Source organism: Neodiprion virginianus, chromosome 2 (assembly GCF_021901495.1).
Source record: "Neodiprion virginianus isolate iyNeoVirg1 chromosome 2, iyNeoVirg1.1, whole genome shotgun sequence".
Classification (NCBI taxonomy): domain Eukaryota; kingdom Metazoa; phylum Arthropoda; class Insecta; order Hymenoptera; family Diprionidae; genus Neodiprion; species Neodiprion virginianus.
This window is the reverse complement of record NC_060878.1, coordinates 26,095,848-26,384,205: the sequence shown is the minus strand read 5'-3', so window position 1 is coordinate 26,384,205 and position 288,358 is coordinate 26,095,848. Positions and strand designations below refer to the sequence as shown.

The following is a 288,358-nucleotide window of genomic DNA, read 5'->3' as shown; positions in this document are numbered from 1 at the left end:
TTGATTCTAATTCTACTATTGTAATTTTGAAATTGATTCTAATTTTGATTCAATTATATCAAACAAACTTCGCAATAAAAAGTGACGATTTTTTGAGTTTTTGGCCACCTTTGCGTTTAAAATTTAAGATATGCGTGAAAAAACACAATTTCGTTGTATTTTTCAAACAATGTTTTCGAAATTTCGTAATTTACTCTGAAAAATCTCGATATCAAAATTCTTGAAGGAGTTTTTCAATTATGTGCCATTCGAAAATAAACATAGCAAATACAAGAACTTGAAACGATCCGAACTTTTTAGAAGATTCTCATTCATTTCCAAATTACAAATCTTTTCCCATCCCTTCTGAACAATTCCAGAAACATATGACTTCATTTCATCAAATGGTCTGTCACATTTTTCGAAAAATTATTGAGAAAGCTGAGTGCAAATAAGTAAATGGTAAGATATTCAACGGGAAAGTAACGCAAACCGCCAGGCAGGATCAGGTGTCGAGTGATCGAATCAGCTCGAAGAGCGTCGTAATTCGCGATGGTGAAAATGGTACCAGCCAACGGTCGACGAGAATTCGTCGATGGCGTGGCGATAATTCGCGTCGACGAGCTGGAAGCTGCAGAGGAGAACCAGGGCGCGCAGTCGTCGACGAGCCACATCTGCTACGTGCTAATGAATCCGTTTTACCCGTCCGGTATCAAACGGCAACCCTCCGCCCTCCACCCCCGCCTCTCTCACTCTCTCTCTCTCTCGGTCTCGGTCTCTCTCTCGCTCTTTCGCCCTTCGCCGCGCACCTCGCGTCTCTTTTGAAACCAGTTCGGTAATGAATCCTGTTTGTCCCCGTTCCACCGAGCCGCGAGCCCAAACCACTGTGCTTTTTGGCGCTACCCCCGAAACCGTCGTCGTCACGAAAAACGGAGGGGGTCGGTAGGGGTTGTAATTAATCAGCTAGTCGCGGTGCGAATCGTCTCCATCATCGAAGTCCCTTGCTCGCCTGCCTCGGATTTCCGGAAGCATTCACGCGTGTATTTGTTCACGGGATCAAGTAAATCATCCGATTACCGGCTGGTTAACCAAAGTATTTTATTAACAGGTGAATGAACGTCGGTTGATCTGATCAACTATTTGCCTGTTTCAAACAACATTCCATCGCACGAATTGGAAATTGGTTTTTACGGTTGGGCGGTAGATAATATTCGATCGCCAGCCCATTCAGACTGCAAGAAGTATTTCGGGGTGAACTTTTACAGACTGTAATGAATTTATTGATTCACGAAAGAATGGTGAATAAATCGTAAAGCATAATTCATCTACTCTTCAGATCATTGTTTATTCATTTCACATCAACGTTATTCGTGATGGTTCAGGTCAAATCCTACGTTTCTTCAGCATTTCGATAATTCATTCACTCCCATTCACACGATACATACATCAAAAAATATTTGTAAACTACAGTGAATCTTCCTAAATTTTAAACATGCCTCAATACATAGAGACGAATTCTTTTTACTTCGACAGGAGTACAATTTAATCGAAAACTTATCTTTTCGCGAAAAGCGTTGTTGGTGAGTCGGTCACGTTCACTTTATAATCAAAATTTTCGACAGGTTTTATCGACGTGATAATTAAATAGGAAAGGATAATCAAGACAATAACAATAATACAATAAAACTTTTACATATTGATTGACCAAGCGTTATAGATACTAATCCTTACGTGTGAACGTTTGATGACCGACTGACTGCCAGACTGCCGTAATCCTCACCTAAGTCTCACCTACTCGCTCTCTATATGTGTTTACCATTCGTATTTACCCTTACAAAACTGTGATTTGGTATAAGTTCAACACGATCAATCTAATTCGACGTGATGCTAAATTTTCGAATCAATTGGTGAAATTGTCTGTTGTAGTTCAGGCTGACCAATTTGAGCACCACATTTTTCACATTGAACACTGGATTAAATTACTCAATTAGATTAAGGCTGACTGTCTGCGATGTATGAATAACATTATTGATACTACTTTTTTTTTACTTACCTAATGGGAATACATGGTCGCGAATTGACTTGCTTGGATTAATATTTTATTACGTTGAGCTGTGGGATTACATTCTATTTGGAATAAGAACAGTACATGGGAACAAACGAAGTTTATGGTGGGTTTGCAATGAAACAAATGTATATCTTTTTTTGAATAACATTTTTGTAACTAACCGTCATTTTATCGTAACTGTCATCATAACTCGGATTTTTTAAAATTCATTACCATCAAGTTACTGTTTAAGTTGAATAATTGATTGAATTGACTCAAGTTTGACCAATTTTGAGAACAGATATTACTAATGTGAACGATAAACGTTAATGATCTTCGTCGATGACGTTAGCACTGTTATTGTCATAAGCTTCGGTGCCTCAATATGTTCAATTCTAACATAGTTTTTGCTGTCCCTTGATTTGAACCGCGTCTGTGTCAATTATAACAGGCTTGGTGTTAATTGTATCACTGAAGAATTCATGGGAGAACCATTGCAACAATATTTTTTTTCATTTCAACAAACGTTTTTTGACATTACACTAACGGCAGTAAGATACTCTTTTATCAGTGAAATTTTGGAACAAGTTTTTCTTCTAAAATTTATGGTATGCAGAGACTGGCTGTTTGCTTGAAGCAAAGCGCAACGAGAGTCGTGATTTACGCCTAAACTGCCGCCAGTCAACCTTTACTATAAGCTTTACTAGTCTTAGCAGAAAAATGTAGAGCTGATTATACAGTATTCATGTATGAAAATACCTGAATTATGTAAGCAGATGTGTATAGGACTAATTATTTTTTTAGGAATAGTGTTATAATTGATAACCGTATGAAAGTACCATACAAAAATTAACATATAAACTCTGCATTCAGACTTGCATCTGAGAATATTTGCTTTGGGCGGCTAAAAACACATAGTTGGATGCCACGCAAAAACGATTTGCACAAATTTCTCAATTCGTCGGTCGATATTAGCCGGGAAGATGACTGTGAAGAGAGTGTAATGAGTCTTGACATTACCCAAAAAATAGCGGGCCAATCGTCTCTCTTACGATAGCCATTAGCTAAAATTGGCACCGGTCTCCCCTACAGGTGCTCAAGTCCAATATCACGATACTTTATTGTGCACTAGTACGTACGGTGAAAATAGGAGGATAGTACTATGATAAACTACATTCAGAAACTGGTTCGTTTGTGCGTAAAATCTTCCTGACTCTTCTCCTCCCTCAATATTCTCGAGGTAATCGGTGCCTGTGCAATTTAGTGAGTAACGTCTAAATGAGCGCCCAACTACAATGCGAATGGGTATTAATAGGTCGAGCCTCCGCCACGTACGGTCACGTGCCGCAATGAACAGGATCAGGGTTTGCCGTAGGAAGAAATCGTTCCAGTAATTCTCTGCGGGTGAACACACCACTGGACGCCGTAGCAAGCATCCCCTTCACAATATCCCGTCATACCCATTACGGAGTTAATAAATAGTTTCTGATCGTTGACGGACTCGCGTTGAAGCATATGGATGCACCATGGGCATAGCGAAAGATTAGTTTTCATCGAGTTTGATGTTGTAGTTGATTCAGTTTACGCTTAAGGGTGAGCTGCCAGTTGATGGGGAGTATGAAATCGGCCCGAAAGGGGCACCCGGAGTATTGTGCCTAGTGGACAAGTTAGGGGTACTTCAGAGGGGCTTATCCGGTGTTTAAGAGCCCCTGCCGAAACTTGAATACACCGAAGAGACATTGATGTGACTACTTCTGGAATGATGATGAGATCATTGGGCGATAAAATTTCAAGTACCGAATCTAATCCCGTATGCACTAGACGTTGAAAACTTATACTAAAAGCTACAACTGTCGCTCCATATCTCGCAATTACTTTAAAAAAGTGGACGAAGGGCCAGCAGGTACACGCATGTGTGCAGTGTATTCTATTCGTCGATGTACGAATGGTGGTTGGGATGACAAGAAAGAGACGTTCTGCATCTTGCAACAACCATGGAAAAGGATGCACAAGTATGAGGATACTTTTCGTCACTTTGTTAAGGAGCTGTTCTTCCACCTCTAGGACCTAGCTTATGATTGGCCCACCGGACGAGGGCGCGGTTGGGAGAGATATCCGTTTGGCTGGGGTAATCAGCAAAGAGATTTCATGATTCTCGTAATTCGGCCCGTGTTCAAAACCGCCACAATGGACTTGAAAGGTATTGAAAGGTCGTCGTTACGTCATCCGAAGTCGCAGGATGGTACAGGGCAATAGGTTGAATTCATCGGCGTGCATCGAATCATTATTTCCATCTCAATTAATATTTTAATCAAGCCTCTATGCCGCGTTGTTCCATTTACCAACCGGGCTCCTCCCTCCTGCCACCCACCACCCCACACCCTCCTACTCGCCGACGCCGACGCCGCCGCCAATTCCTCACTCCAAATCATCCCCTGGCCCCACGCTGCACCTTTACTCCAGCAAATCCACGGAGAAACGCGCAAGTTACGCAACGGCACATACTGGTATTTCGATGAAATATCTACGTATGTTTATACGGAGTGATGTGTGTTACTTTGTTATTTTTGGTTCAACCTTTGTAGAGAAAAATTCGGCTCTATAGCGTTACGACTACGAAAGTACTTGATCGGAGATTCTTTTCCGTCGACGTCAATGTTATTCGAGAATATCAGAATGTCATAATCGATCTGCCCAATCGTAAAAAGCGAAGTCAGCACCTCACACACATATGTTCGTTTGTCATGATTGATCGGCGTGAAAAGTTTCTCAGGAAGATGTGCAGAGTATAAGTCAGTCTGACTCGAAAGTCGAATGATTGGCTTCTAATTCCAGTTTCCAACCTCAGATTCATCAATCCCAATGAGATATGTAACGGGTTCGTTGTTTCAAATGAGGGTGGAGAAACAAGGCGCGGTCTGCAACCGTAATCATCCCTATTACTTCGGTAACGTGGGTTTGGCGAAGGTAGGGTAATCTCGGAAACTCGCGACTCTGCAACTCGCTCAGCTTGGATTAGCTTATTATTCTCTCCTTTTGTCGGCAGTTGTGGGAAACTTCAAAGTTCGTTCCGCCTGCTCGGAGTGAGTGCGGAAGGGAGGAGTGAGCAGAGACGTTCAAGTCGATCCCTATTCTCGGCTGCTATCTGTATTCCAGTTTATCCTTCCAACCACGATTTCAAATATTTCACATTCTTGTCGTATCGCACATCTCAGCGCTTAGTGCTCACTGCTATTTGATTATCTGCGGTAACTCAAAATCGCGTATAACAAGATTATTATAATTTGCCAGCTTCACATGACTATGGCACCTGTTGCATTTCTTTAATTAGGACGCTTCTCTCTCAACTTCATTACATGGCAATTAGTTCCAACGATGATAACAGGTAAGCCTAGAGGTACTAAATTCCCATGTTCAGTCCTACCCATTGAACGTCCATGTCTTTACTCAAACCCCGATCAAGGCGTCCCAGCTGTTCACCAAAGTAATTAATTATGCTAACCCAATAGTTCCTTGATCATCACACAATTTCGTCTCATTGAACCGTAATTGTTGGGAGCTTGTTCAAAAGATAATTTTGGATGGTGGATACAACGTTTTCCACAATCGACCATTCCAACGAAACACCGTATTTTGCGTTATAGTGATTTTTTTTGCGACAAATTGAATGACAACAAAGGCCTTGGATGCCAACGGAGATGCAGTTTGACACTCGTTCAATCCCTTGACTAATACTGTGACGAAGATTGATTAACCTGGCCTAGCATTTGATTCATTCATAACCATACATAGCCCTGGAAGAAGAAGTAGAGCTATGCGCCAGCATACGCGAACATGCAGGCAATCACAGTCTGGAACACACATATTTTACAAAAATAAAGGCCCAAGCGAAGTCGACCATTGGATCGAGGTACACGGTGGGGGTATAGATGTCAGGGGAAACGAGGGAATGGGAAAGGAACAACAGAGTATATTATACAATGCTATCCAGCGTCCACAATCGCATATACAGCTCACAGTTCATTGTTTCTCAGTACCTACAGATGTGCGCCGCCCGCCATTGTCAAGCTATTGTGGGGGCGGGGTAGAGGAGAAAACGGAAGGAGGGGGTGCCTCGAAAAGGAACATATCAATTCATTGTCATATCAGCACGCTACCGTTTCTGCCTGTCTCTTACCCTACTGGGTGGCCCGTATGTGGTAATATACGCAACAAACTCCATGACTCCAAGGAGCAGCACTGCGCTCCTTCATTGTCATTGTTCTTGTGTCACGGCATCGGGGGCGTGGACCTTGCAACTTTTCGTAAACGACATCGGGACCGTAATCCGATCAGCAGGTTGCATGGATCCGATCACAGACCGTCGTCACCAATGATTGACGGATGGTTGGTAACGTCTAATCGGATGATCGTATGACCACTGCAGGTGTGCCAAGTGACAGATAACGAACTAAGGAACACCCAGTATGCATTTTGCGAAGGCGGAGCGATACAGTGCATGGTATAAACTACAACCGAAAGATATAGGTAGGCAATACAGGGGCTGGTTTGATGCCAATGGTTGGTGCGGGCTGGTAATTGTAGGTGGGTTCCTGAGCGAACTACTATAACTCGCGGGGGATGTGTGCTGCTCTGGAGGTATACGTACGTATCGGGACAAGGGTGCATCGGGAAGGGGGTAGCGAGCTATTGCCGGGAAGCTATGTCGTTTGTATAATATGGCCACTCACTCGTGTATATCGCTGTATCGTGCCTACCTACGTATCGGGCCGCGTTGCGCCCCAACGTTAGGTTGGTACATGACTATGTCGCCGCGTTTATGTCTCTGTACCGTAACGCGACGCAGCCTCGGGCTTATTATATGTAGATATGTATCTGCGAATATCTCCTCGTACGTCAAAGTTATTATTATTACTCTACGGATCCTCTCCCGCTGTCGGGGGCTTCTATGTGAAACAGGAATAACATATGACTATACTTAGACGTGTCTCCGCACGGGGTACCTATCCTCGGGCAAACCGACGATGTGACGTGAAACTCTCCTTTGACGTTGTCAATTTTCATTATTGTACTAGTTTCACCCGATCTCAGCCTTTTCTTTGCCTTCCCATCTCATTCCAATCCTGCTTATATTCCATCGAACTGTGACCGCATGCTTCGGAAAAGCAACAAGAGGTTGTAAGGTAGAAGACGCGTCATTACCGCGAGAAGTTCGTCGGGTATTGAAGAAATGAGTTGTCCAGTCGTACGTTTTTTAAACCATTATAGTTTCTTGTTGGGAAGTAACTGGTATCATTTCAATCTGACCACGCCAGAAGACTTGCGAATGGTATTACCATTTTTCAACGGACGAATGTAATGAATTGGTAATCGATAATGAAGGTCTCTAAAAATCAGATCGATGCGTATTGTACAAATTCTAGACGAATTCGAGACGCTTCGTCTAACGTGAACGAACTCTTAGAACATACCATGGCGGCTATGTCTTATCTCACAGAGAATGAAATTCTTCGATTCCATTTCCAACTTTATTTATTAAAAGAGATTGCCAAACTTCGTATGACCTTAACAGAAATTGGTTTCCTAACTTCTGGCATCGCTTCCATAAGACTACACTTTGTTGGTACCTTGTTTGGTTCTGAGTTATTGCATAAAAAATTTCTTGAAAACATCCATACCGAGGATTGAGATCACAGTTCAGCGAGAAAGGGATATCGAACTGGAGAAATCGTACTTGGCTGCCGTCGTACAACGGTTGTATTGTCCGGCGTATAATTTCGAGGGTATCCACTCATCCGGTATTTTCTCGACGTGAAGAGTGGAGTCCAACAAACAACTGTTTGGGCGCCGCGTCTGCTGGAGGCGAGGCTAGAGCGCGAATTGCGAATGAATGCTGTTCCGTGTTCCCTGTTCTCTGTTACACCGAGTTTCGGCCTTTCAGGGTCTCAGTTTTCCAGTTTTTTCAGTTTTCCAGCTGGTTGGCGTATTGGAATATTCGGCCGGACAGCGTGCTAAACAATGGCCCATTGTTTCTGCAGTTATATGTGTCTGTTTCTGCTGTACAACATCGAGCCTCGTTATGCGGCCCGCGCCAACGGTATAAAATATCATAAACCACGATCATCAGCGTTCTTCTACCATTTCTGTAGTACGAAACGTACCTCATTTTCAAATTACTTTCTCACTTTTCCCATCATTCAAAGATTCAAAGGACCTGATTTTTGTTAATCCATTAAACCTGAAACGGTGAAAAAATTCCATAGCGAAAGAAAGGAATAAAGTTAAAAAATAGCCGGTGCGAAGCCGTTCGGTTCGTCCGAATTCGTCCAGAATCGCGATCGTTGCAGCGCGAAGATGGGCCGAGTCGATTAGAAGGAGAGAAATGAAAGAAGAATTCAAATAAAAATAATGGAGCAATCTATTAAGTGATCCGACGAGGACGCCGGTTCTCGTTTGCTTCGTAAAAATCAAGAAATACTCCCTGCAATAATAAAATGGAATACCGGAATACGCGTCTCCTCTCCATCGCTTTCCAACAGAATGAGAAGAGAAAAGAGAGAGAGAGAGAGAGAGAAAAAAAAACACGAGAGAGAAAAACGAAAGCAACTTCGTGCTTCCCTATTGGCTTCAAGATTCTCGCAGGCGTGAAATTCGATTACTCGTTTCATTATTGCAATACGGTGCAACAGTTTAATCAATTTGTGCTATTGTGGTTCTTGAAAATTTCCCTACAATTCTGTATAACTGACTTCAGGATGGATAGAAATCATTTCCATTTACATTTCTTATAGGCCTTTACGTATTTACTGTACAAAAATGAGCGAGTCAATGTGATTCACGATTTAATTGAAACCTCGTTCAAATTAAATGACCCAAGTGTTTCACATAGTTCAACAAATAGCGATCAACTCGATTCAAACTCAAGAGTTTGGATAAAATTGGCATCACTTATCAATCGGCTCGCTGGATTGAAATTCTACCGTTGAGACAGAGTGGCAGAACAATTTCTCTCAACAACATAATGCAATGCCATTTGAATATATAAATTCTTGTACATACTCCCGCTTGTACCGTGAATATCTCGCGGAGTCTTTTGAATCTTTTCGCGGGTCAGGTGGGTCGGCGAACCCTGCAGCAGTATATTACGTAGCATACAATTCGTGTGCTTCGTAAAGATATTTCATTTGGTAATGCCTGTATATACACCGACACGCTACTACGCCCACCCACGCACTCATTCGCCGAGTGTGTATAATGCATATTATAGAGAAGAGAGCCGGAGTCGGCCTCTCGGAGAGTGTACCATGTAATCATATGATGACCGTGTTTGTATGCCGCTCTGCAGCGAGCGGGGGTGGGCGACTTTTTGTATAAAAACATATTTATCTGCATGTATGAATCCCTCTTTCGCGTACAATGGGTAGCGACGGGGATGAGGGTACGTACAGTTAACTCTGCGCGCTTCTATACCTAGCCGAACGGGGAGTGAGCCTCGTACATATGTACGTAACGTCCGCATGTACTTACAATACATACGTATATGTACAGCGTAAAGTCATAATGTAATCTCTTAATGGGGGCACCAGCCACGCGCCGCCCGGTCCGCGAGATGAGGGGGCTACGCGCTTCGGCCCTGGCGATATGCCTTTCTTCAAAACGTCGGATTTATACTCGGCAGTCGATCTCGAGTATCACGGGATTACTGATTCTTTACCGTCGATAACTCATTACGATTTTTGGGGAGTTTATTCAAATTTATCGCTTCAACTCGACTAATGTCCATGTTCGAAGACGTTGAATATTTTGCAAATGCAAGTCGTTGTCATTTTTCTTTTTCTTTTTTTTTAAAGTTCCGAGCATATCGATTTTTCTGTCGACGTTTAATATTCAACCTATTCGTAATTCTGATTCATTTTGTTTGTTACTCATTCATGACTGTTTTTTTTAATCGCGAAACAAAAATTTTTTGGCGTTGTGAAAAAATTTGTGGAAAATATTGTACTAAATAGACGATATTCACTATTTGAATTTTGATCGCCTGTGGTAATATAAAAAATGTATTGGTTTCGATCGGAAATCACTTTTTTTCAATACCTGCTGGGAGAGTTCGATTTTCGAAGCCTGCGTAACTATTTTCGAAGAATGTTTAAAATGACGTTGGCGCATGCGGATAATTAAAATGTTATGTTTTACACGGTAGGAATTTTTTTAACGCACGCGCACTCGCTAATAGCTCAATTTTACACACGTTATCATTAAGTGTACATTACTTATCCGCAATTTTACGCGGTGTTAGGGACAGCTTTGTTTTTAAAATCAAACTTTCCTGTACAAGTGTTGGCATCAAATTATAACGATGAGCATGAAAAATTGAATTACTTTGTTTAAATGATAAAAAGAACCGCTAAAAATAGACTGTTTAGTCGGCTTGTTTCTATCGATTTACTGCACTGTTTAAAAATTTCTGTATGGAACTTCTTTAACTGTATTAGAAGTTTTATTCGGATACAGAACAATGAATTCACCATACATTTACTGTGTATTCAATTTATGAACCCAATAAATTTACTACAAAATTTAGTGAAATCAAATTACTTTTTTGTGCTTTTTCTATGAATTTTAGTAAAATCAAAAATTTTCATTTTAAATTTCAAACAAATGCATAGTGACTTACGTTGCTGCACTGAATTTGTAAATTTACACCTTTTTTGTACAGTAAATTTCTAGTAAATTCATAATCATTTTTAACAGTGTGTGTATGGGACATTCCACGTCAAATCGAACGGTCGGTTTCCCTGACCCATTTCAATCTGACTGCCTTTATACACAATCAAAGGACACATTGAAAGGATAAATTTTGAATTTTTTCAGATTTTTTCGACAGACGATTTCTTCACGACAACTCATCCAATATATTGATTTTAACAGTGTTCTGATTTTTCGCGTCTACGTAGCTTAAAACCTAGACGATACATGAAAAAAGTTCGTTGACAAAAATTTTAGGTTCCCTTGTGAATTTCTCGAGAGTATTTTTTCGGATTTTTGATACCCCGTTTCAGTGTAGTTTTGATGCAAAATGCGCGCAAATTATTCGTAAGTGAAAAGTGCCCTAATCGTATCGGTTACAATTTATACACAGCGTGCCTTCTTCAATGCGAAAAGTTGTCTGAAAACTTCATACTGGGCGGTGCAGTGGTTCGGAAGATATATCGACAAATATTCACACAGTGGCAGGAATTCGGTTCAAACTTCGCGGCGCGGCAAGTTATTTTCTTACCCTGCGCGTGGCGCTGCTGCGCACTGGAGGGCGATCTTCAATTGTTACGCGTTTTGTTTACAACCTCAGTCGACGACTTTTTCTGGAGAAGTATACTTTATTTATCATTTATCGCGATCCCTGACATGATATGTGAGTTCCGTACTGCCGGACAACACTTTTGAAGCATATTCGTCCAAGGTAAGAATTCAACTATGTGTCGCGTATCGTAATACCGATTGTATAACTTTCACCATTCGTACCGCCACATTATCGTACGTATGGATGAGAGATTTCACAGTTCCACGTAAACTATTACTCGTAACTTTTGTTACTTGTAGACAATCTTTGGTATTGAAAAAGACGTGCTGTGTAAAACTTTCAGCCAATTTGATTAGGGCACTAGTTTCTTACAGAAGATTTTCGAAGATTTTTTATCAAAATTACACTTTAACGGGGCACAAAAATCGCAAACTATTATTTTTAGAAATTTCATACAAAGATGCGAAACTTTTGTATGGAAACATTTTCCATATATCATCTGAGTTTCAAAGCTATGTTAACTTGTAACTAATTATCACCTTTTTTGAAATTTCGCGATTTGATCAAGCGTACTTTACGTCGTGAATGCCACACTTGAAAATACTCCCAAAGTTCTTTTAATAAATCATTGAAGACATGAAGATATTCTGTGATCAGATGATGGAAACCGGTTCGGAATCATGACAAAATTGAAATAGTTTGTTTTGCTCGCGGGTAAAAAAGAGAAAACTCGTAAGAGCTGATCCGTCTGTTGTATATTTGAACACTTCAGGTTTGATCCAGGTAGAATTAAAATTGCAGACATAATTCGAATTAGTTATCAAATTTCTCTCAGGAGTTCTAATTAACTTCTTTTCTTAAACACATGGCGGCATTTTATTGGACTCGAAGATACTTTAGCGAGTGCTAAAATACACTGATAATCGAACAATTTATCGTGATTTGAATTGAATGCGTGATAAAAGGATGTCGATAACTTGATCATTTCGGAGTTCAGTGACTCTATACAAGCTTCTCTCCCTCTCTCTCTAGTCGTTGAAAGCTTCGATGTCTTTTTGTAATGAATCGAAGCCTGGCTTGAGCATCTTTTCGCGAATGCACTTTTTGCCCTAAAAAAAAAAAAAAAAGTAAAATAAAATAAATAAATAAATAAAGCGACGGCTAAATTTTCCTTGTCTCAAATTTGTAACTCGTACGACGTAATGGCAATGAATAGGAAAAGCTTTATGCGTTTGGCCATAAAACCTGTAATGTAACGCTGAACTGTAACGGCAATGGTGAAACAGAACCTGTAGAAAGTATTTCCGTGAATAGTTGGCCGCAGGCTCTTTGCCTAAGTGTCATTAACAAAAAATCGTCATACCTCAATGTCGTCTACTACTGGAACATACGCAATCTAAGCAGATAAATTGGATAATCCTTATTTAGCCTGCGAGCGAGATTCCAAACGTGTCTGCAATGAATTCAGAAGCCATTCAATTTTATTGGCAGCCCGCAGCCGCTGGCACGAAACTTTTTGTAAGTCAGCCAGCTGAAATCTTTAAGAATCAAGAATTTTACTATTTCTACCACCGCGAATCAAGTGATATATATTTTGTATAAAAACGTAATGACAAGGAAAAATATTGTTGAAAAAATTGATATTCTTTGTCTCTCAAATTACTATATTAGGCACACTTTATCACCCTTTCAAGCTTGGTACGCTTATTCATCAACACCCTGTACACTGAACAATGATGATATTATCTTGTGTAATGCTATAATTCCATTTGACGAGAAATATTATTCAAGTAATTGAAAAATTAATTACTGACTATGTTGCCGACTTTCATTTCTTACGACGAATCCTGTACATGTACTTTGTAGCTTGAGTGGAAAGAGTCAGAATATTAAATTATCATAGCGTTAATATAACAGTTCATTGGTGAAAATATTTACTTGTAACCACGTGTCGAAGCTTAATTCCGCGATCAATGTAGGGTTGAACCGTGATATAAGCGGCTGGATATTTATGTGTATACATCATTAGTTTTCTGCTGATAATAATTATTTAAACACTTTGATGATTATAATATTTGGACCGCAGATATTTAGATTTATAGATAACATTTACACGTGAACTCATTTCTTTTGTGTATGTTTACTTTATTGTGTACATTACTTTACGAGTATGTTTATTTTGTTCGATAAGGTATATTAAGATCTTCACAAGTTATTTCTATTTATAGTCGTATTACAATCAAGAGTTTCATCTTATTTTTGGTATAAAATTATTTTATAAAAACATATATCAATCCGTTCACATAGCCGTGTGAGTAGAGAACAGATTTAATTAAAATTCGAAAGAATTCCCGGACAAATATTTATTTATTATATTCTCGATAAACCAAACATCCGTGAATTGAAGATGATCCACTGCAATGGACAAAAAATCAATCTTCCCGGCTTTGTCCATGGCACGTAGACCGAGACGATCCTGTCGGTGAATAAAAGATGGTTGAAATAATGCGGAGAATGGAAAAATTTGATGCACGTTATAAAAATAGGTATATACCTCTGTGTAGATGGCAGACTCTTGAAGAGTTTCAAGTTGCACGGATTGGCCAGGCTTGTAGAATCCAAACCATTCTGATTGCCGTGGTTGAACCATTGTGTCGTTCTCAAACATTACCAGCACCAGCTTCTTGAGTTTTTGAAGGTTCTGTTTGTAGTCCTGAATTCAGAAGTAAACAAACCCGTTTCAGCCAACAGGCTCACCGCTTTTGTGCATCAAGCATGATCGCCTACTGCTGGTTTGCCTGATATTTGAACATCACTCGGTAGGACACTAGAATTATTGGACACGAGATTACTTGGTCACAGACAGATTGGACACAGAGATTTATCGGACATAGGGTTTTTTTTCCACTGCAGCATTAGTAACCACCCTATGTCATGAACTGGAAGAACTGTACAGTGTTGTTAACTGGATACACTGAATGAAAATCGAATACGAAGTTTTGGGCTACTTTTCCATATCTTAACAATTTTGGTTTCAATCCAGTGTTTGAAGATTCATTCAATTTCTTGGTCTGTCGAAGTTTCTTCAATGTGCAGTGTCTTATCGTGCTGTGTCCGAAATCGCTGGTGTCCAATCGGAGTTTTTGAAATCGTTTCAATTCTCGGTATCGAATCGGACTGTGTTGAATAAATCTTGTTGTCCAATCGGAGTGTGCCCGATTAATTTTGTTACCAATACAGCTTTCGGTTATTTTTTGTGTCCAATAACACTGGTGTCCTATCTGGGCTGTCCAAACGGGGTTTACTCGAAATAATCTGACTGAATTAGCATTTGTTTGAATATCGTGAAGAATGACGGAGTTAGCGATATCTGTTTCGAAACCGGCAGTGTAATTGGGCTCTAAACTTTATTGGCCTATCTTCGCCATATGAACAGTGTCCCGTGCAAATATCATCCAAATCCGTTCCACGGTTCGACTGGCCGAGTCCTGCTCACGAGAAATCTTAGCTCACATACATCCACTCCTGAAAATACTTGCCAACAATTTTTTCGGGCTTCAAGCTACGCTTCTCAACTAATTTTAGGATTCCTTATCAATCCAACGCTTCTGCGATGGCAAATGTATAGCGTGCTCTGTTTACTAACGATCGCTACATCCGCAGCTTACCGAAATTCTTACCTCATTCAAAGTCAGCTCGTTGTTGATGTCGGCGAGGAAGATACTGTTCTTTTTGTACTCATCTTCCTTCAGCGGGTCGTGCCAGTATTGGGCCTGAACCAGCTTGCGTTGCACCTCCCTTGAATTCAAATTACGCTGTTAAGAAACCATCGTACCTTTTTGACTTCGACAACACGTTACCCTAAGTCGTTTCAATTAGAACATTACTTAAGATAGGCTGCATAGTTGAGCATCCGTCGCAAGTAGTCGCAGAGGCGGTGCTCTAAGGACGCGCAATGTGGAAGGCCGTAGACTCCTTGGTGTTGACCCCCAAGAGAGATGAGGTTCAGCATTGGCGGGTTGGGACACCTCTGGGCGACCGCTCGTCTGGTTCAAATGAGTAACCAATATTAAGATACGGATTAGATATTGGAGCCTTTGAAAATTTTGTTGTCATATTTTTAGATATAGTATTTTTCATCGTTATTATCTTGTTACAGAAACTGTCCTCCTTGTGAAAATCCTATGGCGTTGTAGCCGCGTTGAAGACGGGTGTCCTGCGCCAACTGATTACAAGCTTCGGCAACTTGGTCGTTTACATTTTTGAAGAAGCTGTTTTCAACATCCTACAAAGAGTGACTAAAGGTAGTAAAATTATAAAACAAGTACTGTAATGAGCGTGATGAAAGGTTACAATCGTGTTTGGTGAATTATTGGGTGTACCTCGATTTCGGAACCCCCGATACGAATGGATTTAACGTATACACCAGTTAAATGGACTTCGAGTATCTTCTTTATCTGCCCAAGACTGAAAGAAAAGCAGCAGCTATCACCTGCAATAATTATTTACGTAACTATTCGTTGGTTCTAATGAACTTGACGAACAAAACAATTCGTCAAATTTATCAAACAGCGAAGCCATGCGATCATTTTGTATGTTTAGACTGTTTGGACACTTTTCTAATTATGGCTGGAAAAAGATCACTTATCTGATCTGATCAGTAATCGGAGTTTCTCAATTATACAGAACGAGACAGTATTCTCGAAACTTTTTGAAATTGCAAATGGAATATAAATATTGCATCGGTACATGAGTCTGCAAAATGATTTTTATGATGTTTATGTGAACATGACTATACTAATAAATATAATACACAGAAACGTGACAGAATACTTTAAAGTGAACAGTTCATGTTGCATCTCTGTTTGGCCAAAGGATTCGAATAATTTAAAAAGCTCATAATTCAAAATTAGTTGAACATCTTATGTCCGATGAATTTTATCTTATGAATCCATCCGCATTTCAGTAATTATCAAAACACCGATAAATTGTTGGAGTTGGGTAAATTTTCCCCGGTTTGAAACGTCGTTGGATACAGTTACCCCTTTGTTGTTGATCTCACGGCAATCCGACTTACAAGAACACCACGGAACCCGCTTTACCGATTGTAACATTGTCTGCATTACCGACTGACAAAAACGACGAAGTCATGAAGTGAAAGCCATACTAAAGCGCACAACCACGGTTGATAAAGAGTTCGAAAAGCAAGCTCGCAAAAGCTCATCGTTAGTCTGATTCGTTCAAAGTAAACAGAGTAAAACTTCACACTGGTTGTGAAGGCAGAGCTAAGGACATGTAGATTAGTCGCAATATGAACCATTAGGGATATATTTAATAGATTGACAGAATCTGAATCGCATATGCGAATAAGAAAACTGTGCTGGCATCTTACGGGCAAATTGCAAAGCTCGATGAATTAAAATTGTATACGACACGGGTGCCGGTTGCTTGTCACTTGTTTCGACTTGTTTGCGAGATTAGAGATAAATGTTACTTCAAGAACATATTTTCTTTCTCATGTTTAGCGTTAATTCGACTCACCCATTCCGTGCCAAAGAACAACTGGAATCTGAGGCTCAGGGCCGCCGTGATTCTGGTTCTCAGCCAGTGAGTATTCACAACCGAATGTAAACACCGATAGAAATATTACTATTTTATATCCCGCGAACATTTTAACGTTTGACTTCTACCGGTGACAAATGAACAATCCACCACGTGTAAATAAGGTTTACACCCCTTTTCAAATTGTTATATGCAGTTCACAAATATGCAATGTCAGCCTGATAAACAAGTCTGTGTGTACTAATGTTCGCCTATTTTTTTCATCGCGCAGAGCCTCTTGCGGGAATTATAGGAACTCGTTGAAACACACACGTATTGCGCGTTATAGGTATTTATCTTCGGACGATGCTCAGGATTTCAAACTTGACTAAATCCCTTGTCATTATTTTCAATTAGTATCTGGAAAATCCAGATTTACTTCAATAAAAAAAAAGTAATGACCCGGTTCCGATGGGATACCGCATTTTGCTTAACGTTATTTCGTAGTTTCGTTATCATCGTTAAGTTATACATTTTTGACAATTTCATTCGTCACGATTAAATTACGGACATTTTCAAATTCCGAATCAACCGGTATTAATCTGATGTATTAAATTTCACCCCAATGTGCACTTTACGAGGTTCTAAACAGATTTGCACCCTACAAAAATATTTGATTTTGTCTTATAATTATTGAATATTACGTACTTCTCGGGTACTTTTCGACTTCAATAGCGTAATATAATTTAAACTTTGCATAAAAATTGACCCAGTAGCCATATTACGGTAAAAAGCCAATTATCAACTACATTATTCAGTAATAGAACCTGCAATTGTAACGTCTACTATGTTTAATTTGCCAGCGTAAATCATACTTTGCATCGTAATTACATGTATATTGTACACGTAAACATACGGCACGATGTTTCTATTGCTTTATTACCTAAATGTTTTTTTACTCTCTTTGTAAACTGCTGATGTTTTCACGAGAAAGAAAAAGTCAGAGGTTAGGTTGCGCGGTAATTGCAGGGCCACGGCGTATAACTTGAGCTGCCAAAGAATGGGCGATAAATTTAGTAACGTAGGGTCTTTTCGCAGGTCTCAGGGCCGAAAAACACTTCCGGGTGAAGAGTAAGCAATGTGGGTCGCAAGGCTACATCTGAATAGTGTTACTACGAACCGACGTTTGGTGTGAATATATTTTTGTAAACGCGTGTACACCACTCGAAACGAAGCTCATGTGTCCAAATTGCGACGCAAATTTTTTACTCACATAAAAACGTGAAATTTTGTGAAATATCCACGGGAATTGTGCGTGTGAAAATGAGTCGCGTGTTATGTTTTATTTTACAATTAACCAAATTAGGTATTTCCCTTATCCGTATAAGCTCGAGAACTTTCGATAATCCACATTTTGCGATAACATAAGGGTAAAATGTCACAATATTATCTTCGTAGTTTCCTTGGTGGTCCTAAAGAATCCGTCAAGTGTGCGAGCAGTTTTTACCCCCTTTGCCTTCATCTTCGAATAAGTGATTCGTCATTGCGTTCACTTTACTTTGCGCTGATAAGAATCTTGGGAGTTAAACGTCTATTTGTTATGTTTTATGCAAATCAGCAATCGTCAACGATTCAACTTTCGTGTATATTTTGGTTTGATGAATTAGAAAAAAAAAAAATCATGACAGGTAAGAAATAATTCTAACCAGTGTAAATGCATCACAGAGTTATTATTTTTCACACACATTTATTATCAAATATAGAAACAGATTCATTTCGCAAGAAAATAAAAAAAAAAAAAAATATATAAATCATGAAAGTAATAATCATTCTTTCGAATTCAGTTCGTAACACGGGGTGTATAATGATATATGGGATTGATTACATAGAATATATTGAAACATGTAAATCTTTTGCGAGGATAATAATAGTTAAAATTATTATAAAATTTCCATTGTACATATGTACAACGCGCTGCAGTAATTCGGTATACCTATAATACATATTTGAAGAATTAGGAATAACATAATCTATATAATATTAGACTATTTTCAATTATTCAAGCAGTCTTTTTTGTGTCGATATCGCGACACTATTTACATGATATACTACACGTAAACATTTCTTTTTTATCATCAAGGGATTATGCCAATAAATGAACATGTCGTCTAGCGTATGAAATATTTGATACAATTTATACATGGTAAGTTCTATTCATTCAATGGGGTTTTTCATTTCATTATACATTCTTGTATTGGCTCAATCACCCTTCTACAACTGTACGAGTACTTTCGTACCTTAAATTCGATTCGATTATAAATTTTCAATTACCGTAGCATATAAGTATACCTAGACTACTGTGTCTATGATTTTTAAGACAATGCAATTATATAAGGTTTTAATTTTTTGCACTCGTCGTATCCTACCGTATTATGTGAATTTACGTGGTTGCTAGTCGTGCGGAATTGACCCACAATTTAGCCAAGCATGTGTTTATTCGCGTGTTCGAAGAAAATTACAATTTAAACAGAGACAGAAGAGAGAAAAAAAAAAAAAAGAAATAAAGGAAAAGTTCGAAGTAGATAACGTTCGTTTTATAATAGTTTTTATCGAACACGCGGCATTCTGACTCAACTAACCGGATATAAATATATTAAATAACGAATCGTAATACCAGTTATAACGTATATGTAAATAAAATATGAAATGACCGAAGAATCATTTGCTCAAACATCAGACACACGGTTTCGTTTACTCATCATATAAAAGCGGCTTTTTGCTGCCATATCTAAAGACTTGAAACAAAGATAACTGTGAGAAACAGGATGAGATAAAAAAAAAGAATAAAAAAAAAAAAAAAACGACTCAAGGTTACCGGTTGAAAGCAATCGTGTGTAAACCTTGGCTGAAGGCCCTAAAAGTACCAGTTTACAATGACACGTATATACTACGTATGAGATTCGATAAATTAAAAATCCGCCTGCACTAAAACGACTTTGATATCCTAAAGAAGGTATCCAGCTATGTATAGCGAGCATTCGCGATGATGCAGAACGATTGTAAATGGTCTCAAGTTCGCATAGCTCGCAACCACGTTCGTCGAGTAGGTATCGCGCGCGTCACGTTTCAGGACCAAGGGGCAAAACAATCGTGTTAAATATCAGATCACTTTGAAGAACCAAATAGACAGAGAATTGGCTTTGCGCTGATTGACTGTATGTACTGTACAGAAGTGACGACTGGTCGTAAATTTCATTGAATGACGCGAATTTGTCCATGCAGTTGTCATCGCTATTGCGAAGCCGTTACCATTCTAGGATCGAGAAATTAACATGACAAAATTTCGAATGTGGAACAAAGTTTCCCAAGAATCGTTTGCACCCACAAAGTCGTATATGTGGTTCGAGTATCGCTTTATCGCAGGCTTCGTTCTTGGCCTCGTTAGGGCTTTTACTACTGACCCGTACTCGCCTTGTAAATCAAACCCCGCGTAACGCATCAGAGATGAACACTTATCTGCACAAGTCTCGGCTGCTCAATGAACACTGTACAATTTGCACAAGTATGTGAAGATGTTGGATTGGAACTTGTATCACACTCAAGTTCCTCCATCCTCACATTCGTCACGTGATCCTTGAGTGCCGAAACAGCTATCGTTCCATCCAAATAACTGTGAAAGTGCTCACCTCCGGTATCACAACCGTTTTGGATTACTCGATTAATTTCCATAGGGCATATTCCGTGGTAAAATTCTGAATCTAGACTAGTACAAGACCCTGTACAGATCCCCAGAGTAACGTCTGCCTGTTATACCACCACGGCCACGGTGATTTGCTCCACAGAAGTTATCGCTCAGACCGTTGAGCCGTTTTTCCAACCTCAAATGATTGAGGAATCTGTCTTTTTTTGACCTGCTGAAGTGACCTCGACCCACTGTCATCCTCAAGGCCGCCTCTTCTTCTGCCGACATCGAAAAAGTTTTCTCATCCTCAGTTTCTTCGTGTTTCTTTACCGCGAATGATCCGCTCAGACGATCTTCCACGTCCGAATCCGAATCTGTAACGAACAAAGATGTCTCATTGATTGGCAATGCGCATATTCATAACAATTTTGCCAAATCAAGAAGTCCTGTAATTGGCTATTCTCTGATTTTTGAAAATGCTTCACGAAATTTGTCAATTCTACGGAATCCGATGCTATTCATGGAAATTCATTTCGGTAAACTCAGATTGAAACTTTAGCTGGATTACAACCGTCGAAGGTCTGAAAAATTCTGCGTGGTCAAAAATTATACAAGGTCATTTGGGATTGCGGATTTTTAAACTCACCCAAATACGATCCGGAATCTGAAGAGCAGCCCGAGGAAGAAGTGACGTCCCAGAACTGGGGCTGAGGGTTGCGTTTCAAGCTCGGGGTTGAAGTAACGACGCGGGTGACACGAACGGCCGACGGATTGTCGCACCGATTCGCAATCATCGCAGTGTCGAAGCTGGCAGGTCTCTTCCTGTATCGTTGACGGTTAATCACACGTGTCCTCTGATTCAGGTGGGTTACTGGACTTCGTTTGTCGACGACTGTGGTTGGCCGCTGCGATTCATGATCAACCGTATGACCCAGCTTCTGGTTGTCCGGTGACGGCGATTCTGTAGCTCGTTTCAACTCTACGCATCTGTAAATCCGAACAACACATCTCGTTATGGTCTTTTAGAGAATGAACGAGACGATGATAACTTTTCTGCGAATGTTACAAGATTGTAAAGTGCATAAATGTGGCTTGTGATTCGTGAATCTTGCATGATCAGCTAACGCGGAAGGATCTCGAGAAGTCGCTAGCTCCCAAGTAGCCCTACCAATATTTCAATCTCGTCTTAGGTCCAGGGTCAAAGGCTCCGACGGATGACGAGTTTGGGTATGAGTTAGGAAATGTCGCTATCAGCCACATGCTTTTAGTGCAGGCTGTTCGTCTGGTGTACCGTGCGAGTTATTGTGCTCGTGGAACCGGCGCCGCATTGTCCTTTTAACCTCTTGGCTCTTGGCCCTTGCCTTACTGTGTCTGGTTAGGCATGAAAAGAGATCTTTCTTCAGCTCTGATAAGAATGAAAAGCTTACGGGGATTGATTCATTCACGTGATTGTGACAACTCGGCCTCGTACGAATGCTTTGTGCGAACTGTTATGGACACACTATACACTCAATAATATCTGTCTGGCTTTTTTTCGTTCGTGACGCGGTTTCTATTTCGGTATCCAATCACGGCTGCACGCTTGCTCTTTGAATATCGACATGATGTAATTCCGGGTATTATAAATTATGCACCGTAACATTCGTTCGGTAGATTGAATGTAATTTAGTTCTTCGTTTCGTCGCTGGAATTTTTTCCACTCGTATTATATGGACCCGACAAAAAGAGCTGACAAATGGTTAAGTGAGAAGCAGCCGCTGCGTCTTGCGAGTTAAGGGCAGTTTGATGAACCCTGACCGAGAATGGGTTAAATTGACATGGACCGAACCCGAAATAGAAGTCCGCAGCAATTCTTGCGGAGATTAAACGAACAGCTCTTCATCGAGATCTGATTTACTTTTTCTCTGTATTCGAACTTCGCTTATCATCTTTTTGCAAACAGTTATTAAACCTCAGTTTTACGAGATAGTGACTGCGTGGTTATCTATCTGTGCGTTTGCTGCTTGCTTATGAATCGGCAAAACGTCCAAGTACAATCCGGTGCGCTCGCACTCGTCGTGAGTAGAGCTGAATGCTCGTGTTGAAGTTGACTGAGATTGGTTGAACCGAGTTGGACCACACAATCGTGCCTTGCTCACGTATGTTCCGGGTACAAGAATGACGTGTATACCAGCGACATGGGTCTTTGCCCCGAGTTACAAGTCGTCACTTCTTGCTCCTGAACAGAGAAATTAGCGAGGGCCCTTTTTTGGCGATACGTTTCTCAATATCGTCCTGTTACGTAAGGTAGATTATCGCTGGCCTTTAACGCAGGTGTCAATCGGATTCCATCGACTAATTATGGAATACTCCATCTACCACTTAAGTATTCGATTTACGTCGCACGGTGATTCACGGATACTTGTTATGCATGTGCACTCGAGCAAGGCCATCACACACGACTTTGATTGGCATATCACTTTAAACACTAGAACTTAAATTTATTGGAAAGTAAGGCGTTGACCTTTAAATTGGAGTGTCAGTACAGTGCGACTTTCGTGTTGTGCATTTTTACAAGAGGCACCTTTACCCAAAAATGAATGTCAATTGGATTCCGCATTCCACGTGAAAAAAAGCTGAGTATCAATTCCCGGAATTCATGTATCAGGTGACACACAACGTGGAATTCAGCGAAACAAGAAAACATTCGAAGCCTTCATTAACACAATTCATATACAAGTTCAATAATTAACGTTTCCAATACCCTTGCTGTACAATTAGGACCTTTACCCACGGATCCAACACGCTTACGAAACATCCAGACATTGTCTTCTTCGCAGGTTCATGTCCAATGTTCTCTTTTTCTACTTTGTTCCCGATCTCACATTTATTTCCGATCGTGCGCGAATCGATTCGCAACGCATGAAGCTGGTGTGGTTCTGAAATACCTCCCATTCATTTACTGGTCTAGTACGACTTGTTTGGCAGTAAACAAGAATTACCATATTAAGTAAAAACACGTCGATAATATGTGATTCGAATATTCGTTATTGCTCTGTATGTTTACAGTGTTTCCAAAAACTCTGAATTCCCTTTGAAATAGTTCGGTTTCTTAACCGGTCATTAAAATCAGAAGATAAATTATTTCATTATCTCAATTTTCGAGATCAGCTTATATTCCTTCGACTTAACGTACACCTCTTTTACAGATCAAAAGGTTTGAAAGAATTTTATTGTCTGAACGAATCCAAATTGCTCTATATAACTTCACCTGATTTTATAATAGCATGACTTGGAACAGCTTCGCGTGACTTCAGCTGGCCTTTCATGATCATGTGACTTCATCTAACATCCAACAGCTTGGAACCATTTTGCCTAATCTCACGTGCCTTCTTACGCGTAACTCGGAATCTTTTTGAGAAGCGATCAAGTGTGTATTATTGCTAACTTATTCGAGTCGAACGACAATCAACTTGTCAGAATTACAGTACGGTTTCAATTAGGTCTTTTATAGGTAGCTCACTTCGAATAGCGTTAAATTTGTCCATACGATTCAGATGATTTCTTATCGACAGTATATAAACCTGATTCTACGAGCGGTTGACCTCGGAAGTCGCCACTGAATCGCTACTGCACCCAGGACTACTTCTGGTTTCCATAAAAGGACACGAGACAGCGTTTGATAATTAGGAACATCGTTGCATAATCCGTGTTTAAAATCTTTCTCAAGTTTCCAAGACTTTTATTAGCAGTGAACCTTGAACAAGACGCCGCTGTTCTATTGTTGTATAAATTCTCTGGACTCGTTTCACGGCGCGAAAACATCGTTGTAACTGTCGTCCTGTCTGTCTGTGCATCTATCAATCTAGATTTATAAAAGTTCTTCTCAAGTGTTGATCACCGTTGCCGTTTACTATACAGCCGGTACAACATCGGAGACATGTTTATACGAGACGCCGTGTGCAGTGGGCGTAACTTGCTGGATCCGCAAACTCACAATCAGTCCCAAGACGCGCCAACTAGACGAGAGACCAGCCGGGTGCACGAGCACCGAACACGATCAACACACACCAACAACAACCGTCTACGAGTATAGATATTACGTTATGCTCAAGTGGACAAACTCCCTACACGCGTCCAGTCATCTAACCATATCATGATCGGTCTGTACGCTGTCCGCGGACATTCTTGACCGCCTCGGACTTCACGACATCTCGATTCGGTCACATCGACACGTCAAGGTCTCAAGTTCTCGAACTTCCAAGGTCCCAGCTCTTTTTCCATCTTTTATCTCGTTCACTCGACCATTCGTATTCTTTACATCGATGAATCCCCGTTCACCATCATCGATCTCCTTCAATTGGTACAAGATTACGTTCCAATCGGTGACTTAATACTTATATACCGTCGATTACGTCGAGATGGAATCCTCGGGGTATAACATTCAGACTATAAGTTACCGATCAAACTTGGCGAAAACAAATCGAACGATGTGCGACGTCTCATTTAATTGAAAATTAGAAAACTCGGTGAGGCGTGTTAATTATCGGGTTGACGAGGATTGTCGTGGAGAACGTACAAGTCACGATGACTACGTTCAATTTTCATTTTAAGAATACGAATCGTCACATGTGTTATACAGTGTCGTACGACTTATCAGGAGAGAATCTGCTCTGTCGTCATCTCTAGACTATATCGCTGCCGTTTTGTACCTACCACTACCATGTACAATATCGTACGCAAGTAGGTACGTGCACCGAATTACTTTGTGTTTAAGAACACCTCGTGTGCTCTGAGTAGCGTGGCATTGCAGGCTGCAGGGACACTTTTGCCGCTGCTTGGCCACTTTAATTGAGTTTAATTGATGTTAAGAATAGACGCACTTATACCTACGCGTGTTTCCTCGTAGACTTCACTCGCATGAAACGTTGCTCGCTAGCTCACGTGTTATGTTGTACGGACTCACGGTTTGAATCGAATTAGGAGGCGTGGAACGCACCGGTTCGGTGCACAAAGCGCACAAGAAGTGGGTGTGAGCGATGTTTCTTCGTCATCAAACATCCGCGTGGCAGGAGCAGAAGTGTAACAAACCAAGAAAATGAATAATGATGTGTCTGGAATGCAGACTCAGCAAAAAAGCATCCAAAAGAGCAAACGACGAGGCAAACTTCGATCAAATTCAACACGATTAAATCAATATTTTTGCGACAGGAAAAAAATTTCATGTACACGGTATTTAACTCGAGGAACTCCATTCTCGATTATTTCAGAAAAGTTTCCTAATTATTTCATGATTTTTGTAATTCAAACAAACACTTATCTCAGTCCGTCTCTGAATAGATTCCAGCTCATTTCAGACGTAAAATAAAAATCTCCTCCAAATCGCTCGACATAAATTACTTCCTCAGAAGCTATTGTTGGCACGACTTAAGTGATGTTTTATTGGACGCCGTATTGAGGTAATCAAAGATTCATATTAGGTGATTTGTACAGAATTCATTGACAAAAAGAGACGAGGCCTGATTTATCGACACTGAGAAAAGGTGAAACAATGTACAAGCTTTCTAAACCTGTCGAAATTGAATTTTTTATTCGCGAAGGAGAGAGTCTTGAGATCGAGATTCAATTCAATCAAGATTAATTTCTCCACTTGAACCTTCATTTCATAATTTTTTTTTTCGTTGGCTTTCATCGTTTTTTCTTTTACTGGACTGGTATATCGTCAAGCCACGACATAAAATCTTTGCAATTTCCATTCCAGGCTCATTTTTGGAACACGTTTTTTCAAAACGATTTACCCCGATAGATTTCCTCGAGTTTTTGAAGCATTGATTCAAAAATTCAGTACAATATCTAAGAAAAATTCGTTTATTCATGTTCAAATGAAAATTAACCATGCACAGAAATCTTATAATACGAGACTTTTGTTCGGATACGCTTTTCAAATATACAATCGTTTCTTCGAAACACTTGTCTACGATTATTTCCATGACAATTATGACTTTCCATGAAATTGGCGGTTAATTAACGGGCATTAAAATGATTCCTGGTTAATTTTTAACAATTATGTAGAACATCGAATTTCTTTTAACAAATAAAATTATTGATTTTTGTAGTTTATACTTGCATGTAATTAACTCAATTACTATCTTTGTCAAAATACTTTTCAGCGCTATTGTAATTCTATTTTTTCTCTTCTAGTTCTGTTTTTCTACGCTCTTGTTTCATTGTAAATATAGACACGCACGAGTATCACCTGTTGTGTACGCGGCTTCACGTCGACATTCCTCGGTCATCTTCAACACAGCGAAACGCGTTATTTATTTTTACATTCAATATAAAACAAAAATTCTTCGATGTTTAGCCCTTCTTTTTTACCGCCTTAATTTCACCTGCTTCCTGACTCAAGCAGTGAAACAATTCGATGCTAACGTCACTGCCATGACGTTGAATTCGGACATCCAGAGAATGATAAACGAAGATAGAAGATCGCGACTTTGAGTTTCGGTTGAAAAATTTTGCCTGGGTTTGCTCCGCGTTGGCGTCTATAATTCCCATTTCTCTTTTCTCATTCCAGTATCAGCGTTTACCTCTGCAATATAATTACAGTTTATTGTCACACGCTAAGCACACACGCACGCGCAGGGCTTATTCAACTGCGGAATGAGTGTTCGAAATATGTTTACAATGCAGGGTACATCGGGTGTCAGTCGGAGTGCGTTTGCACACGTGAAATAAGTCGGGTTCTGATCCAAATACGTGACACGGTATAAAAAAAACACACCCAGCTTTGCGAGCAATCAAGCATATCGAGCTGTTCAATAAAACCAATGAATTGCTAATAGCCCCAACAAAGCGATATCACGCCGCCTGGCCTTCGTCTTATGCGCACACTTGTACTCAAGCGTGTGTACGACATTACTTGTACGATATCCATCAATTGATTTCCGTGCTCATACCGACCAATAAGGCTTTCTCCTCGAACCTGGCAGAGCCCGTAAAAGTGTGCTTGTATGGATTAATAAGGTTCCACAGTACCCGGGGTTTGAAAGAAAATTTCAACTTGTTCACACCAGAAGACGTCTCTACCGTTTCTTATCCGTGAAAATGAATTCAACCCTGTGAAAAAATGATTTATCAATAAATTATTGTCGCTGGTGCGCTCAAAAAACGATGTTACGTTATCGAGTTACCGTTAAAACTTGAGGTTAAACATTTTGTTCTTCGCTTCAAATACACTCACGCATGGTAGTTTAGACAGGACGAGGAACGAGTTTCGAGCTAGTTTTGCTCACGGAAAAAAGAATCCTAAAATTCTATCAACAAATTGACCTTGTACAAATCGATCAAGAGCAATTCTGTGCGAATTTTGGCATTATCAAAATCAAAGTAGAAGACGAATAACTGAGAACGCACACAAATTTCCTGGATTAAAAAATGCGCGCATAAATAAGCCATCTGTTTACTCGCACCGAGTGCGGACGCACTGGAACGGACTGAAATTAGAGAGGCTGATCTCCTACCGAGACGTGGTGTAGGCGTAGGCCACGTCCACCACCAACACAAACGCTCTTGTGTAACGATCTGTACCTACTCGAGTAGCAGCAGCAGCTTGTATAAAGTTGGTTGGTATATTTTTAGTTACTTTTAAATTTGTCGCCAGCTAACGCGGATTTCGAATCCCCTGGAGCTCTCAAGTTCACAACCAACCGCAAGGTATTCCGATAACTATACCCTCGCAATAAAGCGTGGATCCACGCGATCGTTACGATCGATACTCGATCGCGTTATCACGCCGGTTTGCGTTACTTCGGTAACGCGGGTCTATTTACTCGTAAGAAATTATCTAAGAAAACCTTAGGGGAAATGATAATCTCATTGCCGGCGAGCTTGCGTTGTCGCGCCATTTTTATTTTATCGCAAAACCAATTATAGAAACTTTTTATTGTAAATAAATGACCTTATAGCGTAGGTTTCTCTTTCAGCTTCTCGTTTGATACGAAATAGAAAGAACGGGTCTAATGAAAAAAAAATAAATAAATAAGTTATAAAAAGAAGAAAGAAAAAACTCTAGGGATATGTGCGTGCGAAATCTACGCACGGTTCGTAAGTAACGAATTTATGATTTATCGAAGAATACAGGAATGTGAGGAGAAAATCAATCTCGACTGAAATTGGATAATTCATTCGCCTTTGTTAGAAAATGAAACTTCATTCGTCAAAATTCGAGAAATAACGAGATATTTCGTACCAAATGTTGCATAACTTACTTGACATTTTTGTTTCAAGTTCAGGGTTCGTTTTCCATTTTTTTATTTTTTTTTTTTTGTGCGAGCTCCGGATCTGGCTCCAACTAAAATTAATTTAGCTCCAGTAGCACCTTCGGGTTTGGAAGCCGGCGCTTCATGGTTCGTTGGTTCTATTTCAAACAAGTGGAAAATGAGAATACTAGTTGGATCGAACAATTTGCTGATTTGTAGAGAAAAGTTTGATTTGATAATTATAGAAACGTTAATTCAAGTCGCCGAGAATACTTATTATTTCGAAACAATTAAATTACGTGCTTTTCAAACAACATATTTATTTAATAGTGATAATTGAAGTAAAGACGTGTATGTATAAAGATTCTTCTCTCTGCCTAGAAGTTAATTTTCAAATTATATGCGTACAGTACAGAACGATTAAAAAATAAAGTTTTCTTTGAATCTAACGTTCAGCTATTAGTAAAAAATTATACTAGACAAATTACAACCTTGATTTCGATATTTGTGAAGAAGTATCCGCATAGATTTTACCGAGCATGAAAAAGTTCAGCTATCGCTTTGAAAATTGTCAGATAGCATTCAGTGAGCCCTAACGGCCTTCCGGGGAATTGTTACTAATACGTCTAGGTGAAGGATGAAACAGTTTACGAAAAATTGTCGGTCATTATACCCATCACGATTGACCTCAGGAACTATCGGCCTAGTCTACATCCAACAATTGTAGTGGCGCTGAAAACTAAATCCAATGTTTTTCTATACGCCGATGACGTACACTTTAATTATAATATTACCGTTCATTAAGAACGTCAGATAGTAAATACACTGTATAACATATCCATTCTAGGGTAACGATAATAATAACGTATATTTAATGGTGAGAAATTGTGGCTCGCTGTGGAAATTCAATGTCGTAGGAATTTTTTTTGCACTGGTAAACTGAAATATTTTTGAGATTGTGATTTCCGAAACGCCAAAGCGTGCCTGATCGAACTTCTATATCGGACGTTCAGTCGCCACGAGTTTCTGTGCCAGAATTATTAAAACTATTTACTGGCGAACTGTTCGTACAAGCTTTCGTGTGGACGAAATTTATGCTTTGAGTTAGCGTTTTTGGTCTATCGCCAGAAACAGATCTGTAGCGAAAATCGCGAGTAATCCTGGTTAGAAATTGAAAAATTCATACATCAGGCAAAATTTCACAACGTGGAAAAAAATTTATGGCTTTGAACAGAAAATCCTGGCTGGAAATAACGTGGTTATATGCTCACTTGCGATAACTTTACAAAAGCGATGAAGTCTGTGATGGAAGGATGAAAAAATGATGGCTTTAAATTGTACCTATCAAACCTATCACCGAAATGAAACTTGGTGGTTACCAATCGCTGCAAAGAATATTTCATCACTTATGTTTTCTACCCACTTATGCTCAAGATGATGTTATTGGAACTTGGTAACTTTGATCAAGGTCACGGATAACTGAACCAACGTTCCGGCAAACTATTTTTTACTTGGTAAGCATACGTAGAAGTCACTTCAATCGCTAGATACGCGAGCAGCCACTTTTATTGGAAATGAAATTTTCCTTCGGTTAAAAGTGAAGGTGAACTGGGTTTGCACCTTGAGTTTCAAAGTCTTTCATTGAGTGTAGAAACGATTATCAACCCATATGGAATCGAGCGAATACCGCTGTACAGTTGGAAAAAATATGTAAGGTTTATAAAAGTTTCCACACATCGTCGAAGGTCCGTTAAAAATTGTACGATAATTAAGCGAAGTTGTTGAGATGAGAAAATTTTAAACCGTGAGATTTTATTATTGAAATGTCAATATTATTTGCGAGTTGTTTTGATGTTCCGATCCCGTATTATTGAAAACAACGAGTTAGCGATTAAGAGCGTAGACCTAATTATAATGTTTCCAATTAGTTTTCAGCATATTTTCAACCGAAACCAACACGAATGTTTTCATCGTTTAAATAAAATGCACGCCGTCCTCATCTGGCACTAACAATAAGAATCAATGCTTAACAGGTACTGAAAAAACTTGGTTTGTTTGGGCTTGAGGAATTCACCTCATTTCACAATTTCTTTCGTCAAGCTTCACTCCAAAGCTCGAATTGTATGAATGGAATAACAGAAGCTTGCGAAAAGTCTGTCAACACATCAAGCAGTCTCGAAATTTTCGATTATCGTTCGTAATCTCACGAAAACTAACTTTGACAGTAATTCAATGACTCTAACGGAACTGCGGGATCTTCCTGGAACTTTTCCTTTCCAACTTTCGACCAGGTCGGAATACGTGCAACCATTAGGCTTATCTCAGTGTCGTGGTGGAATCAGTCATGGAATGTGGTAAATAAAGAAGAAACTTGGTAACGGGTCATCGAATTGAACTGTTTGTTCAATTCTTATAATATCCCAGACGGTGTAAACACGGACGAAGATACGCAGAGACATTAAATACGTTATACGAGGCGATATATCTAACGGTTATTAGCCGAATGAGATAAGTTCAACCGGTGGTTTCGCCTGCAGAGAAAGTGACCATGCGGGCTGACACGAAGACGTGGTCTTCGACTATCACTCGAGGGTCCCTTTCCCTACCGCAAATACGAGCATGAAATTAGTGACGTCACTGTAACGATAAATCTTCAGGATAAATCGTTACTTTACGACTTCGGGAGCTCTGACATTTTGTTAAGCACGATAAACAAAACGAACTCTTGCACTGATTGTGCAAAAACTATCATCTCATCATCACGATGCTTTGCTTTTCGTTCGACGATTGTCGGCCGATCTTACGTCTTAAATTGTTCACCACTACATTTTCAGATGACCATGAGCACGGCTTGTTTTATCGCTGCTCATATTTTTGTTGTTCCCGTTTCAATTTATCATTTATCACGTTGTGCATAGTCAAGAAGAGATATCGGGCCTCGTGCTTCGGATTAACGTTTTCAAGATCTTGGGTTTTTATTATTTATTCATTTTTTATTTTGTTTTTTTTTCTATTCTTTTACACTCGCAACAAAATTAATCCGCGTGAATTCTCTGCTTGGTTTTGGTATCAACCGAGTTGTAATTCCGGAAAATTGATTACGAGATATCGTTGTCGGCACGTCCGCAGGGTTTAAACTCGTTAAATCCCAAAGTTTCCACTAACCTGTACTGAGGGTCGAGAAGCCTCTGACAATTCCAGGCCAATTGAATGGCCAAGGAGGCGAAAGTGGACGAAACGAGGCCCATGGCCGATTCCACCGGGACGGATTCCACTTTTGCCTGAATTTTGGCAAGCACTGTTCACTTGGACGATAATTTCTCTGTTAAAGAAATCCTCGACTGGCACAATATTTCACGTTTTCGCTCTGCAGTATTTCGATACTCTTGGAAGATTATCGTCAACTTCAATGTCGGAAAAATTCTTTTCGTTAACACACATTCGCAGGTATGGAACACGCGATTCTCGTCGACGTAGGTACCGCAAGCTCCGTGTCTTGGGTCACACTGTGAGTTACCGTCCCTTTTACCAAGCGGCTTACGCACGCTAGCGCTCCGAGTCAGGAGGTGAGTGCCGTTTTCAATGCGTCAACTCGTATTTATGCTATATTCGTTGGTAGTCGCCACCAGACCCCCACCACGATCCTGCTAGGCACGTGCTCGCGTTTCCCGCGAGTCCGTGGTTTGAGAAAAAAAAATAAACAAGGATAGAAGCTCGTATGTTTGGCGGATAAGCCCTTTCGGCATAATGAGAGAAATTTTTAGTTCCTCAACTATTTTCATTTTTCACCACATTCGAAAAAAAACATTCCAGCTACAGTATGAAAATTAGTTTTTTAGCCGTTACCGGAAAGTCTAGTATCCGTTACTATGCTTTCTCATTTCGATCACTGTTATACTATATTTACTCGTAACTGTTGCGAAAATTTAATGCTCGTGCAAAAATAAATCGACGTTAAAACCTTATTTAACTAAAAAAGTAGATTAAACCTCACAAACTGACTTTGCGTTGCAATAACCAAAAAAGGATCGACGATAGCCCAAAATGGTCAGGCGTCCTCGTTTTTCCTAATTCCAACAATATTCAAACAGTTTTTTTTTAACGATACCTGTTTTACCGAATTCCTCCAGTTACTGTAATAAATGAAATTTTTCTCAGTGCACTAAAATATGTTTTTATTCGTCACATCTATAAATGGTTTGGGATCGCATTCGCCGTTTTTGTGTTGTTTTTTCGTCAACGACGCAAAAACCTTATCGCGACGTTAGGTTTGTCGATTTCGGGTAGAATTTTAAAAATTTTATATGTTCTCAAAGAATAATATCGGCCGTAACGATATAAGGTCGTATGTGCACTGAGAGGAGAAAGTTGTCGAATCGAAAAGAAAAAAAAAAAAAAAAATGCTACGATCAACTAAGTACAGCGTACACGGGCGGTGAAACGATTACTTGGTTATTACAATAATTTACAAGTTGCACCAACTAAATGAACGATACTTTTTACTAATTAAATTATTGTTTAATACGAGCACGAGCACGTGAAGACAAAGAAAGATTAAGTTGAACGACCTGTATCATTCAGTTAACGTGAAAATAATTTTGTTAATCTGAATATCATACTTTTTGATCCAACAAATGTTTGATTAATGCAAGCTTATATTCTTTTGGTTCAAAATAATCTCAGTTATAACGGAACTGAATATTGAGTTGGAAAAATCGCAGCTAGGTACAAGCAACTGAATATTCAGTTCAGTGTAGTGTTTCAATCATTAATTGCAACAACTCATCTGCTGACCGTAGCTCATGTCATAAGGTGATGTTGTATTAAAATTACTATGAATTTCGATTGATGCGAGGGAACCATGGAATGGTTCCGATAAAAAGTAAAATTGATATTTTCAGCCTAATTACGCCAGTTTGTAGATTTTTCAGTAACGCAAATAACTTGTGATTGTTAGTAAGTCGGATTAAACGCATTTTCGTATAGTTTCCGATTAAACGCCTATTACCTATACGCCTATAGAAACTATTTTTCTATTTTTGAAATACAAAAAGTGCCTCCTGGGTAATTTTAGGGTTTTTTTTCAATCCAAGGTTCTTTGCGATAGCAAATTTATGAGGCACTTCTGTTATTGAAAATGGTGCCTAGAAACTAATAGATAACATTTTTCAATGAAATCGATATGATTTAAAGTCTATGAAAATTTGAAGTTAAATTCAACAGTATGAAAAAATAAGTCTATATAAAATAAGCTTATTACAAAAATGAGATTAATATTACGTACACGGATAAAATGAGGCGAGTTTTAAATCCTCCTCTCTTTGAGAATGAACCGTAGTGCGGATTCGTATTGTTTTTTTTTTTTTTTCTACGAGGGTGGTAAAAAAAAAAAAGAAGTTTTTTCTACCACTTACCCCCTCAAATGTTAGTGTTTTATAAAAAAATTATGAGCTTTTTAGCTCTAGTTTAACCGATAGTGTTCCAATGATAATAACCATGCTTTTCTTTTGTAGAGGTTTGGAAATCTTGAAAATTCAGCTTCATGTATCAATGCATGGATTTAAAAAAATGTCGAATAGCTTACGAGTATTTCGACTTCCAACGAAAGTGAAAGTTTCCCATGTTAAACGAATGGAGAATAAAAATTTTAAGCGCGACCTGCTAAACTAGAGCTTAATAGCTCATCTTTAGGAAGGATCTTTTTTTCTATCGAACGCTAACATTTGAGGGAATAAGATCTAAAAAGAACTTTTCTTGAAATGTAGTTCGTCGTGAACAAAACCAATTTTTAAACAATTTTTTAATTGTTAGGATTCAGTCGTTTGCAAAGAAACATTCAAATAACTTTTGACATCACTTCGTGTCGTACCTACTAAAAGGTTCGAAAATGATCGTTTAGCCAAAATGAAATTGCAATTGACTCAAAAGCAGCCTTGTTCATTTTGCACCAGCCTTTGAATTTGTTTGACAAAAATATCTCTTAAAAAAAAAAAATATACACACATTTCCCGCGGTTCTACCGAATATGCAATTCTCCAGCGTTATTTCATGCAAAATATTCTTATCGCAGAGTATATTTTTCAACTAACAACGGTTCGACAATTATCTGCATTATCGTTTGCGAGAATTGACGTTCCAAAAGTTCACTTTGATATCTGTACATGTGTACAAAATATTTATACTTCATACATTCCTACGTTTCACTCTTTTAACAAACGACGAGATTATTTACCCGTAGCTTAACAGTTTATTATGTATCCTCTGTATCTTCCATAAGTTCAAAAGTAGCCAACTAATGTGATCACACGTAACAACGTGCTGATAAGTTTTCTCAAATCGAGTAAGATTTACGTAAGTATTATTTTTCGTTTTTTCGTTCATCCGGCAAGCCACTCGTCGTCCGAGTTTCGTTTGCTCCGTTTCATCGAGATTTCCCTGCATCTTTGTTTTTAGCTTTCCAAAGTAAACTGACGTTCCTTCCGTGTATTCTTCACTTGTTTTTCTTAACACGTATTTCGCACTAGTCTTTTACTCTCAGCACACGTACGATCTAAATATACAAATTGTATATTTATCCCTCTGCTAACTATATTTATGTATTGCGTATGTAATGTAATCAATATTCATAGTACACCACTCATCTCTTCGCTACTCATCGTCAATTGTTTGCAATTATATAAAATATATATATATATATATATTGCGCTTTGTGTTTTTCAAGTATATTCTTCTTCTTTTCATTATTCTCACGTTTACCTCATTATCTCATTAAGACCTCATTTGCCCAAGTGATTTTACTTTTGCGATACGCCTCACATGTATATATATATATATATATATATATTTTCCTCTTCGGTGACAAGAGGATCATCAAAGAAACAAATCCATCCCATAAATATATCTCTTTATGTGAAGATGAAACTATAATTGATTTAATTCTCAAATTCACGCTGCCGACGTTGAAACGTTAAACACAATTAATTGTTGTACGGTTTTTTTTTCCGAGATTTAATTACGTGACCTTGTAGCTATTTATATCGTTTGTTAGATTAATTATCGATGCAATGACACATGTCACACTCATCACAGATAATAACTGTATGTCCATGAGATTTGTAAAAATTTTCGATGGTTAATTACAGACAGATGTTACGGATGACGATAACGATCTCAGATCAACAAGTTGGCTTTGTCATTTATCCATTAACGTATGATTTTTGCTAAAAGTTAATCTACATCTCATTGACAATGCGGCGCTGTTCCGCTTATCTTCGAACAGAGAAACCGATTCTTACACGATCGATGCGTAATATTACGATTGCGAGCAACTAGTCACTCAGAGGAATTTATTGCGGCACAGTGAAGAATTCGAGAAACAATTTTTATAAATAAATAAAATTTTCCACCGTTTACAGTTTTAGTCCTATAAAAATTTAAATTGCCGCAATTAATCGTTTCTCCATATTCTTAAGCCAAGCAATTTCGAACCTCCGTTTTTCAAAGGGTTTGATTGGTAATTGTGAAAAAAGTTTGGCCGAAAAAGCGTTCTAGTTTCTTTGTTTTTAACATCAACAAAATTTCAACCGCAACTTTATTTGCAACATAACAACCTTCTTCAGTCAAAGGTGCTCAGATAAGTTTTTATCCTAATTCATTCCGCAAACTATTCGATTATCAGTTCCTCGTAAGGAATGTCACGATGAGTGCAGGCGTCAGTCTCTTATCGTCTTCTTATCATAACCGTGGCTCGTTTTATAGCCCGCATAAAGAGCGAATAAACAAGTTTTAAATATCGCTCAAGACGAAGTTCCGCGACAAATTACATCCACTGTACACGGTGATAAATTCGCAAAGCGTGGCTAAGATTCGGAGCTACTCTTGTCCTCGTTTCAACAGGCGACACATGTTGCAAGTTGGTGCAATCGAAGATCGAAAATGAAACAAAGGGAGTGTCGCAACGTGTACAAATCTATGCTAACGTGACGTGTCGCGAATACGCGTATCCCGATCGTCACGTATGAGAATTCATTCGCACTCGCGTTAATCGGCACGATTCTCAGGCATGCAAAATACGCATGAGAAACGTAGCTTTGAAAGTGAGTGGTAAAGGGTGTCTTACCAAGTCCGTATGAGAATTGATTAGTGCTCGCGTACCGAGGCACGGTCATCGTGTGACCACGACCATGAAAATGCGTGACTTTATGAGTCATTGGCAAAGAATATCTACACACACTCCGGTGCAAAGATGATCTTAGCGAGGAGGCTTGATAAGATCGATTATCGTTAATAGGCTATTTATCTGTTATTGAATCTTGGTGATCGGTCAATTATGTAAACGTATTTTTAGTTGACGTTTCGGTCCGGATATGGGCCCTCCTCAGAAAGATTTATTTATTAAACTGTCAAGAACAGCAAACATTTTTTATAATAGAAGTACAATCAGACATTAAATCATTAAATGTTGTAGATGTAATACTCTTAGGGCTATTATATATTATTGGTTAGTGAGTACATTTTGATTAATTGAAAAAAGATAGGCTTAAGAGTGTTATTTACCTTTTTTTTAAATATAGTAAGCGGACTAAGATGCAGTCGAATTCATAATTTACAATTTGTGGAGACAATGTTCTTTGAGTAACGGTAGTCATTGTCACTCTTCTGGTTGTTTTACATGTAGGAGTTACGAGTTGGAAGTCATTGATTAAAAAGATTAAAAAACTATGTTTCTTCACAGTCTATATGTCATTGTATTAAAAGGTTTTGAAGAAGGTCTTTTTAGCAGTAAAATTGGTTTGCACAATGTCCAAGAAGTGGAGCTGGGATCTTTATGACTATGTTCTCCATGTCTAACAAAAATTATTTTTGGTTGAACCGATTGGGTCAACTAGTGAATAGCGACTGATGGGAGAAACAAATATGATCCAGAGTGAAGGTGAAACTAATATAAACAATTATACAGAATAACAGAAAAGTATTATGTGAAAAAATTATGTAGAAAAACTGTGCTATGGGGACAATAATTTTATGTGTCTAGTTAAGGTTAAACAATATGTGTCGTGTGGGCGGAGATTAGCGGTTTGTAAATATTACTTAAATGTTCAACATCTTGTCTAATGTTAATAGGCTATTTATGTACACCGAGAGAAATTTTTTAGTTCCAGTTACCGGTCAGTCCTTAACTATTTTCATTTTTTACCACAATCGAAAAATATAGTTCTAAGTAGAAAATGAAAATTAGTCTGGTATCCGTTACTATTCTTTTTCATTACGATCACTGTTGCTATATTTTCTCGTAACTGTTGTGAAAATTTATTACTCATGCAACAATAAATTGACGTTAAAGCCTTGTTTAACTTAAAAAGTAGAGTAAACCTCACAAACTGATTTTGCGTCGCAATTACGAAAAAAGGATCGGCGATAGCGCAAAATCGTTAAGCGTACCTCGTTTTTCGTAATTCCAACAATATTCAAACAGTTTTTTTAACGATACCTGTTTTGCTCAATTTTCCTAGTTACTGTAACAATTGAAATTTTTCTCAGTGTACGAGGAAAATCTACGAAGAATTCCAATCTATAAATACGACTATGTTTCTAGTTTATTTACTCGTAAAGGAGCCCGCGGTATAAAGAAACTCCGACTGTTTGGGAATTTACGTGATTCAATATCACTTTGCGATTACATTTTTCGAGTAAACTTATTTTCAAGACGAGTCTCGACGCTTCTGTATAATCGTTTTAGGTCAACGTTCATAAGCTGCTGATGATACTCGTGTAAAAATGAGTAAACGATTATTGTATGCAAAAAATAACTGAATGATTGCGATCCGAAGTATCGGAAGACGCCTTCTATCGATCTTTACTCCACTCCGTAGCTTTTAGAATCAAAGTCTGTGTCAGATTGCGCCAAGACTTCCGCGGCATACGTACAATTTAATTGTTACCGAAGAATAAAACAAAAATCTGACAGTTCGAATCGAACCAACGATTACCTCGTAATATTTTGGAAGCCGAGTAGTTCTGTAGAAAAATGACGAATCGTCTTTTCCGCGTGGCCATTATCGGTTGCTGATAACCAATAAACTCGAAGCGAGTTTCGGCAGACCGGAAGATTCATTTGTTACTTTTACTGTTGTACCCGAAATAATTACGTTCCTTAGAATCTACAGCGATGTGAAATGGCCTGGATTTTCCTTCTGTGCATAGGTATAGCTTTGCGGAATATCTGAGAATAAGTATTGAAAACAAGCTAATGCGTGTCATAAAACAAATTCGAAAGAAACGATTAGCTTAAGTATTAATTTGTGATAAGTATACGTGCGCAGGGGTGTTTGTTCGATGATTAATTCTCATCTACCATGGATTAATTTCCTTCTTCTTGTTTCAGGACGTGTTGAATTCGTCCAAGTCAATGACCTATTTCTAAATTACAAAGTATCACTTTCTCATTTTCGTAATATGTAGGATTAGAAATTTTTTCCGGAAGAGAATGTGTATAAAATAATTACGTGTTAATGTATTTGACTTTGAGTGTGCTCAAGCGTTTAAGGGGGTATTCTAGTGTAGAGGCATGAATTTGAGGTGTTTTTTGAAGTGCTATAAACAAAAAACAAAAAATATTTTTACCATCCATTTTTTTATCAGGCGTTTATTATTATTTCACGATTACAAAAAAAAAAAAAAAACAAGTCAAAAAATACAAAATTGAAAGTGCTATGAGTTGTTGAAGTGGGGGGTACAAAAAAAATGGCGCGCCAATGTTGTCACGATTGCAAGCATTTTCAAAATCAGAAAAAAAAAAAAAAAGATTATTAATCTACATAAATGCAGCTATCGTACTAACTAAAAAAAAGTCGAAAAAAATTTTTTTTTTGCCAAATTACGGCTGTCCGAAAAAATAATACGTTTTTTTTGACTTTTTTGGACGTTTCTGAATTTTTTAAAAATAGTAAAAATTATTATTTCGTTATAATAATAGTTCGTGCGATAGAGACATGTATTGAGAAGATTCTCACCAAATTTCAAGTAAATCGGTTCAATAGAACTTGAGAAATCATGTCAACCGTTTTGAAAAATGTAGTTTTGAGAAAAACGCGTTTAAAGTTTCGAGTAAAATTCGTTCCAGCCGAGCCAGTATTGAAGACGTGTCACTAAAATAGCTATATCTCTGAAAATAATTGAAATTTTGACTTGTCCTTTTAAGGACACATTCTTGAAAGGTTAAGCTTTGAAAATATAAAAAAAAAAAAATCGATTTTTTCAAATTTCTACACTAGAATACCCCCTTAAGTGCCATAGATCATTTACTCGTCGTCAGTTTACGCACATTCGTAATTCGAATTATCTGTAGAATTAGGATAAACAGATCGTTCGTTTGAGGCTATTAAATACTCGTGTTAAACGTTCGTTTTCTCTGAGTAAATATTTCTTCTTCTCAAACAAACGATTATTGGCTTACCTTTTACATATTCAACCAACTCACCCGAAGCGACGTTATTCGTGCCTAATGTGTCATTCGTGTAAGAAGGGACTGTTTTTTTTTTTAATTTATTTACAGTCTTAGTGAGAAAATTGGGTCGATTAATTTCATAGCTAATATGTATTCATATCGGATTTACTTGCAGTTACGCTTTGCTTGTTGCACCAGTTGTTTGTTTTTTTTTCTTCTTACTTTTAAGCATCAATATAACCAGGTTAATAATTAAACCAAATATAAGCATATCAGAAAGTTTCTTTTATTCGAATAATACAATTTTCTTTTCGACAAATAAGAAGCACTTCTTCGAAATAATGGAATATCCATAGTTTGGGAAATAAAATTAAAAAAAAAATCATTCGTTTGATTGAAGATTCATTTTCTTTAGCGTGAACTATTTTATCTTAATATAAGCGATGACGCTGTAATTTCGATCAGAGTTAAGTTAGTCACAGGGCAAATACATTCGAGCGTCTTGTTGATAAGAACTGTGAAATAAGTCGCTGTGGTGACGTTTAAAATTTTTCTTTGGTCAGGGATTAGTTTCAATGACGAAAATTACGAGCGTACGGATTTTATTCAGCGCGACAAACTGAGGAAGAAAAACTTTTATCTACCGTTTTTATACCCTCATAATTCTGACCGAACTTCCAAGTTTTGGTTAAGATTTTTTTTTTCAACGATTCCGTTTCAGTAACAACTTGAATTTCATTTCAATCGAAGTAATTTTAATCGTTATATCGAAATTGTTTATCACGTCTATCAAGTAACAAATGCGTTCTGCAAACGAAAGAAACAAGTTACGTTGCTTGCTTGACGTGATATCGTTGAATGGTTCTTAGGAAACCACTTATCAGCGGCATTGAGTGATTTCATAAGACTAATCAGGCTTTGATGAATTTGTGCGATCAATTTTACGATCGGCGATTCTTTAATTTATTTCTGTTTTCGATCCACAGCTCGAAGTTTCTTTTACGCGGTGTAAGTTTCCCGCTACTACAAGCTTTTCGTAGTGCTGTGTTATTGTCATCCTTTCTTGTGTTCAACAGAAATAATATCTCCTTGTTCAACGTGTGAAATAAGTCTTGTATTCCACTTTTCGGATAGCAGAAAAATGTTTGAAGAAATAAAAAAGCGCCTTGAATTCACGGCTATAATGTTTATGCGACAGATTCGAAAATTATACGATACGATTCACACGAATTTAACGAGACTCAAGTTTGTTGTTCTGCAATTAAACCGTAAAATTATCGCTGGATTTCCTTCATCGCACTTCACTGCCAGTGGCTCGTGACGAGAGCATCGAAAGAATCTTTTCGACTTGTCTCGGCTAGAATTGTTCTCACCAACCTGATTCCGAATACTCATTGGATCGTTTATTTTTGTCCATCGCGTTGCTCTTCGTTCTTCGTGGCCAAAAGCCAACGCCAGTTGAATTTGCAACACGCCAATGCACCTCGAATAATTTTACACCTCCTTGTAAAATTATACAACAATTCATAATTCATTCACAGTGATAGAGAGAAGTTTTTTTCTTGCCCTTGTCAAGCTCGTCTAATGTATGTAACGAAATATCACAGTGAAAACCTCTCGTGAAAAATTTTAAACGTAGATTATACGATGGTTTAAAAATATCCAATTCGCTGTACATCAACTCTGTTCACATGATGTAATTTCTTCCCTTGCCGAATACGCTCGGGATGTATAGAATTGAGCAGAAATTTAGGTCAAGTTTGCATCACGTGAATATATAAAATTAACAAGGGCATAATTTATGGCACCTTGTGGGGATAACAGACGTAAAACAGTATGCACGGTTAATTGCGAGTAGAGAAGAAACGAAATAAAATTTTATAATTTTAAAATAATTTGACCGAAAGAGTAAGAGGAACGATGAAAAAAATCGACAATTTTGAACGAAAAAAGTATAAGTAACACACGCGTTTACTTGATGTACAATTTTTTCTTTTTTTTATTTCGCTTGTTTTTGTGAAACTGGGCTGTCAAAGGAAGAATTTACTTACGAAGGAAATCACAACGATGATTTAGCGAAATCGGAATGTTGATGCGTTTTTCGCGATAAGAGAATGGCGCAATGATACGATCTCCCACAGATTGTTGCTCAAGTTCAAGATCAGTTTGACTTGGTAATATCCGTGTAAAGTTTCTTGAAAAAGTCGGAACATTTTTTACCGTGGTAGTAAACAGCTATGATTGTTTATATTTGTGAATTGTTTTTTGCAATACCTGTGATACTGATTATTATTGTTGATAAATCTTGACGTTAGATGATATATTGTAATTTTTCATCCGTAAACCGTAGATCTGATTATGTCTCTCGTGAAAACACATCTTATCTGATACCAAAAAACAATCATTTTGCAATGGCGTCGAATGTATTTTATTCCAACATTACCTCTCGATCAGTTTTGTCAAAAATATTTCTTATGCTTCTAAAATTTGATATATTATTGCCAATTCTCAATTTTCTGATTCGAGTACCTTGGATTTTTTTATCGAGTCGAATTTGGGATTAAGCGTAGCCCGCAATTAATCAGATAGGATTATGCGAAATAGAAACATGAAGTATTCGGACGAAAAAGATGATCCTCTGTTGTAACTTGAAAAATTGAATGTCTATATTTTTAATAATTCAGTTTCGTTTTATTTTTTGTTCAATACGAAACTAATATCATGATTTGAAACTCCCGGGTTAACGGACAAATTAATAACCGTGGCAGATCGCCTAACGCTATGCAATCTGTGTACCATACGTGTCGTTGAAAGTATCGCATCAATTTTACAACAGAGGCGCCAGCATGTTACCCGTTTTCCGAAATGCTAAAAAAAAAACTGCTAGAATTGAATTTCACTTCTGAATTTATTGAAGACAGATGAATGACGAGTTGATATCACCAGAAGATTTTTTTGTAAAATCGAAATTTCCCGTAAATATACACTGATAAAAATTTCATTTGTTACAGTAACTAGAAAAATTCAGTAAAACAGGTATCGTTAAAAAAACTGTTTTAATATTATTGGAATTACGAAAAACGAGGTACGCGTAACCATTTTGCGCTGTTGTCGGTTCACTCTACTTTTTTAGTTAAACAAGGTTTTAGCGTCAATTTATTGTTGCACAAGCATTAAATTTTCGGAACAGTTGCAAGAAAATATAGCAACAGTGATCGTAATGAGAAAGAATAGTAACGGATAATAGACTGTCTGGTAAAAAACTAATTTACATTTTGTACCTGGAACAACATTTTTCGATTTTGGTAAAAAACGAAAATAGTTAAGAACTACCAGATCAATCGGCTCTTACATCAGAACTATGTAAACTATAATACAATCAGACACCTGTATGAAAAGATATTAAGATCTCTGACATAAAAAATTGATTGCAAAATATTCTTCGCGAAAGAAGAAATCACTCGTGGAATCAGAATTTCTTTTACCTACGTTAGGTATAAACCAACCGAATCGTACAGTCGCCTTTGGCCTGGTTTGGATGTTCACGGCCATTGGTAGTACAGAATACCTGCGGACGTCAAAATCGATGATGGTCATTTAAAAAAATGGTTCGCTTGACTTGAAATGCTACATCGGTAAATTCCGATTTCTTATTTGTTTATGTCGTTATTACTCTTGTAAAGTTTTTCAAGATTTCTGCATTATCACCTCAATCCATCGACACAGCAAAAATTTTCATCAACCGAAACGCGTCTAATATACACTAAATATATATATATATAGATATATATATATATATATATATAAATAAATTATATGAATAAATTCCGACCATCTATCACGATAATTCACAAATTCTCTGCACGATGTTACTACGAGTGAGCTAAAGCGCGTAAGCTTTTGTATTTCTCCGTTTGTATACTCGCTTCGAGTTGCTTCAGTTTACTATCTTGGGCTCTAGAATCTTCGTTTTGCATGATTGTAAAACCGCTCGGAAGTCTGTGAGAAGTTTTATTACGTTCAGAATTAACAGCTCTGTTAAATCGGCATATTAAGTATGTGAATATAAGAGAACATTGGTTGAAACTTCAGAAGTTTCTTCACCAAGTACAGAGAAACTTGAAGCGATCTATTGCATAGCTTTTTTCAGTACCTTAGAAATACAAGATGGCTGTTGAAAAAAGAAGAAGGAATTCTCACAGAAACAACAAACTCGATGAGGACCAGTTCATTCTCAGCATATTAATGATAGAAGCAGTCCGTGATGAATAAATTCTGAAAACATAAAATTCGATAGTATTTCAATATATCTAATCTAAATTGATATGCGATATGGGTTGTTATCAATATCCATATCTATACATGTATTAAAATACAGTATGGTAAAAATAATGAATTAATCACTAATTCTCGAAGATTTTCGATGCGCCTTACCATATGCAGCCTGTGGTACACGAACGACACTCTGCAATATTTGAGTTTGAACAATTCCCTTAGAAAGTGGCGCCATCAGTGGCATTTTCAGGAAATGCATCCGACGAATTGATTTTTTGAATAATTTATATCGCAACTTTTACAATTTCAAAATACGAAAATTTTGAAACTGTCGTTAATTGTACGACTGAAAATTTTCTGAAATATTATCTGATCTATTTAGAATCGGTATAATTTCGATGACGTTTGGAAAAACTTTGAAACTCAGAAAAGTGATTGAGAAATGCAAATGAAGAAAGGTATTCTTACTGCATAAACGTGGGTTGGGTTTTTCAATCTTATTTTCTTCCGATATACTTGTAGGAAAAAAATGAACGATTCATTTGAAGGTTGTAACTTTGTTTGAAAATGTAGTCGAATTCTGATGAATACGAAACATGGATCAAAACAATGAATCGAAAAATAAGAAAATGGCTGGCGTATCTATATTTGAATGTAATATATCTACATTTGTGAGCAATATTTGTCGTATCGGAATCATCGCCTATTCTCAATGAAATCACAAATGTACCATCGTAAATATGGAAAGAAAAATCTCAGCGAAGGTCGCATAAAGCTTGATAACTTTGATTTGAAAAACGCGAACTAAAGTTGTTTCATGATTTTTTGCCGTTCCTTTCAGCTTCATACTGTAGCTAAAAATTGGATAACTAAAGTAGCACTTCGATCATAATTCAAATACTGAAAGTTATAGTAGTAGATTTTTGGTACGAGTAGTACGATAGAAATATCACGACAGTACTAATAATGAGTATGCTGAAAAAAATTTCATTTCTCACAGTAACTAGAAGAATTCAGTAAAACAGGTATAGTTAAATAAAACTGTTTGAATATTGTTGGAATTACGAAAAACGACTTACGCCTAACCATTTTGCGCTATCGTCGATCCTTTTTTGGTAATTGCAACGCAAAATCAGTTTCTTCGGTTTACTATACTTTTTTAGTTGAACAAGGCTTTAACGTCAATTTATTGTTGCACAAGCAACAGTAGCAAGAAAATATAGCAACAGTGATCGTGATGAGAAAGAATAGTAACGGATACTAGACTTTCCGGTAACAGCTAGAAAACTAATTTTATTTTGAATCTAGAATTATATTTTTCGATTTTGGTAAAAAATGAAAATAGTTAAGGACTGAGCGGTAAACGGAACTAAAAATTTCTCCCAATGTAAAGAAATTTGAATAATTTCAACTTCAGTATTCCACGAAAATTTGATAACCGTAACAATTATCGATAAATTTTGAAAACATCTTAAGCTGTATGAAATTTCATTCGTCTATCAATGATACACGCAGGTTACTCAATTTGGTCTAAAAATTGAATATCGCAGGTGTTAAACCTTAAACTTGACTTATCCGTCGTCAATTAAGTTTCATTCCACAAATTGTATTATCTTTTTTCGATGACAGCTGACAATGAGACACGTGACTTTGAACATCCGTAATCATTTGTAAATCAGCAGAGTATACGAACATCTAATCACTCTAAAGAAAAACACTCTCGAGTACGAAGAAAAATACGCAAGTAAAAAAAAAAAAAAAAACGACTGTCGATCTATGCCAGGATTACAAAATTGAGAGTCCGAAGTATGATTAAAATATTAACGATCGAAAATTCACAAAAAAGCCGAGCTCTTTTCGAAATGTACTTGAAATTTATTCAGGGAAGTGAATAAATATTGAAAATCACGTATATCAAGTAATTCCAAAACACCAAATCGTGCATGAAGCGTAGAAAGCTTAATTTGCCACATTACGACCCAATTTATTTCGAAACAATAATTTTTTGTGAAAATTCAATTGCAAATACACGATTCGACCGTTCTCTGATATCGAAAACACTTTGCGCGACGCGTAAAAGAAGGTAAAAAAAAAAAGAAAAAGAAAAGAAAACATGGGATAAAAAGGGTGAAGAATCGTACGAAGACGTGGAAAAATATAGACGAAGCAATGCCTATAAAAACTTGAAACTTTCCTGACAAATCGTAATAATAAATCACGGAACGACACGAAACACGGATCGGGCAGTTGTATCTCGTGTATTTCGAAAGTCAGGTTGACGGAACGGCCGCAGGATGGAGACGGTAGTCTAGACGGGTCACCGTCAGAGGTACAACGGCCAGTCGCAAGCCCGACGCTGTGCCCGCCACGTGCGTGGAAAATTTAAATCGTCGAGAAGCGGCGACAGCTGCCGAGGACCTAGTAAAAATCGAGGTATTTTATAAAAGTTTTAGAAAGGAGGAAAGAAAGAAATTTCCAACAATCGGCAAAAATAATCACGTCCCGGTAAACGTAGGTACACGTATGCTTTCGCGTATAGGTATATATATGTATATATATATGTGTGTGTGTGTGTGTGTGTATAATATATAATATATATACATACGGCGTTATCACACACGTGCAGTTGTGATTTTATGAATAATTTATATCTACTGGAAAAATGAGCGGTGGAATATAAAACGGATAAGGAGGACATTCGGGAAGAATAAAGCCGGCGGAAGCTTGTCGAGGATCGCGGAAGCTCAGGGCGTTCATTCGTGCGTTGGAGCTTTCAGTTCTTGGTGAACGGTGTTTAGGAGAAGATTGATGCGACGAGTGTTTGCGAACGGTGAAATCGCGAGCGGAAGTTTAGTGAATCTGCGACGAAGGAACGACAATTGTTATTCGAGGAGTGTTGCTAATAATTTGTGTTGTAAATTGCGCGGACGAAGGGAAGAGAGAAGAAGAATTGTGAATTGATTTTGACTGCTGGAACGACGATTCGAGGCGCCGAGTCGTCGCTTTAGTGCGTAAACGTGCTCGAAGTACGCGAGGCATAAATTAGAAACGCTGAAATAGAAGGGACCGCAATTACGGAGCGTCGTGGAATTTTGCGGAGCTTTTATGATCGGCTCGTACTGGCTGGTGGGATCTTCTCGTTTTCGAATCGCGCTAAAGAAGTCGTAGAGCGACTGCCGGAAGTTTATAATAATGTGAATGCGATCGTTGTACCTGCGTGAAACTGGCAAAACAACCGTCGATTTATACAGAGTTCATTAAAAGTTCGTTGATTAACTTTTCCCGACGATTCGAGCTGCCTTCGCTCTGATCTTCCGGGTGTGTTAATTAAGAAACAGACAGTTTTGACACCCGCGCTACGCGCTACCAAAGACCTGCTTCTGACAGCCGGGTGAACTGCTTTGATAACAAAATTCAATTCCTCAGTCAACGTCGCAGGTGAATGATTTAAAATGTGGCCCAGGTAAGGAGCATCTATTAATTTACATCATCAAACTCTGTCTTCAATCCTTTAAATTAGCTGAGAAAAATTTAGTTTTTTTACAGTAACTGGAAGAATTCAGTAAAATTGTCGATCCTTTTTTGGTTATTGCAACGCAAAGTCAGTTTGTTCGGTTCACTATACTTTTTTAGTTGAACAAGGCTTTAACGTCAATTTATTGTTGCACAAGCAACAGTTACAAGAAAATATAGCAACAGTGATCGTAATAAGAAAGAATAGTAACGGATACAAGAGTTTCCGGTAACAGCTAGAAAACTAATTTTCATTTTGTACCTAGAACTGTATTTTTCGATTGTGGTAAAAAATGAAAATAGTTAAGGACTGAGCGGTAACCGGAACTAAAAATTTCTCTCAGTGTATACCCGAAATATGGAATCCCGTACACGGGGTGAATGAAAGAGCAGATTTTACTTAAAACTGTAAGAAAAGACAGACACGTCAGATTTTTTTCTTAAAATATACTTCGTCAAATGCAGAATTTACTCTAGAAACGGTGAAAACTATTGTGTACAGAGTAAAATCCGTTACATTTGTAGTAAAACATATGGTTTACATAAGCATTTTTTACCGAAAACCTTGATACGTCCCTCTTTTCATGCAGTTTGAGTAACGTTTGCTCTATTTTTTCTCTCTTACAATGGCCCATCCCATCTCGCGTTAAATTCAACGGTCTACAGTCGCAATTATTCTGGCCAATTTCATGGATAATAGAAAAAAACTGTATAAGCAAGGTTTAATCAACACCGAAAGATGTTGGATTTAACACCAAAGAAAGTAGGCTATCATAGATTGCCAGAAATATCGACCCTCTTTGGTCCGAACACCTTTTTATGGGTAGGAAATATCGTTGTTAAGATATTAAAATGAAAAAAGGTCTTTTTCAAGACGCTCAGTCTTTGAATGCTTCCTCGCTTCGTCGTTAAAAAATCACGATAGTGTAAAAAAATTTTTGTCCACTTTGCTTTGAAGATTGTTTAGCACAATACGCAAATATCAACGAGAAACGTCAGACGTAAAGAAGTTTAATTTAAAAGTGAATTTTCCTCAGTAACGAGCATGAATATTCTCATCGTTGGATTCGAAAATATGATGCTCGAGAAGAGATTTTTCCATTTCAAAATTGACGTGAAAAATTGCGTATACATTAAGTAAATTACGTAGAGTCGACTTCGGAACGAGAAGAATGATCCTCGATTGATAGTTGGAAAAAAAATTGATACGAATTAATATTACATGAATCTAAATTTACAAAAATTGAAACGTGAGATTTTAAACCGTCGTTCGGATTGAAAACAAAAACGAGACTAAGGAACGAAAAGATATAAAAAAAACTTTTGTGATATGCCGTAAGGTCGACGCACTACACATTGCACGCACGAATGTAGTGAATAATGATAATAGTCATCCCGATATTACATTGCTTACTATCATAATATTTTCATGCGCTTTCTTCATCTCGTTCTTCAAACTAAGACTTTCTTTCAGCTGCCAGGCACATTTCACGCTGGGTTGAGCGTGAAATTTATTAATTCAGTGGTAATTTGTGTTTCAATATTAAACTACTCAACATGTGTTGTAACGGACAATTTTACTCTTATACTCACCGGTAATGCTCCATTCGTAATTTCTTCTTCTCGGAATATCGATAGAATTCGTACTAATTCTTATTGTGTAACACTTTACAATCAAACCCACGGAATCGGTGGCGATGAATTTGGTGAAGCAGAAGTTAAGAAAGTTCTTTCCGAGCAGACGGTTGGAGCATGATTCATCGTCAAAGTCATGTCAATTTTGAGAGTTTCATCAGCAGGTATTTTTTTCACCCTATACGGATTTATACCATTTTTTTTCTAGTATTTTAGAATGTTTTTCCATGACTCTGAATTATTTTCTTTTCTTTCTCGAGCGAGTGCGTTAAGTACAATTTTTTATTTAAAAACACCGTAATTTTACTAATACGATTTCTTTCGAAAAATATTAACTTCATTCTATGTTCCTTGATCATAATTGAGCAGAAAATCATGAATTTCCGATTCCGTTTGTTCAACCGTTAATTCTCGTCAGGATCAAATAGTTGCATTGATTTGCGAATCGCTCAACTTTTATATTAAATTGAAATTCGAAAACAAAAATGTCATTCAACTGGTCCTACGACCGGAACTAAATGTCGCTCAAAATTTCTTCAAACTACACAAAAATCCAATCGATCAGATTTTCAAACAACATTTCTTATCGCTTCAATTTTAAAGAATAAACACGAATTGAGTGTAATAAACTTTTCAACGTTGAATGAAACATTGTGACGGATATTGCGAATGGTGAGTGTGATTTTCTTTCGCGTAGTTCATTCATCTGAGCTGAACGCATAAAAATTTACACGCACGAGCACAATAGATTGCGCACAAAGTATTTCAACGACAATCTCAATTGCATTGATCCATATTTACTTATCGCAGCCGCAGGACGTATATATGTTATCTATTTGTCGGACGAAAACTGGTTTCGTGTAGGCGGACAGCTCGATATAATTCATATGCAATACATTATATAATGTATAATGCATTCGTTCTTCAAAGATTTAATTTTATTACGAAGACATTTCAGGTTTGGTTAAATAATGGCTTATAATTTTCCCTGTTTTCCACTTCATAGAAATAGATCGATGATCGAATTGAAGAAAAAAAAAGTCCAAACTGACGATTATATTAATAAACATAAAAATAAGCTCAATAAACTAAGATTTTCTGAAAATAGTTTTCCGCTCAATATCACACGACTTTTCAATTACCCCGTAAGTTGCAATAATCTAGTTTTGTTTCTTTTTCGACTAGAATAAAGAATTCGAAGATGTAAGTTTATAACATGAATTTAGATATTTCCTCAGATCACAACTTATTTAATTATTTATTCACGAACAGTAATAAATAAATGTTATTTCAATCAAGTATTGTTTCGCAAAAAATAAATCCGGCCTCAGCGCATCTAACGGTTTATGTTGTTGTTGCTAGGTTTTAGTTAAATTCTATGCTACATTAAAACTACACGTCAGAATACGTTTTTTTTATAATTTTCGTGTAATCTACAAAAATAGATTAATATAAATAACAGTTTTTTTTTTTGTATTATTATCTGTATAAGTCGTGGTTAAATTGTATCAAAAATGGATATAAGTCAATTTTTAATAATTAATTTAAAACATTCAGCTTTTCATCTTTACTTTTCTCTAATGTTCGAACAACCTTAAGGCGTGTATTTTTTACTGTCCGAAGATGGAAAAAATGGATCATAATTTCCACGGAATCACGTGCTTGCAAGGCTCGATCCCCACCGCGTGCAGTCTTATACGTTGATCTCGGGTTATCGAACGGGACTCATTCTCTCTCTCTCTCTCTCTCTCTTTCTCTCTCTCCTTCTCTCCTTCTCTCCTTCTCTCGCTGTTCACCCGTCAACCAACTTTCCGGTTTCAAGTATTTCGTAACAAGATTTTAGGGAATTCCATTCACATCATCCTCGACCCTGCATCACCTACGCGTGATACATGCATAGATGTAAACGAACGATTGAACTGTTAATTTACTCGGTAAACACTGGTTTCGGGTACGGACAGGTGGAACGTACAAATTACGCTTCACCGTTGTTACTTCAGGCCCTGCGTGGCCTAGAAATACATGTAAAATATTATATAATTTTTATCGCTCACACCTTTAACGACGGGAAATAAATTTAATCTCAAAGTTTGTAGAATTGAAAAATATTTATCAAATATAAGACAGTTTTTGGTTTAACCCCAAGAGCTCGAGGGAACTCTTATCTTTTTCTATTCATCTCTTACCTTATATCGAAAACTGAACAAAAACTATATCGCAAAAAAGAAAGTTCGTTGTTGAAGTTTAAGGAATTAATAGTCTAAAGTTCAGCGATCAGACAGAGGTCAAGAAATTTTGCATAAAAACAGATCGTTCGCTGGCTATCGAGTTGAGAGTTTATGCAAAATATATTTGACTCTGAGTCAAAAATCTAAGATCAACTAATAATAGCGGGTAAAAGGAAAGGAGAAATGTTGAGGTTGCAATTTGTTGCTTTTCACATTCACCGTCACTAATGCAGACAGCGAAAGAGCTGAGAATCCATATTTTTGACGAGGCAAAGAAAGTTTTATATTCAAAGAAGGTTGATAAATTTATATCAAAATACTGCGAGTGAGCGGAAATAAAAATTCCATGACAAACGGTCTCTGTTTTCAGAAAATTGATTCGTGGAGGTACAAGAATTACACGAAGAGTGAGGTTAAGAGAATGTGAAATATGGTTCATAATATTGCAATATTCAGATTCCAGTGTTTGCACGCGTCTCAATTTTCCGGATGCTTGTTCTTTTGCGTCATTTTCATTACCACAGTGTTCAATTATGTTAACCGCACTTGCTGGACTGAATAAAATTGACTGAACGACGAAGAACGTGAAAATTTAAGCAGCCTCAAATAATCAATAGGTCAAAATCGAGCTTGCATCCTCATTGCACCGAGAGAAATTTATATAGTTGTAAATAGTACACGGTATTTAATTGTTTACACATTTTTTACCATAATCCAAAAATATAGTTCTGAGTAGAATGAAATGAAAATGGGTTTCACGTGGCTTCTTTATATAGAGCTGCGTAACCAGAAAATTTTGCAATAAAAATACTTGTAACACTCGGAGAAATTTTTGGTTCCGGTTACAGCTCAGTCCTTGACTATTTTCATTTTTTACCACAATCGAAAAATACAATTCTAGGTAGAAAATGAAAATTAGTTTTCTAGCTGTTACCGGAAAGTCTAGCATGATTACGATCACTGTTGTTATATTTTCTTGTAACTGTTGCGAAAATTTAATGCTTGTGCAACAATAAATTGACGTTACAGCCTTATTTAACTAAAAAAGTAGAGTAAACCGACAATATCGTAAAATGGTTACACGTACCTCGTTTTTCGTAATTCCAACAACGTTCAAACAGTTTTTTTAACGATACCTGTTTTACTGAATTCTTCTAGTTACCGTAACAAATGAAATTTTTCTCAGTGAAGACATTTTCTTGTAACTCCGAAAGTATTTTACTAGAAAATTCTCAAGTAACTGTAAAAAATGAAATTTTTCTTAGTGTCGCTGTATAAAGAAGCTGAAGAATAAATATGCCTTCGTTTCATTTATGAGATTGTGAATACATGGTCTTAGGAAAAACAGAGAACAGTTTTGTGAATGCTAGGCGTGCTGGTCGAGCGACGTTGCGGTCCGCGTTACTATCACGTCTTATCGTTAATTGTGTAACATTGTACTGATACTTGACACGTGCCTGTATGATGTCTATTCGGCGTTTCAATCAACGGGTTCTCACTGTTTGCTTTTCATCGAGTAGCCAATTTCCAACAGATATAGTTAAGAAATGTGTAAAACAAATTGTTCTCTGTCTTATGATTTTTATACTCGTATAAATTTACCACCGACGAGTTGTCGCAAAACAGAGTTTATGTCCGACGGAAAATGTCAGCCAAGGTAGTTGTGCAAGGAAATTTGAATTTCTGATCTTCAAGAATCCGGCACGCAGGCCGTGACATGAAAAAATACCCGTTTCCTGAACTATTGCTTGTATAAGCTGGTTTAGTCCGGAACGTACGTACAACTTAATGAAATGTGTGTTTTTGTTGGATGCCCGATATCTTACAATTAGGATCAGAAACAGTAGCGCTCGAAAGTATTTTGACAAAGATAGTAATTCAGTTAATTACGTGCGAGTATAAACTACAAAAATCAATAATATTATTTGTTGAATGAAATTCGATGTTCTACATAATTGTTAAAAATTAAGTATCGGTTGCTCGAAAATAAGGTGAAAATAAAGAAAAGTAAGAAAAACGATTGATCAAAGTAATTACGAATTTCATGTTATCAAAGTACTTTTGAGCGATTCTGTATGTAATTCTATCTCAAGTTAGCAAACATCCGAAGTATGCGTTTTGTAATAGACATTCTCGATTCGGACAATTTACATATCTTTCATGCGGAAACCCTTTTTCAAGATAGATCCAGAATTAACAAGTTTTGTTGAAGTTTCGTAACGACAATTTCCAACCATTTACGACACTGCTTGCGAAAATTGATTGCGTAGACGCAGCAGTGAGTTAGATTAAGGCAATGTTTTTTTTTTCTGCTGGAACAAGAGCTAAATCTCAGTTCGTACCGGACTAAAAATCCTCCTAAGGTGTAAAATTTTGGGTACATAAATCATTTGGCATGAAATTTAACACTTTTGAGGCAAAATGAGCATAGATATTTCTAAATTTTACAAAAGTTTTGTGAAAATTTTGTCTTTCGTTCAAGAAAATTCTTCGCATTTTCTGCAAATTACAGTGACAGTATTGTAATCGAATTTCTGAATTCTTTTCTGAGCGAACGTCTTTTTCATTATTACAAATACTCAAATAGATTTTACACCATGATCTTCACGTCCTAAAAATTTGAGGAAAAAACTAGCGTTTTCATCATTCAATTTCCAATCGAACGTCAAATTTTGATGACTGAGATATAATACGGAGTGTTGAAAAAGTAAAGAAATTTCATCCACTTTGTACAGTTCAACGCATATACGAGAAGGCTTGGTGTAAACAAAGTATTTAAAAAAATTTGATGTCGATAAATTCAGCAATCATTAATCACTTATCGTACTGAAACGAGTATATTCTTCCGAAGAAAAAAGCTTGGCAGTTATGTTTTTTGATTTTGACAGACCAACTTCGATTTTACTCCTGATCGATTCACAAAAAAAGAAAAAAAAAATGTTGCGCACAATTTCCCTTTTAGTTTCAGTAAACCAACTTAACCAAACCAGTGCTGATAAGGAATTATACTCTTATCAATACAATAACACTATCAAATTACCCATAAATTTTGATGAATTGCGTACAAACGCATTCACAGATCGACTTCGATGGAAAAAAAATCCTGAAACAACTACAGTTCTTGCATTAAGTTTTAGCGAAACACAATTTCTAGAACTGATATTCACACCTTCTTGTAACTGAAAACAAAGATTTCCTTACTCGAAACTGACGTTTAGCACGTTACATTGACTTGTTCTCCAGCTTTGTACGCTGTTAAAAAATGATTGTGCGTTAATTTTTCAAAAACGCCAGTATCTCGGCCTCGTTTTTCAAGCTTTGCACACACACGTCGTCGGTTGAAAATTTATGGACACAGATACAGGCCCATGGAGACGATCTGCGCCAATGTCGTAATCCGAGATCACGTCGTTGATGAAAAATTCACAAAGCACGCGAGGAAACGGCTCCTTTTTTTTCGCCCGTCTCTCTGTCTCTCTCTATTCTCTCTCGTAGTAAACAAAAGCTTACTCTCAACACACCGACGCCCGCAACTCCAGCTTATCGCGGTCGTTTTACCGATATCGATGGTTCAACAAGTTCATCAAATTATGCACTAAATCTTAACGGACCCGTGACATAATCCCACGCTTTGTATCGCTCAGCGAAACAGGTTATCAATTCGCTCGATAAGCTTCCGGGGAATTATCGTTATTCTTTATTAGTCCAGGGAGAATAAGTCTTGATTGGAAATATTCTTGACATGGCTGAATTTTCTGCAGAAAACAGAAAAGTTTGACGTTTTTTTACATTTTCATCGAAAACTGCATTCGGTAAATGAAAAACAACTTGGCTGACTTGTTGGGCGGAAAATTCTACATCGAATTATGTCCTCGTACGTATGTAGGAAACGGAGTCGGATTAACAAATTAAGAAATGAGAAACTATTTCAGCAACATTATCCTGATGCCGTCGATAAGTAGAATTTTTATGCGAGTTTACACTAAATTTACCAACAACGTTCACTTTCGAATTTCAAATCAAAAGCCGTTTCGTAAGATTTTGTTAAGGGTTCAACATTTTGAGTTCCAAATTTAATCCATCATTTTGAATTCTTTTTCCAGTATGCGAATAAATTTCACGCAACTGTTACAATCATTTTTTTTTCTTCTTCACTCCAATACTAAACAATACTAGCCATTCGTATTGGTCTTGATCCTATCGAAATATAACCTCAAAATTTGTGATATCGAGTTGGGTATTTTTCACGATACGGTAAAAAAAAACACTGATCTTGTACTTAGAAATAAAGTATAATCGTATTTAGTGAAAGGTGAATGAGATTAGAGAATAAAATAATCGGGTAGGAAAAACTGGACGACAGAAAGTTTTCTAACAATAATATCGAAAGTGGGATTATTTTTTGATCACTTATTTATCTTCTCGTATCACGTTGGTTTCAAATTTCGACTGTCTCAAAAATTGTGTTTCATGTACTTCTTTACACGTTACAAGACTGAAATTCAAAATTGAAACGCCTGCAACTTGAAAATATTTTACCGTTGGTTAAAACAAGATCGAAAAATCTTTCCATCATGAAAACGATAAAAGCCTGTTCCCGAACAATTACCCCGTAAATGAAATAAATTTATAATGATGTGGATACAGAATTGGAGTAAGTTGTGAGTACGTGATACAAACAAGCTTGAACAGTCTGGATACAAATTGCGTAAAGAACTTTATCTTGATGGTATGAAAACTATTCTTGTTTCAGCTCGTTTCAAGTAGGTTCCGTAATTACTGGAAGAAAAGAGTTCGTTCCGAGTTTCGTTCACTCCTGATCGCTAAAGTACACAAGTTATACGCTATATATATATATGTATCTAGACACGTACGTTCCTTAATTAAAGTGTCGCAGCTGTACATGTAACGGTCTAATTTCAACGGGTCTGAAAGAAGATCCGTAATGCATGTGCTTTTTCTTCGAAAACACCGAGGATGTTTATTTAAAAAACTTAGAACTTATCGGACTTTTGGAATCATCAAAGTAGGATGCAGGATAAATCGGCGAATCATTTAAAATAAATTGCCTTACGATTTAGCAATGTGACTGTCACGCTGATTTAATTTTCACATAGTGTCTGTGAAATATTTTTCATAACAATATTGATTCCAAGTTTTCAGCCGATCACATTTGCCACGCATGTACTAAATAAGCAATAAAAACAAATGGTAAATGTATTTTTTCTGATTCTTTATAACTTAATCAAATATTTAAGGATAAATCGGCTGGGCCGTCGGAATCAAAAGTTGGGGAAATGAAAACGACCGATGAAAAAATCTCTAACAATATTATTCGTCACCGATGATAGTGAACACGAATGAAAAAACTAGCCTATCATGCGATAGAAACGATTCAGATTAAATTCGACGGAGACAAGCTAATGCATCACAGATTTGTGAAACGAACATATAGAATGATTAAACTTTTGTGTATTTTTTTAACGTTCAATTACAACGTTTTTCAGCTTATTTCGTTCATCGCAAAGATTCCCAAAAATCTCATCAATTCTTTTTTCACGTACACTCATTTCCAAAGTGGATAATATTAGATTTGTGTGGTTACGTTAAACCAAACGTTCGTCAATAATTATATCAGCGCACTGTAACTTTACTGGGATCTAAAATCACTCAAATGTTTTTGAGGCAATTTTTGGTGATCTGGTCAGCGATTAAAATGACTCCACGAATACTCTGATTAAGAAGAATCTGATTAAATATACCGGAATTGATTAATTTCGAACCATACAATTATAAAAAGATTTTTTAAATTGTCAATTCCTCAGCTTGTGTTATTCGAATCCCCTCAGATTCATTTCCATCACATAGCCGGGATATTGTTTCATTGATATTCAACAATATCATTGGCGCGAATAAAATCTCGTGGAAGATTTTTAAACGGTATTTTTTTTTTTTTTTTTCTTTCCAATTTTCGATTATTCAATTCAATTTTCGACATACTTTTAAACCCGTCATCCGGACAAGCCTTTTCTCCGCAATCTAAGAGGTCATTTCTTCCGCGAAAGTTGATCAAATATTCTCGGAAAACAACAATTTGTTATAATTTTACTAGTATGTAATTTCGCTTTTGGTCTAGACTGGTTTCAAAATTACAATAATCAAATATGCGATATTTACTCTTACACCTGCACGTATGACGTCCTGTTTTTTCGGTAATGTTTCAAACAAGTAACACTGAGAGAAATTTTTGGTTCCGGTTACCGCTCAGTCCTTAAAAATATTACCGTACTTTCCAATAAACATGATGAGAACTGCCATCATCACGTACGAAAACACAAATTTTTTCAAATTTTTCTTCTGTCCAGCTATCGAGTAATTAAGCATTAAAGCAGAATTCTTATGCCCGGAATATATACTTACATACATATGAAAACGCTATGCTTATACACGTGAACTTCAATGTTCAATTACTCGAGAACTGGTTAGAAGAAAAATCTGAAAAAATTGTATTGTCACATATAATACTAAAGAATGTATTCACTAAATTTTATGAAATTCTCTAAATTTTGACATTTTTTATGTTTTTAACGTGGCTTAGCATGGCAACACTGTATCGACGCTCACCACCCTCCTCAAAGCATTTTCTAAGAGAGCACGGTAAAATTTCTCCGCTGTCTTCAATTTATTTCCGATGAGACCATAAATTTTTCCGCGGTCGCAAATGCAAAAATTTGAAAGCCCGAATTTTTAACGTGCTGCATTTGAAAAATTCGCCATTGCATTTTAAATTCAATGATTCTGAGAGATATTTTTTTTTTTTTCTTTCAAATGCGTATTATATTTTTTGTGAGAGCAGATGAAAAATTACAAGGTTCACATTTTTACGGTGCTGGATCAGAAAAATGCGTCGTCACATTTCAAATTTTGTGCTGCCGAAATGCTTAGTTTCCAAGCAATTAAGATAGTAATTTTTTTCACCAAAACCCGTAATTTTTGCAACACGCATCAATAAAAACTGCATTAGGTGTCTTTTACATCACGATTATAGTAACAGCAGGGTAATTTTTCTCAGATGTTTCTCTCCGTGTATCTCGACTGATAAAAATTACCAAGTTATCACGAAGCGCGCATCGTTTACACGCAATGTATGCATTGAAGTTTTTCTTTCTCCTTGTGGATTTGTTTATTTTACTTTTTCGATCTTCTTTTCCCTTCCTTCTCTGCACACGTATAACGTGCAAGAAAACCGAGAGGTAGCTGGTTCCTACAGCCATTGGAGTCTCTATCGTGATACCCGTCGTATCTGGTCTCTGTCGAAACTGGCGAACCGTGAAATAATTTCGATACTTTGCTTTGAAGCATCGCTCACACTTCTTAGAGTTACTTCTTTTTTCTTTTCTTCTAACAGATCGGTACTCGCGTTTTTTTTTGTCAATCGAAACTGGGCTCGGCGTTTCACACTCACTTGCACACACGCATCGATCGTTTCAACTCTGTGCGATGCATCTCTATGAGTAAATTCTATGAGACACAGAATTCAGGCTTGATGCGAGTCTGATGATTTCAGGCCGAAAAAATCTCTTCACTAAGAAAGAAGGAACGAAACGGTCCGACTAGATATTATACAATTTTTATTTTGGCGTATGTTATCACACATCGATTCGGGTAAATTCTGTCCAAAATGTTCACGAACACAATTATTAAGGACTTATATACTCTGTTTAACTATAAATGAAAAATTGTTAAATAGTTAAATTTCAAATAAAGTTTATGATTTTCGGTGCACAAAATGGTAAGCGTGAAAGTAAATAAATAAAGAATCGATAGATCCACGTCAACTGAAATATTACCGATCGTCTACTGCCAAACAAATTATAATTAGCTCAGTAATAAAATTTTCAGATTTTTTTCAGCGATGTCTGGTCGAGTGTGTCCAGAAATGCGCGACTTGTTTCTGAAGTCTCGAAGTAATTACGTAGCGGAATCTTAAGCGGAGTAATAGAATCTTACGGATTGGTATAGCGCTAAGTGCGTAGGAAAACGAAAAGAGAGAAACAAGGAAGGGAAGAAGAAACTCGGAAACCGGAAACCGGTTTGGTGCACGAGAAGACAGTTGATAGTAACGAGTTGCTGTTAGTTGACCATCATTATTTTAGGATATCAGGCTAATCACCTGAGTCAAAATTTAACGCCTACATTTCACGTTAACCAAAGTTCACATGAACCTACTTTGAAGGACACTGAACCTCGAAATTCTACATTGAGCCTTTAGCTCTTGAAAATTTGTAAATAAACCTTAAATTGAACCTCCAACTCCTAAAAATCAAAGCACCAAAACCTAATTTTACGCTCTTAGTTGAAGGTTAAACTTATTTCAACGTTATTTTATTCGACTTTCTTGCGAATATAAAAACACTTCTAGTTAATATAAATACAGATTCCACAATTTATTCATATATTAAACATTGAACTTTACCTGTGGAAGGTTGAAGGGGCTCTTAAACAAAGCCTACTTTGAGTCTACACTGAGAAAAATTTCATTTGTTGTAGTAACTAGAAGAATTCAGTGAAACAGGTATCGGTGAAAAAACTGTTTGAATGTTGTTGGAATTACGAAAAACGAGGTACGCGTAAACATTTTGCTCTGTTGTCGATCCTTTTTTGGTTATTGCAACGCAAAATCAGTTTCTGAGGTTTACTCCGCTTTTTTAGTTAAACAAGGCTTTAACGTCAATTTGTTGTTCCACAAGCATTAAATTTTCGCAACAGTTACAAGAAAATATAGTAACAGTGATCGTAGTGAGAAAGAATAGTAACGGATACTAGACTTTTCGGTGACAGCTACAAAACTGATTTTCATTTTGTACCTAGAACTATATTTTTCGATTTTGGTAAAAAATGAAAACAGTTAAGGACTGAGCGGTAACCGGAACTAAAAATTTCTCTCACTCTACAAATATCAAACCAATTCAAAATGACCACTCAAAGATCTTACAGCCGATTTTACTGTCAAATATCTTACTTCCCGCAATGCTTTTTATTATATTTCTTCTCGTCACTAAATAGAGAAACTCTGAATTCGATTTTTTCCTGTACAATTTGATTGATCTTTTGGCTTTTTGTGCCGAGATGTATTCTTTGCACAGTGAATCTGAAAATAAAAACAATAGCATTAATCAGATACCGTGATAAAAGCGCAGTTCGAGAAGCAGTTTGAAATTCTCGAGTCGATCAAGAAAAATTGTGCCAGACGCAATTTTTGGGTTCTAATGGCTAGTGGAATGAATCATCTTTCGATCGTACACGAATCCTTCTACACAGCACATAAATCGCACCGAATAAGAGAATGAACCCGAATGATCACGATGCACGACCTGAGCCTTCAATAAAACTCGACTGATTACGCACGTAACCATCATTGAATAAATAATAAGCTAACGTCAATTACATCAATGTTTAAAATCAGTTCGCTCGACGAACTTATATCTTTTCTAACGGTTGAAGAGACGTGTCATTTGATTAGATCAGTCCTTGTGCCGACTTCACGTTTACGCAGACGATTTTTCGCCATCGTCAATGTTTGTAAACCACGCCGGCCGAGACTGAGCGTAAACGTTATCAAACTTATAGTCTAGTCGATAAGCTCAAAATGGTCTAAAATAAAGATACATAAATTAATTGAAAAATAACATTATTTATAAATAAACAACTGCAACGTTAATATATTTTATTACTTATCAGAATTACCTTGAAGGTCTAATAACCGTATCTGCATTATTTTAAAAGTTCGAAGTCATAAAAGTTCCAAAAACATCGAAAAAAACATCAGTTTTTATAAACAAATGCGCATAACAACAGATTGACAACAAATACAAATTTTTTTTATAACTCATTTAAAAGATCGTTTAATTCTTTATAAAATCGACTGGAATGTTCATTTTCGTATCTGTAATAGTTTAAAAGTTATATTAGTTTCTCAGTAGACAAATGAAGCAGCCTCTGCAACTTTTGTGGCGCGTGTTTTTTAAAATAACAATAAAAAATTGAAAAAAAATTTTTTTTTTTGTTACTTCACAGAGGACTTTCAATTATGATTTTTAAATAAAAAATAATTTCTTAACTAATTATTTAAACGATAGAAATATAAAAAAACGATTATAAACAAGTAAAAATTGTTGTTAAGAAGAAAAAAATTTTTTTTTTTAAATCATAACATTTTTAATATAATAAAGTTGTGAAAAAAAATTTTGAAAAAATATTCAAATAATCAATTTGTTTGTAAAAAATTTATGAACAAATGGCGGAAAAAATTTTTTTTGCAAGTCAATTGATATTTTGTATTGATAAAAAAAACGATAATATCATGATTAAGAAAAAAAAATTTTTTTTCAACAGTATTACTTGGATTTTTCATTTTTTGTTCGAGAACAAAAATTATTATAAACAAAGTATGAATATTTCTTTAACTTTATGGCGTGATATTGTTTAGTATGTATATAAGAAAGGCTCCACGAAGCGAAATATTTTTGCGACAATTATTTAAACATTTTTTTTCATTTACAACGAAGACGGAAGTTGGAGAAAATTTCGTTACTTAACAATCGTTTCACTTGTTGAAAAATTAACTTTAAGTAAAATTTCCAACGCGGATAAATTTTTTGAAGTGTTCAAAATACGCCATAATTTTTTCAAATTTTTAAAAAATATTCAATACCTTAAAACAATTAATCAACGTGTCGTACTCGCTTTTGACGCCGCGCACGCGACCTAAAAACGGAGCTTGGAGACCCATTTTCAGGGTTAAATTAAAATTATAAACAATGGAGATAGAGTTCCAGAAGCCAGGAGTTTTTTATTGGAAATTTCTTCCTCTTTAAGAATCTTTTTTTAAAATTTCAGAAATATGAACAGTCTATTAGATATTGGCGAAAAACGAAATGCCTTTTTTTTCATCGTTAATTGCTTATAACTTTTGCAATTTTTTATGTGCTGATAAAATTTTTTAGTACATTTGTCCAGGCGTCATTCCGAATCCACTGAGCTATCGCACGTAATTTTAAGAGCAGTATCTCTATTTCAGACCATTTTGAGCTTATCGACTAGACTATTATGCGTGCATTCGAAGCCAAAGCAAGCCTCGTTCAGTTAATAGCAACGACGCCGGTTATTTTCGGCACTGACGAATTCTTGCCTCGTAAGGGCAGCCTCACTTGGGACGAAGAAGAGAAGCACGAATCTTTTCTTAGCCGGGCGCCGGTTCGGTGATTTCAATCTTCCTATGTGTTTATACGTACGAGTCACATTTTGTCTTCATTCAATCTGGCCCCAGGCGTTCATCCTCAAAGTCTTTTGATGCCTCGTGTTAGGTAAAAAGAGTTCAGATTCGTTCGATTTTTCTGAAACGTTGATCGTTTCAAATTTTGACAAATTAATAAACTGTCGGAAAGAAATGGAAATTATCAAATGAATTTATTTGTTGAACGAAAGAATCTTTCTTTTACGCAGCTCTCCTGGTCGTTAGAAAATCGAAAGTCATGCTGTGTATAATTATACACTGAGAAAAGAGTGTTGTTATAATGAATAAATGTATTTCGTTGATTATTTTAAGGAGCCATTTTTTAACTGTTAACAAAAATTATTAACGTGTAATAAGTATGGGTGCTGTTTCAACTGCGATCGAAATTTTGTAGTATTTGCAGCAAATAGAATATTAACTTCTCATTCTAAAATTGTGGCAGATAAAGCGAGAATTGATTAAAATTTTGTTTTTCTCTTGCTAAAAAAATTAGCACTAGTTGTAAGAAATTTCACACCGTGTTATCCCACATGACAAGTTATAACAGTTAAAAAATCTTGTTTGAGGATTCGAAGCTCGTAAGCTCACCAATCGCACGTTCCAAGCACGTTCTTTACATTTTGCACGCAATTCGCAGGCCGAGCGGTTGATATATAATAAAAGCCAGTCCGACAGTGCGACAATAACGTTACGGAACTGATATAACAATCTTCGGACTTATCCGAGCTTCTTCCAGCGTTTAAATGTCAGTGCGGTGTGTTTTTGTTCATAAATTCCTGATCTGGATACGCGAAGTTACGTCTGAAGTTGGGTGCGTGCGATGTAAGATTTATTTCCTACTCGCACGGGGAAATTCGGACGTTCGTATCACCGATTCCATTCAAACGCACGCTACGTGATCTTCGTGCCCCAAGAACGACGTGAGCTTTTCGACCGTTCCAGAGTGACTCGGTTTGGAAAAAGTGACAGCGGCTTCATCCGTAGTACGGTAACGAGGCAACGAGTATGTACTTTGACGTCACTAAATACGACTTTCAATAAAGTGGACGATTGATTAACTGTTAACAAATCTTCATTCGTTACCAATATTTAAGTAGTTGAACATTGTGTTCGATTATTTTATACAACAGGATACTGTTTCTAAAGAAACAGTTGACTTATTAACTATTAACTAATCTTCATTTCACACAAAGAAGTATATAATACAAATCCCCGATTTCGTACCTATAGCAAAATACCTATTTCACCACATTAAAATATACGATTTGTTAACAGTAAATAAATCCTGTTCACTATAAACAAGACTCTTTTCTCAGTGTACATGTAACGAATGGTCTTTGAGTGTTCGACGGTTATTACGATTCATTGATTACAGTTAGCTTTAGGAAATATTGAATGCTGGAAAAACAATTTTGCTACTCAGCTTTGCGCGACCAATCAAGCTTTTCAATCTATGAAAATATCGTTTTTCCATGCGATCAAAATTCGTCAACGTAAATATTCGTTCATCAAAATATCGGCGGTAGGAGACGAGCTGAGATAAAATGCGGCCTGTCGTTCGTTCGCTTTAGTCAAGACGTGCGGACGCGTCCATAATTCCGTAATTGAGTACATAAACTGAAACAGACGAGAAGCGTTAACCGTCTAATGGTAAAGAGCTCGAGAAGATTGTCGACGCGTGTCACGGTTATAATGTATGCGACAACAAGCGTTGAAATTTCAATTAAGAAGCGGCTTTAGACTGGCCATTAGCCCGTTATCACACTGCAAGCTTTAATTTCATAGAGAAAAAAAAGAATAATATCCAGTTTGAATTTCGAACAAAAATTCAGATTCGTGATTAACGATTTTAAATCTCTCGGATACCATATTACGTCAAAATATGTGTGAGGATTTTTTGTATTTTGAACCACTGTAACGGATCCACCATTACAAATTTCGCAAATCTGACCTCAGATTCGTGATAAGCAACCTCAAATTCTAACGGTACCAATTTTCATTCGAATCCGTTTATCGATTCTCAAGATATCATCATGTTCATTTAATTTTTTTTTTTAATTTGTTTTTAAATGGCTGAAAAAGTACAGAACCGATCAAAACCAAAATCTAGTCAGTTCTATGTTTGAAAATTCCGCGTCAATTGAGACCAAAATCATTGAAATCCGGTGATTTGTTCTCGAGATATCGTCGGACAAAACAAATTATCACATACACTGAGAAAAATTTCATTTGTTACAGTAACTAGCAAAATTCAGTAAAACAGGAATCGTTAAAAAAAATGGTTTGAATATTGTTGGAATTGCGATAAACGAGATACGCGTAACCATTTTGCGTAATCATTTTCGGGGTAATTACAATAACTTCCGTTTTTCTTTCCAAACAGAGAAACGGGAAGTTAAAAATAATCACCATAAGCGTGGCGTTCGCAAAATCTCACTTCCCATGCAACTCAAGTGCGTTAAATGTCAACGTGACTGGTAAGGAGTCGTATTTTTCAAATTGAAAAACACACGCAGAGGCGTGAGATGTCCGTAGTTTTTTTATCCGGGGAATAAATCAGTGCCTCAAAGAAAAAAGACATTCCCGAGTGCAATTCGATCAGACAAATATCGCCCATACTTGAGGACAAATCACTCTGACGAAAGTGAGATGAAATCCGTTCGTCACTTGCTATCGCGATCCTGAACGAAACCCTCGAAAGAAATCGTCGAGGATTTTAAAACCTCACCTTCAACGCTTCTTTGAGAATGATCGAAACCTTCGCTCGGGAAAACGAAACGAATTTTTCCAACAGTTAGAAAGTTAACAGACATTACATTTGAGGATGTACGGAACGTACAGTTCGATCAAAAGTTTATCGAATTAAAAATATGACACCTCAAAGTTTCAAAAAATAAAACTGATGCCGATCAAGTTGAATAGAATGTAAAAAATTTGAAATACCTAATTTCAAGTGTAAAAATCCTGTCATTATCAACGTCAGAGAAATCATATCATATCGTTACTTTCCTTTTTCTGTTGAAATCTTCTTTTTGTTCGTCCAATTTTGGTAAAAATTCCCTCAGACAGTTTCTTTCTTAAACTCGTCGAGTGGAGATAAAAATTTGATACGCAGAATCTTTATAATTTACATTCTAGTTATTTAAAATTAAACTTAGATTATCTATGGGGAATTAATTTACGAAGAAAATGATCTATTGTTAATCAGAATCGTATAATCAATACCGATTATTTCTTTGAAGGAGTTAACGTAACGAAGTATTTACATTTAAAAATTAGCGTTTCCAAAATTTTTTACGTATACGTAACTAGACGATCAACTCAAGAGGGAGACTTTCCGAGCCTTTTGTGTTGTCAAGTGTTTTTTTTGACTTGACAGCGCGTCTCAGAAAATCTGAACAAGCATGCCCAAGTCTGTGTGCTATCAAAAATGTGAAATCTCACTTGTTCTAATCCTCGAAAAGAAGAAAATCTGCGTATATAATCTAATAACGGCGGTAAGGTTCAATATATTCCCGGTTAAAATTGTTTCCTTTTTCGAGCTGATCGAGATAGCGAATAACGGGCCCGAAGAAAGGGGAAATATACGTTCGTCTGAGAATTACGGTCCATTTTAAAGGGTTGCAAGAGGTCCGTCGATATATATCGAGGAGGGTCGAGGCCTCCGGAATACCGTCCCCTCCATCGTACGGCTGATATCACGTGTGAATTCCACCCCGTGACAGTATTCTTTATCGTTGTATGACCATAAATCGCATTTGTACGCCATAAGTTTTCCCGAGGCTTGTTTTATATTCAGCGGTTAAGCAGCTCTCCCGGCTCGGTTCGTTCGCCTTGTATTACGTCATAAATTACATCCTGAGCTTTCACACACGTGTATAACCACGCGCCGCGCTTTACGCGGTTATCAAATATCTCAAATACGGTATATATACCCGCGTTATATCCTCTGACTTATGCCTGCGGGATTCTATCGCCCTGAACTCGAAGACTCTTCGCCACCCCGTGCCAGAAAGGTCACGGGTCATAGTTGATGGAGAGTTCGAGATGAAATTGCCCGCGTTTGTTTGTACGAGGTTCGAAAATATCGGACGGCTGTTGTTCATTCGCCGATGAGAAAGCCTGATGTTACAAATCAGAATCAACCCTGTTTAATCTGCCAAACGAATTTTCCATGGATTTTACTTTAAAGGGTCTCGGGAATGCTTAGACTATCCGTTCGGAAATATTTCTTGGGTCATAAAACATGTGCCCGGCGGTTCGTGACTCAATTATTTCCTCCATCCTCGACGGGAGTACAAAAATTGACATTTTATGCAATCGATTTTTGGTCTCAAGATTCGATTCACGGATCCTTATGAAGAAAACGATGGGTATGCATTAGCAAAAGAGCTTTTATGCAAATTGGTTTAGGCGCAAGCGGCCATTCCCAAGGTTTCGAAAAAAATTCGTAAAACTTAAAAATCGTTTTATTTCGAAAGCTAATCGATGCAACGAAAACTATTTTTTTGTCGTTTCATTGCTTTACTTGTATGTTAACTTCCACGAATTATTACAGATTTTTCTGAATGGCGCGTGTCTTTTTATAGTTATTTTACTATTTTCAACCATGTGTCGAGAAAAAGTTGTCTGAATAGCCATCGAATATCGAGATTTGCCTTCCAAATATTATTATGCATAACATTCAGCCTCACCACCCTGTATATGTATAAGAGCTTTGAGTCGTAACAATTTTTTTACGTTCATTTTTTTAGTTCATTAACAAGTCAAAGTCAGATTTTCTGAATAAAATATAACACTGGTGATAATTGTGATTAAACAATGTATGGAATTCAAAGAAGGGTTTATTCTCAATTTAAATAAAAATCCATACAGACAAAATTACTTTCAACGACAGTTCCAATAAATCGTCTTTAAGCAATGTCACGTTCACTTCGATGACTTCCAATAATATTCACGAGAAATCTGAAAATTCATACGATTTAAAAAAATTGCATCATACTTATTATTTTCGTCGGATTTAGTTTATTTCATCTCAATAACTTTATCATGATAATTATCATAGAATTTTTCTGTGACCATTTTTCTTTTAATTTCCCAAAATTAAATAATAATATAATACACCGGTGATAATTATGATTGAACAATTAATGTATGGAATTCAAAGAAGGGTTTATCCTCAATTTAAATATAAACCCGTACAAATAAAATTACTTCCAACAACAGTTCGAATAAATCGCCTTCAAGCAGTCACATTCACTTCGATGACTTCCAATAATATTCACAATAAATCTGAAATTTCATACGATTTGAAAAATTGCTTCCTACGAATTATTTTCACCGTCTTTATCCTCGACCGATTAAACTGCGGCATAAAACGTGAGTGGGTACATTTACCTCCTCGAGTAAACGTCATCGCCTCAGTTTCGTAGCCCCGTGCGAAATTCCGAAAAATTTGTTTGTCTTTGGAAATCCGATCTTCTCTTGCGCCATACGAGTCCGAGATTCTAATATCAGATTCCCGGGCGTAATGCCAGGGATGTTAGATTAGTCGACACTGTATCTCTCCGGGGATTCACACACACAAATCCATGCACGCACAGTGTGTACACGTTAACGGCGTGTTCCCTGCCTGGCGCAATAAGCGTAACACGGGATAAGTTTCAGGTGAAGCGTCACGTTCCTGGCGAACGGTCGCGTTAGGAGGGATCGTTTACGACTCGGTTTCCTCGTTTTAATTGCTCGCATATTAAATTGGCCCGTCCATGCATGGATACGTGTCTGAGTTTACAAGTTGCATCCGTAACCGAATCTGAAAGCGATTATTTTTCTCAGTTTCAGCACTTTGGTCATCTTATCGGCCGTTTTCATCACCGTGCGAAATCAGGCGTTCGATCCATTCAACGAAAAAAATGGTGAGTAGACAAAAAGACAAACAAAGCAGACGAATTATTCCGCTTCTTTGCAGACATTGATTTTCAGATTTTTGTTCATTTTGCGTCCCATCAATTATTCATCTTCAATGTTACCTCTGGTTTCCAAGCGTTCTGGATATTTTCAGTGATTTTAAGATCGAATTGGCTTACAGAAAACTACAACAAATCACTCGATGTTAATGAAAATTGCTTGGTAATTTGACAATATGCGAAAGCACAGGATCGGGCGAAAGTTCGTAGAATGAAAACGAATGAACGTTCACCATAAAATTCACGACGATTATCATGATTTCTGTAACTTTCCAAGTGATTTTCGATCGTTCCAGTTCTCTTTCTTGACTCGTTATCATTTCACAGAATATTACATTCATCCAATATAATCTGATTGATAATTTGATAACCGATCAAGTTGACTTTCCTTAAGTGAAACGTGCAGTGACGCGTACGTTCAGACTGCGCTTTCAACAGACATTCGATCACGCTTCAGGAATGTTCTTCGTCATATTTCGTTGACGCTATTTAACTCTGCTCGCTGCAGCTGCGAACACGGCTGAGGAATAATACGCAGAAGAGACGGGACAGAGAAGAAAATAAAGGGAAAAAGATAGGGACGAATGACTGATCGGACACGCCTATCTTAACGTTGGCCTTCGTCTATGGAACTATCGCTCGCAATAGTCGCTTAAGATCGTAATACCGATTTCGTCAGCTCCTCCGCAGTCACACATATAAATAGTCGTAATTTTCAGACTGACTGACAGTGTACCAACTGTACACCGTTCAGATATAGAACGACTGGAAACGAATGCCGGTATGCGAAGTAACTCTTGCGCCGAACGTTCATGGACTATTCTTTGTCGGACGGTGAACGCATCAGAATCGCGGTAGAATTTTTCAAAAAGCCAGTTTAATTTAAGCACTCTGAGAGAAATTTTAACTATTTTCATTTTTCACCACAATCGAAAAATATAGTTCTAGGTACAAAATGCGGTCAATGATCTCACCTGCGTGAGAAACACTCGTTACATCAATTTTTCTTTCGTCAGATCGTTCGGAAAGCTTGCCCATTTTCACATTATTTACGGGATTGAACGATTGTCGAGAAACGAACTTTCAGATGCTGGGAGATTTAAACACCATGGAAAGAAAATCGTGAAACGAGAACCGAGTCGCACTGCAAATGCACATCTGGACGCGGTGTCTAGAATTCAAAGCCTCTCAGGAAGCGGAGTGATTTATGCAGTTTACGTTTAGATTTTTATTTTAGGCTTCTTATAAACTCCCCCCCCCCCCCCCTCTGTCAAACCAGTTCAGGAATTATGTCTACAGGGAAGCAGATTGTGAATACGTACAAGTTTGTTTTCGGATAACGTCATGTTTGTTTAATAGGTGCAGTCACCCTGACGGCTTACGTGCATTCGTCATAGTCCAGTAAAAATAGGCCTGAATTAAAAGTTTTCGGGATACGGCTGCATTTTTGTGTATGGAAATTCTCGACCCTCGCCAACTGAAATCTAAAGTCATTTTTGAACGCATAGACGGCGTTTTTGGGGAGCAGCAAAATTTTACGTTTCTTGCGTTTTTCTCAAAAACTGCTGTCGACGGATGAAAAATTACTTGACCATTGTGTAGAGCGGAAAATTCTGCATCGAATCATTTCCTCGTATGTCGGAAACGGAATCGGATTAACAAATTACGGATTTAGAAGAAAGAGGTAGAAGATATATGGGATATTCCATTCCAAATCACCGAGCTTGGAATCGCTTACTATTTTTTTTTTTTTTTTAACTTTCGTATGATATATAGTTGCCACTTTTGTTAGTATATGACTATACGTATAAGAAAAATATCTTTCGAACTATATTAATTCTTTTGTGTATTACTCAAGCTTTCTCAAAACCGACGTCGACTTAATGATTGGAAAAGTTCACAAAGGTTATACAATTTAGAATGATAATTTTAATACCGAAATAAGAAGGAAATTTCGGTTTTTAAAATTTTTATAAGCCGATTTAAATATTTCGTATCAATAATAACGTCTTAACTGGTCACGTTTTCGTTTTTGTGGCATATTATTACTATTTAATTTTAACAAATCTGATGAACAATAGTCACAATAAAATTCCATGATTCATTATGTCGAAATTCTTTAGATGAAATATTCAAATCCCGCCGTACAAATATGAAAAAATGAAATCTCACGGAATGCCGCATACTTATATTTCTTGACGCAACGTCTCAGTGACAGCCAAATATGGTTGTCTAATGAAACAAATGACCCTATTTGACAAGAAGAAATGGAAACTGCGAAGACTTGGGATTAATCATATACCATATCCGTGCTTTCGTCAGCCTTTGGTTTCCATATCTCTCGTCGGAAACGGTGACCTTTGATATAATTGCGGTTGATCTTAATTATCCTGCAGCTAGTCGCGGCGGTAACATAAAATTAAATGTAGAAGAGTTAAAAGATTGCTCGTAGTTTTATTGTATCGTCAGTCACTGGTAAAAAGTATTATTCGTTCGATCAAAATAAGGAGCTATCACAGCGATATGTTACAATTTTCTTCCATTTTACTGTCAGAGCTGTCTAATCACTTTCTTACATTAAAACTGCAGAGCTATCTGATAAATTGCTGTCATTGTAGAAGCAGCATCGGCTCTCTTCGTACACAGTCGATCCAAAAACTTTGTCAAGAAATTTGTTTCAAAAAATTTGTCTAAATTGTCACGATATTTAACAAAATCCCACGCAACTCGTACAAACAGAATCAAAATTCATTGTTATAATAGTGTCACTTTATTTTATCCTCTTGGATCTGTTCCACAATGAGAGGAATTTTTAGTTCCGGTTACCGCTCAGTCCTTAACTATTTTCATTTTTTACCACAATCGAAAAATATAGTTCTAGGTACAAAATGAAAATTAGTTTTCTAGCTGTTACCAGAAAGTCTAGCAAAATTTAATGCTTGTGGAACAACAAATTGACGTTAAAGCCTTGTTTAACTAAAAAAGTAGAGTAAACCTCATAAACTGATTTTGCGTTGCAATAACCAAAAAAGGATCGACAATAGCGCAAAATATTTACGCGTACCTCGATTTTCTTAATTCCAACAATATTCAAACATTTTTTTTTAACGATATTTGTTTTACTGAATTTTTCTAGTTACTGTAACAAACGAAATTTTTGTCAATGCATAATTGTTTATATAGTAGTACTACTTAAGGGTACTCTCTGTGAATTTTTTTCAGATTTTTTTAATTTCCTCGTATCGGAAATGGTTTTTTTTTAAACCCGTATATAACGGAACATTAAAGTCGGGTAAAAAAAATATACATAATATTGCATGAATTTGATTAAGTATGTAAAAAAATTGTGCTCTTCAAATTTCGAATAACTACTTTCAGCTTTCAGTCGGTTGGCTTACTTTGTACTCACTCATTTCGACTCACGTTAAATTTAATTTCAATTTAAATCACAGAACATCTTTTCTTTACGACATTATTTTAATCCCTAGTTTTCGTTCAGCGACCTCAACATTGCATAAAAAAGTCCCGCGATGGCTCATTTTATTCCCCATTCTTTTCGGAATCGCTCAAAGTATCTCAACTATGCACTTTTTGGTCCCTGAAATGCGGGAAAAAAAAACCACACATTTTTTTGACGATTTTTGGGATACGAGTAACTTTCCTGAATTCCGTTGCAAAATCGCCGTGCGTCGTCAAAATTTGTGCCCCTTCGGTTCCTTTATTTAATATAGGAAGAAAAAGGGTGAGCTTGCTCGGTCGGTAAAGGTAGAACTACAGCATGATCTCCTTAGATAGACATCCTCGGGCCGCGAACCTCGTATCGGTCAGTTGTTCGCCCCGAAACTATTTGGAAAATTCTCATTCCGCAATTACAGGTCAAGTGGGGCTTAAGAGATTCTCCGACAGGGATTCTCAATCAACGGCCATGCCTCGTTGTCCTAATGCCAGAGGCGATTTGAGGGCGTTGTCCTCGAGGTTCCATTCCGCTGCCATTGCTGCAGGCTCGAGTTTGGCGAAGCGAGGCGAGGTGAGCAGTGTGTTCTCTTATCAGAGAGGCTGGGACGAATAGCTCCCGCAGGATAAGCGATAACGTTCATCCTCATTTCTGCCCTCATTTGTATCCGCCCTTCCCGCGTCGCGTTTGCAACGTAAAAACAAATAAGCTAAAAGTAGAACCGAATCTTCCAAATCTCCCGATATTTAATACTCATTGAAACCACACTGAGGAAAATTGAGTAAAACAGGTGTCGTTAAAAGAACTGTTTGAATATTGTTGGAATTACGAAAAACGAGGTACGCGTAAACATTTTGCGCTATCGTCGATCCGTTTTTGGTAATTGCAACGCAAAATCAGCTTCTGAGCTTTACTCTACTTTTTTAGTCAAATAAGGCTTCAACGTCAATTTATTGTTGCACAAGCAACAGTTACAAGAAAATATAGCAACAGTGATCTTAATGAGAAAGAATAGTGACGGATGCTAGACTTTCCGGTAACAGATTGTGGTAAAAAATGAAAATAGTTAAGGACTGAGCGGTAGCCTGAAATAAAAATTTCTCTCAGTGCATTCCGTGAAACGTTTATCCTCACTGCAAAATCAGTCGCCGGAAGTTTCTGTTTTGATATATTATTTTTCGAGATATTTCAAACAATTTTCTTTCTCGACTTGTGGCCGTATTTTTCTTATGAAGACGTTGCTGGCTGGATTCAGCCGACAGTTTAAGTCTTCACAATCACCGCTTCAAGACTGTGTAATATTTCACACGCGTGTATCTCGCGTGTGTAGAATATACGCGAGCACGGAACACGGGCCACTCGAAACGACGATGAAATTTCGTTGCCACCTTCGTCTGGGCCGCCGGAATGCGTGGAAACGGCCGAGTCATTCGGCTGATCCTCGACCGAGTCTAATCACTGAATTCTAGGGCCAGGGGCCCTCATCATTTCTTGCGTTTCACCTTCGTTATCTTCTTTTTCAACTTCTCGATTCGACGAACTCGTTCAGACTTGCAGTAAAGATTGTCGCGATAGCTGATTGCGGATCAGGGGAAGAAAGGAAGAAATTAAACCAACAGGACGGGTCATGCGGAACCGCTAAAGTTTTTTACTGCCTTGGGCATCGTCGCGTTAAGGAAATTCTTGCGTTATTTAATGGGTTTGAAAGATAACTGTAATCTTATCACGTCGAAAAAATTATAGGTCTAGTCAATGAGCGAATATTGAAAAGTTGGCAAACTATTCCGGCGAATGCAGTTGAAAATCATAAAAAGTTACCATACAAAAATGCATCCCATGTACGTGATTAGAATAAGAAGACTGAACCAGGAATTTATGACAATTCGTGTACCTGAAAAATTTTGATCGATCGATAAATAATACACGAGTAAATCAATGTAACATTCAGACACGATTTCACTAGTTTCTATACTCAACTGAGTACTCAAGTGGTCATTACTTCTGAGAAATCTATTATCGGGTAACAGAATTAGCTACAACTCGAGGTTTTGATGAATTTTGATTGATTCCTACGACAGGTGAATGACCATTCCCACCGAGAAAATTGAGTTTGAGTGATTCATGATCTAAACATTGGCTCTAGTTATTTATTTTATCAACATTTTCACATATGACTCAAAAAAGCAATATTTAGATAGAAAATTCGATTTTTTTTTTTTTAATATCCAAGTGCTATCAATGGATTTAATTGAACCTAATCTGTTCGGACGAAAGGAGCAAAAAAAAAAATAAAAATAAAAAACATGATACTTTGTTGTTCCCGCCGTAAGAGTGTTCCAAAGAAAAAGAAATTTATTTTCTTTCAAACGCGCGTCAAAATTTCGGTAGAGCATCTCAAATAGAATATCTCAGGCAAATATGAGCTCTTAATATTGATATTTAGATGTGCCTACTTAATTTTTTCCATCTTCCATTTAAATAAGACCCAAATAAAATTCGACAATTTTTGAATTATTTTTCTCGTAAACGGCTTGACTTATAAACTATCTAAATACAGATTATTATAGAAAATTTCACGCTTTATAAAAAAGTATTGAGATAGAATTTTTCTAACTCTAACCGATTAAGAGATATTTGCCTATAAACATTGAGTCGTCTCAAATACAATACAACAATAACATAAAAACTAAAGCCAATATAACATAATCATGATTTAACCTGTAAGTTCTACGTTCTCAAATACCGAGGGTGACGGAAAAAATCGGGGTAAAAAAAAAAATTGTTACTCAATGATTCGATCACAGCTTATGCAATATAATTTGAAAACGCGACAAAGATCATCGCGGAAAGAAAACCTGCGTAAACATTTTTGTATTTAATTTACTTAATTAAACACAAGATTGGAAGTTTGAATAATGATTTTTTCACATTAAGACTAATCTGAAGAATTTTTCACTATCCTTTTTACGTCCTTTAATCGATGTCATCTTCATCGAAGAAGCTCAATACATTTTTAGAAATCGTTCAAAAATCGAGCATTTCGCTGTTATTTTAAACATCGAAAAATTAACTTTTCATAGAAGATAAAAGAAAAAAAAAACAAGGAAACAAATTAAAAAACTCAGATCGCTCGGGCACGGTGAAGAAACCAGGCAAAGGAATATCTGAATTAGATTAGTTTAGTCGTCTGCCTGCGGCCGTCAGTCGTCAGTCAGTCTCAACGAGGCGTTTTTGCGTTGGAAACAGCCGTCGAACGTAGCCTCCGTTCATCATTTTGTTGCCGAGAAAAAATCTTGTCAGTAGCTGTCAGCGAAGGATGCTGCCTTACAAGTGTGTTACACAATTTGCAGGCTAGCGTTGATGAACGAGTTGGAACTTCCAAATTCACGCGTATACTCCCGAGGCTCAAGAATTCGGTGGAAGTCGCTTAAACGATTTGAAAAGAGTAATTTCGTCCCTAAATAAAACTGGTAGAAGTTTAAACATAAACTTCCCTCGTATTGTTCAAGTACAATTTATAATTCAAGCAATCTCCAGAAAATTCATCTTCGTACACTTACAAAATCAGTGGAAGTGTTTAAAGATCGGCAAAATTTTAGATTTATTCGATGGACAAAATGATGAAAAAACTATCGATATCCATCACGATTCTCGAGATTCTTTTTTCATTCAAAAAAATTTCTTGTTTTCACGAACTATGTTCGGTTTATCTAAATCTCAGGAGCGTGTATTGCCTAAATTGATAGAATGCTTGAATGATTGGAAGAGTGGTGATTGTGGCCCGAGTAGTGTGTCAGATGTCGAAAACCGTATTTACGTATGGAAAGAATATTTACATGCGTTACTTTATAGTTTTTCAATAACAACAGCATCTGATCGATTCGAATTTTCACGCTAATCACCGAAAATCAATCCAACTCTTTGAGCAAATTGATAAATCTGTTTAAAATATGAAGACTTGCATTTCTAAAGTCTAAAAATTTCCGCGAGGTCTTCCGATATTGTGTGGACCTACGAATTCGTTTAACAAATTTCTCTAAAGCCTGGAATTTCTCCTTTTTGCGAAGGAGAATTTTTTCACGCAACAACCAACCATCGAAGAATCTCGACCGTTATCACGCGGAAAAAATCTGCAATGACCGTAATAATTATTCGACCAGATATTACCCGAGTAACGAAACGTATTTCGGAGGGTAAATACGACGCAAAAAATAATGGAGCTGTAGACTGTATCGCTCATTGTCAGATCGGTGGATTACATTTTTTCGATCAATGTATAACGTACGCGATACGTTGTTGTAGCCATGTGTTATAAAACATCGACAGAGATCACCGAGGGTCGGATAAATAAAGGAGATAAAATGAAGTAAAAGAACAAAAACGAATGCAATAAAAAATAAATAAATAAAAAAAAAAAAAACGGAAATGGAAGCGAATGTTATCGCGATTCCAATGACTCGGCTGATTATTGCCAGATTCAAGCTTTGAACAAGCTCCGGTGACCGGTTTCGATTTGAGAAGCGTCAACTTCGACCAATCCACCGTAACGAACTGTATTACCTACGCAATTCAGCATGAATGAACCCGGCCACAGGCGCTAAACTAATTTCAGGGTGTGCCATTGCGGACGCTAGACTGTGAATCCGGTTCCACCTCGGCGTCAAATAACAACTTGAACTTTAACAAATTTAATGCTTGTGATTCTCCTGAAATTTCAACTACAGCAAAATGAAGAGTCGCGCGGCAGAGCCGAAGACTTGAAAATCGCTGATGAGATACAACTTTTATCGATGTTTTACGCGTTCGGTTTCGAAGTATGGATATTCAAATTATCGCAAAGCTCGAACGGTGCTGTTTTAGCCGTATTTGCTTAGCCTTGAATAATGAAACGAGTTTTGGAAGGATGTTGGAAACAAGCCGGCGAACAGGTAGCGGAGATGATAATTAATTAGACTCCGACAGAGATACAGCTTTGAAAGTCTGCCTGAATTAATACAGGGGTTCTAGTTCTGGTCTGAAGTCGGCTGAATCGCTCGAAAATGTATTCATGCCCGGTTTGCGTGTTTTCAAAAGCTTCGAGTCGACGTGTCACAATAGATGTACACACTGTGTACAGTTAGTAGAAAAGCAAACATTGTTGTTTGTTCCCAGTCAATTTGTGTGTTTTTTTTTTTTTTTTTTTTTTTTTATAACAGATATGCGAATGGTGAAAATTGGAAATTGTGAAAAACGTCACTTTCGATAACGGAGATTTATTTTCAAGGTATTCAGATTGTTCTACTGTAAAATGCACGGTTTTTGAGAAATCAGATTCATTACGGAGAAAAATACCCAGCGAAACATTTTAGTAAAATTTACAAGTTCAATTTTTCATTGAGTTCTATCTTCGAAAAAAACTTTTGTTTGTCGTAGGTAGAATTTTTTTTCCTCCGTAATAAAGAAACCGACGAAAGTGTAATAAAACTCGTGATTCTCTTTACGGGGAAGAAACCTTTTACATGTGCCTGTAAAGAAATTTTCTACAAAATTCGAATCTTCAATTTCACTTGAATTCTGTGTTTGACACAACATTCGTTTCTCTCATAAATATTTCAAAATTTTATAACTAAAAAGAAACCCACTTCCAAGTTCAATTTTTTACTTCAAACACGAGTCTTGACGCGAACATCGATCAAAGTATGAATTTGGGTAATTTTTTTTTCTCGCGCGCGTTCCGCGGCCTGGAATAAAACCGAAACCCGTATAAATAAGAGCAAGAAAAAAACGTCTGCATGCAAATCTCGGTATCTGTATAATACGTCTCGTAAAATCGTTCGGTGGTTGGCGGTGGGGGGAGTGAAACTCCGTGAAAAAGAGAGACGTACGAGTGTAGAAACCAGCCGCAGACCGCCATGACTCCTTTACGAATAAAAGGTTTTATCTACAGCCGAGACTTATGGAGACAATCACGACTTTACGCGCACCCTGAATTTTAAGCAGCCCTCTCGCGTGTCATATTCGCGTAAGTGCGAGGCTGGTCTCTTCGGGGTCTCTTCGGAGAACGATGGAGGGGGTGGTCCGGGGCCACCACCCTGTAATGGCGCGATACCCACCCTCGTCCCATATCTTTCCCATGGGAATCGGCGCTTTTCGCAATCATCGGATTGTCTGTCTGTCTGTTCCTCTCCTCCTCCCCCACCTTCACCATCTTCCTACTATTTTCCTCCCACCCAAGGTTCTTCTACCAATTTTTCGTCTGTTCGATCCAACTCGCGTCATCGAGTCATCTTTCAAGCCTCAAGGTAAAGTCTCTGAGAAACTCCGGGACGCTGATGGGTCTGAATTGAACATCCAGAGAGAGGCCAATTTTCGTTCCATCAGGGGAGAGGTTGATGGATTTATCTGTAATGTCTGTGCTACAGCGGAAATAAGATATTCCACTCTGCTCAGGGAATGGATGTGTAATATGTGTATGTAATATTGTGATGAGAATTAGTACAAATGATCTTTCATAAATAGACAGAAATGAAACTAATTAGTCATCACGAAGGAAATTTTTCAATTGTATTTTAGGTTCCGCCTTGGAAAAGCAATATCTTAGGTATGTGAAAAATGCATATTTTGTTTAATCGTTCACTTTTTTTTAATGAAATTTTAATTAAACCCTATCACGTATTTTGTATGAGGGGGCAATTTCAATTGGTATCAATCAAGATAGGAAATCGAAATTTTGTATTCGATCCACAATTTTGAATATTCCAGTCCTAGTAAAAAATATAGCCTTATTCCCTTTGAGATTTTTTTTTTTTAACAACCCTTGCACGTGAAATATGAGTTGATTTCTCGGTTAATTTGCGATTTCAGAAGCGTCCGTTTTTTTAAATTCGTACATGTCAGAACAATCTTGTGAATTGTAACAAAACTTTTCAGCTGCTGGTAAAAATGGAGTTTTATTTATACCACAAGATAAGTAATTTCGAATAATAATTACAAATATTTCCAAGTGGTAAATATTTGATGTCTCAATATATTCATTACTTCGTAGTTTCCAAAATTTTGCTCAGATCTGAGAAACCGCGTGCCTCGGAAATACGAAATTGAATTGCATCTCAGGTGGGGGTAAGAAACAAGAAAAGAAAAATCTAATACCAAATGTAACAATCCAATGCACAGATATAAATTCGCCGTATCCCACACGGTCAGCTTTCGCAAGTTTTATTGGCTAGTTTCCAAAGGGAGTGTCAAGCAGCCTGGTAATTGTTGGGGAACTAAGCTCCGACCTAAACATGTAATTAGGCTTTGATTATGCCGTCAAGCTCGGACCGGCGGCCTGCCAGGCCCGATTTAATTAAAACTCGGATTCGTACGCAGGCGTTCGTCCCTCTCTCTGGTGGATCTTCGCATGCATGAGACTAACGTCGGGATCACCGGGCTGTTACTTAATTGTTCGTGGCAGACCCTGTAGCGTCGACTCTGCAACCCTCGAGGGATCTGATTTCTGGCGCTCTCGGTAACGAGGAGGCATCAAGTAGGCACCAGAAGCATCCCAGAGGGACAAACGGGCGTGTAAACGGTCCCGCGGGACACACCCTCTTGTTTTTTAACCCGTGAAAAATATTTCGCCTGTGTGTATAGTATGGTCTGAAAACTTTTTTGTTTTTTTCTTTTTTATATCCTTTGTTTCTCCTTTTACGGGAGGCGATATAGCCCGGGCAAAATTAGTTGCGTAAGAAATTGAAAAAGAAAGAGAAACTTGTCCGAGAACGAAACTTTTCAACCCTGAACCCCTGGATTTGCACGAAAGTTTATCCTTTATAATACAACTAAACCAATTTCATTCAAGGATAATTTATCACGACTTAAACTACTTTGATGAAATTTCGTGCTGAGAGTTTGGGGAAAAAATTTCAAATCCGTTAGATAACTGATGCTCACAGTTTTGATTCTTCCGTTGGTTATTTACGTTTGTATGATTTACTGATCGCATGAAATTCAAGAGTGCGGTGAAAAAATGTCCAAGTGAGTGAAAATATGTCCGAGTGAGTGGAAGAAATTCAATCCAAATGATTACTACTCAAAACAATTTGCAATTTTGTATTGAGAATAGAAATATAAAACCTAGTGCGTTACAGAGTGCAAGGAAAACCGATATGCATTTGGTATTAACACCTTCTTTTTCCTATCATTACTCAATGCAAGTTATATGGATTACAAAGAAAAAAAAAATAAATATATTCATCTCCGAATGGGATTGATTTAAAATTCCAAAAAATCTACAGAGATTATTTCAAGTACCGCTAACTATAAAATGTGGAAATAAACGTCTAAGCTAACTGAGAAAGTCTGGTGAATACTTCTTCAATTTTTAGATTCGAATATTTTCTGAAGACTTCCTTCATTAAAAGACTACAATAGAAGTCATAGAATGTTATTTTTAAAGAACTAATCGTCGCCATAACCACGAGTATTTACAAAAGAGCTGCCTCATGTGAAGATCAAAATTAACGACCATGCAAGAATCAGTTCTTCATGCACCTTGAGTCTATTTGAAACAAATATTTTCGAGTTTTCCATCAGATTGGTGTTCGAATGAACGTTCTTCTCGGATTGGTTTCACTTTTGCAATGTTCAGAAAACAATCATTACACTTATAATTGTTTCCAAGTACCACAAGTGGAGGTAGCCAACAGGAAGAAAAAGACAAGAAGTAGTTTGATAAAGCTCTGGAAGCTGCATTATTCCTGTTCCAAGCATCGGATGTTGAAACTCTGGATGGAAAAGTAACTTTATGTAGTCAACCGGAAATGCGCTCCAGTTGCAGAATCGCGACACTTTTTCCTCGTTATAAACGTGATGGATTTCGCAGAAACATGTAAGCAACAACTCGAATGACTTCAGAACTGTTGGGTCTGCACATGTCTTGGTTCTTCTCATTTCTGATGACCCTCGATCCATCTTCCGCCCTCTTGAATACAAGATTATCAGGTTGAATGATAGCTGGTCTGTTACATTTGTGGACTTGGACTACAGGGGATCAAAGATATAGTCCAAGAATTAATTACGCAGCTCCAGGCGATGCCTGACAGGTATAATATTAGCCAATTCAAACTGGTAATTCGATCCCAAGATCTGTTTACACCAAACACTTCTCTGCGTTGATGCAAAAAACAAAATTTATCAAAAATATTTAGAACAATTCTGCATCGTCGTTGTTAGCGATTTGCTAAAGTATTAGAAGAACGAAGAGTGAAGTTCTCATGTTTTTTAATACGTAAAAAATTTCTACACCGTGTTGAAAAAAACTTTTGAAAGACACGGTAATGATTATATAATATTATTCTATACCTTTGCGTATAGTACAAGGTAGTCGAGAAAAAAAATTTAATCAGCTCCAGGGTCAAGATTCTTTTGGATCCAGTGCCAGAATAAAACGCGTGAACCCTTCGCGTAGTGAAAAAACCAATTGGACTGCGAATAATAACCCACAAAAAAAAAGTCATAAAGTTTTAATAAAGTTGTAGATAATCAGAAATATATAGAAAAAAGTATGTAGAAGTGAAATATTGCTATTTTTCTAGAATCACGTCACCGAATCAAAAATGTCTTACTCAAAATTGAATTTCTCAAGGCTTTCTTCATCGATATGTGTTGCATAATATCTTTATTGTTAGCCTTTGGATTGAAAATGAAATTATACAAGGCAAATTGTTGAGGAGGTTGGTGAAACAAAATCAATACTTTTACGCTCACTTCATTACGAAATAGTCGGACATTGAGGATTTATCAAATTCATACATCCGGAAGTTACGGAGATTATCTTAAAAATTGAAGAAGAAAATCAAAATCATAAACCAGAGCTTGGATATCTTCTTTCCATTTTAAATCACTTCAAAAACAGTAAAAAACTTAATATGTATATTCCTTTGACTTCGTACGGTGATGGCTTATTTTGTTCAGAAGATTATTTTCTACAGTCCCACTAATTGTATTACACTCTCTTTCTTCTTCCTTTTCTCATGAAATCTTTTCATCATGATGCTTTCAAAAAAAGTTCAATTTTTCAAAGCTGTACTGACAACGACTTCGATTTAAAAAATAGCAATATCTCAACCATCGTCGAGTAAAAGGAACAAATCTACTAGACTTATAACTATGAGCTTAAATTGATTTGAAACGAAAAGTTCCCGTCCAAGCTTTTATTTGCAATTTCACTACGTTTTTTTTTTTTGAATAAATTTTCTCCAAGCTTGTTAAGAACTAGTATTTTTTCAGAAAAAGGAGGGAAGGCTCTTCGTTTTTACGTAAATCGACTCACTCAGCCAACCGCGGCTCTTGGAATATGTAGCACCGTAAATAAACAGATGAGCATGAAATGGTCCACAAAATCGTAGGGGAATGATGATGGCACGAGATTGTTGTTACTGCGGTGTGGTCGCAGTCAAGCCAAGTAATGAGCGTGACCGTCTAATTGTAGGTGTGCTACGGGTTGGACTAAGTTTCCAGGCTCTCGTTAAAAGAAGTCACTAACCTTTCTGTAGCCTTCTCACCTTTCGTGTCGTTCCGGCTTTTGCCTCATGCCCTAATTTTCGGTCAAAGTCTCCGGAGATACAAGTACGTGCAGATTCGCCTTGTTTCTTTAACGAACTTTAAGGCGGCTGAGCACCTTCAAGTTTGACTCATGCCTGGAGCTTTTCATGATTTGTTACTAGTCTGAATGGCTATTGCACAGATTAAAAGCGCGTGGATATTCCGCGGGGTGGAAAGATTTTAGTATGAACGATATTCAAATATCCCAAAAAAAGGAAACTTTTTAAGCACAACGTTAAGTAAAAACTCGTTCACATCAATTTTTATAGTATTATTACAAAAAGTGAGTATTTGTTTGTGTTTTGTTTGTTTTCCATGATTTCAAACCAATTTGCTCGACCAATTTCCGTAATTCCTTTACCATCGGAAAGTACATTTCCTCCAGAGAAATACAGGCTCTATTTTATTTCACTCACTTCTCAGTAATCGCACGGAAAAACTAATATACTTTTTATACGTTGACGCTTCGCTCGAGCTATAAAGAATATTTTGATGCCCTGTTGAAATCGCAATTACCATTGATAAGGGTTTTTCAAGAAAACTTCTTATTACTTTGAATTATTAAAAAAATCAAAGATTTTCGACGCTTTTTGGATGATACCGCAAGATTTAAGAACAGTTTCAAAAAAGGCAAGAAGATTGGTAAATTATCTCGGTGTGGCAGAATTCACCCCTAACCTTACCAGCAAACATCACGCTCTCAAAATCTTTGTAGACTTTTTTTTCAAAATGTGTAACAGTTGGAATTATTGCAAAATTTAATTGCATTCAAAGAGAATCGCCCATATATTTCAAGTATATGTTTCACTATTGGGTTTCGTAATTCAGTTGAAAATTTTATGCTGTGTTTTCCGTACTAAATACCATCAACGAAACAATTCTTTTTCCGCTACTTTCGAAAGTGGGAATTTCGAAATCTGTGAAGCGTGCATAAAATGCCCCATTTCCAAACTGTGCGGTAAAACAGCGATGGCGCATGCGCCCTATTGAAGTGCTCGATCTTACACAGACGAGATTTATTTGGCGCAAGCGCAGTTCCACGTAACTCAATTTTACGCACTGTGTCATTGAGCGTAAGTTACATCACCGATGCTTCTCAAATCAATCTTTTCTTCATAGATGTTGCAAAAACAGCGTGTGTTTAACGTGCCGATGGAGGCCTTTTCGTCTAACGTTGCAAATTTCACACTCATCGAAAACCACCTACTTTCCACACTTGTAACACAATATACCATTATTTTTGTAGTTCGAGTTCAAATTCATTACGAAATTTGGGATTAGTATTTAGATTTGTATATTATGTGTCATATCCGTAAACTGAATGTTAAAAAACAAAAAAAAAAAAAAAACAGATTACGGGCGAGCCGCATATTATATTTTTTCCGGCAAAAGATTAAAAGTCATTTTGACACCAGTTGAGATCCGAGCGTTGGCCCACGCAACAGCAGTCAGAACTGCCGTATAAAGACTTTATCAGTTCCGAAGTTGGCCATATAAAGTGACACCTTACGGATCGAAAACATGCATCGAAAAGTGTCTTTTTCATGCCTGTACCGGAAAAAAAGCATTTTATGTCGCATTATACTCAGCGGTGCTCAGACAACTATTTTGAACTTTCATATTAGTCGGAGTCACGTTTCAACAAACCTACAACCCGTGCGATCTAAAACGAACTGCAGTGATTACGTTTCACGACACTTTTGCAGAATAAGAATTTCAGTGGAAAAATCAGGCATAAAAATATTGCAATTGCATAAAAAAAAGAATCGTCAATTCCTACACGGAATATCGACGGAAGTGAAAATCCTGCATTTTCCACAAACAATATCCAACATTGACGGAATGGGAGGGGGGGGGGGGGGCACATGCGATGAGCGAGGAGAATGATCGCCGGTGATATTTGGTCAAGATGGATCGTAATATATCCATAGATATAAGTCTGAAACATAGCGGGAACAAGCATCACAGCGGCAAACCCTGGGGTCCGATATGACATCTGCGTCTGCTCTAATAAAACCTCGGATCGAATAAAAACGGGATGGCGTTACCCACGGGATTCCCCCGGGCTGCACCCCGGAGGCACAGCATCCGCAAGCTCTCAGGCAGTCCGAAGAAGATAACCTCTCCAAGCTCAAGTTTATGATGCTGAGCGTGCAGATATGTCCCGCGACATACGTGTAACTTCCCTAAAACCAGAAATATCCTCCACTTGTAATTCTCCGTACAAGGATCATCTTATGCCCGATTAAACGTTTTTGCTATAAAAAAATATTGGCTGGAGACAAATGAAGGTATTTATTCGTCTGGAGGTAAATCAAAAAGAGTATTGCTCGCACGGTAATTCACATTAGGATTCAAATATTTAAACGGGGAATTTTCATCGGGTTTTCAGAATCCTTTTGCTCGAATTGAGGCTTTTGATGGAAAGACACAGAATTCTAGATCGAAACTTTGATGCATTTCATGTGATCTTATTTTGCTGGGGACTTTAGAAGGCTTTAGTAAACTTCGTGGGATTGTTACGATCTTACAAATCATATAAATAGACTTCAGGTGTTCACAGAGTTTGATAGAATTCATGAATTTTCTGAACTCTTAAAGATTTTGTAAAATTTTCAACTGTATAAGATTTTAAGTGGTTCTTTACAGTTTTTCACATTCCAAGAACTTGAATGAGGTTTGTTGCATCCTAACTCTCACGGATCTTGGAAAATTCTTTAACATTTCGAAAATTCCATTCCGTGAGTTGTCAATATATTTTATATCAAGTACAAGATTTCTTGAGGAAACCGAAAGATTTTATCGGATTTAATAGATTCCATTTACGAACTTACTGAAGTTTCCATTCGTTTGGTGAAAAAAAACCTACATTTCATTGCTACAATTATTTTATTTTATTAATCTTTCCGATTCTGCAAAATGAAACATTCGTATTCACACTTTTCGTTGCGTTGTAATGTAAATACGACTGCCAAACGAAATTAATTAAGACAATCGATATTGCCGTTCGTACCGTATCATATAGTGTGTATTTTCCACGAAAACAAACGAAATGTTCAGAAAAATCAAAAGAGGCCTTTTTCAGAAAAACGATTCTTTGTTTTTGTTTGTCTCTAGATTTCTCGCAATTTTGCAAAATTTTTGGACTTTGATATCTGATTCGAGGGACGGTGAGATTCTACGTATTCCAAAACAAAAATGTTTGGTAAAGCTCGAAAATTGCAAAATTGGTGGTTACTTTCAGAAATTCTACGTTAAACACAGAAAAAAACTATACTTGACTCGTAATTTTTAAAAATCGTTATCGTGTGTGATAAATTTATTTGGCTAATAAAAAAATACACGTGTCTACATATTTTGGCTCAGGAAGAATATACTTCAATTACGAGCAATTATGGAATATGATCTCCACTGGCCTGCATGATTCGAGATAGATTGAGCCTAGATCTATTTGCGTCACTTTCTTGCAAAGACAGTATATCTTACATTGTAATACTTAGAATAACTATAGTGTGAACTACGTGACATAAAATCCGCCATTGATCATACATAGTATTAAAGTTCGAAACCAATGTTTGGATGTTCGGCTGTTCGGATGTTCAGAAAGTGACGTCACCCAAAATTTTTTTTCTCGTGACGTCATCGATCTATAGTAATCGTCGGCGACGAAAATCAGCTAGCCAAATTCCTCAGTCTGGAAACAACCGCGCAGTAGGGAGGACGTATGAGAATCGCGCTCCGCAAATTGCGAGTACCGGGTTCTATACCTCCTGGATCCTGAGTTCTGAGTCCGCTTCCTGGTGCAACTTGACTTCCAAGACAGCTCCAGAGTTCGGATGGTACATCTTACTAATGTTCACGGTTGGGAAAATATTTTCAACGATGACTAAAACTGTTTAAGCGGCTGGTTCGGTATTTTGAACTCCTCCCTGTATCTTTCGGTAACACATTTAGTAGTGCCCGCGATATTTCAAAAACGGCTTAACTTCAAATTTGAAACTGTTCTTGAACAATTTACTTTTTGCCACGGTCGGTTTTTTCGTTTTCAGCAAAATAGCAAAGACCCGAAGTTGGAATTCGATTTATCGCATAAAAAAATACGGCTATTTCATCCAGTCCACGAATAAAATATGACGAATGAACAGAAATAAGATTGCCGCAAAAAAGACAAGCAATCCAACAATTTTCATTCAAAATTGTAACTCAATCAGTTCAGCCGTTATTGAGATATCCTGGGCACTGCGAAGGATGTCACCGAGAGCAATCGCTGACGATATTATCGATAACAATACTTTCTATAAATTAATTCAACTGTAAAACAAAAAAACAAATTTTTGAATCCACCCAATCCACATGCCTTTACGTAAAGAGAAACCTGATCGAATTCAATAATCCTTCGTCGAGACATGAATTTTAAAAATTGAAGCCAATTTTTAAACCCGTAGGTACACTTTTCGAGGTGCAGAGAAAATTTTTACCGATCATTCCCATTGATATCACGAGATCGAGAACTTCCGGTATCATCTCCCTATCACGGGATAAGCCCGTTGCTCAGTCAAGACGCTGAGAATTCTTTGTACCTCAAGTTTGCTTGTAGTTTCTTACAAACATGGAAGAATGTAGAACAGAAGCGCAACTCGGAAGGGTAAGACCAGTAAGAGGAAGTTACCGCTTAGGCGGATGTTTGCCCGAGAAGTCATGCCGAAGGTAGTACGCCTCGGGGAGTTCTTCCCCTTCCTCCTCCTCTTCTATCTTTTTCTCCACCCCCACCCCCTAGCCCCTCAACTATGCCGCGATTTCTGTCGTTCTTCGAAGCTTTCTTCCTCGTTTTCCCCACAGCCCTTATTCCTCTCCCCTCTTTCTTCCGTGCCTACTCTTTTATTTCATTCTCATACCCCCCGGTAGCTGGCTGGCTTTCATCCGTGTCAGGAAATCCTCAGGGATCATCGCTTGGCCTCGCGCTCTCTCGCAAGCTTCCAGGAGTCACAGCCAGTCAGACTCAACCGTAACTTTGTCCCCGCGATTCTCTCCACCTACACGCCACATATATTCACCTGCATATTACCCACGGCTCTCTATACCTTCTTCGGCAGCCTCTGTTCAAGACCCTGTTTGACGACGCGGAAAAATACCTCAGCCAACTTCACCCGCCGATCCAAGAGCTCATTCACATTCTCCACATTTTAGACATCTCACCTTCGGCTTCCAGCTGTCGTTCGAAAACTCTGAATACTCCATAAGGCGCAGAGACGGCGGTTAAAGTTCTTGCGAATAATTTCTTCTCGCAATTTTCATTGACGTTCGTTTCATTCTTCGGAGAAATGAATTATACTCTCAGAAATGTTTATCGAAATGTATGTGTGAATAAAGGAGGGGGAAATAACGAATTGATACTTGTTGGAAGTTTTACGAGCATTGAGTCAATAATTCTGTGCATTCAACGAGATATAATATCCGTGTTTCGCATTGTGTCAAGCATCCGCTTCTTCTGCATGCAAATCAAACCGTCGAACCGGAGGTAAATTTCACGCGTGAGAAAGTGATCAAATTACATATCTCGTTAGAAGTTTTCGTTGAGCGAAAAGTTTTCCGAGCGTGTGCGACGCAGTGACTAGAAAACCGTCGTTCGTTGCATTCTTGGTGTATACGGATTAACAGCAGCTTGCAGAAACGCACGAATTTCATGTTCGGAGAATTATTGTTACCATATTTTCAACTGGCGAGTTCATTGAGCGATAACATCCCCGTACTTAGTTTTGCACCCTTTTCACAGTTCGTGATTCTAATTGCTTGTACGAACAGAAACGAGCAGACGATGTTATTGTGAATTTTAAACTGAGATATATCGCCAATTCTACGCTACCCAGAATTTAGCCGGAAAATTGGAGAGTCTGGTGCTAAAGTATTCAATTAATTAAGTGGACTGGTGATGGTATTGATTGTAAATATAAAAAATTCATATTTCGAATGATGCTTCAAAATTTGACGAAGGTTAAAAACAGATTGCAAATTATTACATGTTGATGCGTCTGGCGATGATTTTTTATCATAAAAGTTGTTTCAAAATACTTCGAAATTCTAATGAGATTTCTTCGAACTTCCATAAAAAAAAAAAAAATAATCGTCATCTGCAAAGGATGCAGGGACAAACTTTCGATTTTTCTATAAATTTGACGTTATGTAGTCTGTACTGGTGTGTAAAAATTCTGTAAATTTAAGACATCTAGCTCCTTCATGTTGGGATACGTTATCACGTTAATCGATTTGTCAACTTTGAATCGATCCGATTTCAAATTCGAATTTTTATCGAATCTTAAACACAGAAAAACAACTATTTTGAATTAAATCTACGATATTTCAGAAATAAGTGTCAAATTTGAAATAAAAATTTGCGAATGTTGAAAAAGACAGTTTTTGTGAGAAAAAACGACATCTTCACATTTCTTGAGAATCTAGAACCAAACGAATATCATAATCGAATAGACGAATCTTTTCTACTTCAAAAAGATTTTAGAAAATACTTTTTTCGCGCGGTAAGGCTACGCAAGAAATTCTAACGCGTAAATCAATCTGTTCAAAGTTAAAAAATTGATCAACGATTCATTACGCTAAACCGTAGGAGCCAGATGTTTAAAAAGTGCAGAATTTTACCATCTCAATACGTACTAGAAGATGTCAAAATTGCAGACGAATATGTAGATTTCGGTTCCGAATCGTTCGTCGATATATAATCGGTGTAACCTCGCTTCACTTCTAGAATTCCGTTCCTTTCGTTCTGGTCGATGAAAAAAATGAACAACGTCGTAGAAAAATCAGAAAAAGCCGTAAAAATGGGATTTCGAAACGATGTAATAATTTCTGTCAGTTTTCTGATAAAATCGGTTCTTTGGCAGCCTTTTACAGTTTTACATGCCTATAACGCGGGCGTATGACTGCGTGAAGTTGAACGGATGTCGGGGGTGGGAGTTGGACGCGATACATCAAACGAATTGGCTATCTTACGCGGTGCACATGTGTGTACGTTACGGTGAAGGCAGCCAGGTCCCGACTTCCCTAGATGACGGATCCGCCTTATCGGCAGACATTTGTTCCGTTCCTACAGGCTTTTCCCCGCAAGCGATTCCCGGGAAGCCGTTAGGGTAAAAAATATCACCCCCGCTTTCTGTCTCAAAGATAATCGCGAACTTTGAATATATAAAGAATTTTACCCGGTACTATGTCGCAAAATGGGAGACTGTAATTTTCACTGAAAATATTGCACCCGCGTCTTTCCGAATTTCACAAGAAATTCTCTATTTCCACATAGATATGATAGTTGGTATAAAACGGAAGTAGCTCAGGAGTATTCAAGGCATTAAATAAATGGGTACGGAGTTCATTTAATGTACTACTAAGTTCCCGTCCCCACTGAGAAAAATTTCATTTGTTACAGTAACTAGAAAAATTGAGTAAAACAGGTATCGTTAAAAAAAACTGTTTGAATATTGTTGGAATTAGGAAAAACGAGGCACGCCTAACCATTTTGCGCTATCGTCGATCCTTTTTTGGTTATTGCAACGCAGAATCGGCTTGTTCGGTTTACTCTACTTTTTTCAGTTAAATAAGGCCTTAACGTCAATTTATTGTTGCATAAACATTAAATTTTCGCAACAGTTGCAAGAAAATATAGTAACAGTGATCGTAATTAGAAAGAATAGTAACGGATACTATCCTTTCTGGTAACAGCTACAAAACTAATTTTCATATTGTACCTGGAACTATATTTTTCGAATGTAGTGAAAAATGAAAATAGTTGAGGACTGAGCGGTAACCGGAACTAAAAATTTCTCTCAGCGCCTAAATATAACAGTGATGAAATGCCGAGACTGGGATCGATCTCGACATTATTTTAGAAACGGAGCTTTCCAGTCGCTACATTTGTCCAATTTTAGTTCACGACGTATCATAATGTAATAATATGTGAACAGATGTTTGATCGAAACGTTACTACAGCATAGGTGTCACAAAAAACAGCGTTCACCAGACGTACCGATGGGGTCTTTTTTTCTCATGCCGCAAATTTCACACTCATCGGAAACCCCTTACTTTCCACACTTGTAAAACATTTTACCTTCTTACCATTGCAAATCACATCAGCAAGTTTTCAAAATAGTCACAGTAACTTCAATTGAATATCACGTGCTCGAAAATAAACACAGAATTTCGAGAACCGTAAATATCGCAAAGGACATAAATTTGAGCGTGAGATTTGAATCTGAATTTGAATTTGAATTCGCAAATGGCGTGCATGAGTATTAGCCAACTAATTATGAATAATTCGAAGCAAGTAGAGCGCGGCTCTGGGAGAAGGTGCTACGTATCAGCGTGCATAGATACATACACGTATCATGTACATACCTACCTACCCATAATGTACAGGAAGGATCCATCGTAAATTATTTATTCCTCTGAATTATGCAGCTGGAAGAACACCAAACTTGTCCTCTCCTTGAGTCCCGAATCCTGCTCTTTGCCATCCCGGAAAATCATCGCATATATATATATATATATATATATGTATATATATACATACTGGGTGATCCAATAAAAGGGATCAAGACGATCGTCTCAAGAATTCATGACCCTATGTTCATGTTTCAGCAGCTATGCCTTGTTACCGAGGAAATCCGGGAAACCGGAATGTATCAGGTTGCGAGAAGCAGACATCTTTTCGTGAATTGCCAAAATAAAAAAAAAACACTTTACCCAGTTTCTACGTAAGTCTTTTAACCCTTTCAGTCATAGTGGGACCGGTACGGTCCCACCTTTTAAAAAATCACCTCAGAGCTCTAGTATTGAACCAAGGCCTCTGAAAATACGTATCTAGGGGTTTTTTGAGTCGTTGATCACGAATATGAGGTCAGATTTTGAAAATTCGAAATGGTGGATCCGCTAAAGTCGATCCAATTGGGAATGTGACAGTAAAAATTTCAATCACGTAAAATCTTACTTTATCAGGAATATTCCTTCAAATATGCATTACAAATAAATATTTCAGTTAATTTGAGATGGAATTTGAGATAATTAAAATCCGTGGTTTCTCATCATTAGCATTGATGCGCGTGCGTGCGTCATAATAGGGATATTGAAAAAAAAAACAAGTAGAAGATAAAAACAGTAAATAAACAGGAAAAAGCAACAAAAAACACAAAAAAAACAGGAAAAAAACCAAAAAACAGAAAAAAAACAAACAAAAAAGTGGAACTAGATGCTCTCCACGTCCTCGTCGTTAGTTCCGGGTAGGGCTAAGAGAGAGAGAGACGAATATAGACAAAGAAAGATAAGATAGCATTTGCCATATTGGGTTTAGAAATTCCGAAGTTATGATTTCAGATTCGTGATCAGCCATTCCAAAATCCCCCAAACGACTAAATTCAGGCCAAAATATTGAGCAGAAAAATATAAGTTATAAAACTTGATATCCACCATATCGGATCCGCCATTTTGAATTTTGAAAATCTAATGCCGGATTCGTAATCAGCGACCCCGAAAATCCCCGAGTACTAATTTTCATCGAAATCGGTGCAGATGAAAAATGCATGACCGGAAGGATTAATACATGGTGAAAGAGAGCCGATGCAAAGCTGTGATTAGCTAGGTAGATTTCGCTGGTAGGACACAAAGAATACACAGAACTCTAGAGATCACCTCACGAGACTTCGTCAGATTTCAGTAGATTATATGAGACTTCGAAACAAATTTCAAAAGACTACACAAGCCTTTGATAATTCTATGGGACGTACTAAAATATCCGTTCAGAACAGAACTTCAAGATAGATCAGCCTCAAGAATTCAAAGACTTGTTACTTATACCTATATGAATATCTAACCGATCTTTGAATTCGCAAGCTTTTTACTCGCAGTCAATTTTTCTCGACGTAAAAGAAACTCGATAAGACGGATGACTCGTCTAATTTTTTTTTTTTTCACATTTTTTCTAATTTCGTAATTCATTCTGACCGGTGAGTCAAGAGTTATCGGATAATGGAATTTTACTTGGCGAAAATATCGCGGTGTATGTTTTCTTGTTATTTGTACGTTTTATGTACAACCCGTAGTCTTGTTTCTCGTCTTTTATTGTAATGGAATACAAGGAACTCAGTAACACTAAATGAAAGAATAACACGGACAAAAACAAACAAGAACTTACCCACAGTAAGCATTTCAACTTGAGCGAATTCGAATACGTTTCAGCAGCACCCTTAACGATAACCGGTGTTCGAGTTTGGAATAAATTATGCGAAGGCGTGATGCGAAATTAATGCTTATACCCGTGGGCCGCATGCGTTTACAGTTGTTTACTCGGAAGTATTGGGAAACTTTTCAACCGTGGAGGGTTAACTATAAATTTGTTGAAAAATTCAATACCTCCACCGAGGCTCCGCTTCCTCGACAAATAAAACCCGCACGCCCGTAAAGTGTTCTCCGTTTTCCGAACCGAATGGGTTTCGAATTCCACTGGAGATTGTAGTATACGTCACAAAACGTTGCAATAAATTTATTCAATAAATGGACGCTGTACTCGTGCGAGTTTCACCCCAGTGGAATCAAAATATTTTGCGTCGATTTCGATCGGTCATGTGTGATAATTTCCTCGGTCCCGTTTTCATTCCGTGCAATCCTTGCAGCCCCTTTTACGTATTCCAGGAGTCCTAAGCCAGCAGCGGCTCGAGCTTGGAATCCCTGAACGCTTTTCATCGGGGACCTTTTGTACCACAGTGGCATCTAACAAGTCGGATAGACTAGCCCGCATTTGCCACGCCGCCACAACTCCACCAGAACGTATAATGCAAATATCCGCTCTCGGATCTTCCGAGGAGTTATATTTTATTTGCTTGTAGTGCGCGCGGCTTTTGCAAACAACCTTCGACCCTCGGGCACATTTCACATCGCAGTAATACTAACACGGAATTCTGGGTGAAACAATCGTTCAGAAATATTTCATACAAATTTTATCCTAACTTAAAAGAGGATTGGGACGAAATCTGTGAAAAACGGTACTTCGTTCTTCTATAAATAATACCAGAGTGTGATAAGATACTGATAGTCTATGAAGCGAAATCGACCTGAATCTTACTTCTTATGAGTCCTGACTATTTCGGTTGCCTGAGAATCCGTTCTTTTGAGAAATGATAACGATTCAAATATCGATCAATTACTCTTCATTCTTTAATATTTCCTTGAATTGGAAATCTTTCACTTGAACTTTCACAAAACGAATGTAACAAGGTACGTATCATTTCGCGTAAACGGGTGTTAGGCATTGACGCGAGGAATTCCTACATTGTAGAATTAACGTTGTCCATCTACCCGTTGGGTTCCATCTCTCTTTCTCTCTCCTCTCCCTCTCTCCCTCTGGCTCGCTTCCTGATTCGAAGTTGTTGCTGACTGCGTAGTCTAGCGTAAATTCATCATGCGTATAATGATATGAAAACCGAGGGCAGACCCTGGAGATTCGCAGATGAGTATATCCACATACTCAAGAAGTTCTCGGGGTCAGTTACAGCGCGTATTGTACCGTCGCACTGACCAAATATGCCGAAACTCATCACCGGGAAAGCGTTGTGTTACGTTGAACATTTTTAGTTTTCAACAAATAATTGTCAGACGAAAAAGAGAATGGATTCGGTTCATATAGTCATAATTTGGACCTCCAACAAACTCGAGAATCCCCGGTGACAAGACCTCCTCATATATCTGTGGTGTCTTCGTTCACTGAGATGCGCTTCCGGCCATACAAGCTTCCAGTATTCCGTTGGTGGGTTCTTTAACTTGGCGAACAGTTCACGATCCGTCGAGGGAACCAGGGTGCCCATATTTGCTCAATTATTATCTCCACTCTCCGAATTCTGTCTAGGGGAACAAGAAAAACATACCGTCCTTCAAAGTTCCGTATAGCTGGTGGCTGTGCAACTGGAACGGACGATACATCGACTAACGCATTTATTTCCGCTATTATACGATTGTGAAAATGAAATCGGGGACAGATATTGACGATTCGGTAAATTTAGGAGTCCTTGGCATGAAAGTAATAACACAGTTTCACGTAGTGACCATTTAAGTTTTACTGTTTTGTAATCCACTTCTAAATAGCTTATCACGTTTTCATTTCGACCATTGCACAATTTTTACGGCAGGCTTGGTATTTGTAGAAACAAAAACACACAGCTTCCTCATTTAATTCCATTTGTAATATTGCAATTCGACATTTCTGAATGCTCGAAGAAAGTTTGGAATAAAATTCAATAGAACCTCTTTGTATTGTGAATACAGGCCTTCCGAACTTTTGAAATTGAAACACGTAAGGTATTTCTAACAAAGCTGTGACTTCAAAGCTAAAGCTTGACCAACAATAAATTCCCCAATGTGCTCGTTAATACTTAAGTGTTCTCGACTCACGTGTATAAAGATCTAGCTCGCGGATCTTGGTGTGTTAAGTACGGACTATCGTGAGTCTGGCAATGCATTCATCAGGGTGTCTTAACTACGAGCAAAATCCATGCGGGTAATAACAGAATCTGTCTTAATTGGTAAGTCAGGAACTCTGTCCTCGGTTTCACAGTAGCTGCCTTTGGAATGTCTCCAAATATCACAGAGCCGAACTGCTCAGCAAATTAGTCTGAAGATTAATTATAAATGGGATTCGATTCGGGACTTGAAGACTTCGTCGAACTGAATTCAAATTCTGAAATCTAACCTGGTTGTGGTTCTAAAATGGCATTCATTGGTCACATTCTCTGTCAAATTTCGCTAAGGTGACGTAAAAAAAAATTTCAGCATCCCACCGCTGTCACCAGTTTAAATTTAAATCGACATAGACACGAGACTCGATTCGGTTACAAATTGCAAATATTTTTAGATGACGGTAAGCCAGTGCCAATAAATTATTGAAAGTTAAATGATTGGAAAGTAGACGTCTTATTGTAGGAAAAAAGTTTACTAACTCAGTGAACTTCTTCAATCCCACACCGGGGAATCGAGTCTCGTGAATCACATCAAATAACGTTCAGCGCATGTGGATATGAACAAGGTAATTTGATCGTATTGCGTATCGCGTATCCTACACTTGACTGAAGAGGAATCTAATATGAGATCAGATATTGAGAGGGCATTTCAAACTTTAAAAACGGGCCCGGCGGTTGTCATGGGAAACTTGATTATCTCACTCTCATCCTCCCTCCTTCTTCCTACATCCCTCTCCATCCACTTTTCCTTAGGCATTGGGTTTCTGTATACCGACTGCTGTTTAAAAATAAATATACCGCTTTCGTTCTACCCGGCGCAGGAATCGGAATAGCAATAAAAGTATATTCGACGGGGGAACATTTGTCCCTGCAGGTTCTTTCGCAGAGGGGTTCAATACATGCAGATAGCAGGTTATATGCAGACAACGTCGAAGGCTGCCTGTGATTTCCTCGTATTAGCACCAATTTTATTCCCCTACACCCTCCGCAGACCAAGCGTAACAAAGTGGTGAACGAGGCGACGGTTATTTCGAAATTATTCACATCGGAGGTTTAACTTTGGTTTACAAATTGCAAATAAATTAGGAAAACGTTCCTGTTTTGATCTTGAAACCTGATTTGGCTCCATCCCTACTCGGCAGTATTTTTTTTTTTTTTTATTTTATAACAAGAGCCACGTTTAGTTTTCACGTTTTAACTCCAGGTACAAAAATCCTACGTCTAACTACTGTCGCCTCGGTAAAATGAATTGAACGTTAATGGACGCTGGTGGGACTTGGCTGGCAGTGACGGGGGGCAGTAAAACTTTCCTGAGATTAAAATAGTTCTTCGGATGGATCGGCCGGGGGGCGGTAGTTGAAACGATTTTCAATAATGGACCTTCAAAGTATAATTTGCACTCGTTTTACGGTACAATTCCAACGGCCGCGTTATTCCCGCTACTAACCGCTAAAGTTTAAGATACATACTCGAATAAAAGTGGCAGGTGAAATAAATGGGAGGATACGCCGCAGCGTTCGGAGCCGTCGATAAACGACGGAGCGACTTCGCAACATCGATTTGCCGGTAAGGTTCGGTGATCACATCCCTCCGTGAGAGAATTAAGGGTGATAGAATCCGTAGAATTCCACCTCGTTCGTCTCGACTTATCCTTGTTTTACCTACATATGTAAACACCTCGCCCCTTCTTCTTCGTCTCAGAATCGTCTGTAAGGCAAAGTCGATGAAAGAATCGACCGATTCTTCACTCTCTCACATTGCTTTCTACAGTTGGATAGAAGTTGGTCTCACCGGGACTAAGAGATAAAGATAGTTGAAGGAACGAGGGTGTATAAAATAAGAAACAGTAAGTTGAGCATGTCAACGATAATCTCGTATCAAGCAATCGCAGTAATTCTGAAGAGTCTCTTGACTGCGTTGCGAAGCCAAGAGTGGCGGGAAAGTTTGCACACATGTCGCATGACTTTGACTATCCGTGGGAATTTCTTGGCGTTACTTGTACGAAATGAAGATAATTCACCATACTTTTTCTGGAAAAACATCCGACCGGAGTTGAAATGTATCTCGAAACAATTCAATGGGGGTGAAACGTAATTGGAAGAGATCATTTTCTTGGCGTTCCTCACGGTTTTTGACGGTCAAAACATTGCTCATGCAGTTGAATTCCCAGAAATTTCCATCGAAGAATCCTTGGAATTTTATAACTGCCAATAAGAGGTTGTAAAAATGTCTTGATACCCATCTAAAGATGCCTCTTCTTCTGAACTTTTTCATTTTCCAAAATTGAAAGAGATACAGGAATTTCTGTTCAGTGGTTCGATCAGCGCCAGGTGTATCAGGTAGTATATGATGCGTGATGTATGAGCGTGATTTGTGCCTGAGGGTGAGGGTTCCGTTCCCCCTGTGATCGCTCACTCGTCAAACAGAAGTTGAATCGAGAGGAGGGTGCCAGGTGAAATTGAATATCCATGGTTACAAATTAACCTCGGTAACGGGAGCCTCGAAAGAGAGACTGTACGGGTGTATGCGTGACGGTGAAGACGACGAGAGAATATGTCGAGACTCCACTCAGACCAGCCTGCAGGCTTGGCGTAATAAACAATATAACACTCACCCGGCTTTTGTTCATCTCGGAGCAGAGGTGTGGGTTCCTATTTTCTTTTCCTTCTCATTTTATTCTCCTTCTTCTTTTTCTCCCGTTTCATATCATTTCTCACATTCTACGACAGAGTAGCTGGTTGCCCGTAGGGGGAACAAAAACCGGCTAGACGCAGCTTCTTCCAGACGACGAAGGTTCTTCCGGTGTGAATAGAACCAAGCTAGACGCTGGGCGAAGCTAATTCGTGTCACTTCGACTCTCTTTATCGTGCAATTCATTAGCCTGCTACCATGGACAACGTGATTCTCCATGCATAAAGAATCCTTTTCTTCTAGCTCACGCCGAGCCGCAGCTGTTCATGTTATTCACACTTGCGCATCCTGCACCCTGCACCTGATGTGGATATTGCTACGCTCAACGCAGCTACAAGCCATGTTCAACAAGTTTTGCGCCCAATATCTAGCTGCGTTCACCATTGGCACAGGTGCGCCTGTAAAATGTTTAGCAATTCACCGCAGCCTGTCACTCTGTAGGTGTAACGTCAAATGAACCGTACAATCGTTTTGTCATTTGACCTCTGTCGTCTCTTCCTTTTCCTCCTCTCTGCCCCTCAGCTTGGCATCCGGAATAGAAATATCGACTTCTGTTGTACACGTTGACACTTCACTTCCGTTATGGGACAATAAAAGCCATGGTCTTCAATTTTTTCGACTCACAGTTACGGTCAAAGTTATGGTCGTATGGATTTAGCGAACACATTTGTAAATTCACTTGGAGTCAGGAGCGTGTTCCATAATTTTAGCTGATCAAATTATCAATCTCTCCGTAATTCATGTGTATTCCAAGGAACATGTGCATAAAAATCCTGGAAAAATCGACAACGATGTTGTTAAAAATGGTCGATTGAGACTCAGCTTAAAGTTTCGGTGGATGGAGACATTGCGGGAAAAGGTTTACGACGAACAAAACGGCAATGGCGTCGGTGTTCGCATAATGAGTCGAAAGACAATTTTTTCTCCCTTGTGTTCATGGCTCGTTGACGTGAAAAAATTCACACCCCAGAACCCAGCCACACTCCGTGTCACCCCGGTACAGTGCGTGCGGAGCTATGTTTGCTTAGAAGAAACATTTGCCAGTTTCTGATTGGCTATTTTCCCCGGAGTCATGGGATGTACCGTGAAATGATGTAGGTATTACAAACGATGCGAAGTTCTTTCTCACTGGCAAACACCAAATCAAAAAGTAAGAGTCTCCATCTCTCATTCCGTAATATCCCGACGATGATCTTCCGAGACGTAGCCGAGAGGTGAGAGGGAGAAACTTGTCTGCGGAGAAGAAAACCATATTATTATCATAGATCCGAGGATCTGTACGTTTCTATTCAAGTATTCTCCTCCCGCGTTCCTCTATCCTGCAGCGACTACTTGAACCGAGAGAATTTTCACCCTCTCTCACCTCTCTCCTCGTCTTCAGATGCGGTCGATTGGTTCTACAGCAAAGAGCCACTTTGTTACCTGTAATAACAAACGAAATTTTACAATAACATCTTCGCTATTTCGCTGGGTACTGCTTATTGCAGTCGATTTCGATCACACTCTCTCTCTCTCCCTCTCTCTCTCCTTTATCTTCCAGTTGACTTTTTTTTACAAGTCATTAAGCCACGTGCCGATGGGCGAAGTAATAAACGTGAAAAGAATAACAACGTGCCGCACTCCGGTTAATTCATCCGCTAAATAACGGACGCAAGTGGTAACTAAAATTGGATGGGTTGAGCTTCAGCCTCCGTTTTAGGTCCTCCCTCCGTTGTTGGGTAGGTGAAGCCCGACGCTTCGACGTTCACGGACGTCTTTTGTTTAGGTTTTTCGTTATTATTTGTCGACGTGACGTTGGAGGAAATCCGAGCGATTTTTCATTGGTGAATTGATGACATGATATTGGGGGTAAATCTTGGTAATTATTCTCCTTTTCTTGGCCCACTTTCTCTTTTGTGGCAGTTCCTCATCCCTCTAGCTTCTCTTTCTCCTCAGCCTTAGGCAATGTGGACCGACTGATATAAAAGAGCAGCTGCAGGCTGCTATAAGACGATAAATAACGTCGTGCCAAAGGCTTCAAAATGAATTAGTCTAAAAACAGACTTCCTCGCCTTGAAAGGACCAGTTCTATATCCTCTTGCTCATCGAAGCCAATATCCCCGAAGAACAATACAAAAGCGATTCTTAACTCGAGGTATGAAATCAGAAAGTACCGACGTTCAAAGAACGGAAATTTCTGAGAAATGAATTTCTCTAATATAACAGGTGAAATTCTCATCTTACACGCGGCTCCGTACGTGCTCAAAGAGCACGTCGGGTACTTTTCAGAAAGTCAAACAACAAAGCCAACATTTACCACAGACGACCACCTTCCTTTCCAGCTTCCGAAGTTTTCTGATTAAATCTCACTGAGAGGCGGGCGGAGGAAGTTCAGACCTTACATCTGACCAAAGACATCCAATCCGCGATCTTGATTTATTACCGTGCCCTGCGGGGGTCGTTGGCTTAATCTGCACAATTTATTCTCCACGTTTAACACGAGGCAATGATTTTATCAGCATTTACATATCCGACGCGTGTGTCCTGTTCGTTTCAATTACAGCCATGTACTATTATCGATCACATCTACAAAATGGACCCAAGGATACCGCAATCAATAACCTCGGAAATTTCTTGATATCCTGTACAAAGATACTTCGGATCTTCCTAACTTTCCGAATCATTGGGGATACTTAAAATCACGTCGAATCTTTGCTATCCTGTAATATATAAGCGAAGATCTACATTGACTGACGATTGTTGATCGATCAGTCATACGGTGATTATCAATTCCGATGAAAACAATGCATGTATGAACAATCGGATCTCAATTTGCCGAATGGACCTCACCGTGCCCAATGAAACGGAAAAAAATATCCGCCAAATCGCGGGCGCTGAATCAGTTGAAAAATTGATGTCAACTTGACGATCAGGACTAACTGAGACATCATAATTCATTGGGCAATCTGTCATAAAGTGACGGTGTTTTACATCGCGTACACACCTCCGACGGCCAACGAGAAGGTTGGATGAAATTGGGAAGTTTATGCAACGCGTACCCGCGAAGCTTCAATGTTCCAGAGTGTAAAGTTGACGGCGGAGTGAAAGAGAGAGAGAGAGAGTTAGAGGAAGGGTGAGAAGAGGGACGGGGTGCCAGAACGGATGGATTATATTGATGAACGCAAGGCTCTCGTATTTCGGAATGAAACTGAGCCCTCACAGCAGGACCACCTCACGGTCTGGACAAAGCCGAAGCTGAGGGAGTAGAATGATTATTATAAAAGCTGCAGTCATATGCGTCGGTAAATGTGACAGCGTCAATGCGCAATTGAAGATGTAGATTGCAGATCTCGCGGTGGTTGAAAACAAGCTTACAAAAGCTCAGCAAGCGATCATGCACAGTCATCGTCATCGTCATCACCGCGCGTTCTCTTCGCACGTGACGAAATCCGCACGCCAACGACCCCACCACTCCAATTACACATACAGTTTCAATTAAGATTTCACACCCTCTGTTCGCCTAAGGCCAAGGGAGGAGGGGGGAGGATCCACAGCTGGATTATGCGCGTCCTCTTTCAATGCTCAAGATATTAAAAAGTCAGCCTAAATCAACACCGTCCTTCTCCCTCGAAATCTAACCCTCTCGCACCACCGCAAAACGCCAAGGGCTACCCGCCACACACCCTTGTATGTCTTTGGTCGCGACCCTCGCTCCTACGTCAAGGACGAGGTTCGCGATCTTCGGCTGGGTGACGTAGGAACCGATATTTTTCGACATGATCGAATATTCAGTCGCGCACTGCGGTGTTTTTTCATTACCTTGTCGTTTCGACGTCGGATGTTTTTATTTTTATTCACTTTTGTGGTTTTTGTCAAAATGTTTGTTCTTGCACGTTTGAAACGATTGGATGAATCTCTGTAATTAGGTTGGAAATATTGTCTCGGATTTGATAATTTTGTGTGAGCTACGGTGTTTCGGAATAAAAAAAAATTTTCGATTTCGGACGGACAAGCTTCTCAGGGTGCAAGGACTAGCGAAATCAAAGCTGTTGTATTCTGAAACACTCTATTGTACACTAGAAATAAATTAAGGTCGGTGTTTTGACTTGAAAAACAAATTCGAGATATTTTCTACTGGCACACTGTTTTCATGAAAATTAGATTCCGGTGAACACAATCATTCTAACTCGCGTGAAAAAAGTTTTCAGTTTCATTAGATTATTTATTTATTTTATGATAACACTCGCATATTTTTTCCTTTCAATAGATATTTTTCATCATCGAACATTGTTAACTTTATTACATATAGTACTCATTGATTCGAATTACTGATTAATGACCAGAATCACCAATTAATTAATATTTCGATTCACAGATAAATCGATCAATTGAAAAGACAAGCAATCAAAGTCTGCGATTAATCAATTATTCGCACGGACCTAAATCAAACCGAAAGTTCGTAGATCCAACGAATTTATCGGGTCAAACTTAATCCGATTTGAATCAACCGAAGCGTGACATAATTGAATGGATTAAATAATGAGTGGAAGTTGAAGCAATATACTTTTTACGAAAGAAAAATTAAAGAGATGTCTACAAATCACTTCTCAAGCTGCTAAGGGGTTAAAATGCGTTAGTCTTCTGCCTTTCTGTTTACAGTGTATAAAAATCTGAAAACCAGAAGGAATGATAAACATTCGGTCTTTTGCCCGCAACCCGCAGGCTGCAATGAGCGCTTCGGTGCTGCTTTCCGCCTCTTCCTCCTCCTCCCCCTCCTCCTCCTCCTCCTCCTCCTCCTCCTCCTCCTCCTCTGGAGAGAGATATTAAACTTTGAACCGGAACAACATCTCGAGGGGATTTAACAGCCCTGAGTTAATCAACAGTAAACCCCTGACTCGTACGCGTTCTGCGAAAACTGACTACACGTGACCCGGCAAACGACCGAAAGTTTTTCTTATCGGCGTCAAGAGCTTTTGCGTACTTGTACAACACCCTTAAATACACGTACGTTGTACAATATTTCACCCGCTTTTACTTACAATCGATGCTATATATGAAAAAAGTATCAGATTTTAATTTTCAATGTCTTATTATTTAATACAATAATTTCATTGAGATACAAGTTTTATCGGTACTCAGGTTCATCAATTTCGTAAAGCGTGGACAAAAGCCACGAAATAATTCATTTTTCTCTTTGATTATAAATTTTTGTAGAATTCAACCACTAATTGCATGATTTTTGGTCGATTGTTAATCAATTTTCCTCCACGCAATGATTATTTTTGTACCGACAAATATTCAAATAGAATTTTGTTAGACAAGGAAAGAGTAAATTTATTCAGACGTTTATACGGTAATATATATAATATCTAATCAAATTAATTTAATTATACATCGGCAATATAACAGGTCACTTGTTTTTGTATCAATAACTTACGAGTTTTATTACCGATATTTTTTATTAACACTCTGGTACATTGAACTGATAGTTTTTTCGTAGTAGAATAAAGAAGTAATTTTTCGACAAAAGAAAGGTTCAACAATAATTATATTCATTAAGTTTATCGATAATTACAACAACAATTTACAAATCATACCTAATCTTTACTTTATAAGTTGCTAATTTTTAACTGCTTGACAATAAGTCACAATCATCGATTACTTTATTATTCAATTACCATCATTAATTAACAAATTAAATTTCACTCGACTATTTATGACTTTTAGACACTTTGTCGAAGCCTGATCAAACTCACCCTAATCACAGATGATTTATGAGACGAGTGATTGAACTTGACTCGATTACTGCGTTACTTGTGTGCTATCTAATTAAACTTAACCTGATTAGTCGCGTTACTTATTTTTCTTAAATATCGCATGGTACTGGGTTCGATTAAAAAAAAAAAAACAAAAATAGGGATAGTATTGAGAAATGCAATTTCAATTCAACGTGCGGTTCAGCAACTAATGTTAGATGCAATCAGGTAAATAAACGCTTCGCGTTATTGATCGAAAAAAATTCAAACCTCGGTAAAACAATTTTTTACAACAATTTCAGTTCCGACTTGTACTGTTATTATTTAATTACAATGATGACTTCATCGTTCCGGTTAAAGAAACCTAATTTTCCGAGTTGAAAAGAAGCCTGGTGCTTGTTCTGGCGCGGATTTCCTTAATTAACAAAACGGGCGTAAAAGTGGCATCAAAGTTAAGAAGTTAGGCGTGAACCTAACCCAGAGGAATAGGGCGAGCAGCACGTGTAGAGAGGTGTATAAACCCGTTGGCCAAACAGAATGAAAGAAAGTAAACGAACTCAAACCCTGCCGTGAACATTTCAAATGTACTCGAACACGTTTACCCCATTTCGGAATTTGTGTACTCGAGTATCCCGCCCGGCCTGTACTAATAACCCAACTTTCACAGTTATGATTCACATCAAACAGCATTGATTGATTATCGTTTACCTAAATGGAATCATCGTGTTATTCGAACCCACGCGGAACGGCGTTTCGGAAAATGATGGAATAGACTTTCGGATAAAAATTTCTGCAAGAAGAGTTTTTAATTTTACAATTACGATGAGAAATAAGGTACGGCAAATTTATCGAAATGTCCATAACCAGGTTGAAATATTAACTTGACTCTATGGTGGCTTGAAATGAATTTAATACTATCGTACATTTGGTAGGATAAATTGAATTTTACTACGTCAGATGAATAAACTAATCAGAAAAAAAAAAAAACTACGAGCTGTTGGAAAATATTCGTCTCGGTTGTACGAATGATGTAAAATGAACTGTGTAGCCAGCCTCTGAAACGTGTGCAAACTGTTTTAGACACTTGAATCGTAAAACGCGTTGAGTAACAAAAATCAATTCATTTACATCGCGATTGCCTGAAATTTGTTTCTACACTGATACCAAAGTGATGACATTTAATGTGCGCTGTGTGCTGGGCTACGAATCAAACATCCAAGTGAGAAAAATTAGACTGTACTGTTTTTTTAACCTAGTTAATTATGTTTTCATATTTTTTCCCGAGTCCTAAAATCAACAATTTTTCAGGATTCAACCTTCCGTGTAGTTCGAATTCGCTGCCCCTTGGGTTCCAGTTTAACGTCACTAGCTGCCATCTGCGTTGCGAACCTGGAACTTGTTGCATTTCCGACTATATCGTCCGCGGAAAGAAATCCGCACTGCTTTTTTCGCTCGTTCATAGTCAAAGTCAGCATTATTAACTCGAATTTTTTTACATCAAAGGACCATAGACAGATCATTGAGTCAAGTTTTGTTTCTAAAGAATACATAATTCTTCTTTGGCCACGGATCGACAAAAATGTTTTGTTTGTTTTTTTTTTTTCATTTCAAATCTTTCAACAATCATATATCACAGCTATTGATTCTCTGAACTGAAATGTTAGATCGAACAACATTAATAGAATTGACAATTATTAATTGATAAAGTGGTTTGCATAGTAGAAAAAACAATTATGTAGCATTTTAATTGGGCCTGCTAGCGACGTGATTAACAGTTTTTTTAATTTTTATTAATAGCTGAGTAATTGAGAGAGTCGTCTCGGCTTACAAGCGTGACTCCGTTACTGTAGAATCAAACATCAGGGTCACATTTTCAAAGTCCTCCCGTTCGTAATTGAATCACTTTGTTTGATATTTACTGAAAACTTGACACTGATTCTCTCTCGAGATTCTTGTAAGCGATAATATTTATTTCCAGTATTTCGACAAGGAATTAGCCCGACGAATTTGGTAAATGAACTTTGTTGAAATTTTCAATTTACAGAGTTCAATTCTGGGTATTACGTTACTGTCGGAGCTATTGAAAAATCACCATGCGACGTAGTAAAAGCATAGGAGCGTGTCTCGAGGACGTAAGGGATGTACAGTCAGTTGAAAAACGCGTAAAACAGCATGACTAATTGTAAAAAAAGTTGTGACACACGAGTTGATTAAATTAAGGATAAGGAAAAAAATTTCGGAAAGTGAATTTTAACAGTAAAAGTCCCGTAATCAACAACGTCAAAGAAATTGCTCTATTGTAATTTTTTCCAAATAATTCACACTGTACGTTTGAATAATTCCCTTAATTTATTTTGACTTCCTTTCACTTTGACTAGGTTTGAGTCAGCAAAATTCTCACATTACTCGTCAACGTGAGAATAAAGAGAAAAAATTCGAAGGCTTATATCCGACACATTATCGGCACTGTACCGATAAATTGTACGATAGTTCTAACAATCGTTTTACCGATTCATGTTGCAGCGATGTCATGGGAATTGTTGCGGTCAGTGATGAAAGCGTTCCCAGAAGGAAAATTCATACAATTTACTTCCGGGTTGGACAAGCTTCTGGCCTACAAACTTTTACCCGGATCGGACATCAAGAGACCCCACAGACTTCATTTGCCGGACAAATTACCCAAGGAATTTACGCTCGTCGCCTCTTTCAAAACCCTCCAGCGTAGTGGACCCAGTTATCTCTTCGCCGTACTTAATCCTTTAGACACCGTCATCCAGCTGGGTATCAAAATTTCGGTAAGTACCCTCAGTATTATCAAATTATCATTAGCGGTGAATTCATCGCTTGCCACACCATTGGTATTGTAATTTTTTCTCAGAAACAATGATGTTGCAGTCAATTTTGTCCGAACATTAACGAACACTGAGAGACATTTTTAGTCCCGGTTACCGCTCAGTCCTTAAATATTTTCATTTTTTTTACCACAATCGAAAAATGTTGTTCTAGGTAAGAAATGAAATTTATCTCGCTGAAGTATAAGTGAGTAAATTTTTTAACTGAGAATGGCAAAATGTTCGTTAAGGTAGAAGCTAATCTTCCGTCGTTAAATAATGTGAAACGACAAACAATCCGCTGCATCGCTATATTTCAAATTTTATTCAAATTGGTTCGTGCCATAATCAAACAACGTTAATTGGTTGGGTTAACGGAGTACGAAATTTTGGGAAATTAATCGATGATACGTAGATATTCAATTACTCCTGGTGTAGACTCAGGTAATTATTTACAAACAGACGTAGACATTTCGGGTCCAAGATATTTACGGGCTTCCATTTCGTTGCTCATATATGTTTATTTTAAGTGGGTCTAAGACGAGGTCGAGATGCTTTCCTGAGGGTACAATGGGGCGAAGTAAGAAAATTAATGAAATTCAAAACTATTACTTCAGAGCTCCCGGGATTCGGTTTCCATTTATTTAATTGCATGTATGCTTAATAGCTCAAATTCTGGGTCTAGAAATGTTTCTGAATAATCCAGAACAGAAAATTTTGTAAACTTTGAAGCAAGAAGCAAATCGTATGCAGGTTTCGTCACGTGAACATGATTTTCTAAATTACTCAACTTTTCCGGAACGATAAAGACATCGACGATACGATGCACCGCTTCCTGAGATATTGATGCGAACAACGTTCAAAATTATTGTCATTCTTACAATTTTTCTTATCAAAATTCGAGATAATTCCATCCTTGTTAAACAAAGAATAGGAATCCTTATTTACGGATAGGTGCAAATCGCAATCCGCTATTTCATTATTAACTATAAAATTGTGTTACTTATTTGCTGAAGAAAGTTGGAATAAAAAAAAAAAAAAACAATACAAATATCAGAATTTGATATGGAAATCGTTTTCAAAATTCAATCTTTCTGAATTGACTGAAAATATATCTGAATATTGATAGTTTCAAACGAGTAGCAGAAATTCTTATTTTGTCATCAGATTGAAAATTGAATGCCAACTTTTGTTGTCCAAGACGGTGAGATATCGGTGAAATAATTACAAATCCCTAGGAGCAAAAATAAGACGAGAGCTTTTTAAAAATCATGAATTTCCGACTTTGTGTAAACCAATATACAAGAACTTGGAGAATAGGATCAATCCAAACAAACAGGAAAATACTTGTTTCGTGAAACTTTACCGATGGCTTGAATTCAATTTTCAAAAAAAAAACAGTTCAGAGTTTCACCGACGTGTTCTCTTCGATTAGGATACAGAGCTGTTTTAAACAAGGGAAAAATTCTGACCGCAGGAAAAAAAGGTGACAACCGTGCGAAACTTAATCACCGTTAAATAGAAGATCATATTTTTGAATAGTGCAAAAATCTGTGATTGAATCAGTTATTAAATCTGTAAATGCTCTGAGAAAATTTTTTAGTACCGGTTACCGCTCAGACATGAACTGTTTTTATTTTTTACCACAATCGAAAAATGTAGTTCCAGGTACAAAATGAAAATTAGTTTTCTAGCTGTTACCAGAAAGTCTAGCATCCGTTACTATTCTTTCTCATTACGATGACTGTTAATATATTTTCTTGTAACTGTTGCGAAAATTTAATGCTTGTGCAAGAATAAATTGACGTTAAAGCCTTATTTAACTAAAAAAGTAGAGTAAACCTCAGAAACTGATTTTGCGTTGCAATTACCAAAAACGGATCGACGACAGCGCAAAATAGTTACGCGTACCTCGTTTTTCGTAATTCCAACAATATTCAAACAATTTTTTAACGATACCTGTTTTACTGAATTTTTCCATTTACCGTAACAAACGACAATTTTCTCAGAGTTGAAGGTATAAATTATATAATATATACCTTCAACAATAAATTTTCTCGTAATTAATGATAATGCATATCCGCATTTCAATTATTAGACGGTCTTTGACTGTCTTACGGGCTTCCCATCAGAAGCGTAAGATTCCAAATTGTAAACATTCCTTACATACATTCATACATATGTTGCCTAAGAGGAAGAACACTTTCTATTGATATTTTCTCAGAGTGATGAGTAAGACGCGAAATGTCGGATGTATTTATTTACTTGTGTACTTAAATATCGGGCAGGCTTACAGACGTAGACGTGGGTTCACCGAGCCGAGATATGCGCGGTTAGTGACACTTGATCAAGTATGTAGGAAGCGCACACAATACGGGTATCTAATTTCGCACACAGATCTACGAGCCAACGGAATGCTAATTTGTAATTAAATTTAGCGCTCCAACGAGTTTCCGTCTACGTAATTGTTATAATGCAGACGTAATATACTACAAAATTAGTTAAACTGGATGAACTTTACGCCGTACATAATTATCATCGTGCTTTGTTGTAATTAATTACGAGCATATTGCCCTTCGCTGAGTATTTCGAAACGGATTATTCCCTTAAGCTACTTCATTTCCATGACTATAATACGCATACTTGGACTAAATTCTATTCCAACTCCAAATTCGAATGTAAAGAGTTTAGTTGATTCTTTTTACAGATTTACCGTGCAACAAAAAGTCACATACTTCGAATCGATAGCCACTAAATATGTCGCGTAAGCTTCTGATTGAAAATGACGAAATTGATTCAAGATTCTCAGAACGTGACGAACTGCCCCTATTCGAAAATCAAATCGAAACCGAAACTGCCGAGCTACGTTTTGTGTATTAAAACTGGGAATGACTGAAAGCTGAATTGATTTTCATTTTCATTTCTCTCTTTTTCCAGGACGGCCCCGGAACCAATCAGAACGTAACGCTCCTCTACACTAACTCAGACCAGCATTCTCTGTCCGACGAGATAGCGACCTTCACGGTTCAACGTCTGGTCAATAAATGGACTGAAATTGTCTTCAGAGTCACGACCACCGACGTCACACTCTATGTAAATTGTCACGAATTCGGGAAGCAGAAGGTAACCAGAATTCCGTCGGAGCTCATCTTCGACACCGCTAGTAAACTGTACATAGCACAGGCTGGTCCCAACATTAAAGGAAACTTTTACGTGAGTATCAACTGGCTTTTTATCCATCGAAAACTATCATTAATCAAAGAAGGAAATCAGTTCTTTATTCCGCACGTGTGACTCAAAGACTGACTTTCTTCTTTTGGTTTAAATCTAGCACCTAACGATAACATTTCGCCAATTCGTTAATTTAGTCAAGTATTATCACCATTCGACGAGTCTCGCTGATAACATATTGAATAAAGTTTAAATTTTAACACGCGAGCCAGTCATTTGATACAGAGTGCAGGTATGCTAGAATACAGTAATGAAATAAACAGTTAACTTACGTTTCAATATCGTCTCAAACTTTGATAGAGGCAGGTGAAAAAGCGAAGAATTGCCTGCAGGAATGAGAATGAAACGCCTTAGGGGGAAAAACGCGTGTGTTGTGTAAAAAAGTGCAAGGCTCGGTGTACTTGAAACTAGCAAGGAAGATGGCGGGTCTTAAAATATTCGATGAAATTGAAACTACGGCGATAAGCCGTCGCTTGAAAGAATGCGTTACATAAAAGTTAACGCTTGTCAGTAACAAATATGCCATGGGTTTTAATAAAACAGGCCCTTTGCCCCGGCATCTTATAAATCATACGTACAGCGTTCCGTCGGGTCAGAGACGGTTTGACCGTTTATTGACGATTGAGGAGACTTTCGGCTAACAACCGGAAGTTAATTTGAAGTTCGAGAAAGGGGATGGAGGATGTGGAACAACGAGCCGCGATTTTATTCCAAGTTTATAAAAGGCTTCGGATGGGCGGAAATATACGCGTTTGTGTGTACGCGGATTCCGCGGAGAAGTGGAACAAGTGGAACTGTGGGAAAGGCGAGAAACAAATTGCAAAAATAAGGGAAACAAACGGGAAGACAGTTTGTAAATTTATTCCTAATCGATAATCAATTTGCCTTCGAAATTGCGAGACCCAAACGGAAACCGTATTGCACAAAAAGGTAGTCGCGTTATGGCGATACGATGATCCGACCTATCAGCATTTAAATTTGTTTGTCACGGGAGGAAAAAAACTGACGAATAAAGAGAAAAAAATATATTTAATTATACTGCAGATTTTCGTACGATATCCGTGTGTCGGGTTGTTTTTTACGCTGGAAGATGATACGCAATTTTATAACGCGTTACACGTTGAGATGCTCAAAGAATGGACGGTTTATTAATTATTCGTAATTTTCTCCTTCTTTACGTTATATTTATTAGGCAATTTCACCGGAAGATCGATTTATTAATGAGAAATAGAGGGCTCAAAGTAACATCGTATTTTTCTACGATATTTTATTCCACGTTTTGCACGTTACATTTTTCCAGTCAATTTGCTTTGCCTCTTCTTTTGTAGATTTATTTATAAAAATGAGTCAAGAAATAATGCCAAGAGCCAGTTTGTATGAATTTTTCTCCTTCTTCCTGGACTGCACCGAGAGAAATTTTTAGTTCCGGTTACCGCTCTGTTCTTAACTATTTTCATTTTTTAGCGCAATCGAAAAATACAGTTCCAATTATGTAATTACAATTATGTAATTCTTTACTTTCAGAGAGATATTCTAGACGTACGTCTACCTCGTAAAAGAATTCCCTAAAAAACCGATTCCTTGCGAAACAACTTGTTCAACCTGCGTTTGTTGTCCAGGTACATTAGAGTCAAAGTGATTACCGTAACGAATAAAGTCGCGGTCTGCCCAATGCAATCAGGTGAAATTTGATACGGCGTAGCAGCGCCATCGCATCGCCCCAAAGCAGATTACTTCGTTGCATAAAATTAGTGTTTTTTTCACCGGAGGTCCGCGATTGCCGCTGGAATTCTTAGATATTGTAATTTTCTTTGGAATGGAATTTTTTCCACCTACTTTTCTAGCAGCGTAATCTAGCCAGTGGTCGTCAACTTTACCTTCTTCTCTTCGAGCACTCGCACGCGTCCTTCGGACTTCTCGGTTTCCTAGTTTGCAACTTTCACGTGAGCATTCAATCGGCTCTCTCGATTTCCGCCGTTCTTAATTTAGGAAACTTCCTCCGGCGTGGGAATATTTTCACTTTCATCCAGCCTAATCCAATAACAATCGCTTCACCGGGGACTTCTTTCGCAATCAGTTCAATTCCAGTAAACTAACAAATCACCAATTCACTTCGTTATCGTTCTCGGTTACTTGTTGATTTGAAATATGTCAACGAAAGATCGGGGAGCCGGTCAAAACGAAGAAAATCCCATCGTCTGGTTCTAATTTTAGTAATTTCACCCTCAGGCTGAAGCTTCGTAGTTGAGAATCGACAGTGACACTGCACCGTCAAACCTGCTCATATTACCCTGAATTCTCGAGGAAAGTTCCTTCTCTCGTTAAATTCTCATCATGTCCCGTAGGTATAATAAGAACAGGCTGTTAAGTGTTCGGCCGGCTTTCCTCCCTCGAATGCATATGCATTTTATCACCGGAGAACCTTTCCAATTATCGGGTTAATTCTCTTTTAAATTGATTCATTATTTCTCCTCTCTTTCTCACTCTCTCTCTCTCTCTCTCTCTCTCTCTCTCTCTCTCTCTCTCTCTATCTCTCTTTATATTCGAAAAGAAACGATGACTCTACATCTCTCAGAATTCGATCTCTCGAAACCCGCACTTTTGACCTCGTCTTTCAATGCCGGTAATTTTTTCACCGACTTCACCTGTAAGGGAATTATATAGTGTTTTTACACCAAGTGAAGGTGCGACAGATAATTATACTTCGAATTTGTATCTGTTATTTGCCCGCTCTTTTTTTTTTTAACTCCCAGTGACGTGGATCGTAATCTTTACTACTATTATTAAATTAGATTTATGCGTATAGATGTACGCATTCACTGGAATATTTACTAGGATACAGAATTTACTCTTGTACTTTCCGGTTTTGGAAAAGTTTGGCCGGAAAGTTGCGTTACAAAATGTTTACGACATGATATGACATGTGCTGAAATTTGGAAATGAGGCTTAAAGAATCGCACATGATTTTTAGAAGATTTGAGAATCGTTTTTGCTATTGCAAATGTCTATTTATGGACAATGATTCGAAAGATACGTAATTTTGTAATAAATAATAATTGAAGATTCAAATAATTCTCACCACGAATCAAAAAGATTTTTGCATTATATATCATGACCGAAATCGAAACCGTATTTGTCTGGACCGACAGAATCCTAATTCGTTACAGAATTTCATATATTTTTTCCATCGATTTCTGCGGCATAGAATTATTCTAACAACCATTGAAATCATTTTTGGCTGTTTAGATAGTTGTGAATAAAAACTGAGACATTAAAGGACATGAAAAATTGAAGACAGATCATTTCGTTCTGAGGTGAGAAATAACGAACTGTCATATCAAACTACCGAATACAAACGCCTGATATGTAACTGAAATTATTTTTGCTTGGGATGCGTGAAAGAAAAGTAATTGGTCATGTTTTGATACATGGATATATTAATTAATAATCATGATTGGATAGTCAGAAAGTAATGATTGTTTTTGGGAATCATGTGGAACCGCCAGGCAGTGCGGAATTTGAGATGATAAATTGACCGTTAAGTCTGCTCAGGGAAATGTATAAAGTTCGAATAATAGTACAACATGGATGTACAGAAACCCTCGAGGACGAAACGGGACGCTGCATTTCCCCAGGCAATAGAGATCGGGGAGCGGATAGCGAAGGAATACAGGATACAGGAGTGCAAAAGAAGGATTAAATAGCAGAAAATGATTTACTGTTACTAAACCGACCCGCTCTCCACAAAACTTTTTATCATTTTTTTTTTTCTTTACGAGATAGTCAAACATTCAATATTATTAAATTATTACATTGTTATAGCTGCCAAGAATTCTTTGAAAGTGCAAAAATACAAAGTACTATAGGTATGAAGAAAAGCTTGCAATTAGATTTCTACGCTTTATTTCAAATCGCTATAAAATAGTTATGAATCTAGTCAATTTGTTTCTTGTATCTTTTTCGGAAGATTTTTTTCAAAAAATTTAGTGAAACATATTTTAGTTTTCTCCAGTAGTCAGTTCAATTGTCATTTCTTGGTTACAATCAATATCGGTACAATGTTGTAAAGTTTATTACTTAATGAAAATGAGCAATCCTAGAATAAAATTTAACGGAATTAATAAAAGTATCTGTATTAGACTTGGCCAAAAAAAACGAAGAATTTTTTTTTAATGGTACCGTAAAAACATTGTTCACGACGGCGGATAAAAATTATCCTGAAAGTTTGAGCCCTTAATATTAATATTAAGGGGTGTACCGTTACAGCTATTGATTTTTTAAGCCAAAATCCGTCAATTATCAATCTGAAAAAATTTATCAATCCATATTTTAGAAGGAAATTAAATTTCCTACAAAAAAGCTCTCTTACTAAATTGACGTAGATCGAGCCGTTTCCTTGTAACCGTGCCTTAAACATTGATTTGTTTTTTCAAATTTTTGTTTGAATTCTTGATTTTTGTAATTACCAGAAAAATCAATATTTTCATAGATTAAACCATTATTTTTGTGGGAAATTTGATGCTCTACAAAAAAGGTCTCTTAACATTTTTCATGAAATTCACTCCTTTAAAAGTTATTCGACAGTGAAATTGTGTTCAAAAGTAATTTCAATAAGGGCTCAAACTTTCAGGATAATTTTTATCTGTCGTCATGAACAATGTTTTTACAGTACCATTAAAAAAAAAAATTCTTCGTTTTTTTTGGCCCAGTCTAATCTATATACTGAGCTTTTGTTTATAATTGTAGTATTCTTTACTCTTGTAATTTTTATATTATATTCTTTGTTCCTTGCAAATATAATAATTCGATAAATATTTCACGTTCCACCATTTCGATATGAAATCGATACAATCGAATATCGACTTTCGGCCAAGCAGCTACCTTAAAAATAATCAGCAGCTGGGAATCGTAGTCAAGGGGAAAAAAGTTTCGTGTCCCTCTGTCACGGAGAAGAATTGTTTAGACAAAAGATAAATCCCCAGTTTCAACATTTCCCCCTTTTTTTTATGTACCAATCAGGTTTAATCGTTTGCGTCGAAATTTCCGAGTCCCTTTTCTTTTTTGCACCCAACGACGATGCTGACTTTTACAAAGCGTATCTATCCACCTAGTAGGCTTCATCCACTTTTGGTATTACTACTCCTACGGGAATTCCTGTATCTATATGGCCAATCGTAACAAAAAATCTGACAGGCTTGCGTCGGTTGAATTCATAAAAAAACCAAGTAAAAAAACGAAAGAGCAAACACGTTCATATTTTCATGTCTTTCGATTCTTATGATTGTGGTAAAAAATGAAAATAGTCAAGGACTGAGCGTTAACCGGAACTAAAAATTTCTTTCATTGTAGATCTACCGAACCTTCTAGAACCAATCTCGTCTCTCTCTCCCTCTCTGTCTCTTCTCCTATTTCCGATACGCGAAAAAATACGGTCAACGATCAATTGCCAGCCTGTTTGCATTAGTTTAAATTTTTCCCACCAGACGAGGCATTGCAAAATGACAATCACAATAGTACGATTATGTTTTACATAATTCGATGTGTAATTTACCGTTTACCAAGTTCGGAATAATCGTAACTTGTGAAATTGAATTCTTAAGCTTGAAAAAAAAACATTGTTGCGTTGACATTCCGAACTTCAACCCGCTAAACAATCTCGGATTTGGTGAGGTTTCGGCATACAGGAGCGGTCTGATACATCCCTCGTCGATAAATCGAGGGCGGCACAAACTTGGTGGGCCGCAAATCCAGCTTTTTGGAAAATTAAACCCCTCTAAATCGTTCCTCTTTCCCTCCCCATCCTCTCCTCTCTGCGGCACCACTTTCCAACGTTACCTACCGTTTCTATTTATTTCCCATTCCACTGTCCCACTGTTTTATGGGCTTTCATAGGAAGACGCGACCGACCGAACATCCCACCGTACCAAACAGACCTGTATGAAGCATGGAAATACTGCTGCACCTGCCGCTCAGGCTGCATCGCGGCATTGCAATATACAATCTATGCGTATCGACGTGGTTTGAATTTTTTTTTCCTTCCGTTAGTTTTTCGTTTTGTTCCTTTTCCTTTTTTCATCTCATTTAAATCCTTGCTTCGAACGAACGATTACGAACCGCCTTGCTTGAATACCTCGTCACTGATTATGTGAAATAATTTATGCTAATGCGCGCATTTTATTTTGTTTCGTGTCGTAAAATACGTGAGAATATAGTTTCGACGATTGTAAATTCATTTCTTTGCACCTGCGGGTGTCGGGACTCTGATAAATATTAAGTGGGTCGTCTGGTGTGAAGGCTGTTTTTTTTTTTAAAAGTTTTTCGAGAATTTTTTTTGCGTGCAAACCATTGAAATAAAATTTATCATGATTTTCGCGAGCTAAGTAAATGCAATTTTCTCAAAAATATTTAGTAAAATACAAACTACCAAAGCAATTACGATTATCCTAATTTACGTGATAGGTATAGGTTTAATAACGAGGCTGTAAAAATTTGAGAATGTCTACACTTTTTTTTCACATACGGTCCTATCGGGCAGCATACGTTAGGTTACATTCAATATTTTGTTTGCCAAAAATATTTAAATATATATATAAATTTGTTTAGATGTCAATAAACATAATTTCAAAATTATGATGCTTTTATTTCAATGGTTTGTCTTAAAAAGATACTCCGAAAATCTTTATAAACAACCTTTACACTAGACGAACCCCTTAAGTTTCAAGCTTCACGAACTCTTACGAATTGAAAATTTTTACGAAAAAATATTTTATAACCTGAAATTTATTTAAGGAATTAATTGGAAATCAAAGTTTGGAGTTTAATGATTCCCTAAACAATAAATATCGAAGAATAATAAAACATTGCGCACGTTGAAGTTCGGAAATTAGCATTCGCTTGAGCTTGAAATCGTTGGAAAAGTTGAGAATCTTTTAAAAAATTGATCTCTCGAGTTCAAAATTGTGAAAAATAAAGTGAACAAATCTTAACAACAATTTGAATAAGTTATTCAATCAATCACCCTGTAAAAAACATAATGTATACTTTTATATCATGGCTGTATTGTTATAACATTTTTATTCCGAATAATGGAAACAATTTTCGTGAACTCTGTACAAATCGGACAATTCTACAAGGTTTTCAACAATTTTGGAGCATTTGAAATGATGCATCGATACATTTTCGGCTTTTGTTTATAATTCGAGTATTTTTTTTTCCGAGTGTCCTAAAGAGATCTTCACAGTTTGCGAGTATAAAAATTTGACAAATACCAAATTTACGACCATCTCGTGATAAAATTAATATAATCGATTTATAGCAAACTAGCCATCTTAAATCTTGCACAAAGTTTGGCATTTACGTCACAAGTTCAGTAAATTTGAGAACGATTCAGGTTTCTTTGCCAACGAATGACTTCGGTCAAGTTGAGAATTATTTTTATCCAGTCGATAAGCCGTCCCAAAATAATATGCGAACTTTATAACCGTGGTAAGCTTTTACACCGCAATCCGAATGGCGATTCCAAAAACACCTTCTCAGTAACGCAACTCATTCGTGTCGAGTGACGACGATCGGTGACATCGGTGCATAAAACTAGCCGAAACCCCATGACAATACAATCATAGTGAAAGTCCCAATCCCCGCTTCTGCTGCAGGCTTTAAAGCTGTAATTTCATGGCTAGAGACGTACGTTATTTCGCGGGAGAACCTCGAATCGCATAAAGAGTTTACGAGAAAGAAAGCGAGACGAAGAGGAAAGGGGCAAAGCTATAGCCGTGGATCCCATGCGCGCAACTCTGATCTCGAAACAATTTGAAAAAATTGGATTCCCTCCTATCGCCTCCCCGAGTTTCAGGGAAGACTCTTCGGGACGAAGAGAGAGAGAGAGAGGGAGAGAGAGAGAAACGCTCAAAAAGCTCGAAAAGCTTTGGCTCCGGGCGCTCGATGTCGGTTATCAGATCGCCGGTTAAATAAATCCCTGCAATCAAAAGATGCCCATCTAAACAGTCGCGTCTTTGTGGCTATCGCTCTGAGATCCGCGAATCTTCGGCCCTTGTTCTCGTATATATATATATATATAAACAACCGCGTGTATAACCTTTTGCCAAAGAAAGCCGTAGAAAATCGATCGTGAAATATGAATGACGTGATAATTAAACGTGACGTGAAACCCGCTGCTCAACGCCGGTAAATAGGCAACCACAGCTTCATTTTCTATTCCTACATGTTGGAAATGTTGCTGCGGTTGCCTATATCTCGGCGTTGAGCGGCAAGTTTCACAGAAAACGGATTAATCCGTCAAAATCTTACGTGGGAAATTTACGAAGAATTAATCCACTTGATTTCGTTCAATTTAAAGTACGTTTCACCGATATTCGCCTGTTTTTGGCAATGGGAAATACATTTTACCGATCGCTACTTGATTCAGTGTTTAGGACTAATTGTACGGTGTATCTTGAATTGCGTAAATAGAGGCGAATCTACTCTGAAAATGCCTCTATTATATTTCCAGAAAATAATTCAGCACATCTATGGATAAAATTCAACGCGGTCATTACCGGTTTTATGCACCTTCTTTTTTTCTTCGTCTTCTTAGATTCATATTTCATTTTTTTTTTTTTTTTAAGATACGTTCAAACTTTTATGACAACATGTCGTAAACCTGACGAAGTTACTCAGTGATTTTTTCTCGTGAAGAATTGTTACTTGGTACTTTTCGGGGGAGTTTTTATTCATTTATTTTTATTTTATTTATTCGGCCAAACACAGTTGAGAATTCTGAAGAATTCTGCCAATGCGAAATTTCTAGAGTTTAGTAAGAAAATTTGAAATATATGTAAAAATAATTTAAAAATATGTTCTGAGTCGAATTCACCCAGGAACGTCATTTAGTGTAAATACACTGGACCTTATCAGTTGGAGGGCAAAAAATTTAAAGTTATGAATATAAGAGGGAAAAGATTTCATCCGATTGACAGATAAGCGAATTTATTCCCATGTCACGTAGCTGCGTTTTGCCCTCTATCGGGTGAATTTTCGTTTACCGGACTTACACTCATGTATACATCGGTTTATGAACACATTTACCAGACTCATCGCGGAACACTCGACCGCTCTAGATAACTTCGTTAATAATAAGTCTAATGAAAAGAAACATGAAAGACAAAATGTAGCAGAGTTATCATCGTGCAACTTTAAAAAGCTGTGTGGAAATGGTTATAAATTCGAAACCTTGAGGGTTGTTGAAGGGAAATCAAAACACAAAAAGGGTGGAACGAAATTCAAAACAGCAGAAATACAGGAATTAAAAAAGAAAAAAATCTTAACGAAGTGTAAAATAAACAGTGAGAATCTAAGCGCTTCGGTGTTAATTGATATACAATTTTGTATATTTAGAGAACTTTTCAACATATTTCTTTGCGGTTTTTTCCTATTTCTGATGGTACAATAATAGCTTTTTAATATTCGAGAGTAATTATTGTGATACAATGTAAATTATGATTGTTAGACACAAATTGATTGAAAAAAATCGTGAAAATTGAAGGAATAATTCATTTTCGAGAATGCTACCCCTCTACACATAAACATGTTTTACATAAATTAGAATTAGATACGCCATCTTGAGTTTTTTAAATCCGATTTCAGATTCGTACTCAAAAACACCAAAAACTATATAATACTATTCTGTTATAAAAGTTGACTCGGCACAATAATCTGTGATTCGAAAGGTTAAAAATTCAAAATGCTCTCTTCGGAATTTTCTTCAGAATAATTCAGAAGTTAAACATCCTTGACTCTGATAAAAAAAAAAAAACTTCCGACTTTGCTCTGACTTGTTCTTGATCAACAAAAAGCCCAGACGACTTCTCAAATCTTCCTAGCCTCGAAATCTCGCACTGAGTTCAACTAAATGTCGCGCAACAAAAACGAACGGTAAGAATAAATAAATGAAACGCAATTTGAAATAGCGACGAAATGTTCTTTCACCCGTAAAAATCGTGCTGAAAAAGTAAACAACCCAAAATGATCACGTTTCAGGAATATCTTAAACGACCTTAGAGAGCAGAACCAGCTACATTCGTTCCGTGGATCATACGTGTCGGACGATCATGCCAGAGGGATGAAAAAAATCGTAAAACAGGTTTAGGAGCGTGTCGCGAAGATTTGACAAACCCTTTCGGAACTTATAGCCTTTGGGGATATCGAGAAAATATCACAAGTCTGATCATCGGACGGAACGTCGAGCGAATCGAAGGATGAATCGTCTCGCAAAAGTACAATCAGTAACATAAAAATACGGGGGGAATTCGGAACGGCGGGCGTGGGATTCGAGTATGTATCGTAATGCATCGTATTATCGGAAAATAATAAGAAACGCGAGCCTGCCAATAATTGATTCGCAATTATTTAAACGGTGTTTTGTTCAGATCAAGTTAATTTTGATGAAATTCCTGTATTTCCATTTATCTTGTGCCTAAATCTCAGGAAAAAAAAACGATTTCAATTTTTACATTATACAGGTCGATGCTTATTTAACTAATTCAAATTGCGTTTGAATGGTTTTTGCATAAGTTTCATTTAGAATTACTAAAAATATTTCGATGAATTTGAGATACAATCATAAGTAAATGCAAAGGGTTAGTTTTAGGCAAATTTTTCGATGTCTTTAAAATCTGTCTTTTAGCCCCCGTTTATATATCTTATTCTCATACCAGTCAGATGAATTTAAACAGTTGCTGGGGCTGGAAAGTAACCATAATTTTATACATTATTTTTCATATTATGTACCTCGTTAGTTTTTTCCGCTAACCGGAAATGTTTCCGAGTGTAAGCCGTTAATTTCCTACACGAATACAAAGTTTACCGGATTAATTTTATCGTTACGCCTTTTTTCATTTTCACTAGAATTACATTTCCGCATCAAAAGTCCATCGAATACTTCTGCAAATATTATATTCTTTCGGAAGTTGGTTCATATGTGCTCTTCGCAAATAAATGAAGAAAATAAAAGTTTTTGCCATCCGATTTCTCCAGCATCCTATTTGATTCTCTGTAATATTTCGTTTTCTCTTGTTTTTCAACTCTCCGAATATTTGATCCGGCGGTATTTCGTTTGTTTTTTTTTTTTTCGAAAACTTAATTATTTTTCACCAATCTCTTCGTTTTCCGTACAATCTTCCCACGTACAGTTATCATAAGATACATTTTTCGTCATATTTGCGACGAATCTAAAATCTGAGTATAAAGCCAGGTAAAGAAATTGCTTCTTACACCGAGAAAAATGAATACTAAAACCAATTGTTATCCAATTTTATTTATTTTTCTTTTCATGTATGATACACGTTGTATTTCCATATCCTGCGGAAGTGTAAAAAGATCTCGGCGAGAGACACAAGGTAACGAAACATTAAACTGTCCACTTTTTCGGTACCCTCGTATGCAGAAAAAAAAAAAAAAAAATGTTAAGCTACAGATTAGCTGAGGATTTGCTTTGTCAGCGTCTGATGTGAAAAATTTGGAATATCGTCGAAATTTTACCAAGATTCACCGGGGAGTCGAAGCCACGGATTTTCGCGAATGCCGCAGCGTTGAAATGGACTTGATTTTCAAAGCTGAATGGATCTATCGCCGCATCGCTTATATGTACGTGAAAATTTGTATTCAGCGTAGAGATAGAAAAAGTGAATAGAGAGAGAGAGAGAGAGAGAGAGAGAGAGAGAGAGAGAGAGAGAGAGATAAGGCAAGAAGGAGAAAAGGATAGAGTAAAAAATAAAAAAAAAATCGCAAAGTGGAAAAATCCAAATACCGCAAGTGAACAGAATATGTTACCCGTCATGCTGGCAAATACCGATCGAAGACGTAAAATCCTGTACCGTTAAAAGTCATTCCACAAGACGTGTGAAAAAGAAATCCGATCGTCGGTTCATTAAATACATTCACGCGAATGAATGAGTGAATTATGGGCCGAATGGAATGGGAGTTTATCGATGAAGATACATCGAGTTAATTAAATGGTAAAAAGGTGGAGTGATTGAACGTGAAATAGAACGAACCCAGTATGGAAATTTTGTCAACAGAGGAGTAATTGGTAATAAGGAGATAAACATGAGAAGAGAAAGTAAATTGAATCGAGGGGTGGTTTGATCCTAGCGGGGATGAAAAAGTGGTTCGATTTTAGATGAGGTTCTTGTGACAATAAACGAAAATGTTGACTGATTAAAATTTCTGCGGCGAATCGATTTTATACTGTTTGGGTTTATGTTTTCAAAGAGAGAATATGATTACAGTGTAAAGCTAATAATTTTAATAATGGATTATTAGCAGGGGTGATGAAAATTGAATTAATAATATGTGAGAAAAATGGCACGGTTATGGAGAAATTTGCAAAAAATCAAACCCCGAATTTCGACCGTGATTGTTATTTGGTTTTATCTTGATACGTGAAGCTTAAAACCCAAGTCGTAGAATAGGGATAAGGTATTACATTCTAACCCCACTTGCTGATCGATAAATTATAATTATATCAAGAGTTATTTAAATTTTAATGTCTCTCCTCGAAGATTCATTAATTTTTAACGAGCGACATTTGTCCTACTTAATTCCGCGAGATTGATAATTTGATTAAAGAATAAGAGAATGGAAGAATAATTACGAACATTTTTGTCACTTAAGGTCTTATTTTTAAACTTTTACTTATTCCATGCGGATACTGCTTTCTTTTCACCTTTGATTTTAATGTAATTCGGGATAATTTCTAAATCACAAGTTGTAGCGGTAAAAAAATATTTCGAAATTCATTGGACCCCAAAATTTAACCGCAATTTTTAAGCGGACTGTATGCAACATCTACAGATATTGAAACAGCTTTGATTCAAAATATTTCGAAGCATACACAAGTCGATTCTAATTACTTTTCATAGTTCATATCAACAGCCTGAAAAATGAGGTAATTATCGCTTCGAGTGAAGGTGAAAACGAAATCATAAAATTCTTTTGGCATAAAAATATTTTATCAGCCTAACAGACGCAGCAGAAATCGACTAATACATGTTGAAAATAAATTGAAAAGCCTTCCAATTTCGCGCACATTAATTTCAAGTTGGATATTAGAAACAATGTGTGCCTTTCGAATTTCCTTGCTGGTTGATTCTGACTTATTCTTCTCGTATTCATATTCGAGACTAAGATAACAAAAGAAATCACGTAGACGTGGAAAAGTGAATAAAATTGAAATAAATAAACTTACGGTCATTTGTTAGTGAAAAATTTATACTTTTTGGTAATTTTATTCCGAGACAGTTGAATTTCAAGTATTCACCGGGTGATTATATTTGTAAGTTACGATAGTCTTTGAAAATACTCAAAGAGGACAAACAGATACTACTCTGATTGTAAAAAACTCTTGAATATCGATGATTGATTTCAAATCACTTGAAAATCGTTACGAATCTAGTGGATTTGTACAAATTCACTCTTATTTTGTTCAAAACACTTTTTTCGACAAACTCACTGAAACACTTGCTTTCAATACGTTGCGTCATAAAGTATTTAATTTTACAAGTTGGCATCGACATGTCGTTGATGATTAATAAAATGGAAATATTGAATTGGCTTCTGAAAGAAAAACGAAAATTGGTTCGAGTAAATTCGTAGAAAATATTCTTTCAAATAAAATAAATCGTCGAAGAGTGAAATCGAACGAATTCACTAGATAGATCTTGAACCATTTGAAAGTGATTTAAAACTAGCCATTGACAAAGTTTTTTTTTTTACGATTTCGGCATTCGTCATTTTCGTATTTCCACTATCTCTGTCACTTGCCAATAGTCAAATTTAAGAAATTTTCAACATATGATCATCTCGTAATAAAATTGACGAGGAAATCAACTTTTGTAACAAGACATTGTTCCATGGTTTTTAGCACCGCTGATTACGAGTCTGAAATCAGATTTTGAAAATTCAAGATGTTAGATCAAATTTGATGAAAGAAAATTTCAAACTTGATCAAATACGCCCAAAAAACTCTATCCACGAGTTTTTGCGGTCACTGATTAGATTATCTATACTGAATTTTAACATCTGATTTCAGATTCGTAATCAACGACCCCAAAATCCCCAGGACAGACTTTTACCTTCGCATTTGATCGAATTAGAATTTTCCGTCCGGCATATTGGATCCGGCTTCTTAGGATTTTTAAATACGATTTCAGATTCGTAATCAGCAGCCCGAAAAACTTACACTCTATGTAAAACATTAATTATATGTGTACTGGGGTAATATTCTAAAAAACGGCCCGTCACTTCAATTTTCACGATTTTCTTCATTCAATTTATTACCAACAATAACAACTTACATTACACCGCAATGATTACTCTCGAGTATCGAAAACCTGTTAGCATGCTATCAAAAGTAAGAAGAAAAAAAAAAAAATCCGCCATGAAATATGTCGAAAACTTCTCTAAATATCCAAATAAAAAAAACCAAAAAAAAAAAAAAAAATAAGAAAAAATACAAACAGATATAAAATAGCTGGTAAAAATACTTACCGCTACGACTCTCGACGGGGTTAAAAAAAAAAAAAAAAAAAAACAACGAACAATATCGTAAAGCCCGAGTTGTAAGCAGTTAAAAATTAGACTCTCGATAAGTTTCCAGCTGGGCGCAGATCAAATGTATCAACGGGAATCTCGAGAGGTCCACTTGCGTAAAATATACAGGAGCTGCCACCCCGTCGATCCCACTCCAACACCCCCTCCCCACCCCCCTAGATAGACGCACCGGGGGTTGCGCCAAAGCTGCGGGCTTCTGGCCGGAGAGAAAAGCGTCTACGTTAGTTCATCGGCTAGCCGCGAGGCGGCAGCAGCTATCCTATCGCGCGCCCTTAAACGAACCGCGATGAAGATATCCGACATTCATTTCGAAAGGTGTAAGGCTGGGTGGTCTTTAATTTTTAAAAATTTTTTTTTCGATTTCCATTTTCCCGAAATTATGCCGACGACACGGTTTCGATCCTCCTGTGTATTACAGGGGATGTAACTGCGTTGGATTATTTCTCTCGGTGTGTCGAACACGCGTTTGAAGTGACGCGTTCACTGTTCGAAAAGTTTCGTCTTGTTTACCCGAACTCAGAGGATAATTATAACTTGATTGCACGGATATTATGCCTAAGCTCATTATTCAACTTCGCGGGGCTTGGTTCGGAGGATATAATATTCCTGGGAGTTGTTTAGATATTTGAAATAAATTTCTTTCTTTCTTCTTTTATTTTGTTACGGATTTTTTATTCCGTCTCGTTTACGGCACATGCGCACCTGAATTTCACCATACGGATTAAATTATTTTTTACGCATAGTTAGTGTCTGATTGGATTTAACTTTATGGTTATTTACGAATGTCTGATCCACGCAGGGGAAATTTTTTTTTCTAACACACTAGTGTAATTTTAAAGCAAAATAAAAATAAACCTTGTCAACCCTGTTGGTAATTTATTTTTCGAGAAGCATAATATCTTGGATCAAGTTAAGAAAGGGAATCAGTGATTTGAATGAGGGATAAAGACTTCCAAGAATTGTTTTAACAGTTGATTTTTGTTTTGTCAGCAAGATTCATTAATATCATGTAGATAATCGTGTTTAGATATTTTTATTTCTTGGAAAAACTACCGAACTGTTATAACTGGATTATAATTTAGTCGGTGGTATTATTTGTTGAAAAAACAATGATCTGTAGGCAATTTTTAGAAATAATTCAAATGAGAATTTAATTATGAGCGATCGAGGTTTTCAGAAATAGACAGTAAAGAAATTCTTCTTTGTAACTTCACGTTTTCCTAATGAAATAATGAAGTATACACTGTGTAATTGAATTAATGAAAAATTGTGAAAACTGATGTCATGTGCCGGTGATTATTACAGCGATTCGAAAAAAAAAACGAATTCCAATCTCAAGATAAGAATCTTTAAATTTGTTGATAAATTCGTGATTACCGATAGAGTTTTCCTCATATCTTTTTAAATGCAAATTTTTTTCGAATTATTGAATTGAAAGTAGAAAAATACGAATCTCATTAGGAAAAATATCACTGACTGATAATTTCTCAAAAAAAAAAAAATGTTTATAATTCTACAGCTGGTTTCAAATATAATAATTAACTACATTAAAAATACGTATTCTTAGATAATTATTTCAGCAAATTACAAAATATGTGATCGGATACGTTTTTCCTCTGCGACAAATTCAATTTCCAAGAAACTGTCGTAGCGTAAATATGCAAGAAGAAAAAACTGATCGGATTAATCTTTACAGTTATAATTCAAAAGCAATGCCAGCGATCGCAAGTATTCAAAACTTTTTCAATTTTCATCTTAACACCCTTTGAAACAAAGTATTCAATGGACCTTTTTTCAAGGTAACAGGAAAATTCGTGCGGATATAATTCAGTCTCGTATAAATTGCAATGGAAATCCTTGAAAGACCTTGTAATACCAGGTACCATAGATTACTCGAGGCTTCAGACAATATATTGGCTCGATGCAAATAACCGTGTGCAATTTTCGTCTAACGCGGTAAACTTGATTATACAATCAGAATAATGCAGGTAGCTGCCACTGATTTAGAATTTTAGCATACCGAACTCGATTAACATTAGGTTTAAACCGTCAACGAAACACTTTTTATTATTTTATTTTTTTCAGATTATTCTCTTTTTTTTAATATCATTATTTTTATCCAAAAATAATGAATCTTAATCCGGTGAAAAGTGTATCAAATTCAACGATTTTTCCATCAGTAATATTAATAACCAGTCTACTCTTGAATACATGAAAACTTTTCAAGAGTTCGCAAACTTTCGTTGAATTGACAATTGTGAAAATATTTCCGAGAGTTCGCACGAACACAAATTGTATAATTAAATTCAGAAAATTTCCGATTCCTAAACAATTAATTACACACGAATGAATATCGTTGGTTGAAAATACATTCGCTTCGAGTATGATATTCAAGTGGCTAATACCGCAAGCTTTGATGGTTCATACACCAATAAAACAAGCATGTAACGTATCCTCGACTCCATGCTTCTGTAAAGTGTACGAGATTGCAAAATCTTGCTGCGGGCGGATATGAAATGAAATTTTGTTCATTCTTGGTGATGTTGAAACGGTACGGGAACACTACGCAAATTTTTTTTTTTTACCGTCAACCTTTTTTCGCTTCTCTTTTTTTCCATTTTTGTTCATAACCGCCGAAAAAAAGTATTTTACAACCTCGACTCCGTTCGATATAGCGAATAAACGAACGCATCCGTAAATGAAAAAATATAATCAACGATTTAGCGTGAGAGAGATTTTAAAGTAGGAACGTTGGATTGAAATGTTGCAAAAACTTTGGATGAAGTGTTAAAAAAACGTTTTAAAAGTGCGTGAAATTGACGGCAGAGAAACTTAAGTAATGTGAATTAAATAACCGTTGACTATTTACAATCACGCGAAGAACGAGAAATATTGTGGACAGATGATTGACTGCTGCATACGTTCGTATATTGTGGTGTTAATTAGCACCCGGTACAGTGAATTCCACAACCGGCCGCGTGAATTTAATATGAAATTATATAGATCTATTGTTAATCTTGTTGCCTCTGCCGCGCGTTTCGTTTCGCTGAACAACGTAAAAGCTCCGGTTCCAGTTGAGTTTTCTCCGAGGAGGAACGAATTAACGCTGCAATGAGTACGAATCCGATTCGGCAAGGCTCGCTGCAACATGTGGCCAATTTATGAATACACAAATATCGTCAAGCTATAATTAAATATTTTATCTCCGTCGAAGTAATTTTTTTTTTTTTTTGTTGAGAAGCGGCTAACCAGACGCATTGTCGACAAAATCAAAGATTCAAAAACCGGATAAAGAACGAGTGAAAGAAGAGGAATCCTTCGAACAAAAATCAAGATTCGACCAGTCAGTATGGCTATGGTAATTTCGCCTCGGAACAAGATAATGACGCTGTGTTTGCTGATTGGTATAATAGTGTTAATGGCGTTAATTGTTACCGGGGTAATTGGCGTGTGGCAGCAGAACAATGCAAAACCGCCTTCCGGAGGCTCGAAAGTGATCAGCAGTCGGCTACAGCAGTTTACCGGCTACACAGCGAGCAAACATGTAAGTTGATTGTTGAACAGAGCAGCTCTGACCTGGGGGCGAACAATATTCGCGAGATCTTTTACGGCGAGGCATGATTAAGCTCGTTGAAAAACCTGAAGGGCGTAATTTTGCAGTATCAGGTTATTTGTGTACCTAATATAATTTGGCATTATTATACTCGTCGCATTAAGTGTACCTATTCATGGGTAAAGCCGGAAATTTTATTTTACTAAGGTTCATAATTGGACGACTCTTTTATTACGCTTTACTGCATGGAAAGATCTTTACGCTGCTACTCTGCTCCGAGATTCTAATAATTTCGAGATCCTGAGCGGTTAACCTTTTTACCAAGCCGTATGAGTTTGTGGATGCAAATATTTGAAGCCGCAGGTTTAACAGGTTTCAAAATGACTTCCGATCAGAACTCTTCGATAGTTAATAATTCGGGCAATTTTTATGCATCTTGCATTTCGGTGCACGGATTTTTTCAATCAGGAAAATCAGCATATTTTTCCGTAATTTTTCACAAATCTCGGTGAAATTTACCCCTTCAATTTTCGAAAACTTAGCGCCAGTTTGAATACCTTCCTAATTGACAAACCTACTGAAAAAGTATTCGCAGGAAGTGAGTCATATTTTGGAAAATACTTTCGTTCAAAAGAAAACTAAAAAAGTTTTTCGTGCCTGTTTTCCGTGCACAAAGTGTCCGTTTTTATGACTTTATCGTATCTACGAAGCACAGGGTGAATCTGCGAACGCGCATGCGCGGAGTTTAGAAATGACCACGTTTAACTCCTAGGACTTCAAAGTTGTCATTTCTGCACCGCGCGCATGCGCTGTGGCAAACAAATCGGACATTACACGACCCTAACCTCAATTTTGCATCAAGGTTGCATCGCCTCGCGTATTATATGCTATTACACGAGGAAAAACCAGCTCTATTAACTACGATATTCTATATAACTGAAGGAACATCGACATTAGCTATACGGCCGGATTTCTCGCTCCTCGTTTGAGGTTTCCTCAGACTTGATACTCGCAACAGTCACTCTCGACCTAGGAGACGTTCAGGGTGCAGGGTGTAGGTAACTGCAGTTTGCCTGTCGAATTGTTGTTTTCATGCGACCCGCGAGGATTCCAACTCTACAGATGCCCCCGGAGTCGTTTAGCGTTCGTTCAGAGTTTCCAGCGTTTGATTGCAGTCCTGGATATCTCAGTCCACATGACTTCGCCCCCTAAACTTTTCACGATACCATCGCTTCAGATTTCCTTCAGCATTCGCTGCGCTAGGTTGAAAAAGATTTACGAAGAAGTTCGCTGCGAGTACGTTTTCAAAAATTGAAAAAAAAAAAAAAAAAAATTCCTCGTAGAACGAAAACCGGTGAAATTCATTCCTCCACGCACTATCTGTATTTGATTTAAAAAATTCCAGATCGATGTGCCGCATATTGGCAATAGAATTTTATTGAAAAATACCTACAGGCAGAGTTCAGGTACGAACTTATACGAAGCTGCTCGTCGATCCGCTATCAATTATTGTCCCAATTTGCGATTCTACGAACCGTCGTAGAACGTCGCTCGGAATATTTTTACGCACCGTTGAATTTCCCTTCTCACAATGAATTGGTAAAAACTTACAGTTCGCGTCCCAGAATTCCTTGAAAATCATAACGAAAAGCCTTGATGCCCCAAAAAAAAAAACTTGTCGTAAATAACTTTAAATCAACGATGCGGAAATGGTGTCCAGTAATTAAATCTGCACTTACGAATCGAGTATTTTTGTACTCTGCGAACGTCGTGTAATAACAGCAACTAACGTGACAGATTCCACCTTTATAGAGCAAGTTCTACCCGCGTTGATCAAACGCGTTCTTCAAATAATAATTGGCGCGTTACTCTACGTTATAGCTACGCTGCAATAACTTTCAATCGTGCATTCTAGACTCTTTGACAAAATATAACTGAAGCACTGGCAGCACTCTAGATTCTACATTCCGTCGAGTAGTCATGCCTGCAAATCGAAGCGTGTTAAATTCCTATACGTGCCTTCCGCGCAGCTTCAATCGGATTCATCTGATGATTTGGTTCTGTATTGACCTACAGACACGTAATCGTGTTTCTTCGTCAAAGGATCCTCAATTATCGGTCACGATTATTACTGTTTCATCGAAGCTGTATTTTGCGTTTTTTTTTTTTTTTATTATCGTGTGTTCAATTTATTACACGTTAGTTTCCTCGCGTAAGGTTTGAATTTTCGTTTTTTATCGAGAGGAGATCACACGCACGAATGATGAGGAACGGAAATCTGTCAATTTTCTGATAATTACTTTACCTAAATTCGTCGGAGATTGATTCGATCACGACTGATATTTTTTCGTGTCATTAATTCGGGTATCCAAGTTTCGACGATCCTGAAAGTTTGTCAGCTTTACGAACTTTTTGAACACACCTATATTCGCAAAAATAAAGCAATCGATGCACTGCTTCTTAGTTTTATCCTGATCGGCAGCAGCGTGATAGAAGAATTCGATAGCTGCGGTAAATTTGCATACATTGTATAACTCCGATAAAAACAGTCGTGTTATTTTTATTTAATATAAAAGTTTCGTAAATCTCTGCGAAACTTTTTACAATTATACCCACATCAGTGTGGGCATAACTTTCAAAATCTAACTGTTGTGATAACTGTGACGGTTATTCATAAATTGAATGATGGATGGGCAGAGGAATTTACTTGACACTTGGAATCTTTTTCAAGTTCCCTAGATTCTTGGAGTAACCACAACTACACTATGTTATTATTATTTTAATGTGTAACATGAAAAAAAACAGCGAGTAGAGAAGCTTTCACGGTAATTAATAAGCCTGCATACATGTATATATGCGTGTTTTCTTGTATCGCGACCTAGAAAAAAAATGTAAAAAAAAAAAACGTAATCAATGAGGGCAAAATCCTTCTCTGGTTATTATTAAAATCGCCATTTGTCTTCGTACTGTCGAATATATTCCCCGTGTAACTTGATGGATTGTATTGATGGATGGAGCTTTTTTGAATTCCCTGTTCTGCGGTGTTGATAAAAATAGAGAAAGCAAGAAAGGAACACGGCTAAATTAACTCGCAGTTCATGAAAATCCGTACCGCTCGATTTGCACTCGAATTTAGTGGATTAAAAGGTGTGTCGTTATTTATTTATTTATTTATATTTGTTTTTTCCATAACTCATATCTACACTAAAATTAGCCGAAAAATAAAGTAAAGGTAAAAGACCTTATGTTTGATGGAAATTTCTTTTTTGTTTGTTGTCGTGTAAACAAAAAATGGATATTTTGGAGCATTTCCTAAGGTTTTTAGTGTAATGGAAATGATATCGTAATAAAATGGGTACAAATATTCGAGTGCTACAAAATATATATTCAAAAAATTCTTATTCATAAATAATGACCCCATTTTTGATCCACTCTTACGAAATTCAAAATTTGCTCCAAAGCATCTATTCTTTCGAGCAAAAAAATTAAAAGAGTTATAGCTCAATTGATATATTTTTCTTTTTACATATATATATATACATACATTCATATTTTTGTGTATACCTAAGAATGTAGTCCAGAAAGACCATTCTTTCATATTAACATGGAGAAAAAATTTGTTTCATAACTTTTGTAAAGAATTCCAAAGGTTCGATATTTCTCGAACAGTTACGCAAATTTAATCATGCTTCAATTTTCATCTTGCTATGAAAATTTCTACTCCTTGAAACAGAAAAAAGATTAAAAATAATTTACTTTCTGGATCTCTGCATATATACGCCACTTGAAATTTAAAAGAACCACCGTGTATATTGGCACGTATTCAATATCCACTTCAAAATTGATTTCATTATCGGAGAGTATATTTATACAGTTATAAATCAGTGTACACTACAGAATACATCCAAATTTCTTTCAGTAAAGTCTTAAAATATTACCCTAACAATCCGGCCGAAGGTTCGTGGATCTGCCAATATATCAGTAACTCGAGCCATATTATTTTTCCCGAGGATAAACTTGCAATTCGTGTTGAAGAATGAAAAAAAAAAAAAAAAAGAAAAGAAAAAGTGTGGAATATAAACCGCTAACAATTCGTTGGTAACTTCTTCAGATTTTCGCTCGCGTTTCTAACGCTGCAGGTGTTGCGAACGTCAATAAATAGTGCTTGAAATCGCGATCGTGGCGGATGAGGAACAATTATAAGTTAAGAGTATTCTCGTAGAAACGTCTTGCACAGGTGTAGGAGTACGGCTAGCCGAGGATAGACGTAGAGATTGGCCCGATTCATCCATAGCTGCATGTATCAGCGGTAACAAGCCCGTCAGTAACTTGTCAGGATTTGACGAGGCACTGATTTATAATCCAAAGCAGAGCTCGGCACGCCAGTCCAACAACGTATGAAACTTAACTTTCTGTGTATACAGGTATCATACCTGTATCACGCGATCGTTACGCAGGCATTTAATGGGTAACAACGTGAGGTGAGTGAGCGAGTGAATCCCTCTGAATTCGATTTTATGCAGGGAGCAGAAGTCGACGCTCGACATTGAAGATCGATAAGAATTTTATTGGAATTATTTAGGAATATCCTGCGTCCGATAGATGTATAAAGTTCCCCCAAATATTTTTATTGGTATTTAGTTTCGAAAACACTGATCAGACACTTCGCTGAAAATAATTTCATTTATTATGGTAACCAGAAAAATTCAGTAAAACAGGTATCGTTAAAAAAACTGTTTGAATATTGTTGGAATTACGAAAAACGAAGTATACGTTACCATTTTGCGCTATCGTCGATCCTTTTTTGGTTATTGCAACGCAAAATCAATTTCTGAGGTTTACTCTACTTTTTTAGTTAAACAAGGCTTTAACGTCAATTTGTTGTTGCACGAGCATTAAATTTTCGCAACAGTTGCAAGAAAATATAGTAACAGTGATAGTAATGAGAAAGAATAGTAACGGATACTAGACTTTCCGTTAACAGCTAGAAAACTAATTTTCATTTTTTACCCAGAACTATATTTTTCGATTGTCGTAAAAAATGAAAATAGTTGAGGACTGAGCGGTAACAGGAACTAAAAATTTTCACTCAATGTTGAAAGAAATCTCTACGCCACTCAACTGGTCTAGTTCTGATCCACTGTTTAGAAGACTTTTACCAAATAAAGTTATTTTGAAGAAAAAAGATCTTCCCAAAAGATGAGCCGTCTAGCTCAAGTTTAATAAGCCGCTATTTCGATTTTTATTTCCCATTCATTTAACGTGGGAAAATTTTACTTTTCGTTAACGGTTCAAACACTCGTAAAGTCTTCAATATTTTTGAGATTCATGCATAGATCCTTAAAGCTGATTTTTCAAACTTTCCAAACCTCTATGACAAAGCATAGTTATTGTCATTAGAACACATATTACAATTATCTGAAAACTATCGATTTTATTTTTTTGATTTTTTAAGCACTCCAACGCTTCTACAAATTATAGTGTCCTTAATTGAGCCAAATTTTTTATAGAAATTTTTACGAACATATTCAAATTTTGTGAAACTTAAAATACAAGTAAACGAAAATCGAAGAGAAACAAGTTATTGTCAGAATGAAATTTCGGAAACTTAAACTAAGTTCGAAAATGCGCACATCGACATCTCATTCAGATTATGTCGGAGAAAAATTGAGTGAAAGACTCATCTCTGGGAATAAATCCCTCTTTTAGGAATTGGAAATGTAGGATACGTGTCTTGCAGTGTACTCAAGGTGTAACTTATGGTGCTACACAGGGTCCTGTAAGGCGTTGCTGCATACGTACTGCCTGATTGTAAGTTCCGAATAGAAAGAACTAGTAACGCCGGCTATCTTCTCCGAACTTCGTCTCGTGCGTTGAAATATTCAGATGCCAATGTCTCGAGTTCTAATAATAGCCCTACCCGAACTTCGGATTAACTAATTTTCAATCAGCTACGGAAACTTAAACCAACACTGTCTCGAAAATGGCAGCAAGAAATGAAAATCGATTGGTTTTATCAATGAGTAATTGGGAAATATATTTTCTGCACCCACACTGATTGTGAGAGAAATTTTTAGTTCCGGTTACCGCTCAGTCTTTAACTATTTTCATTTTTTACCACAATCGAAGAATATAGTTCTAGGTACAAAACGAAAATTAGTTTTCTAGCTGCTACCTGAAAGTCTAGTCTCCGTTACTATTCTTTCTCGTTACGATCGCTGTTGCTATATTTTCTTGTAACTGTTGCGAAAGTTTAATGCTCGTGCAACAATAAATTTACGTTAAAGCCTTATTTAACTAAAAAAGTAGAGTAAACCCCAGAAACTGATTTTGCGTTGCAATTACCAAAAAAGGATCGGCGATAGCGCAAAATGGTTACGCGTATCTTGTTTGTCGTAATTCCAACAATATTAAAACAGTTTTATTTACGATACCTGTTTTACTGAATTTACCAGTTACCGTAACAAATTAAATTTTTCTCAGTGTATAAATCAATCACAATCGACATAATTCGTATTTTCTTTATGCTATGGCCAAATTAATAAGAAATGAAATTTGGACAATGATCAAAAAAAAAAATGGGAGGAAAATAACGTCTAGTTTAGACCGAGTCTTTCCAATTACACACAATTTTAAGAGGTTGGCCAATGTAAACTATAATCGGCTATAACGAAAATTTTTTATATTCAATGGCGGAATTTGGGTATTGTATTTTGGAGTAAATTTATAACACCTGTTTCTACGCGTGGAAATATGAAGACAGAGCTTTTTTTAAGTAATATTTTTGTTTTATTGTTATATTATTCATAGTTCGTTTTGAACGACGTTCGGTAGAATTGTTTACAATTAGTCTCACCGAATGAGAAGTTGACTGTTCTAAAATAATATTCAGAAAAACAATTAGTTTTTCAGTAAATAACCCGTGTTTTATTAGAAACTCATTTTGGATAGACAGAAATAATGAATCAAAATACGAAACAGTTCAATGTCGATTTAGTGTCTCTATTTTCGTTAAATTATCACGTTTGTATCCGTCAATTCGATGGAATCTTTTCGAAATTAGCAAAATGAAAAAAAAAAAAGAAAAAAATATCTAAAAGTCTTGATGAACTTTCAGTATCGATATTGGTAATTTTGCAATGCTTTCGAGAGTCGGAAATTTCTCTTACTCTCTGACTATAAATTCGAGTGACAAATTATCATTTTGTTTTCTAAAATGGGGCTCGTTTTATCGGATGATTTTGGACTTGATCCATTAAAGCCCAAGAAAAAACTGGGTCAGGTAACATCAAATTAACTATTCTATTCGTAGCAAAATGGAAAAATGAAATATACTTATTTTTTGTCTAATGTTATTTGCAATAGTTCATAAAAAAAAATACTCAAAGAAATTATACTGAATGTTATTATTTTCAAGAACTGACGGCACGAATCGATTCTACGGGAAAAATCACGAGGAAAACTTGTGTGACATATTTTTGTCAGAGTTAGTTTGTCGGTATGAAATCGAGCTGAATAAAAATTCTCCATAATTTTCACCATAAAAACTATAACATTAACAAATTGAACTCTGACGAAAAAATGTCACTCAAGTTTTCCTCATTATTTTTTCCGTAAAATCGATTGACGCAGTCAGTTTCTAAAAATAACAACTTTTGATATAATTTGTTTAAATAATTTTTTTTTTAGACAATTGAAAATAACGCAAGAAAAAATATTTATACACTATCTACCCGTTTTGTGTGAACGAAATAGTCAGTTTGATCCTATCTGACCCAGTTTTTTCTTAGGTTTTAATGGGTTGATCTAAACTAAAATACTAAATACGAACTAAACAAATTTTGGATTTTATAGGTATAGCAATTTTTGAGTTATTCCAGTAATAAAATTAAGAAACAGAATACTTCATTCGTCGATGTTTTATGTGCTCGAAACGCGTCCCAGGAAAAAGTTTTCGGTCCAGTCCGATCCAGGTCAACTAAATCAACCACATTTCCTTATTTTCCGATTTTCTATGCTTTTTGAGTTTGTCTACTTCGTGCGTCCGTTATATTTCACAAGGACAAATATATTCTCAATAAATATCAGTCTCCTCCTCTGGGATTTATGTGTAAACATACGGAAAGAGTTCAAGTGAATTGAATCGGAATTGATATCGTGTATACGTGTGCATATAATATAGAAAACTATCGTAGTAATATCTTCCTTTGCTATATAATGCTGCATTATGTACGTCTACTTACTTTCCGTACAGCAGAAGATGCAGGGAAACGATCCAATAAATGTTTACTTCGGTACTAGAACAATATATTTTACATTACACGTGTCTGCAGAGTTTAAATAAAAACGCAGAAATCCAACGACCTTGTCTATAATTATTTAGACGAATCGATCGACCTTATTGATATTCGTGTGTGAAATTTTTTCTTGGTATCCAAGATCGATGATGAAAAATATCTGCAAGATTTTGACGTTTCAGCCTCTTGTTGGGGGTCCTCCTCAGAACTATTTATTGCGAATATGTTATATTTTATACCGAAATGTACCTTAATTCAATTTTCTCGGTAAAATATTTTTTCTACTCGTCCAGAATCTCGAGTGCCACGATGCCAATTTTTTTTTACACATTTCCAATACACTGCCGGATAGCCTGTAAAATTTACAGCGAAGTTAAAGGATCACGTTGGAAGAAAAAAAATCAACTTAAATTGCGTTTTTTGATGCCATTCGGTGAAAAATATGACATGTATTGCATTAAATAGTTCATGGAAAAAAATAACGTTTTACGTTGAAATTTTTTTTCTCCCACTTTCGGTGGGCTCTGAAAATAAAATAAACGATTAAAAACCAATGTTATACTCGCTAATTTAGCATAAAGGACTCCTTAAGGTCAATCGCTGAACCTGCTTCTGCCTTTTAAATGTAAACAAACCCAAAATCTCTGATGTGAATCATACCTATCGTTACGTTCGTTAATTTTTTTCATATTGAGCTTAATGATAAAGTTCCTGACGTCATGCGTCAGTCGGAAAGGGAGAAGACTAATAAGCGCGGAGAAAAGAATTTTGCACAGAGTGATATAGAAAATTGTACCTGAGACGATAAGATCAAAGCTTTTATTGTATACCTGGTGTAACGTAATTGGAACTCTTCTAAGAGTAACGTAAAAATTGGAGAAAATGAAATTCCGAGGCTTTGTACATGCAGTATTATATTCTATAAAAATAATGTGAACAAACTTGAAAAGAGTACACTGAGAAAAATTTCATTTGTTATAATAACTGGAAAAATTCAGTAAAACAGGTATCGTTAAAAAAACTGTTTGAATATTGTTGGAATTAGGAAAAATGAGGTACGCCTAACCATTTTGCGCTATCGTCGATCCTTTTTTGGTAACTGCAACGCAAAATCGGTTTCTGAGGCTTACTCTACTTTTTTTAGTTAAACAAGGCTTTAACGTCCATTTATTCTTATACAAGCATTAAATTTTCGCAACAGTTACAAGAAAATATAGTAACAGTGATAGTAACGAGAAAGAATAGTAACGGATACTAGAGTTTCCGGTAACAGCTAGAAAACTAATTTTCATTTTGTACCTAGAACTATATTTTTCGATTGTGGTAAAAAATGAAAATAGTCAAGGGCTGAGCGGTAACCGGAGCTAAAAATTTATCTGTGTAGGATATTATATAAAATAATTTCAGTTGGAAAATGCATTTTCAACTTTGCACGATTTACGATGTTGTCCGAAAGTTAATTCAAGACACTCGTATAGAATGAGTCGATAATCACGAATGGATTCAAGAATAAAAATCGTCATCACGGAGAATAATATCTCACAAAATTCAGTATAGTCCAGTAAAAGGAAAGCAACAGAAATAGGAGAAGTTTTCTTATTTTCAAGCAACGAAGCCTGCACACGTGAAACGGTGCCAGAAAAACAAAATTCGTTACTTTGTAAGAAACGCGGGGAAACTTTTGGTTGATAAGAAGTAGAGAAGAAAGAAGAAACTCGAAACAAAAAAAAAGGAACAAACGAATCACAAAAAATACACGTAATAGACATGTATGGAGCATGCCATGCTAAATTCGGCATGTTGATTCGGTAATATTGTCGACATTTTTTCGCTAATAACAGTCGCAATTCGTTTGAAAAATATCTTTTTCTGCAACGACATGTGCATTCAAAATACAAATATACTCTTCCTAAGTCCTTGAAGGTGTTTATTCATAAACTTCTTAAGGTTCTGTCTTTTTTAAAATTTTACCAAATGTGATAATTATTTCATTTTCTGTTTAGACAGCTTCAAGATTAATCCCGTGATGTAGTGATTTATCTACTTTCTTGTTTTCTCGAGCACTCCGGATAATTTTTGCTTGATAAAAACGAGCGTTCAACGCGTTGAGAATTTTACTCAGAACAAACGAAACTTCGGACATGTTTAATTATTTTTCCGCATCTTCAAGCGCTATGATTATGTTAGTTTACAGCTTCGATATACCTTTGAAAATTTTTGGGAAAAATCAAACGAATTAACAATCGCTATCTACATAATTTTAACGTAATCTTAACAGGGTAGAAAATATATTCCATTTATTTTATCTCTCGCTATATGCAGAACTAAAATTTTTAAAGCGGTTGATCAAATATCGAAACAAATCAACTTGACGTCTGAAAATGATTGAAGCTAAGTATTAAAATTTGGAAAAAGGCGATACTTTGAAAAGGTTTTTAATATCTATGAATAAAAAATAATCGCACAAATAAAAGATTCCGTTAATAAATCGAATGTTTTTCAGTTGATATTGTGATATGAAATATTTTAAACGAAATCAAAAAACGTGATGGTAAAAATTGATTCATTTGACCCGGACTGCCCTGTATACTGAATTTAAGACATCCATGGTGAATATAATGCACGTATAATATTTTCAGCAAGTATAATCTGCGAAAGCATCGCGCTGCCGTTGTTGCAGAATCGGATCAGAGGCAGAGATACGCATCGCATATATTTCGCGCGTATAACAATCGGCCAATTTGAGTCGAAGCTGTGAAAGCTCAGGGGAAAACAATGGAACAACACGCAAAAACGTTGCCGGAATGTCACTGCGCCATTGTGCAGAAATTTTATTCGCACCTTCGGCTTTCGTTGAGAAATTCAAATTTCGTTTCACCGGCAAAGTTGGATAAGTGAAAAACGAGAAGAAGGAAAATTATCGCTTGGGCATCGTTGCCCACGAAACGCGCGAATTCTAATCAGAAATATATCGTTCCTGTATGATTCTTAGGAATAAAAATAATCACGTATCTTGATTTGAAATTTTTCTTCTCTCATCTTCGGATCAATCGAAATTTTCACAGGCATACACGCGACACGTAGAACAGGACGGTGAAATATTTTCCCACGTTATTAAATATACTTGCGATGACCAGAAATTTGTTGTAAAATTCGAGACTTTTGGAATGACAATCATAGACTCGATTTCTTTCTTTTTTTTTATCTCTCTTCGTCATCGTGATCTTCTCGAGGTACACGCGATTAATCGATCTTTTAAACGATCGATCGATCGTTCCTCTGACTAATCGATTAATCGGTACATCCGACGTTTAGTTTTTCTCACCATTTCCGTTATTCGTTCCTTTCGATCGATCGATTATTCCGCCTTTTCGATCCAACGACGGTTTTCCGATCAATCATACTGTCCAATAAATCGGTCCTTTCAACTAATCCCACAGCCCTGATACTAACGTCTATCAATCTATATTAATACCGACAACAATTATGACGAATCGATAGCGTCAGGCGATAGAAATATCCGTGAGGCTTGTACCCGACGACAGTGACTGTGAAACGAGTCTTGTAAAGAAGTTGAAGTACACACGTGTATTTCTTCTTCTCCTCCCCCGCTCAATGTTCTCCACGATGCAGCAGCTTGGCCTGCCGGAGTCAGAATACAGGAGACAGTCATCTCTTGGCAATCGTTCGCGTCACTCGGTTGAATTACGACAGATATCCAGTAATGATAAGTTATCGGAAAAGGGTCGGTACCAGCAACAGGTCGCCATCGGCCTAACCTGATATTCTATCTCGCTGCACGTGATTTTACACGTTTGTGTATCTTTGTGTATTTTTATTTATTTATTTATTTTTTTGATCATTGCTATCCCAATATCAAGCGAAAGAGAGTTTTATATTCGTTGGCCTGATGTCGTTTTTGCAGATGCCTGTTTAAGATTGAACCAAAAACTGTGCGCCTTTTGTCTTGATCATGTAACGTAATGAATGACATACTGTTTAAAAGTTTTGAGGATTTATTCTGTCGATAATTTTTTTTTTTTGAATCTTTATATTTCTAGCTACACGTGGCTGATTTTTAAACCAATCACGTCGTGAATAGAGATTTGAAATTTCAGAGAAAAGGCTTTGAGGACCCAATCGGGTGGGTATAATTTTTAAAAGGGACCGAAGAATGAAAATAAATTGAGATTAGTGTAAAGTTTGACGATTTATTAACGATCTTTGATTACTTCCATTTCCTCATACAGGAGAAGAATGGGAAATGAGAAATTCGAAAATTGACAAGACAAGCGGTAAGAATTGGAGGGAAATAAATAAAGGGACAGTAATTAGGGAGCATTGCACGGACGGAACTGAAATTTATGACAGTGATGAAATAATAAATAGTGGGTATAAAAATTGAATAACAATCGACTTCGAAGTTCGAAGGAATCAAGGTGTGGATTATAAATCAAGGCTAAATACAGAGTGATGCGTAATAGAAAAAGCGTGCCCGCCAGCGTTGCGTACCGGCATTAATAATCGCGAATTCAAATTAACAGTAGGTACAAGAATCTGTGTCCTCAAACCTGCAACTCTTGAAATCCATTTTTGCGTCATCAGGGACGTTAAATTTCCGTGTATCATACGTTGCACGAATACAGAGTTATACGTTGCGCGTATCAGCGAGACTCGTCGTCGAAAATGGTGAATATTATAAACAGATTGATATTTTACTACTATTTGGTTATGTCTTTGAAGGGGATTCTTCAGTCGCTCGACTTGTACCAAGGAACTGATCCGTATTTGGTTAAATGCAACATCGGAAATGACGTAAGTATACATTTTAATAAATTCATTTTTCTCTAATATACCCACACGTATTACATTCACGGTCAGAATATTGGGTTATTTAATATTTACATTATGTTATTGTACGTAGATTAGAGTGTGTTTTTTTTTTGTTTTTGAAACTTTTTTTTTTTTTTTTGCTTACTTAGATTTTAGTCTCAAACACAGCCTCGTGAAACCGGAACTCGGTGGTAAAATTCCAACGGGTGCCTCATCCGGTTTGAATTTTTCAAACGCTCTATAGATCCGAAACACAATCTCGAAAACTGTACGAGCTGGGAAATTATTTTTGATTCTATTTTGTGGTTAGTCAAGTTTTCTGTACAAAAAGTTATCTGTAAAAGGTATCTTGTGTTCAATTCGAACGTTTAAGAGGAAAAAAAGTTAAAAAGACAAAAAAATAACACCACTCTTACGTGGCTGTAAATGAAACTTGGCTGAAAGTTATCTTGAAAGTAAAATAATTTGGAATTAAAAAATTAGCGATGCCATTATACTGGACAAAAAAGCACGATAATAATGACAGTGTGCGTAATTTCAAGGAGAAATGAAAAGTGAAGTAACAAAGGAAAGAAAGAAAAACGTCGTCCTATCTCAGGCGGGTCGAAGCGAATTATGGATTTGTTTTTAACTCGGACGGATTTTTAAGACTCTTAATTAAATTCTAAGGGATCATTTGTCGTATTCAATTAGTTTTCAAGGAAGAGATATATTTTAATGACATTTAATCTGACACGGTACGGATAACTGTATAAATCAACTTTTCTTACTCCACTCTACTATATACCTATAATTTATAGATGCGCCGATATACACTCTTCAAGTTGTTAAGAAAATGAGAGTGGAAAAGATGCAAAGAAAACTTTCTGAAATGACGTAAAAAAGATTTATAGAAAATAGAATATTCTTCGCTGCGATTCTCTTGCCTTTTTAATTATAAGAAAGAAACTTTGTAAACTGTTTGTTTATTTTTCTTCAGGAATTTTAACTAGAAATTTGCGATCAACCGAGATTTTTAATCCGTAAAGATGAAAAACGTCAATTGTAAAGACATAATAATAATGATGAAAGAAAGTTTACGTTACTTTGAAAATGAACACTTTTTTCTTCAAGTTTCGTGTAGAATTCACCAATAAAATAACAAAACATATTGCGCAATTTTAAAAATAGAAAATAACAAATTTGCGATATTAGGAAGAGTGTCGAAGAACGTTAATTTAGAAGTGCGCACACCACAAATTAATTCATCACTCTGCATTAATTAGCAATTAATGTTTCGTCACGCTTATTTAAGCAGAGCGATGCTAGAAACTTATTTCTTTTATTTGTAATTTGGTTCATTTACGTTTACGCGGTACATCGAATATAAGTAGTTACTTCCAAAGGAAATTATTAATTACACAGGTCTGCAAAATAAATAAATAAATAATACATATATGAAGTTTTTAATGTGCCGAATCTATATTTGCTATCCATTTTTTTGTTCTCACGTATATATCACATACTATAATTTTTTTTTTTCAATGTTGAAAATTCAGAATTTGTCGTATTTTTCTGTTTTTCGACGATTTTAATCCTTAGACTTTTCAACTTTGTAATATTTTTACAAATATTGTTGCTATCATTAGTTTTTGATTGTAATTTGTGAGAAAAAATACCGTTTTACTTAAAAAAAAAAACTTTACATGAAAATTACATGTGGTACATATTTTTTGTTACTATATTTTGATTCAAGAGCGTCAAATCTGTCGTAATTGCATATAATAATAAGAGAGAGAATTCGTTAGTCAAAAGAAATTCGTTATTTGAGTAGTATTTAATCCAGATTTTAATCGTATAGTTAGCATCAAATATTTATCAATTTTTGGATTTGAAACCATCTTTATACAATAAGTAATACCGATTTCTACAGTAAAATTCAATCAGGCTTTATGTTAAATTGTTCGTTACATTGACGGAATTCACAACTCTAACTTTGAATCAATTATTTAGATTATTTAGATAAACACAATTATAAATGTCGAATGAAGTTAAGAAACGAGAAATACGGTCAAAGATACGAAAAATACGGAAAAAGGATCGACGATAGCGCAAAATGTTTACGCGTACCTCGTGTTTCGTAATTCCAACAATATTCAAACAGTTTTTTAACGATACCTGTTTTACTGAATTTTTTTAGTCAATGCAACAAATGAAATTTTTCTCAGTGATAGAATAACACAAAACCTAAAAAAGATGTCAGTCGAGCAACTAATGCACTTGTGCTCGCCGTTATGTGGACCCATTATCAGTTATCCCTATTTGACCATGTAAGAAGTTCTCGGTGTTAATCGTAGCGTAAATATAAGAAGGGCATTCCTTCAGATATCGAAGGTAAAACATACGCTGCAAGCAATGTTTTACCGTTATTCCAAGTAACTTAATTGCATTGCCATTTCACTTACGTACGTATGTGTGCACACATGGGGCATTCCAACTAAATAAACGGTTGAGCATGAGATTTTTTTATTTTACCAATGATTTTTCAATGTTGGTACTGCTCTTGGAAACGGTACAAAAAATTCACACCTTTTGGTCACTCGTCTTTACTCGATCATTTATTAAACCCATCTCAAAAACACCGAACTCAATTTTTGAGAATTATGAAAAAAAAAAAAACATTTATACCTATTCCAAATCTATTATAATGCATATCACATCTTCGATATGGTTATTGAATTTAAAAATTTTCATCTAGTCCGCAAAGATATTCACGATTTAAAAAAAAAAAACTTTTATTCCACACTTCTTGCGCTATGATGTTTTTTTTCTACCCACATGTCACCCTCTATTTAAAAGAAATTTAAACAATGGTAAAAAAAAAACGGAAACAAGTGTCCTTCCAAAAGATGTTCTATTTCGCCAACTAAATGTTTTTTCTTGGTTCATAAAAATCAATTTACGTATTTTTAAGATGTTTTTAAGGATCGTACTAGCGTAAGAAACATTCTTGATGAAATTGAAAAATCTCCCGGTCAACATTTTACTGATTGTCGTGTAATGCATCATACACATTGTAGAATACAGAAAATAATGCACTGGTTTTTCTTCCTTGGGCCTTAAAAACTGGGAAGAAACTTTCTAAAATCAATAGAGTGTTTTTAAACGCGTATTTCAATCTTTTCTAAGTTTTGGGCGTCCCACTTCTAGTTCTTTTTAACAATGTGTCAGGCTGAGCTGAATTTTTATTTTCTTTTTTTTTTTGGTTTCTACGGTAATTCTTACGAAAAACTCTGGGAATCAGCGTATTTTTATTTTTTATTTTCTCAAAGCCCCAAATTTGAGAAACGAATTGAAAACGTAGGTTTTGCCTGTTTACTTGTACATTTTCTGCCCAAAAATACCTCGCACGCACACTTTTACTCCGGAAGATTAAAATATCTTTTCAAAAAATATACTATCGTAATCTAAATTTTGTTGGAAACGAATTTTTGACCACATCTTGTTCGGTCGTTTCAAAAACGAATAAAACTCGGTGTTAACGAAATTTCACCGGAGTCCCTCATTAAGAATCAATTAAATCAATAAAGTCAGCCCTGTAAATTTTTTCCAAAGGTCAGAGAATTCATTTAAAAAGAACGCCTGCGAGTTGATTTCACATTTGGTGGATCTCCATCATTTTCGGAAAAAACATCCCCGTAGCTTAAAAATGCGATAATCTGTAAAAAATCCAGGATACGATCATTCGATAATAAAATTGGTAAACAAATATCGATTCTCAGCAACTCAACTTCGCTACTTAATGAAGCGTCGTGACTCAATCAACCCGGCTGTTCACTGTCTGCCCTAACTCATAGTCAGGGATAGTGTGCAGGATCTAACCACCGGTGTGTGTATATATATATATATATATATATATATATATACACATATATATAACACGGTCTGCATTTGTTCAACGGGGAACCAATTTCTGCCCGGTAATTTATACGGAGAAGAGACGTCAACACGTGGTTATTAACTGCTGACCGAACTCGACGAACCTCTGACCTACCTACCGGGTGGCTGGGATAAATCTCATTCGGACCGGCTTGTTTCAAATTTAAAAACCCAATCGTTCATTCGTGTAACAAATGCACTCGTGCATCTAATGAGAACGAAGCGATTGTTTCAAGAAATTGGTTTCGACATCGTGAATGATTTATTTCTTCTTCTTTTTTTTTTTTTTTTTGGAAAACAGACTCATCAAGTCAATTTACTGCTTTTTGCAGTCCTTCGTTTTGATATGAAAAATTTATTGTCTCAGTGATAGAATAATTAGGCTGAATGTAAATATTATAACAATTACGTTTTTTTTTTTTTTCTTTTTCTTTCTTCAACCGATGATCGATTCCTTTTTATAAACATATTAAAATCCATACGTGCGATATGATAAATAAAATGTACCCAATATTGAAGCAAAACGATTTCTTTTGACAGATACGATTCGAATATGAAAAGCAGTCTCGACAAAATTGAACTAATTGTTATGTGCGTAATTCATCCAATCTTGGCTCGCTCTACTTTTTTCATATTACTATATTTCTTTCGGTTTTATTCTTCACGTACAATCCAAGAGTTGTTTTTTATCTTTATGTACTGAAAAATATTCAAAAAAACAAAAGACCAGAAATGGAATGAAATATAATTTCGTCAATCGCCAGGATCGAAACGAGCCAAAGTTTTAAATTTATACAGTCGAGTGTAGGAGGCGATGATGGTTATTGGTGGGTTATATGATGGGTTTTGGGTCCACTAACCGCGGGGATATGTAAAAGTGGAGTTTGAAAAGTGGGCGCGACTCCCATCATTTAAGTCTTCTCTCTATACTTTTAAGGGGCCAATTTTCTCACCTGTTCGAAAGGATAGTAATCTTACTATATCATGTTAAACATTTCGATGCTTTGTAACCTGAAATTTATTCATGCCTCTCTACCAAAGTGAGTTTCTTTACATCCAACACGAGCCATCAGTTCGAACCAGCTAAAACAATTCATCAGATTAAAGACACGATTCTTTTTGAAAATTCTTTTATCTCTGTTATTTTCTCAATTCCAGTTGAAATATTGAAGTGGGATATGTGAAATTGACGTGCATTTGAAAATGCACAATTTTTATACGTCAGAAACGATTCTGAAATATTTGAATCGTTTAGAATTTGTGCACCGGAATAAAAAAATAAAGCTCAAGAACGAACAATTATTACGATTATTTCTCTTTTATATATTTTTCGATTCGGTAAAAATATGTACGATTTTTTGGTTTCTTGTTTTTTGGGGTGGGGGGTTGACAATATCATTGCGCAAAAGCATTTGGCGAATATTAGTCCACACTGTGTTTTCTCCGATTTCATATTCTAATATTCTTATACGAGTCATTCCAAAAAAAGATACAAGCTTTGCATTTTCACACTCACTATGCAACTTCTTGTGACTTTACCTTCATTGTCCCTCAATTTTTTACAATTTTAACGTAATTATAAATCAGTTATAAAAAATTCATTCCCTGTTCAACTTTTCATTCATAATTTAATGGATCCGTTTATACGATGATCATGATTATAATCAATACTATCTAATAGTAGATTTACCTAAGCGTTTAAGAATGCGGTCGAAGACTATTAACGAAAAATTTAAATATGCATAAATTTTTTCCGCATGAGTCACACCGCTGCCTCAAACCAGCTTGAATTCAATGTTTAATCCATGACATTGGAGTCGGTGACTCCAGGAAAATCATCATATATTGTATATCATATCAGACTGTTTGAATTACGGTTAATAGATACATGTATAGATTTACACATACCATATAATACACATCTTATCGTTAGACTTCAGACCAAAACCCTAAGCATTTCCAGTTCAGCAAAAACTGTTGTTAGACATTTATCCGGCAGAAAAAAAAAGAAAACATTGCCGTAATCTGGAAAGGTCTAATATGTAAATGCAATGAAGTAACGAACCGTAAGTATTTTGTTTACTTACGTCTCATAAACGAATTTTTGGTTTTGCCGACATCGTAACTATAAAACAGAATTACCCATAGTCAAAACTATGTAACTCAGTGTCAAAAATAATTTTTTTATCCATTGAAAATCTACATTGTGACAGGAAGATGTCTCTCGAATTTACATCTTCCACTTTATTTTATTACGGTTATTTGATTATTTGGTTCATTACGAAAAGTCTCATCATTTTATCTCAAGGTAAATTGGTGATTTGTTTAAGATAGTTTCTTTTAAGTTTTTGGAAATTTTGAAATCCTTAGCTGATGGTTAAGTCCCGATATTTAGTGCTCTGGAAGACTTTTCCTTTTAGATAAATTAAAGTTGCCAGAATCTTTTTAATAAACTTTTACAACAGAGGTAAAACGACGTAAATTGAATAATGAATTCAAGTAAACTATTCCACAGCACTTGACGATACCAGCGATATGAAATTCGTACTTGAACTTATTTTCCATCAACGAAGCATTATTTACAAATCACTCTAAATTAACTTAGAACTAATTTGCAAACTATAAACCAAAGAACAAGTATTTCCTACACAACGTATAATTAATAACTGGTCGTTCAACAATACGCTTATATTCCAGAATAAAAAAAAAAAGTACTCTTCCGAGAACGAGTGCATTCTATTCGTCAATATTGTCTGTTTTATGCATACTCGCGAAATTATCCGATCCGATCCGATTAACATCGAGTAAAATTCTGTGGTTATAATTCGTCGGCGAATGTCTAGCCGATCGAGAGTATTATAAAATAATCCCGTGTCTCATCACTAGAGAAAAAAATCTGTGTTTCCATAGCTTCAACCGTTGAATACGGCATGAATTTAAAAATAGACCGCGAAACGAGATGTACGAATCATTCGAGATGCGCGCGCAGCGCTGCGTCGCGGCCTTTTTACGAAGCTTATCACTCAATTTCCCTCTCAGACTCTCAGCCTGCGCCCATCCGAGAAATCAAACACGCGGGGCATTGGAGACGATGAAGAAGATTTCATTTCATGGAACGTTAAGCTACTCAACAGTTTGAAACTGATTATACACACCTTCCGATTTTCGACTATAATGCAAGTTATACGGCTGTAGAAAATTTAAGGTCTAATCGGAAGGGAACGAATTGGGATTTTTCGCCATATTCGATATCCTGTTCTCACCTCTACGTATAAGGCATTCCGTGTCAAATCGAGCTCGGTCTGACCCTTAACCTTTCCGATTTGGGTCAGCATTTTTTATACGATTGTTTTGACTCTCGAAGGCAGGAATTTCGAATTCTTTTTTTTTTTTTTGAAATTGTTCAAACTACTATATTGATCGACAGAATTTTTAAAGGTGAAGTATTTCTGAAAAATCATTTGTCCGATGCAAAAAATTTTGAACTTTGAGCCGCAGTTAACTGGCGTTTCATTAAAATTTTTTTCAAGTTTGTATCGAAAAAATTATTTAAAAAAAAAACTGAAAGGAAGTATCAATTTGCCAGGGGTGGTTGCTCAAACATTTTTATATCTAGCACCAGATTTTTAAGAATTGTTTAAGATTTTCGTAAGCTCATTAGTTATTTGAAAAATTTAAAAATCTCAAAAAATTCCTTCAAATCTAGCGTTACATATACTGACTGACTTTCCCTTATAATTTGAAAGTTTTTTTTTCGGATACTTCTTCTTCATTAGAAAGAAATTCAGTACACTAGAGGCTGTTGTCTGAAACATACTACACCCAATTTTAAACAATTTTTCAGATCTTTGTCAAGATATTTTTATGCCTCAAGATGAAAAAATTTGAGACAATTTTCCAAAATCTGGTGTCCCATATGAAAATGTTTGAGTAACCATGTATTGTAAACTGACTCTTCCTTTAATTTTTTTAAACGATTCTTCCAGGAAAAGTTGGAACAAAATGTAAAGAGGATCCGACCTATTTTGGCTCTGGGTTAAAAAATTTTTATATCCAACACATGATTTCTCAGAATTATTTCAGGCTTTTAAATTGTGTTGATCAATGTGGTCGTTCTCAAAAATTTTCGGAACTGAAACCGATTCGAAAAATTTTGCAACAAAAATGATAGCCTTCAAGAGTTGAATCAATCATCAAAAATCGCAGGTCGAATCGGCGAGATCAAGGGTCAGACCAAGGTCGATTTGACATGGAATGCCCCGTGTATAAAACTAACTCTATCTGGCGTACATTCGCTTATAACTCCAGACATACCAAACTAATTTCGATTATCTTTTTTCTGTGGGTAGTTACAACGTCTAGGAAGGTTTTAGACTATATTTCGCTACAACTAGATAAACAGTTTTGGCGATATAACGATATTTGTAAACCAAGTCAGAACGACATCACACACTTATGCGAACGCTGATTGAACTCTTTTAGGTTAGGTTGGATCGAGTTAGGTTATGTTAAGTCAGGTTAGATCGAATATTATAAGTCTTCATTCAAATATACTTCACGGTAAGCAGGATTGTTTCATTTGAATAGAATTTTCATGTTATTACATTAAATTTGGATGCGAGCTAATTGGATATAAACAAAAGAACTTCAATTTTCGGTTGTTTTGATTTCGATTTCTCCCGCGCCCGTCTATCCAGCAGACACGAGAACGAAATGAAACATGAAATCATTCACTCCTTTTTTGCGAACACTGAAGAGCGGATGTTGAATACGCCGTTTTAATCAATCTCTAGACTATCTGTAATGTGGAATTGAAATGTGATGTAAACTCTGACGAGAACAGAAAATTTGGTTTCCAGTTCAAGATAAATTTCCCATCTTCCATTAATTCCCTAGCAAATTTCGTTTCCTCGTAACTATATGCCTATCAAAAACGGTAGCAATACTAAAAAGGGAGTTGGCTTACGATCACGATGTAAAAGTTTAAATAGAAGCCAACTTAAAAATCGAGATTCCTGAGCTAATTGTGTCTGCAACAGCTGCGGGGCACTTTGAGTCGCTGCCGCGATAAGAAGGCATATAAGTTGATATCTGAAGAGGTTGCAACTGAGAAAAAACGCTACTCGTTCTTAAGTGTCGCGGTAGCATGAGCTGCATCTGCAGGCAAAAGAACACCATTGCGCCTTGCCTCTTCACACTGCATTCTCCAATTTAAATTATAAAAGTGACGTGAGTTCTCGTTGAAAAAAAAAAAAATTTGTTTCTGATTTTCTACCTATACGACTCTCATATTTTATCCTACTTTCAGTTCTCTAATTCTTTGCTTCTCTATCATTTATGACTAAAATTCTCTGTTTATTCAGTTTCTGGTGTTCTGAAATTTTTATTGGAAATTGGTCAGCTAGATCAATTTATAAGAAGTTGATTTTAATTCGAAATATACCGCCTCAACAAATTTGAGTAAATTTTTTCTCTGTTTCAAAATTACACAAGCTAGTTTTACAATTTATATTTATATTTACCCAGATCTATAGTTTTTAAGTTGCAGGATTATTCGTTTACTTTACGGATATTCTGAAATAAATTTCATTTATTCGGTAATTTAGGAGTGAAGGAAAATAAAATGTAAACATTCAAAATATCAGTCACGATAATACACTCAATTTACATATTTTCATTCCATCTGTTTATTTATTTCATAATTGTATGAGAAAATATAAATATTACGAATATTTCGAAATCAGAAAAACAGAAGTTTGACAGAAAAAAAACTTTATAGCAAGTGAAGAATGCTGTTGCGGTTTTGCATCTAATATCCGGTAAAGATAAGTGCAACTATTAGTTGCTGTACAGTTTAAATTCAGCGGTCAGAATTAAGCCGGCGCTTCCAAAGAGCAACGACCTATTCGCCTGGAGAAGTAGAATCTGATCAGATAGATAAAGACTGACACGCCAGATTAAGGCAAGTTTTTTTTTTTTCTTCATTATAATCGTTACGCTCTTATTTCAATTTCCAGGTGAATTGGTTCTAATCTTATCAAATTCTGTGATATTCTTCTTTTTTTTTTTTTTAATTCGATCTTCTAATCGTGGTTCCTTTTTTTTTCTTTTTTCATTGGGTTAAAATAACTTAGGTGCGTGTCTAATACAATGCTAAGCTAATGTTGCAATAAATAAACACTGACAGATTGATAAACAGATCTGTTGTCAATAAGTATGCAGTTCACATTTGATGATAAAATTAGTTTGCAATCCGAAATTTCGCTGATTTGTATTGCACGAAGTTTTTTGCGTTTTAATATATTTGTATCTGATACGATCAGTTATTTCTCAGTTTGATGCTATATTGTTGCTACAGCATAGCGGTGGATTAGATTTCAATCTCAGCAACCGTAATGAAAAAAACAAGACAACGGATATGGAAAATATGTAAGTTTATCTGATTCGGTGGGAATTGTACATTTCCTTTCCAACGTGTGGACGGATAACTTATAACGGATTTTTGAGATATACGGTTCGGTCAAAGAAGTGGTTGACTCAAAAAAGTGTTGAAACGAAGGCTGGGATTGCTGGGAAAGTCTTACTTGTAAAAATTAAGCTACGTACGTGTAAATCAGAGATAATCGTAACACAGGAAAAACTTTGAAAGAGCTGAATTTTGAATACGAATATCTCGTTATGTCATGAGCTTCAGAGAAACAACATTATTGCATGATTTCTCGCTTGCCCAATTTTTATTAACGATGGCGTATTTTATTCGGGAATGAATTCTGCATAGATCTTCCAAGTTAAATTTGTGGTGATGCATTCATTGCTAAATCCTAGATTTCTGCAGTTAAAATTAAGAGTTGATATTTTTTTTTCAAGTCATATTTAACTTTGTGAGGTTCAATTATACTTCCGAAACCTTTGATTACTCACGTTTTTGTTTCTGCAAATTTTAAACCGACCGCACATTTCACACATCTTCAAATTAACTCAATATTAGAATAACGTGATTCAACACTGAGAGAAATTTTTAGTTCCGTTTACCGCTCAGTCCTCAACTATTTTCATTTTTTATCACAATCGAAAAATGTAGTTCTAGGTAGAAAATGAAAATTAGTTTTCTAGCTGTTACCAGAAAGTCTAGTATCCCTTACTATTCTTCCTCATTACGATCACTGTTACTGTATTTTCTTGCAACTGTAGCGAAAATTTAATGCTTGTGCAAGAATAAATTGACGTTAAAGCCTTATTTAACTAAAAAAGTAGAGTAAACCTCACAAACTGACTTTGCGTTGCAATTACCAAAACAAAGGATCGACAACAGCGCAAAATGGTTACGCGTACCTCGATTTTCGTAATCCCAAAAATATTCAGACAGTTTCTTTCAACGATGACTGTTTTACGGAATTTTTCTAGTTACTACAACAAACGAAATCTCACTCAGTGAACACTTCCTGCAGCAAATCGTAGATCGTTCATCGATTCCACATTTATAATTCCGCGTTACCTGCGTTTGACGTGCGAATCCGTGCAACGTGACGTAACAAATCATAATCAAACGATTGAACGTCAATGCAACACGTTGCGAACCGCATGCATATATTACATGCATGTATAGGTATACAGGATATACAACGCGAACATTCCGGAACATGTTTTGCAGCCCCATTCGGTCGCTAATGGTTTGCGATCGATTTGCCGCTTGCATAATTGTCAAACAATTGATCGTCGAACGCGTGCGGACAATTTCATCATCGCAGTAGACGTTATGACGACCAATGCATTGTATTGCAATTTCTTACTAATTACACTTTCGATTGAATGCGATTTTTTTGCACGGACTCGATCCTCTGTTGTCCCCAATTAACTCGCAATTTTTTTGTTGTTGCAAAGTTGGGTTTATATTACACGCATCATCCCATATACGTTGAATTCTGCAAATGAACGCAATCTTGTGCTAATTTTTCCTACGATCGCTAAAAATGTTCAGAAACTTTTTTAGATTTGGAATTGCACTTTTAACAATGAAAAACGTGTACAATATAAATCAAAATCTGTAGTTCAGGTGAACTTGCACAAAAAAGTGGAGGTTTTTTCAAAGATACTGGAATTATGTTGAACATTTTTCAACATGTCGGTGAAATATCGTAACAATATAATTTATATTTTTGCTGATATGCGTTTTTTTGGTCAATCCTTAGGCAAATTCATATGATATGCAACACACGTAAAAATGTATAATTTCCAATAATAGCACACTTTTATCTTTCATTGTCTAATTTTATACTTTTCCTTTGTAGTTTCATTTCCCAGATGCCGAGGGGGGGTCAGGTAATGATTCAGATTTAGCCTCATTAGTCGACGTGGAACATTTATTCGTGAGTTTCGTGAATTTTTTTATCACCTTTTTATATTTTACTTATTATCATTCAAATTTTGTATTGTACAATTTTTTTGTGCTTTATTTAATTATTATCACACCTGCCATTTTTCTTTTTCTCATTTTTTTACGCACTTCCAAATTCTTACCTTCGCGCCGCTATTTCAGGCTTAATTATTGGCACCTACGGGTGACGATTGTTATTGTCATTAAATCGTTTCCAAATTTTATGTGCTATCACTGTACATTGTCTGCTAACAAAATGCATATATTTATAAGTTACACCGAATCAAACAAAGCTGTACTACGTGTCCAAAAAATTATTTCAATCAAATATACGCATAAATTTATTTGCAAACCAGCTGCTTGTTTCTTACGAGTAACTAACACAAAAATTATATATGTTCAGAATAATCATTGTAATAATAATAATAATTTGTCATGAATCACCTACGTATAGCAACATGATTTCTTCATCTCAGTACATTTTTCAAAATGAAATTGCGTTTCATTTATCGCCCTCGAAATGAATATTATATTTTTCATGTTATATGATTTCTTATCTTGATCTTATGTAATAAAATAACCGCTAGTGTGAAGAAATAAATTATTTTTCCAATTGTATGGCCTACCGTTTTCTTAAACTTTTTCTTTGTACATCAATGCATCTGAGAAAATCTCGTGAAGCCTTTGCAAACAGGCCTAGCAAGATGCAAAATGACTCAATATTTGTTTGTGTTTGTTTTTCTCATGCTGCAAAAAGCTTGAAAAATTATGTTTCGTGTTCGTTTGGATCTGAATGTATCGTACGAATCTGCATAACTATATAAAGATGGAATGTGTATTAATAAAAGATAAACTAACATTTTAAAGTTAGAAATGAAAACGATATTGATTATTTTTTACAAAATTGTGATATGGATTCAATATCCGATACTAATAACCAATATTTTGCAGCGTGCCTAGGGACAAGAGACAATTTATTTGTTTTCCCATTGTTTGCCGTCAAACGATCAGAAAATAATAAGAAGACTGTGTCGTTCAGCGTGCTTTCAAAATTTTTAAATTTCCCATACAAGATGTAAATATTCGCGTTCGATATCAGTAGGAGAAAAAAATTTATTCCAATTCGCAAATATTTTCATTTTTTATTTTGCGACCGATGTATTCGCGATGGAACGAAAGCAAGTTTACCTAAATAATTTCGGCTGATGTTGCGGTGAAAAATTACGGGTGTAACCTTGTTTGCTTTTTCAAGCACTCAAATAAAGCGAAGAGAAATATTGTAATATTAATCGGCTGAAGATGGTGTTTCGAATATCGAATAATAGACGAATAGAATTGAGGCAGTTGTTGGTATTGGCCAAAATCGATACTGTTTATTTATTTTATTACGAGATAGTCGTACATTAATTACGAAAATCTCTTTAAAACACAAAAATAGAAAGTATTGGAATTATCAAAAGCTTAATTATATCCATGCTTCATTTCAAATCGCTTCGAAGTATGTCAACAATTTAATAGATTCGTTAGATTTCACTCGGCCATAGTTCATTTTATTTGGAATAATATTTTTTACAAATTCATTGAGACCTTTTTTTCAAAATAAAGATGAAGAAAAAATCTGTTTCAGTGACTTCGCAGAGAATAGTGTTTTGAATAAAATCCGACATAGTAGGATGAAATGGAACGAATTTACTAAATTCTAAGCCATTTTGAAGCGACTTTAAGTCAAATATCAACTTCTGAACTTGTTTATTAAAATACCATCATAATCTACGTTTTCATCTTGAGAGAAATTTTCGCAGCTTACGAGTATAACTGGAAAAAAAACTAGACCTTACAAAAAAGATATTACGAGATTTTGTTGGGCGCCTGGCGTGGTCAACACGCCTCGAAATCTTTATCTTCGCTTAGCTTCGGCTAATATGCTCGGTAGCTCAGTACCGCGGAGAGGAGAGGGGTAATTTTGGGAGAGAGAAAAAGACACTCGATAAACACACGCTAGTTAACAAAATTGATATAAAAGAATATATTTTGACATGGCGGTGTTACACAAAAACAAAAGATAATCATTCACCAGTCGTTTTTCGCGATAACAAAGATAAGATAAATAGAACAAAAAAAAAAAAATAACATAAAATCACGAACAATCAACTATCCAACAGATCTTAATCCTACTTGCGCTAGCCGCACTCTTAATGGTAAAAAAAAATGGTAAAATGGTAACTAACCGCGATCGTCCTCGACTTAACTACAGCCCGAATCGTAACATTGATTAGGGATAAGGAATAAAGGATGCAGAGGCTGCGGAGGGAGAGCAACCGCAGTTTCTTGTATCGATATATCAGTGGCCATGTCCTTATTATGCAATATCATAGATGAAGAAGTTTATGCACAGAAACCAGTTATAATGGACGGCAGAGTTGTCAGGATAGAGAGGGACAAAGGCTTTGAAAAGCTAATGCAATTTCACAATGACAACAATGAATAGAGGTTGGATTACAATAAACCAGATCTTTCGATCTGAACTAAAACTATGCCTGGGACGAGCTTAAATACTACTGCAATCAAGACAAGATTTCCTGATGTTTTACCTCCTTCGTGATCCTGAATATAGAAAAGTTTGGGATACATGCGAGATTGAGTCCAAGGATATTGGCTTTTTCAATCCCAACAAATCGGGGTTTCAATCTCAGATTTCTTGTACTATTCAATGGCATACCCATCGCCTTTGAAGAATAGATAGAATAAAATTCATTTTGCATTGTTCATGGTTGGATATTAGGCACGAACAGCTCATCGTCAATCATTCTGTTTTTCACAAAGCTTATCCACCATGGAATAATTACGTCAGAGCTACATCTTATATCACAGGATGCAAGGTAAGCAATCTTTAATGGAGGTGGTAGTGAGTTGGGATATGCATCTCATACATACCCGCACGGAAAATTATCGGTATGGCTAGCAAATGAAGGCATCGACATATTCGCACCGAAGATGGTGCAAAAATAACACAAAGCAGTTGTCGGGTATCCAAGTTGGAAGAGTCTACGCAGAGTTAGCGACAAGCAATGGCATTTTTCAAGGCAAATCAGTGCGTCTTGAATAGGAATTGCAGGTTCCGTGAAATGAATAGAAGAGAGGAATTCCAAAAATATTCTTGACGGAGAACCAGAACTAAAGGAAGCGCCCAGCAAAGTGATTAAAAAGTGATTAACGACTTGTCTTTTCGTTGTAGCATTTTTACATGTGATGAATACTAGGATGGTACAGTCTCGTTCTATAGGTGAAGTATTGATGTCCATAACAGGACATCGTCAGGTTGAGTGATGCACTGGGGAAAGTCATGTGTAGAATTGATTTAGCTCTGAATAAAATAATATTTCTTGAGCCTTAAAGACTATAGTCTAACAGAATGTTAACAATGTTAACAACACTTCTAAGCTCGTATTTAATATTATATAAGTTTTGATCAAGACATTCTAGTCCAGTTACTTCAAATAAAATTAAGAAAATAAAAATAAATAAATTCAAGAACAATCAACTATCCAAGAAACGTTAATCTCACTCGCGCTGGCCACACTCTTAATGTTAAACAGAAGGGCAAAAACTTAAAAATAAATATGACACAACGCGCTAACCCCCATCGTCCTTGACTAAACTACAGCGCTAATCGTAACACTTATTAGGAATTAGGAATCAAAGATGCAGAGGCTGTGGAGGAAGAGCCAACGAAGATCCTTGCATCGCGGGAATCCAAGGCGGACGGCTGGCGGTCAGTTGGGCTATGCCGTTTTTTCGAAGAGACGTAAAACGTTTGTTCAGTGTATATCAGTGGCCATCTCCTCATTATGCAATATCGAATGTGGTAAAGGTTATGCACAGAAACCAATTATAATGGACGGGGGAGTTGTCAGGATAGTGGAGGATAAAGACTTTGAAAAGCTAAAGCATCTTTACAATGACAACAATGAGCAGAGATTGGGATACAAAAAACCTCATCTTTCGCTCTGGATTGAAACTGTGTCTGGGACGAGCTTAAGGACTGCTAGAATGAAGACAAGATCTTCTGATATTTTACGACATACTTCATACGACCTCCTTCACGATCCTGAATATAGAAAAGTTTGAGATACCAGCATGATTGTGTCCAAGGATATTGGCTTGTTCAGTGAACACTTCCTGCAGCAAATCGTAGATCGTTCATCGATTCCACATTTATAATTCCGCGTTACCTGCGTTTGACGTGCGAATCCGTGCAACGTGACGTAACAAATCATAACCAAACGATGGCATTTTTCGAGGAAAATCAGTGCGTCTTGAATAGGAATTGCAGATTCCGTGAAATTAATAAAGGAGAGGAATTCCAAAAATAATTTTGTTGGTGAATCAGAACTAAAGGAAGCGCCAAGCAAAGAAATTACGACTCTAGACAGTGATTAACGACTTGTCTTTTCGTTGTAGGATTATTACATGTGATGAATACTAGGATCGTACAGTCTCGTTCTATAGGTGAAGTATTGATGTCCATAACAGGACATCGTCAGGTTGAGTGATGCATCAGGGAAAATAGTGCGTAAAATCGACTCGATATTCTTACACGTAATGAATACTAGGATCGTACAGTCTCGTTCTATAGGTGAAGTATTGATGTCCATAACAGGACATCGTCAGGTTGAGTGATGCATCGGGGAAAACGGTGCGTAAAATTGACTTAGTTCGCAACGAAACAATATCTCTTTCGCTTCAAACAATACAGATGTACACAATGTTATCAATGTCGATAATGAATCTTCTGAGTCCCTAATTAACATTATTTGAGTTTTGATCATCAAGACATCTTAGTCCTGTTATTTCGAAACAAATAAAAAAATTTAAAAAAACAACATAAAACTTGCGCTAGTCGCACGCTGAATGGTAAACAAAAGGGCAAAAACCAAAAACAAAATATTTATTCGACGCGCTAACCGCGATCGTACTCTACTAAACTACAGCGCTATTCGCAACACTAATTAACATCCAAAATGACACTTGTCTTAACCTTAATTTAGCGAGGCTTATCGCAACGCATCCGAAACTCAATCAGTATCACCACCAACCCAAAGTTAAAAAGTCGTACCGCCAGACCGAGCGCTCACCCCCGACAATACGCTACCTACTCGAGAGGTGACACTGTAAAACACGATACCGCATCTCGACCCTGTACAGCGAAATTCAGGCTGTACGTAATTTCCAAAAGAAGAAAGAATCGGGTCAAGCCCGTGACTCTACACAACATTCTCGAATACTCAAAATCTTCTCAACCATGCTAAGGTCACTGAGCGAAAGAATCGGCAAACGAATTCCGAGTATTTTTCGACACGCAAATTTCAAAACGGCTATCCTTCATCCGACGAGCCTTCGCTCAATCACTCTCAAAATTCGATCGCAAGAATATCAGCAGCGCTTACCGTTCAACATCCAGAAGACGAAATCCCCCATCCCCTCGCGAATCCACGCCAACGTCGTGGGAACAAAAAAAAACCAAAATCGTGATCGCAAATTGTCTCGCGCCACTATTTCGCACAATCGTGCAATAGAGTGATTTTTGAAATCGTCGACCAGCCGCAACACCGATTTCGTTACGCTACTTCCTATGTGACGTCATATCCGCAAGAATACGCAACAACCGATCCGTCATCGATTTCGTATATCGCGCAACTCGGCGCGCACATGTCGTAGCATCGCGGCGCAGAACTTAGGGCTGGATCGCAATTTCGTTCTCCGCGCAGCTCCATGAGGTCTTGGCGGTGAGCGGGGTGGTGCTCCCTCGTCGCTAGTCCGTCCTTTGCAGATTCGTCGGTCAGCTGTTGGCGGGGCGAGCGTGCGAGGCTGCGGCGCGCCGGCCGCCAGCGGGAATCGCGTCCGCCTTGGATTCCCGCGATGCAGGGATCTTCGTTGTCTCCCCCTCCGCAGCCTCGACATCCTTCCTTCGAAATCGTTGCTGTTCCGACGCTCCGCAATTTCCACGACTTGGTTGCTGACTTCCTGCTGGATGCCGTTGATACTCGAAAAACAAAAAGAAACAAAAAGCCTGAATTATCTTAGTCGCTATTCGCTACAATGTCCCCTCTCGGAATTTCGGATGCGTGACTCCAGTTCTGGCGCTCTTTTGCGAATATTTCGCTACTCAATCTCGGAAATCCCTTACGTGTGATTCTGCCCAGGGTTCCGGGAGCCACTTCTAACGGGCATCCAACATTTCTCATTACAACTCCCGCCTCCCTGGACGGAACGTGGGGTGTCAGAGCGCCAGCGCTGCATCCTGCGAGCCGAACTCCGCGAGGTGACCACCAGCTTAAGGTAACTAAACGCCATTGCGCTTTATTCAACGATTCAAAGTGAGCCCATAAATGGAAGAACAAAAAAAATTATGGATCGACCATAATATCTATGAGACGTATACCCAGTTTCGATCCGTTGACCACTGGTCCCCTTTCCAACGCCAAGTCCGCCGAGGTGAGTGCTCAGTCTCGCTATGGTACCTGAAATTATCTAACAAGGCTCCAGGGAAAAAAACACAATCATCGATCACAATCGGTGTTGACCACGAAGTTTGGCATGATTCGCTTACCCCATCCGGGAGCATACGATCCATCTCTTCATAAATCGCCTCTTGTACTTTTCGAGAAATGAGATAATACCGCTGATCAATCGGCGCGCTTCTCTGTACGTAAATCGAGTGTTCCGCGAAGTAGGACCCCAATCTTATCCAATGAAATTGTACGGCGCGCGGCGCGCGCATCGCTAGCCGATCAGCTGACGCGGCCGTATCTCGACTTGCTCGCGCGCAGGTTGCTTCGGCGATACCGATTTACCGATTTCATTTCCGGACTGCTACCGCTACCTTCTTCAATCTTTTCTCTAGAACCTTTATCTGAGTCTCGATCGACTTCTCCATTGTCTGCGCCATCGTCTTCTCTACGTCCGGTTCGGCAATTGCGGCTAATCCTGCGGAACCTCGGGCTGCTGCGGGTTTCTATCGACACGCTAATTCGCTAATGAACGATTCTTTCGGCGTGGGTGGAGAACCATACTCGCAAAACAGCGTGAGATTTCGTTCCCGCTCGATTGCGAGGTAGATCGATTCGTACCAATTTCGAATTTCCCTTCTCCTCAGGACTTTGTGGATTTTGGGACGCAAGTTTTTAAACGCTAAATCTAGCAATTGAACAGCTGAATTTCCGCCATCTTGTAGGGAAAGTTGTCACAAAAAGCGCGCAAGATTTGAATTGCGTAATATAAGCTATTTAGATCCAACGACATATTCGTCACAAAAAAAAAAATGTTTTTGATATGTAAAATAACGTTTGATGCGTTAAATGAAAAATAAAACACTTTTTCGGAAGTATAATATTATTTACAATTATATGATGCAAAAGATCATTTACTAATATGACGAAAAACTTGTATTTAAGCCGGATTTTTCTTGATATTCAAAAGAAGTTTTCAGTTCGGAGGAGTTACCGTCCATTTTCCTTTATTCTGTGATGGGCTGAGTTCCGTACGGATTATTCTAAAATTTGTATAACACTAATTCAACCGTTAGGGAATTACAATTATAATAAGATCGGTTGATAATTCAAATATTGTGAATTTTTACTTACACGATTCGTACGCTATAATACTCGATAAATATAATTATTAAACAATTTGTATTTTGACATAACCTCTACAAGTTGTCATTTGCAAAACGCTTCAGCATTGTATACTCACTTGTGAAATGATCGTCCATAATCTTTTTTTTTCTTGTGTTGCAAAAAACGTATCCAGCTATTATTGTCACAATAATTTTCATTATAAGTTTCCATCTTAACAACAATTGAAATTACTCCTAACTGTCCGCGCTCACGTGAACTTTGATTATATGTGTGTAATTGTGTATGTATATTATATATATCCGAAGTGACAAGAATCTCTACAAAATGGCTACCGCTTAATTGGTCTCGCTGCACCGCGATTATGTCCAATCCAGTGTAGTTATATATCAGTGACGTCACCCAACTATTCGTCTCGCATCGCAACTCGATTATGGGATGTTCGAGTCCGTGTCGCTAACCTAGAATCGGGGAAGCCTCTTCCCAGTTTTCCCTGAAATCGGTTTACTGTGGAAAATGGAACCGCGTTCAAGTTAACTTGAGATACGAAATCGGTTGGATTTTCTCAGTCGTGTTCCGCACGAAAAAGGAAATTAGTAGCAAAAGGTATAAGCACGCCAAGTAAAAATTAATCCCACGGTAAGAAGGAAGCCGTAGGTAGAGTCTGAACGCAAGCGATATTACACAAGATGGGAACTCAAAAAAAAAAAATCATTAGCTCAATTCGTTATCAAAAGAAAGTATCAGCAGAAAGTGGGAGGGAGGTGATTACTCGCACGAATGCAATTGTTATTACGAGATTGCAAAAATCAAAACTAACCAAACAAAAGCATAACCAAACTCAAAATCATTCAAACAAACAAAGCTAAAGGAACTTAAAAGACTCGGGCTGAAGAAAAATATTGTTTCACCCGTGACAAAAAAGAAGTCAACCGCAATGCTGAAAATAAGATAACAGAAGAAAAATAGAGAGACCGCGGAAAACGTAAAAAAAATATCAGAAGGCAATATTTTAAACAAAATCAAAAAGCAAAAGAACACGCGATAATTGCAGACAATCTTATGCTAACGTAAGCGGAAAATGGCTGCGCGACTATAAGCGGTGTGTTTATTTACCAACCGGTACATTCGTGACATCGTAGCTTTAGTTGTAAGCCGCAATATTCGGTGTTATTTTCCACCCTTTGTATACAATTTTATTTCTTGCTACGTTTAAGAAATCGTATTGCTGTAATCCCATGACGTCGACAGACTGGACCGAGGTGTGTCGCGACCTTTCTCTCCTGTTATTATCCGACCGCTGTTGTGTACTTTTCGTGACCGCTATCCGTTACCAACCCGAAATTTTGAAATTTTCGAAGCGCACAACGCCACTATCTTACTCGGAAATTTATAACGGAAATTTCCAATGGCCCCACGTTTGGCGCCAATTTGCGACGGGGATTTTTATTGCACCTCAGCCATCCCCGGAAGTCACCGAGAACTCACCGCCTTACGATAAATTGACGGCCCGCGATGTAAACTGGAAAAAAGATGGACCTTCAAAAAAGATATCGCAAGATTCTGTTGCGAGCCAGGCGTGATCAACACGTCTCGAAATCTTAATCTTCGCTGAGTTTCGTCTAATATGCTGGGTAGCTCAGTACCGCAGAGAGGGGCGGGGTGATTTTGGGAGAGAGATAGAGGCACTCGATAAATACACGCTAGTCAAAAAAATGAAATAAAAGAATACATTTTGTCATGGCGGTGTCACACAAAACCAAAAGACCATAATTCACCAGTTTCTCTTCGCGTTATCGAAAATAACAAAAAAAAAAAAAACATAGAATCAAAAACGACCAATTATCCAAGAAACCTTAATGTGGCCTTACGGATGCCCGTTACAAGTGGCTTCCGGAACCTTGGACAGAACCAAGAAATAAAGGATGCAAAGGCTGCGGAGGGAGAGCAACCGCAGTTTCGTGTCTAGATATATCAGTGGCCATGTCCTCATAATGCAATATCGCAGATGAAGAAGTTTATGCATAGAAACCAGTTATGATGGACGTGAGAATTGTCAGGATAGCGGAGGATGAAGACTTTGAAAAACTAAAGTAACTGTACGACGACATCAATACGAGGACGTTGTTAGATTACAATAAACCAGATCTTTCGATCTGAACTAAAAAAGTGTCTGAGACTAGCTTCAGGACTGCTAAAATCAAGACAAGATTTCCTGGTGTTTTCCCAGATACTTTATACGACCTCCTTCGCGATCCTGAATATAGAAAAGTTTGGGATACACGCATGATGGTGTCCAAGGATATTGGCTTTTTCAATCCGAACAATGACATCGGGTACTGTTCAATGGCAAACCCATCGCCTTTGAAGAATAGATAGAATAAAATTCATTTTGCATCGTTCATGGTTGGATATTAGGCATGATCAGCTCATCGTCAATCATTCTGTTTTTCACAAAGCTTATCCACCAAGGAATAATTACGTCAGAGCTACATCTTATATCACAGGATGCAAGGTAGGCAATCTTTAATCGAGGTGGTAGTGAGTTGGGATATGCATCTCATGCATAGCCGCACGGAAAATTATCGGTATGGCTAGCAAATGAAGGCATCGACATATTCGCAGCGAAGATGGTGCAAAAATAACACAAAGCAGTTGTCGGGTATCCAAGTTGGAAGAGTCTACGCAGTTAGCGACAAGCAATGGCATTTTTCGAGGCAAATCAGTGCGTCTTGAATAGGAATTGCAGATTCCGTGAAATTAATAGAGGAGAGGAATTCCAAAAATAATTTTGACGGAGAATCAGAACTAAAGGAAGCGCCCAGTAAAGTGATTAAAAAGTGATTAACGACTTGTCTTTTCGTTGTAGGATTATTACATGTGATGAATACTAGGATCGTACAGTCTCGTTCTATAGTTGAAGTATTGATGTCCATAACAGGACATCGTCAGGTTGAGTGATGCATCAGGGAAAATGGTGCGTAAAATTGACTTAGTTCCTCATGAAATAACATCTCTTTAGCCTCAAAAAATACCGGTATACACAATGTTATCAATGTCGATAATAAATCTTCTGAGTCCGTAATCAACATTACTTAAGTATTGATCATCAATACATCTCAGTCCTGTTATTTCGAAACAAATAAAAAAATTTAATAAATCAACATAAAACTTGCGCTAGCCGCACGCTGAATGGTAAACAAAAGGGCAAAAACCAAAAAAAAAAAATATTTATTCGACGCGCTAATCGCGATCGTACTGTATTAAACTACAGCGCGAATCGCATCACTAATCACCATCTGAAATGACGCTTGTCTTGACCTCAATTTAGCGAGACTTATCGCGATACGTCCGAAACTCAATCAGTATCCCCGCCAACCCAAAATTAACAAGTCGTACCGCAAAATCGAGCTCTCACCCCCGACGATACGCGAGCTACTCGAGAGGTGACACTGTAAAACACGATACCGCATCTCGACCCTATACAGCGGAATTCAGGCTGTACGTAATTTCCAAAAAGAGAAAGAATTGAATCAAGCCAGTGACTCTACGCAACATTTTCGTATATTCAAAATTTTCTCAACTTCATAACGCGTAACTCAGGCTACGGTCACCAAGCGAAAGAATCGGCACACGAATTTCGAGTATTTTTCGACACGCAAATTCCAAAACGGCTATCCTTTATCTGATAAGCCTTTACTCAATTACTCTCGAAATTCGATCGCAAGAATATCAGCAGCGCTTACCGTTCGACATCCAGAAGGCGAAATCTGCCATCCACTCGCGAATCCTCGCCGCCGTCGTGGGAACAAAAAAAAAAAACCAAACTCCCGATCGCAAATTGTCTCGAGCCACCACCTCGCGTGACCGCCAGAACTGGAGTGATTTTTGAAATCGTCGACCAGCCGCAACACCGATCTCGTTACGCTATTTTTTACGCGACGTCATACCCGCAAGAATACGCAACAACCGATCCGTCATCGATTTCGTATATCGCGCAACTCGGCGCGCACATGTCGTAGCATCGCGGCGCAGAACTTAGGGCTGGATCGCAATTTCGTCCTCTGCGCAGCTCCGTGAGGTCTTGGTGGCGAGAGGGGCAGTGCTCCCTCGTCGCTAGTCGGTCCTTCGCAGATTCGTCGGTCAGCTGTTGGCGGGGTGAGCGGGGAAGGCTGCGGCGCGCCGGCCGCTAGCGGGAATCGCGTCCGCCTTGGATTCCCGCGATGCAGGGATCTTCGTTGTCTCCCCCTCCGCAGCCTCGACATCCTTCCTTCGAAATCGTCGCTGTTCCGACGCCCCGCAATTTCCTCGACTTCGTTGCTGACTTCCTGCTTGATGCCGTTGATACTCGATAAACAAAAAGAAACAAAAAGCCTGAATTATCTTAGTCGCTACTTGCTACAATGTCTCCTCTCGGAATTTCGAATGCGTGACTGCAGTTCTGGAGCTCTCTTGCAAATATTTCGCTACTAGATCTCGGAAATCCCTTACGTTTGGTTCTGCCCAGAGTTTCGGGAGCCACTTGTAACGGGCATCAAAAATGCCACGTTACAATTTTCATATAGCGTGGTTTATTCAACGAGTGGATGTAAGCCGAAAATCAGAATAACCAGGATCCCGAACGTAGAAGTATCGAAAATCCAATACAAAGAAAGATCAAAGTGGTAAAATTTCACCAAGCCAGAAATTTAAAGAGCTGAAAATCTTTGACCTTTAAAATTTCGATGTTTCAGATTTCTAAATTTTCTTGCCTTCACACTTTCCGAACTTTGACTTTTCTGAGTTATGTCCTTTTGGCATTTGAACCCTTCGGAACTTTGTGTGTCGGGTTTCGCACCATTCGAAACTTTGATGTTTCGTCAAAATTGGATTTCTTCATTTCATGTTTTATCACGCAAAAATTCGGTGGGTAATCGGCGCTTTCAGAACTTCTCAAATTCGGAATTTCAATCCCAGCTCTAGATTCCAGCTTTCGGTATGTATAAAATATCACGTTTTATCTGTTTGGATATCGATTGGTAGGGGTGTTTTACGATAACTCAGTGGCCCATGGAACCAGCATCCCTTTATTTCATTCTGGAGTGAAATTATGGCGAATACCTTACGGCTACTGTGCATAATTTGCAAATCTCCGTATCAGAGAAACGCAGTAAAGTATCGATCAACGCTTTACCCTCATTTCACATTCGAATTCTTGGTCAAGTTTTTATCATATTCTTCGATTTGAAATTGATACTCGTGATTTTTGCTTTATATTTTAAACTCACGTAGTTTCCGAGATATTTATTTTTCAACGTTCTCTGTTTCAACTAGTCGTTATAATACTTTTAATCAATCCAAGCCATGTATCTTGGAACATTCTTTTGTAGAAATAATTTTCAAAAATACCGTGTATGAACACGTCTATAGTGAAAAATTTATGCTTCAACGAAAAGAAATTGATTGTATTTTAGATGAACGTCTTGTAAAAAATTATCGATTGGCTTTAATTTTTCATTTGATTTTTTTCAAAAGATTTTCAATTGATAACATTGTTCAATTCGCATGATTGAGAAAGGTGTTCGTCTTTAAGTGCGTGAGGAACTGGTGTAGGTTATTGTATACAGCAAAATCCACCTTTGTATTTCACACAATATCATATAGGATATGTTTTGTTTTAAATGTATACATCGTACTGGTCAGCATCATCACCGACTCATGGAATCCTTTGCTACGGCTTATGTACAGAGGTCAATATATGACCAAAACGGCCTTTACGCACACCTTATGTTTATATTTTGTGTGTGTCTCGCGAGTTTACTTCTTGGATTTAGACATGGCATATCATGTACTGGAATCAATGTTAATGTATTTCGTACTTCAACAATTCGATAACAATTTTACACTGAGAGAAATTTTTAGTTCCGGTTACCGCTCAGTCCTTAACTGTTTTTATTTTTTACCATGATCGAAAAATATAGTACTAGGTAAAAAATGAGAATTGGTTTTGTAGCTGTTACCAGAAAGTCTAGTATCTCTTACTATTCTTTCTCATTACGATCACTGTTGCTATATTTTCTTGTAACTGTTGGGAAAATTTAATGCTTGTGCAACGATAAATTGACGTTAAAGCCTTATTTATATAAAAAAGTAGAGTAAACCTCACAAACTGATTTTGCGTTGCAATAACCAAAAAAAAGATCGAGAACAGCGCAAAATGGTTACGCGTACCTCGTTTTTCGTAATTCCAACAATATCCAGACAGTTTTTTTTAACCTGTTTTACTGAATTTTTCGAGTTACTGTAACATACGAAATTTTTCTCATTGTCAGCGTGATTTGTTACATTATGTTTAAACATCTGACTCCTTTATTGTGCTCTGAGTATAGATACGAGGGCATAATATCCGCTTCGAAACGTCCTACAGGCACAAGCTAGCGTAACGATCATAGACCAGCGTTTCCTAGGTACTGTTTGTGTCAGTACACACCGAAGTGGAGGTTCTTCGGAACGGTCAACCATAGTCACACAATGCGTGATTGTCATCTCCCTCTGAGTAGACTCTGGACATAAACACAAAGCTTCTCTGTACATAGAAATCCGAATAAGCAAGCGAACACGGTAACGCGATTTCCAGCAAATAAATATCTTCATGTTCACTTCTATCGAACAATAATTCCTCGCAGTGAGTATTGTGCATCTTTGGTGTCGGTAGAGGTATCAGAATTGGGTAGATAGTTAGCGGCAGAAACTCCGAGGCGAATGATACAGCTCTAATTATCACAGTATCGTCGTAGCATCTCTGGAATTGGAAACGGTGAAACTGGGGGCTGATCATTAGCCAGTTGTAGTCAACCTCGTTACGGTTGCGACAATCTTCGATAGTTGAAAGTGGCAAACTTGATCGGCGGGTTGCTTTCATGCGCTTCTTTAGTCACGACTATTCCAACTCCGAGTGTATTGTAAATAAACTTATAAATAAATTTAAAAAACGAGGAGTTTAAAACTACCCCAACATTTCCTGAAAAAAAGACACACAAATCAAGGATAGGTTTTCTTAGGAACAACTTTACAATAGTAGTTTTACCATGCCTGAAGAGAAATTTTTTAATAATATTTGTTTTTCTGTTTCCTAGCTGCTTTCTTTTTTTGGAGGGGGGGGGGGGGGGGGGAGGAGCCAGAAAAATGGCACATCATATTGTATACTCGTATAATCTAAGGAATTCGTTCATTCATTCGATTATTTGTACTTCGGATTGATCAAGTATTTAAAAAAGTGTATAACATTGAAATTATTAAATGGAAATTGTCGCTCGATATTTCTTTTATTTTTAAATAAAGTTTTCTTACGATTGGCTTAAATTTGATAATTGTGGTTCGAAGGTCTTTAGTAGACGTATGTCAATAATGGCGACTTGTTCGTTACGAAGCAAGGATCCACGCTCCTTTTTTATTTCGATGATATTCCGATCGATTATCGTCGTGATTCTATTTTATCTGTTTACACTTATTACTTACCGTTAGAACCTTCGTTACCATTTATTGTTTTCGATTTTTAATAATTCGTCAATTATATTCAAGAGTTTTAGAAATACATTAGTGAATAAATAAAATTAACACATCGTGAATTAGGAGGTGTATGTGATTAGCCCTAAGAGTCGATTCTAATTTTAATAAGCTGGTATACTTGAATCGTTACACGATACTCATTTATCACAAATTTCTGAGTACGTCTGTGTATGTGCGTGCATCTCGTGTGTGCTTGCCTGGAAAATTCGGGAGAATAATGCTTGAGGGCAATTTTGGGCGGACTACGAACTGCTAACCATTCTGCTTGACGGCTCAATCGCTTCTAACTATCTCTGCGAGCCAGAACGTTGTCTAAAGGACGACTTGACATTAACCGAATTAACTCCGTGGCTCTGATATTATGTGTTCATCCGCGTTCAAGTGACATTGACGCTTCTTGCTTGCTGTTTCACGCGAGCTTAAAAACTGAATCTACACCGTCTGATCAATTCTTTTTTGAAACAGGACAAAAACGAGGATGACGATGATGACGACAGACAGTACCCGATCATTCCTCCACCTCCACCGCCGCCGAATATGGATCGTAAGTTCATTTCTCAAAAGTTTCAGTCCACGCTAACGATATTGTGATTATTTCACAACAATGCCTGAGAAGGCAAAACTCAACTTATCAACAGATTCTCAAGATTTTAGTTAATTGAAATGTTAGCATGCGAGGAACAACCTGCGATAATTTTCAGAACCTCGAAATCATTATAAATACTTTTCAGACTAGATTTCTGAACTTAATAAGTCAATATTTATTTGTGTCAACTTCAAATCTTCCAATTATTCATTTGTACAAAATGAAGATCTTGATTTCTAAAGGTGCTGATCTTTAATGTGACTTGCGAAATCTCTGAAGCAATAACTCTTATCTTCGATCAACGAAATTACCCGATCACAAATTTTTTCTAAGCTATAGGGACGATTTTTTCCATTTATTTCAATATCTGATACTGCAAACTTCAATTATCAAACGATCACCTTTTTCTATGTCATAGGTATTCTTTGAATGTCTTGACTCGTTATCTGAAAAATTCTAAATAATGACGATTTAAGATTTGTCCAACATTGAAAAAAATTGTTATTTGATGGTTAATCAAGATACGAAATTTATACCATTTGAGATTCAGCTTCATTGAAACTGTTTCTTCTCACATCACTCGCAAACATCATTACTCAAATTTACAAAATCCTCCAACTGTGCCTCTGAAAATCACGATCGCATTGGAATCCCCTTCAATTAGTCGTTCTCGATTCACAATTTCCATCCGAAAGCTGTTGTCGAAAGACCGAGAACCATGAAAAAATGTACCTGCACAAAATTGTACGACTCCTACAGCGCATAAGATATCTTTCGTGTCAACTTCAGCTCTTTAAATCACCGTTCCTTTTCTTACCACAGCGAGGGGGCAAAAGGGGGATAAGGGAGACAAAGGGGAAAAAGGTGAGAGTGTCAGAGGTCCACCAGGACCCACGGGACCACCGGGACCTGGCTATGACGGCGATCAGAAGGTATCAGCCATTTATGGAATGAATTTAAATAGAAAATATTAATAGTGGACAACGTGAAAAAACAATTTTCTCCTTGCATAAAAAAAAAAAAAAAACTTGCTATTGTTTACCCTGCAGATTCATGCATATCTCGCTGGATCTAATGAACTCGAATTCAACAATAACGACTTGGCTGTATTGCGAACTTCAGAGCTTAAGCTTTTATTACGACTGTGAATAAAATAAGAGTGCATGAATTTTACGGGCTTATTTTCCAGGGAATTGTTGGCCCTCAAGGTGAACCTGGAGAGAAGGGAGAGCCTGGCACATGTTCGTGTAACACAACTGCCCTCATGTCGTCCTTCACAATGCCAAAAATGATGCAGGGGCAAAAGGGTGAGACGGGTGCGTCGGGGGCAGAAGGAAAACAAGGCTTACCGGGATTGCCGGTGAGGAGAAAACTGTTAAGGATTAATGTTCCGTGTCAGGGAGGTGAAAAAGAACCGTTCGAAAAATCTCCAAAAATGTTATTTATGCCAATAATAGTCAACTCGAATGAAACTGTAACGATTTTAGTTTCATCTAAAATCCACGAAATAAAATCAGAAAAAGACACAAACACCAAGAGATTTTTCGATTTTTTTTGTTCTATTTCTTCACCTTTCCTTAAATTCGTTATTCTATGGTTACAATATAAAAGTGACACTACTCGTCGCAGGTCTAACGAACTTAGCCTGATAGTTAAAAAAAAAAAAAACACACATAACAAATAACAAATAACACACATATGTATGAATAAAAGGATAAAACGACGAGTGAGGAGAAAATTGTCCGTAAAATAAAATTTAGACAAGAGAGGTTTTTCGATTCAGATATATAGATACATGTAGAAGACGGTGAAGATGTTAAAAATAAATTTAAAAAATTGCGATTGAAGCCTTTATATTCTCGGTCCTATATTCAGTTAAAATTTCTACCTGGCCAGGACTCACGCTTCAACTCACTGTTGTCACACGTCTTGTATTCTTGAACTACGTAGATCTAATAACCCCTCTCGACCCAAATTCGTCTCTCTCTTTCTCTGTCTCTTCTCCTATTTCCACTATAAATCGTCACAAAACCAAATTGTTGTTACTTAATAGAAATAAATCTGAGTAACTTCGAATTATAGACGGATATACAATACGTTTAGAAAATATTTTATGTTTAGAACGTTTAAGATTAACAAACTCTGGTGTCTTTTATACAATTCTGATATTTTAGGCCTATTTTATTCACCGTAAATCTCTGCGGAAATTGCCTAAAATCATTTGTCTCACAAATATTTATATTCACAGTAAATAACTGGCTGGATGAATAAAAAATCTTAACTGTTTGGTAATAGGTAAGATCGGCTGATCGTCTTTTTAGTTCTCAATAGCTCGAGATAGTTCGTTAGATGTTCGAACTAGGAGAGACCGGAAAAACTATCGTAGCAACGCAAAAAATTTCGAAGTGTTGAACGATACCGAGAAAGAAACAGACGCACGTAAAAATAAATTTGTTGATAAAACTTTCTCTCATCCTCCGTGAAACTCTACAACTTTTCTCTGAAATATTCTTCGGTACAACCTATCCTATCATTCCCGAGATATTCGACTATTTCACCTGACAAAACATAGAACAACATTCGAATTGAAAACAAAAGGTCGTATACCAAATTCTAAGAAAATTAATGAAAATTCTAGAAGTTGTGGATATTTATGAATATAGAGAAGTTCCAAAAAATTCGTTTGAATCTCCGTCGAATTGTTGATTATTTTTCCGAAATTTTAATCAAATCGTCCATGTATTCTAGAACCGATAATTCTCTCCGGTTCATGTGCAAGATTTCTCAAAATATTTGTAACTATAAATTTTTTCCATACGAGCGTCACGATTTCACCTTTTCGTCAGAAAAAATTAGGACTCAGGCGATGAGTTTCTTTCAGTTTTTCGTGACAACTGCTTCTTCGAATAAAACGTCTGCAGCTCTCGGATATGAATATGACTAAAAATTGTTCTCCGTTTCTTACTAAGGGCGCCGCAGGGCCTCCTGGTGAACGGGGCCAACCGGGTATGAAGGGCCCCAAAGGCGACATGGGCATAACAGGAGCTGATGGAGTGGAAGGTCCGCAAGGTCGGAAGGGAGAAGCAGGCCGAGACGGTGTTCCTGGAGAAAAGGGGGCCACAGGTCCTCCAGGTCCCCCGGGAAAGGGAGAGATTTCCGGATACGACGTAAGTAATTGATCGCCTTACTTGACACGACTTGGTTAAGGGGGGGTATATCGTTAAATCGGTAAAAAATAGACACTTTTTTAAACATTTTTTTACAAGATACATGCAATGTATTTTGAATTAACTGATTACGGTATTGTAGAGTAAAATTTGACGAATATTTTCTGAAAATTTCAGTGAAAAATATTAAAAACCAAGCCGCTGGCAACAAATCTCCGGAGTAGTCTTGAAAAACAAGTTGTTTTCTATTATAATATTTTACCCTAAAATTTTCACAAAATATTCTTGAAATGTTACTCTACAATACCGTAATCAGTTCGTTTAAAATATATTGCCTGTATCTTGTAAAAAAATGTTTAAAAAGTGTGTTTTTTTCACCCAATTAACGGTACCCCCCCTCCCCTTAATGCGTCGCGAAAATACTCCGTAACGCGAAGAGAAGCGCAACCATAATTTTTTATTTGCGTCAATAGAATGAGGGAAAATTTTGTCATTTTGACCTAGATAATGAAAAAAAAAAAAAAAAAAAACTGGTTTACACGTAAAGCAAAAGCTGTGAATCGATTAACGCTTAGTGACTGGTTAATTGACTGGTGTTTTATTGAAGTACGTGGTACATAAGACGTGAGGCGTTCGTTTCATTTTCCGAAACGATAAGATGAATGGTTTAAACTTCGAATGCTTGCGTCGAAAGTGCCCTGCTGATCATCATTCACTCCGAGATTAGCTCAGCCGCTGTTTGAGTATCTATTCCTGTAAGTGTTCTCTCATCTCGAACCCCATTACGGTTAGTCTAGAGACGATGTATCGACTAATTCCGGAACTTAAGATCAATAAACTTGTTCACTTCACAGATTTGGAGTAACATTTACTTTGCCGCGTGTGTAGTAGGTGTTATAGTATTGTAAATGTGATTTATTTACGAGCAACAGGTGTCAGTTGGCCGCGAGTCGAGAGTCGAACTGTCCGTGGGAATTTCTTTGGCAAATAATTCGAATTTCTACGTTCCTAATACTGCAGGTGATTTCCATCGATCGATATTTAATTCGTCACAATTATGATTCTAATATGCGTTTTATTATTTTAAAATTCACGTAATATTCGTCGGCGATCAATTTTAGGAGAATATTGGTTGCGAGATTTATTCGTTGAAGTCGAAGAAAATATGCAGAAGCTGATAGTATATGTAATTTGTTTATTTTTATTTGTTTATTTAAGGAAAAAATACCCAACAGGGGAACCCAGGGAGGGCAAAAGTTATCACATGTAATCCAATATTAATATTATAGTAGAATATACAATATACGTAAATGAGTTTGAATATATGTAAATAGTTTGAAGCATTAAAAGTAATTAAAAAAAAAAAAAAAAAACAATTGCACAACGAAACAGATATCAACCAAAAGAAACGAGAGTAAACTAAGGTACACATGAAAGAATACAAGACAAGCCTGAAAAAACGTACGTGCTAAACTCAGGAATAACAGAAAAAATGAATTTAACATATTTTTAATCGTTTCCAAATCGTTTTATACAATGCAGCCTAGCTGGAAACCTAGGAGCATGTACAGGGTGAGTCATCCAATTTATACTGTGTCGTAATATTGCAATGAACACAGTGAAAATTGTTGTTTATAGTGCACTGTAATTTTGCGAATGTAAATGAAACGTAAAAAAAAGAAAGAGAAAGGTTATCTATTTCATCATAGAATTTGACAGTGTAGAACGTCGAAATAACAAAAATTGGAGATGCATAAACAAAGACAAATCATATGTGAATCGTCAGAATGAGTAAAAATATGCTTACAATTAGGCACAACGTAGAATAGTCATAATTCTGACTTCCTTATACACATATATTCTATACTTTGCCTCTCCATATTTTCACTTTTCGATATTTCGACTCGTTTTGAAAATTCATTCTACATTCTTAACCCCGTCAGAATTCGACTCGTAATATAAAGAAATTAAAAGCATTATCAAATTTGACATCTTTGATCTTATAAAACAATCTCTTCAAACGACTCAAACGATTATTTCCCAATCAGATGGAAGGAATAACGATGCGCCCCGGACTTCCGGGCCACAAAGGTGATCCTGGTACTCCAGGAGAACGTGGGCCTAAGGGGGAACCTGGGGTGGCGGGTGCGAAGGGAGTGAAAGGCGAAATGGGTCTGAAGGGTACGAAGGGTGACCACGGAAAGGACGGCTCATCAGGGCTCCAAGGATTTAAGGGAGAGCCCGGATCGCCTGGAGCACCGGGAGTTCCAGGAGCTCCAGGAGCAAACGGCACGCCAGCTGAAAAGGGCAGCAAAGGAGACGCTGGTCCCGAAGGAAAAATGGGACCTACCGGACCTCCAGGGCCTCCAGGACCCAAGTCGGAAGGTGGAATAAACGTTGGTGATATAGGTACAGTTTTATTGATATTTTTGGGCGATGAAATTGGTGTGATCAGGTCCAACATCAGCCGTTCATTCTACGGAATATAAAAAATATTTATTTGAATTAGTGGTTGATATGTGTTGCGTGGATTTACCCTTGGAAAAAAAAATGCAGAATTCAAAACGTTGAAATCTCGAGAAGGAAATTTGACGATTATCAAAGATCCTCGTGGGATTTTTATTACATCCGATGTAAGCTTGTGAAATTCAAACAAAGACCTTCGACGCGTATATATGAGAAAATATTTTTCGGAGTTCCCGAGACCCACGCGAAATCGGTGAAATTCCATCAAGCTGTGTGTAATTATGTTGAGATTTTTGTGAAATTCTTGAAATTTTCGTAAAGTTCTTTCAAAGAGTTAAGGTTTTCCTATGACCTCTCTGAATTTCTCGAAAAAAACATTCATTTTAATTGAAAGTCTGTCGTAGATGTATAACGTTGAACGTGATGTATGATTTTCTTGCAAAGTTAATCACAATTCTTGTTCAATCCTTGAGAAACTCTTCATATTCGACGAATCCTTCTAATAAACGTTTTGAAGTTTCATGAAATTGATAGGATCCCTATATAATCCAGGAAAGTTTGTTAAATTTCATTAAACTGTGCTAAAATCCGGCAGAAACGTATCTAATCCTTCGAGAGTATAAAAATTTTTGGCCAAAGTTTAAGTGACATTCAAGTTCATTTTAGTGAAGTTTACCAAAGATAATTAATATTTACTTGAAATCCTTGTCCAGTCATTTAAAGATCTTCGCCATCGAAAATTAACGAAGTTTCTCGGAAATTCTTTTGCGATCTTAAAACCTTTCAACGAACATAACAACCCACCTTCAAGCTTCGATAAAAATTCTGCACAGTCCATTCGCAATTTATTTGCTATTATCTTCTAGCATTCTGTTACCCCGATGAAAATTATTCGTAATAAAATCCTACTGAATGCCGAGAGTCTTGTAATTACTAACTGAAATCCACGAGCTTTTCACGACCCTAAAAAATCTTTATAACATCTCAAAATTGTTGGTGCTCTCGAAACCTCAACTGAAATGTAACATTCCGAAAAACTGTGGAATTACAGATCCAGGTGAGAAGGGCGACAAAGGAGACAAGGGTGATCAGGGATTCAAGGGTGATTTCGGCTCGAAGGGTGAGAAGGGTGACCGAGGGGATTTGGGTCCCGCCGGTATTCCCGGGGTCAACGGAATCCAGGGTCCCCAGGGCAACAAGGGCGAACCAGGAAAAGATGGGCTGCCCGGATCCAGCGGGACTCCCGGGACGAAGGGCGAACGGGGTGAGAAAGGACCACCAGGAGTGACGGCCATTGCGGGTCCTGGGGATTACGTGACCATCAAGGGCGAAAAGGGCGCTAGGGGAAGGAAGGGGAAACAAGGATCGCCGGGACCGGCTGGACCTCCTGGACCCGCTGGGAAAAATGGCGCGACTGGAGAAATTGGACTGCCGGGCTGGATGGTGAGTCTTGAATACTACTGCTGTTTCATGCTTTTTTGACACCCCGAATTCTTGTTGGTACTCCTATTTTCACCAGATAACTGCATTTCGCTAGAAAATTTCAAGGACTTGATTAAATTTTGGTGATAAATTTTGTGATAATGAGAATTTTAGACCGGTTTTCTGATTTTCGGATTTAGTCTGCAGAGTTTCAATTTCGAGATTTTGGACGATTCTTTCGTGTAGTATTTTTTTATGAAAAATTACGCTCGAAATTAGTTTTGGAAAATTCGGTGAGAATATCGGCGTATCTATCTGATAATGATTGTTACTTCCGGAAAATAGCGATTTTAATAGGAAAACATTCGTTCCTGATGAAATTTGACTTCAGTGCTTTATAGTCTTATGGTTTTTCTGTGGGAAAAGATCTGAAACGTTTGAAAATTCACAGAACTTAGGGATTCCATACAGAATTAAAATGGTTCTTTGCGAGCTTCATTGGCCATTGATGTATTTTGAGTTTCACGCTGAAAATATTTTGAATACTGTATAACTACTCACAAAATACGTTCACATGCTTACCAAAGAATGGAAAGGTAAGTGGCTTTGATGTTTAGCTAATTCGATTTGATAACGAGTGAGTAGAATGATCTTGTGTAACGCAATGGTAAGATTGTCAGGTGCTAATCCATATAGTCCATTACGTTATAACTCTCATTTGTATCGGACCAAAGATTTTTTACGATTACTATTCGCAGCTAATCCCAGTAATCGAACATGAATCGGGATAAGATTGCGAAATTCAATAATGGTTGACAATGTGTCAACAGAAAATTCGTTTTCAACACCGGAAGAGTCCAGCACTGATACGTTGTTGTAAAGTTGGACGCTGACTTCACTTTCATCCAGTAGCCGGAGATTATTTTACTCTCCCACCAGCTGAAAACTATATCTTAGGTTTTGGTATAAGAACTCTGTGCGCGCTGTCCGTATTATTTGACATGTTTTAGCATGTAAACAAATTACAGCAATAGTTTGTTACAGCGATATAGTGAGAATACAATTATAATGATGACCGTCAAACAATAGTAGCATTCAAACGATATTTGGTTTCACTATTGCTTTGGAGCGTTACACTTGTTCAATAAATATCAGTAAAGTTGATCTCATTTAATATTTTATCGTCCATTATCGCCAATACGTTGACGCTTTCAACATAACTTGCATGATGCGATTACTAGCCGGTTTATCTCTCATAAAATCAAGTTCGTTACTTCTACTAGGTTTTATTCGTTTTTATTTGATATTCAACGCAAGTATATACGACGACGAATAAAAAAGAAAAAAATACTCGCATCAACAAACGGTAGAGAAGTGCGGTATTTGCAATATGCCAACGCCTGCTGATACAGACAATGATGATGTTCGAGTTTGGAATTGACATGCCGAAACATGAATACGCACTTTTCTAACATTACCGTGGCAATGATACATCAAACAGTCATTCGTATTGATCGGAGTATAAGTGCCAGCTTAATTATTACAGATGAAAATATGACTTATATTTCAGGTGTGCTCAACAATTCGAACAAAAAATTATGCAGGTGAGTGAAAAAATGTAAAAGACTGAAAATACGCATCTGGACGAGACCTATAACTTTGATAAACACACGTGTCGCCAGAAATTTATATTTATGAAGGTATTTGGCGAAAACAATTTTTTTGTTCTGAAAAAATGTTTCAGAAGTTGTAAAAATCGATTTAAAAATTCGAAAGTTCTTTTGTCAGGAACTTTTTGTAACATTCTTCACAAATAAGGGCATGGAATTTGCGGTCGGGCAATTCTTTCGAAACAAAACTGATAGAAATTGTCTGAATATCTTAGTTTTCGGCGGGTAAGTGGGCCCAGGTGGGCGTGAGAGAGTAGGAGGATTCTGCTCTATCGACTCTACCTAACGGGCTCGCACCGACATTCGTAGCAGCCAAAGTAGTGTCGGTATGAAAGCTTGAGATTGAGTCGGTACAAAGTGAGTACGTAAGACTACGTGTCGACTGCGACGTAGGAATGTCGATCAGCTCGATCATTCCCGCGAGAAGAAGCGTAACCGCGTCCACTGCCAACCACACCGAACTATCTCCGAACTCCTCCAACCACCGTCAACCACCTCCGATCACCTCCTACGACCTCCTACTACCTCCAAACACCTCCTACCATCTCTGTCCACCTCCTACCACCCTCAACCACCTTCTACCACCCTCAACCACCTCCTACCACCCCCAAACACCTCCTACCAGCTCCAACCACCTCCTATCATTTCCGAACACCTCCAGCCATCCCCTAACAACCCCTGCCACCTCCTACCATTTCCGAACATCTCCAACCACTTCCGACCATCTCCAAACACCATCGTCCTCCTCGTCCACCTCGTCCCACTCCTCCTCCTCGTCATCCTTGTCGTCCTCATCCTCCTCGACCTCCTCCAATCGCCGCCAGCCACCTCCAAACACCTCCTACATTGACTAAAGAATATAAAGACAATTGCCCCTAATAAGCTTCGGTGTGACAATCGTCGTGCGCTTGCGCTCCCTGGGATGTATCCAACAATAGAGTTAAGAACTTATTGCAGAACATCAGGGAGGTACCGATTTCGACATGATGCTGGCTGCATTCACCTTCCGAGTTACACAGTCTTCGCAATGGTAAGCTCAAGCCAGCAATTAGCCTGTGTGTACTTACCGACTTGCCGGCGATACAAGCAATTATCGACACGCGCTCGATGTATTCCATAACATTAATATTCATAATTATTCCAACAACCTTTCATTTGCTCTCTCGATCTCGAATTTTCGTAGTCATAGAATCGAAACGCTGTTTTAGCTGGTCGCAAGTGAAGCATCTGCGTTGGGTGGAGGAGCAGAATTGTTTTTCGAAAAGTATTCGGATGGAAAAAAATTCAGAGTAACTGTAATACATCACGGATGCGCTAATTTTGAACGAGATGAAATGGATGCTTCGTATATGAGACAGTATTTAACGCTGCGTAGTGATTTAAAGACGTAGAAAGGTGATAGGGAGAGAAAGAACGACGCTTCTTAACACTTCGAGTGTATTTTAACACACATTTGAAAGATACGAGCGAAATTTTTCATCATCCTACTGTCGCAGAACGGCAGCGTTATTAGCCGAGCCGTTCACTGAAGAATATATCTGCAGTCAACGGCTGACCATCGAAGGGACTAATCGCTTGAGTCTGGAATCGGCAGGAGAGATAAAGTGTGTATTTCTTGTATGAAACGTGAAAACTGAAATCATTATACATCATATCATATCATCATACATCATACATCATACATCGTACATCGTGCATCGTACATCATACATCGTACATCGTACATCATACATCATACATCATCATACGTAGTATTACAGTTCGAAACCAAAGTTTGAATTTTCGGATGTTCGGAAAGTGACGTCACCAATCTAAAATCGGCTAGCCGAGTTCCTCAGTCGGGTAACAACCGCGCAGTAGAGCGGACGGATGAGAGTCGCGCTCCGCAAATTTCGAGTACCGGGTTCTCAACCTCACGGATCCCGCGCTTCGGGCCGCTACGTATTTCGAGTACCGGGTTCTCAACCTCCCGGATCCTGCGCTTCGGGTCCGCTACGCGGTGAAGCTCGACTTCCAGGACAAGCGCTCAGTAGTTCCTGGTTCATGTTTACAATAAATTATTTCAATTCGTTTTTCGCGCAAGCCGAAATTCAGTAGCTGTCAGTCCGCTAATAAAATTTCTCGACTTCCAGGATAAGCGCTCCGTGGTTCCTGGTTCATGTTTACAATTAATTATTTCAATTCGTTTTTCGCGCAAGCCGAAATTCAGTAGCTGTCAGTCCGCTAATAAAATTTCTCGACTTCCAGGATAAGCGCTCCGTGGTTCCTGGTTCATGTTTACAATAAATTATTTCAATTCGTTTTTCGCGCAAGCCGAAATTCAGGAGCTGTCAGTCCGCTAATAAAATTTCTCGACTTCCAGGATAAGCGCTCCGTGGTTCCTGGTTCATGTTTACAATAAATTATTTCAATTCGTTTTTCGCGCAATCCGAAATTCAGTAGCTGTCAGTCCGCTAATAAAATTTCTCGACTTCCAGGATAAGCGCTCCGTGGTTCCTGGTTCATGTTTACAATAAATTATTTCAATTCGTTTTTCGCGCAAGCCGAAGGTCAGTAGCTGTCAGTCCGCTAATAAAATTTCTCGACTTCCAGGATAAGCGCTCCGTGGTTCCTGGTTCATGTTTACAATAAATTATTTCAATTCGTTTTTCGCGCAAGCCGAAATTCAGTAGCTGTCAGTCCGCTAATAAAATTTCTCGACTTCCAGGATAAGCGCTCCGTGGTTCCTGGTTCATGTTTACAATAAATTATTTCAATTCGTTTTTCGCGCAAGCCGAAATTCAGTAGCTGTCAGTCCGCTAATAAAATTTCTCGACTTCCAGGATAAGCGCTCCGTGGTTCCTGGCTCATGTTTACAATAAATTATATCAATTCGTTTTTCGCGCAAGCCGAAATTCAGTAGATGTCGGTCCGCTAATAAAATTTCTATAACTTTATAATTTTCTCATAATCTTTCTGGTAGAATATGTCGATAAAAGAATTATATTAAACCTTACACATTATTTTTGATTTGTTCTCATGCTGAAAATATTTATTAGTATTCGAAGTATAACTCGAGGTGGTTGGCGGTGGTCGTGAGAGGTGGTTGGGGGTGGTTGCGGGTAATCTCAGTGATTCAGGAGAAGGAGGACGAGGATTTGTGCTGGGTGAGTAAAACACTTTTGTAACATTTGATGGCAATTGTAATTATATTTTATCTGAAATATTACAAACTTGTCACGTTTACAATAAATTATTTCAATTCATCTTTCGTGCAAGCACATATTCAGTAGTTATGAATAATCTTATACAGTTTATTATATAATTAATTAATTGATTAATTACATGAATCCTTACACAATATTTTTGATGTGTCCCTATACTAAGAATATTCATTACTATTCCAGGTATAACCCGAGGTGGTCGGAGGTGGACGAGGAGGAGGACGAGCTGGACGAGGAGGAGGACGAGCTGGACCAGGAGGAGGCAGGGTGGGTCGTGGGAGAGGAGAGGAGTGGCAGGGAAGGGGGGAAAAGGTGGGTGGGGAAGGGGAAAGGGGGAAGGGAAGGGGGAAGGGCAGGGGTGGGGTAGGGTTGGGAGGGGAAGGGCGGGGGGGAGGGTAGGGTGGGTGGGAGGGAGGGAGGGCGGGGGGGGGGGAGGCCGGGGGTGTGTTCTGCATTAACTTTAATTGGCTCTAACTGGCATCCGTCCTCCACACTCTACCCTCCCTCCCTCCCCCGCCCCCCCGACCGCCCTCCCTCCCTCCCTCCCTCCCTTCCCCTCCCAACCCTACCCTACCCCTTCCCTTCCCCCTTCCCCCTCCCCCCTCCCCCCACCTCCCCCCCCACCTCTTCCCCCCCTACCCTTCCCTGCCACTCCTCCCCTCTCCCACGACCCACCCCGCCTCCTCCTGGTCCAGCTCGTCCTCCTCCTCGTCCACCTCGTCCTCCTCCTCGTCCATCTCGTCCTCCTCCTCGTCCACCTCCGACCACCTCGGGTTATACCTGGAATAGAAATGAATATTCTTAGTATAGGGACACATCAAAAATATTGTGTAAGGATTAATGTAATTAATCAATTAATTAATTATATAATAAATTGTATAAGATTATTCATAGCTACTAAATATGTGCTTGCGCGAAAGATGAATTGAAATAATTTATTGTAAACCCGACAAGTTTGTAATATTTCAGATGAAATATAATTACAATTGCCATTGAATATCATAAGAATACTGATTAATCAATTAATAATATAATAAATTGTACAAGATTATTCACAGTTACTGAATATGTGCTTGCACGAAAGATGAATTGAAATAATTTATTGTAAACCCGACAAGTTTGTAATATTTCAGATGAAATATAATTACAATTGCCATCAAATGTTATAAAAGTGTTTTACTCACCCAGCACAAATCCTCGTCCTCCTCCTCCTGAATCACCGAGATTACCCGCAACCACCCCCATCCACCTCCAACGACCACCGCCAACCACCTCGAGTTATACCTCGAATACTAATAAATATTTTCAGCATGAGAACAAATCAAAAATAATGTGTAAGGTTTAATATAATTCTTTTATCGACATATTCTACCAAAAAGATTATGAGAAAATGATAAAGTTATAGAAATTTTATTAGCGTACCGACAGCTACTGAATTTCGGCTTGCGCGAAAAACGAATTGAAATAATTTATTGTTAACATGAACCAGGAACCACGGAGCGCTTATCCTGTAAGTCGAGAAATTTTATTAGCGGACTGACAGCTACTGAATTTCGGCTTGCCCGAAAAACGAATTGAAATAATTTATTGTTAACATGAACCAGGAACCACGGAGCGCTTATCCTGGAAGTCGAGAAATTTTATTAGCGGACTGACAGCTACTGAATTTCGGCTTGCGCGAAAAACGAATTGAAATAATTTATTGTAAACATGAACCAGGAACCACGGAGCGCTTATCCTGGAAGTCGAGAAATTTTATTAGCGGACTGACAGCTACTGAATTTCGGCTTGCGCGAAAAACGAATTGAAATAATTTATTGTAAACATGAACCAGGAACCACGGAGCGCTTATCCTGGAAGTCGAGAAATTCTATTAGCGGACTGACAGCTACTGAATTTCGGATTGCGCGAAAAACGAATTGAAATAATTTATTGTAAACATGAACCAGGAACCACGGAGCGCTTATCCTGGAAGTCGAGAAATTTTATTAGCGGACTGACAGCTACTGAATTTCGGCTTGCGCGAAAAACGAATTGAAATAATTTATTGTAAACATGAACCAGGAACCACGGAGCGCTTATCCTGGAAGTCGAGAAATTCTATTAGCGGACTGACAGCTACTGAATTTCGGATTGCGCGAAAAACGAATTGAAATAATTTATTGTAAACATGAACCAGGAACCACGGAGCGCTTATCCTGGAAGTCGAGAAATTTTATTAGCGGACTGACAGCTACTGAATTTCGGCTTGCGCGAAAAACGAATTGAAATAATTTATTGTAAACATGAACCAGGAACCACGGAGCGCTTATCCTGGAAGTCGAGAAATTTTATTAGCGGACTGACAGCTACTGAATTTCGGCTTGCGCGAAAAACGAATTGAAATAATTTATTGTAAACATGAACCAGGAACCACGGAGCGCTTATACTGGAAGTCGAGAAATTTTATTAGCGGACTGACAGCTACTGAATTTCGGCTTGCGCGAAAAACGAATTGAAATAATTTATTGTAAACATGAACCAGGAACCACGGAGCGCTTATACTGGAAGTCGAGAAATTTTATTAGCGGACTGACAGCTACTGAATTTCGGCTTGCGCGAAAAACGAATTGAAATAATTTATTGTAAACATGAACCAGGAACCACGGAGCGCTTATCCTGGAAGTCGAGAAATTTTATTAGCGGACTGACAGCTACTGAATTTCGGATTGCGCGAAAAACGAATTGAAGTAATTTATTGTAAACATGAACCAGGAACCACGGAGCGCTTATCCTGGAAGTCGAGAAATTTTATTAGCGGACTGACAGCTACTGAATTTCGGCTTGCGCGAAAAACGAATTGAAATAATTTATTGTAAACATGAACCAGGAACCACGGAGCGCTTATCCTGGAAGTCGAGAAATTTTATTAGCGGACTGACAGCTACTGAATTTCGGCTTGCGCGAAAAACGAATTGAAATAATTTATTGTAAACATGAACCAGGAACCACGGAGCGCTTATCCTGGAAGTCGAGAAATTTTATTAGCGGACTGACAGCTACTGAATTTCGGCTTGCGCGAAAAACGAATTCAAATAATTTATTGTAAACATGAACGAGGAACCACGGAGCGCTTATCCTGGAAGTCGAGAAATTTTATTAGCGGACTGACAGCTACTGAATTTCGGCTTGCGCGAAAAACGAATTCAAATAATTTATTGTAAACATGAACCAGGAACCACGGAGCGCTTATCCTGGAAGTCGAGAAATTTTATTAGCGGACTGACAGCTACTGAATTTCGGCTTGCGCGAAAAACGAATTCAAATAATTTATTGTAAACATGAACCAGGAACCACGGAGCGCTTATCCTGGAAGTCGAGAAATTCTATTAGCGGACCGACAGCTACTGAATTTCGGCTTGCGCGAAAAACGAATTCGAATAATTTATTGTAAACATGAACCAGGAACCACGGAGCGCTTATCCTGGAAGTCGAGCTTCACCGCGTAGCGGACCCGAAGCGCGGGATCCGGGAGGTTGAGAACCCGGTACTCGAAATACGTAGCGGCCCGAAGCGCGGGATCCGTGAGGTTGAGAACCCAGTACTCGAAATTTGCGGAGCGCGACTCTCATCCGTCCGCTCTACTGCGCGGTTGTTACCCGACTGAGGAACTCGGCTAGCCGATTTTAGATTTGTGACGTCACTTTCCGAATATCCGAAAATTCAAACTTTGGTTTCGAACTTTAATACTACGTATGATGATGTATAATGTATGATGTACGATGTATGATGTATTATGTACGATGTACGATGTACGATGTATGATGTATGATGTATGATGATATGATATGATGTATAATGATTTCAGTTTTCACGTTTCATACAAGAAATACACACTTTATCTCTCCTGTCGATTCCAGACTCAAGCGATTAGTCCCTTCGATGGTCAGCCGTTGACTGAAGATATATTCTTCAGTGAACGGGTCGGCTAATAACGCTGCCGTTCTGCGACAGTTGGGTGATGAAAAATTTCGCTCGTATCTTTCAAATGTGTGTTAAAATACACTCGAAGTGTTAAAAAGCGTCGTTCTTTCTCTCCCTATCACCTTTCTACGTCTTTAAATCACTACGCAGCGTTAAATACTGTCTCATATACGAAGCATCCATTTCATCTCGTTCAAAATTAGCGCATCCGTGATGTATCACAGTTACTCTGAATTTTCTTCCATACGAACACTTCTCGAAAAATAATTCTGCTTCTCTACCCAACGTACATACTTCACTTGCGAATAGCTAAAACAGCGTTTCGATTCTATGCCCACGAAAATTCAAGATCGAGAGAGCAAATGAAAAGTTGTTGGAATAATAATAAATAATAATGTTATGGAATAATCGAGCGCGTGTCGAATAGAACCCTGTTTAGAAATGAATAATTCTTCTATTTTTATATTATAGACGTATTATTGTAGGTAATCTAGTTTGTCCAATAGAAAATTATCAAATTTGTATTATCACGTATTCATCGTAAATGGATCATATATCTTAATATCGTAGTATACATATATACTTTTAGGTCTCTGCATTATTATTACATCTGATTTATTATTTATTCATGATTGATTGATTATTCATGATCTATTATTATTCATGAACAATGAACATTCTTCTCTCGGGTACCTATACTTTAGTTAAATCACTGTTTTGCTCCGAATCTTGGAAGAAATTCATTCTCATTAATAATTCCTTGTATCGCCGACAAGTCGTTAAGTACACACAGCCTAAGTATTGGATTGGACTTACCTTTGGGAAGACAGCGTTGCTCGGAAGGTGAATGCAGCCAGCATCATGTCGAAATCGGTAACTCTCTGATGTTCTGCAATAAGCTCTAAACTCTATTGTTGGAACATCTCAAGGGGCGCAAGCGCACGACGATTTTCGGTTATCACACCAAAGCCCATAAGGGCAACTGTTTTGATATTCTTCAGTCAACGCCCATGGAAATCCCGTACCAACAAATCGATCTATGCATACAATTGGAAACGTATGTTCACAAGGATATACTAACACTATAAAACAATGTAAAAATAATCGATAACTTCGAAATACTACACCTCAATATCAGAAATTCAAATAAACACGCCGACGAACTATTAGTCCTTCTAACAGAACTTGTTCTAGACCTCGACGCCATCGTCCTCACTAAAACATGGAACGATGCCAACATTGATCTAAGAGAGTTCTAATCATGCGAGAATTAACATTCAGTTTTCGATAAAATTTGGCAATTCAATAGATTTATGTAATCCAATCACCAGATTAAAACTAGACGACAGATATACTATGTTCTAGTTCTCTCCGTCATTCAATAAGGCATCATGGCTTGGGGCAGTGCTTTTAAAACACATCTACACCCTCCAACCAACTACAGAAAGCAGTGATTAAAGCCGCGTCACATCTAGACAGCAGATACTCGTTGGGCAAATATTTCCAAGACTACAAAATTCCTGTTATACACTAATAGTATCTAAAGGACATTACAGTAAGATTCCATGAACAATCGGATAACATCAATAAACAAATAATTAAGCACAGGCACACAACAAGAGGTGGTGTTGTACTTTCCTCTCTGCTTTCTCGCATGCAAGGGCAATAACTGTATTCCAACTAACGGTGTTACACAGTATTTCTGTAATTTGTTTATATTTTGAAACATTTCACGCAATACGCACAGAGCGCACAAAGTTCTTATACCAAATTTTAAGATATATTTTTTAGCTGGTGGGAGAGTAAAATAATCTCTGGCTACTGGATGAAAGTGAAGTCAACATTCAATTTTACAGCAACGTATCAGTGATGGACTTTTCAGATGTTGCAAACGAATTGTCAGTTGGCAAGTTGTCGACCATTATTCAATTTCGCAATTGTGTCCCATTTCATGTTCGATTACTGGGATTAGCTGCGACTAGTTATCGTAAGAAATCTTTAATCTCATCCCTCTATGGTACACACACATAAAACTAGTTTGAAGCCATTGGAAATTTCCTTAAATGCGGTTCCCTTGTGTCTCCAATTTCGTCAAATAATCATGGTCTTTGACGACTAAACTGTCCATTTTGATGATGAATTACGTGGAGATGTAACAAAGATGAACAAAAAATGTCTTCTTTACTTTTACGGAAAAAATCTCATCTTCTATCCATCACAGAATATCAGTTATCATCCTCGCTATTTGAATCCAACAGGGTCGGCCTGGTCCAGCAGGAATTCCCGGTAATCCAGGTGGGACGGGATCCAAGGGTGATAAGGGCGAACCAGGCGCTCCGAGTCCTTACGGACTTTCCGTTGGGGTGAGTACTTATAATGTGAATTTGATTGATGCGATGAACCGATTCATTCCGACAAGACTCGACTCGACACTCGTTTCGATTACCCAGGAATTTTTGAAATAATTTATGCAATAATTCAACAACCAGGGATTGATCATTCTTTGGTCGGACGTAACTACATCAGAACTGTTGACTTTACATCTACAAAATGATAAATAAAACGAAAGACGTTACGTATGAGAAATAAATTTGTGTCACTTCAAATGACTTCACGCAACCTTGAGTGCACTCACAGTAATGCTCGCCAATAGCGCTTCTTCGATTCATTCCACACACAAGCCTACGTGCATCAGTTAGTTAAATTTTTAAAGTGCACGCGGACTTTTGGAGTCTCTTCAATGGTTAGAAATCATACCAAGCCTTTCAGCATCCTCTAATATCCGTTAAAATCTTCGGAAGTTCAAGTGGTTTTGAATCGTCTTTTTTACTCCGTTTCGTGTCACTTTCATCTCTCTTCTACAGGATAAACTGTATTCATTTCACACTCGTGATTATAAATCCCTTCCAAGCTCTAACCACAATTGAACTACAACGAAAATAGGTCAAAGGGGACAAAGGAGATGCCGGAACACCCGGGACTCCTGGTCAGCCAGGTCGGGATGGTCAGCGGGGTCCTTCAGGACCACCTGGTCCCGCAGGTCCGCCGTCGCTAGGAAAATACATTCCAGTTCCTGGGCCACCAGGACCTCCGGGTCCCCCAGGTTCACCCGGATTATCTTTCATCGGCCAGAAGGGAGAACCTGGCATCAGGCGAGGTCATATCTTTATGGACCGGGGAGACAGCCGTTACGGATCTAGACAAGGTATACCTACAACATTCTGTGGAGTGTCTCATTTTTTAAGGAAGTGTTTTTTGTTCAGTTCCAATTCATGTAACAGTACCTAGATGCTGTTGGATTTGAAAACTGATGTCACTTGTCACGTTCATGCGTGTTAGAAAATTTTTGTGCGAAAGGTTGATATATGGCATCATTTTTCATTTGTCTTACTGTTAGTGCCCAAAGTTGACGAATCTCACTTTTTTCTTTCATCAAATTTTATCGATGATCGAGGCCATCTGGCGTTTACGCTTCGATTCAAGTCGCTCTAAACCATACCATCACTGTTTCATGCTACATTTCAAGGACCGAGAAGCAGTTTGGACGAGATAAAGGCTCTCCGAGAGCTTAAACAGCTCAAGGAGCTCAAAGAACACTACGGTAAAGTGTTTAATTGATTGCAAGTACGGTATTTAATGCGCAATGAAAGAGAATATGTAGTATTGGACGATCTGCCGTTGAGTCCACGGTCGAAAAACTCCATCAGATATCCAGTTTCTTTGGAATAGCCAGACATGCGATAGAACCGATCTGCTTATCTTATTTCACGATGTCTTCATGCATACTTTAAGAAAACCGAATACCATGTGAAGTTAGTTAATATGCAATTTCACCTCCTAACATACTCGGATACCGGGACTTGAATATATTGGTTTTGGTTTTCAGGATCCGGTACCGTGTCAACGCGAGGTCCACCGGAAAGTACAACAAAAATTGTTCCTGGTGCTGTGACATTCCAAAATACAGAAGCCATGACCAAGGTACCGATACTGGTTGCATTAATCCCTAGCAAAAATTATCGTCTGCATAATGAAAATTTTCCCAGAATTCTTGTTGTTTTGAAGAAACAAGTTTTAATTACTACTTCGTGTAAAAAAAGATGTCTAAAATGTTTCATATTCTTGCCGTCGTGGTGTTAATAACTGCGAGTTGAAAAAAACAAAAATACAGGTAACGACTTATCTAACAATGAAATATAACGAATCATTTCGGGCAATGAAATGATTATCAAATTAGCTATGTTGTGTAAATTTAGATGAGGGCGTAAGAGAATTGGAAAGTAATTTGGATGACGGTGAAATTATCGTGACTTATAATACCTACTCACAAATACGTAAAATGTCCCCCAATTTATCCCCAATTTATACACATGCGTGTTGCTTCCACAGATGTCAGCAGTCAGTCAAGTCGGCACATTGGCGTACATAATTGACGAAGAAGCTCTGCTTGTCAGGGTGAATAACGGATGGCAATACATCGCTGTGAGTATACCAGTCAAAAATAACATGAAACATTGCTTATGCAGGGCCAAACCTTATCCAATTGAACACGTCAAAGATCTCACAATAATCCCCCACAGTTTCTTACCTAAGTTGTATATAGAGTGATTTCCTAACGACTGCATGGTGCGTCGTTTACTAAAATTCAATACGCACGTGCTACAGTCCGAGAGCTACTATTTCCCTGAGCGACCAACTCTCTCTAACTTCATAAATTTTGACAGTTATGAATCGGGTACAACCGGCACCGGCAACTGTAAAAGATTTCAATTGTACAGTAATATCCATTAATAGATTTCGAGCGACTCACTATATTTTTTGGAATGAATATGCAAACAAGCTTTCTTTCTACAGAAATTTTATGTATCCATAATCAACGTATCATTTGTTTCTCCTGGCACTTGCGTCGCTAGTTTTCGGCATATAAAATTTGCTTCGAGAAGAAACTCGTTCCAGTTTTGATTCCAGAAAAATAGTGAGCCACTGAGAACCTATCAATGAACATTACATCGGCTAAATTCATGACGGTTGGTAATCCTGGCGAACAGTTACTCTCGGATTGTAGCGCGTGCGCATTTAATTTTAGAAGACGACGGACCGTGCAGTCGTTAGGAATTCACCCTGCATATTGTATGCCTACGTGAAGTACATATTGTTTTCTTTTCAAGCTCGGATCGCTCCTACCAATCACAACGCCAGCCCCGCCAACGACGGCTCCACCCCCGATAAAACCACCGTTCGAGATTTCAAACTTGGTGAATCAAATCCTGTTGAAGACAGACGGTACAGGGGTGAGTTTTCAACAATGCAATCAATCATTTTGTTAATTAATAACTCACGGAATAACATGACGTCACACGGCTTTATTGAATAACGTAAACATATTTACATCCCTCGTCCGCTGCTCAGTGGTACCCGAAAATGGTAAGGCTGAATTCAATTATAATATCAATTCTAATGTCACGATAAATTGTATCATTGACAGATAGTCATCGTTCTTTTTGATATCGAAACAAAAATTTGCATCGTTCAACAAAAACGGATACAGCAAAACCTTTGAGAATTTAAAAATTGTTATATCGTTTAAAAAAGTCTTCCAAATTTTGTTGAAATAGAATTTCACAACATTTATTTGTATTGCATACACGAATGTCTGCAGTAAATTTTTCAAGAAAATAACAAAATCAAAACGGTGCAAAAAATAACTTCGGACTCATTTGAAAAATTTTCATAGTAGAATGACAAATATCAGAAAATTTGATATCGTGAATACCGTGGAAATTTATGACAATTCGATACTTTAACACTACATCTCAAGAGGTTTATATAAATTTGTATCGTAATCTTTGCATAAGAAAAGAAAAACTGAAAAATTAACAATTCGGAGCTCGATGAACTGCAGCCACAATTTCCAGATTGGCAATTTGGTAATAGGATTCATAATTATATCAACGACAATTCAATCTCACAGCATTATTCATTCGAGTACATTCTTTTTTGTCTTTCTGAAAAACAATGGCCCAAAAAATTAAAATAATTGGGTTTTTTTTTTTAGCTGCGAATGGCTGCACTAAACGAGCCAATTACCGGTGACATGCATGGAATTCGGGGCGCGGATTATTCCTGCTACCGACAATCGAGGCGAGCTGGCTTCAGGAGCAGCACTTTCCGGGCGTTTTTGAGCTCAAGGGTACAAAATGTGGACAGCATTGTCAGATTCGCCGACCGAGATCTGCCGATCGTGAATACCAAGGTATGACTATCGCTTGTAAGCGGCTCCATAACCGGTAGCTTATCAATGCGAGAATATCAATTGATCAATAATTATGATTACAATTTCAGGGAGACGTCCTGTTCAATTCCTGGAAGGAAATGTTCAATGGAGACGGCGCCTACTTTTCGCAAAGCCCGAGAATCTACAGCTTCAGTGGAAAAAATATCCTGACAGATTTCTCTTGGTACGAGTATTTGAGTTATCGATTTCGAAAATTCCTGGAGTTAATAACGAATTGTTTATCATTTCACATATAGGTATCAACATTCTAAAACTTTCGATTGAACTCGGATTGGTTTTCGTTACATTCAACTCTTTAAATCAGAATCATCTCTTTTTTACAGCCTCGCCTTTGTATTTAAGATTTTAAAACCCGCGTGAAACACGCTTTCGAATGAATCGATTGTCAGTTGCCTCGGACTTTTTTAAAGCAGAATTTGAACGTCAAAATGTTTAAAAATTTGCTTCGATAGGCGGAATTATTACGAAAATAACACATTTCAATATTCCAATTCGAGCAATCAATAAAAAGGGAAGAAAAATAGTTTTTTCTTCCTGTCAAAATCTGTAGAGAAAAAATTTAAACTTATTCGTAGCTATGCAAGTTATCAGAAGTGTTAATAATTCCTAAACCACTGTACGGATGAAATTCAAAACTGAGGTAATTTGAGGCGAAGCAGAGCGTTGTCGACTGAGACCAGAAAATTTTAAACTTATTATTAACTGTTAGCCTGTTTTAAAAAATTCATGTGCGAGATGTCATTTTTTTTCAACTATCTTTGTTCAAATAACTTTAAAACTGCTGAGCCAATGAAATTCAAAAATTAGTTCATCTTAAACTAAAGAAAACCGCGTTGATTCAGACTAAAATCATCAAAATTCGACGAACCATTTTCGAGATATCGTAATGATTATTTGTTTTTTGATGTTATGACAGATGACATTCAAAATTGAGTCAATTTTGGGTTAAAAATAGCCGCGTAGATTTCGTCCGGAATCATCAAAATACATCAAACTATCTGGAAGACAATATCCTGTTCATTTTTGATATATTTATTCTAATAACTTAACATTCACATATACGTCGGAACGAAAACTTTCATTTCTGGGGTGATTATAACAACTTCCTGCTCTTATTTTTTTTAAATAAACTTTTAAAAAACATCTTTTCATTCAAAATTGAGAATTTCGCATCGGATTCATAGATTCAGAAAATTGTACAGAATACTAAAGTTGAAGCCCAGTTCTTGAAAAGAAATTATAAATTATATACAATTATACATACTCTATTTCATTGTTTACAAGAATGCTCTGCGAGTTAGTGGGGAAAATGGGAATGTTGTATACACCGTAAATTTCATACAGTATTATATTTTTAACAATAGATTCTAAATCTACTGATCGATTTTATGAGCTACAAAACAGTAACGGATTGAAAACGTGAAAGATGGCTACGAATTTTCACGACACACAATTTATTTTTCCGAAAGCGCGAATTTTTAAAAGGAATACTTCCCAAGCCGATTCACAAATCCTTCTGAAAACTTCTGTCGGTATGCGTATAATATAAGATGTCAAAAAATTTCTTTTGCGCAAATAAATAAAGATCCTAAAACTGAGTGAAGAAAAACAGATTTATCGCGGTTTTTTTCATCAGCATCGCATGAAAAGAGAAGAATCTGTCAGTGTGTCCGACAAACTTCTGCGATGATCCCGAAAACGGCCGAGTAGAAAATCTGAAACTGATAGGACTTGAGAGCCAAATGAATAAGTTTTGAAAGAAAAATTAAAAAAAAAAAATTCCGAAGAACAAAAAATTTACACATTTTCTTTCTAAATAAATATATAAACAGGGAAAAATATAATCGTTTATTCAGAAAAAGTAACGAGGTCGGTGAAATATTGAAAATCGATTTATTTCCGGTAGAACCGGAAGTTCTAATTAAACGGGACATGGCAATTTTTCATGCCCGTCATTTCGTTGTAAAATGTTATAAGTTTAACATTTGTTCATCGAGGCGTTTCTAAGATCATCGCGGTTTGTCGAGTTTGTCGGACAAACCGAGAGACCATTTTTCTAGAAAGCTGTTTTTCGGATTCTATAGTTCCGAAAACGTTGCGATTCGTTGAAATTATAAAAACTTTTCGACCGAAAACAATGCTTTGCTTATATCACCGAATATGACGAAAAGTAAATACCTGCGAATTTATTCCAGGCCTGAAAAAGTCGCTTGGCACGGATCGCACAAGTATGGCGAAAGGGCGATGGACACTTACTGCGATGCTTGGCATACCAGTAGCTCGGATCGTTACGGATTGGGTTCTCCGTTGAACGGAGAGCGGCTTCTGGAACAGATCCGATATTCGTGCGATAGTAAATTCGCTCTATTGTGCGTGGAGGTGACTACACAGACGTCTAGACGTCGCAGGGATGTAGATAACGAAGAGCAATTTGACGTTATGGAAGATGACGATGTAGAATTGTCCGAAGAAGATTACAACAGACACTTGGCGGAACTGATGGAATATTAATCCTAGAAATTTAATACCAGGTAGTTACCAGGAAGAAAGAAAGAAGAAAGAAAGAAAATTATGGAAACGTCAATTCTAAGTTAAAAACTGTACAGAACTCGTACTCAAGAGATGAGAATATCTATTCATTACAACGAGAATCGTATATAAGTTATAAGTATGCGGCGAGATTATAGTAGTGAGTTGAAAAACGAGGAGTAAACAGAAAACAAAGAATCTAATCGACTGAAATCTGTTCGCATATTTAAGAATGTATCAAAGATTTTCTATAAAATCGGAAATCATATTGATTTTAAGCACTGGAATTTAAGAAATATTGATCAAATGAAGAAAAAACACGTTCCGTAAGAGTTTGCATTTCAATTTTGCATTGCATCTCAAAAATTGTTGAAGAAAATTTGCGAAATAAATCGAAGCACACAGTCTGGTAAAAAAAAATAATTGGAATACATGTTAGATTTGACGAAAAACGTGATGAAAAAAAAATTGCAAGCGCAAATTATTTTGTTTAAAACTTTTTGAATTCGGTTAGAGATTTTGACCGCAATGGGGAATCTGGAATGAAAAATATTTTGATGCTGGATAAAAATGAACGTCGTTGAGTGCGAGTTCTTCGCTGATAATTCGATCTATTTCGAAGAACTAAATTAATACGCAAATAACTGTCAAGAATAATAACCTTAATCCGCATAAACAATGTCGCATGAAGAATAATAATCACATTTGAAAATGATCAATATAATCTAAATACATAGCGAGTATGCTTTCTGAATAATTTCAGTTTTAAATAAAAGACTGATCGTCTCAAAAATAATTTTTCAACGTGTCATATCAGCCATCATATCAATAAATTTACTCGTGTAATCTTTAATCGTCGGAAATTACTAATCCCAGGTCTTCTATATAACTGTTCGACTGCAGGGAAATAGAAAATAATTCCATTCACTGTCAAGTAAATTGAATTCCGACATGTCGTTATTATACATACTAATGATACGATATGAATGTTGCCTAATCACATAAAACGTCCAGTATGACATAGTTATAGCATGGCAAGAAAGACGTTAAAACGAAAAAAAAAAAAAAAAAAATTGATAAAAAAAATAAAATAAAACAAAAATCAATAGTAATTGTTGAACATTGTTTGAGTCGGCTTAGGGAAAAAAATATTAACTACTTATGCACTACCGTCTGCATATCTACTATGCATAGGTTTTAAAAATTAAATATTTATACCATTATACATATACGTAATTACCATCGATGCATTTACATGTTACAGTCAATAAAGTATGCATGAATGTTCATGTTTTAAGCCATAGTTAAGTGTAAGCATAGGTGACCCCACTTGCATTTATTTGAATCACAGTTTACCTGACTATTAAGCTTTAGATTCGTTTAAATTAAGATGAGAATTGAGTTAAAGATTTATGCCAAATTCATTTCTCGTATGCAATCTATAGCAAATTTTACTTTCAAGTTATAAAAAACGGAGTTATCGGATATCACACTTAATTTAGTAGAAAAGTCATGGTTACGTTTTGAAAAACCAAATCTACAATGCAAGTCATAATTTTTTTTACCGATTATGTTCTCTTACTTTCCTTCAATTGACTCTTAAAATTTATGTCTTTTGTATAAAACAATAAAATAAATAAAATGCAAAAGTACCTACGTGTGCTTGAAAGCAATTGATTCGGAGGGTTGTCATAATGAAAAATAAAACTAAGAATAAGAATTGAAAAGACGGGTCACCTTTAATTAAGAAAAAAAAAAAAAAAACTACTCGATATGCGGATATCAAATAAAATTGATAAATTGTATTTAGGCATTTAATGATGTTTAGATTTATGCTCTGTCTGTATATTTATCAGTTTTCCACATTAAGGAAAATTTTCGAGGGGAGCAGTAGTGGAACAAGTAAATTTCTGTAACAACGGCAAGGCAAAAAAATTTGTCACCGAAAAAAGGTTGAACATAAAAACATCTGATTCTGACCATCATACTTGTGAACTTATCCAAGAATACAATTTCATAAACTGTTCAACCTTCGATAACGCCAAACTCTCTTAGAATATCTTTCAAGATTAAAGATCTAGACTTTTGAGAGTTTGCGCATGAAGCTAGCTTCAAATTTTATTCTAACGATTTTTTTTTCTGACAATACTTTGAGCAACTTTACAGCTTGTCAGACAAATTTTATAGTATATGAAACTAGTCGAAGGGAAAATATCAGGCTTCAAGGGAGTGTTTCACATTCAAAGTTTGTAGAACCGATTGAAACTAGTCATGATCACAACTAAATAGTGAAATTTTCAGACACAATTCTTCAATTCACCTATTTTTGTTTTTTAATTTTTGTTCAAATTACAGCTACAAAATTTGTATAAAAATCTGTCCAAAAATTTGTTTCAGTAATTTTGCAGAAAAATAAGTTTAGATTTCTCTTTTGTCTGTCCCACAAGCGTACAATTTAAACCTGTCAGCTAGATTTCTTTTCTCCATGATGAAAAATGTGGCCCAAGTTTTATACTTTTGAATCGCATATACAAGATTTCTATCCAGAATTATTACGTATTACAAGAATTCTAGTGGCTACTGTAATTTTGTCAACTTTGCTTTGAAATGAATGCTTAAAAGGTCCCAACGAATAAGTCATTTGAAAAAATAAGACGGCATATTTAATGTTACCTGACACAGCTAAAGTATAGTGCATATGGCTATAGTGAAAAAAATAACGGGTAATCTGGATTATTTTATTGAAATGACTTGTCGATGGGTGAATATTAATAAATCATCTTCACCCCAGCTGCAAAGAAACCAATCGATGGCCTAAATTGCAGGCATCAAATAGGTGTAACTGAATTGGTCAAGTGGCAAGAACGTAACGAGTGTATTCATAGATTAAACACTATTTACTGTAGCAACATACGTATAGTAAACAGATAATATTAAACTAGTCAAGCAGCGTTGATTCTAGAGGCTCAAAGTGAATCCAGAAACGACTGCCTCCACATAACAGTCAAAATAACATTTGTTACTATCGTAGAAGAATACTATCATCGTTAATCGTCTACTTGATAAAATTACCAGCTCCAAACCAATATCTGTAACGTAGGAGTATACAATATACACGACAAGAAGAAGACGAAGAAGATGAAGAGGAATCGCAATGACGCGTGAATTATTTATTAGTTGTACGTATCGCTGCATACGTGCGTGAGTATGTGTGTGTGCGTGTGTGTGTGTATGGGCGAGAAATACGATTTGTATACTTGTTCGAGGATATTGTATTACGCATAAAAGATTCGTATTATACCACGAAAAATTTTACTGCAGTGCCCAATTTATTACCAAGTGAATACTCTTTAGATCTGTATTCACGTTACGTTCATTTCATTTTTATATGATTTATATTAAAATTACTTTAATTGTGATGTTCATATTAATTCCATATACACTACTATTTTCATTTGGGATAAAATACAAAGAGAATTTTACGAAAAAACAATTTTGACGAAAATTATTCTCAACCTCTCTAATCCGCTCGATTGTTCTTAGTGTTTTTGAAAATTTAAGAACAAACAAATTTTCTCCTGTCTTCAGCCACGTAAAGCAGCTGCAGTAGTCCTCGATAGTCCTCGATCAGTCACATTGATTACACTCTAGAAACAGATTAAGAACATGTTTTAGCTCTTCAATACAGCAACTGCCTCTGTAAAGCCCAATCCCTCGAGGATGTAAGCCAAATTTTCGATCGATGCATCCTCGTCCTCTTCGGCCCAGATTTCTAACATACTTTTACACTGTTCGTACTGTGTTCGTTTCTTCTGAAAGAATGCGATCTGTAATAAAGGAAAATTGGAAAGTTGTTTGGGTCTCCGAGTTTCGTCAATATTAAATTTATGCCAAGGTGCTCACTTCGTTGGCATGGTACCCGAATTTCGCTGCTAGATCTTTCCAGTTCCCTTTTAATATATCTGACAGTTTCGCAACAATATCGGCCGTCACTTTGTTGAATTTACTGAACTTTGTTGTTGATGCATCAACCTCAACTTGTTCGGTCTCTTGTTTAAGTACGTCCTCGTTGAATTCGGCCTCGTTTCCGTCGGTGGGAATTTCTTCGGATTCTGTTTTTATGTCCGACTGCGTTTGCTAAGAAAATGAAATGAAGAAATGAAAGAGACTATGATGATATGTTCACTTCATAATAATTAAGATAAATATTTTTCGAGATTAAGCTTTGTTCAAAGACTACTTAAACTTCTATTAATGTACATTTTAGCAGTTAGTTAATATCGCGAATATTACCGGTCGATCTTTGGCGATTTTCTTTATCATAGCTTCCAAATACTCTGGTAATTTGTTGATGGGGTTATTCCCGTGTACAAAAAAATGAGGACTCCGCCTAGCGAGTAATCGCAGTGCTCTCCAACCAAAGTTACCATCATTTACTTTCCTGCAAAGGGAAAAACGAATATAAAACTTTCTCGAAACACAAAAATGGGTAAGAATCAGGAAATACTTCGTCATACGTACTTGTATTCATCATCGACCATCGCAGCTGGATCCAATTGCTCTATAGCTTCGGCGAAATAAGTTTCTAGGGAAGGCAGGAAGTCTCTGTCCATTGATTTACAAGCCTCCAAATTGTTGGGGCACAAATTCCATAGCTTTGTCAACTCAGGACTGAAACAATGAGGTCATTGGAATGAAATTCATGTTAGATTATCAAGCTTTAGGAGAAAATGATGCAGCTACAGATAAGAAATTAGAAAAAAAATGGTTAATAACAAAGTTAAAAACCAATTTGAATCATGAAGACTTTACCATCATGAAAATGAATAAAAGTATGTGTAATCAAGATTAGAAAGTGATGAAGTCATTAAATCATTTCAAATAGGTACTTACTTTCCTAAATGATACTTTTTTTCATCTTCGGCAGCTCGGATTACGTCACCGATCCGTCTTTTTTGTTTTCTTGGTTCTTCTCCCTCAGAGTTGGATTCAAGAGCAGGCCTCTTAAACGGTGGACATCCATGATTCTTCCAGGCATTCCAGTGTTCTTCTCGTTTTAAAATGTTTTTTACAGTTTCCGCAAAATCAGATCCATTGGGAGGTGTTTCAGAGAGTAATAAATACACTTGGTCTGTTGTTGTCTTGACCCATTCGACTTGATCAGGTTTCAGCTCGTGTGTTTCGCTAAACGAAGACAGTGATCACAAAAAGATTAAGGTCAGAAACGAAATTGTTATCGATTCAAGAACAGGCAAATGATCGATGTAATTCATATAAAAATACAAACATCGACATGAATTATTCACCGCATAATGTTGGGATGCAATATTGGCCTGGTTTGGATCCGATGTGTTTTTTTAATCTGTATAACTCTACTTGAAATGTAGCTAAGGGCTCCACAGGCATATTGAAATATTCTGTATACTGTGGAGCAAGGTCTCAAGGGACTAACAGCTAGTTTAACACTCATCAGTAATACTTGTTTGCAAACTTAAATTTACATAACATAAATGCAAGGATGCAAGCAAATGCTAGCCATATTTCTTCTTCATTAATTCACAAAAAAAAGAAACAGAAGAGAGGAGAAAACAAGTAACAGTCTACTTTTTGACACATTCAGGTTGCGATGTGGCATTGGACGGTGAAATTATGTCTGACTTGACATGTGGAATGAGCGTTATTTTGAAGTTGCAGTGAAATCATGTATAATTTGATTTTTATAATGAATTTAGTAGAATATGAACTTACGCTTTGAACTTTACGGCGCTGTTGAGGTACTGAAAGAGTATCAGGAACTGAAGTAGTACGTATCTCCTAAAGTTCGAATCTGACAACTGCAACTCTAACAGCTTCTGATTAGTGAGATACTTTGCGAAGTAGTGAGTTTCCTTGTAGTTTTCCTCCGACGAAGTGTCCATCTTTGTACATTTTGTTGGAAGGCTACGCTGCTCTTCTAATTTGAAAGACGTGAACGCTGACAAGACGTGCGACGTATGCTATAATCAATTGATGACACTGATGCAAACAAGTATAAAAATAATACAGGTCTGCGAAATATAACTTTTCATTTCCCCCTCAAGTAATAATGCTTATTGTTAGGTATTTACGTATTTTGAATTAAAATATATTAATAATTTTTTTTACTGCATATCCAGTTTACTTTATACCTAAACATTCAGTTTTATGTTCATTTTATTTCTTTCCATAAAAATAGTTCAAAAATACATCTCGACTCGCTGTAAAAAAAACTAGCGCTATATTTTAATTCATTATATTTAAATAACTAAAAAAAAGGATTATTACTTGAGGGGGATATTAAAAGTTATATTTCCCAGACCTGTGCAATCTAAATGGAATAATGGTAGAAATGGATATTTACAGCAGAGAAAACCTTCCAATGCATTTTATTATAGCACTGATTTGGATTTCTGAAAAAGTCTTGCAGCGCCCAGAATTTTCGGTACAGATTGTAATCTATTGGAATTTTGTTCTCAGTATTGTCGCCATCTTCTACGATCTGCTCAAGCACTTCTTTCTCTGATTTCTCATTGCCAAATTCTGTGTGATTGTCGAGATTAAATTCACTAACTATGTTCAACCCTGACCTCTCAGAGAATGGGAAAAATTTGGCAAGGAATAGAAGAATCCTTCCACAAAATACAGTTTGTTGAGAGCGAGAAAGTCTTCTGAGCAGATCGTTGCACATCCTGAGTAAATTGTTTTTACAGGCACTGAAAAATATCTCTTCTTTCCACACAACAACATTGTTCTCAACAAACGTGAATAACTTTTCACATCGGTCCAATGTCATGCAATCAAATATGTCACCGAGTAATATGACTGGCATGCTAGCCGTTGTTAAATCTTTCCTACATAATTCGATACAAAACGTTATGTAAGATTCAAGATGCTGTACGTTTCCCACAGAATCATCCAGCAGTACAGTAAGCAGCGTATCTCGCAGCGCTTGATCGACTATTGACTTTCTATTCGAGACATTTGTGTTCATTTCCAGACACTTTTTTTGGAATCCGGATAAATCTGACAACTTGAAGCATTTTTCCAGGTGGTTCTGAAATATAAAATTAAATGTGTTGTTATTTTCAACTTTACAGGAAGTGTTATAAATCAATGAAATTAACGAAGCACTTATTTTCGGTGCTTGTCAATCGCTCAGCAACTATGCACATGCTCTTTATTTTGCACAGTAGTTGCGTAGTATTTTTTCCCTACCTTTCTCTACCCGTATGGCTTGAATTACAGAATTCAACAGCTGATCCCGAGTTTGAACTGATCTTTAGTTAAAATTTACAAAACCAAGCTGTGCAACACTACAAGTTACGAATGAACACGATAGCTAATCATCATCGATCTATGACAATAGACACTGAGGGGAACAAATCGGCGGATGAATTAGATTGCGAAGCAAAGGTGCAAAAAACTTAAACATTCATCAATATTGCCTTCGGCTAAATTTTGCTAACTTGAATTGAATTAGTTGAGCTTCATCAATCTACAAACAAACTTAATTTGTACTAGGTTCAGTTAAGTTAGGTTATGTATTAGTAAACAACATTGCCGCCTGCTTGAGTCTTATTTCTAACTGAAAAAGCGGCCTACTTACGTTGTAATCATGCCTCAGTGTCTCGAAAGAAGCCATCGTCGTGTTTCGGCGGTACGCTGATTTATCAATATCTTGCAACTATCAGCACTATCAAACACTTTTCACTTGCTTCTCACAATCACCCACCGCTTGTCTACCCTTCGATAACCGCTGGCTCCACTTCACTCCTCTGCCGAGAAGAAAGAGGTTAGGAAGTCAAACACTGCATGAAGCGCCGAGACTGCCTAGCGGAAAGCTGGCGAAGCTTCTCGTAACGCGTCTATTGATGCATGTTTAGTTATCGATGCGTATTTGAGTTGCCTATATGCAGGCGTCCAGGCCTGTTGACGTTACGGAAAAAGTCACGTGACCGCACTGAAGTCACATGACCACACTGATGCGTGAACGGCACCGATTACAACTGATTACTACCGTTGACTGAAGACTGTCAACGTCACTACATAATACATCATTGCCTAGAGATCGGTAATGAGCGGAAACTGACACGTGATTACGTTTCGTTGTTGTTGCACGGTTGCACGGTGCAACGTGCAAGTTGGCCGAATCAAATTACTGGAGCTGTTTTTTCACGTGCAGCAGACAGCTGGATGCAACAGCAACAAAAATACACTAATTCGTCAATGATTCTGGTGTTTTTTTTTCCAGCTTTTTGCAGTCATGAATATTGCTGTTTAAAGTAGAAATAAACCTATTTCTACAGCAGTTGGTTTTGCTGCATGCAACAGAAGTCCCCCCACTACGTACGTAGCAAGCAGCCAATGAGAGCATTTTGCTGTTGCTGCATCCAACTGTTTGCTGGACGTGAAAATACAGCAAATACAGAAGCGGGGTTTTTACTTCATAGTGGAGTTTGCTGTTTGTGTGTAGTGTTACTGGTTGCATTCGAACAATGTCGAAGTTCATCCGCCACGTGCGTCGTTATCACGATTAGAGTGTGTATTTTGTATATCTTCGTACAGGCTTTTATCGCGAAGAATAAACTTTGAATCCAGTTTGAGGTTAGAAAATTGTTTCCCAACTCTTTTATAGGTGATTGTTTTCTTCCTTTTGAGGTTATATTTCGAAGACTCATATGATAATTTATCGGTCTTTAGCGGAGCACAATACACTTTATAACAACAAAACCATCACATCACAACAAATTTCAGGCCGAACTAATGTTTTCGTAAATACTCTCAAAGGGGTGTCCTAGTCGATTTTGAGGTCGTATATACCTTCAAATATCGAAGTCCACGTATCGAACGCGAAAAAGGGCTCAACAGCCTCCAGTCTATACACAATTCTGAAGAAAGATATTCAAATATATTTTCATTCGACGCAGAAATAAAGAAAGGGCATGAATTCTACGACTTTACTATTGCAATTTCTTAGAATCCATGGCATTTCTTTATTTATGCGTCAAATAACAATGTGTTGGCGTGTTCTTGTTCAAACTTACGAATCGAATGGAACTATTAACCCCGTTTTCGCGTTTGAGATACGTGAATTTCGATATTGGAGATCTATACGTCAACGTTGAAATATCGAAGTCTATAAACCGCTCGTTATTTCTGAACTACAGGCTTGTCTGACGATGAAATCCAGTCAAAAGAATGCTATGACAATAAGTCAGTCTTCGTCGATCATCTGTGGAAAATTTACAAAAAAATGGTTTTTCGTTGATATATCCGTATGCGTTCATCCTATACCAAAAATTCTCAAATTTAAAATGGAGCTTATCAAATTTCTACAACCGTGCAAACACCAGATAAATTTCGGCGACCACGACGCGGCGTCTGGCGTGGATAATGTAGAATTCTGCTTGAGCATTGTACCTATCGAGCTAGTAATCAGATTTTAAGTTTTGAACGAATTTATTTTCGAAGAAAAAAGCAATGCAGATAAAGCTTTTTGTGCGATTTCGTTACATTGAAAACCTTCGAAGTTTATAAGTGGTCAAAGTTTGTACTTTATGACCAAGATTTTCCGTACTTTTTTGAGCGAGCTGCGAATACTTCCCGAATCGAATACATGTAAGAATTTCCGTCTTGTATAGCCGAAAATTCTCAGTCCATAATATTACTTACCATGAAATTTTTATCCAAAAATACATCTTGCCGCTGACAAGTGGGGTGCGTGATGGTTTTATGGCGCGTCATCGATGCGTAAAATCAGTTTTCCGCAAATGTCTTCCTACCTATTTATTCTACGATGAAAAATATATCTATACATTTTTGTCGTAGGACTAACGCATGCGGAAGTATCCAAGAAAAACCATTTTTTTTTTCAACGCTTTCGCTCATGATCAACGTAAAGCCCGGTACAGAGATGCGGGGACTTTTCAGATTTTGTTTTTGATACGAAAATTAACGTATCCTTTTCTTTTTGTTTGGTTTTGTTTTCTCTAATTTTCCTGGACTACATGTATGGAATTGCGCTGAAATCGCTGTGTTCAGGTCAACGATATATACAGTCTTCGATTAAATAGCCAAAATCCGTGAAGTTCAACGCAGGCATCCTCTTACTTCTAACGAAACAAAACCAACATACTAATTTCGCAGTGATACCATGATTTTGAAATTCCAATATCTTCAAACTCATTTGAAACTTGACAATAGTGATTTTTTGTGATTTCTCGTTATATTATCGTTATATTATCGTTACCAACTTCAACCTCGTAATAAATCTTACACTTCGCATTTCTCAATCATAGACTTACAGTGATAGACTGTGTGCACTTACGGGGCTGCTGAAGACACGATCGAAAGACAGAGCTAGTCCTGCAGTGTTTTTTTAATAAGCCTATATGTGTTTTTCTCGCCAAGCCACTGATTAGAGTGAGAGGAAATACCTGCGGCTGATGTTTTCTCTGTCTTGTCACAGCTTCAGCTCGCTGCACAGCGCGCACAGTCTATTTCTACTGCGTTAAACGTGGAGACATGCCACGTTGGCGCCTAGGCATAGGCAACCAAGCGCTACATTTCATTACTGATTGTGAGATGGAAAATTGTAACTCCGATTAGCTATGTGTAGGTGCTGAGGTGGCTTGCTTCCACGTATAGTATAGGTCTAGTAATAAGTCCATGGTTTTAATACGTCATCACGCGATGTCCTAAAGGTGGTAACTTCCCGATATTTCTAAAGATGGCATGACCATTTGAGCACAATCGATCAATATCTTTATAGAGATTTAGTGTTTTTTTGCTGCTCCAGTCGTTTCGGAGGAATCAGGAGCGATGCCAGGTTGGGAAAAATTGGTATTACCTCAAGTACAATTTTTTTTTTTTTTTCAATGATAATAATAATAACAACGGTTTACTTCGTTGTTACATAGTTGCTTGAATTTCACGTCAAAATGAATTTTAAATTATTGACACTAGCTTGGAAAACTCAAAGCTATACCTGGTATAGTAAAAATACGAAATTACGGGAAATATCCTTTATTTCAGAAATTACACGACCGATATCCACTTCTAGAATTAGTTTCTCGGAAGAACCCCACTGCACGATTTTGCTGATCATGAACTCCACGTTCCCCATAAACGACTACTCTGAAATATATGAAAAAACTTTCAAAGTAAGAACCAGGCGGTTGAGTCGAACTACAAGCTTGGCGAACATGGAGAGTCATTTAAAAGACCCTCCAGCGATTGTCTGAGCATAACCATGAGCGATGAGGACAAAAAAAAAAACATACCTAATTGAGGTCTGCCATTACTGAAATTCTTCCGAGTCGGGTCTAGTCGGGTGTTATGGGCTGGATTTCAATTGGCTATTATTTATTTACGGAAAACCAAAATTCGCCACAATAAATTAACGCTCATGCAAAGACAAAATTCCTAAATACGATTTACCTGAGATGGACGCGGAGTTTTCCTCTTTTGGTTGAGTTTTCAAAATAAAAGCTTTCACTCACCCTTCGTTGATCTTAATGATTCGAGCTGTGAACGGCTCTGCGTGATCGACGATGACTAGATATGATATGAATTGACAATATTTAGGCACGATTAATCTGATTGCGTCAGCTGAATTACTAAATGTATGAAATGTTTGCTAATAATTGTCTGCTAGCACTTTAGAATCGATCCCTACACTTTAAAGCTGTTATCTAAAACGGGGTCTTGTGAAAGGGTTTTCAAAAGAAAGAAGGATAATTCACGAAGGCCAAACATGGCGCCGGTCAATATACTAAAATGGGTACGGAGATAGTTTGGTAAATTTGTCAGTTTGATTTACTTACGTTGAAGGTAATTAATTTGATTGATTCACAAAATAGATTAAACACAATGATTAAGTTTATTCAAATTTAGTTGGATAAAGATTATAGCGGTTGAATGTTATTATTAAAATAATGATATTCAAATAAAAGAAAAGTACGGAATTTCTTCAGAGTTATTTAACTTGTCTTGATTCTAAGAGATTGTGTGAATCACTCTGATGTAATGATGGTTTGGACTGACTGCTTGAAAGGTTTTCGATGAACTGCTCTAGTTAGACGACGTTTCAGAACTATTCTGTTAAAAGATTTTTGTTGAACCTGTCTCGAATAGAAGGTTTTGAAGAACTATGCTATTTTTGCACACTGCGACGCTCTTCTGAGTTCATTCTTGAGCTTGCGGTTTTCTAACGTGCTTCCTAATTCGGCCATTTATGGGAATTTTTGGAATTGAATTTTTTTATGGGAAGAGGACCAATACGGAAGATTTACGTATGTTGAGATGATATTTTGGGCAATTTCCGTACTTGCTGAATTCCGTACGGGTTTATTACGCTGTACGTGCACGTCAATTCCTGCATCTCCGAAAATATCATAAAGTGATTTTCGGGCATCTGGTTTGTCTTTAACGAACTGTCGTTGAATGCTGAATAGTTTTTTCTTAAGTATTGGTGGGATGAATAGTCAAAGCCATAAAAGGTATTAGGACGGCGAAAATGCTTTGACCGTTAGCTTGCGATCTTGAAAGGATACCACTCGTTCTCCGGTGTGGACCTTCTGGTACGTACGTGCACGTAAGTTTGGATTCAGACTGCCGTTAATATTAATTGACTTTAAGGTTAACATAAGCAAGAATGAATGTTTCTCAAGGCGTTTAGAAGTCAAAAGAAATCATATGCATGCGAAGCGTACGGAAATTTAAAGCAAAATATAATGACTTAAAACCAAGTTATAAAGCTTATAAGTATAGTATGTGAAAAGAATGTATCAAATTATCAATCCGTGGAATTGAATAGGTGATGCAAAATGAGGCAAATATTTAGGGGCGTTTGGGATCGAGGACGGGTACCCGAAAATTTCAGATTACCACAAAATTGTGGGTATGCGAAAATCTCGAGTCACCAAAAAGTTCCGAGTACCTCGAAAATTTTGGTTTTGCCGAAAAGTGCGGAGTTTTCGAAAATTTTATTCACGACTGTTTTCGCTTCTCCAAAAATAACGGGATTTTAAAGTCAACGGAGACTTTTAAAAATTTCGAACTTGTGTCATTTCCGAAATCTCGGACAATCTGAACGACAATTTCATAGCCGTCTGGAATTGTAAGTCGTGGAGATTTTATTCTCGAAAAGTCAGAATAGAGGCTCACTGAAAAATATACTCTCGAATTCTTTCATATCTGCTTTATTAGCACATTATCGTGAAATAATTTTATTATCGACTAGTAGAGGTGTGCGGGTACTGAAATTCTTCGGGTCGGATCGGGTCGGGTAGAATGGATTACTTTCGAGTTGGGTACTCGAAGATTTTCGGACTACCCGAAGATTTCGGGATTGCCAAAAAACCGGAGTTGAACCCGAGTTCGAATATCCAAATTTTCGGATACCCGCAAACCCCTAATATCTAGCAAGTATGAAGATGACCAAAGGAAAAATTGAAATTTTTTACCGAAAGAAGGTGAACAGAAATTCACGATGTAGTTTTTTTGGAACAACTCATTCTAAAAGTAGATAGCAGTCGTGTAATTGCTGAAATGATCAATATTCCGCGCAATTTTTTATTTTAACCACAGCAGGAATACTTTTCGAAGATGATTTTGACAATTTAAAATCTATTTTGATGTGAAATTCAAGCAATGAAATAGGGATTTAGAAATATGGTGCTTACGGATTTGATGAAGAAAATCCGTAGATATATTTTTCAGCAAAAAAAAAAAAAAAACACTGAAATTGATGAGATGTAAATGATATTATAAATAAATCTGAATGACACGTGTCTATGTTTTTAACAAATACTAATTCGTACCGACACATGTACGTACACGTACAGAAAGAACCTGCTTCATCCTGTTTTAGGGGATGTCTTCTACTTTATTGAATTATTTTAGTGGTCTACGGGTATTGTCGAAAAATACATGAGAATGTTTTTTTTTTTTTTGTGGAACTCTATTACCGAATAAATAGAAATTTGACAAGCTTACTTCCCCGTATCTCCGTAAGCTTGTGTATACTCGAGCTTGAATTTATTCGTGAATATTGAGGTATCGTAAAGTATCATTTGGCCTTTGTTTCGGAAAAATTCACAAAACGGGCAATTTATGGGGAGGCTCTTTGAAAACGTGAATCGTGAATCAATTGATAGGGGTACACAGTTTTGGGGCTTCGTGTTTTGAATTCGTTGTTTCTGATGCGAATCCTTCACATAAATTCTATGGTACTTTTAAAAATGATTGAAGCTGAAATATGTACACACCAATGAAACATGATTCATAGGATAATTTCGTGCAGGAATCACGATGATGAAGAACATGTGGATTTTTGGCCGTTCCAACAAGGTGGTGATCGTAGTTTTCACGGGAGTTTTGGCCACAGAACTATTATGGCAATTGTATAAAAGAACTCGAAGTAAAATACCATCAAAGAGCATCAACGAGGTTCTTTTTTTCTCTGAAGAATCATCCAACTGTCGGATGCACGCCGTCTCTAGAACACCTTGCGACCGTTCCAACTGTTCGGTTACACAATTGAGGTGAGAATCAATCGAGATAATGCGATAGGAATATCGATGAAAAGATTTTTAGAGACGTTTGATGTACCTTGGGTGCCATACTAATTTCGAGATCAGGCTTTCACGTTTAATAAAGCCGAAAAAGACAGTCTAACTTTGTCGAAAAACCGATTGAAGTAGGCTCCTCATTTTGGAAAAAAAAAATTAAAATTTTCGACCGTTCTTGAATCTTCTCAAAGAGTTCTAGAGTTCCGGATAATTTTCAAAAATAGTTCCGGTCAATTAGGGTTCAAAAAATTAATTTCAAAAAATGGGGTGCCAACTTCGCTGATCACTTCGTTTTCGAAAAAATAAGTTTTTGCTGCGAGTTCTGGATGGTATTCGAATTGTTCTACAGTTCTATGCTCATATGAGAAATAGTTCTGGTTATTTACCACTAATAAAATAGAAAATAAAAAATAACAAAAATGCTAGCACTCCGTTATTTAAAACCAGTAATTTTTTTTTTCAGAATTCTAGAGTTTCAGCCGATTGAAATTTTTTTATTTTGCTTCGTTACCGAGATATCGAACAAAATATCCACGCGCATTACTTACAGCGAAAATTAATTTTAACCATTCCCGAAGTTCCGATGAGAGTTTCGCATATACGAGCGTGAGTTCCGTCAATCATTCGAATGAATTTTTCCGATTCAATCAGAATTCGAAGAGTTCTCGAGCTTATTCTGAAATCGTCTTAGAACTCGAAAAAATTGCCGTACTTTAATTATGGGGTGCTAGCATTGTTGTTATTTTTTTTATTGTTTATTATTTTCTTACAATTGGTGGTAAACAACGAGAAATATTTCTCATATGGGTATAGAACTGTAGAACTATTTGAGCACTATCCAGAACTCGTAAAAACGAAAACTTACTTTTTCCAAAATGGGGTACCAACTTCACAGAGATAATTTCGCAGCTGTTTGAAATTCAGCAAACCGTAATAAAATAGTGATTATTTCTCAACGTTTCGTTACAATAACGTTGCTAACTTCAACCTCGTAGATTTTATAACCCACCCTGCTACCAACAAACGTCATATTTCGTAACAGACAGATCACAAGATATCTATTCAATTCGAAGCGTCGAAACACCCACCCTGGAAATCTTTGCTTCAACGTCGTCATGTTGCTTTTAGTATGGAAACGGCCTGTCTGCTGTAAATGATCCGCTACGATATATACGACTTGTGAAATACGTTTTCTTTCTGCTGTAGGAAACTATGCGCATATTTGGAATCTGCTCAGCAAAATCTAGATGTTTGCATGTATCTATTCAGCTGTGAGGATCTAGCAGCAGCGATAGCCAAGGTGTTTTGTCGCGGAGTAGTTGTCAGAATTATCGTCGATGGATCAATGGCGGAAAATTCCGCCTGTGAGCGTCGTATAAGAGATTTTCGAGAACGAGGTAAGATTTTACTTAGTTCAAAGCGATTCAGGCTCTTCAAATGGCACGCGTATCATTATCTAAATCACTCCCAAACAATTTGAATAACAGGATTTCTCAGAAAGTAAGGCGATTCGTCACCATTTCGCGTAGAATTTCTAAGTCAACTTTTAGTATTTGCAGTTGATACGGTAAAATTCACAATTAATTTACTCGGAACAACGTTTTTCGACACTCTTCACGTGATATCTTGATTCGAAATAGTTTGTACGATATTGATGAAATTTCGTAGATATTCTATGCTGTTAGGTACATAGTTTCTCAAGAACTATACACGTCCGAATTAGACTCTGTAATTTAAAAATTAATCAAGTACCGAAAATCGAAGAAAATTCGAACAACGTACTGAAAAAAGAATCTGTCGTGACGAAATCAGGGTTTTAAGTTTCAAGTGCAATTACAAGTGTGTTGAACGTGAAAACATGTTTTTTGAGTTGATTAATGCATGTCGTTTAACAACGTGAAATTTATAGGGACCTCGAGAATTTCGTTTATACCCGCTAAAATCACACAATTGTAGACCATTTTTGAAATTTCAAATCTCAAAGTAGAAGCAAAGCTAGTATTTCTCACCTGTATAATCACTGAGTATTTGTGAAATTCTTCATGTAAATAGCAGCGATACAAAGTTGAATCAAAAATCAAAATAAAGGTCAAGCGAATGATGTTTAATCATTTCTTGTATAACCTCATCGCCAGGTATTCGAGTGAGGATGAAGAAATCGGAATACTTGATGCATCACAAGTTTGCGATAATTGATAGGAAGCTGATTTTGACGGGGAGTACAAATTGGACGATGCAAGCGATGCACGGAAACTGGGACAACGTCATAGTTTCGAATCAACTCGCCCTAGTCAAGCCGTTCATTGCGGAATTCGACAGAATGTGGATTTTGCTCACCACAGGCGAAGACTGATGAATATAAACTCATTTGGTTCAAACGTATACCGCAACGAAGTACGGAATAATTTGAAAAAACACTTTGATGAATATCTTTAAACAATTCTTTTACAACACTGGTTCCTAGTCGTTCTAAGACTGTATTCCCTTCTGGGAACGAAGCCGCCGTTTACGATTGATGGACCGCTTTAATCTGAAGTGCATTACGCGTTTGAATACACCGAGTAGCTATTGACGATGGTAAATTAGTAATATTCAGGAAATATTTCGAGGGAGGTTATTTAAACGTATTTCGATTCCGATTCGATACTCATAGAAATAATTGTAAGTGAAATGTTGTTCAAGACATTAATATACATATACTGTAGAGAGTCAGTGCGAGGGATTATGAAAATTGAAAGAAGAGCATGGGCATACGAAACGCATAGATTTACCAATCGATTGGCAATTTCCTGACTCGAAATACAATTCTTTGTATTTCTGCGACAAAATCTATCAAACTATCAAATATTGCGGTACATACCCATGCAGCCTAGCACACAAGTAGAGTCTTCGTCCGAACTCGATACAGATATGGCGATGACGCCTTTTTCAGTATTCACGAGGAATCCAGAATCGTAATTTATCGTCTGAATGATGCTTATGACGTACGGTCGTGATGGAGCTTTAATGCATGCGTCTGCGCTGTGACGCATGAGGATGCCGTGACGTGCGGCTTTATGCGTTGACCTTTTCATCTGAAAAATACCCCTGACCTTCAGTATAACTAGTTGAATTAATTAGCTGTTAACCTATGTCACCGCGCTGATTTGGCACACGTGCACAATCTGAACTTGTATAACACAGAACTAAGTGCAAAGTTTGAGTATTGTAATTGAATAGTCTTCCAACAGAGAAATACTCACGAAGAAGTCGTCGATATTTAGCCGTTGAAAAAAATCAGCATTGCCGAAGTGAAGAATGCCCAGGCAAAATTTTTTAACTGTACAGCTTGTGTTCGTAAAATTTTTTAGCTGTACTCGTGTACTTTGAAAATGTTCGGCCATCGAATGTGAGGTAAATATATCCAACACCTGAATAAGATCGAAATATCTATCGATTGTTTGAGCAAAATGCTGTATTTTTTAAGACTAATTAATTTTCTCAATCAATTATTTTAATGCTATTAACTTTCATTAAGTTTATTATTCTTATTACGATTTCTTGACGTTCTCTTTCGAGCAAATTTTCCAGTGTAGAATAAGAATGAAACTTCCATGATTTTCAACATGCCGTGTGTATACAAGATCCAAACGTCGAATCATTGTTATTAAACAGTATGATGAATAAAAACTTGTGCAATACATTTTTTTTTTCAAATCCCAACTCAACATTTTTCCAGCAACTGTTTTACAATACCTCTCAATAAAGTTTTTCTGTCAATGAAAAATCCAAAAATCCTCCACTCATTCAAACATAACATAAATCCGATGTTACAAAATATCATAGTTATTTAATTACGCATCGTAACATTCTCCATCTTTTTCTTTAAAGTACATGCTATAATTTCTCCGAGTCTATATTATTAGAAAAACGAACTTCGTATGATTTATTCCGAAACATATTGGTCGAGGCATATATTCCCAACTATTATACTGGCAGATTCTTTGAAATTGAATGAATATCCCAACAAATGAAAACTTCATTGAGTCTGCATTGTATTTTCAAACACATAAACGACTTTCAAAAATATTACGTAGAATTGAGACTCCATGAATAATTCAGAGACGGAAACGAAAACCGGTAATTAAACACCGACGATGAGCTTTATTCCTCGACTCAACTAACCTTTTGTGGGAGTTGCCATGACGATTGTGACATCATCCCCAGTAAGCGATCCTCAATTTCACCGTATCGCAGAACTCACTCACATTGCTTGCAAGCACGATGTATGTTCAACTTATGCTAATACGGATTATTCAGATCGCGTTGCCTCGCAATTTGTCTTCGTTTCTTAGTAGACGCAAGTATCAGGCATGCATACGTATACACAGACGATAAATCGAAATGTATCTGTCTTTGCCTTGACTATGCTTCAAAAATAGATGGACACTATAAATCTCGTCTCCAAGAATTGTTATAACTATAAATTACTGCCGAGTAGTTTCACTTACGAGATTGGCGCGATATCTAGCGGTAACCGCTAGAGCTAGAATACCGTTCGAGTATTTCTTACTTCGCATAGTATTTTGAATCCCATTCTCGTGAAGCTTCTACCACTCAGACGGTCAGATATTTACAGATCGTCTATTTTACCCTCATAATTGTCGAATTGTATAATTCGAAGTGGTAGGAAAGAATATCGCTAGTTTATATTTTCAATTTATGAATTACCATGTGTAAATCTAGCGCGAAGCCATGAAAACGATTTTACATTAGTTAAACATGATGACAAAATCACACAATCACACGATCTTACTGTACTATTTTTTGTACTTCGTGATATTTTTCATAGGCTGTGAAAATGCAATTGTACGAGATGATAAAGTACGTTAAAGAGATACTTTTGTCCGTGCACTTTTTTAAAATGTTCCAGGCTTTCAAGAAATCGGAAAAAATTCACGGCCTCTTCTCAGAGTGTTAACTACGTTATCCAAAAGTTGGCAAACTCAGAAATTTCGAAGTATTGTTCATAAAAATTGATACTTACAAAACGACCGTTCCCTAAAAGACTAGTGTTTGCCCGGAGGCTTAAGATAGTTTTACTACTTATAAGTATCCTAGTCTCGGCATATCACATATCACATGTCATGACGCGTATCATATTTCCAACATCGACTGTGTTTTCTGATTCATGTTGCGTTCAAAGATCTTCGTATAATTCCATCGCAGGATCAGTCGAACGAGTCAAACGCACAGGGTGGCCACAAAATTCTTCCAAAAAAAGAAAAAACCCCCAACATTTTCCCCGTTCTAGTAAGTTACCAAAACCTGAATCGTTTAGCTTATTAACTCCTATATTCGGTTCAAATTCAATTCGAATTGAAAAATGCACAAAAAAGCCAGTATAAACGAATTTATTTTCTCGACGAAAGAAAGTAAACTCGTTACCTCAATTTCCGATTCCCTTGACAGAAAACTGATATTTTTTCAGCTTTTTCCATGACCAATCAGTGTGGCCACCCTGAAAGTATCTACGCAGAACGAACTTGACAACCACTGCAATGCTTCCCCAATGCCGAGTTATCTCGACCTTCGACCCGCGCGCTTTCGTCTGTGACGTAGTCGCCCCACCTCGACACCGTCACAGGTGCTTGTCCCCTACTTTCCCCGGGCCGTCTCCCTTCTCTATCCCTTCCTCACTCTCTCTCTCTCTCTCTCTCTCTCTCTCTCTCCTCACGCACGCAGTCGCTCTGTGACGTCATACCGACGATCGATGCATCGAGCCTCCCTCCAACGTTTCGTCACAGGCCTTCACCCGGCGTCCTTTGGCATTGTGCTGTGATATAATATAAGGTTGGCGAAATGGTTGATTTTGAAAGGGATAATTGAATCCGAGGACCGCTTACGCATTTCTCTCGACTGTTTTTGTTTTCGTATTTTTGACTCTGCCGTGAGTCGGTAATCGTGAAATTACCTATGCATTCACGCGACCTACGTAAAACGGCCGGTATGTCGCTTACGGAGGGTTAGAACGCAAGTTATTGTCGAATCAGAATTCTTAGGGATCTCCCTCCGCCTTTGTGCGCCAGCTTAATCGCTCGAGTTCGTGCCAAGGCTCGGACCGATTTCACGTAAAACTATAATATTTTCATTCTTCATTGTTACGGAACGTTATACGACGCCCCTTGAACTTCACGGCTTTTGAACAAGCTTGAGAAGCAATTAAGCAGGAATTGGACTCTGTTCTTGCGCGATGCATTGCATAGCATAAAGTACTTGGTGTTACGAAGAAAGAGAAGGAAAACCGGACTCGCCGCGTTAACGAAATCACCGAGAGTTATTCTTGCTATGTTTGAAATATTGACGACTTAAACCCACTTCTAATCGTAGCCTAAATTCTGAACATTAACCTCATCAATGTCAAGAGCTTCTATTCAAAGCTGCGTAAGATTTTCCCCCACGTCTTTACAATGCTGTTTACAAAAGTCAAACTAAACCAGAAACCGTTATTCTTTTATGAATTTCTACGACGTGGTTTCATCCGCCCCTACAATAGATCACGGTACTGTAATGTGTCGCATGCACAATTGATTTCTCTGAATCGTGCTTTGTTTTCGTGCGTACAAGTGTCAAATACATTTTCGAGAAAATTTAATAGATTTTTTTTTTGTGGAGTCCTGAAAAAATATCCTCTACACGAAATTCGCAAGCAATATTTGTACTTGGAACGCTGTTCTGCAATTATGAACTGGTTCAGAACTAACGTGATGTGCTCGAAGGATTTTTGTCGAAATGTTATGTCTTCACAAGTACGTGAAAGGAAGGTTATTGACTTGGTTTGCTCGTCTTTGCTTTGCTAAACATTTTTGTTTTTCACAAAGAATGCACTGTGTATACCTATTCAAGTGAAATCAGTTATGTCTGGTAGTCGTTTTGTTTCACATGATTTTTAATTCTAGAATTATAGCAAAGCTCATTTAAAACAAATGCCGATCCTTGCGATTTGCGTTTTATTTGTGACGCCCTACAGTGTATTAAAAAAAGAAAAAAAAAAAACGAGGGCCATGTCCAACTGGTGAAAATGGTCTAGAATGTCCCATGTGTGACGAACATTGTGAAATTACATGAAATTATTTCCGAATCCATCGCGAATGTCCGTGGATAAAATAAAAGGAAGTCGATTTAGATTCTTTAAAATTTAACCCGGTTCAGATGAACTTTGGATGGTTCCGCATCGTTGAAGTTTTAATCCTGCTTGAATAAATATTAATTTACAGCCAGTTTTGTGTGTGAGCTCAGATCACCGTCGAGACGTTGATTGACTCGAAAAAGAATGTCTATTTCATGTCGAATTCTAGCCGCAGGCTACAGATTCTGTGAGTTTGAAAACACCCGAGGTACAAACAAATAGCGTGAACAAAGCGGAATCTTCTGACTGTATACATATTATGTATGTAGTCATCACAGTAACGCTGCGGCTGAAGACCGAATAATACAAACGTCTGGTCAAACGTGTTCAGAGCTTTTTGACTATTTTTCAACATAGGAAACCAGCGTAGAAAAGACTGGGACAAGTTGTCGTACTTACGTGTGGAACATGATTACGGTCATTCAAGCGGTATTTTAACTTTCTACTCCTTTATTTTTAAAGGGCAAAAGAATACGGAAAGTTACTACAATCACTCCGACAATAGATAGTTGAGTTTTCACGGGATCTCGATGCTTCAAGGTCTAGAAAATCACCTCGGACCATTATCGGATGCACGTCAGGATTTAAATTACATTCATGTCAATCGACGCAACTTTTCTTAACTTAAAAGTGATCAGATTATAGATTTCATATGTTATACAGATTTTGAGTTATTTGACCAACAGGTTTAAAAAAAGTTCGATTCGGTACTGTTTCATGGGCTGGCCAGCTCAAACTGGGAAGAGCACGTCACTTTCTATTCGAATGGTCTTGACCAAAAATTCGCATGGCTTGTAGAATTTGTGACCCAAAATGTCGCGTTATGAGCATACACTGATAATGGATCCTAGCACTCCTAGCAAAGTTTGGAATTATTCACCAGTCCCTGTAGAAAGTTTTCGACACCATTACGCACTTTGCACAAAGGAAGAAAATTCTTTCCTGAGGTCAAAAGACTTTTTCATCCAAAAAAAAAAAAAACTATTGGTTTTATTGAAACTTGGTTTCGGTAGATTTCCGAGGTCACTGATTTCGAATGAAAGATCTAATTTCTAGATTATAAACCGGCGCTTGGAAAAGAGTAAATGAAAAATGAAGAACGTGACTAACTCGGTTTCACAGTTTCGTATTTGAAAGATTTTGGGCTCCTGATCATGAAATTGAACTAATGAATCGCAATTTCTTCGGTAATTTCAAACCGAACGATTACGTAATTAGTACCTCAATATCTTGTAAATCATGAGAATAGGGCATAAAACATATTTTTCAAAACGTGTTAAATCTATACCTCAAAAGTATATAACAAAGCTCGTCGTGTCAGAGTACATAATTCATCTCCGTAGGACTACGTGCCTGTATGGAAAATCCTTCAATTCTAATATTTGTATTTAGTATTATTTGAAAAGTGGAAATACTAATTGCTTTTTAGTGAGCCGGGAGAATCCAAATTCTGATGCTCCAAACACCTACTCACGTATCTAACTACGTGCTTAGATCAATTTATTCAGGCCCCGGTATTGATTTAGTATTTTTAGATCACAGGGCATCCCGCAGCTGGAGACCGCTGTATAAGCATGTGAAACATTAATCTTTAACTCAAGCAAAACCCACCTTACCTCTACATAAATACAGTCTAGGTACCACCGTCAATTGATATAATTCGCTTGAACCAGACCGTCAAAGCCGCATGGAATCCCGCCCAGGTTACGGTCGACCCATCATTTTCATTATATCCTTTCATGAGATATTTTCGGACGGATTGAAGGAACGACCGGCCCCTTAACTGTATTCCCATCAGTTTAGAGCGAAATCGTTTTGAAACTTACAGTTCCATGACATGTCTAGTTTCTCTGTAACATAAGCGTCGGTAATTAAATTTTCGAGCAGAAAAATGGCGCTGATATCGCGAGGTGTTTCGACAAAGAATTGTTCAGTTACAGGCGAGACTGAAATATATTTTTGCGAGAATTTGATGAGCGCAAACCGTATGTTTAGAGTGTTTCAAACGAGCGAAAAACATTAGCTGTGTAAGCAGCGAAAATGATGTTTGAAAACGCGAGGTGAGACACGGGAATTTACTAACCTGTCCTATTTTTATTTATAACCCTATTTCGCTGCGCGTTTATCGCTCAACCTATGAAAATGGGCTCCCAAGTCCCACTCCTGCTCCAAATAAATGCTATTTCGTGGTTGAAGGATCGAAAAATAAATTTGTTACGATAAAATGCTCGGTAAACTTTACTTGTCGTGCCGCCATGTTGAATTCGGTGGAGGCAGTATACGTTGACCGACAATAATATTTACCCTTGATTCAGCAGAGTTGAATGTCTGCAGACGGCGATGTCCTCAAGTGTCGAAATAAAAGTTGCCTCGCTAGTTTATTTCGTGCTAGAAAACAAAACAGTACGAGAACGTCGGCGGATATGAACGATGTTGTTTCAGGTGAAAATTGGCGTGAAGCTCGTTCTTCGCTTATTCGCATTGTCCCGATCATCCCGCCCGCCAAGTTGGGAAGCCTGCATGCACGGTGGTCGGGTGACTAAACTTAACTAAACTAAACTAAACGAAACGAAACGAAACCACGTGCGTCACAGCCAAATGCAGCGATCTCGCAAATCACCGGTAACAGCCGACCCGAAAATAGATGGTAATTTTGCATCCGCGGATCAGCCGGCTGGGTGTTTAACTCTCGCTAAAGCGAGGGAGAGCGTGATGAAAATAAGAAAAAATAAACAAATGCGATGTATAAAAGAGGAGGAAGAAAAACAAATGAAGTGGTGCGTTGTAGAAACTGTTTCTACTGGTGAAATTTTTCGCATTCGGAGTGCACTGAAAGCCTGCATGCGCCGCTTGTCTTGCTTTTAAAAAACTCAGAGAACGATAAGGATGCCCGACTGTAACTTATACCACAGGATTAAACTTGTTGTGAGGTTAGGAATATTTTAAAAAACCTCTGATTATTTCGGTCTACAATCAGTCTGCTCACGTGACTCCGATCGGCCACATGTGGATTCCGCAAACACGGGCCATGCTCCCGACAGTAAACCGTCCAGGTTGCAAATTTTGACTTTTATCTGGATTTTCATCGAACTACATTACTACATTACTTACTAATTCCTTTTTTTTTTACCGTTTTTATTTTTTCCACTACGACTTGCGGCACGTTTGTAGTCGCATCGTTTGCGTTCACGAAGCACGAACCGAGTCGCAAGCACGAATATACTGTCGGGAAACATTGCGCAATTTCTTGGTGCCTCGTAAATCCGACGAATAGCAGAATTGTGTATTCGACTGAAACTCGGTAACGGGTGTATGTTATAGGTGCACATTTATCAACGCTAAAAATAAGAAGCTTCGTAATACATCGGCTTATAGTCTTGCAACCCTTAGTTTTCAATAGAATTTCTGTGCCCTGTGATACTGTGCATAACATAATAACATAATAGAACTGTGGAATGCGGAGCTAAACATTATCAGGACGTAATCAACTATTAAACTATTTTTCACTTTATCCCCAAAGACGAGGATCCGCTGAACGAAGCATCCATAATTTATCTTTTTCGTTGGTAATTTCGTGCGAACTTCACAGCATGGGTGTACTTTCGCTCGTTGAAAGCGTGCTGCTATCTTTACCCGGAATCGCTTTTACACCGCAGCGAAAGAACCCTGGTATCTGTACACCGATCGACCCAAAGCGTAAAGTTCCAGACCGTACTCGCTCTCGAAATTTCTTTCAGTATATTTTTTCTGCAGATTCTAGAGGCTAGAAGGCCGAAGTTTGTTTACATCGAAGTTGGGAAGAAAATTTATCAATATCGAATCAAACGCGAAAATAGCATTGCACCTGTGACGTGTTGTACGTAGCAGAAAAGTGGAGGATTATGATACCTGCAGGTTTCAACGGATCGTAATTTCTGATTTTTATTCTTTCGAGGCAGGCTGCTTCCAAGTTCGTAACACGTTATTGATTCAGAATTCACGTTATCACTGCGGGCTGGATCCGGCGCATCTACGCGTTTGTACCCTGATGTTGCGTAGCTGAAAAGCAGCAATTTTTTTCTAAACCAGCTTCGACTAAATAAAAGTCTTGGGGTTCCACTTTCATCGTGATAAACTCGGCAAGATCTGAGACTCCCGACTAGAAAGATCGTCAGAAAAGTTTATTTAACAGAAAAATTGTGGGGGAAAAAACTCTCGAAAATTTGCTGCAATAATAAACTCTGCCCATGCAAAGCTTCCAACTTTTCTAAATAGTAATAAATTATAGAACGTCTCAGTTTTGTGCAGGTTGATCTCGTATGTGTTACTAACTTCTCGTGCAGGTGGTAAAGATTTTAATTCAATCTACTTTTTTTTTCTTTGATTTTTGAAATCTTACCGGTGGAATATTGCCTAGTTCTTAAATTACGAACCAAACTGCATACAACCGAATATTCCATTCCTTAATGATAGGTTAAGTTGATCCTTTAGGGCATACACCTCAAAAAATTCTCAAAATTGGTTACATGAATTTGTATCTAGACGGCTGTTTCCTGCAGATCAGCCAATACGTTTTATCGCAAAAAAAAATCATCAATCAATATTGCCTTAACAGACTGTAGCAGGAATTGAAATGTACTTATTTATCTAGAACAAATTTCTATTAATCTGAGATCTTTGAGATATTGAATCGTTTACATCAATTTACTAGATTCGTGATTTATTCTTAATTGATACATGTCGTGAATTGTGTTATTTCCTCGAATATATTTTGGCTATTCTCGACACAGGCTATCCCAATTCAAGACATCTATCAATTTGATTAGAAAAGAATTCTAAAGTTATTTTATCTCGAGACTAAAGCATCTAGTTAGATCGATTATGTTCAACTCTTCAAAATTTTACACTTTACGAAATTTTACGATGCCTCACAATTTACCCAGGTCTTTTTTGACTGTTCAATACCGCGAAATTCCGATAAATTTCGAATAAATTGCATCGCAGTTTCATCTCAATTTGGCCAAAATTGTGGAACAGGTCCTTGTGACGGACTCGTCCGTTCTCTTACCATGTGGAGGCATTGACGTCATCAAAGAGAGGGAAAACGAACAGCAGAAATGGCCGTGCATTACAGTGGCAGATAACAGAAATACGGCGCCTGGCGTCGCCTGAAACCCATCAGGTTATAGTGGTTTGTTCGTGCGTTGCTGTCGTTCGTCCCTACTTCGCGATAACTAACACCCACGTTTGCTTGAGCAAGGGTCTTGGGATTTCTTCGGCGTCACAAGCGACTGATGCAACTGGAACATTGTCAGTATAAATAGCATCACTCCAAAGTAAATATAGATTCGAGAAATATTCACGTGCACGAAGTGCCTACCTGCAGAAACCTCGAACTACACTTGTGCAAGAGGCGTGTCTCTGCTTTCGTAAGATTGGGCCTTGGACTGGCTGCAACGGGGCTTCCATGTTTAAGGATTTCTCAACGATAGCCTGATTACGACCTGGTTGCAAGTTTATTAGAACCAGTTGTTCGAAGAAGTGATTTGGTCCATGAACTTAGATTCGATCTAAGTTTGACCCTTATACTTGAAGTTTTGTCTTTGTAACGAGACAGTTAGAGCGGTTCTGTTATTGTACCAGAAATCGTACTTCAAAGGATGAAAACTGAGTTCACTTATTGCACCGTAAATCAGGGAACAATCCTGGTATCCTGATAAGAGGTTGGGAAATAAGTTAATCGAATGTCACTAGGACTCGGTGAAAGACAGAAGATTAAACGGGCCCCAACCACTGTCCAAAAGCAATATCAGTGTAAATCAGCTGAGATGACTAGTTGAGCACCGGCCATTTCATAGTTATCGATAATAAATCGAGGCTGATGTTGTTTGCGAAGCACCTTAACAGGCACGCAACGTGTGTTATTTCAGCTATCAAGAATGATGAGTACCTACACGCTCACTGAAGTCTACTAACGAACCAAAGCGAACGGCTTCTCCGACACTGTCAACCATCGCAAGTCATCTTGATCAGTGTATTTTCCCGCGGGCCTGGCTCGCGAAGCTTGTCAAAACAGACTCTAAAAATATCCTGACCAGTCTTCAAATAGCACCTCACCCACGGAAATACACCAACAAGGGGGGCTGGCCTCCGCCGTTTTACCACAGCTGTGTGAGATTCCTGACACTATATATTGAGTATATAATGTGACGTATTCATTCGAATATTTCACGTCAGCTTACATCTCTGTGATTGCGTTTCATCCGCTCAGCTGGAGTCGGGTTCGTTCCAACAACGCGACACTCAAGCCTCTGCAGACACAATGCGAAGAAATAAGAATTAATGGGAATAAAAACGAGCCAATCCCGATCGATGTTCTCAGCTCTGTACAGAAGTTGTTCGCCAATCAGAGGGGTAGCTTTACAACTTTTATTTTCTATCATATTACAGCGCGTCTGGGGCTTTGAACCGTGATTAATGAGCACGATCCGCGAATCCATATGACGGTATATGAAATATCTCTGGTATATAGATACGGTATGGTAATCGAGAGTAGGAGACTCTGAACAAATCTCAGTCGCATCACGGTACTGAAAATGAAATGTCTTAATTGTTGGACTGAAAACAAAATAGTTCAATCCGAGAAAATACAGTGCTCGTTACAATGTTCTTGACTAAATGTGTCACGGTTTTGAAATGGTTATACACATTTCGGGGAAAGAATACATTTAAAATCGTGTTTGACAAACTGTGAACAATATCCTAACTATCGACAGTAGGGTCTTTTCGCTAATAAAACCAGCTGATAGTGAGCGTCGCAGATCCTATCGTAATTAGTTATAATTTTCTTCATCAGATGTCGAGACGAAGGCCACGCCCATGTAACGCTTTCCATATTCTTGAATCATCATTTCATTTCATTTAGCCACGACCATTACGAGTAAAGAAACTTGACACCCAAACGAGGTTTGTCCGGCCTTTAAAGCTTGAAAGCTAAATTGAGATACTACGATTATGCACGATTCTGATAACTGAACATTCGAACGTGAAACTTCTTGCAAGTAAAAAGCAGACTGTACGGTCTATTTTCATTTTATCTGTTTGTAAAAATCGAGTAAATTTTCTCGGAGCCTGGGTGATCTGGACTAGACACGTGAAGGATCTGACATTAGGTAGTAGGTGACTAGCAGCCTGCGTCAGAGGAGGCGAACAAGTGCCTTTTAGGGTTTACTGCGAGTTGACTCGGAAGACAATTGTTATTCAAGCGTGTTGAAAACGGTGAAATATAAAGGGTCTATTCTTAGGCGTCTCCATTTATGTCGGAACGGTATAAGTATTCCCATACATTACGCCCACCTCGCTCTGCAAGCGGTAGCGTATGTTTAATACGTTGACGCTCGGTAAATTACCCTTCATTCGCAAATGACACGTCGAGTGCTTTCTATTTACCTTGTATCAGTAGCACTGTATTATTGCCGTTATGGGGCTGCACCGAGTTTTCATCCACATACAAATTTGGAGGTCGTTGACGTGGGGCGAGGGTGTCGGACTCAGATATGACGTCGTTGTCGACGCGGTCCGGCTAAACCGGATCGATGAACCCCTTGACGATGCCGGAAAAGTTCCAAGGGATGTACATCAAAATTGTTTTCACTGCTCTAACCGCGTCTGGTCTGTACTAAATCACGTGTCTCCGTGTCTCGTATGGTAGTGTATTTTATTGTCGTTCCAAAAGAAATTCAGGAATGATGCTGAGCAAGCTTAGCCAGGCGAAAGAAGAGAGGAAACTACGCTAATGCTTTCAAGCTCAAAGTTTTACCGGTGAAACACATCGATGAATCCGTGCCGATGGTTATTTCAACGTTGTTGTTGTATGTAAAATTTTAGGGCCCAGAATATAAGTAGGCGAAGAATCGAATTTCATAATTTTCTTTGTGCAGTGGTACTAAAATATACCGAATCCATGAAAGATTAACTTATTTTACTTATTACTTATTTACCATCATTTATCGAAGCATCGCGTTAATGTTCCAATTCTTGACCACTCGAAAATCGATGCAACCTGGCTTTTGTATAAAATTTTTCGAAATAGTGAAAATACACGCAATATGATTCTGAAGAAAAACGCACGATCCAAGGCTGAGGTGTGTATAACAACGTTAATACCCAGCGGTTATTGTGCTTCTATTTTGGTTGGTGTCACGGTCGTTACAAGGCGCGGTAAATCAAGACTTCAAGGATCCCAATCCTGTTTGCAATTCTTCTTTTCATCTTTTTACCGTGGCTCTGAAAAATGGAAGTATAGGCGAATTATGACGGAGAATCGGGCCATTGTGTTGACGAAAATAGGCAGAAACGAAAGTAACGTACAACGTAACGGAACACACGCATACCCATATCTATGATTGGAATTGTGAAACAGTGACCCAGATTTTACCGCGATCCGGTATAGAATCAATATCTAAAGTTGTTTTCGATCAACAAACTTATCGATGTTCCAACCGGCAAGTTTCAGGCAATTAATTACGTATCCGGTCGGTAACGAAAACCATCCGTTGCCTGCGTATGTGTGCGAAACAGAGACCCGATTTTGCAGGCAATAATAGAAGCGCCAATATTCGTTTGGGGTGAGAGTCGATGATGCAGTCAAGGATTACTCGCCGCATTGAAACGAGTCTACGGTCCTCGAGAGGATGCTTCAGATGGCTGGAAATTTCTACTCCATCGACACACCGTGTCAGCATCTTTATTATTAAGACTGGCGGCTTGGAGAGGGTGACGGTCATCGATTGTCTCATATTACGTTCTCGAGGGGTGTAATAAAAATCCCTCATTTCTACTCCGATCCACCAACGAGTTTTCCACAAATATTTACTTCCCAATGAAGCGCGGTGAGTAGGTGAGGACATCGCATGCAGGTCGATGCCGTAAATCATTCGCGTGGAAATGATCGTGGATAAGTTTTCCCTCAAATTTACAACTGGATTTCACAGTCGGACAATCTTCGCGTGATTCGCTAATCATTTCGCTGATCCAGGGAATTTAGGGAATAAGGACCAGTTAATTGGGCTTTGTTATTATATCAATTTTCCAAATTCTTTTCCTATCCCAGGATACTTGGGATCATTTTTTCTATGGTAAATTTTACACAATGGTTTATCCCACGGTAAACGTTTTAAATTATTTCATTTCGAAGCTGGAATTCCAAGTCACCACCGCATTCTGAACTTGGCATATTAATAATTCTGATTTCGTGCGAAGGTGTTGTAAACAACTTTAGTGAGATTGCAATCCTAAGTCGACTTATTTGACTCTAGAATTCTCAGCAACTTCACTCTAATTGTAAGCTTTGCTTTTGCATTTCCACACTATACGCTATCCCGAGAATAAGACGTCGAATAATTACTGTCAACTTTGATTCAGTTCGTTTGATCGATCAATTATTTTATTTCCACTCGGGAATGCTCAACAGCTGTCTTATATCCGTGTTCGCGTTTTGAGTCGTTTCATTTCGGAATCTAGTATTATTTTCAGTTTATTATCAATCATGATGATTTCATTCTGAGGTTGCAGTATTTTCGCCAATTCGTTCTAAATCCAGGAGTTTGCATTTTTTATGAAAAATCTGATTGTGAGATCCCAAGTTCTTTCATTCTCATTCCAAAATTCGTAACAATTTTGAACGAAGGTCAGTATTCTGAATCATTTCAGTGTGAAGCTAATGTATTTCGATTTTTTTATTCCCAGACTTGAATGCAAAACTGTCTAGTTTGAAAGTATAGAATCCGAAGTCTTTTCACCCACCGTCCTAAAATCGAAATATTTACATTTCTAAAGTTAGCATTTGTAATGATTTGATTCGAAGGTTGGTGTTTCAAACCATTTCATTATAAACTAAGCAGTTTCAATTTTATCATTTGAAAGCCGGCGTTCTAAATCATCGTTTTATTCCGACGTTTTTAATAATAATGTATTCCCGGTACGGAATGATAAATCATTATATTTTATAATACCAATATCTTACCTCATTCTATAATCAGACCAAAATTATGAACTGTATTACGTCATAGCTATACGTATTTTATGAGGAACAATTTGTTTAATACCGATCGTTACGCAGTAATAATATGCATAACCTTTGTAACATTGTAATGGCTAGAATGTCACTTCACTATTCCAATATTTTCAATAATAACTACAATATTCCAATTTTAATTTGTAATAGTGTAGTAGTATAATTTATTTATTCAGAGAAATATTTGTTTTTTCATTTCTCACCAGAGTAAAAACATAATTTTCAAGAACGCGAAAGCCCATTTCACATAATTCGAATATATACACAGTCGAAGTGTATAAAAGTGAAAATACGCGCAAAGGTAAAGTAATGAAAACGAATCTCTGATTTGGTTTGCTATATTCTTATTCGTTTTGACTTTCCACATTGAGACCTTCCCATACTTCAACTTGCTACACATTAAATTCCCATGGGACAAATTTTTGCGTTTTCGAAAATTCGACTCTGTGCAATCCTTCTATACATTTTATTGATCTTCACCCCCGCTAGCAACAGATATTTCCTTGTATTCGTGCCCCTACGGAAAGTTGTTAAGGCGAATCTACGAAGGTGATAACGTTAAGGGTATTCATCGAATTACCGAACCCTCGAGCGACCCTCGAAGGGTGCAGAGCCAGAAATCAGCCGCTGATTTCACCACAGGGTGTTAATTTCCGACCTTGACACGGAGAAACGTGAAGTCGAAAGCAAGATTAATCAAGACCCGTTACAAACATGCAACGTAGCAGTCGTCTATGCGTCCGGATAGAAGTGGCCGTCGGATGCGAATCTCCAGAGGCTGCCTGCCCGGTTTTCCACCCCATCGATTGGCCGGACGAGGGTGGGTTGCGCCTCGAGCTTTCCAGGGTATAAATAGCTTTCCTCGTTTCCCGCATCTACGTCTTCGTCGATGCCGCACCGCCTTGTCAAGGGTCAGCATCGCCCACGCCAAATCTCCCGTCCTCCGGTCCGTCAGCCCAATGCCAACCCCGTAATCCAACAAATCCAACATCTCGGAATTGGACTGTATCCGACATCGTGTACCAATTTATTCCAGGAAAAGAGAGCGCTGGAATCACCGATGACTGAACGAAGCCACATTCGGGGTGGAATAATGCGTCAGGGTCGAAAGCCCCAGGAATCTGATGGTTGGAACATGGAGGTACCATTTTAAAAATGGAAAAATCAAGTTCACTTGAGTTCACTTACAAGGAACACCGGTTTGGTATCTCCCTTCGAATTTTTCGCAACTCACGTATGTTGTAGAACATTATAAACTAAAAAAGGCATTTTTTTATTATCGGCGTAAAAACGGTTTACAGCGGTGAAAACGACCCCCAAAGATGGGCACCCAACGGGTTAGTTTCTCGATGCGTTTGATGCATTTGAACGGGACCAAAACAAAAATGTTTCTGTTGATGAATGAAACATTTCAGCGTTGGTTTCATTTAAATACATCAACCGCTTCTATCCGAAATTGAGAAACCACCCAATTGCGTGCCCATTTTTGGGAGTCGTTTTCACGCTTTTAAACTATCTTTCCACGGATAAAAAGAAATACATGTCTGTTAGTTTTCAATGTTTCACAACATATATGAGTTGCAGAGTAATCGTAGAGTGACACCGGATTGGTGATCCTTGTTAGTGCATGCTTTAAAATTCACCCAAATTGGTTTATGCGGAAAGTGCGTAGTCGAAGAGTCGCTTATTCAGAATGGTTATCGACGTTTTGAATTCCGTAGAATTCAGACATTATAAACGCAAAAAATAGTTAGGTACTTCCGAATGAAACGTTTTGAGAAAATGAGAAAAGCTCACTCGACTTTAACTTCCCAGAGAATTATGAAACTTATGAAATTCTTTCATTTTTATACACGGATTTTTGCATTTTTCAAATTTTCTCTATTCTTCTATTCAGACTATCGGTCTTTCTACTCTTTAACGTAAAAAAGATTATGGTCCCGTCTGAGAAAACTACCTTTGTGGCGTCCATGTGTGGTTGAAGAGTATAACCCAGCCTCTTTATTTCCATCTCTCGCATAGCTCGAGTGTCCGTCAGTCGAGCCTCGTGTGCGCAAAAGGCTTTCATGTGAATACACACATAAATCCAATGTTTTTCCTCGTAAAATCACGACTCGCGAGATCTACGAGACTCTAAAACGTATCACGTGAAAAACTTGTTAAGAAGTACAAAAGAAAAAGCACTAAAAAAGGAATGAAAAAAAAAAGAAGAAGAAAAGAGATGAAAAAGGAAGACGTGACAAGAGGGCAAGAAACTGAATACAGAAAACCGATTCACCGACCGTCCAGCTGCCTTTTGGGTTCAAATTTTTAAATGGAATAAAAGTACAAGTTGAAATTTCTCACGGTTGAACTCAAGTTCACCCGATCATTTCGTTGCAGCACTTTGTCAAACCTTCACAGGATTAAAACTATTGCATTATTCCGTACGATCTTAAATAATAAACGCATTAGAGAATTAAGAGATGCGAGTTGTTCTTGATTGAAAACAGTATCTCATCACGAACATTGAAATGGTTTGATAGTTCTAGAAATTAAGTTATGTAATCGATGATCAAAGTTTTTAATCCAATATTGAAATTAACATGTTTAATCAACCACGCTAAGGAATGATTTAGTTCCTATGATCAAACTTGTCGTTGGATAGCCAGAGAAGTTGTTGGAATCAGATGATCATTTGCAACACTGCGCGCAACAAAGAAGACATTTGGTGGAATTCTATAAAAAAAAAGTATGCTTGGTGGGTATAGTATTTACAGAAGAGATATTCAAACCGCCTGCAGCACAGTTTCAAGATGTCTCTTCAATGAGTCCCCTAGGACTCGGCATGATTACGTATGGAGGTAAAATTATTACGTTGGGTTGTTTCGTTTCTAACTGACAAACTTATTGCAGGCAGCTAAAAAATGCTTTTGAAAGGATATCTCCCAGTCCCATGTTTGAAAGATTGATTCGGGACGTTGGTGTTTCCCGATTTAAATAACGTATGATGTAATTTTTTTTAAATTGTTACGACTCGTCGTCAGATGTATTTGATGATACGGACTTGACCCTGGAAATAATTATTAGATGATTAAAGCTTTTTATAAAATTGTTATTACAATTTTTGTTGTAAACTCAATAGTTTAGCCACTAAAGACGTACATTAATTTTCACATTAAAGTTTCGACATTTATTACTTCTTAGCCGCCGAAGCTTCGTGCTTTAATACATGAATATTTTTTATAGAGAATTGGATCACCCATAAATATGTCACGTGAATTTTTGTTATAAAATCAACAATTTAGTCATTAAATACGTTTAGAGACAAATATTTACATAAGGATGACTTTTGAGTCCCGTCAGTTTTGAAGCGTTATTTAGTCACGGATAGCACAGTTATTGTTGGGCATCGACAGCACAGATAATATCCATTGTTTACATTTCGATCGGAAAGTGTTATTAACTCTTGACTGCTACACCGGGGTCCAGTTGGCACCGTCCTATCTTACCTACAATTCGAAAGTGAATCAATGCAGAAGTTCTTTCGTTTTTTATTCATACTTGATTATCATTTGAAACTAAATAAATTTAGGGTCTGTCTGACCCCAGTGTGGCAGTAGTGTGATTCCTCAGAGGTGTGGAAGCAAAGAGTCAAGTTTCAATCCTACTTTTATTGTGAATTAACAAACATGTACTTGACAGTAGTGTGTGATTTTCATTTTTTTTTATTACCGATGAGAATATTCATGTATGCTGTGTTTTTGTGGAACGTTTTTGTTTTTAGTATGAGGTGTTTATATGCATATATTTTTGATCGGATAAACTGTTTTTGTGGGTAATACTCACATTTTTAACGTACTTGCCGAAAGATTTTTGTACCACAGGTGCTTTTTAGGGAGATGAGGATTGGTCAAGGTATTATGTTCATAGCTATTCGGCAAAGTTATCAGATTCGATAATTTTTTGATATTAGAAGATTTGCGTGCGGTAACAATAAGTCTAGTTTTTTGCTCTAGATTTTCGCTATTTCCAAGGACTACAAAAATTGCGATTTTCGGACGCACGCAGTTTGGATTTTCGGAATCATATGGGAAGAATCCAAAGGAACACAAGTTCCATTTTCTTACTCCACTCAGGATAGACAATCGTCCGTGCAATAATGAGAAAAACGCCTGTTCTCTGTGCGTAAAGAGTGAACTTTGACACAAAGAAATGTACAGCAAAGATAATATCAGGAAAAGCAGATATAATCAAGGTCGACGCTCTTGTTTAAAATCTCAAGACTGACTGTTTTTACGATGATGTTCGTTTGCTCACAATTAATCTAGTATCCGTTAATACAATACATGAACAAATAATTGAACCACCGATGATAGCTTGATGTCAGCGGCATCAGGGTGCCAGGGTGTATAAGATGCGTGAACACAACTTCGTTACAACATGCAGTTTTTGTTTCGCTGCCAAAAGTATTACTTTCGTTGTTTTGATAGAACTCACCGGGTCTTACAAAAATGTATGACTTAATCTGATGTATGTATTGAAACAGATATATGAGGCAAATGTACCTTTCTGTTATAGGAGAAAATTATTTACAGAATTATATTTTATCCAAGTCAAGTGACAGTTTTTATTACCAACGCGATAGTCTTCGGATTTGCGAACAAAGCTGATAACGTCATCTGCGCTTGATGGAAATGTCGGAGTAAGCCACAAAAACCAACGGAACTCGATGTGGAACACAACTTCGAGATATCTCGTTAACTACTTTGTACTAAAAATACGAATTATCAGCAGTACACAGACGTTGTGAAGATAAAATTATGTCGCAGAAGACCGTAATATGTTTGACCGTTGGAATACAAAAAACATATTATTCAATTTTCTGAATATTTCGTATAAATCTTGTAGCTTCGAGCTTCCAAATTACACCGCTTTGCCTGCCGTACTTGGAAAATAAGGAATATTTTTTTGGTGCACCGGATATGGGAATAAAAAATAAATCAATTCCGTTATTAGATTTTTCTTTGACGCACGGATTGTGAAAAAAACAAAAGTTCACACATATTCTTATAATTCAAAAACAATTATCAATCAATTTAGCATCGCCCTTGCTGATCATACTTTGGGCGACATATGAACCCACACTGAGAGAAATTTTTAGTTCCGGTTACCGCTCAGTCCTTAACTATTTTCATTTTTTACCACAATCGAAAAATATAGTTCTAGGTACGAAACGAAAATTAGTTTTCTAGCTGTTGCCGGAAAGTCTAGTATCCGTTACTATTCTTTCTCATTACGATCACTGTTACTATATTTTCTTGTAACTGTTGCGAAAATTTATTGCTTGTGCAACAATAAATTGATGTTAAAGCCTTGTTTAACTAAAAAAGTAGAGTAAGCCTCAGAAACTGATTTTGCGTAGCAATAACCAAAAAAGGATTGACAATACCGTAAAATGGTTACGCGTACCTCGATTTTCGTAATTCCAACAATATTCAAACAGTTTTTTCAACGAAACCTGTTTTACTGAATTTTTCTAGTTAGTACAAAAAATGAAACTTTTCTCAGTGCAGGGGCAATCACTGTTGTGCCAATATAAATCGAATGAAGGATGGACTGTAAATTTGTAATTGTTGAGATGAAATACGTTTTCTATGCGGGTTCGAAATTCCGCTGAGCCAATTTTGATCATAATTATTCAACAAAATTCGATACTGGTCTGATCCAAAAACACTTCGATACAAAAAAGTAGTCTCATTTATAAGACACTAAGTACCCAGCAACGGTATAATCAAATACCGCGTTAATTCAAATGTACTATAGGAAAATTTCCATTTTACGGTATATTTCCCAGTTTCCATTCTTTCTTGTTATTAACCAATTTCATCGGTGCGTATACCACCGGTATTCTAAGACGGCCTATCAACTTGCTTAACCTTTGCGATGTGTAAACGTCTCACACTTCAAGCTTTGAATCGTTTGGGTCTCATAGTTCTGTATCTGCACGGAAATGAAAATGGGGCGGGCAAAAATTCAGTAGTTTTATATGAAATGATCTGGAAATCGTAACACATATGTGAAATTCACTATGAAATTTTTTCCATTTACTTCCATACATGTCATATATATATATACAGAATGATGTGAATGTTCAATTGGTGTGAACGAAATTATTCAAGCGATATCGTAGACAGATGTGTTGTTCAAGAAACTTACCTTTGTAGATAGGGAAAATTGTAATTTTTCTCTCCATTCCAAATCACTGCAGTCCGAAAAAATGTCCAAGCGTTCCTAGGCACGATGTCGATTATGTGGATAATGTGAGCATTCCCGACACTGAGAAAAAAAAGTTATTGGATTTAATAAGTATAAATTGATCCAAATAATCTGTGCGTTTGTACAATCCTGAGAGCACATTTATTCAAAGCGATACTTTATGTACTTGTCAATTTAAAAAAATCCGTATTTAGGACCAATAGAAAATAATTTAAATGAATTGAATAACGATTTAACGGCATAATTCACTGAATTGCTCTGCTGGTTTGATATTTTTATCCAAACGCAGCAGCTTCATGTCAATAAAATTGTTCCTTCACTCAAATAATGTTTACAAAGTCAAATGGAATATCCTTCCGATAAAAGAAGCTATGGTATTGTACAGAAAAAATTGAAATCACGACTGACCTCGTATTTGGATGAAGAATGTATTTAAATAATTCAATCATTCTTTCAGTATTTGAGCATAAATGTCAGTTCTTGGAATACGTGATGTACTGCTCTATGATATATACCTAAATGTAGTGTAAATTTGCTGGGTTACGTGATCGTTTTAATTTTTTCAATACGATATGCTAATGTTATCGACTGTCACCAAACAACTATAGTAGCATTGTTCCAATATAGTTCTTGGATTACACGGTTCGATCAATTCACGACCCAACATTCCGCATCACGAGTAATTGGAGGATTCGTATCAATCTTCGCTGAGGTAATGGGAAGAATTCGAGTATAAACATCTTTGGAGCTACTTTTCAAGCGGGAAAACTTGCCATCTAGTGACCAAAATTGGTACTACTTTGAATGAATTGTAATTTTGTTTCAAAAACGTGAAACATGCAGATCTAAAACTCAGAAGATTTCTGAATCAAAAAAAATTTTATTTCAATAAAATAATATTTATTTCTTAGAGGTAATGATTCATTTATAGCAAACGCTTATGCAATTGTATCGAGAGTTCTTGAAATCAATTTAAAGTGTATGTTTGCAATTTTCAACTACACATGACTATACAAAACTAAGAAACATTACATTTCATTGTATTTGTTAATAACTTGAATTAAATGTGAAACATATAGCAACTTAAGAACTCTTTCTTGGTTGCACTGAAACATATCTTCGTTTACTTGGATGGAGTTTTTTTTTTTGTTCGATGTAGCTATATAATTTAATGGACAAAATAATTTTCTTAAATGAATATCAAAACCTGTCTTCGGAAACAAATTCTTCTTTCAACATATTACACATTTCTTTGATCATAGTTATCATTGATTATGTCGGACAAACATCACATTGAGGCAAATATTATTATTAGTAGGATTATCATTTCCAATCTCTTGGTACCGTTCAGCCGATGTGTTCAGCGGTTAAAGTACTATTCTTTCGTGAGCTGAATGAGGTTTGTCGATTCGAGTAAATTTGTCGTTCCAAAATTTCTCGTTTAATCCTATGAAATCAATATGTACTTGTTTGAAATATATTAAACTCGAAAACATACAGCATTCAAATCAAAGCATCAATATTTTTTTATAACTAAAAAGTCACCGTGTTGAGTGAGGCATTGTTTGAATCAAATAAACTGGAAGTAAGAAAAAAAAAATAGTTATTTGGTTCCATGACTTTTTTTTCTCAGTTCACTTTAGAATATTCCGGGTGTAGAAATCTATGTAGGAAATGGGTTAATGAATTCTGCTTATATTCTGTTATCTTATACTTTTATTAGATGTTCCTCGTTCGAGGTATTAGATAAGACTGACGAACTGAGGGGCTGTAGAAGAGAGGATTATTCATTCGTACCCATTGCTCTAAATACGTAAGAGCGTAATACGAGTTTACAAATATCAACAGATTAAAGATCGACATAAGACATTTCTGTATATGGACTATAGAGATTATTTTAGTATACACAATAATATGAAACCAACAATCTACACCACGAGATCTCAGATGTTGCATGAAACATGTATTTGTGGTATTGGTAATGACTGAAATTTTTTCAACCTAAACTATTCCACCCGTATCATTCATTCTTCGCGAAACGCTTAAAATGATAACGTGAGCGTCAAAAGTATCAGCAGGAAATTTGGAAAATCAACATTTTTTCGTTGAAATTGTAATTATTTGCTTGTAATTCATTGAATATTAAACCTTTATCTTCAGAATCAGAGATATTATTGTTCATGTTTGTATTGGACCGAATACAGATAAATTGATGGTGTGACATTACGATTCGTTAATATTTATAAATGTAGGTATGATCTATTATATTACCCTGAATTTCCTTTGCAAAGAAAATCGACATCCTGAGAACAAGGATGTGTCCTTTCTAGACTGTTTAGTAAAAAGGGTATATTTTAAGTTGGTACGACGTCGGTATATAACGCAAATTCAAATATCGGCATAATGTTCAATTACTTGCTACATCTTCAGCCACGATACGCATGGTCACCGATTTAATCGCTGACGCAGAGCTGCCGTTTCTATCCGCACGGTGAAGATCTAGAGGAAAAAAAAAAGTCAGTAGCTCAATTTCATCCCAACAAGAAGGAGATTTCGATGAAATTTCGTACATTCCGCTTGGATTTTTACTTTCATGCAAAAAGATCTCTGATTAAAAACACTTGTCGCAAATTTTTTTTCATCATGTTACTGTGCGTCTCTTTTTTGAAGGATGAATTTCAAAATTACTTTCTGAAAGGATTTCTTGATCCGACATTCTGTCGTACGAAAACAAAAGTAGAATCGAATATTGAAATCTCCAGGAAAGTCTTTCCTTGAACAATTAAGTACAAGAGGATTTAAAAATCATGTGTTAATTGGGCGAGGCATCGTAACTGAGAAGTTGACTCTATCAAACGTTCTGCGTTCATCCAATCCTGTCTTACTTTTCCCCACACGAATGTCGCGAGATATCAGACCGCAAGGCTCTATAAATAGCACTGAAAGCTGATAGCATGTCATTAGTGAATCTGGAGAGTTAACGTTGGAAGCAAAGATGGCACCGATGATATCTTATACGCTGCCTGCGATGCAGCTCGTGTGTAATCTCGTCATCCCGGGATCTCCAGGCACGAACATCTCAAATTTGGATTCAAAACTCACGTCGGTTCAATCAGAAAATCTGAACGTCTCCAATGCGGAAAACTCGGCTGACTTGTTGCACGACACAACTCCGACTTCAAATCCATGTGTGACTGAATCATCACCGAAGGGAAAGATGCTCCCGGATGGCTATGTAAGGTTCCCTGAACTCGGAGTAGCCTTCAAGCATCATCGTGACGAAGCGGTGGAGTGGCCAATTGCTGCGAAGAAATGCGTCGACGAGGGTGGAAACTTGGCGGTGATTGATTCGTGGCGCAAGTTCGACGTCGCCCAGTCAATTTTATCGCCCGATGAAGACATCCACGTAGGCATAACTCTCATGTACGAATTCCAGGATTGGGTCGACTTCAGAACAGGTAAGCTAATGAACGAGACTTGCAATGGCCTTTGATAATTTTTAAACACAGAGTCGGATAATGTCTAACGTCTACGAACATTGGTAATTTAGGATCGATCCTGTCGTCTATACCCTGGGAAGCAGGTGAACCTAACGGTACAGGCTTCTGTACCGCGATGGCCCATGGCACTCGAGGACTGGAACGTTCCGATTGTAGACACTACAGATATTTTATGTGCGAGATTGAGATTTGAGCGAAAATTGACAAGCACGTAGAGTCACGATCGTAACCATTAATTAGTTCATAACGAAATACTAAAAGTGTGCTATTACAATATATTTCGTCATTTAGTACTTATTGTTAGTACAAGTACTTATCGAAGAACTGATGACGTTTTAATTGAAAAGGCTTTGAACAATAAGTCAATGGATTCATCTCTAGTCATTCGAGTCAGGGATTCCATCATCCCAAAAAATGCGCCACGGTTCAATTTCAAGTTACAGAATTTTCAACAAATTTTTCAACACGAAAACAAATTTGCGCATCATACGTTGCGAGTTGATTCGAAGAATGCTTGACAATATTGTAATGATTCAAATATAAATGCGCGATGAACACGGCACGAGTGGATTAGGTTGGACCCAGGGAGTGGGGAACCTGGTCACAAATTTGAAAGTAGAAGGTTTGGTCTACGTCTCTCCAGGAGGAAGGAGGTGCGGAGGTGTTCCTCTCTGAAATGAAATCGTAACTGATCGAAAATCGACCATTTAAAAATAATAACGGAAATTTAAACTACGGGGACAGACCTGTTAAATTAAAAATTAAAACACTCGAAAAGCCAAGCAAATTTAAAAAGAGAGACGATAGAACGAGAACATTAAAAGTGCAATAAACAAATATAGTGCCTCGACGAAAAACCGTTATTGACAATACATCATAATTTCAACGATATCCACCCATTTTAACAAAATACATTGTTTTTAACCATATACACTGATTTTAACAATATACACCGTTTTAACTAAATACACCAGGAATGAATGAATGATGAATGAATGAATTTTAAAATTAATGACTGCTCATGTGTAGTCATATTTATAAATAAATTAAAATGGTCACTCTACTAATCATAGTTTGATAAAAGATTGTTAATATAGATTTCGCCTCATTGTTAATTTTCAAATATTATTATAATATGAGCAAATTATGAAACAAATTCGAAATAGCCGGGGGTGTACTTCAAATACCCCATATTATAAATACATCTCCCCAGAAAGTATCTCTGGTGCAAAAACCTTTCGTCAAGTACATTAAAAATGTGGTCATTGGCCCCAAAAATATCTGCTCTGTTAAAAAATGTATGCACATGATCACCTCACGCAAAAAAAAAAAATTCTCTAAATACTCTCATCCTTCATAAAAAAAAAGAAGATTCAAATCACATACTACTGCCAAGTACATGTCTGTTAATTCACAATAAAAGTATGATTGAAACTTGTTGTAATTTTCCAAGCGAGATAGAAGAAGTGAAGATTGATAACTGCTACCTAATGAAATTGAAAATCCAGAAAAGAAATTACATTTGTAAGTGGTACTTGGCTCGATTTCATACATACATGTATATATTTACATATATATATATATACTTATACATAATAATAACAACTACAGCAACAACAATAATAATAATAGTAACAACAGCAACAAGAACAACAGAATATGAATTATATATGTATATTATACTTTTTAATTAAATGTTAATAAAATAAAAAATTTTGTTTTACCAATAAATTTTACAGAAAATAAATTATTCACCAATCTGACTGGAATGAACATAGCCTGCTGACATGCCGGGGATTCTTTTCAGTTCTTCTCTTTGTCTCGTTTAGAGCGATTCTCGGTGCAGCTACAACAGCCTGCACTGAGAGAAATTTTTAGTTCCGGTTACCGCTCAGTCCTTAACTATTTTTATTTTTCACAACAATCGAAAAATATAGTTCCAGGTACAAAATGATAATTAGTATTCTAGCCGTTACCAGAAAGTCTGGCATCCGTTACTATTTTTTCTCATTACGATCACCGTTACTATATTTCCTTGCAACTGTTGCTTGTGCAGCCATGAATTGACTTTAAAGCCTTATTTAAATAAAAAAGTGGAGTAAACCTCAGAAACCGATTTTGCGTAGCAATAACCAAAAAAGGATCGACAACAGCGCAAAAGGGTTAGGCGTACCTCGTTTTTCGTAATCCCAACAATATTTGAACAGTTTTTTCAACGAAACCTGTTTTACTGAATTTTTCTAGTTAGTACAAAAAATGAAATTTTTCTCAGTGCAGGGGCAATCACTGTTGTGCCAATATAAATCGAATGAAGGATGGACTGTAAATTTGTAATTGTTGAGATGAAATACGTTTTCTATGCGGGTTCGAAATTCCGCTGAGCCAATTTTGATCATAATTATTCAACAAAATTCGATACTGGTCTGATCCAAAAACACTTTTCGATACAAAAAAGTAGTCTCATTTATAAGACACTAAGTACCCAGCAACGGTATAATCAAATACCGCGTTAATTCAAATGTACTATAGGAAAATTTCCATTTCACGGTATATTTCCCAGTTTCCATTCTTTCTTGTTATTAACCAATTTCATCGGTGCGTATACCACCGGTATTCTAAGACGGCCTATCAACTTGCTTAACCTTTGCGATGTGTAAACGTCTCACACTTCAAGCTTTGAATCGTTTGGGTCTCATAGTTCTGTATCTGCACGGAAATGAAAATGAGGCGGGCAAAAAATCAGTCGTTTTATATGAAATGATCTGGAAATCGTAACACATATGTGAAATTCACTATGAAATTTTTTTCATCTACTTCCATACATGTCATATATATATATACAGAATGATGTGAATGTTCAATTGGTGTGAACGAAATTATTCAAGCGATATCATTGACAGATGTGTTGTTTAAGAAACTTACCTTTGTAGATAGGGAAAATTGTAATTTTTCTCTCCATTCCAAATCACTGCAGTCCGAAAAAATGTCCAAGCGTTCCTAGGCACGATGTCGATTATGTGGATAATGTGAGCATTCCCGACACTGAGAAAAAAAAGTTATTGGATTTAATAAATAATAATTGATCCAAATAATCCGTGCGTTTGTACAATCCTGAGAGCACATTCATTCAAAGCGATAGTTTATGTAGTTGTCAATTTAAAAAAATCCGTATTTAGGACCAATAGAAAATAATTTAAATGAATTGAATAACGATTTAACGGCATAACTCACTGAATTGCTCTGCTGGTTTGATATTCTTATCCAAACGCAGCAGCTTCATGTCAATAAAATTGTTCCTTCACTCAAATAATGTTTACAAAGTCAAATGGAATATCCTTCCGATCAAAGAAGCTATGGTATTGTACAGAAAAAATTGAAATCACGACTGACCCCGTATTTGGATGAAGAATGTATTTAAATAATTCAATCATTCTTTTAGTATTTGAGCATAAATGTCAGTTCTTGGAATACGTAATGTACTGCTCTATGATATATACCTAAATGTAGTGTAAATTTGCTGGGTTACGTGATCGTTTTAATTTTTTCAATACGATATGCTAATGTTATCGACTGTCACCAAACAACTATAGTAGCATTGTTCCAATATAGTTCTTGGATTACACGGTTGGATCAATTCACGACCCAACATTCCGCATCACGAGTAATTGGAGGATTCGTATCAATCTTCACTGAGGTAATGGGAAGAATTCGAGTATATAAACATCTTTGGAGCTACTTTTCAAGCGGGAAAACTTGTAATCTAGTGACCAAAATTGGTACTACTTCGAATGAATCGTAATTTTGTTTCAGAAACGTAAAACATGCAGATCCAAAACTCAGAAGATTTCTGAATCAAAACAAATTTTATTTTAATAAAATAATATTTATTTCTTAGAGGTAATGATTCATTTATAGCAAACCCTTATGCAATTGTATCGAGAGTTCTTGAAATCAATTTAAAGTGTATGTTTGCAATTTTCGACTACACATGACTATACAAAACTGAGAAACATTACATTTCATTGTATTTGTCAATAACTTGAATTAAATGTGAAACATATAGCAACTTAAGAACTCTTCCTTGGTTGCACTGAAACATATCTTCGTTTACTTGGATGGAGTTTTTTTTTGTTCGATGTAGCTATATAATCTGATGAACAAAATAATTTTCTTAAATGAATATCAAAACCTGTCTTCAGAAACAAATTCTTCTTTCAACATATTACACATTTCTTTGATCATAGTTATCATTGATTATGTCGGACAAACATCACATTGAGGCAAATATACTATCTGGCAATAACGTTGATATTTCAGCAAACGTAGGATTATTATTTCCAATCTCTTGGTACCGTTCAGCCGATGTGTTCAGCGGTTAAAGTACTATTCTTTCGTGAGCTGAATGAGGTTTGTTGATTCGAGTAAATTTGTCGTTCCAAAATTTCCCGTTTAATCCTATAAAATAAATATGTACTTGTTTGAAATATATTAAACTCGAAAACATACAGCATTCAAATCAAAGCATCAATATTTTTTCATAACTAAAAAGTCACCGTGTTGAGTGAGACATTGTTTGAACCAAATAAACTGGAAGTAAGAAAAAAAAATAGTTATTTGGTTCCATGACGTTTTTTTCTCAGTTCACCTCAGAATATTTCGGGTGTAGAAATCTATGTAGGAAATGGGTTAATGAATTCTGCTTATATTCTGTTATCTTATACTTTTATTAAATGTTCCTCGTTCGAGGTATTAGATAAGACTGACGAACTGGGGGGCTGTAGAAGAGAGGATTATTCATTCGTACCCATTGCTCTAAATACGTAAGAGCGTAATACGAGTTTACAAATATCAACAGATTAAAGATCGACATAAGACATTTCTGTATATGGACTATAGAGATTATTTTAGTATACACAATAATATGAAACCAACAATCTACCCCACGAGATCTCAGATGTTGCATGAAACATGTATTTGTGGTATTGGTAATGACTGAAATTTTTTCAACCTAAACTATTCCACCCGTATCATTCATTCTTCGCGAAACGCTTAAAATGATAACGTGAGCGTCAAAAGTATCAGCAGGAAATTTGGAAAATCAACATATTTTCGTTGAAATTGTAATTATTTGCTTGAAATTCATTGAATATTAAACCTTTATCTTCAGAATCAGAGATATTATTGTTCATGTATTGGAGCGAATACAGATAAATTGATGGTGTGACATTACGATTCGTTAATATTTATAAATGTAGGTATGATCTATTATATTATCCTGAATTTCCTTTGCAAAGAAAATCGACATCCTGAGAACAAGGATGTGTCCTTTCTAGACTGTTTAATAAAAAGGGTATATTTTAAGTTGGTACGACGTCTGTATATAACGCAAATTCAAATATCGGCATAATGTTCAATTACTTGCTACATCTTCAGCCACGATACGCATGGTCACCGATTTAATCGCTGACGCAAAGCTGCCGTTTCTATCCGCACGGTGAAGATCTAGAGGAAAAAAAAAAGTCAGTAGCTCAATTTCATCCCAACAAGAAGGAGATTTCGATGAAATTTCGTACATTCCGCTTGGATTTTTACTTTCATGCAAAAAGATCTCTGATTAAAAACACTTGTCGCAAATTTTTTTTCATCATGTTACTGTGCGTCTCTTTTTTGAAGGATGAATTTCAAAATTATTTTCTGAAAGGATTTCTTGATCCGACATTCTGTCGTACGAAAACAAAAGTAGAATCGAATATTGAAATCTCCAGGAAAGTTTTCCCTTGAGCAATTAAGTACAAGAGGATTTAAAAATCATGTGTTAATTGGGCGAGGCATCGTAACTGAGAAGTTGACTCTATCAAACGTTCTGCGTTCATCCAATCCTGTCTTACTTTTCCCCACACGAATGTCGCGAGATATCAGACCGCAAGGCTGTATAAATAGCGCTGAAAGCTGATAGCATGTCATTAGTGAATCTGGAGAGTTAACGTTGGAAGCAAAGATGGCACCGATGATATCTTATACGCTGCCTGCGATGCAGCTCGTGTGTAATCTCGTCATCCCGGGATCTCCAGGCACGAACAGCTCAAATTTGGATTCAAAACTCACGTCGGTTCAATCAGAAAATCTGAACGTCTCCAATGCGGAAAACTCGGCTGACTTGTTTTACGACACAACTCCGACTTCAAATCCATGTGTGACTGAATCATCACCGAAGGGAAAGATGCTCCCGGATGGCTATGTAAGGTTCCCTGAACTCGGAGTAGCCTTCAAGCATCATCGTGACGAATTGGTGGAGTGGCCAATTGCTGCGAAGAAATGCGTCGACGAGGGTGGAAACTTGGCGGTGATTGATTCGTGGCGCAAGTTCGACGTCGCCCATTTACTTTTATCGCCCGGTGAATTCATGCACGTAGGCATAACTCTCATGTACGAATCCAAGGATTGGGTTGACTTTAGAACAGGTAAGCTAATGAACGAGACTTGCAATGGCCTTTGATAATTTTTAAACACAGAGTCGGATAATGTCTAACGTCTACGAACATTGGTAATTTAGGATCGATCCTGTCGTCTATACCCTGGACAGCAGGTGAACCTAACGGTTCAGGTTTCTGTACCCGAATTGGCCATGGCTATCGAGGACTGGGACGTTACGGTTGTACAGACAAAAGATATTTTATATGCGAGATTGAGATTTGAGCGAAAATTGATAAGCACGTAGAGTCACGATCGTAACCATTAATTAGTTCATAACGAAATACTAAAAGTGTGCTATTACAATATATTTTGTCATTTAGTACTTATTGTTAGTACAAGTACTTATCGAACAACAGATGACGTTTTAATTGAAAAGACTTTGAACAATAAGTCAATGGATTCATCTTTAGTCATTCGAGTCAGGGATTCCATCATCCCAAAAAATGCGCCACGGTTCAATTTCAAGTTACAGAATTTTCAAGAAATTTTTCAACACGAAAACAAATTTGCGCATCATACGTCATACCCCATGTTATAAATACATCTCCCCAGAAAGCATCTCTGGTGCAAAAACCTTTCGTCAAGTACATTAAAAATGTGGTCATTGGCCCCAAAAATATCTGCTCTGTTAAAAAATGTATGCACATGATCACCTCACGCAAGAAAAAAAAAAAAAAAATTCTCTAAATACTCTCATCCTTTATAAAAAAAAAGAAGATTCAAATCACATACTACTGCCAAGTACATGTCTGTTAATTTACAATAAAAGTATGATTGAAACTTGTTGTAACTTTCCAAGCGAGATAGAAGAAGTGAAGATTGATAACTGCTACCTAATGAAATTGAAAATCCAGAAAAGAAATTACATTTGTAAGTGGTACTTGGCTCGATTTTATACATACATGTATATATTTACACATATATATGCTTATACATAATAATAACAACAACAGCAACAACAATAATGATAATAGTAACAACAGCAACAGGAACAACAGAATATGAATTATATATGTATATTATACTTTTCAATTGAATGTTAATAAAATAAAAAATTTTGTTTTACCAATAAATTTTACAGAAAATAAATTATTCACCAATCTGACTGGAATGAACATAGCCTACTGACATGCCGGGGATTCTTTTCAGTTCTTCTCTTTGTCTCGTTTAGAGCGATTCTCGGTGCAGCTACAACAGCCTGCACTGAGAGAAATTTTTAGTTCCGGTTACCGCTCAGTCCTTAACTATTTTTATTTTTCACAACAATCGAAAAATATAGTTTCAGGTACAAAATGATAATTAGTATTCTAGCCGTTACCAGAAAGTCTGGCATCCGTTACTATTTTTTCTCATTACGATCACTGTTACTATATTTCCTTGCAACTGTTGCTTGTGCAGTAATAAATTGACTTTAAAGCCTTATTTAAATAAAAAAGTAGAGTAAACCTCAGAAACTGATTTTGCGTAGCAATAACCAAAAAAGGATCGACAACAGCGCAAAATGGTTAGGCGTACCTCGTTTTTCGTAATTCCAACAATATTTGAACAGTTTTTTTAACGATACCTGTCTTACCGAATTTTTTCAGTCAACGTAACAAATGAAATTTTTCTCAGTGAGTCTCCAAACTTCTAATATGTCTACCAGCTGCCATCAACGTCGCAGACCATTTATTGCAGGTCACTGATCGTCGTTCTCAAAGGAGAACGTGGATTCCACCCCAGGGACACGTGATTTTCGTAAAGCAGGGGCTGACTGCGACGATCACTGCGACGTTCAATTCAGCGAAACGCGCAATTTAGGGTGAAAGTCACTTCTGCTATTCGATGTAGAACGAAATTGAATCTAAATTCGGCTGAACATATGTTCGGCTCTAACACCTTCGTCTTTGAACTGGAATGTTTGAGGTGTTTTTTGCTTTTTGGATTAGACTAAATCGTATCGATGTATTATATTTTTATACTCACAATGTGGACTATCACGATTTATAATACTGCGAAACAGATGATTATCAATCACAGATTGAATGGGATTTTTCCCCAGAAGTGGTTTGAATGTTATTAAGAAATAAGCAACAGATATAATTTTCAAGGTAATATTTGAAAATTAATTTTGCGATCACGTTTATCAAATTGAAAGCTAAGTTAAGGCGTTATTTTTTGTACAGGAGCAGTGAAAAACGATTCGTTATCCCTTTTTGGAAGTTTTCTATTTGGCTCACCGCCAAAAACGTTTGTGCGTTCTGCCTTGAAGGAGATATCCAACCGCCGACAGTGGATGGTGTGAAAATCGAACACTGAATTGTCTGCGAGACGAAAATCTTATGTGCGTGAAACCCGATTTACTCAGCCAACATTTTCAAAAAAAAAAAAACAGAAAATTAATGCGGATTGATAAAGCGTTCTGAAATGGTGCTTGAAGTTCGTTTTTCACTTTCGTGCAAAAATCAAATATTATCTTTAAAATTTTACAACCTAGGCGATATTTGACTAGCTTTTCAATCAACTAACCTTCATACAGGCGGAAATTCTCAATATAGTCTTTGCCTGTGATCAGGACTCAACATATGTTATACATAAGATAAAAGCACAACATTTTGAGACCTTCTAAGAGGAATAAAGCTCCCAAAATCCCGGCAGTCTGAAGGTTGAAATAACAGTTTTGCTTGTTTCAATATCTGCAAGTTACTGTCGTTCTGAATCGTAACATCCGACATGCAAGAATATCGAGACGAAAATACGGAATAACAGACTCGAATTTTTTTTCCACGTAAACCGCAAAATTATTCAAAGTCAGAAATGACGATTTGACGAGCCATTTTTTGCCATGCTCCAACCAAGAGTTCCCGAAGGTTATTCACATTTAAGACTGTATTATCTGCAATTAACCAATCTCGTAAATACTGTATAAACGAAATTTGAAAATATTGAAATTCACCGCTACTTTAATTCTACTTATTTTCGAATGAAATTATGAAATCAAGCCCGGTTGCATAAATACACTTTAAGGGGTATAGCCACTGTAAATTTTTTGAAAAATCGATTTTTTTTTTATTGGCTTCAAAAATAGTTTAAACCCTCTAGAATAAGGAAAAAAAGGTCCCGTGCGAGAAAAATTTTTTTTTGGCCCCCAAATCATCTTCAAGCGGAAAAACTGTCTTAGATATCGCGATGGATATCGCTGTTTGCACATTCAATGGCAGCCTTACCAACGTCTTGCAAATATTCAAGATATATATACAAGATATTCACATACAACAGCACAAGAAAACAAATTTGAACTATCTGGTGATGAGAGGAATTAACGACATCAGAGTCAGGGCGGCTAGGTGGTCTAGTGGAGTAAGGCTCCGGTAAAGCATCGCTAGATACCAGGTTCGATTCCTGGCTCCATCGTTAATTTTTCGAATTTACCAGTTTTTCAAATTTATATCTTCAAATATTCAAGATGTTGGAGGTGGAAATTGGTGTACAGTTATATAATTTCTGCATCGAAGCCGACGCCAAACGCATTACGCACGCGGAGACATCTCTGAGCGACGCGGAAAAAAGTGCGCGCGCGCTCCAAAAATCCACCAGGAAAGTCGAAGAAGACGAAAATTTGGCCATTGAAGGACAAATGTATGGTGCTGGGATTGCAGACTAACGGTAAAATTTTTTTTTACCTTTCTTTTTTATTTTTTCCAATAAAAAACTATTCGCAAAACTTTAAACGCGTTTTTCTCGAAACACGGTTTTTCAAAATGGCACGCAGCATCACTCGAACAATTTTCATTTTTTTTACTTGAAATTTTGACCAGATGTGAACATTAACATTATCTTGAGAATGTCGATCGGGATTTTCAATAACTTTATTTATTGATTTTTTATTAACAAAAAACTAGCCGGTTTTTCGTCAAAAATCGATTTTTTTTTTCAAACGCACGCCAAATCCACAAAAATTGATAATTTTTAAAATCCGATCGACATTCTCTAGCTATAACCCTCTAGATTGCTGGTTTTTTTTTTTTTTGTTCTAGATTCAAAAGTGCACTAGTGGTGCTGCGTGCCGCGGAGCCCTGCAAGCAAAACATGCCCCGGGAAGATGGCTGTGAAACCGCCATTTTGTTTTTTTTTGCTGTAAAAAAATTTGATAACAAAGTTTAATGTATGCCCGATAACACCCTTGAAAGTTTTTTTTCAATTACTTTCAATTTTGGAAGCAAAAAATTCGGGAAAAAACCTTTTTTTTTGGACCGTTACAGTGGCGTTACCCCTTAAAGATGAACAACCACGTTTTGATTGGTGAAAATAATGTGCGAAAATTTTATCGTTCATAAAAAAGAATCAACGTACATGAGGGCTAAATGAAAAAGTGATTCTAAACTTCGAATGGCTATAATTCACGATTGCATGGATTCCATGAGAATCAAATCAATCCATCGGGGAAAATCTGTATTAAATATCCAAATCCTATCAGTAGTGTTGGAAAATCCATTCGTCAGCGATCGATTCTCGCATCCACGGCCTGAAAACTAAATCCATGGTACACTGAGAGAAATTCTTAGTTCCGGTTACCGCCTAGTCTAAATTGTACGCGTACCTCGTTTTTCGCAATTCCAACGATATTAAAACAGTTTTTCAACGATACCTGTTTTACTGAATCGTTCTAGTTACTGTAACAAATTTCCGGGATCAAAAATTCATGGAGTAATTCATGCAACACGAGCAAAATTGGCCCTACCCACACCTGAAGCCGGAAATGACTTTTTGCGTCGCCCCGGGTGAAGTTGGGGATTCTCGTGGGTGGTTGGTCGGGAGCCCGGGTATCCAGGCTGCGTCGTCATGGCGACGAGACTTTCCCCAGGCATCCCCAGGGTCCGGCTCGACGTCAGCCGTTCAAGTGGTTCTTGCTTCGGTACTCTAATTATTCCTGTACCCACGCTGCGACGAGGCGTTAGGGAGCTGTGTCGTTTTTTCCCCGGCTTGATGAACTTTCAAACACCGTTACTCGTTAATTTGGTGGACGGGATTTTTTCTCTCGAACAAGAAAGACGATCGTTTGTCGCAAGGAATTGCCCCGAATCTTGAAACGTATCGTATGAAATTGAATAAAATAGAGGGAAATTTGAACCTGTAAATCTTTTGGATATTAAGTTATTGTTACGAATATAATTTGGTCTAAAATACCGTGTTAAACGGCCAGACTTAAGAGGATGCTGAAATCAGTTATTACCGACGGAGTAAGACGTCAGTCTCTTTGAATATTGTTAAAGGCTGCGCGGCACCGATGCAGTAAAAATGTCGCAGTCAATGCAATTTCACCCGTGCGACCAAATTTTATGAATTCTTGCGAAAAGCCTTTGGAAGCTCAGGATTTGATCTAACGATTTCGCAACCGCGCTTCAACCGAATAAACGAAGTGTTTTCTGATGAATTCTTTTCGACTATGATTATCCAGAGACGAATAGTTTTGCCGACTGAATGCATTTCAGACTAGGGTATGGAAAGAGAAAAATGAAAATGAGGATTTATGGTGTTCTAAGCATTTTCGTTATACAATATTAACGTTTATTTCAATTATATACAAAAACAATGAAAACCCGAATATGTATTGATGTTTACCTCTCGTCAAATTATTCGTACGCACGTATGTATTTACGTAGATATTTTCAATTAAACTAAGCCCAAAACATTGTCAGACCACTAATCTCGTTTAATAGTTTATCGTGACGTACACACTGTACATTATCTTACTTATAGTTTTAGGATAAGGCCAAGTCGTCGGATGGCAACCAGCTGTTTATCTTTTTTTAATATCTGATGTTATCAAACAATATTATACACAAAGTATCTAAACATATGCTCACTTCGCTTCTATATAAACGTATAAATATAGAAACGTGCCAGTTGCGAATTCGATTTATTCCTACGTTTCTCACAGCGAGAAATCACTGCGCGATGAATAAATTGAATGATTCATCGATCAATATAGAATAAGTGATTGAATGAATGAATGAACGAATGAATGAATTATGGCTAAACAATAGTTGTAAATTAAATTATCGCTACGATTATAAATAACCCATTTCCTCGCTGTAAGTGCATATATATGTATATCACTTCCGCTATCAGCTAGTCACATTAACATACCTGACTAGAATCCCATTCAATCTACAAGTGCACCAGAATTCAATTTCACTCGACCGAAGTAACAAATTAATACGTATACCTCACGTGATTCTCATATGCAACATGAAATACGATACACGTATATAAACATAGTCCAAGGACATTGTTCAAGTCACGGTTTTTTCCGTGAATTGCAGCAGTTTCATTACTCTTTATCTATCGTTTGACTTTTGCATCTACACATTTATGCGCGGATCAAATTTTGATTAACAAATGCGACAAGTCTCCGAATTTGATTAATCACCGTCTTTATATACGTCTACGTATTCATACACTCGCGTATCAATAATTTATCGTTCACAATTAATTATATACACCGTTTTTTAAACTTATATGATTCCTAAACATATATCATTTATATACATGTATATAAATATGTAATATACACGCTACCGCATGTGTCTATAGTCTATACACATATATATATATATATATATATGCTGTATATATCGTACATGAATATACATGTATTATATATTGCCTAATTCCTAAGGGCATCGTAAATTACTACAAGAATATATGTAAGGCGAGGAAGTCGCCATTGTTCTGGCTATAAATGCACGCCTTAATTTATCGCACTTGATGCAGTTGCCAAATAATTTTTCTTCACTTCTTTTTCTACCATATTTAGCTCTATTAGACACTTTTCCTATACGAATACGCTACTCGCACAGTCATAGTAATACTCTGCTTTCAGTGGGTAACGTGTATTATAGTTTCTAAATCATCGTGTAGTGTATCAGTTTTAGAGTCATGTACGTGTAAAAGTCACCGTTAACTTGACAGGGTAAATTTTTTTAACAAAAAAAAAAAAAAATCGAATGAAAACATATCGATTTCCTTTTATTTTTTCACTCTTGCCTAACCTTGTCCCCCTCTATTTTTCTGTTTTATTTTATTTAATTTCCGTAGAGTCGGATGACTGAGGATCGAAGCCTTGCGTGCGTAAAGCATTTGCATGTCGAAAATTGTTGCTGTGTTTGTGGAATTTTGATTGTTGACGATTAAACGATTTCTAATAAAATACCGCTACTACCACAAATATTTCTGTACACTAACGCGACGATTATTATCATTGCCGTGACTACGCCTATTAATGTTATATTGTATCAATACGATTATCAATGTTATCATTTATATCTATTATCATCTTAGAAAGTAAATTTCATGGAAATGTTATTTATTGTCTCTATCAGTCCGACGTCGGTAGGTACGCGCTCCTTAGACGCCGGACTTTTAATACATTGACAAAAATACCTGTTTGTTCATTCGGCCGAGGAAGTGAAGAATACACGAGGAAAAGTGGGAATGTTCCCATCATTTCATTAAAAATAATAACCATTCTCATCGCGGTGTCGCAAGACGATTCACGCGTGAGAAGACGTCATCATCCGATGCAGAGTCAACCAAGTTCGTAATATCTATGTACAATAATTTTAAAAGTATAATTGAACGTTGGTGCAATTCTACTCGTAACATCAAACCGTCATTCACGCATCTACTTCTGTATTTCGTTATTCAAAGATGCATAGTTTGGCAAACGACCGGAGCTACCAAAAAAACTCCTGTTAACTTATCAATCGTAACGACGAAGTGGTGCTACATCATTGTTACTGACATCTACTTGAATTTATCGGTTCGAATGTTTGGCGTTTGGTAAAAATTTGGCTCACGGGGTGGAAAGCAATGTTTCTCAAATTTTTCCGAGCGAATTTAGAAGCCGGAAGGTGAAACAAGATGGCCGCCATTGCCACACTAGCGATTTTATTTCGAAGGTAAGCTTATTTCCAGACCTAATTGGCTACAGCGCGTTTTTTGCTGCTCAACAGAATGACGGCAAGAACAGTTTGGTCACAATTCCATCTAGGCTGGAAGCAGGAGAACTGAAAATTCAGCTTTTGAAATTCACTCATACTTGAGTCACGTGTCACTCACGGTTCGACCCAATTCGGATCACTTCGAATAACTCGCGGCACGTTCGCCAACCCAGCAATTTTAATCGATCGTAACTATCAAGCTGTAGTAATAGACGACTTACTCGTCCCCTACCACGCATAATTGACAGCTGTTAAAAACTACATATATACCAAGTTTTGTAGCGACAAATGCGCTGGAGCAATTGTGCTCTGATACCCCTCGACGTACTTGTGGTACTTGATTTTCGTTCTGCCCAGACTGGCAACAACGAATCTCTGCCGTTCGCGCACGTTACGACTCGACTCGATCACAGGCACCTTCGCGTCAACCCTGAGGCTGGGTTCGCTGACCGATCTCGATGGCCCAGCCAGCACTCACATGGGCTCGGAGTTCAGTCCGCCGATCAGCCCGGGCTCACCGATGTTGGAGTCGCACTGCATGACCCACTCCCAGATCCGCTTGGTGACGACCTTTTGATCGACGGTGGTCTCGAGGCCGTAGCTGTTGAGCAGTTTCCTCAGTTTGTTCTTGTTCTCGTCGATGTTGTTCTTGTCGTCGACGAGCGTATCGAGGTAAAGCAGACTGTCGCCCCGCCTCGCAAGGCTCTCGCTAACGTCGACGGAAGTGGATGTAGCGCTATGGCTGAGCTTGTTGACGCACCAGGAGTCCTTCAGGTACTTGTTGATCTCGGTGACGTTCGCCCGCTTCTCGGGCTTGTGCTCGAATGTCCGCCTGAAGTACCGGAGCAGCCGGGGTGTGAAACGCCTGAACGTAGCGGGGATCTTGGTCGTCCTTCGCTTGAGCCAACGCTGAAAGGCCGAGTAGTCGGGGTCCTGGATAAGGTCCGCGCTCTGCCATGGTGGGTTTCCGGTCAGGCAAACGAAGAGCACAATCCCGAACTGCCAGCAGTCGGCGCTGCGCTTGCAGGTGTACCGCTCGTTCTTTATCACCTCGTAGACTTCCGGTGGTAAAAACGGCACCCACGTGCATCGTATCCTGTTCACCAGGGTTCCCTCCTTCTTAGTGCAACCAAAGTCGCAGAGCTTTATCTTCGACATGTCGTGCGTGAATACCAGGATGTTCTCCAGCTTTACGTCGCGGTGCGCCAGCTGTTTGGAGTGTAGGAAATCAAGCGCCGATGCCAGCTGACCTCCGATTCTTTTGCACACGTCCTCGGACAGGCCCCCGGCCTTAACGTTCCCCGAGAGGTCGCCAAACGGCGCGTACTCCTGGGCGAAGACGTAGCAGTTCTCGGCTCTGAAGGCCACTGCGTACGAGCTCAGGATGTTCGGGTGTGGGCTCAGATGGTACGAGTAGTGGAATTCCCTGTAGAAGTCCTTCTCCGACGTCAACTCCTGGTGAACAGCTTTCAGGACAACCCGGGTTTGCGTTCGCTTGTGCCTTGCCAGAAGCACCTTCGCGAAGCTACCCTCGCCCAGCGTCTTCTCCACGTTGTACTCCTTAGTGAGGTCCAAGTCCTCGAGGGCGACTTCCTGCACGCGGTGAATACCCGACTCTTTTTTTTCGTGAAGCTTCATCTGCAACGAGAAGTATACACATTTATCTCCGGCTGGTCTTTTCTGGTCCACAAATCGTTCGGTCTGTTTGTTCGAAACAACGAATACTTAACTTTGACAAATCTATGATTTTACGAAATGAACATAAGGTTTATATATGTCGATACGTAAATTCATGTAGATATGTGTCAGGGTAAAACTATTTCGCCCATATGTTTTGACAATATTATAAGTACCCAGAAAAAATGAGCCTCAATCACGTATAATATATCCATTTTGCAGCAATGTTTGAGCTCGCAGTGAGTTTTGAATACGTTACTAGTTTCGTCTCAAAAATTATACCCGAATCAGGAATAGAATATTCTTGTTTCGCTTACAAGAACCCGTATTTATCAATGAACAATTGTGTTTCGTTTTTAAAAATCTTATTAATAGCACCAGATTTTTCTCCACAGTTTGTATAATGTTTTTTAGAATAAAATTAACCGAATACAAAGATTTTTTTCAGTAAAGTTGAATATATTGGAAACAATTAACATTGGAAACAATTTCGTGAATTAATAACAGAACCAATTAAGTGCACTGACTCAACTGACGTAATTACGCTGAAAACAAGTCCAATCTCATGTCAGACTTCGCGACAAAAAATTCTTTTACGTAAATTATAGTATCGAATGATTTTTTGTGATCAATTTAGTATACAATAACCATTCTGCGAATTACATGTAACGTAAAAGCTAGTTGTAAGAAATTTTCTACTCTTTATTCAATCGCGTTATTCTTGAACGGAAAATACAATTTATGCCCTGATCATGAATAATTTATTATCATTTGAAGGAATATTAACCCTGAAATGGAACTGAAATCATAGCTAAACCGGACATATGATGTGCCTGATTCGTGAATCCGAGCTTTGGGTATAAAAATAGCCTTACCACATCACAATTTTTTTCTGAGCAAAAGGTGTAGGTATCGAAATTTGGTTTAGGTACATCAATTGCCATAATATTTTCTCCTTGGCGTGTCAATCAGACCACGTTCTTACGTGCCTGTTTAATTTGTTGCGGTTGTAACTAAAACGTGTAGTTTCCAAACGATTCACAGAAAAAAAATATGCAAAAAACAATTACAAACACACTGACACCTGTCGTTTTCCGTTCACTTGTTTTGCGTGTATCATTAAATCCATTGCAGATCGTTCATCTCCATGCTATCTAATCTACACACATGTTACCGAATTGTTTGCGATGAATTTGTCAATAAAAAATCTTCTACTCTGACGATTAATCGGTAACGGCTAATCTTCAGAAACAGCTTTGTGAATGACTGATCTTATTGCGAAATATTCATGCCTTCGGATAATAATTTCAAACACGAACATCCGAACCTTGAAGATCCCAGAAAAAAATCCTCAATATGATACCGCGTGTCAGAGCTTTAGCATTGAAAAAATTTAATATTCATCTCATAGAGCCGGGTTTGCTTCTTCGGAAAACCAGACACAGGTCGTTTAATATGTCGAAATGAGATACGAGGCGACACAATGCATGGCAAATGAACCAATTTTCCAAGTATAAGGCAAGAATTGCCGGCATGTGCGTCACGCTTATACATTTTACGTTCAGCTGTGTGCGTTTGACGCACGCGATTGTTACACGATATCGATTCCCAGTCGAAGCGCGAAAGGACCGAACAGACTTTTGTCAATACATCACGAGTAGGGTAACGAAATTTTCAATCGTTGTGACGTCATGAAATCCAGCAGCCGTAAAGAGTGAAAATAAAAAAAAAAAAAAAATATGGGAAAGCGATAAAATCCAGACAGACCACGAGCACGCAATGAAATATATTCCGACAATGATTGTTTATAACGAGCTTCTTCATTCTGCGGCAAAAACTTGGCGATATGTTTGTTATTCTATCTTACCGATGTGTGTGAAAAAGAGATGTATGTATGAAAAAAGAAACACCGGCACTGTTAAATCGTACGGAAAAAAATTATTTATCGCCGTACTTTGATCATTCAAAATATTTTTATGCTATGAGCGTATGTTTTGTCTTAAAATAGCGGTAATAGCAGATACGCGTGGATACGTAGTGATGTCGTCGCAACGGACGAAGACAAAATAAAAAAAGGAAAGAAGATTTTACATCTTTTTTCCCGTTCATTGATCGGCCAAGATATAGAAGGAAAGTAAATCGAAAGCTTTGGCCATTATCTGCACGCTTTACATGTGTTGAATAATAAGAAACAATTTTTTTCAGCCTTTTCTCATCCTTCTTTCCTCGACCGCTGGAAACTCTGTTTTGAATGTGTTCGTTGATGAATTAAAATTACATAGGTAATTAATACCGGAATTTGATTAGACATTTATTTTAAGAAATATTCCGTGGTAATAAAATGTGAAAAAACGGTTGTTTCATTTGATTCTTCTCATTGAGCCTAGATGAAAAACACCGTGGTAATCACCGAGAAAACAAATTTGTTTAGGGTTCTACCAACAACATCCTGTAACCCTATCCACGTCATTTGTTAAAAAACAACAAGCCTTATAGCTAAATTGGCAATGAGTTTGGATCGATCCGAAGAATCGTCATACACGCAATTATCATGGCTGAAAAACTTCCTTTGACATGTCAACACATTAACACTTCTTTTCTGGCTTTTCAACCTATCAATATTATTTTAACATCTGATGTTACTCACTCCATTTGATAAAAAAAAAAAGAAAATCAACGGAAAAAAAAACATTCGAAGACAAAATAAATGCGAAACAACTTGAAACCTTCGTAAGATGAGATCGAAGTAAGCAAATCGTTAATATTCGTTTTACACAGCTATTGGGCAAATGATTGAAGATCGAACAAATCTCTCAATTGAGAAAGACGTCATCGATCGATCGGTGGTCGTAAAAACGAGACGATTCCATTTCTGGTTCGATTCACACAGTTCTTGCTATCGGTTATTTTTCATAATTTCGCAACGCTGCAGAGCGTTTAACAATTTGTAACGAAGCCTGAATTAATGAAGTCTCGATTAAACACGTTCCCCGAACAATTTCGAATTCCTCCAATTTTCGAAACTCACCCCTAAATGTTTTTCAGTCGTAAAACAGCTGGCGTTAGATCCAATATAGCGATCGTACTTGATTAAGCTACTTTTGATTAATTAATCGTATCCCCTCGTACTATTAATCCCAAGAGTTGAGTAATCGGAGCTGTTCAATTTTTTAATTAAAAAATCTCTGTAATCGCAATTAATTTCTTAGAGATTAAAACTAAATTAAAATGAGAGCCGATAGGATTTGTCCGTAAATATCAGACACGGTGAGGTTTAAAGGGTCTTCAATAAATCATGAGGTAAGTTAATTCACGAAAAGATCAAGTCTGTTAAAAAACTTCGCTTATGAGACCGACGGAAAAACGTCTGCAGTCATACGAATATTAAAAATAAAGGTTTATTCGCAGACTTTCTGAAACTCTTTTCAGCTCACCGATCGCTGTAAAAACATGCTACTTGCATGCAGGAGGAAATGAATAAATTACAATCTTGCAGTTACGTACGGATTGCATCATTGGACTGATTAAATTGTCAGGATTTGCAACGGCTTTTTGAAAACAGCGCATTTTCCGCATCAGAGAGAAATCTAGCGCTAACAAGTAATGGAAAAAGAACTTCGAGCGCGGAGAGGTAAGTTTTTTGCGACGTCAGGTGGAACCTAAAGTCGGAAAAAAGTACCCTTAGCTCATCCGAGGGGCGATCAATGCTACTTCAACTCGGCTGGCTCTCGTTTGTTGAGCTGGACTTCAGCCAGCGTGCACCCTTACACTTTTCCACCCTCCTGCCCCCCTCGGCTGGCTTATACCGCCACTTCCAACCTCCCTGCAAGTTTTACAGTTCAAACTCGAGACCTTTGCACGGGCGTGGTCGATAGAAAATACCCAGATGGTCGCCTGGCTCGAATGCCATCCTTCCAGACTTTGAAAGGACGGTGAATAAGGTGAAAGAAACCGAAATATCTAACCATATTTTGTGTTTCAACTTTGAATGACGGGTCTTTCGCAATTTTGAGTGACGTGAACGATGCGAGAGCCGAGTCTTACTCGGCTTGAATTTCGAGGAAACCCCAACACGATCATCAATAACGTTGGACGCTTCACGAAGATGATTGATTTTCATCCATTTATTCGACCAGCTCCTTCAATGACCTCCCATAATGTCAATGGCTCGACAGTTATGACTCTCGTCTGACCCAGGACAGGGTTGGTCGATTCCTGGATGTACAACTTCTATTTATAACACAAGTCTGACGTCGGTATAATGCGATTATCGGACTGTATTACCGAATCTAGATGCGTCCGAGTGAAATTTCTGCAACTTCTAAACGTCACTTAATGCCATTTCCAAACTACCTTTGGTGCCGGCGAGTCGATCAACGCCGGCTCGCATTCTTCACCGCAGTCACCCGAAAATTGAACAGCTTTCGCGGTCTGTTCAAGACGGTGAAAGAAATTTGATCATGGTGTCGTTGGTACCGAAAATGTAATGTTCACGTATCGAAACGTTGAAATCAAAATTCTTATTTCGCTCCTTTGGAATCCCTGAAGAAGTTGAATTTACGAAATCTGAGCTTTTTGACGCTGTATTAACAGTTTACTAAATTTCGAGTGATCTTAAAGTCGTGAAATAACGAATTTTTCCATAGATGCATCATTGCAATAACCTTACAAACTTTAGCCTATTGAAAATGGAACCTTGTTTTGGTTACGGTAACCGTGTAAAAGAGCGAATATTTATCTAGGACGAAAGCTGATCAATCAAACTACGAAGAGAAAAAACGGGCTTGGAGTAGAAAAATTACGCCGACTCGATATTCGTAAACAACTTATAACGCAGAAAAAAGAACTTTTGCGGTGTTTTACTAACATCTTAGACTTCTTCGTGACGAGACCAAATCTCTCTTGTTTTTCGCAAGTTGCAGTTTCAACTTACGATAATAATAGCGTTGGTATTGGCAATCCCAACTCACCTTTGAATAGCCTCTTGTCGACGGGGTATTCCAAGAAACTGCACTGATATTAGAAACAATTGATTTACATTGTCGACACAGGTTCGAGTATAAGCGCCTCGTTTCCTCAGCAATCACAACCGGCCCCGGGAAAATCAGTTTTGCGGATAATGTTCAATCACACGTAACGAGTGGTTTGTTTGTAGATTATTGTCCGAATTATTGCTCGTTTAGGCGAAAATATAATTGTGTCATCGGACGCGATTATCGATGGTAAAACTGTCACTCAGAAAATCATCCCGTCACTGTGTTTACCTGCCTGCCAGCTGAGCTTCGGCATCGCATTTTCATTGGTGCGCGGTTCCCAACGTCTGACGGCGTCGCGACGCTCGACGTCGTTTATATAGACCCGAACCGACGGCGCGACGCGCAGACGTACATTCGTCCGATATTGCGGAAAATTTTCCGGGCCCGATTTCACGACCACCCTCGCCTCAATTTTTCTAACTCGCGTTCCTCTCGCCCCCCAGCTTAGATCCCAAAAATCACGAATTTCGTTCCTAGATTAGTAAAAACTTGTAGGACGCTCATTAACCCCGAACGCGAGTCATCGGAAATACAGAAACGTGTGCGAAACCGAATAGCTGGCGATAATTTACGCCCATGCTACCCGCCGCTTGCTTTTCGTGTGCTGCAGATCCGACGGAAGAGAGAGAGAGAGAGAGAAAAAGGATGAAATTATACGTACAAATGAAGAAGCACGTAATTTCTGGAAGGCGTTCAATTCTTCTTTTCGTCTTCTGTTTTTCCCATCTCGCGCACGTGACACGCAACGTTTTATCGTACGAGGTACAACGTTTCGGCGAACGATTTTTCCTTCATTTTTACGTCGTGGTTTTCGTGTTCCTGGCGTATCTTCGAACCCTCGAAATAAGTTTGCACATGTCTTTCGGAGGATCGGTGCGACGACGTTGATCTTGCGATGCTGGACGAAAATTGAACTCAATTTCATCCAAATCCGAATAGCGAATAAATGATTTCTGAAAGAGACAAAGAACGTTTGAAAAAAGCTCACGCCAAGTGTAATGAGTAAATTATCTCAAAATAAGTAAAACATGAATCGAGAGTGACATATAATTCCAGACAGGCTGAATCGATCGTTAAAGCTCGACCTCAGTGGTTCCTGAAGTTAGATTAGCAAACGGATGAATGAAAGACCGCAATTTGAGAGGCAATTACAGGTAATGTAGTATCTCGGTCCTCTCGACGAGCGTGTTTGCGCAGGTACCGCAAGCACAAAGAGATATATCCAAAGATTGATGTAAGGGCCTGAAATTGAGAAATGAATGTGAGAAGTGGAAAGAGAAAGCGAGGGGAAGCGGAAGCGACGGAACTGTGGGTGGAAGGACAGAATTGGATTTCTCGTGACGCCGTGGGCGATCAGTGACTGGGAATATATGTATGTATAGGTGCGAAGCTCACCTATCATCTATTTATAGAATAGGATAAACTGCTTGGATTACAATTTCTATTGCGTTAGCTAAGATTTCTCGGAATTACGAATTCCTTTTTCAAAGTTGGCGTAACGCATTCTCCTCCAAATTACAGTGACGAGATTTTCTTTGGTACAACTCTGATCGTGAGAAAATTGAACGTTTTACCATTTACAATAATGAGGTTCAAGAATTTTTTTCCTTTCGGTGTACGTGTATTCCCGGCACTAGGTGTCACATCTGATTCTCAGCATCTTGGCTTCGCTTTGAGGATTCCGAAAATTATTTACAGTATGAATAATAACACGTTTTCTTCTCGGTCATGACGACAGACTGAATTATACATAAACGTGATAGCTAGAATTCAATTTTGCTTAGAGCGTGAAACCTGACATCACTTCGTCGATGAATTAAAAACAAACTTTATTTATTATGTTTGATTAATAAACGATATATTCTGATTTACAGCACACGATTATACAAGCTTAATTATCTATTTCAAAATCACAGGATACAGCACGAAAGAGATCGCATTTAATTAGATACAAAAATCCTCACACATGTAAAAATCACCGTTATATTCTAACAGGGTAAAATATCATATACGTTGTATTTATTCGATTACATATTTTTCGTTTTAATTCCCTTTCTTGTACAATCACAGGGAATCGAAATTTGATTATTACAGTAAATACACCGATCAATGACCATCATCAGATTGTTACTCTAACAAATTTTCAATTATCGAAAATGATCGTTTAAAATTCTTATCAAGTACTCCCGAAATCTTGGCAAAATCCGAAGCAACAATTACTCAGGCAGAAAGCCGAATTGATGTAGTCTGTTATCCAACATTCAATATCAAAATCTTAAAGCGCAATTTAAAAATTTCAGTCGGTACAATTATCGGATGACAGAGAATAAGACGCGCTTTTGGTGCTCGATTCTGACGACGAATCCGTAGTCGACGCGTCTGCAGTGTCTGAAGTTGAGCTGCTTTCCTCGTCAGAGCAGCAAATTGAACAGCTACACGACGAATAATCGGTTGTGCAGCTCTCCGAACACGAGCAGCTGGTTGAACACAACGAGGAGTTGGTCAAGCTCCAGGAGGAATCAGAATCTGAATTGTAGTCCTCGTTCACTGCAATTGGTGGCACAAGGTTATCGTCGTTTGCTGGTGTAGTAATAAACGTTGATGCTGCGACCTTCACAATCAGTTTTATGCTATCTAGAAATCGGTGTCGTATTGCAGTGAAATTGTTTCGCGTCAAATTTACGTAGGTATAATGAAAACAAATGGAAACGTAAAGAGTTGTATGCTTTTTCGAACAACGGACGTCAGAGTTTCGTAAAAACATTGCAGAATCTTAGATATATCATAAATTCAGATATTTGCACACACTTCGAAAATTTTATGCGATATTTCAGCAGAAGTTTACAGATTTAACGAACTGTAGAAATATTTCCTGAATCTTCTCACGAAGAGCCTGCGAACTTTACACAGATTTAAGAAACTTGATTAAATTCTTCGACGATTTCAAACGCACTTCATGAATTTCGAAGGACACGTTTGAATTAAATTTTTGAAGACTGTAATTTTTATACGGAATTAGTATTCAAAAGTATTCGTACGCGCAATGATTCCGTAAAAAAATTAGTTCAGACAGATTACTTGGCCTTGATCGGTCGATGGGGGTGAATTTCACCCCAGACATTTTTCAAACTTCTCGAACAGTTCAGAAATAAACTTTCATAGTTTGTTTACTCTAAAGAAAAAAAAAGAAACAAATCAGTATACATTTTTTTTTTTACATTTTACCTTAACTTTGCCGACGTTGTATAATATTTGAACAATTGATTTTGGCTATGAAAACTCAGAGAACTTTTTTTGCCATACTTAAACAATAACTAGATATTCTTTTCAGGTTCTTAGAACTCGTTGTTGAAGCAGGATATCTCTTTTTTGGAGCTGGGGTGAATTTGACCCCATGCGACCGTTATGCGATTCTATCGAGGTGTGACATATTGGGGTTAAGGGTCATGAGAATTTGGAGAACGATGAAACGTTTGAACGCAAGCCGAATGGTTCACGGTTTTTAAAAATATAACAACACTTCACAAAATTTTTTCAACAGTTTTCCATGAATTCTATAAAAAAAAAACTCACGCTATTTCATAACCTTCGCAACATTCATTGTTCGAAAACACCTATTTCAATGTAACTTCAGAACGCTTTTAGTTTCAGAAGATCCACTTAAATTTGTCTAGAATTACGAAGATTCAGTTGTTCCAAGAATTTGTATTGTTTTACAGATTTTAAATGGGCGTAGTGGATCTTTCTGATAATGTGCAGGTCATATCGAAACATTTTCAAAATAATTTGTCAAATAATTTTGCAGGTACATGCTGCACAACGTTATTCAATATCCCGCAGAACTCCCGAAAAGTTTCATTAATTTACTCATTGTTAGCGTTAGTTTTGATGCAATACTTATATCCCGCAAATGTTTTCACAGTTCTAAAGTTAAATTACATAATGCAGTATTTACCCGTCTTTAGTTAACAAAGCCAAATCCCCCATCACAATATTTAGATTCCCCAGCGAAAGGACGAGTTGCCTTAATGAGTTACATGTCTGAGGCTGAGCTAGGAGTAATTAGATTGTTAGAATTCGCGACGCGAGACTGCGTAGCTTTCAAGTTCACTCGTTTTTCTCCGTTGTACGTTTTCTATTCCAAGTCGCAATTAATCGTAAAATTGAACAACAGTTTCCACCTAGCATGAAATTAATGGAAAAAGAGGGAATATTTCCCGCAGATTGCATATTACGATGTTAATTTTTTTCTGCAGATAATCACGCGCTAAGATCAAACTGAATTTGAAAAATATTCCGAATTGATATTGATAATCGATTTTACGTTCTGACTGTTCTGTTGATTCCGTTTGTATTTTGAGTTAAAAAAAAAAACAAAAAAAAAAATAAATTATAACGTTAAAGAGGTTGATCACTTTGTAACAAAACTTGATGGAACTCATACTGAAATAGTAAGATTTCATGTGGCTTAAAACACTTTAACGGATTCTATGTGGTTTTGTAAGATTGCTGTGAAATTCAAAATTGGAAGTCATAGGTTTTTCAAATTTTCTTGAAACTTCAAAGAATTCACGTTATTCCAAAAGATTTCATCCGGCTTGAAGGAATCTCAGAAAATGGAAATAAATTTCAAGATATTTCACAGGGCTTCCAAAGATTTTACAGGATTGCACTCAACTTCACAATGGAAATTCACGATTCGTAAGAAATAAAAAATTTCACGGTGGTTTCATGGAGTTTCAATGGATCGCAGTAAATGTTGAAAGATATTACGAAACCAAGTATTACACATACATTCGAACTTGAAAGAACACCAGATTTTCAATTCCAAAACAACTTACGGTCAACGACTCCTAATTCTCTGGCTGCCGCCATGAATTTCGCGCTGAATTTTGATATCTTCTTTGCCAATCGCGCAGTTCTGCGATCTTCTTTCCTTGGTAGCTTCGGATCTTCGTCATCTGTAAGAAAGAAAGATCGTCACTAGATGAAAACTAAAATTGAAGCGCAGAGTAAGAAGGGATCAAGATGAATTCTGTGAAGTTTGAAGGCGACGCGGTTTGAAAATAAAAATTCCGCAGTTGCAATGGAAGATACAGAATACGATAGACCGATTCATTATTCATCCCTTCTTTCTTCTACATCCCTTCTTTATCTGCGTTTTTATTCCCGTTTTCATCGAGTTCCGATTCTCCTCCCTTACAAGCAGGCTTCATAGTTTTTTGAGTCGGTTCTTCGGGATCTGAACTTTTCCCGGCTTCTTCCTTCGTCGCTCGGTACTGTCCCGCATCCTTTATCTTCATCCTCTGAAGTTTGCCACATACGTTATGCACCATTTTCGACGTTTTCATCTGCATATCTGAGACTACGTTCGCGCGATCATCGCTCTTAGTCGATTGCTGAATGTTCGCGTCGATCAAATTTAGCCTTTTAATTGCGCCCTCCTTCTTGATGTCCTTCTCTGTCTTCTGACCGCCCTCTGCATCAGGATTTGTCGAAGTTTCTACGGGGCTCATCTTCTTCGGCGATGTCAAAACAACCGTTGACTTCAAACGCGGTCCTGACGACATGCTGATGTTCTGCACAATTGATCAAAAAACATTTCACTACTTTCTGAATAGTCTTGTTTTTGAGTTCTTATGCTCCCAGGTGCTCAAAAGCTTTCGAATTAACAACGAAAAATTGAAATTTTATAACTCGTTGAAGAATGTACCTAAAGTTATCGTAAATAAATATTTTCGTAAAGAAATGAACGCTCTACAAAAAGCTCTGATGCATAAAATTCGTAAATGAAAGCGTCGATGTGTTAAATAACGCTTAAAGTTCATTTAAATTCATACCGCACGAGGCTAATTTTCATATTTAACTAAGAAATTAGTGCAAATAAACATTTGGTCAGGGGATGAGAAATTTTTCACATCATGCACGGAATGTAATGATGATGAATCGGAAGTATTTTTAATATTGAAATACGGCGTTCGAATCATGTAGAAGATTATTTATGAAATTCTACCTAATCCTGATTGTACGATCACATTTTCCCAAGTAAATTAAAACATTTCGGCACTTTGCAATAACTGATTTACAAACAAACTCATGCGGATAAACTTAGCGGTGATCGAACCTAAGAATTCTCGAGATCTGATCATACAGTCTGATTATTTTTAGATATGAATATTTATTTCCAATAACTCAGTCATATTATTACACAGTGAAATAGAAAATTAGATTGGCCCTGATTTTAAAATTGGGTATTTCCTTAGATATTTGAGGCAGCTTTTTGTATCCTTACTTTTTTTTACACAAATTAAGGAATACCGTCAAACAAACTAAGATCAAGGTCACCGATATCGGTAACGGTTGTAAATCCTGTTATACGACTTAATTTCACTCGTATCAACGAGCTCTAGGCGTAGGTGAAAACTTGTTCGTTCGCCTTCTCACCGTTGACGTTAACGTCAACAATGTTACACAAGCCTGAAATCGATGAAACGCGCCACTGTTTCTGCGTCTTGAAAATAACGGGCCGCCTGTTAACGTCTGTGCAAAGAAAAAGATATAAAACAGCGTACGAAGAAACGGAAGTTAGTTTGATTGAGTATCAGATGCTAATGCGACTTTTACTGCGATTTAATGTTACTGAGGAAAGAATGTTTCCCTTATACCAAATTACAGTCACTGCATAGGTATAACAGTCTTAAGAATGTCGCAGCGGAAGAATTTTTCTTTTTTTCTTTTTATTTCCAAATATTATATGAGAAATTATCGAGAAAATTTCTCGGCAAAAAACTGACGGTGTTGATCAATTTTATTACAATGTAATCGCGCGTTATATTCGTACGCTGTGAAGCCGCCGTCAAAGGTGAAAAAATAAAAAAAATACCAAAATTATTTAAAAGAAGTTTAAACATCGATATCCTATTTTGAATAGATTTCGTAGACTCGTTTGATGTTACTCTATACGATGGGTTCACTTTATTCAAAAGACTACTTTTCACAAACTGAGTGAAATTTTTTGTTTTATATTATGGTAAAATTACTGAATATTTGATTTTACACACGGAGAAAAATTTCATTTGTTATAGTAACTAGAAGAATTCAGTAAAACAGGTATCGTTAAAAAAAACTGTTTGAGTATCGTTGGAATTAGGAAAAATGAGGTACGCCTAACCATTTTGCGTTATTGTCGATCCTTTTTTGGTAATTGCAACGCAAAATCAGTTTCTGAGGTTTACTCTACTTTTTTAGTTAAACAAGGCTTTAACGTCAATTTGTTGTTCCACAAGCATTAAATTTTCGCAACAGTTGCAAGAAAATATAGTAACAGTGATCGTAATGAGAAAGAATAGTAACGGATACTAGAAAACTAATTTTCATTTTGTACCTAGAACTATATTGTTCGATTGTGGTAAAAAATTAAATAATTAAAGACTGAGCGATAACCGGAACTAAAGATTTCTCTCGGTTCACCATCTCACTGATATTGATGGTGATCAACAAATGGCGATTTTGAATTGACTAATGGAAGAGAGGAAATTTTTCTTTCTCCGTCGATATCGTATAATCTGTATAATGTCAAAGGTTCTACACAAAAGTTCAACTGTGAACGTGTAATAAACACCGCGGATTCTTGTTACGTGTACAAACTTGCGTCCATTTGTGTGTTCAATGTGTGCGTAGAAGCAGGGATCGGGTTTATTTTCCTGCAAGACATTTCGAACGACGTATAGAACTAATCACTGGTACACGATTCAAAGTTGAAACAACATTCGTACCTCGGCTATCTTTCGCTGGCTGTAACGTTAACTCCTTGCGATTATTTACCTCAAACAATCACAACTTGTGGCCGTTGTGATTAACGACGTTGGATATTTTGAAATTGGAGAATAGCAGGGAAGCAGAATTTCTATTGTAACAAACCAACAGCGGACGATGACCCGGCGCCAAGAGGCTATTCACTTTTCAGATCGCTGGTACATGCGTGTAATATAATTTGATACCGTGAATGGATCTCGAAATTGCCACTTAATTGAGGCATCGTTTTAGATATCGAAACATTCCACTGACAATGAGATCAATTTGTGAATTTGAAATGATGATTATACAGTATTACGTGTGGCTGAAATTATTGGCGTTTAATTGTGGAAAAATTGATTCTACCGAAGCCTAGTTAAAATAATTTCAGAGTTATTATATTACTGAATTGTCAAATTTGTTCAACTTTGAAAGCGAATCGTTTATCAAGACCAATAACTGTGGTGACTGGTTCTCTTTGTACGGCACAACCTCTCAATAGTGCCGCTGCTGAAATACATGCATGCTTGTTTCACATCAGTGATTTCTAAGATCGTTATTAAATCGACTAATTTAAGTTGATTTTCGATATTCAAACTTGATTAATAAATATCGGTGGAATACTTTTCGGCTATCCGAATCAATCAACTTGATCATCGTGCGTTCAATTCGATCATATTCTTCGACATTTTTATAAAAATCTTCTCCCTCGAACCTCGTGGGTGGTAATTACGAGATATTAAAAAAAAACTGAATTCAAAATTTAAAAAACGTTTAAATCATCAATAATAACCAGATGAAGTTACTGCTCTCGCCGTTTTCTCTACTTCGGCTCTTTCTTTCAGTGTCTCACAGTGTTTCCCCGGCAAACGTCTTTCTCGATTCGAGATCGACCATAAAATCATGTTGGACCAAATAATATTGGCTACAGTCAACCAGCGCGCTTGTTACTTACAATTAGTATTAATATCGATGTAATAACTACAAGCACTGTTCTAAAGCCTCGCAAAATTCTTGGCACTCGCGCTATAAAAGCCAAATTTCGTTGCTCCTTGGCTCAGGGCTTTTTTCACCCTACTTTCTTTCTCGTAGTCCTGATTTTAATTGCACTCACCGTTTTCAGGGTGAACTTGATTCAACGGCTCGTTTCGGCGGCTCGTACTTTTACAGCAGACCGGGACACGTAAACAGAACTTGAAACTATAATCCCTCTTGAGTCTCTCGCACTTGTGTACTGACTGTCTGTCCGTCTTCAAAATATCTAACAGTATTGCCAATTATTAGAGGTGAAACATTTCGTTGCTGGAGTCTGGAAAGGGACGCCTAGCGTGACTTTCAATCTTTGCGGTCGAAATGGAAAACAAGCCGACTATTTTTGTTTTCTCTGATCCAGTTCATCCTCCAGGTAAACGCGGTGTAATCGAATTGCGATGAAATCGGCGAGTGACGGAGAAATTTAAATTGAGGGTAAGACTTAATTGCGGGTGAAAAAACCGACCGTTATTTCCAAACGTGAGTGAAATTGAAGAACGAGATTAGAATGTAACCAGAGGCTTCGGACTGGGATAATATTGAAAAGAATCTCTTGTTGAGCGCCAGATTCACCTGGTTTATCGAATTACAATCAATCGGATCGTAGGTATCGAATTTTCGTAACAGATATCGAATTCAACGGTTCTCTGAAATGTAATTTTCCATGGAAAGAAACAGGAAATCATAAAGTTGCAAGCGAGAGCTTATTGTTAAATATCAACGCTTCGTTTCGAATTGCTTCAAAATTGTTAAAAATCTAGTAGATCAGTTCGATTTCATTCAATGGCGGATAACTTTATTCGGAAGATTATTTTTCATCAATATTTCACTGAAACACTAATTCCTTTCATTACGTTGACAGCGTTGAATATCCAATTTCTCAACATTGCACCGATATTGATTCTAATCAACAAATGTTAATACCGAATTGTTACTGTAAAAAAAAAAAGACTCAGTGAATTATCCTCATCCGCGTAATACAGATGTGATAAATTTAACCAATCATTTCTGTGTGCTCCAATTAGAGATTTTTTTTCTCCTTTCAGTTTTCGATAGAAAGATGAAAAGAATGTACGATATAATTATATACCACGAAGAAATTTCCTCTGTTTTGACAACAAGTTTGTACAAATTATAGTGAATTTGTGTTCATCGTCTGTCTATCAATGAAAACTCTGTCTGCAATATTATGACTGCTTATATCTCTTCTTGAAGTAAAACTGTCCGGTACTAAAGTTCGAGAATTTGACTAATTTAAATTAATTCGAGGAAAGATGAATTACAGAGTTCCCTTGAAGTTTTCGAGCGGTTATATTTGACCCGGAAAATCATTCGTTGAATCTGACGGACACAAACCTTTAACGCTTCTAATTTTTGATTTTTGTTGAAAATGATTAATGAACTGTGTGTGCTGCAGGTCGGTATGATTGATGGTCTATAACGGTAGCACGAAGCACAGATACGGGGAAAAATCAAAGCCCTAGTTTATGAAGTTTCCGGAAGTCGAAAGTAGGAAATTCAGGTCAACAAGTAGGCATCGCGTATTGATATTTTTCACCTACGTACCTAGAATCTACGTTTCATTGTCAGCTTGCAGTTCTGGTAGGCCTGCGGTTATAGCGACGTAATTGGGGAGAAAGTGTTGGCTTCTTTTTCCGAAAACAATCTATTTCCACAGTTGTTATGATTATTTATGGAAACGTTTTATATTTTCGGTAACTAAATTTTGATCAATAATCTAATATGAGGATGATTTGTATAAACATTAAGCTAGCCTTTAATTTCAGGCTTCATTTCATTTGGAATTTTGTCTGATTACGATTACTGAATTGTTTATTACTGACTCGGAAAAGAATATACAGAAGAACACGGAATGGTGTATGGTGCATTCTCTATTAAGCAGAACCCAAAAATACAATTTTTTTAAACCTCTTTCGTGCTTTTATACTAATTATTTATATCAAGTGATCTTCTCTGAGATTCGTGAAAACTTTGGATTTCGGTAGTTCGAAAATTTTTCAGATCAGCGTAACGTCAAATCTGAATAACTTGCAGAAAATTTTTGCTGTTTATTGTAAAATTTTAATATTCGATGCCAAAAAGAAAAAAGAGATTGCCAATAAAGTGCAGTTCTTACGATCGAGAAGTTAGTAATACACGAATCATTACGAGAGGCATTTTGGCGCTATCGACTGGAATGTCATGATAAATATCATGGTACTCAGAATAAGATTGAAGACGAACCCAAGATTAAATTATTTCTCTTTGCCCAGGAAATTCCGTGATGAAATTCAGAATTCAAATAGCATGGCATTCGGAACGAAAATGAATAACAAACCGAAGATGAATGTCAAAGAGTATGTAAATACTTACAAGTATTATTACAACACACAACTTTTTCTTTGATACTCTTCTAGAGTTTATTATTCGTTTCTATTCTTGATATCATGCTGCTTGGTTTCTAAATTTAAAATGAACGAGACCAGAAAATTTCGCAGAGAACGGAAAAATTTTTGTACAACAAATTTTTTCCTCAGTTACTCAGATTCAACGTAAATCATGTACGAAGGCGAAAATATTGAGAGTGTTCAAGAACATCGGCAGTTCAATTCGATACGGATTGCCATTTTTATAAGTCATATAAATATGTGTAACGTACAGTAATAAATTTATATCAGCTAATGAACATTAAGGTCGTAAGTACAATACAAATAAGGATAAATTGATATTGAATTAAAAAAAAAAAAACGCCATCGATTAATGAATAACTATTACAGCGATAAGAAAACAAAAGAGGCAAAAATACGAATCGTTGAGTAAAAATGTCGAGATATCTGTTGTTGATTCAATTTTCCTTTCCAACAGCGGGGAACTACGTTCGTTATAATTATTTTAATTACATTACGTCGAAAAATTGATGACCTAAAGACGATTCGCTACCTTGTTCAGAGTTATAATTTTGGTCGAATCGTGTTAACGAACTCTCTAGGCATCCTCAATTAACCCCCGCCAGGAGAGCCAGAGCTATTTTAATCCGAACACGAGTTTTCCACATTTTTACCTACGTTCCATTCTCTGTATACCCTACACACAGTGTTATACATACAACAAAGAAAAGTCCGGATCTCAGGGCGTTCTCGGTAAAGCGAAACGAATGATAATAAACTTTGAAATTCTTATATATTTGCCTGCGTAAAATCAGAAACTTGTTTTCAATCGAAATTAATTATGTTCAAGATCCATTTCAACGAGTCTCACGACTACAATTTTCTTTTTCTCACGATAATTGAACTCTGTAAAATAATGTTTGCTCGTAATTCAGGAAAATTTATGGTCAGAATTTCAATCAAATGATACGAAGAGACGTGTTTTAGAAACTATATTGTTGACAAAATCACTCTTTCTTTCGAAATATAGTTTCTTTTCAATCTCAAAAATGCTCCATCCTTCTCTACCAACAACTAGAAATTTGAAGTTGAAGAGTATTAAATGACTTAGCTGACATACGTTTTGTAGAATAACTACATGAATGATAAATAATCGTGTGAAATTGATATCAGACAATTAATGTGGAAATATTGATAGATTTCGAAAGCAATTTTGAAATTTCTTGAAGCTGAAAAATACGAAGATGATATATACATCAATTGTTATCGGAATTCCACCTTTCCGATTTGGTTATAACAAGTTTTGAATCGTCATGGTTTCCTCATTACTTAAAAAAAAGTGCTGTGAAAATTTCAATGGCTATTCTCACGGTATTATTTCGTTTCCGTTGAATTTTTCTTCAATCATATCGATTTTCTAATAGCCAGTGAGATGAAATATGAAATTGAGAAAACGTTGAATCATATAAACCGTTGATTATGTCATCGTCGATTTAATCCACGAGTTATGGAACGGGTGCAAGCACGTGCTGTATTTTTAATGTACCGCGAAATCGAGACTCGCTTTTTTACAGACACTTAATAATTACATGTCCGTAGTGGCGTATTAATAGTTTCCATACGATGAAGAAGTTCGCGAGTTTGTCAACCTCCGAGTAACCGGTGAGCCATCATCCTTCCTGGATTCGGAGTTTCCGGAAGCCGGCTCGGCGTGGAACCTGGGAGACAGAATGTTGCTCTGAGAAACATAAACAAAGCACGAGTTGACAAACTGCGGAGAGTTGTTTCTATAGATACACTTTTGGCACCGTTCCCTGCGCCTTTGCCTCTGCATTGGATTCTGACTCCGAAGTTTTCCCGATGCAGACGAAATCCAGAAATCATACATCTCGTTCGGGTCGTCGAAACGAATTCGGAATTAATTGTACCGTTTATTTTTTTAAAGCGGAACTTTTACGGCACCGAGAGTAATTTTTAGTTCCGGTGACTATTTTCATTTTTTACCACAATTGAAAAATATAGTTCTAGGTAGAAAATGAAAATTAGTTTTTTAACTGTTACCGGAAACTCTAGTATCCGTTACTATTCTTTTTCATTACGATTACTGTTGCTATATTTTCTTGTAACTGTTGCGAAAATTTAACGCTCGTGCAATAATAAATTGACGTTAAAGCCTTGTTTAACTAAAAAAGTAGAGTAAACCGAACAAACTGATTTTGGGCTCCAATTACCAAAAAAAGATCGACGATAGCGCAAAATGCTTACGCGTACCTCGTTTTTGGTAATTCCAACAATATTCAAACAGTTATTTTAACGATACTTGTTTACTGAATTTTTCTAGTTACTGTAACAAATGAAATTTTTCTCAGTGGGTGAACATCAAATTTCGACTAACAATAAGTATCTGAAGTTAAGGGGTAATGCTGCCTTGTAATGTTTTTTCTTTAAAATTTTTTGTTACTGGTTTAAATCCTTCCTTAATTATTCAAAAATAATACCCAAAAGTTTGTATGTGAGGGAAAATTTCTTAAATCGTCTAAATACGCGAATTCTTGTATGAAGTCACGATGACGATTTTCAGGTGATTTAAGAGCGAGCTTCGACTGTTTACTCTTTCAATTTTGAGTTTCTTTGGCCCCTAATAACTGTTTTATCAAGAAAGGATGAGAAAGGGAAGATTGTTCATTCGGACGGACAATTGTATGAGCCAAGCATTGCAGAATAATGGTAAACGATGAGTTTCTTCAACAATTTAATATTCGAAACTTTGAATGCGTTTTTCTCAAATCTATCAACTAGCGCCTTTAATTTCCAACCGATCAACTCAAAATTTTGATTATAGTTTTATAACAATATTTTTTAGTGCAGTGGGTAGGATTTTTGCGTTTTATTGAATCATAACGATTATATGACCGATTTTTTCATAAAAAAAACAACAACTTTTCCATTCAAATTGACGCCATTTTTTGTAAAAATTAACATTTCTGAAAAATCGTACATGCTGTACTGGATTTCGGTATCTTCTTTTAAAATCTTTTTTTGCTTTTTGTTCTAGAATTAAAATTGCGACCTGCAGGTCGTCGCCCGTAACGGTCATTCTAGAAAAAGAAGTTCCCTTTCATCAGCCACTTCACAACCATTCTGTTTTGAAATTATTGAAAAAAAAAAAACATTTTTCTTGTACTTCAAGACTTATATTAACATGTATGAGTAGCAGAATCAAAATATAGTAATTGATGTTTCTTGAGTAAATTGGAAAAATTAACGCTTGATTGGAAGCAAGTTCCCAGATATTGATTTAAATTGCATTTCGAAAATTGGTGTTCTTCATAAATTTCCTTGCTTCACTCTTTTTATCCCATAAGAGTTTCAGATAATTCTGTAGATTTCGTGGTGGCGTGGAGACTGAAAAGTTGGCATCAAATTTACGATACAAAGATTACTTATAGAACTAATGTCATCGATTGAAAAAGTTTGGAATTTTTCGAATCGTTTTTCCACCAATAACTGTACGATGTGAAAGAATACTTCAAGAGCATCAATGTTCTAATTCGAAAGACTTGAAATTTGGCAAGTTACCGATAAATTGAGTTTGGTGAAGAATGAATTGAGTTGAGTTTCGAAAAATCTGAACTTGCGATCGCTAATTTTCCTTGTCTTTCTGACAGATATTGGGATTTTTAATATTCTTTTGCCCGGTACAATCCTGACTATATTTTCCCCATTTATTACGTTGTTGTTGTTAAATTGTTGTCTGGTAACATTTCTGAAAAACTCTAGAATTAGATGTTTCAGAAAATATTACACCCAAGTATTTTTAATCATTCTGAAGACAGGTCATTTTCAGAATTCGAAGGAGATCTTCATGTCCATTTTATGTTTGATGAGGAAAGGTTTTGCAGGGGTCACCAATTTCGCAACTTTATTGAGAAAATATTGATTCGCCTCAAGACACTGAAGCATTTTCTCAATTATTCACAATTTCTGAAAATACTCGGTGTTTATAAAGTATCGCTTAATTTCTGCTGGAATTTTAATTTTTTCTACTTGTCCTTCACCTAGAATAATTCTAAGAGACGGACCTTCTTAGATATTGAATAGTGAATTCCACATCGAAACGCTTTCTTGGAAATTTGAATCACCATTTTTATCACGGTTTTCCACTTCACAAGTCTATGAACCAATCGAACCTTCAACTTATAGATTACTTAAACCATTACCCCTTCTTTCTCTTTATATTTTCATATACTTTTTTACATTTCCATTTAAACTAGGTGATTCATTTGATTCGGTTTGTCGAAAAGACTTTCTTTTAAACGTTTAAAATCAATCGAAACCATTTGTTCTATCACATGCACCGAGTAACGTAGCCACTTGTTCCTCGTATTCGAAACATCTGTTTCGGCATCATGATTCAGAAAACGTAGCAGATGTCGTAGCAAATTCACAGAGTTCCAAATGTGAATTCCGAAAATTGCCCGAGGTCTTTTAGCCGCTGGCACCTTAATATCTACATCTGCTTCTGTCATTTATTTAACTAATCGTTGAAAATAGACACAGTCAAAAATTTTTGCACGCACAGTCTGGCGCGCGGTGTTCTCAAAAATTGCGCACCTAAACTGGCACGTCAGGCGAACTTGGCGTGAAAAGCGTCGCCTTTGGACGCACCAACGTGTTTGCTAATGTCGGTTTGAACGCACCGCATTACGGGTCGTTAAGTCAGCGGTCGAATACTCTAGACAACTATGTCTATGAGACAAGCATTCAGCCGGCGCAAATGACACCATAGATTCGAGTAGAGCTGTTGGAAATGTTGTATTTACATACCTTTGCAAATTACAGGCGTGAAAATTACATTCAGGAACCAGTAAATATTAATATGAAGGGTTCGATTATAACAGGCGTCTTATTTCCTCTTGGTACAATTTTTAAACACGGGATTTGGAGAAAAAATGGTGCGATTTTTTTGGACCAGCCTAGCGAATATATTTATGCATGTCTTCACTGAGAGATATTTTTAGTTCCGGTTAGCGATGCGTCCTTAACTATTTTCATTTTTTACCACAATCGAAAAATGTTATTCTAGGTACAAAATGAAAATTGGTTTTCTAGCTGTTACCGGAAAATCTAGTATCCGTTGCTGTTCTTTCTCGTTACGATCACTGTTACTATATTTTCTTGTAACTTTTGCGAAAATTCAATGCTTGTGCAACAATAAATTGACGTTGAAGCCTTATTTAACCAAAAAAGTAGAGTAAACCGAAGAAACTGATTTTGCGTTGCAATTACCAAAAAAGTATCGACAACAGCGCAAAATGGTTACGCGTACCTCGTTTTCGGTGATTCCAACATCATTGAAACAGTTTTTTTTTAAGATACATGTTTTACTGAATTTTTCTATCTACCATAACAAAATGAAATAATTTTCAGTGTTAAATTTTCCAGCAGAAATTTTCGCTGAGCGATTATTTATTCGAAATGACCGGAAAAATGTGAGCGGTTACAAAATGACTTGCGGAATTTCATGCCTTCGGTAATTAGCGTGATTTGAAATTCCCGAAATAGCTGCTATACGCTTGTGTAATTGCGAAGGGAGTGAGAGAGAGAGCGAGAGAGAGAGAGAGAGAGAGAGAGTATAAGAGGGAAAAGTAGATTTTTACATCGCCAAATTTATTTGATAATATGTTGTATTTTTTCGACATTTCTTTTTGATCACTGCATGATTATATGAACCAAAATGAAGTACTTAATCAATTTCTTCGAGTGAAATAGTACATAGGTTTGTACATCGAAGCATTAAATGTATACATTTCTAACTGTTGGAGATGATAATAATCGAGGTTCAGGCACTTTTTGATCGTTATGAAGAACGATTTATGTTTGGTAATCGATGAAACGAAACGTCGTTGAACCCTCTCCAAATGCGAAGATGAATCTTTCTTATTTGAGGCTTTCAACAGAAACTCCCCGGCAAATGTATCAATTTGAATCGATGTGCCAGCGCAATAATTCACTATCTACCTACATACTCGCTCGCAATAGAGAAACGCAATTCGCCGCTAAAAATACAACTTATTCAGTGGTAGATACAAAATTTGCAGAAAACAAACTCGATAAAAAACATTTATGAATATGAGAGACGAGAATGTTCAAACAAGTAACGATTTTTCCTGGAAAACGTTCATTTTTCAAACTACTTACCGTCGTAACAGCGAAAAATATTTGCCAGCGTGACTGTACAAAATTAGAATCTAAAAATATTGTCAGATTTGATTTTGTTGTGGTTGAGTGATTTGTAATTTCTTTGTTTACGAATTTACCAACGTATCTCAGTCTGTTTCGTCTTCAAATTCGTGTTCAAAGAATTTTTATCATCCATTCAATTTGAAGAATCTTCGGAATTTCGAACAAGCTTTTCAACTCTCAAAAATAATTCAACGTGTTTTTATCATTTCCTCTTGTTCGAAGAATCCTGTTGAAGATCGTCAAGGAAATGGTTGATCAGATGATCATTTTGAGACATCTAAATTGAGAGAATTTAAAGTCGAAGAAAACTTCGCAAAGGCTGTTGGACATCAATATAGCCGTAATAGATTCTCGTATGTCGAAACGCGGAATAAAAAAACGATGCTTACTGTTAAATTCATTAAATTAAATGATTATGGCTCAGTTTCAGCCGAGTTGCATCGCTATTTCCTTCTACCAAATAACGTAGATCGATACTTGTTTACCAAGAAGTCTTTCAAGCTGTGCCAAACAATGTTTTCCAACCCCTAAATCCGTATAGATCTGAAGAAACAAACGTTCTCATAATTTTCCACACAGATCAGAAAAAAAATCGCAGTGATTTGCTCTCAAGGAAAACAGAGTAACCAGTAATTTTTCCTCGACGTTGTTCTACATTCTCATAAGAATCAGGGGAATTCTGACGGTGTATCCACGGGACAGGATTAATGGAGGAGGAATAGTCAAGGGTCGCGGTTATTTCTAGCTCGGGACAATAATTCGTATTCGTATTATTCCTGATAACTGGTACTTTTGGTTTAGAGTAGGAATGGAAAAAGAAAAAGAAAAAAAGAAAAAATATGCGAGACTCGCATGATAGAATTATTATTGTAAACAGTTTATATCATCCCATGTATCGCTTACGAGTATGAAGTAGAGCTTTGTTTTTCCCGTTGATCTGGACACGAAGAATCTGGCTGCATAGTTCGTTTGGCGGTTGTAAAATAACGCTTATAGAATTTGCCGGTGGACTACAAATGCGCACTAACAATAAAAGAAATTTTTAGTACCGTTTACCGCTCAGTCCTCAACTATTTTCATTTTTTTACCACAATCGAAAAATATAGTTCTAGGTAAGAAATGAAAATTAGTTTTCTAGCTGTTACCGGAAAGTCTAGCATCCGTTATTATTCTTTCTCATTGCGGTCACTGTTACTATATTTTCGCGCAACTGTTGCGAAAATTTAACGCCTATGCAGCAATAAATTGACGTTAAAGCCTTATTTAATTAAAAAAGTATAGTAAACCTCACAAACTGATTTTGCGTTGCAATTGCCAAAAAAGGATCGACGATAGCGCAAAATGGTTAGGCGTAGCTTGTTTTTTGTAATACCAACAATATTCATACAGTTTTTTTTAACGATACCTGTTTTGCTGAATTTTTCTAGTTACTGTAACAAATGAAATTTTTCTCTGTGCGGATAGAATTTTGGGACCGAGGTAGACGGTAAGAGGTAAGGCAGGTGAAACGTTTCCGAAATCAAGAAACAATTTAAGGTTTACCCTCTGACCTTGGATAACTCGGAAACCAAGTAAATCGATTCGGTTATAAAGAGCTAGCACTTACTTCGTCGGCGTTCGTTTGGTAAAGCTAATGTAAACGATTGTGTAATCTTGATGGCTTGGCGTACGTGAATGCCTGCACAGGCCGTTTGCCGATTTCATGCTGATTTTCCGAGTCGGGAATTACTGTGTCTATATATACAACCGCCGCTTCACGGTCGGCCGTAATTACAACGGCTAATTGAAATCTTATGGTGGAAATTTATACACGCACTTCGAAGAGATCAGTTTAAACGAAATTTGCGTTGGGGTGGTGCTTCAATACTAGATGAGGAATAATTTGGGAAACGATGATGCGATGATTCATTTTTGAGAGAGTTTATATCGTTGGGATCTTACTGCGGTGGTAACAAAAACGTCTTGAAGTCAAAAAGTTATGAATATAACTTTTATTGAAATGATTTTCACCTAATGTAGGAATGAAAATTCTAGATTTGCCAATTTGCAAGAAATAAAAAAAAAAAAAAGTTTTTCAGATAATTAAATTATTCTACTTCTTTTTATCCCAAAAAGCGTTCCTTGGTCCAATTGTATTAAATATTAATTCTTCATGCCAGCGAATTATCCAAAAATTAACTGGGATAATTTTTTAAAACTCAGTTCCCTGTTTAATTAGTGATAAAACTGTCGCATGCATAATCATCAATAACTGGAATTATATAATTTGTGTTTATGATTTATATTTCTTTCCCATATCATTCTTTCATTTATTGCAACTCAATCAATTTTAACATCATTTTATAAGCTTCAATATGATGTTTTTTTTTTTTCTCTTTTTCAGATTGTATTTTGTTCTTCTAAATTGCACTTGTGATACGTATTCAATTCAATTCACAGTCATATTTCAAAGCGTGTTAGTAAAAACTTAGAACACTTAATTTCAGAGTGATTTGGTATCGGCGGTGTGATATTTAAGTAATAAATGTTGCGGAATGAAATATCGACAAGTAATTCCAAGGACCACGCAGACAAGTGCAGTCGAATCTGATGTTTGTCCATTAAATCGCAAGAAACGAAATTTGACGTTTTCCAAATTGAAATGCTCACCCGTTGACACGAAGATTTACAAATTTTAGCCAAAGAATTGTAAAGACGTGTTGATTTGAAAGCAAATTATCGACTTTGACTGAAATTTTATTTTCAACCTTCCCGGAGTCACGTTAAAGGTTGAGAAGTTAGCCGTCGCAACTATAAACCAACAATTGATGTTGGTTATAAATAATTTTATAACCGCCTGTTATTCTGGCTCGTTTTAATAGCCAACGTTTTAATAGATTCAAGATTACACCGTCTTTTCGTGTGCAGAAGAGAATTTTTATTTATGATGAAATTTCTTGCAAGTTTTTCCGCCAATTTTCCGTTTTCCATTTTTAGAAAGTCATCGTCTGTGGATAAAAATCAATCCCCTATCTATCCTTTTCAGTCAAGAAGGTAACTTTCTTGACAAATAAAAAATGCATATTGCGAAATCGGAAACGATTCCGTTCTTTTTTCTTCAATGACAGTGGAAAATGGATACGAAAACTCATCGGATCGATGACACAAAATCATTCGTGTGAATCTTGTAACAACATATTGTCAAGTATTGACATGTTTCCAGATTTTCGTTCACCCTTTTCTCTAAACTCAACGAAATTCAGTTTCATTAAAATTCTTACCATACCACCGTTAATATTGATCGCGCAAAGAATGTCAGAACGAGTTTATGTAGTTCAGAATTTACGGAATGTTCCCGAAAGAAATACGAAAGTCATATTCACCAAATTTCTCAGTTGTTCGGTCGTCGAAACGTTTCAATTATTTCCTTCTGCGTTCTGAATCATTTAATTGATCGTAAATTTTTTCAACGATCAGGGGTCCAGCAATTTGAAACAAATTCCTAGTATCGGTACTTATGTGGTGTTTTTTACTGATATGAAATGCCTGCGTTTTTCAAGTATACGTATCCGTAATTGAATTCTTTAAAACACTTGACATGTTTACAGTTGTTTGGGTTAAATTTAGCTTCTCGTCGTTTCAACGATTTCAACGACAGTTTAAAAAAACTATTCATAATTTTATTTGATTTTAAATTAATACTGCTTTGTCAACTGGAGTTTAATTTCACCAGAAGTTTCAAAATTTTTTCATTTATTGCAGCTGATTCAACGATAATCAATAACGACAATTACCTTAGGCCTTTCCACATTCGTATATATCAAGTTGAATGGGAATTTTTGATTGATCAATTAAATGATTTCACGAAAATTTACCTCGTTAATGCAGAGCTTGACGGAATAGGATACAAATTCTAATCGTATCACGTCAATTTGAAAATACTAATGGAACGTACGTTTATCATAGGTGAGAAAAAACAACCTGACCTCATATCATTGTTCTTCATTTCTTCATTTATACGTAATAATTTACTTTCCGTTTTATTCTGTTGATCTAGGAATCTTTTACGTGCCATGCCAGTCTGACAGCAATGAAATATGTAACATACATGACCTTGTAAACACATGCAAAATATTATTTCATCGATCTTGGAAACTTGGAAGTTTGTTTCTGATCTAAAAATTATAAACAACGCGATGAAATATATCTTCGAACAAAGATAAAATTTATTATCATATCGTCGTTGTGGTTACGTCTCTGACGAAAATCGCCATGAATTGCGATATTGCTTGAAATCACAGAAACAAATTTTCACCGTTTTTTTTTTTTTAACACAACGCAACTGTGACATCGTATACGTATTCGAAAGTAGGACTGTACAATTCAATAGGCTAAACTAGCCAAGAGGGTTAACCTGGTTAATTAACCAATGGATTGACCCGTTAACCGGGTAGATGATTTTTAAACAAATCAATTTTCAGCTGGTTTAACGATCAACCGGTTGAACCGTTTGACCATTTTGGAAGGTCAACCGATCTTTGCCGGTTGGCTAATTATAATTAATCAAATTAGACCAGCTAAACAATCCTGTTCTAGAGGGATTACAATAAGTTCCAATTTTAGTTTACAATTTAAGTCATGTTAGTTCAGTTGAATACTTTGGAATCCTACATTCCGTAGTCATAGCTTGTAGGAAAATACTAAAAAATAAAAAAAATACTTAAAAGGCATTCGTTTGACATCCGAATTTCATTTGAAAAAAACTAAAGGCCTTGAAAACGATTTACAATTCGTTCCAAAAGCTGTAGTTCAAAATCTGCAAAAATAACTTAATTATATTGTACAGATTTCGCTAAGAAAAGTTTCGTTCGCTTTATGCTTTCAAAAATGATTTTGAATATTGTTGGAATTTGAAGAAAATGTAGTAAGTGTTCCATGTGATAATAATTGTCAATACTACATTTTATTGATATTACAAAGTCAACTTTGTTTTGGCAATTAATTTTGTACATTATGTATATTATTTTAGTAAATCATATGAGGCATTAAACGTAATTTATTGTTGCACCAACATCAAACGATCACAACAGTTACAAGAAAATAAAATACGTGTGACCGTAATCAAAAAGAATAGTAAATGAAACTGTATTTTCTGGTTACAGTTACAAATTGATTTTCATCTTGTACCCAGAACCGTATTTTTCGGTTACGGTAAGGAAAGAAAACAGTTAAGAACTGTAAAGTAAGCCACAACTGGATATTAGCTTGAATCCCGAGCATCTTAGATCAACAGATAACAAATCTTTCATTTCCGAACGAATACGCAATAGAACTTATGTCAAACATTTACATACGCTATTCAAAAAAATGTTACGGTTATTCTTATTAAAAGGGACTATTGAATGAGAAACCTGCCGTGCGGTTTTAATCGTCCTGTTAACAATAGGACAATGATTTATGCCCAACTTCCTCGTTCATTTTTTAAACACATCGCGAGTATTATCGATAATAGATTTATCCTATCATTATGCATCCGTATTCGGATCCGGATGAAGTGGCAGTACAGTGTTTAATATAATACATTAGCTCGTTACGGCCACTGTATTTGATTCTTTTCTTTGAACAGGTAGTCATTGAATTTTCATATTAACCAACATTTTTGTTCATGTTTTGACTTTTCGCTTATTTCAGTATGAAATTGTACGGGTTTCTGTGTTCGATGCGAACCCTGTAATCGCTTTCACAAATCGAACGACTCTCTCAATAGTAACTGAACACCGGTGGAAGGTCATCATCAAGCTCGAGCAAAAATAAACCTAATATAACAAATAGCCGCGTTGAAGATCCTTTGGATTGCAAAACGTTCGACAGTGTAAGAAAGTCGGACGGAAATCGAATATAACGAATATTAGTGAAGGGATTGTGCCAATTCGGTATTTAATTATCTTTTCGACGGAATAGCCAAAGTTTCAAACTCGTTACGTACCGTACCTTCTATTACAGGATGTTTTACGTCGGACTGCCAAAGGGGCCGAGATATAGTCGCCTTAGTATTCCTCTGGCACCTGCAATTGGACTCAAAATTGAGTCTCGAGTCTTCTGCGCATGCAGGGATGTCTTTATGCACGCAGCACGTTTTTGCAACCTGCAAATTATGAAAGTGCTCGTTCGACCCGAAGTACGCAAGTTATTGTTCGTTCCGTCAAAAGTTTGTGTCACTTTGCACCGTGAAATAGATCGTTTCTGTCGTAACAGCGACGGAATTAATGATTGCTAAATTTCGTATATCGATGGTCTTTCCGGGATTCATTGGTGAAATTATACGCCTTTTTACAGTAGATAGACGTAAAAGTTGAATTTTAAACCATACTTCAAATAATAGAACTCATGAATGTTGTGAAAATGAAAACATTTGATTGAAAACACTAAAAGTTATCACCAGGCAATTATAAGTTCCGAAGATCGGGCATTTCGAATTCCTGATAAACACTGAAATGTCCTAAGAAACTGTGAATCATTTCATAACAGTACGTGTGACAACGAAGAATACGCACGAATGATTTTAACACGTCATTGTGACTGCCAGACAACAGAAAGGCCATTCGATTCCTCAATGTATGACACGTGTAACCTCATGATGTGCCATGTCATTAATAATAACCGAAAAAGCGAAGGGTATTACTAATTTGATGTTACCACTCGGCCGGATGAGTGTATCGGTAATCGACAGTGCATAAATGGGTCAAGTCATTAATTTCTTCGAATTTAGGATATGAAATTACGTGCTAGCGTCCGTGTACGTTGGAAGCCTCTCGGAACGATCATTACAGTAAGTTGACGTCGTGCAGTCTGAAGTTCAGGAAGGAATGCGTCTGTTTTTCTCTTATAATTGTACAACGAAACTTTTCCGTAACGCAAATTTGATACTTTTGGTGGCTAACAATTTGGTAAATTCTATTTTCCTCCACATGATGATCGCCGTGAACTTCGCTGCAGACGATGATCTATAATTAGCAAATAAGATCAAGAGGAGAGTTAAGGATCGTAGGAATAAGTTATTGCTCGTTCAGTTAGATAAATATATAAGAGAGATTTTAGCAAATCGGCAATAATTTTTCGGCGGGGTTGATTCGCAGCCCACTGTGTTCAACAAACCGCACCACGATTTTAAAACAAATAGTCAAACTATTAACAGAGCCCTAGCTAGCTGCTCTGGATCACCTTGACTAATTTATGCCAGGCGCTCAAGCTCTGTAGTGATAATATTTACATATTTTAGAATTATACCTGCTGATCGATACCGATGGTCTCTCCATCTTCTCAGTCCAAGCCATTCGTTTCTCACCTTGTATCTTTCCAAAATTCTGACAGCACTTTCTCAACCTCCTTTGATGGTTCTCCAGCACCTTAAAAGTGAACCTGTTCATAGTGAAAAGAGTTTCATTGAAATCTCCAAAACCAAGGCTGAAATGATCGGATTACTATGGGTACCTGTGATGAGTGCGTGGCAACATTTCAGGCCTATAATATCAACAGCATTCATCAAAGAACTTTGCGATTCTGTTAATGATTTGATGATAAAGAATTGATGATACGTAGTTTAAGTCTTTCATGCCCCTTAGACGAGTTCGAACAGCTTACAGTTTAAAGTCCCTTATAACCAACATCAATCAGTCTGTGTTGATGAAGCAATTTGAGGGTCAGCGTGATTCGGTCGGAAATAACGGAAACTCAAACAGATCGTGTGAACGGTATTTCTTGATACGGTTTCTGTAGAGATAGATGGAGATGAAGACAAAGAGGGAGGTAGAAAGAGAGGGTGGAGGTGCAACTTGCGGTGGGATGGTGTACGTGCAGGCATGGGTGAAGACAGAGGTCCCTGTCCAGCAGTGTCGCTGGCACATTGATACGAGTGTGATAAGTGGGCTGAGATCCTGTTCTGACAAAACAGAATTGAAAATTTCCCCGCGGGCAAAATTAATAATAAAAATAAAACGATCATCGGTGTCGTAAGTCCGGTATGCAGAGCTTATATATAAATGTGACACCGGAGTTTGGAACGACAGTCTTATTCCACACCCTGAGGAAAGATGATCAAGGTAGGTGAAACGGAAAGCACCATACCACTACCCACAGTGCATCGAAAATACAACTTAGTGTAATATTTTGTGAAACAAGGACCGGGGAACGTCCATGAAAGTACAAATTACGGCCGGATTCGCTCATCTATCTTTTATTTTACAGCTTATACTGTCCCTCGTTGCGATTCACGGGGCTCTGGGTATCCCGAGGGCGTCGACTCTGCGCTATGGAGTTCCCGCCAGAAATGCTTTTGAAGGAACTCGCGATTTCTTTAACACCGCGAGTCAGACAGCGGTGGCTGCGCTGCCCGGCACGAGGAATCTCGCGGCGAAGAGACAGCTGCCCAACTTACCTCCTATCCCAGAATTAAACCAGGATAATGCGGTGCAGGAAGAAGTCCTCGAGGTCGCCGTGGCTCCGGAGAACTCGGAGCTCCCGCAGCACGAGTACCACGACGGCTACTTTAGCCAACCCATCGCCTATTACCGGGCTAGTGATGTCCGACAGCAGCCTGAATACCGGGGCTACGACTATCAGAAGCCCGAAAGTGAAGGTTACGCCTATCAGAAGCCGGAGAGCCAGGGCTACGACTACCCAAAGCCCGAAAGTAAGGGTTACGACTATCCAAAACCGGAAAGCCAGGGCTACGACTACCCAAGACCCGATAATCAGGGTGGTGAGTCCCAGCAGCCGGAAAGTATAAGTTATGATTACCAGAAACCGTCCACGCAGACTCCGTACTACTACTACCCACCTGTACCAGCACCGGGTGCTGGTATACGGTTCCCACCGGAAGCTGGATCGAACATTTACGAAACTGTGATCGGACCGAGTTTTCCTCAACCAGAAAGCGGTCAGAACATCCTTTCTACTGGCATTGGTGCATCGCCTCTACCGACATCAAATAGTCAATCTCCTGTGATTCTTCCACCTGGGACCACGAGCAAGATCCAGGATAATCGTGGGCAGTATTCACATGGGTGAGTGATGTAACACGTACTTATCGTTAGTAGTACTGTAGATGGTGGGTGGTTCAGAGAAATCTTTGGATTCGAGCTCAGAACATCAAAGATATCATCCAGAAGCCAAGTTGCCGACGGATTAAGTCGAATATGCTAATTGTAAGATTTGACCTTCTTTACACATTCTTTTCTCAAGGTTCTGTATGTTACTTATGGTATCACATTAGTTATCCAAGAATCTGAACTACAGAGCTATGTTACTTTTGTTTTGCTAAATATGGACTTTGCTCACATTGTTCATATTATTCGGAAATTCTCCGCCAAAAATTCCCCCAAAATGGTTAAAGAAGTATTAAATCCATTCGGAGTTTTTCTTGTAACTCATGGTTTTCCAGGGTAGCTGTTAAAATACTGATTTGACATCGGCGAAATATATTTTTTCATTCATATCGTGAATCTTCATGATATTTAAACTCGAAACGTTGATACCTAAAAAATCGGAATATAGAAAAAATGTACTTTGTATAGGGCCAAAACTCGACTAGCAGTTTAGATGGTCAAAAATGGGGCAAATATGCCAGAGTCTGGTTCCGTCCTGGAATATTTAAAAGTGAAGTTGCCAAGGCTTGAATAACAGGAACACCTATTGTCCCGTGACTCTAACGCTCATCTCCGAAAGAAAACTACGTGACGAGAGTTGGTGGACAACAGAATATTTCCTGTTGAAATTACAAATCGTTAAACGTACAATCATAAAACGATTATTTCGCGGCGTGAGTTCGTTAACGACTTATTGCTCAGAACCGAGTTAATAATAACAGCATTGCTCGCGTCACCAGTTGATTATTTCTCCCAACAACTTCCCTATAATTTGTGAATCGGGTAAAAGCCTGGTTATCGATGTTTTTACATCGTTCCAAGTGTCATTAACATCACAGTCCAAACCATTACGTCTCATGTTCACATTATACCCCTGGCCAATAACCACGAATCATTAGTTACCTCTTCCTGGGCAGTCGGAGGCAGACCCATCGGTGTTTGCTTCAACTATGAACTTGTCCTTCAAGAGTGAATTGCTGTTTCAATCGATATGGTCAGCTAGACTGTACAGCGTGCATTTAAATAGATTATTTCCAGCTATACTCGATGTACGAGAACTAGGTTATTGAATCAAAAATTCCATTAGGTCCGTCAGATAGAATGCCGGAAATATCTGACACGCATTTTTTCTTTTTTCGATTCATTGTTCACTAACAAAAATATAACAGTTTGAAATTTATTCGTGACGTCACAATGTGCATAGGTACAGGTATGCGACATTATGACGTCACGCAACTTCGACTGGCTATGTCTTTGTTAATCCTTAGCGGCCACACGGGGTACCTAGTTACCCCGGGCTCAGAAAAAGTGGAATTAGAGGTTTAAAACCTTTGAAATTGATTCAAGTAACGACATCTGCCGGTTGTAGAGAAGTGTGATAAAAATCATTAAAAATGTTGAAGAACTCTTCAACAAACATGAAACAATCGCTTAGAAGTCTTAAAACACCCATATGTCTTGTACAACTAGGTTTTCAGCGTGGGGTAATGCGTTACCTCATGTGGCCGCTAAGGGTATTAATAAACATTGAATTGAAAACAAAAAAAAAAAGTATCAATTAGTTTTCGTCATTATATCTAAAGGGTTCAATGGAATTTTTCGGAATTTTTCATTGAACGACCCAATTTCGCTTCAAGAAAGTCCAATTTAGTTGGTCCAATTTGAAAAAAAAGCTTCCTATCATCATTTGATGATATTCGCATGGAAACAAACAAATCATCATTCTTGAGGAAAATATCAGCATTGTACAGCGTGAAAAAAGTCACAAATTTCTTCGACACTTGAGACATTTTGAATTAAATCTGAAATTTCGTGGCCGAGAATTTTATAATCAAAGTTGTACATCGGCGTAAGAACTTGACGCTCGCCCAGACGAGTTTCATAAAACAACTGCACTGCGGAATTGTTCATTCCTTATAATTAATCTGCTACCTTCAGTATCGGAAAAGACAGAATCTTTAAAACTCACTCATGCTGATCCACTGGGTTAACGACGGTTTTTTTTTACCGACGAATGAAGCAACAAATCAGCAAGTAATGATTTTTCTCATGCCGCTGTTTTACCGATGTTCGGCAACAGCGAGCTCTTGGTTCGGTATAACAGTCTTCTGCAACTTTCCATACTCAACACATGCGTCAATACAACTCGGCTTTATCCCTGAATCCAGGTTCTCAGGTCCAGACGGCACCCAAGTCCAGGAATCGGGTCACTTGATAACAACCAACGGTGGATGGGAGTACGTAATCGCTAAAGAAGGGAGCTACAGCTACACCAGTCCCGAGGGAATCCCCATCCACATAGGCTACGTGGCGGACGATAACGGATTCCGAATTACCAGCCAACGTTTCGGTCGGTAAGACCAGCGAAGATACCGTAAGCGGTAATGAAAGTTCCACCGTTGATACAATTTTGCCAAGAAGTTCGCTCGGCCCAATAGAATAGCGGTTTTACCTTCCTCGTTAATATTAGTACTGGTATTAACACCACTTTTACTTTATTTCTTTCTTATTTTGGCACAAAATTACTTTCGATAAAAAACAATAGCGAATATTATGATGGAAATAGACGGATTTTTGATGATCAGTGCTTACTAGCAATTAGTGTAGTTTCCGCCTACATCCACATCACGATATATACATATATATATATATCACATGCGGTATGTATTTTTAGTATAGTTTTTACTGTGGCAATGTAACGACTAAATTCAACTGATACGATGAGGAACTGGTCAGATTCGTCGTTGGGACGTCAAGACTATTTAATTTATTTTAGTCGCACAATAAAATGTCAGTAATATTTGTACAATCTTGGTTTTGAACGACATATCATGTTTGTCGCGAAGCCCTTACTCACCATACTTGACGGTTAATTTATTACTCCATAATGATTTCTCTTATCGATGACAGTTTTCAATGAGTAAGAATTTTTCTCAATAAAAATCAAGACGATGTAAATCTGGAAATAAAAATATTTTTGTAATCGTATTTACTTGGTGTACGATTACATGAATTATTTTTTTCATTCTTTTTTTTTTTTTTTTTTGTACACAAAGAAAACTAATCAAAATCAAACGGCAAGTTTCTTTCACGATATTTAAGTTTGTTCCTGTTTCATTCAATACTGCAGATATTTATTACATTGAACATTGAATGAATATATATTTTGGGAAGTTATGTTCGTGTGATACAATCTACCCGACATATTGTTCGAAAGCGTACAACGCGCTCGTCTCCTAAGAGCTGGAAAATTCTAACACTTTACTCGTGGAACGTTTCTACAGGACAGTGAAGATTGTTGCAAAATATTGCAAATTGGAAGCCTGCTGAATTTCTAGAGTAAAAAAACAAAGAAGTCCCGAGTAAATGCCTAATACGTATTCACGCACGGGAACAAACCTGTACAACTTTGAGACGATAATCTCTGAGACTGGTGCAACACAGTAGTGATACTAATCGATCGTGGTGATATTGCGCAAAATTTCTACGACCCAATCCTCATCTAGGTGGGTGTAATGTATCGCGGAGGGTTTATCAACGGGTCATATAATAATGCTAGAGGGGTGTGTGTGATCGTATCGCCGCGAGGACGTCTTAAATAATCACACGTCTGCACAGACGTACAAGGTAGGTGTAGAGAATGCTTCGTCAAACGGCGAGCCTTATTACAAGCAGAAATTAATATTCATACAGCATATCGCTACTATCACGCTACCTGTACACAGTAAAGATTAGAAATCGTGTTGTATATGCACGTATTCACGAACTTGCGTAGGTGGGTATACAACTGGTTGTAATATAACACGATATGGGCGAAATATGTTTCCTCGCTGAAAACTTGGCCCAGTCGTTATTTAATAGTAGACAGATTTGAAACAAATTATGCTCGAAATGTGCTGATTTCCTCGACCCACCCGTATCAAATATTGAAAGTATAAATTTGGTTATTTCTCTTACCGGTACGAAAATTGTTGTGCATCTTTCGATTATTTTATTTTCTCTCTAAAATATGGCCTAGTAACATGATCCTGAAGAATTACCGTGTTTAATGATTTCGAACAGGAGATTGTGAAGGATTTTAAATCTTAATTTGTGATTTACCTTGGTGAGAAAATTGCTAACGATGACAAGAATAAAAAAATATCACATTTGAAATCTTCGTCTGCTAAGTTTTATTTCACGAAAAATTTCATTGTGCTGAATATAAGAACGAACTTTGTTCTATATGGAATTGGTAAGTATGTCTGTGATTAAAAATAAATATTTATAAATAAATTTGTTAATTGACGTCAATACATCTAAATGAAATTACTCGTTTACTTACTGGAAATCTGTGAATTTATTTGACGTCATACGAAGTCATTGAAAGTCAAGCACTGCAGCAATTTAAATTCATTGGAAGTCTGAAAGAATTTTTTAAATCCTTTGAGTCACTCTACATCTTGAAGGAAGGTGTACCTAAAGTCTATCATTGAACGTTCAGCTCCTCGTCTGAAGCAGAATACCCTGAAAAATTAATTAAAAAATTAGTCTTGTCTCTTCGGACGAAAAAAGAATAAAAAAGCTGCGCTTTATAATAGTAAAATAATACGGCCTCCACTCTTCTTTGGATATTAATTCATCTGAAGATGCTAATTATTGATATTGTGGGTTATATTCAACAGATTTGCATTGACGCTACGCGATCAATTCGCGATGCGACGAGCATTCGATAAACCGTTTCGTAAATTCTTGCGAGAACCGAACGTCAATTTCGCAGTCATCGTATCATGCCGGTACAAAACAATTGAAACAGTCACAAAAATGTAGCCG

At 37.2% G+C, this 288,358-nt stretch overlaps 10 protein-coding genes and 1 long non-coding RNA gene across 19 annotated transcripts; 5 read left to right on the top strand and 6 right to left on the bottom strand.

The window, feature by feature from the left end:
- Nucleotides 1-13,472: 13,472 nt before the first annotated feature.
- On the bottom strand, nt 13,473-17,144 carry LOC124297920 (palmitoyl-protein thioesterase 1). The gene is made up of 7 exons (XM_046749328.1): nt 16,866-17,144; nt 15,707-15,816; nt 15,482-15,609; nt 15,212-15,370; nt 15,005-15,122; nt 13,879-14,037; nt 13,473-13,800 (listed from the first exon to the last, which is right to left on the bottom strand). The coding sequence occupies exons 1-7, from the start codon at nt 16,993-16,995 to the stop codon at nt 13,657-13,659; spliced, it is 948 nt and encodes a 315-aa protein (XP_046605284.1). The 5' UTR covers nt 16,996-17,144; the 3' UTR covers nt 13,473-13,656.
- A 1,434-nt stretch (nt 17,145-18,578) lies between these two features.
- LOC124297511 (uncharacterized) lies at nt 18,579-32,346 on the bottom strand. 2 transcript variants are annotated; one of them, XM_046748624.1, is made up of 3 exons: nt 31,953-32,346; nt 21,194-21,534; nt 18,579-20,921 (listed from the first exon to the last, which is right to left on the bottom strand). In XM_046748624.1, the coding sequence occupies exons 1-3, from the start codon at nt 32,033-32,035 to the stop codon at nt 20,629-20,631; spliced, it is 717 nt and encodes a 238-aa protein (XP_046604580.1). In that variant the 5' UTR covers nt 32,036-32,346; the 3' UTR covers nt 18,579-20,628. The 2 variants fall into 2 exon arrangements, with proteins under 2 accessions (XP_046604580.1, XP_046604582.1); XM_046748626.1 differs by lacking the exon at nt 31,953-32,346 and adding an exon at nt 25,420-25,463.
- Nucleotides 32,347-47,081: 14,735 nt separating this feature from the next.
- LOC124297277 (collagen alpha-1(IX) chain) lies at nt 47,082-194,680 on the top strand. The gene is made up of 24 exons (XM_046748132.1): nt 47,082-47,971; nt 69,016-69,095; nt 106,619-106,890; nt 109,864-110,139; nt 141,358-141,429; nt 153,654-153,731; nt 169,387-169,465; nt 170,330-170,439; nt 170,697-170,867; nt 172,477-172,674; nt 174,217-174,246; nt 174,723-175,083; nt 176,192-176,583; nt 177,150-177,158; nt 187,657-187,761; nt 188,342-188,603; nt 188,925-188,999; nt 189,285-189,379; nt 189,788-189,880; nt 190,567-190,689; nt 190,808-190,822; nt 191,454-191,651; nt 191,741-191,856; nt 193,889-194,680. The coding sequence occupies exons 1-24, from the start codon at nt 47,961-47,963 to the stop codon at nt 194,202-194,204; spliced, it is 3,537 nt and encodes a 1,178-aa protein (XP_046604088.1). The 5' UTR covers nt 47,082-47,960; the 3' UTR covers nt 194,205-194,680.
- On the bottom strand, nt 157,015-164,365 carry LOC124297280 (uncharacterized). The gene is made up of 3 exons (XR_006906566.1): nt 164,252-164,365; nt 158,887-158,891; nt 157,015-158,331 (listed from the first exon to the last, which is right to left on the bottom strand). It is a non-coding gene; the product is annotated as an uncharacterized LOC124297280 (long non-coding RNA).
- A 1,894-nt stretch (nt 194,681-196,574) lies between the features above and the next one.
- Nucleotides 196,575-213,041, bottom strand: LOC124297278 (THO complex subunit 1). 3 transcript variants are annotated; one of them, XM_046748135.1, is made up of 10 exons: nt 212,978-213,041; nt 211,674-211,887; nt 201,847-202,015; nt 200,602-201,294; nt 199,971-200,218; nt 199,116-199,406; nt 198,744-198,893; nt 198,516-198,663; nt 198,126-198,359; nt 196,575-198,034 (listed from the first exon to the last, which is right to left on the bottom strand). In XM_046748135.1, exons 3-10 carry the CDS (start codon nt 201,880-201,882, stop codon nt 197,894-197,896), a joined length of 1,941 nt encoding a protein of 646 aa, XP_046604091.1. In that variant the 5' UTR covers nt 201,883-202,015; nt 211,674-211,887; nt 212,978-213,041; the 3' UTR covers nt 196,575-197,893. The 3 variants fall into 3 exon arrangements, with proteins under 3 accessions (XP_046604091.1, XP_046604090.1, XP_046604092.1); XM_046748134.1 differs by having other exon boundaries at nt 196,575-198,049; nt 212,978-213,031; XM_046748136.1 differs by lacking the exon at nt 201,847-202,015 and having other exon boundaries at nt 196,575-198,049; nt 212,978-213,030.
- On the top strand, nt 202,655-211,705 carry LOC124297279 (mitochondrial cardiolipin hydrolase). 5 transcript variants are annotated; one of them, XM_046748137.1, is made up of 4 exons: nt 202,655-202,844; nt 208,546-208,786; nt 210,020-210,210; nt 210,949-211,705. In XM_046748137.1, the coding sequence occupies exons 2-4, from the start codon at nt 208,554-208,556 to the stop codon at nt 211,164-211,166; spliced, it is 642 nt and encodes a 213-aa protein (XP_046604093.1). In that variant the 5' UTR covers nt 202,655-202,844; nt 208,546-208,553; the 3' UTR covers nt 211,167-211,705. The 5 variants fall into 5 exon arrangements, with proteins under 5 accessions (XP_046604093.1, XP_046604095.1, XP_046604096.1 ...); XM_046748139.1 differs by having other exon boundaries at nt 202,660-202,778; XM_046748140.1 differs by having other exon boundaries at nt 202,660-202,778; nt 208,531-208,786.
- A 22,225-nt stretch (nt 213,042-235,266) lies between the features above and the next one.
- Nucleotides 235,267-236,004, top strand: LOC124298070 (uncharacterized). Its single transcript, XM_046749641.1, has 2 exons — nt 235,267-235,751; nt 235,844-236,004. Exons 1-2 carry the CDS (start codon nt 235,289-235,291, stop codon nt 235,984-235,986), a joined length of 606 nt encoding a protein of 201 aa, XP_046605597.1. The 5' UTR covers nt 235,267-235,288; the 3' UTR covers nt 235,987-236,004.
- Nucleotides 236,005-241,760: 5,756 nt separating this feature from the next.
- LOC124298071 (uncharacterized) lies at nt 241,761-242,782 on the top strand. The gene is made up of 2 exons (XM_046749642.1): nt 241,761-242,254; nt 242,347-242,782. Exons 1-2 carry the CDS (start codon nt 241,792-241,794, stop codon nt 242,487-242,489), a joined length of 606 nt encoding a protein of 201 aa, XP_046605598.1. The 5' UTR covers nt 241,761-241,791; the 3' UTR covers nt 242,490-242,782.
- Nucleotides 242,783-247,938: 5,156 nt separating this feature from the next.
- LOC124297650 (serine/threonine-protein kinase meng-po) lies at nt 247,939-257,239 on the bottom strand. The gene is made up of 2 exons (XM_046748901.1): nt 256,900-257,239; nt 247,939-251,890 (listed from the first exon to the last, which is right to left on the bottom strand). The coding sequence occupies exon 2, from the start codon at nt 251,888-251,890 to the stop codon at nt 250,727-250,729; it is 1,164 nt and encodes a 387-aa protein (XP_046604857.1). The 5' UTR covers nt 256,900-257,239; the 3' UTR covers nt 247,939-250,726.
- Nucleotides 257,240-258,814: 1,575 nt separating this feature from the next.
- LOC124297652 (uncharacterized) lies at nt 258,815-266,137 on the bottom strand. Of its 2 annotated transcripts, none has more exons than XM_046748903.1 (4): nt 265,874-266,129; nt 262,169-262,544; nt 261,807-261,926; nt 258,815-259,512 (listed from the first exon to the last, which is right to left on the bottom strand). In XM_046748903.1, the coding sequence occupies exons 2-4, from the start codon at nt 262,533-262,535 to the stop codon at nt 259,262-259,264; spliced, it is 738 nt and encodes a 245-aa protein (XP_046604859.1). In that variant the 5' UTR covers nt 262,536-262,544; nt 265,874-266,129; the 3' UTR covers nt 258,815-259,261. The 2 variants fall into 2 exon arrangements, with proteins under 2 accessions (XP_046604859.1, XP_046604860.1); XM_046748904.1 differs by having other exon boundaries at nt 259,505-259,576; nt 265,874-266,137.
- Nucleotides 266,138-282,435: 16,298 nt separating this feature from the next.
- LOC124297651 (uncharacterized) lies at nt 282,436-286,475 on the top strand. The gene is made up of 3 exons (XM_046748902.1): nt 282,436-282,502; nt 282,648-283,465; nt 285,715-286,475. Exons 1-3 carry the CDS (start codon nt 282,494-282,496, stop codon nt 285,902-285,904), a joined length of 1,017 nt encoding a protein of 338 aa, XP_046604858.1. The 5' UTR covers nt 282,436-282,493; the 3' UTR covers nt 285,905-286,475.
- The last annotated feature ends 1,883 nt before the right edge of the window (nt 286,476-288,358 follow it).

What these genes read in the sequence shown, in the direction of transcription:
- LOC124297920 (XM_046749328.1), bottom strand. Translation starts at nt 16,995, where the DNA reads ATGTTCGCGGGATATAAAATAGTAATATTTCTATCGGTGTTTACATTC. An exon ending in TCACAAGGAGGACAGTTTCT is followed by an intron (nt 15,371 to 15,481) that starts GTAACAAGATAA and finishes CATTTGAACCAG; the next exon opens with ACGAGCGGTCGCCCAGAGGT. An exon ending in AGTCTGCCATCTACACAGAG is followed by an intron (nt 13,801 to 13,878) that starts GTATATACCTAT and finishes ATTCACCGACAG; the next exon opens with GATCGTCTCGGTCTACGTGC.
- LOC124297277 (XM_046748132.1), top strand. An exon ending in CTTACGGACTTTCCGTTGGG is followed by an intron (nt 187,762 to 188,341) that starts GTGAGTACTTAT and finishes CAACGAAAATAG; the next exon opens with GTCAAAGGGGACAAAGGAGA. An exon ending in TGCCGATCGTGAATACCAAG is followed by an intron (nt 191,652 to 191,740) that starts GTATGACTATCG and finishes TTACAATTTCAG; the next exon opens with GGAGACGTCCTGTTCAATTC.
- LOC124298070 (XM_046749641.1), top strand. Translation starts at nt 235,289, where the DNA reads ATGGCACCGATGATATCTTATACGCTGCCTGCGATGCAGCTCGTGTGT. An exon ending in TTGGGTCGACTTCAGAACAG is followed by an intron (nt 235,752 to 235,843) that starts GTAAGCTAATGA and finishes TTGGTAATTTAG; the next exon opens with GATCGATCCTGTCGTCTATA.
- LOC124297279 (XM_046748137.1), top strand. Translation starts at nt 208,554, where the DNA reads ATGATGAAGAACATGTGGATTTTTGGCCGTTCCAACAAGGTGGTGATC. An exon ending in TGTTCGGTTACACAATTGAG is followed by an intron (nt 208,787 to 210,019) that starts GTGAGAATCAAT and finishes TTTCTGCTGTAG; the next exon opens with GAAACTATGCGCATATTTGG. An exon ending in AAGAGATTTTCGAGAACGAG is followed by an intron (nt 210,211 to 210,948) that starts GTAAGATTTTAC and finishes CCTCATCGCCAG; the next exon opens with GTATTCGAGTGAGGATGAAG.
- LOC124297651 (XM_046748902.1), top strand. An exon ending in CGTGGGCAGTATTCACATGG is followed by an intron (nt 283,466 to 285,714) that starts GTGAGTGATGTA and finishes CCCTGAATCCAG; the next exon opens with GTTCTCAGGTCCAGACGGCA.
- LOC124297650 (XM_046748901.1), bottom strand. Translation starts at nt 251,890, where the DNA reads ATGAAGCTTCACGAAAAAAAAGAGTCGGGTATTCACCGCGTGCAGGAA.
- LOC124297278 (XM_046748134.1), bottom strand. Translation starts at nt 201,882, where the DNA reads ATGGCTTCTTTCGAGACACTGAGGCATGATTACAAC. An exon ending in AGCGCCGTAAAGTTCAAAGC is followed by an intron (nt 199,407 to 199,970) that starts GTAAGTTCATAT and finishes GTCTTCGTTTAG; the next exon opens with CGAAACACACGAGCTGAAAC. An exon ending in AAATCGCCAAAGATCGACCG is followed by an intron (nt 198,360 to 198,515) that starts GTAATATTCGCG and finishes TCATTTTCTTAG; the next exon opens with CAAACGCAGTCGGACATAAA.
- LOC124297652 (XM_046748903.1), bottom strand. Translation starts at nt 262,535, where the DNA reads ATGTCGTCAGGACCGCGTTTGAAGTCAACGGTTGTTTTGACATCGCCG. An exon ending in AAAAACTATGAAGCCTGCTT is followed by an intron (nt 261,927 to 262,168) that starts GTAAGGGAGGAG and finishes TCTTTCTTACAG; the next exon opens with ATGACGAAGATCCGAAGCTA. An exon ending in AGAATTAGGAGTCGTTGACC is followed by an intron (nt 259,513 to 261,806) that starts GTAAGTTGTTTT and finishes CACCAATTGCAG; the next exon opens with TGAACGAGGACTACAATTCA.
- LOC124298071 (XM_046749642.1), top strand. Translation starts at nt 241,792, where the DNA reads ATGGCACCGATGATATCTTATACGCTGCCTGCGATGCAGCTCGTGTGT. An exon ending in TTGGGTTGACTTTAGAACAG is followed by an intron (nt 242,255 to 242,346) that starts GTAAGCTAATGA and finishes TTGGTAATTTAG; the next exon opens with GATCGATCCTGTCGTCTATA.
- LOC124297511 (XM_046748624.1), bottom strand. Translation starts at nt 32,035, where the DNA reads ATGGGCCTCGTTTCGTCCACTTTCGCCTCCTTGGCCATTCAATTGGCC. An exon ending in CTTCTCGACCCTCAGTACAG is followed by an intron (nt 21,535 to 31,952) that starts GTTAGTGGAAAC and finishes TCGGATTTACAG; the next exon opens with ATGCGTAGAGTTGAAACGAG. An exon ending in AGATTCCGGATCGTATTTGG is followed by an intron (nt 20,922 to 21,193) that starts GTGAGTTTAAAA and finishes TGTTCGTTACAG; the next exon opens with ATTCGGATTCGGACGTGGAA.